Genomic DNA, 260,209 nt, shown 5'->3' with positions numbered 1-260,209 from the left:
GGTGTGTCCAGGGTGTGAGGGGGGGTGGGCAGCCCCTAGGTACCTTGGGTTCCTGGGTTCCACCCACCTCTGGGAGGGGCCCAAAGAACTGCTGTTGTCTGGTGTGTGAGAGGGGTGGGGGTGGCCCAGGGGACATGGAGCTGGTGGGCAGGCTCCTCAGGCTCTTGGGCACACAGCAGCAGGGAGGCCTCCCAGGGGCAGTGAGCCCCACCTCTTGGGCCTAGTCCGTAGACAGGGGCCCGGGTTACAGTACAGCTGGGCCCAGGGCAGGCCACACGCAGGCACTCAGGGTGAGTTGGCACCATCATCAGCGACATCGTGACTGGCACCACCGACTCTCCCCTCAGGGTCCAGGGCCACCCAAAGGGCTTGGTGAGGGCCCCTCCCATGAGTGGGGACGGAGGAGCCCTGCCAGCGTTGCTGTCATCGTCCCCCTGTTCCTCCCAAAAGTCGAACCAGCAGAGCAGCTGGGCCTGAGCGGGAGGGGGGAGGGAGATGAGCCCTTTGCTCCCGAGTGCCCAGCACTGACTCTGGGACCCTCCACACCCCACCTGGGAGTCCAGGCTCCCACAGGAAAGGTTCCAGGCCCCAGCCCCTGCCTGGCCTCGCTGCCCTGAGGCCCATGGAGCATCCGTCCCGGGCAGGCCTGGGGGCTGAGCACCCAGAGCGGGGAGGCTTAGGCCTCTGGCCCCCACCCTTTGAGTGCCCCCTCAGGGACCGGTGGACTTGCCCCTGGCTACCCAGGCTGCCTCTCACTGGGGGCCTGGGCCACCAGTAGCGTGACCCCGGTTTCCTCCAGTGAGAAGGGCTCGCCTGCCGGAAAGGCTGCGTGCGTCCTGGAGGGAGTTAAAGTCTCCAGGCCAAGCTTGGGTCCCACCCCCTCCCTGACTCAGAGAAGTGACCCGCCTGCCAGAAATACCCCCAGCGTCTGCCCCCTCTCTGGGCTGGGGTTATTTTTGGAGGTCCAGGCGGAGATGCCAGAGGCTGTCTGGAGCCCAAGGGTGAGGTCTGGGCAGATGCGTGAACTTAGGAGTCACCCACCCCAAGGGCGCTGAGACCCTCCTTTGGGTCACACACTGGTCAGGAAGCCTGCTGAGGACACAGGATCTTGCCCAGAGGAAAGCAGGCGCCCACGCAGAGCAGTGAAATACCCGAGGAGCCCCTGGCCTGAGCCCTTTCTCCCCGCGCCCCCCGGAGGCTGAGCTTGCCCGGCCTCGGGCCCCGCCCTGGGCCCTCCCTGGACCCTCCGCGGGTGGGGAGCGCCCCCACTCTGCCCGCGACCCGCCCGCCAGCCCGAGCTCTGCGCGCGGCGCCACCGCGTGGCTGTTCTGGGAACTGCACTGCCTGGCCGCCCAGACAAATTCTTCCCTGGAGGTGACAGTAATAAAGTCACCCCCAGGGTCTGTAGCACTGGCGCTGACGGGCTCTGTGCTAAGCATGATCCCTGTAGAATGCTCTTAATTCTCCCACCAACCCTAGGATGTGACTCCTAGTATTTTTTCTCCCTTACAGATGGGGAAACTGAGGCCCAAGCCCCATAACCGGTGACAGATAGGGTAGGATTTGACCCAGGAGGTTCAGCTGCAGGGCCTTGGTCTTTGTTCCATCCATCTTGCCTGGCCGCGGGGGTTGGCACCAGCCCTCAGCACGTTGGGGTCTCCTGGAGGACTTAAAAGGAGATGTTTCCAGGCCCCACCCTACTGACTGATCCAGCTGGCCCAGGTGACGGTCTATGCAGCCAGGTCTGAGAGCCACCTGTCTGCCCACAGAAAGCCTGTTTTTTGTAAGAGGAAGTGGCTCGGGAGGTCAGGGTGGGTGCACTGACCCACAGAGAATAACAGCAGACCTGGGGGGGATCCAGCACCTCACCTCCAGCCCTGGTTTCCAATGCTCGGAGGCCAGCCCAGGCCTGCAGTGACCCTGCTGGCTGAGCTGGTGGGAGGTCACTGGATGCAGAGGGCTAAAGTCTGAGTCCTGAGTCCTCTATGGCCTGGCTATGTGCTGTCGCCTTGACTTTCTCATCTGTGAAATGGGCCATACCCTAGAGGATTTGAAGAAATGGCGATGCAAAGGCTCAGGCTCAGCAATGGACAGATGTTTTTGAGTCAGAGATGGTAAAGGCAAGTTTCCAGGGGGGGCTGACCCCTCCAGACAATGCCAGGTTGTGCCCCTGGAATGCTGAGGCTTGTGGCCTGTGGATGTCTTAGATGGACAGTGCTGTCCTGTGACGGCCAGACCTAGCCATGGCAGGAGGCAGACAGAGGGCATTGGGGGGGGGGCTGGTGTTGGGGACCTGGTGCGGGGTAGCTGGGGGGCTGGTATGTGGAAGGATTATTGTGGGGGGCATAGAATTTGTGGGGTGGAACTGTTAAGGGAACTGTAAGGGACTGCAGAGGACAGGGGGTCACAGCAGGACAAGTTCTGGGAGCAGTGCAGGGCTAAGGGCTCAGGAATGAGGCGAGAGGAGACAGTGGCCATGAGAAGGGGCTGCTTGCAGGCAGGGTGGAGGTGAGCAAGGGCTGGGTTTGGCCATGTAGCTAGAGGCAGAGCCCAGGCACATGTCTCAGAGCCACAGAAGATTCTGGGCCCCCAGGCAGGGAACTGGAAACAGAGGTGGGGACACGCTTGATAAGGGCCAGCTGAGTGCCCAGGTGGCACCCAGAGGCCAGACCCTGTGCCCAGAGGCTTAGGTGAAACCACTTCAGCCTGGGTGGGGTCCCAGCTCCACCCCAGTGCAGCACATCCACCTGCACCAGGCGAGTCACTACCTCACTGAGCTATGTCCTGGTCTGCCACATGGGAAGATCCTCAGGATGGTGGCAAAGACTGAAGAGCCAGTGTGTGGCAAGGCTGGCCAAAGTCCACCCCTCCCTGGTGTGCAGGGGGGGGCACCTTTCTGGGCGCATAGCCCAGGCAGTGGGTGAGGATGTTTGGTTCTCTTTGCACAGCTACAACTCCCAAGTGCTGAAGAAGAGACTTAGAGCCAGCTCTTATCCTTGGATGGGCCAATATTTACTGTCCCTTGGCCACCCTGAGGCCCTGGGGAGGAAGGTATGGCTTCTTCACCCACGACCACCATTGTGAGGGTTACAGTCCCACCACCTGGGGCTGGGCCCCCACTGGCCTCCTTCAACAGGTTGGGAGGGGTAGCATCGTGCCAGCAGGTGAAGAGATGTCATGGGCATGAGGCCAGGCACCAGGTGCTCGGCTCCACCAGCTGCCCCATGAGACGACCGAGGGCTCCAGCCTCTGTGAGTCAGTGCCCTGTGGGGAGTAGACTAGACCACACAGGCCCCACTGCCCCTGACCCTCTCAAATCAAGCTCTCAGAACCCTGCCTATGATCCCAACCCCACACTTCCCCCAGGAGCACGGCCTTGCACACAGCAAGGGAACAGGCATCTGCGAACACGGGGCCTCCCACTAACCTGGGCAGTTTCCTCCCAAGGGGACAGTGCCTGGGCCTCTCTAGGGGCAGCTTCCGGAGCTGTGTCAGCCTCAACATCACCCCATTTTACAGATGAGCAAACTGAGGGCAGAACACCCTAGCCTGGTCTGGCCGATCATTCATGCAGTCAACACATATTTATTGAGCATCGACTCTGTGCCAGGCCCTCGGTGGGCACGGGAGGCCACAGAGACGAATCACACACAGACCCCGCGAAGAGGCTCTTACAGCCTGGCAGGGCGGTCGGTCGTTTCAAAGGACATTCACAATACAGTGGTCAGTGTGGTGTTAGAGGTAGCACAGGTGACCAAGGGAGCACAGAGGAGGGGCCCCTGGCCCGGCTGGGGGGGGCGGGGAGGGCTTCCTGGAGGAGGTGATACCTGACGAGGGCGTTCAGGGGTAAGCAGGAGTTAGGGTGTCTGGCAGAGGGAGTGGCCTGTGCAAAGAGGTGGGGGAGACAATGGCACATCTGGGTGGCCGCTGGGAGTTAGGCGGGGCTGGTCCGGGAAGGGCAGTGGAGTTAGCCGCAGACAGGGGGCTCAGCAGGAGGCGGCTGGCAGAGGGCCCGCTGGGGGCCCGAGCGGAGGGCGCCTCCAGGGACGCGGGCGGAGCAGGGCGGGTGCTGGGGGTTGCAGAGGAGGGGGGTGCGGCCCCTGCCCGAGGAGTCCTGCGCTGCCCAGGGCGCCCTCAGCAGGGCGGGGGCGGGGGCGCGGGCTGCCAGCCCCGGGGCCGCAGGGTGCAGAGCACGGGGTCCAGCGGCTTGAGCGTGGCCTGTTCCTGCAGCCCGTAGCGCTGCCCGGGCACCAGCCGGAACTCCAGCCTCTGCAGCAGCTTGGCCATGACCACCTTCACCTCCATCTGTGCGGGGGGGGGGGGGGGGGGGCAGTGAGCACAGCGCCACGGCCGCCGGCCGCTGGGCCCCAGCAGGGCTCTGGCCTGGGTCCTGGCCCAAGAGAAGGCCCACCCCTCGGTCCCCTCTGCGCCCGCCGCCTACCTGAGCAAACTGCTGCCCAATGCAGGAGCGCGGGCCCAGAGAGAAGGGGAAGTAGGTGAACCTCGGCCTGCGGGGGGAGAGGGTCTGGGGTGGCCACACGCCAAGGCCGGGCTGCGTCTGCACACGGCAGCCCCTCTGCTAGGCCCCGGCTCAGCATGTTCTCGCGCATCTTCCTCCTGAGCCTTGCCGAAGGAGCTGTGACCGTCCCCATTTTACAGGAGGGGGAACTGAGGCTTGGAGAGGCAAAGCAACTTACCCACGGTCCTACGTCACTTACTCACGGGGCCGTTCACACGTCCAGTTCCGGGCAGTCTGGGCCGGGACTCAGGGGTCTGTCCCCGGAGCCCCGCTCCCCACCACTGTGTCAGCGCTTTAACGCATTCACTTCCGCGGCACCCTCCAGAGGGGGCCATCAGCGTTCCCGTTTTTCAGGTGGCAGCATCAAGGCCAAGGGGGGTGAGGTCCCTTGCCCAAGTCACAGGGCTTCCCAGTATAAGGGGCTGGTTAGCAGCATGGCCTTGAAAACCAGTCTGAGCTGGGCTCAAACCCCAGCTCTGCCACTTACTGCTGTACACCCTCGGGCAAGTTACCTAACCTCTCTGAGCTGTGATTTCCTCGCCCATAAAGGGGGCACGGTGGGGATCATGGATCTGGAAGGCCACTCCGGCTCAGCGGGCATACGCAGCTCAGCCAGGGGCCCCTGAGACCGTCTTCCACCCACCAGACCTCCCCTCGTGGACACTCCGAGGGACTTACTTGGGTGCTTTGGGGCTGAAGCGATCCGGGTTGAAGGTCAGTGGGTCCTCAAAGTAGGAGTCCATCCGGCCCATGACATAGGTGCTGAACTGCCAGGCAGAGGACGCATTTGTCTCTGCTTCCAAGAGTCGTTCCCCTCGCACCTCCCCCACCTGCTGTGGCCACCCAGTGGGGTGACTCGGAGCAGAGCAGTCCCCCAAGCCCCCACCCCTGCTCTACTCCACTCACCCATCCCTCTACCCACCTACCCACTGGCCCCTGGAAAGTCTCTAAGAGGAGGAAAGGGGACAGCCAAGGTGCTACCGACCACCAGCTGGCGTGCAGCACTGTCCCACGCTTAGCCTGCCCTGTGGGAGGGCGACTCTGGTCCCTATTTTACAGATGAGGAAACTGAGGCTCAGAGAGGTTCGTGACTTGTCTGAAGTCACCGGATCAGTAAGTGGCCAAACTGAGACTCAAACTCAGGTCTGCTGCGAAGCCCTCTTTCTCTCAATCCCGAGAGCTGGTATTATTTTAAGTTTCTCTTTGACACCAGGCTTGCTTGGGGGTGGGGGCTACAGATCCCACTAGCCTTTCACCCGCCCTGACGGAGGCTCCCATCAACCTGGTGCTCCGTACCCTGACCCAGGGGCCACGCATGTCCCCATAACTGGGGCCCGATGCTCCATGCCCTGACCCAGGGGCCACACATGTCCCCATAACTGGGTCCCGATGCTCCGTGCCCGGCCCCAGGGCCCACACATGCCCCCATAACTGGGTCCCGATGCTCCGTGCCCGGCCCCAGGGCCCACGCATGCCCCCATAACTGGGGCCCGATGCTCCGTGCTCAGCCCCAGGGGCCACGCATGCCCCATAACTGGGGCCCGATGCTCCGTGCCCGGCCCCAGGGCCCACACATGCCCCCATAACTGGGGCCCGATGCTCCATGCCCGGCCCCAGGGGCCACGCATGCCCCATAACTGGGGCCCAGATGCCGGCCTCCGCCTCTTCAGCCTGCACAGTGTCTCCCTGACGGTCTCTTCCCCTGGCTCTGTCTCGAGAGTTCAGGGCAGCCACGGGTGGAGAAGGGCTTGGAACCGGGAGCCAAAGTGAGTGGGAGCGTAAGGTGTGGAGGGGTCTCGGGTCAGCAAAGGGCACCCACTCTGTGCCAGGGGATTTTGTCGGACACCTGATGTACCTCATCCTGGCAACTCTTCTCAGTAAACTGTAACCCAGGGACCACCAACCCCATCTTACAAGGCTGGCATTGAGGCCAGAGATTCAGGGTCTCGCCCGAGCTGACCCAGCCAGCGGGAGCAGGGCTGGGTGGAGCTGTGGTCTGCCCACTCAAGGCCCATGGGGTGGCACAGCTGGACTGAGAGCCAGCCACAGGGCCCCCCCTGACGGATGGGAGGGCATTATGACGAGAGGGTCATTACGGCAAGTGGTACTGGTGCAGGGGTGTTAAAAAAAAAGGGGGGGGGGCAGGCAAACAGCATAAAGGACCCCACGGGGATGAAGCTCTGGTACACTCTAAGAAGGTGCCACTGAGTCCTGGAGAAGGGGTGCTCAGCCGATGGGGTTGGAGTCACGACACTCTCCTTCATAAAATAAATAAAAACAAAAATGGGTCCTGTTATGGCTGAATCGTGTCCCCCTAAAATTCGTATCTTGAAGTCCTAACCTCAGAATGTGACTATTTGGAGACAGGGTCTTAAAGGAGGTAACTAAGTTACTATGAGGTCCTAGGGTGGGCTCTAATCCCATAGGCCTGGCGTCCTTATAGGAAGAGTTGAGGGCACAGACACACACAAGAGGGGTCTGCAAGCCAAGGAGACAGGCTCAGAGGAACCAGCCCTGCCAACCCCTTGCTCTCGGACTTCCAGCCACCTGAGCTGCGAGAGGATACATCTCTGCCGTGTGAGCCCCGCAGGCTGTGGGGCTGCGTCACGGCAGCCTGAGCGGACAAATGCACCCCTACCTCACACCGAATGCACCCCTACCTCACACCGAATGCACCCCTACCTCACACCGAATGCACCCCTACCTCACACCGGACACAAATCAATTCCAACTAGGAAAGAACCTGACTTTCAAAGGAAAATGTAAAGTTGTTAGAAGACAATGCTGGTGAGTCTGCCGACCTCAGGATAGGGGAGGATTTCTTACACAAGACAAAACGAGCGAACCAACCACTAGAAACTTCTCTGTGCCTCAGCATCCTCAGCTGTGAATGGGGCACCTCATCCAGACTTATCCTCTGTAACCTTAACTGGACAGTGTGAGAGGGAGAGAGAGACATCACAGGGCTATGGGGAGGCTCAGAGGGGACACACTGGGCAGCCAGTGCTGAGAATGGGCCCACAGGCGCCCCCGACCTCAGGGGAGAGCCCACGTCAACCACCCGGGGCAGGCAGGCAGGCAGGCAGGGCCCCCACGCACCAGGAGCGGGGTGTTGCCGGGGACTCTGACCCCATCAATCAAGGTCTCCTCCTCCAGCAGGCGAAAGGTGCCCCACGCGGGCGGGTACAGCCTCAGCGACTCCTTGAGGACCTGCAGAGCCACACGGGGAGGTAGCAAGAGAAGCCGGGAGATCCCATGGAACAGGCCCCAGACCCATCGCTGTTCCCACCCATGGTGCTGACTGTGCCCCCGAGTCCAGGACTGGGTCCTGGGCCCCTGAGGAGTCAACTTCACCTTTGTGTTCACCCCCTCATTCCACAGGAGAAACTGAGGCCCAGAAAGAGAAGGGAGGTTGGCAAAGCCACAGCAGCAGAGCCGGGACCAGGAGCCAGGCCTCCCTCTGAACCAGGGGTCCCATCACCCTGAGACCCCCCCCCAGCTCAGGCAAGGCCTCCTGCTGTGCTGTGTCTCCTGCTAGGCCTGTCCCCTGATGGGAAGCTCAGGCCGGCGGAACCCTGGCCGAGTGGGAAGTGCAAACAGAGCTCCACTCACTTGTGGGCCGGTCTCCAACCGTGGCTGCATGTTGGGATTACCTGGGAGCCTTTAAAATGCTGCTGCTCAGGGCCGTCCCCAGTGACTGATGTTACTGGTCCAGGGACAGCCTGGGCTTAGGAATTTTTTAATTTCCCAGGGATTCCCATGAGCAGCAAGGTTAGAGAACCTATTCTAATGGGTTAGGGAGGCTGCAAGCCTGAATCCATAAACCACCCACAGCTGCCCAGAAGTGTCTGCCCCAGCCCCACACCTGGGACAGGTACTGCAGTCTCCCCAGGTCCTCGTAGTCAAGGTGCCTCTTAGAACCGATGACCTCGTCGACCTCGGCCTGCAGCCTGTGGGGTCAGACGAAGACAAGTTCATCTCCAAGGACATATGATCTTTAAGAAGGGGGTATGGAAGGAACTGTGCAGAGAGGGGCCTGGGGTTCCCCACCTGTGAACGCGGCCCACCCCACTGTTGAAGGCCTCTAGGAGCCGCCACGTCCACACCAAGCAGGTGGGGACGGTGTCCCAGGGCCTTTACACCATCCATCCTGGTGCTCGCTGCTGGGAATCGGAGGCGGGAAATTGGCCCCCACAGAACACGGGCTTTGCACACGGGCGCCCATCTCAGCCCGGACCACAGCCGCCCCAGCTGGAAACCGCGGGATGAGCCTGCGGGCGCGGGCGAGGGAACCTCGGGACCCGCCCCGTCGGAATAACATGCGGCACGAAGCGTGGATGTGCACCACCCACGCCCACTGGGGGGCTGCTGTCCGAGGCAGAAGGGGTCACGCGTGGCGGGATGTCGAGGCAGCGGAGCCCTGGGCACCGCTCACGGAACAAAAACGGCGCAGGTGGAAAACGGAACGAGTTCCTCAAAAATCAAACCTGGGATTACCATGGGGTCCAGCAGTGCCACGCCTGGGTGGGCACCCAGAAGAACTAAGAGAAGGGTCTCGAGTAGATCTGTACGCTCGTGTCTGTGGCAGCCTTATTTGCAACAGCCCAAAGGTGGAAGCCACCTAAGGGTCCGCCGATGGATAAGCAAGATGTGGCCTGTCCTGCCCTGGCCTGTGTTATTAGATGATTGGGCGTCAGCCTGTGCACCGAAAGGTCACCGGTTCGATTCCCGGTCAGGGCACGTGGCCAGGTTGTGCGTTTGGTCCCTCGTTGGGGTGTGTGCAGGAGGCAACCAATCGATGTTTCTCTCTCTCTCTCTCTCTCCAATCAATAAAAACATTTTATTTTTTTTTTCTTAAAAAGAGATGTGACCCATCCGTACAATGAAAGGTGACCCAGTCTTGAGACAGAAGAACATTCTGGCACCTGCTACCACATGGATGAGCCTTGAGGACATTCTCCTGAGTGAAACAAGCCGGTCACAAAGGGACAAACAGTGCGTGACCCCACCTCCATGGGGTCCTTGGAGTATTCAGACAGCAGGCAGAGAGAAAGGGGGGCACCAGGGGGTGGGGGAGGGGTGGGAGTCGGTGTGTAACGGGGACAGGGTTTCATTTTGGGGGTGGATGGTGGGGATGACACATGACAACGCGAATGCACTTAATGCCCAAGCTGACCAGTTAGGGTGGTTAAAATGGTAAATCGTGTTAGATTTGTGTGTTTTACCATAATTTTTTTTTAACCTTCACCCAAGAATATTTTTTTCCATTGCTTTTCAGAGAGACAGGGAGAGAGAGGGGGGAGAGGTAAACATCAATGTGAGAGAGACATCGATTGGTTGCCTCCTGCACGCACCCCGACTGGGCCCAGAGCCTGCACCCAAGGTACATGCCATTGGCCAGAATCAAACCTGGGACCCTTCAGTCTGTGGTGGATGCTCTGACCACTGAGCAAACTGGCCAGGGCTTACCATAGTATATTTTTTAAGTGGATTTGGGAAGAGGTATCAGTAATGTGGGTGATGTCATGGTAAAATACATGTTGAAATTCAGTAGTTAACCATGAACTGCCTCTAGTGGGTGGGGCCATCATGGACGGGTTTATTATTATTATTATTATTTTAACTTTTCTGCTCTTTTCCAAATTTTTAACAAAGAGCATATTACTATCACATCTTTTTAGAAGCCTAATAAACGATTTCATGCTCTCAAGAAGCCATTTCGTCTGCCTTTGTATGCGATGATAACTGCTCACCACACCCTCTCCCCCCCTCCACCCCTGCCCAGCGTCTGGCCCCCACGCCTGTGGCATTCTCAGAGTGCCCTCACATCTGGCTCCGTCAGTCCGAGAAACAGTCCTTGAGGGAACCTATTTGTATTCAAGGAAGCCAATGGCCTGCTCAGATGCCATCTCCCCAGCCATGCCCTCTCTGTCCTGCCAGCAGAGGATGGGCACCCCCTCAGCACTTGACTTAGAATTCCGCTCAGGCCTCGGTGGCAGCGCCTGGCCAGGCACTACGCACACGTCGGGAGGGAGAGAGCCTGGCCCCTCGAAGCTTCCAGTCCCATGACTGAAGTAGACTAGAAGCATTTATGAGCTGGAAGGAGGCCAGCGGCTACTTGAGGGGCCTGAGAAGTAAAAGGGGAGGGGGTAGGAGGAGGAAGAGTTGTTGTCTAGGAGAAAAGCAGGGAGAAGAGCTTCCAGAGCAGGGACCAGCATGTGCAAAGGCCCTGGGACAGCGAGAAGCAGGACCCAATGCAGAGGGCTCAGCCATGGGAGGCGGGAGCAGGTGGCCCTCTAGGAATAAAGCATTAGACAATCCCCTTCACCAACACCAAGGGAAGCCTCCCATGCCCGGCCCCCTCTCCATACCTTGCCAAGATCTCGGGCTGGCGGGACAGTTCCATCACCGTGAATGCCAAGTGATTGGCAGAGGTCTCGTGACCTGCAGGAAAGGAGGAGAGTGGCGGCTCTGCATGGGACTATAGAGCGGCTGCAGGCTCGGCTTCGGAGACCCCAACGCCTGGTGGCAGTTCAGGCCCTCACTTCTGCCCCCTAGGATTGAGCTGGGCATACGGATATAAAGGGATGCCTGATGCCAGCCAGTGTGGCCAAATAAATGGCATTTGCCCCCATCCAGCTGGTTTCATACTCTAAAAGCCCCTTCCTCCAACCATCCTCGAGCTTTGCCTGGCCTGGAGGGATGTCTGTCCCCATTCTGCAGAAGAGGAAGTTGAGGCTGAGAGAAATGTCTCTCTGAGGTCACACAGCAGGAGGAACAGAGCTGGGACTCAAGGCAAGCAAGGCTTTGAGCCCAAGGCCGTGTTCTCCCTGGGATGTGGGCACCAGCCCCTGGGGTCTGGAGAGAGCACACCTCCAGCAGCGGAGAACACGGGGAGGCTCCCCCCCACCCCAGGTGGGCAGGGATCATCTCAGTGGGGCCGATCTGAGTCCTGGCAGGATCTGGCCAAGTGGACAAAGCGCCCAGTGGCCTGGGAAGGAATCATCTGCACTGCAGGAATTTCCTCTGAAGGGGCAGGTGCCCACCAGGTGGCAACCGCTGCCAGCCACGGGGCCTCAGAGGCCTGCTGCAATGAGAGAGAAGGGCCTACACCTCACAGAAAGTAGGTGCTGGGAAGCGAGGCCCAGCCGCTCTTGGGGCAGGAGGTGGATGAGTCAGGGCCAGGGGACCCCATGGGGGGGAGGGAGAATAGAAGCAGCCAGAAGTCCCACCCTGGCCCTGGCTGTTTGTTCCCAGCTGTGACTCAGTTTCCTCACAGCCCACCCCTGAGCCCTGTGTCTGGACCACTGCAGGGGCCAGGAGGGCAGGGCAGGTGCACCTCTCTTCCCTCCTCTGAGAACCCATCGCCCAGCAAGGTTCCCAGCCAGTTCAGTGTGTCTGTCAGTCTGTCTACCACCGCCATCAGACGACCAACTGTCCTTCCTCTGTTCACCTCTGCCTTCCCCGAGCCTAGTATCCATTCACTTGTTCATTCATTCCATCCAGTCTTCACGGCTCCCTACTGCACTGGGCCTGGGGAACACCCAGGCGCGGGAACGACTAACCCCTCGCTCGCCGAGCACGCAGCGTGCCGGGGGAGACAGGCCTCATCGAGTCACACCAACAAATATGCAACTTAAACTGTGGGGCAGGGCAGAGGAGCTCTGCCACGGAGAGCTCACGGGCGGCCTGATGCGTCTGGGCAATCACTGAGGGCTTCCCCAAGGAAGAGGCAGCTGAGGGATCCCTGAAGGGTGGGGAGGAGTTTTCTTGGTGAAACTAGATGCTCAAGAAATATTTGACGAGCAAATGAATGAAGTTGCCCCCACAAATTCTGAGTGAGGGGGAAACTAGAATTCTCAAGGCCAAGCTCTCCTGAGCCCCAAAGGGCAGCCTCACATGTCCCCACGATCACCAGCTCTGTTAACAGGTCAGATGCCACAGGGGGGCCTCCTGGGCCTCCCTAAGCAGAGAGAGAAGGCTCTGCCCCCCTCGTCCCAGCCCCCCGATTCCGCAGCATAACTCGGCCCAGGCACCCAGAAAATCTCCTAGAGTCAGGATTCCGGGGATCCACCGTTCCCATAAGTTCTGCAAAGCCCTGAGCCCCTGGTCGCCCACGAAACTACGAACCAGCAATGAAAAAGGTGACAAAGTTGTCCAGCAGGATCTCGTCGTCCTGGGTGTCCTCTTCCGCTGCAAGACAAGGGACGGCTCAGGGCCGGCGCGGCGTCCGCGACACTCACACTTCGGCTCCCTTTCCCAGGACCCAAACCGTGGTCACCCGGCCCCCGCCCTCGCAGGGCCCCGCACCTTTGAGAATCTGCGTGAGGATGTCGGCAGGGACGGCGTCCCCCCGCTTCAGGGCCTCCCGGCGGCGCTGCACCCAGTCCCTGCCCACCTGGCGCAGGAAGCGGACGCTCTCGCGGATCTCGCGCAGCTGCTTCCACTTCCCGGGCATGAACTGCACAGGAGCCGCAGCTGGACGGGCCTCCCAGCACGCACCCCGCGCCCCCCCCAGCCCCGAAATCACTACAGGTCCACGGCAGCCCCGCGAGCTGGGAGGCCGGAGGGATGCGGAAAAGTTCTAGAAAAGACAGAGGAGCCAGGGAGACGAGACAGGGAGAGGGCCGGCTCAGCCCAAGCACGCATCGGCTTCCCTTCCTGCACCGGCTCCTAGAAACGATGGGAACGATGCCCGCGAACATTCAGGAAGCACTGGCTGGAAACAAGAATGGGTCCCTGCAGGATGGGGCGGTTAGGACGGCAGGGAAGGAGACCACGGCCAGGGGGGCAGCGAGGGGGACTCAGCAGCTGCAAAAGTGGGGTGGTGTCAGAGGGCTGCGAACTCAGAGGCCGAAGTCCCAGGAACAGGAGGGGGCCCTGGGCGTCTGTCTGAGAATCAACTCAAGTACCACCTTTCTCCCTTCTTCCTCCTTCAAGCCTGGAACAAGGGGGTGATAGCTGGAGCTGCAGCAGCCATCTCATGACAACGAGGTGACGTGCTGGAGACAGCAGAACAGAGAGAGGGCCCGGGGACACCTGACACGGTGGAGCCATCCTGGGCTCCCTCGATGGCCCGTTTTCAGGGGTCATTTTGCACGAGAGAAAGATGAACTCCTAACTTACTTAACCCACTCTGATTCTGAGCCTCCGCTCTAGGCAGTGCATGCAAATCCTGACTGAGTCAGAAGGCGCTTCAGATACATGTACCAGAGCTCAAAGCTCATCCTGAAAAAAACCACTGCAGGAGGTGCTCCAGCAAAACAGGACAACATAAGCTAGGTGGCCGGCCACCGGGAGGGGTGCTGTGGCCGTACCTTCGCCAGGGTGTTGCGGGATGCAGAGATGCCCTCCAAGATCAGCTTCACCTTCCCGGACAGAGGCTTCTGGGCGCCCAGCAGCATGCCCGTCTCCATCCCAAAAGCTGCCTGGGGAGAGAGAAGGGCGGGGTCACGCCTCGGGGGCGGGAGGACCAGAGACCCAGGCAGAGCCCGGCACCGTCCAGCTGGAGACCCAGGCCCGGGGCTACCGGCTGACGTGCACCTGGTCACCGACTCCCCGCAGGGAGCCGCGATGACCCCAAGCCCGCTGACTGTGGTGGGGCTTAAGTAGCATGTGCTAACTGCCGCACAAACCTCGACTCCTTCCTTGACAGGACGCAGTTCCCCTGAAATGCAGCCTTCCCTGGGTGTCCATGCTACGCCCAGCTGCCCAGGGGGTTGTGGAGTGACAATGACTCTTCACTCCAGCTGCCTGACCTGCCTTTACCTGGGAGTATCTGGGCCACTGCTGGCCCTTGACCGGCCACAGGCCGGTCCGCACACCTCTCGGTGTCCTGTCTAGAGGATGGGTTAGTAGCTCCAATCTCGTGCTGGGTGGCTTTGAATGGTCAAGGAGATAGGAAGCGCTCAGCCCAGAGACGGGGCCCTGCCGCGGGAGGAGCAACTGGGAGGGAGGAAAGCGGGACGGGAAGGGGGGGAGAGGAGCCCTCTGCCCGGCGGCCTGCCCCGCGCCACCCCGCGCCCCGCTGTCCGCCCATCACCTTGGCCAGGATGTCCATGGTGGTGCAGGTCAGCATTTCCTGCATGGACACCGGGGTCTGCCCATCTGCCTTGGCCTCGAGAATCTCTACCAGCTGCTCCGCTTTCTCGTTGAATGTTTCCATCAGGCTGACCAAGGAGCTGGGGAACAGCACGCACATCAGCGGCCACCTGGACCAGCCCAGGGCTTCAGCCATCCTGTGGCCTCCCCTCTGGCAGGAGGCCAGTGTGCAGAATGGAGGTGGGGGCCCCTCCCAGCCTTTCTGGCCTCCCCTTGAGGCCCAGCTCTGGGGCCTGGGTGGCAGTGATCAAACTAAGCCCTGAGGTTTCACCATTCCCTCCACTCAGGATGGCAGCTGTCCCTCTGCCCTTGTCCGGATGGTTCCATGGGTCCCCTGTCTGCCACTGGGCCCCTCAACTCTGAGCTCAAGGGGGTGTGACAGTGTAGAAACTCCAGCGGACAGTGGGAAGGAAGGAAAGAAAGGCCCCTGGGGCCTCCAGAATCCATGAAGTTTCCCCTCAAACCTCTCCGCCGGCACTGCCCACTCTCCCGACCTGCCAGGCCCCGGGCTGCCTCGTTTTCCATTCTACTCCTGTCCGTGAGCAATCGCAGTGCCCAGCCCTATGTGGACAGGAGTCCTCAGGCCCAGAGGACTCAAGCCCACCCACGCCAGGCAGCCCAGCACAGCCTCTGACCGGCCAAGGCCCAGGCTGCCCGCTGCGGCCAGGCTCACCTGCGGCTGAAGGCCAGGTCCATGACCCTCCGCTGCTTGTGCCAGCGCTCGTAGTCGCACTCGGACACCAAGCCTTGGCCAAACAGCCTGTGGGACACAAACAGGGTGAGCGAGCAAGGTGTGGGAATGGGGATGGCCTGACGGGCACGGGGTCACCTTTAGGGGTGATGGAAAGGCCCTGGAACTAGACAGTGCTGACGCCTGCACCATGCTGTGAATGTGCCAAATGCCTCCGGGTTTACCTCCAACGTCGTTAAAATGGTGGGTTTTATGTATGTGACTTTAATCACGATAAAAAATAAATAAACCAAAAAGAAACAGGGTGATCGTGTGCCCCAACCTCGGCAACCCCCGCACTCCCCCTGCCGTGGGAGGGGAAGGGGGAGAGGAAGGTGCTGATGATGATAGCGGTGGCCATAGGGCCTGGGGCACGTGTTGTGTGTCTGGCAGCCAGGAGCTCAGGCCCTAAGCTACCCCAGGGCTCTGGAGCCCCTGGGCCCTCTGCTCGCTGCCAGAGGCCTCCCCCCGGGTCCCCTCCTCCCACCTTACCTCTCGCCAAACACAGTCTGGATGGCATGGTACATCTTGGAGTCCTTGTTGTACTTGGTTGACATCAGGAACTTCTAAACATCCCAAAAAACCAACATCAGCTCATGAACCCAAGGGAGTCAGTGAAGGACTCAGCAGTTTCAATTTTTGTGAAACATACCCCAGGTAAGCGTGAACACTTCACACGCGTGACCTCACCTAGCCCTTTGGAGATCCCGTCTTTAAGCAAGAGCATCCCCTTCAGGGATGAAGAAACCGGGGCGCAAAGGGGTGAAGGGGTTGCCCTGTGGCCACACAGCTGGAGAGCAATGCGGCGGGCGACGCCCTGGCCACTGAGCCAAACCGGCTCGGGCAATTATCAAAGTTCTTACCTTAAAATAGTAGAATAAGGACAAATAAACTCAAAGTTGGTAGAGGAAGGAAATAACAAAGAGCAGAAATCAACAAAATAGAAAACGGACGAACAATGGAGAAAACCAATAAAACCAAAAGCTGGTTCTTTGAAAAGGTGAGTGAGACTGATAAACCTCTTGCTCGCCTGATAAAGATGATGAGCGATAAACCCAAGTTACTATTCCCAGGAATGAAAGAGGGGGCATCACACAGATCTGGTAAACAGTAAAGAGATCAATAAATAAAAATTGTGGACAACTTTATACCACTAGTTTCAACAATTTAAAAGAAGTGGATACTGCACTCAAGAAAAAATAGAAAATCTGGATGGCCATATATCAATTAAAGAAATTGAGTGTGTAATTAAGACAAACAAAGAACACTTCCCTCTAAAAAAATGCCGGGCGCAAATGGCTTTACCAGTGAATTCCATCAAACACGAAGGAAAGAAATAACACCACTCCTACACAAACTCTTTCAAAGAAAAGAGAAGAGGGAACATTTCCTGACTCATCTTATGAGGCCTATTAACCTGATACCAAAACCAGACAAAGGCACTATAAGAAAAGAATAAAGATAGAAACAAAAATTCCTAAAGAAAGTTGAGCAAATTGTATCCATGTATCCATGAGCAAACTGTATCTCGACCAGGAATGCAAGGTCGGTTTAACACTCAACTATCACTGCAATTCATCACTTTAATATATAATATAATATATAATATAATATAATATAATATAATATAATATAATATAATATAATATAATATATAATATATATCTTCCAACTTCTTTTCTCATTGAGCATCGTGAAGGTTTTTGTGTATGATTTTTGGCAGCGTGTTTTTAAACATCTCAAACTATGTCTGTATTTGAAATTAAACTTTTTAAAGATAAAATTATTTTTAACATCCTGTTAGAGACGCCATAATTGTTCAATTTGTCTCCTGATCTGAACCCAAAGTCGTATTTTATCCCTCTTTGTGTCACCACGGGCACCCTCCGTGCAGAGAATCACCCCGTGCACCATGTGAGTAACCCCTGTGTGAACTGCGCCACCATCATTTATTGTGCAATTGCTGTGTGCCAGGCATGGACCCGATGCCTCATACACGTTATTTCAGTCCCATTCTCACAACCCCTGTAGGAAAGGCATCATTCCTATTTTATGGACAAGGAAACTGAGACCCAGAGTGATGAAGTAACTTGTCCAGGTCCCACAGTCCGTTGGTGGCAGAGCCCAGATTTGAGCCTAGTTCTGCTAACCCCCCAAGTAGATGACCCGATGGCCATTCTTAATACCTACACAGCAGACACCATCCCACAAACACTACAGGCCAATTAATGCCACCTGTCTCCATTTCCTCTTCTCTGCCATGGGGACTCATAAGAGTTCCTACCTCGATGAGATCTAATGGGTTAATAATTGCGAACTACATAGAAAAGCACATGACCCCTAGTTAACACTGTTAAGTATCCTTTGACCCTTTACTTGTTAAATAGATCAATATTTAATTTGCATCATAGCCCTGAGAGAGTGGGGGTAGTTATAGTCTCACCTTGCCAGTGAAGACACTGAGCTGAGAGGCGAACTATGAAACGTGTGTGCACCAAATGTGCCCAACAGCAAAGTCCCCACACCCAACAGCCCCGCCTTTAGGAGCCCACCAAGTGGTGGGTGGTTAGAAAGATGCCATTCCCTTTCGGATCCCGGGGAAACCAGCCCAACTCTATGTGACTCTGGAACATTTCTCTCCCAGTCCCCAGGGCCAAGTTTCACGTGCCCAACCAAGGGGAGGCCCATCCCCATGGAAACCACTCTGTTTCCTACCTTGACCGACTCAGGGCTCGTGACGATGACCGAGGTTTTGTGGAAGACATTGACCCGCACGACAGGCCCGTACTTCTTAGCCCTGGAAACCAAAGGGACCCAAAGGAGGCTGTCAACTACTGGAGATGTGAATATCAGCAGCCCAGGCCCGGCAGGAGAAGCCGGGTATCCCATCCCAGGACGGGGCTCACCAAGGGCTTGGGGCCCAGGCTCTGCCCTGGGGCTGACTCACTACTCAGTCTCATCTCCCATGGGCCTCAGTTTCCACATCCATGAAAGGGGGTTGCTACACTCTTCCTTTGCCCCAAAGGTTGTACTGGAATCAAGCAATATCGGGTCTCTGAAAATGCTTTGAAAAGTATGAAGCACCACCCCAAACAATGACTCTTACCCAGTCACCCCCTACACCCAGGTTACAGATGAGGAAACTGAGGCCCAAGAGCTTCTAATGGTTGGTCTAAGGTCATGTGGTTGCTTTTGAACCAGCCTGGTCTGTCTCTCCAACCAAGGGAGGACCTGCTGGGGGTAGGAGCGACCTGGGCAAGGGAGCGGGGAGTGTGTGTGCTGGACTGGGGGGATGGGAGGGGAGCTGGCCTGGGGGACCTGGACCAGAGTAAGGGCAATGAATGACAAGTTAGGACCCACCAATCCAAAAACACATCTTGGAGCACGCGGCCACAAACCTCGTCCTTCTTCCAAAAGTAGGGAAGGTGCCCTAGGAGGAAACTGGAAGAAATGGGAGACATTGAGATCACGGGAAGTCACCATTAAAGAGTGTTCCCTTCCCCACAGGGCCCTATGAGGTTGATGTTGTTAGACCCACTTTGCGGATGGGAGAACTGAGGCGTGGGAGGTGTGGCTCTGACTCAGGGTCACCTGGCAGGATGCAAACCTGGGTCTGACTGGCTCCAGAGGCCTCCTTGGAGAGGTGATGTTGAGAAATAAAACCATCTGCCTGGTGCAGAGGTTGGGGGCTGGCACTCAATCATATTGTGTGGAATTACCTTGAGGCACCCACTGAACACTTTCCATGTGCTGGGTGCCATGCTAAGCCCCACCCCATCTGACCTCCCCACACCACCTGGAGCTGGGCAGCTGAGGCTGGACAGGGGAGGTCACCTGCCCACAGCTGTGGGGCTGGCACCAGGGTCTTATCACCAGCAGATGGGTGGGTCACACTAAGTCTGCAGCGTGATCACCAAATTGTAAACAAGCCTTTTGGTGTCACTTTGAGGCACGTTCCAAGGGACTCATGACTTCCTGTCTCCTCTAGGACTCTATTCTAGTCAAGCTCACTTACTACAGCACCCAGACAAGAAAAAACAAACAAACAAAAAACCATAAAAAACCCCACTGCAATTGGGATTTCCTGGGTCAGTGAGCTCATTCTCCTGGTGGAAGACAGTAGATAAGCAATAAGTAAGTATGAAGTCAGAGGGTGATGGCATGAGGAGAGCTGGGGTGGAGGAGGGGGTGGCCGTCTTATACAGGCAGGTGAGGGAACAGCCCTCCATGAAGGCGTCATGTGAGCTGTAAGAAGTGAGGGACTTGGCCCAGCAGGAATCTGGGGGAAGAGCATTCAAGGCAAAGGAATGGCAGGTGCAAAGGTCCTGAGGCGGGAATGTACTTGGTAAGTTCAAGGAAGGCAGTGTAGCTAGAGCAGGTGGCTTAAGGGGACCGTGATACAGGCTGGGGTCGCCAAGGTGGGCAGATACGCACGGCCCTGTGGGCTGTGGTCCACGCTTTGGCTTTGCCCTCGGCGCAGTAGGGGCTACTGGTGGATTTTGAGCGGAGCGGAGACAGGATCTGACTTGAGTGTTAAATGTATTGTCTTGCAGATGCAGTGCTGAGAGCAAAGGGGCGGGGAGGGCTCAGGGGTGGAAGCAGGGCCCCAGCGAGGGACTGTGAGAGGTGATGAGGCCTCAGACCCATGGAGGTGAGAAGTCCGTTCCGGGTACGCTGAAGGCAGAGCCAATGGGCTCGCCCACCTTTTGGGTGTGCCAAGTGGGACAGGTGTCAGGGATGACCCTGGGCCACAGGGAGGGTACACGGAGCTGCCATTTACTGAGGTGAGCAGGTCTGAGGGGGGATTTTTAGAGCAGCAGACCCCCGTCAGCCGTCCCCTGTCCGTGTCCATCAGGTGGACAGGCTACCAAAGGCTACGCCTGCTGGCTCTGGGGCTCTGCCTGCAAGAGGGGCAGGCTGGAGGCTCCAGCTCCACCCTCCCAAAGCAGCCCTCCATCCGCCAGTGACCCCGCCCCTCCACCTTGGAGGGCAGCTCTGGGGCCCATGCTCCCCTGGGTCCCGGGTTCCCCAAGGGGTGCACTCAGTGTCACCCGGATGCCCAAAGATAGGCAGCAAAGGGACAACCTGCCAAGGAGACTGCGCAGGAGATGTGGGGAGAGCCAGAGAAGGGTTGGCTGCTTTGAAGAGAGGCTTCAAGGGGGAGGGAGGCATCAGTCTGCCCCAGGCTGATGAGGGGCCAGGCAAGATGGGGACCCAGCGCCGACTGTGCGTTAGCTCCGGGGTCACTGGGCCTTGACTGAAGCAGGTTGGGTGGAGAGGTGAGGGCCAGAGCCCGACGGGGTGCTGGGTTCAAGAGAGAACAGGAGGGGGGACCGGCGGCCCATAGACAGGTAGGCTTCCTGGGGGCTGCAGTGGGGGAGCAGAAACAGGGGGCAGCCGTTGGAGGGGAAGGAGATCAGGGAGAAAAGGGCTGGTTTTTAACAGCATATTATATAAAAACGAGGAAGATGCAGAAGAAAGGGAAACTGGTGACGCAGGAGAGGGGGCAGTGGGGGGCAGTGCTGCTGAACGGCGAGGGCAGCTGTCCTTGGCCAGGAGCCCCGGGACCCAGCGGGAAGGGAGGGGAGGGCAAGTGGGCCGGCGCTGGCAAGGGGCAGCTGTGGCAGCAGAGCCCTGAAAGGAAGTTCTCTCGCTGATCCATTTGCTCAGGGAAGTGGGAGGCAAGAAGAAAGGCTGGGAGCGCGGATGGAGGGGGTGGAGGGGGCATGCCGGGACTGCAGAGCCGCAGGAAGGCTGCAGAGTAGGCGCGGAGGCAGGGGAGGAGGGAAGCGTGGCCGCCGGGGTCCACTCCGAGTGAGGACTTGAGCTTGCACCGCTCCACCTGCAGAAATGTGGACCGTGGACACCACTGGCTGTACTTCCAGAATAACCTAGTATCCATGGTCACTCCCCAAAGCTGCTCATTTTCGGGAAAATGTTGTTTTGAGTGAGAACAGAGCCTGTTACCCCCTCACTCTCCCAGGCTAATGTGAGATCCTTCGCCCTCACCGCTGGGGTCCATGCCCCCTGGGGAGGAAGGTGAGTGACACCTTGAGAAGGGCAAGGTCACAGAGTGGCCAGGTCTCCACTGCCAGGCAAAGGGAACTAAAGCCCATTCCCTCCAGCTCCTGCAGGGGGCGCCGGGGAGGCAAAGGCAGGGCCAGGAGGCAGGGTTAGAAATGAGCAGGTAAGGGGTGACAGAAAGTGGGGATGGTAGACCCCTGGGATTGGGAGGGGGCAGACAGAAGCCCACCTGGCATGGCCCTGATGGTGGACGGGAAGTGTCAGGGCAGCCAAGGAGAGAGGGGAGGGCAAAAACCCCCCTCCCGGCCGATCCCCAGCAGGTGCAGTTCCCTATAACACTGCAGCGGGCACAGTGGGGACCCGAAGTTTCCTGTGAGCAGAGGTCATCTGGGGAGCCCACTGTGAGACCACTCAGAGGGGTGAAAGGATGGGCCACCCACTGGGCGTGAGGGTGAGGGGCTGTGGTTGTGCCTCATGCCAAAGGGATGGGGTGGTGAGTGTTCAGCTGGGCACCCAAAGTCCAGCAGTGGGTCTCCACCAGGAACCACCTGGCAACTTGGTGAACAGCCCCCAACCTCAGCAACTTGGCAAGTAGGAGTGAGAGGAGAGAACCAGCACTGCCCAGGAGTCGAACTTGAAGAAATAAACACTGGGGGAGAGAGACCTTTCATTGTCAAGTTCACAATAACCCCACACTACCAGGAGAGTGGAGGCTCATGAGGGCGTTTAGCACCGTGACAGACATAAAGAAGCCACAAGTGTCTGTGTGGGATCTGAATGCTGGGTCGGAGTTTTCAGCTGTCATATGGATCGGTGCAGTAGGATATTGTTTGTAATAAGAACACAGAGGTGGGGCATTCAGGGAGGGCAACCTGGAGGAGAGGGCATCTTGGTGACTCCTGCAGAATGCGGATAAGGGGTTGTCGGTGTGTGGGAGCACAGCAGCTGCCTCTCTGCAGGGCAGAGGGGTCCTTGCCTACAAGCTGGCAAAACCCTGAAGCCTCAAGGGGCAAATGCCACTCCTGGAGACTCAATACATTGATTTCTTGTCAACCATGGAATTGCCAATCGTGGGCTGGGGATCCAGCCTCTGAATGCCACAGCACCTGATGTGTGCTAGAAGAAGTTTCAGAACTTCTTTATATTTGACCATCAACAAATTTTTAATCCAAAATCTTTTTGCCTATGCCCCCCGTTTGGTTCACCTCCTTAGAACAAAGAGCCCGACCCTAATTACATTCAACCTCCTCCACTCCTCTGCCCACCCCCCCACACACACCTGTAGGTCGCATTGTAGATTCTGTAGGATAAGATTTGGGGGAGAATTCAGGCCTAAAAAGGAAGGAAATGCAGACACATGCTGCTCCATAGATGACCCTTGAAACCATGCTAAGTGCAAGAAGCCATACACAAAAGGCCACATATTGTATGGTTCTGTTTATATGAAATGTCCCCAACAGGCAAACCTGTAGAGACAGAAAGTAGATGTGTGGTTGCCTAGGGCTGGGGGGTCGGGGTGCGGTGAGTGACAGCTAATGGGTATGGGGTTTCTTTTAGGGCTGATGAAACACTAGTGCTGACTGTACAGTTTAGAAGGGCAAGTTGAATAGCATGCAGAATTTTATATTTAAAATTCAATGACCAAAAAAAAAAAAGATGCGGGGAGAGGAGCTGAGAGCGGCTTGATTTAAGTCCTGCCTTCTTAAGACACGGAGACTGGCCTAGCCTGTCATGCTTGAAGCACTCGAATTTCAGAGAAGGCCGAGTCCTGATGAGACCTATCAGAGCAGCTGATCAGAACATTTGCAAGGGTGATCGTGTACCTAACAGAACTTGCAGGGGATTTCTATCAGCCACCTTGAATTGGCTGTTTATCGCAAGTGCCTGCAAATACCAGGCACTGCTGTGCTGGATGTGGGGGCACAGCAATCAACGAGACAGACACAGGCCTATGTGAGAGACAGACACTTAACAAGAGGTCGCACAAATAATTAATTACTCAATTGCCATCAGGGTCACTTAGAGCTTATATAACAGATTTAAGCGTGGGAGCAGGGGGAACCTCCCTAGGGAGTTAGTATTTAAGCCAAGTCTGGACTGCTGGGGGAAGAACCAGCAAGATGGGATAAAAGACAGAGCTGCTACAAAAGGGGACAAGGGTCAGGAAGACCCCAGGGTGGGAGAGGATGCCTCGGAGGCCAGACAGCCTGTAGGGAGAAGCAGTTGCCTCCCTATGTCACCAGCTACAGAGATCTTTCCCGAGCCCACCAAACAGGAATTCAGGCTTCTAACACCAGGGCATCTTGTTTGAGCTGGAGGTGGGTGCCTTTCAGAATGTTCAGGTCCTGAGGTTTTAAAAAGTTTGTCTAATACCGTCGTTCATTCGTTCATTCAGCAAATATTTATTGAGCATCTGCAGTGTGCCAGGCGCTGGGGATACACGAGCAACACAGCGTCCCTGCCCTTCCCGGGGCTCACATTCTAAAGGGGAAGACAGTCAACAGGTGAACAGAGAGTCAACAGGTGAACAGAAGGTAACTTCACGGGGAATGGGCCCATAAGGGATTTGGGGCTGGGTGGACTTTACACAGGACGGATGGGGAACCAGCAAGAAGGGAATCAGCTGGGGGAAGGGGGTGCAGACTGACTGGGGCAGCAGCGGGTAAGCAACGGGGAACAGAACTGGACAGGGTACCGGCAGGTTCCCGCAGCTCAGCAGGGGCCTTGCTGGCCGCGGAATGGACTTGATTTAGAATCAGATTTAGTTCTAAAGTGATGGGAAGCCTTTGGAGCACAGAAATGACACATTTGACTTAAGCTTGAGAAAGGTAAGATTCTGCTGGGGGAGGTGGGGGGGATGGGAGCCAAGGGTGGAATGGAAGTACCAAGGAGAAGACCAGCAGGGTACAGCAGAGCAGACACACAGAAGGGAATGGGACCCAAGGGCAGCGCGCTCCGATCCAGGCGGAGCGCCCCGGCCGAGGCGCCAAAGTTAAGAGCGCTCACTCTGGAGCCGGGCTGACCCAGGCGTCCATCTCGGCGCGCCGATGGCGTGACCTTGGGCAGGTGACTTTGCCTCTGGGCGCCTCAGTCTGCTCCTCCGCGCGATGGGGTAACAACAGCGCCTCCCTAACGGGGCTGCCGCTGCCATCGCGCTCGCGGGGCCCAGCAGAGCGCGGTGGGCGCCGAGCAGCTGCGGCGACTGTAATTTGTTACTAAGAATAGTTAGCGCCCCTCTCCCCGCCGCCGTCTCCCAGCCGCCGGCGCAAAGGCGAGGCTGGACCCCGGCCTCGGCTCGGGTCTAGATTCGGCCCCCCCCCGACCCCCTATTCCAGCGCCCCATCCAGGCCCCCACCCCCACCCCCCACCCCCCGCTCACCTGGGCCGCGGCGGCCCGGGGATGTGCTCGTAGCGGCTGCGAGCGCGGTGCACGAAGGTGCAGCAGAGGCCGAAGGCGACCAGGACGGCGCTGCCCAGCAGCAGCAGCAGCCCGGGGCCCATGGCTCGCGGGCAGGCCGGGCCGGGTCGGGGCCGGCGCGGAGGGGGCGGGAGGCCGCGAGCCGCCTCGGCTGTCAGCGCCCAGCGCCGCCTCCGCCCCACGCCCGGCGCGACCCGGCCCCGCCCCCGCCGCTCGGCCCCGCCCCCGCGGCTCCGACCCCTCCCAGGACGCTCGGTCCCCGCCAACCGCTTCTCCGCCTCCGGCTCCGCTCTCGGGGCCCGCCCCCTCCCCGCCCCGCCCCTCCCGGAGCTCCGCCCCAACCTCCGCGAGGCCCCGCCCAGAGCGGGTGGTCTCCGCCAATCACAACTGCGCTTCTGGCTCAGCCCCCCTCAGGCCCCGCCCTTCCCCGCCTCCCCAGGCCCCGCCCCCAGCCCTCCAGCTCTACTCCTGGAGAAGCTCCGCCCAGAACGCGTTGTCCCTGGCAACCCCGATTCCCCGCTCCCGCGACTCCCGCGGCGGTGCTCCCTCCTGCGGGCTGGTTCCGCCCCCTTTGGCGCCTCCAAATAGCGTTTCTCCGCGCGCGGTCCTAGGTCCCTTCATTTTCCCTAAAACCTTCCCGGAAACCCCATCCCAAATTCCTGTACTACGCCGACTGTCCCCAACCCCCTTCCGGAAAACTCCAATCCCCAAAACTGGTTTTCCCTGCCCGGCCGGGGCTCATCGGGCAAGTGGCCAGCACCCCGGGGACCCAGGGCGGCCGGTGTCCGCGAATGCAGAGCTCGCGGCTGCGCCCGAGGCTGCTCTCCCGGCGTCTCCGGCGCTTCCCAGATCGGGGAGCGTTGCCACGGGTCCAAAGGCGCAGGAGTCCGAGGGGCTGGAAATCTGGGTGTGGAAGGTCGCCCTCACGGGACAGTGAGGAATGTGACCAGCGTGGCCAAAGGGCATTCTTGCACCATAATGACCAAGACTTTTATAACCTGCTTCTCCGCGCCCCTGTGTCCGGATACGACAGAAGAGGCCAGCTATGGGCTTTTCAGTTCCCAATTCTACACTCGGGGGCCCCCAGAATGAAAGCAGTGGATGGGAAGGGCCGGGTGTGCCCACTCCTAGTCCAGATAGAGATCCTCCGGGTTGGAGAGCGGGCGCCCAGAGATAGATGCTGCTGGGTTTCTGAGGAGAGGACATGCCCCTGCCCACTCGTGGGCCAGTCTAGGAGAGGTTTGGGGACTGGAAAACAAAGCATCCATGCACCCCCTTCCCAGGTACAGCCAAGGACAGTCCCCATCAGGAACATGACTGTCAGGGGTGTGTGCACTGCGGGGTGACAAAGTGTCAAACTTTAAGATCTGGGCCCAGTTCAGAGGAGACAGGATTTCTGCCCCGGGGACTACAGCCAGGGCGTCCGTCCTGGCACAGGGACCTGGAACAACCTCTAGGTAGGGCTGGTTAGTAGATGGTGACTTGCCCCCGAGCCCCGGTTTGGCGGTGAGAAGCAGCCGCTTCAGGGTCCCACAGGAGACCTCTGGTTGCCTGGGCTGCCGGGTGAGGGGGCGTGTCACAGCCCCTCTGGGCTGTGAAAGCGCCAGGGGTTGAAGGCAATTTGAAGGGAGGACCCCGAACAATTGTTCTTTGAGGGCAAGAAGGGCAGGGCCAGGTCCTGAACTGTTCATGCCACAGTCTGGGCCCCACATGAGGTGGGCATGGGGCAGCCTCCGGATCCAGGTGTGAGTGGGAGCCTGTCTAGCAAGAATGAGAGGAATGGGCGTTCCTTAATATTCTCTGGTCACCACCAGTAACCCCTGGCTCAGTGTGACCATGGCTCAACCTGGCATTTCTGTCAACTGTGCCCCCTCTCCTTAGCTACATCACCCGCTCAGGTCTCCTGTGATCAGTGAGGAACAATGAGCTGGCATGCCAAGGCCCGGCCTGAAGCCTTTTTCAGGGCAGCACGGAGAGCCACCAGCAGAGGGCGCGCTGGGAAACACGTGGCCAACCACCTGGCCCTTCCCAGGGACCCCCTAACCTATGCACTGTAGTAGCCACTGGCCACATGTGACCATCAAGCACTTGAAGCGAAGCTGGTCCAAACCGAGACGTGCTGTGTGCGTAAAATATACACTGGATCACATCAATTTCGTACAAAAAGAATGTAAATCTTATTGATGTTTTTATATTGATTACCTGTTAAAAGCGATAATATCTGAATACACTGGGTTAAATAAAATATATTATTGAAATTCATGTCACCTGTTTCTTTTCACTTTTATAACAGGGCTAGCAGAAAATTTGAAATTACCTGTGTGGCTCATAATACATTTCTGTTGGACAGCATTAGTGCATACAATGGTTCTCAAAGTTGTGGCCCGCAGGCCAGCACATCAGCATCACCTGGTGTCACAATGCAAATTCTCAGCCTCACCGAGACTTACTGAGTCAAAAACTCTAATGGGGCTTGGCAACTTGGGTATTAACCAGCCCTACAAGTGACCCTGCTTAAATTTGAGCATAACTGGTATAACCAATGCCATAGGTAGTAGTTTCCTGGCAGGAACTGTGGAGGGTGATGCAGACAGATGTGGCCCTGAAGTGGCTGTCCTCAGCTGAGTGGCCTGGCAGGGGACAGGTAGCCCAAGGAAGTAGAAGGATCAGACTCTGGGGAAGGGGGCTTGGTTCAAAGCTGCCTCACCCACAAAACGTGGGACCCAGGACCAGTTACATAGTCAACTTGGGGTCCCCCCTTCACCAGGAAAAGAGGGATGGTCATGTCAAGGGTGCCTTTTGGGGTCATTGTGAGGATTAAATGAGCCAGCACACCTGAGGAACCTGGCATATAGTAAGTGTTCAGTAAATGCTAGTTCTTAGCAAGGGGGTGAGAGGGCTGCTGTCTCCTCAAGAAGATGATGGTTCTACATGTTAGCATGAAGAGGCTCATCTTCCTTCCATTTTGAGGATTTGTCCCAGGTCATTCCACTGTGGTCCCTACAAGTGGCATAGCCCTCCCCACTGTGCTGTGCAGTGGGCAGCTGCCAGCGTGGACACCACCAGCCTGGTATTTCTGTCCAGGAAGCAACCTGGAATGAGCTGGACATGTTTGCAAATGTTACCTCATTATTTTTCCAATCATCCTACTGATTATCTCTCTGTTCCAATGAGGCTCAGAGTGGTTAAGTGACCTGCCCAAGGTCACACAGCCAAGGCTGGAACCTGTCTCCAGCTTCGCAGTCAAATATTTGCAAGATATAAAACACAGGGATGCCTTGGGGAACTGGCGGTTGTCCACTAGCTTGCCAGCCTTCGGCTGCTGCCTGCAGCTGTCCTGGCTGCCGCAGAGGGCCTTTCCTACTGTCAGAGGAGAAAGGTGGCTCCCTAGGCTGAGCTCAGTGGTACTTGATGCCTTTCCATAGGCCTAGCATGAGCGGGCCAAGGCCCTCAGTGGTCAAAGAAACTTCTGCTTGTGAGCAGAGGGAGGCTGCAGACCCCAGCCCCCTACCCCCACCCCCGCTCCCAGGCAGGCATGGGTCAGAGAGAAGAGGCCGACGGGTTATAAACAGGCACATATTGGCATGGCCCTGGGGTGGGGCTGGAGGGATGGGAGGGTTCCCTGGGATTTCAATGAGCAAGGCTGGGTTTAGAGATGACACAGGTGGCCCCAGAGGCCCTGACACAGCCTTTAAAGTGGAGAAGCCTGAAGTCCCCCCATTCACCCTGGGCCTGGGTACTGGGAGTGGCTGGTGGCTTCTGTCCTGAGGAGCAGGGCAGTGTCAGACCTTAGGGATGGGTGTCCTAGTACCTGCCCCCACCAGAGCACCCACATAATGACAAGGTCCAAGATGACCAGGAGGCTTTTCCCTGAGGTGATCCAATGTGCGCCCCCCAACACCAGCCCTCGCCAGGCGCTTGCTTCCTCCCAGGCAGCCTGACCCTCACTGGGGCAGCCACGGCCCACGGGTCACCTGGACCTGTCGGTCTAACAGCTTCTCTCTGTCCCCCCAGATGCCTTCCTGTCCTCTTCAGCACCTCTGACTGCTGGGCCACGGTCCATGTTCTCTGGGCCACAGTCCTCAGCTGGTCTAGGGCCTTCCACTCCAGCCATGGCAGGGCAGGCCTGGTCCTCTCCCTTGGTCCACCGGCTGTGCCTCTGTTGACACAGCCGGGGGCCATGTCCGTCCACGAAGGGCAGCTGCAGGGTTCCAAGGCCAGATTGTGTTCCTGCGACTGCTCAGAGGTAAGAAAAGACAGCCTCCTGCCAGGACCGCATACGCACAGGGCCACAGGCCCCAGCACACTCAGGGCCCATGAGCAGGGACACACAGAAAACCCCGCGCACCCCTCAGGAATGTCCACAGCTCCGGTGTGCCACCTCCTACATCACACCCACGGCCACCTCCACCTCCGACTCGTGTGCACGCGCCAGGTGGGCGCAGGGGGAGGGCCCTGCCAAGCGCCTACCGGAGAGAAGACAGCCAGGCGGACCCACTACGCTCGCGGAAGGTCGGGGTCCTCGTGGCTGCACACGACGCCCGCGTCCTCCTGGTGGTCGCAGTTGTGCGTGCCCAGGCCAGCGTGCCTGCACTCCAGCAGGGTTTGCTCATCGCCCGCGCAGCGCACGTTGTCCAGCAGGATGGGCAGGGCGCGGCCCTCGCCGAACTCAGCGCGCGTGGTGGCCCGCACGGCGTGCGCAAAGCCCAGCTGGCGGCACACCACGGCGGCGGCCTTGATGTCCCAGCCGTCGTCGCACACGGTGCCCCAGCGTCCGCCCGCGAAGACCTCCACACGCCCACGGCCCGCGCTCAGGCCCGACGGCCGCACCAGGCGCACGGCGCCGTTCGAGGGCGCAGAGTTCTCCGCGCCAGGCCGCCCCCGCCGCCGTCCGCCGCCCCTCCGGCCCCCGGGCCGCCGGGTGGGCCTTGCCGGGCGCCCGGTGGGCACGGGCGGGGGGGCCGTGGGGCGGCTGCGCCTGGGCACCTTGGTGGGCGCGCGCGCTGTGGGGCGCGGGGTGCTCTCTGCCCTCCGGATGAACTCTGCACAGAGGAAGAGCCTGTAGTCAGAGCGTCCCTGGCCACCCCAGCTGTCCACCCCGGAGCGCAGACGCCAGGGAGAGATGTCCTTCGCCTACCCTCCACTCAGACGCCGAGGCTGGCCTGCCTCTTGGGTCACCCTGGCCCCACAGGCTGTGGGCCTGGAGCTGGTGCCAGGTGCCGCTTCATCAAACACTCATTGCCCGCTGCTTCCCGCGGGTCCACTGCTGGGTCTCCCGGGCCCCCAGCTGCTGGGTCTCCCAGACCCCAGCCCTGCCCTCCTGGGAGTCCCAGCCTTGGGAAGGTGGGGGCGGGGTCAGACCCTCACACTGTAAAGGGAGCTCAGTGGAAGGGAAGGTGCCTCTGGGAGGGCCTCTCTGAGCAAGTGACCCTTTCTGGTTCCAAATTTCTGTTTAAGGGTGGGGACGCTAGGGCCCACTGATGGGGAAAATTGCTGAGGGGCCACGGGGGAATGGGCAGGAGGAGAGCCAGGCCAGGCCCCTCTGGACAGGGTGAGTGCCCCTCACGTCCGGCTCTGCCTCTGCTGCTCCGTCTGCCTGCCCTGCCCCACCCCCAACCCTTCCTCCTCCTTCCAGGCTCAGCCCTCAGCCTCAGCTCCAAGACCACCACCACCCTCCTCCTGTGCTGCCCTGGGTCCCCATGGCACTTGACACACACTCTGTCACTGGGCCTGGGACACTAAATGACATCTCTGTGTGTCCCGGCCAGGACCCGGCCTGGTCTGACTTCTGTGGCCAGCATCCTGCACAGAGCAGGTCACTCACAAAAGTGCCAGAAACTTCTGAATGAGCGGATGGAGAACTGGCCGAGGCCCGAAGCCATCTGAGGCTAGACTTAACTTCTCCTGACACTGAGCTCCTCTCTTCCCCCAACTTCCCCTACCCAGGGTACCCCTTCCTCAGGGCCAGGCGCCCCCACCTGCCAGGTGCCCAGCAAACCTCCTCCTCCTGCAAACCTCACACCAAGTCTGCCAACTGGTGACCAGCTGGGTACACTGGGCCCGCCAAAGTATTTCCTTTGGCCCACAAGGCGGCTTTTAAAAGCCAACATTTTCAAATTGGGAGGTTTGTATGTAACAACTCTAGAAGGCAGACATCGAATGCGTCTCGCTCGGCGTTACAGCCCCAGAGTGAAGCTCATGCAGGTGCTAACCGAGTGAATTAAATGCTTAGTGGACGGACTTCCTGCTTCTCTTAAGAACAGGAAGGTCTGGCAGCACTAGGCCTCTCTTCTCACCTGGCCTGGGCCTGGAGGAACATCCCCTTCCTCAGGACATGCCCCTTCCAGTTGCCCCCCATCCCCATCCCAGAGGCAGTCATTGGTGGCCTTGCCTAGCCCCTCAGATGTGAAGATTGGCAGTCCCCACTCCCTCCCCACCACCCTCATCAAAGTGGAACCATCTTGTGGCAGGTCCAGCCCAGATGCTCCCTCCCCTAGAGGCCCTCAAGCCTGGAATAACTACAATATTCCTTGCTCACACATGGATACCCCCTCTTTCTCTGTCCCTCTCATGAAATCGGAGTGTTTCTTCCCTGGCAACAGCTACTTCTCCCTCTGCCATGCCCCCTTTGAGACCTGCAGCCCCTTGGTGCCACCCACCCGCAGCCTGGGACTGGCACCCACTGCCCTCTTTAACTGAGTGTCTAAGGTGTGCCCAGCACAGGGCCAGGCATAGGGGCCAAGGAAGGGCATCCAGGTCCAGCTGAGGACCCACGCCCCCACCGTTTCCCCATTGGCGGGCACTTACTTTCTTTGGGCACAAAGCGGATCAGGCGGCTCCTCACTTTCACCTGGGCCGGCTGGATCTGACACTTGCCAGGGGGCGCCCGTCTGCCAACACACAGGAGGTTGTGAGCCCCGCCCTGGAGAGCGTGTACCCCTGACATGGCCCTCCCCCGTAGCCAGGCAGGGAGGAGAAGGGCCAGTGTGCTCTCAGGCCTGGGCAGATGTGCACAGTAACAATGGTGGCCATCTATGGAGCCCCTACTGTGTGACCAGCAGTGTCCCCCATGCTCCATGCCCCAGGGACCTTCAGGAGCCCAATCCCAGGCCAGGAATCCCTCCTAACGGCCCGCCCAGTGCCCATTCAGCATTTTCATGAGGGCCCGTGGCTCACCTGAGCCAGTTCTAACTCAGAGCATGACCTGTGCTCAGAACATGATCAAGTTCCCTCCTCCTCGCACAGCCTGCCCGTCCAACCCCGTAAACACAACCCTGCCTTGGAGCCCTGCCCACAGCCTTTAGGATGGCCTCTCTCTGCCCCTCTGGTTCCTGGATGTCTGGAGATACAGAAACAGAGGTTCCTCTACCTGGAGGAGCCAGGGAAAGATTCAGTCCATTGAAAGGAAAAAGCAGGGAGAGAGTGTGTCTCGGGTTGCCAGCAGAGCTGGGGGGGCCAGGGGCCTTAGAAGGGGGTGTTAAGAGCTGGGAGAGAAAAGAGTCAGAGAAGGTTGCCAGGACTATGAATCGGGCTCCTCTGACATTTTCAAGGGGCATCAGGAGGAATGGAATTCCATTCTAATTAGTTTTTGGCTGTCGATCTGTGAGTCTTTGAATGGGACCAGCCGATCCTGGGACTGACCACATGGGTACAAGACTTCAATGGGCTCCACCGGCTCAGGGGGAAAGCCCAAGCGGCAAAGCAGCCACGTGAAAGGAGGGGGGCCTCCAGATGGGCCTGGCAAAAGAGGGAAGCCATGGAGGGACAGGGGCCTGTCTCCCAGAGGCTAAAGAAATAAGCAGACACACACTTGGCAGAGCTGTAGAGGGTGGGTTTTCTGGTTGCCCTGGATCCAGATAAGATGCACACAGATGAAACTATGTCAAAAATTTTTGTTATGCAAAAGGTAGGAGAGCCCCGGCCGGTGCTGCTCAGTGGTTAGAGGGTCGGCCCTCTGACTGAAGGGCCCCGGGTTCGATTCCCAGTCAAGGGCACGCACCTGGGTTGCAGATTCGATTCCCGGCCCTCGATGGGGGCATGCGCAGGAGGCAACCAATTGATGTGTCTCTCTCACATCGATGTTTCTTTCACTCTCTCTCCCCCTCACCCCCTCGCTTCCACTCTCTCTAAAAAAATCAATGGAGAGCCTGGTTGGCGTGGCTCAGCGGCTGAGCATCAGCCTAGGATCCAGGAGACCGCAGGCTCGATCCCCAGGCAGGGGCGTGCAGGAGGCAGCCGATCCATGACTCTCTCATCACTGATGTTTCTCTCTCTCTCTCTCCCTCTCCCTTTGTCTCTCTGAAATCAATGAAGATATATACTTTAAAAATCAATGGAAAAAATATCCTCACTCCTTGGGTGAAGATTAAAAGGAGGAGAAAAATAAAGTAGGAGATACACCAAAAAGTGCCACAGCGGTTAGGTTTGGGCCGTAGTGGGTGACCCACCCGCACGGCTCTGCTCCGTTTCTTCATTTTTTGGAATGGGGCCTCCGTGCAGTGCGGTGCAGGGCAAAGAAACACATTTATTCCGAGAGAGAGAAATGAAAGCGATGAGAAGGGTCAGGGAGGGAGGCAGGCCGGCCTGCTCCGGGCCCCTCCCACGCCGCTGGCCCAGTGGCCCCCCCCCCCCCCCCCCGGGGCGCGCAGGGGTAAGAGGCCAGTATCGCGCTGCACCAACCAAGGCAGCCGGGCCCAGGGCAGCATCTGGCGTGAATTAGGCGCTCCCTAATGTGACATTTCCTTAGAGAAGCACTGTTTTAAAACATTGGAAGTGTCCAAGGCTCGGGCAAGGGTTAGGGCGCAGTGACTCAACAGAAAATTACTCGGCTATTAAAAACAACCCTTACAAGGGTGGTGTGGCAACATGGAAAAGTTTATACAAAACAGGGAAAAAGGAACGAAGGAAAATGCAAAGTTCACACATGCCCTTCCAGGGTGGCACAAATCCCGGCGCCGCCCAGGCCGAGGTGGGAGGGGCCTTGGAAAACGAAAGGGGGCGTGGGGAGAGGAAGTGCTTAGGTTTTTATTGAGAAATAGTTTTGTCAATAACGAATAGATCTGTGCTTTAAGAAAAAGCGTGGTAGCCTGGCCGGTGCGGGTCAGTGGTTGAGCGTCGACCCAGGAACCAAAGAGGTCACCAGCTAGAATTCCAGGTCAGGGCACAGGCCCCGGTTTCGGGCTCGATCCCCAGGAGGGGGCGTGCAGGAGGCAGATGATCTCTCTCATTGATGTTTCTCTCTCTCTCTCCCTCTCCCTTCCTCTCTCTGAAATCGATAAAAATATATTTTAAAAAATTTAAAAAGAAAAGGTTTGGTGAACAGGGGTGTCTGCAAAGCCGTCACAGACCAGGGGAAGCTAAGGAGACTGATGACTGAATGTGACGTGGGATTCTGGGGCAAGAAAAAGGGAAGAAGTAGAGAAAAATTTTGAAAACTGCAGGAGTTACCTCAATTTTAAAAAGAAGTATGGAGTTTAATTAGTAGTAATGTACCAACATTGCTTATTAACTATGACAGAGGTACCGTAATAATGTAAGACATTTCAATAATAGAGGAAAATAAATAAAAGAGGACATGGGTACGGGGTATATGGGAAAAACTTGTCTGTAAACCTAAAACTATTCTCAATTTTTTTAAATTTTTTTTTTAATGTGAAGATGGGCCTTGCATTTATTCAGCCCTATCAGTATCCCTGACTCCCTCTTATCATGGATAGAGGTGGACTTCGAGGCTGGCAGACCAGGTTTTGAATTCTGGATCCGCCCTTCACCAGTAGTATGGGCTTGTCTAGTCATTTCCCTTCTCTGGGCCTCAGTTTTCTCATCTGAAAAATGGGGATATGAATAATCTCCACTTTAGGGAGTGAGAGGGTCAATGAGGTAATGGAAGTGAAGGCTCCTAGTAGACGGCAGCAGCTCAGCTCAGGCAGCACTGTGGGCGGGGACTCACCTGGAGGGGTCGATAATTTTGTAGACGACCCCATGTGCAGCTGTGGCGCTCGGCACGCCCGTTGACATGAAGTACAGCTCCCCTTGGACAAGAAACAAGACAGGAGTGAGAATGCTGCCTGGACACTGTCCCGGCTGGCCCCACGCCCCACCTCAGGCTCTGAGACCAACCCTGACCTCAGGGGCCCTGAGGGTGGTCCAGGTCAGTGCAGCTCTGCAGCGCCCAGAACTGGAAACTGAGACTGAGAAAGGCATCTGGACAGGCCCAAGGGCCTCTGCAGCACAGTCTCCAGGACTGTGGCCACTCTGCCTGGACCCACCCAGCTTCTGACCTCTGCTCCTGCCTCCCTCCTGCTGCCCCAGCCCCCGTGACCTGCCTGGGTTTCCGCACACCTCTGGGCACAATGAGGGTCCATGGCCCAGCTCCCCACTAACTGCTTACGAGGTAACGGGGCACACGTGGCTCTCTGAGCCTCAGCTTCCTCATACCGAAACAAAATGCCTCACAGGACTGCCATGTGGATTAAAAGAACACACAGTAAGTGCTTAATCGGCATTCGCTATTACTGTTGTTCTCACTGTCACCCAGGATCTGGGGCCAGCCAAGTCCTAGAGGCCAGAGTCTGTCTCCACTGACAGACAAGCAGGCAGAACACTAGCTCTGGGCGTCCCTCGCGTGAATGCCAGTCCCCGCACTCAGCCCCATGTGAGCACCAGCAGCTCCGGGACAGCCTCACTCTCAGCCTCGGTTTCCCTACCTCTCGGGACTGTAGTGAAAATGCAGTGAGTGGAATCATGAGCACCCAGCACCATGTGCGCTCTCAGGGGACCTGAGCCCTCCGCTCTCTGCCCTTGCTGCCAGAGGCACCTATGCCCAGGAAATAGGCTTCATTTTTCCCATCCTGTAGATGAGAAAACAGAGGCTCAGAGAAGCCAAGTGACTTGTCCAGAATCACACAGCTGAGGAGTGGTTAAGCCAAGCCCAGATCTCAGGAGTGTTTTTGCCCCCAAGCCCATACTGATGTAGGACACACGGTGGCTGGGAGGCCAAGACACAGGCCACATTTCCCTCTCTGGGTCTCCTCCTGGAGAGAGGCCCATGGGAGCCACTGTCTCCTTCCTGGCTGTGCAGCCCTCCCATCTACACTGCAGCCCCCTGGGGCAACTCAGGGGTCCCTGCACACTCCGCTTCCTCAGCCTGGAATGCCTTCCTCCACTGTCTTCTCCTGGCCGACCAAGCTCAAGCTTAAGGCCCTGCTCGGGGAGGCCTCCAGGCGCCAGGCCGGGCACAATACTCCCCACCCCATGACTGGGGAGGAATCGTCAACCTTGGTTTCCCCACCTGTAAAGTAACAGGGTTGGACCACACTCCACTGCCCCTCAAGCCTTGACCTGCTGGGAGCCATGGCCCCAGCCCCATGCACAGGCAGGGAGCCCCCATCAGCACTGACGAGCCCTGTCCAGAGCCACGCTGCCCTCCTGGTCTCCGTGATGTGGACGGTCCCTGGATGACACCAGGCCAGCAGAGGTCCTTGTTCAGCAATTTACAAGGATCAGAAGAACAACTGGGGGGGGCGGGGAGCCTAAAGCTGGGAAAGGTTTATTTGCATTGCACTCAGAGCTCTGTGCCTTCCAGGGGCCGCCTGCCCAAGCCTGCCAACAGGCTATCCCCAGACTGTCCGTCTCAGAAGGGCCTCCACTGGGCTGTCACATCACTCAGTGTCACGCAGGGGGTGGAGGAAGGGCCCCTGGGAAATGTATCTTCCAGGCCCTGCCTCCTGGTGGGGGGTTTAGGGTGAGGAGGGTGGAGACAGAGCATCTCTACTTCCAAAACATGTTAACCTCCTATTGACCGAAAGAAAGGATTTTCAAGGGCCCAGTGGGCTTGGGGAGGGCAGTGGGGGCTGGGGCTGCCCTTTGGAAAATTTAGATTCTGATGGGTGTCGGTTCAACAAAGGTTTCCCACACTCCGGCCTGGGGGCTCTGGGCACTGAGCTCTGCAGGGGACACCCCTCAAAAGGCCCCCTGGTGGGTGTTGCCCAGCAACCGGGCCAAGCATTCACTAGGCCCCACCGTGGGCCCCTGGTCTTTTGTCCAGGGACAATCCAGGGCCAAGGACAAAGGCAGGAGGCTGGAGCGGGATCCAGCCACCATGGCCCCTCTTCTCCCCTCCCCCACTGCTCCTTGCATTGAAAACACAAGTGCCCAAATGGGAGACCCACTCACAGGCAAGAAGACAGTGTCCGCCCACTTTCTGAAGATGACGCGGCTTCGTTCTAGAGGCCCCAATGCATTTGCCATCAGGATTCCAGGGCAGTGGTCTTGGGAGGCCCTCTTCCCCCACCAGCCTGCATTTCCACTGCTGCTTCCTGCTCCCCTAACTTTCCTGGTCCCCTAACTGCCCTGGACACTGCGCTGCCCCTCACAGCAACCTTACCCAGGGCGGAGGTGGGGGGCGGGCGGAGGAAGCTGAAGCTCAGGCTGGTGAGGACGGTGCCCGAGCAAGGTCTCGAGCCCACTAAACACATCCCCCTTCATCCTGAAGGCGGTTTCAGGCCTGAGACTCCATCCCTTGAACCCCAGGCCAGAAAGACCCACGGGATGTGGGGACCAGTCAGGCATGGGCAGCCCAAATGGGGGGGCCTCAGCGGTGCTCACCGGCCTCGTCCTCTGCAAAGGAGATGATGTGTGGATAGTAGTTGTTGATGAGCCCCGGGAACTCGCAGGTCTGGCCACGGCCCATGCAGAGCTCGTTGTACCGCCACTGGCCTGTCCCCGGGTTCTCTCGGAGGGACATCAGACGCCTGCGAAGGAGGATGAGCTGTGGGGCAGTGCCTGGCATGGTGCGCAGGGGAAGCCCGCCCACCAACCCGCCTGTCGCTCGTCTATTATCCATACACTGTGGTTGGCAGGTAGACCTGAGCAGAGCATACACGATAGGCCAGGTACAGAAGGTCACCAGGGTGAAAAGCCCTGGGTGCCTAGCAAAGGACCATTGTAGGGTGGGACCTCACCCCCAGGGTGGCTTTTCTACCTCTAGCATATCCCTGGTCCTGCAGTTTGGACCCCCTGACCTTTCCTACCTAGAGATAACATCAGTTGTGCTGCAGCTCCAGGCCCAGAAGAGCAACAAAACCAGCCACAGCCGACCTCAGGACCAGCTGCACTGGATAATGACCCCCTGCCCTGGTGCCAACCAATCCATCAGGGGAGACCACAACCCTGAAAGGACACACCTGGAAAGCTGCTGAATATTCTATTGATATTCCCCTGGGACCTCCCCTAAAATCTCCACCCTTAAAACCCTTAGGACAGAGGACCCAGCGCTCTCCCTCCCAGGAGTAGCCTTCACCTTTCCTTTCCCTTCCCTTCCCTTCTCCCCCCCACCCCCGGGCGAGTCACTTTTACCTTCCTCACTTCTAAGCTCCAAGGGCCCTTCCTTTGCCTCTATAACTTGTTTCCTAAGCCCATTTCTTCTACAAATTGCTTCTTCCACCTCTGTAATGTTATAAATAAATGCTCTCTTATTGTCTGAGTCCTGGCTCTGAATTCTTTCCCAGCCAGAACTCAAGTCCCAAGGTTGTTGAATCCCAGGTCGAGTCTGACCCCACTGGTCTGACATCTGGTGCCACCCCCAACACAACTAGGACCATACACAATTGCAGGGTCCAGTGCAAAATGAGCTTGCAGGGCCCTTGTTCTGAAAGTGTTCAGAATTTCAAGAGAGCGACAGCAGAGCATTAAGCCAGGTGTGGGCCCTTCACATCCATGAAACTGGCCCTGCCTGAAGTCTTTACTGAGCACCTGCTATGGAACAGAAAAGCATGTGGGGGAAGGCACACAGAGACCAAAGGACCAGCTTGGTTCCTGCCCCCTCAGCTCAGCCCCACCCACTGACCAGCAGGAGGGAATCAGGAGCTGACGTGGATTTCAGAACCCTGCAAGGCAGGTGCCAGGAGTGTGCACACGCTTCAGAGCACGAGATGGAGCTTGAGCACCTCCAAAATATGCTGCTCTGGCCCCTTACTCCCCTCCCCACCTGTCAGTTACCTACTGATACTTCCAGGCCCTGTTCCCTGTCCCCGCCTCTGGGAAGCCCTCCTGACTGCACTCACACTGGGCTTCTCCAGCACTGTGCACAGACTCTCTGAGGCTGGACTAGAGAGGACTGTTTGTCTCCATGACTTGGGTAGCAGGTACTTATCAACTCTGTTGCTCCAGCCTTGGCACAAAGCCTGACCCAGTAGATGGGCTTGGGAAAGGTTGGCAAAACTAGTTAAATCTCTGGTCAGGTGACTTGGGAGATAGGAGAACTGGGGTTAAAACAGGCTTCATCCAGACCCACTTTCCAGATGGGAGAGCTGAGTCCCAGAGGCAGCCCCCAAGGAAAGGGGCGGAGCTGAGAAAAGGGTCCAGCATCCAGAGGCCCAGGTCAGGGCTCTCCCTCAGCTCCAGCTGCAGGGGTACTGGCCACACACCCACCCAGGTCAGCAGCCTGCAAGAGGTGAGAATTCTGCTGCCAGCTGAGCCTCCCTTAACTCCCCGTTTCTCCTCCCGAGGAACAGCTGCCCTCTCGCGCAGAGTCTAGAGCGGGGATAACCAATAGCTACCAGACAGTGAACGCGCACTAAATTCTCAGTGCTCGGTGTGCACTAACGGACTCAGTCCTCAAACAGCCTGGAGGCAGCTGCTATCGTCTCCGTTTTGCAGGTGAGAAAACTGAAGCACAGAGAAGTCAAGTAACTGGCTCAAGGTCACATGGCCAATAAGGGGGCCAGGATTTGGACCCAGGTCACCTCAGCTATACTTCAACAATCGTGCCAGGTGTATATCTTCCCTGGGCCTCTCTGGTCCTCAGTTTTCTCCTCTGTACAATGGGAGACCGAGGTGGTCATGAGGCCCCATAAGCCCCCATGGGGAAGGAGTCTGACCCACAGCAGGTCTGGGGCGAATGCTCTGCCCCCAGCAGAAGCTAAAGAGGGTGGGAATCGGGCAGCAAGCTTCCAGGGGCCCCCGTGGTCAGGCCTGGGCTAAACCCCAGCTCCCCTCTCCCCAGCAGGGTGTTCTCTCTGGCCTCTCCTGGACCAATGCACCCTGGGGCCCTGGTCAGCTGGTGCAGTGACAGGTCCTGGCCCCCCAGGGTGACCCTGGGCCTGTCTAGGAAGTTGTGAGTGTCCCTCCCACTTTGCTCCCTTGCCCTCGCTGCCTCCTAGAACTGCTGTCAGACCACTTACCCACTCATGAAATCGCCGAAAATGTACAGGCCGTTCAGGTTGGGGTACTCGCAGCCCCGGTACACATAGCCCCCCGTAACCGACTTGCCCAGTTTGTGCGGGTAGGCGAATATGGGGAGCACGTCATCTGCAGGGTGGGGAGAAGCTGGGTGAGTCTGGGGTGAGTGGAAGGGGCCTGCCCCACCTCACAACAAATCTTTGCGGGTGCTCCTGAGTCTTGCTGGGCAAGGGCATGTGAGGTCCCTGGGAGCGCCAGAGATGGGGACTCAGACGGTCATCATGGGAGATGCTTATAGCTTTTAAGGTGGGGAGGAGAGCGTGGGTTGGGGGGGGGGAGAAGAGCAAGAAGCATCCCAGGATCATGAGAGAGGGGGGAAGAGGCAAGGTGAGGTCCCAGGTGGAGGTGTGAGGGGCCCCAGAGGGAGGCACTGGAGAACATCCCCTGGGGTGGAGGGCGGATCTGGGCCCAGGGGTTCCCCAGGGGCGGTCTCCGTGAGCGTCCGCAGACCCCGAGGGAGGCCTGGCGGGGGCGGGGTAGACGGGGAAGGGGGTTGGGGCGCAGGGCTCGAGGCTCACCCAGGGAGGCGTTGGAGGGGGTGGGGTGGGGGTGGGGGTGGGGCGGGGCAGCCGGGGAAGCGAGGCTGGCGCAGGGTGCGCGGCTCACCCAGGGAGGCGTTGGCGGGGTGGGGTGGGGGTGGGGACGGGGTGGGGGTAGGGTGGGCGCGGGGCGCGCGGCTCACCCAGGGAGGCGTTGGCGCACAGCTTGAGGTCGTAGCACTCGAAGCCCTCGCGCGCGCGCCAGCCGTAGTTGCGGCCGCGCTCCACCAGGTCCACCTCCTCGAACTTGTTCTGTCCCACGTCCCCGCAGAAGAGGCGCCCGCGGCCCGCGCCCGACGCCGGGTCGCCGCGGTCGAAGGAGCAGCGCCACATGTTGCGCACGCCCAGCGCGTAGACCTCGGGCCGCGCGGCGGGGTCGCCCACGAACGGGTTGTCGGGCGGGACGCGGTAGGGCGGCCCGCGCTCCCCGCGCTCCACGTCGATGCGCAGCACCTTGCCCAGCAGCGCCGACCTGCGGGCGGGAGGCCGGGACAGGGCGCGGGCTGGGGCGGGCCGCCCCGCACCGGGGCGCTGGGGAGCCGGGGGCAAGGCGCGCCTCCGCTGCGGAGCCAGAGGCCCGGGCGGCTTGGGTCACCTCCTTCATTCATTCAACAGCCACCCGGCACCTTCCTTTGTGCCAAGCCCTGTGTCCCAAGCACTGGACATCCCTTCCATCGACAGCCTCCTAACAAACCCTTCAGGTGGCTGGGTACTACTGTGACCCCATTTTACAGATGGGGGCAGCTGAGCTCAGAAAGGTCACAGAATGCCCAGTTGCCACACGGCTAGCAAATGGTGGGGCTGGGGTCCGGTCCTGGCAGGCTGGCCACAGAAACCCACAGGCTTTACCACAACACTGTCTGACCTCCCAGGCCCCTGTTCACCCTAACTTGAGGGTGGTCCCTCTGAAAGGGTTGTGCTACAGGGTAAAAATAAATGCTCCCAGAAAAAGGACTCCTGCAGTTTTTTCAGCACCCAGCACAGTGCCTGGTACACAGCAGGTGCTCATTAAGTGTTTGCTGAGTGAACGAATGAATGGCTTACAAGCAAAGTCACGTGCACCATACAGAGTACAGGTCGGGGCTGGGAGAGGGGAGAGAACACCGCTGATCTGAGCAGGAGCCAGAGGCTGAATCCTCACTTTCCCTCTCATGCCCGCCCCCCCAGGACTATGGCAGGCAGAACCACCCCACAGAGAGCAAGCTGGCCTCAGTGTGGTTCAGTTCACCCCACCCCCTCCACCCTACACCCTCCACCGAACCTCAAAGATGTGGCAACCCAGGGGGACCACCTGCCAGATCCCCTGGGGCAGCTCTGGACTGGAAGCCAGGCCACTCCACGGAACCGTGCAGTGTCCCCTTCTGGGGCCCTCCAGAGCCACGTAGAACAGGGGTGTAGCCCTAACCTCTCATAGCTCCCGGAGGTGAGTGGCTTGTGGGTTTCATTTGTCACAAGACAAAAGTGACACCTGATGGGGGAAATCTGCCCTGTGCTTGAAGATGGGAAGCACATTGGGGGCCACACTCTCGGCTGTGATTTCTGACGCACCTACGTAGTTACCACATGGTCAGCATTTTGGTGGACGCCCACCAGGCGGCTTTTAAAGGCAGCACTGCCGTGCTTTGCACATTCGATGCAACTGTGCCCCTGTCATTCTCACATAGCATCAGCACCCCAGCATTTCCCTCGCTAGAGACATCTCACAGTGTCCTCTTTCAGGTGACAAAATGCTCCCACCCAATAGCAGCCCCACAGTTAACCCCTGACGGCCCAAGGGTTCCTCCCGTCCACTCCAGCCTGCTCACCACCAAGCTGCAGACCACACCCCAGGCTCCCTATGTAAGTGGGCAAAACTCATAGCAGCAAAATAATGTTTTAAGTTCTGTCCAATTACCCACAAATCCTTAATTTCTATTTTCTGAACTTCATCTCTAAACACATCTAAACATGAGAAAGCTGCGATGCCTCTTACTCTGTCACACGTGAGCACGAGTCGCACGCCGTGAACACGTTAATTACTGTAATCAACGTCGGACTTGCTATTTTTGCTTTCTGGGCAGAGAAAGGTTTTGTCACTTTTGGCTAAGAGAGTGGAGGCGGCGGCCCTGAGATTGCAGGATAGCTTCGTCTAGACTCACAACTCTCCAAGCGTGAGTGTGTGCGTGTGCGCCCAGGAGTGGGATGACGGCAGGCCAGCTGCTCAAGCCAAGACGTGGCTGAGAGCAAAACTATGCTTGTTTCTGAGCCATGATGGGTGACCCCTGGGGCAGAACACCCACGTGCCCATACAGCCCTGCTCCAACCAGCTAGTGCTCCCCATTTGGTCTGAGAAGCACCCCTCTCCTTCCTCTGGTTCCAGCAGGGTTGGGCTGACTTCAGAAAACAATCCCATCTTCCCAGATGCCCTCTGGTGTTGCTTCTCAGGTACCTGTGGGAAGCGGACCCTGTGCCTGGCCCTCCACAGGCATCATCGCTCTGACTGGTAAGGACAAGCCTTGCCATGGAGGTTACTATTATTCATCTCTAACTGATGAGAGGCAGCGAGCGGCCTGGCTGGGTCTCCCGCCGGCCAGTTGCGGGCTGAGCTGGGGCCCAAGGCCCTTTCCGCCGCCCTGCACTGCGTCGCCGAGGAGGCGGTTCCCCTGCAGAGCTGTATGTAGCCCAGGGATATGTAAACCAGCCCACCAGCCAGCCAAAAGCAGGACATACTTGTTTTGGGCATTTCCAAACTTTCCAAAGGGGTCTCCGGCCATCCCGCCATCTCCGGTAAAGATGTAGAGGTACCCATCGTCCCCGAAGAGCAGCTGGCCGCCGTTGTGGTTTGCAGCTGGTTCTTCGATCTCCAGGATTATCCTAAAAGATAAGTGCCCCCAGCACCCCCAAAATAACCTCAACCAAAATACAAAACAAGGTCACAGCCATAAACCCTCCCCTCTCCTGGATACCATTTCACAGTTGGAAAGACTTTTCGAGTCTTCTATAGCAGGTGATTTTTACAAAGATCTGATGGGCTGGGCAGAGATAATTCATTCTTTTGTGCTAATGAGGGTGCTCAGAGGGGTTGGCCAACTTGCCCAAGGTCACACAGCAGGGCTGGGACTAGAACTCGAGCCTGCCAGTTCTAGTCTACTTTTTCTACTGCTCCCCACTGCCAGCACCTGCCGCTGTGATCATGGGGAACTACTGACCCAGGCACAACTGGTTTCTCCATGGGTCATAGCTACTCACGCCAGCCACGTAAGCTGAGCGCTTTCTCCACACTCCCCCATTTGTTACCTGCTGTGACTTGGAAAGGGGTGGGCTGGGTGGCATGGGCTGTGCTCACCTCCACACCCCCCCATCAGCAACCGCCTTTACGGCCAAGGCGGGGGGGGGCTCCCACTATACCTCCGCCAGCCAGCCGGCTTCGGTAGGGTTTGCCAGTGGAAAGCGGAAGGCGGGAGAAGGGAGGCGCCCGTTTCCCAGGCTCCTGGCGCTGCCTCCAGGATCGGTGGCTGCCACAGTGGCAACAGTGGCTGGTAAATGTGGGCTCCGGGTTTCATCCCAGGCATCTTGGTACCAGGAGCGGCAAAGTGAGCCGCGCAGACCTTTCCCCTGTGGTTCTTCCAGCTCGGGAGTAGTAGCAGCCTCCTGTAGTTACTACTCTGTGGGTAACCTGACTGTCCCCCTTTCTTCTCCAGCCCTCCTGGCACCTTTGTAGCCAACCCCCTGTGTCAAGTTCCCTCTGACTGAAGTGCTCAGCTGATTTTATTTTCCAGGACTGGTTACTGACTTACTAATCCTTTATTAATATAGATTAGAGCCCTGGCCAATGTGGCTCAGTGGTTAGAGCAACGGACCAAAGGGTTGCAGGTTCAATTTTGGTCAAGGGCACATACTTGGGTTGCAGGTTCAATCCCCAGCCCTGCTTAGGGAGCATGCGGGAGGCAACCAATTGATGTGTCTCCCTCACATCTATGTTTCTCTCTCTCTCTCCCCTCTCCCTCCTTCCCTCTGTTCCACTTGCTCAAAAAATCAATGGAAAAAAAAATCCTCGAGTGAGGTTTTTATATATATATGTGTAAAACAATATATATGTTATAAAAACAAAGATACAGAGAGGTCAAGAACTTGAACCCCAGGTGTTGGGCCTTCAGAGCCGAGACTGGAAGCCTTTCCAGGTGAGGCCAAGACAAATGACTTGGTAATCACACAGCCCCAAACTCCAGGCCCTCTGCAGACAGGGCAGCTCAAACTGTCAGGCATCCGCTTCCCTTCGGCATCCCAGCCCTGGGATCACAGACAGACCGCTGACGCCAGCGAGGATAACCCCTCACTCCTGGTCGTGCCCTGAGCCGGCCATGCCTAGGCTTGTACGCGTGAGGTCCCCAGAGAACCCTCGTTGAACCCTCAGTCTGAAATATGTTAACTTATATGCTTTGTGTTGCACCTTCAGTCTTTATCAGGAATCCATTTTTAAATGTCACTGTTGAAGATACATCCATTCCATCCGTCTGTCTCCGCTCTGTGAGATCCAGGTGATAAACTTGGCCTCTCTTGGAGAACTGGGGATGCAGCCTCGTATAAGGTCATAAGAATTGCGTTTCCTCTTTTTACTCTGGCTGCCAGGGAGCTCATGCTCAAAATTACTGCTACGTGACCAGATCTCCAGGAGCCCTCGTATCAGCCAGCATATTTGATTCCCTTCCTTCTTACACGTCAGTGTCAACGTGTAACAGTTTTATCAAATACATGATGTACGGTTATTTGCCTCTATGCCCTCAGGTCCAGTCCTGGCGCCCCCCCACCTGCTCTCTGCCTGAGGGTTAGTTCCTAAGACTACATTTCCCACGCCCCCTCGCTAGGCCGTCTTCAGCTGGGCACTGGCAGGAGACTGGAGGAAGCGAGAAACCAGGGTATTTCTCCCATATCTATCTCTCTCTCTCTCTCTCTCTCTCTCTCTCTCTCTCTCTCCAGGAAGCATCTTGGCAACAGCTGTCCCTCCTCCCTGGATCCACCTCCTGCTGCCGGGCCCACCGTGGTTCCAGCTTCCGAGTGGCCCCAGTGTTGGGGCTCCAGGGCCCCCACCTCCTCACGTTATCCTCCAGCCCAAGAGGTGGTGGCACGGATTAGACTCAGAGCTGCCCCACGTCTCCCTCACGGTGTCTGTCATCGTCCCTAACACCGCAGTAACTCCCATGTCGGGTTCCGCCTACTGAACTGTCTGGAACAGGGTTCACTTCCCTACCGGACTCGGACTGATGCCCACGCCTTCCATGCCAGGTCTGGCCAAGCCCATTTCAGATGCAGCCGGACATAAATAGCACACAGAGAACAGGGTCAGTGTCGAGGGGGACAGAGGCCTGGAGGCAAGGAGTGGATAAACCTGCTGGGGGCGGGGAGGGGGGAAGGATCCAGGTGAGGAGAAGTCGGGGCTCAATCACCTGGGGCCACAGCTACCGGGTGGGGGTGAGAGGATCAGTGGGAGGGGCTTGCCTGACAGACAGGCCAGGGTTCCAGCTCTGATGCTTCCTGGCTGTGCGACCTAGCAGGCCACCTCATCTCTGCAGCCTCCACTTCCTCATCTGTGAAATGGGACAGTAATACCGACCTCACTGGGCTTTACAAGAACCCAGGGAAACGAGCCATCGGAAGTGCCTGACCCAGGGCTGTGGACATGATCCTGTGATGTCTGTGTGGCAACTATCCCTCCCCTGACTCTGGAGCATGGGGTTCAGCCCCCTTCCCAGGGTGATACTGAAAACATTTAACCACCCGGGCTGCACACAGCGTGAACTGGCCGGGTGCTGCCCGCCGAGTTCCAGCCCCGCCCCCGCCCAGCCTGGCTCCCCGGGGAGGCCACCTCTCAGAGCTGTGGTCCACGGCGTTCATGTCGTCCTGCGCAACCCTGAACTCGCTGATGCGGATCCACTCGTCAGAGCCGACACCCACCGAGTAGTAGACGTAGAGCCTGCCGTTGTGGCGGAAGCGGGGGTGGAAGGCCAGGCCCAGGAAGCCCCGCTCGTCGCCCTGCCAGGGCGAGGTGAGCACGGCCCTGCTGATGTTCAGGAAGGGCCTCTCCACCCGCGCGCGGTCGGGCAGGTAGGCCCACACCAGCCCCACCTGCTCGGCCACGAAGAAGCGGTGGGTGCCATCCCCGGCGTGGACCATGGCCACGGGGTTGCGCAGCCCGTTGGCCACCTCCTCCAGGCACAGCTGCAGGCAGCCCTGGGCATCGGCCAGCACGCGGCCCAGGTTCGAGTTGAGGTTCTCGTTGACCAGCAGGCGCGGGAAGCAGTAGTCCGTGTCGTCCAGAGACAGGTGGCGGCAGAACTTGGCCTGGTTGCCCTCCAGCGCCCAGAGCTCGGGGTCAGGGGACAGGTGACGAAACAGGCCGCGGCAGGCCCGCCACACGTCCAGGCAGTAGTCCTCGCAGAGCCCGGGCACCGTCCGCAGGGGCGTGGACGGGTCCTCGGCGTCATAGAGGTGGGCCGCGTAGGGCGAGCACTCCTGCCAAGACAGGGACGGCTCAGGGATGCTTGGTGGTGGCACTGACCCACTGTGTCGCCTTGGACGGGTCCCCCACCTCCGAGAACGCCAGGCTGCTAATCGGTAAAGTGGAGACAGCTCCACCTGCCTGTTACCGGGTTTAGTCTCAACTGTGGCAGGCCTGCTGCCTCCTCGCCTTCATTCCTCTGTTAGAACAAACAACCACAACTACTACTAACAACAGCATCAGCAGCCACTCTTGAGGGCCCGCTGTGTGCCAGGAGGGTCTGAGGCTCTTTCATATACATTCTCACTTGATACGAGTGACGCCCCTGCCCTTCATCTGCGTAAGGTATTCCTTTGTTTAGCTCCCGACCGAAGGGCCGCTTCCTCAGGGAGGTCTTCCCTGGGGCTGGGAGGTCTTCCCTGGGACTGTCCTCTCCAGCGGCTGCCAGGGCAGTTACGGGATGAGACAAAAGAGTCAGACCCTCGGGGCCTCCCTGGCCCCTTTTCCAACTCTGCTGGGCTCTAACTTCATGGGGCAAAACCCAACAGCCAAGGGTCAGCCCTCACCTCCCACCAAGGGCTTCCCCATTGTTGAGCCACTGTGGCCCCATTCAGTGCCCACGTGGGCATGATCTGGAATGAGGAGTTCATGCCTCGGGGGCAAACCTTTGCTCCCTGGGAGAAGCTTGCTGATGGCTGTGGGCCTGCCTTCCTCCCGGGCCCGCCAACAGTCCCGATTCCCAGTTTACATGGTTTCTGGGAACCGTGGTTCTGCCAGCTGGAGCATCAGCCACATTTAGCAGCATCCTGGACTGGGCTCTCCCTCTGCCCCCTGTCGCTCTTGCTCCTGGGGTCCACTCACCCTAATAAGAAAAGAGCCCACAAGTTTTACCCCAGGTTCTGTTTTGTGGAACTCAGGCTGAGGCAACAAACCTGATTAGGTATCTCCCGGTGTCAAGCCTGCAGCGAACACGCCCTGAGAGCTAAGAGCCCAGCCCACCTCCCCCACCTGAGGGCCAAGACACTGGTACCAGGCATCCCTGATCCCGGATCCTTTCTGCCCACAGCTTCCCCACAGCTCCGCCATCAGCTCCTGTCCCTGCTGCTCCTGCCTCCTGCCCACCTCCCATTTCCTGACACTTTCGCTTCTGAGCCTCCGCAAGCTCTGTTCCCTTTGCAGGCGTGCTCTTCCCTTGCAGGCAGAATTCTAGGCAGCCTGAAATAACAACCACAGCCTCGGGAGAAACAGTAACAACAGTAAGAACTCCTGGGTATTTGGTCAGACTGTGGGTGAGGGGCCAGGCTGGGTGCTCCGGTGAATCCGAAATTCCTCCCCAAGGCAGCTGCAGGCAAAAGGCCAGTTCCTGTCCCCCTGGCATAGATGGGGAAGTGGAGCCTCAGAGAAGGAAACCACTGACCAAGGTCACGGGCCAGAGGGGAGGGGCCGGGGTGGGCGGACGGTGAAGTGGAGTATACCCCAGCTCCACTGGCTAGCTAGCTGGCCACCCCAAGGCCTAGTTAAGTGCCCCCGCACCTTGGCACCTTCCCTGTGCCCCGCCTGCCCAGAGCAGAGGCCTCAGCTCCCCTGGCTCTATAAGGACCTCCCTTGGTTGGAGCCCCTGACGAGAGCAGATGTAGTTACTTATCTCTGTGTCTGACACATACCCTCCCGACCATGAGCTCATTGAGCCAAGGCCTGCTCTGACTCAGCTGTGCACCAGGGAGGCCTCCGGGGCTGCTCCTCCGGCGGTAGGGGAGGCGCTGACAGCCACACGTCCCCCCTCACCAGCTGGGGCCGGCCAGGTTCCAGCAAGAGGCCTCCGGGGGCAGCAGGTGGCAGGCTGCCCTCTTGGCTGTGTGCTCAGGCTCCGGGCCAGGGGTTGCTCCCTCCCGTTACTCGACTGTGCTTTTGGTCACACCATGGCCTGTCTCCCTGGACCCCCCACTGCTACTGTGGCACTGAAGGTCACTTGGTGATGAGTCTGACACATACAGAGGTCTGGTCAGTCACTGTCCCAGGCCCAGGTAGGAATAGCATGTTTCACATGCGCCACTCTGCAGACAAGAGGACTGGATGGCCAGGCCCGGCTTCTGTGCAGTGTTACCTCCCCACTCCCAGGGTCCCTGGAGCCTCCTGAGTCCAGCCAGTGGCTGTGGGAGGACCAGGGAGGGTCTTGTGCACATACACCTCACTTAATCTTCACGAGTTACAGTCATTGTGACTCCTATTTACAGACGGTCACCCGTCAAGAAGTGGCCAAGCCGGGGCCTCACAACATCCAAACTCCACCAAGTTACAAGCCCTACTCCCACTCAAGGAAAACCACCTCTAACACCATCGCCACCTCCTTCTGTGCCCAGGCCTTCTGCCTCCGACAGAGAGCAGGGATCTCCGGGCTCTGAAGGAAAACTTTGCCCCCTTTCAGCAGGAAGCAGCTACAGAAGAGACCCTCACCCCTTTTCTCTGAAAGAATTCAGAGCCAAGACCCTTGATGGGGGGATGTGATAGGCAGATAGACAGACATGAGCAGAGCAAGGGCAACAGGTGAGGTACAGAAGGTCACCAGGGTGAAAAGCCCTGGATGCCTAGCAAAGGACAATTGTAGGGTGGGGCCTCGACCCCAGGGTGGCCTTTCCTCCCCTAGCATATCATATCATATCACAGGTCCTGCGGTTTGGACCTCTGACCTTTCCTACCTAGAGATAACATCGAGGCCTCAGTCGTGTTTCAGCTCCAGGCCCAGAAGAGCAACAAAACCAGCCACAGCCGACCTCAGGACCAGCTGCACTGGATAATGACCCCCTGCCCTGGTGCCAACCAATCCATCAGGGGAGACCACAACCCTGAAAGGACACACCTGGAAAGCTGCTGAATATTCTATTAAGATCTTCCCCTGGGACCTCCCCTAAAATCTCCTCCCTTAAAACCCTTAGGACAGAGGGCTCAGTGCCTTTCCCTTCCCCTTCCCCTCCCCCTTCCCCCAGGCGAGTCACCTTTGCCTTCCTCACTTTTAAGCTCCAAGAGCCCTTCCTTTGCCTCTATAACTTGTTTCCTAAGTCCATTTCTTCTACAAATTGCTTCTCCCACCTCTGTGATTTTATAAATAAATGTTCTCTTATAATTTGAAAAAGAAAAAAAGGTTCAGCACCCACGCATGGAGACACAGGGTCCCACAGGTTTCACTCGTGGTCTGTTTTCTTCCTTACACACCATGCAAACCTGGTGCCAGACCTGGCCAGTCCAGAAGCAGGGAAGGACAAGGGGGTGCCGCGATCGCTGCTGCCAAGGAGGACGGTCAGCAGCTGGCCTCACCGTGGCCAGCAGGGCAAGGCTGCGGAAAACCCAGGGAAAACTGACCCAGCATCACACTGCCCAGCTGCCTGGGCCGTTCCGCACAGGGGCAAACATCTGCCCACCTCACTGCCCCAAGGTGCTACTGTGCTGTCGCTGACACTCAGACTCGTGGTCCTGAGTCCTGAAGGCCTCTTATGTCTGTCCCCCATTCTTTAGGAAGACTGCGTCTTTGTGACAAAGTTCTGTAGGATGGTCCCTCCTTGCCCACTTTTGCATCTGGAAAGCATGACTGAAGCCCAACGCCAAAGTCTCCACTCCTCCATCCTCCCAGGGCCCTGACTCTCCCCGGCCCTTGTGGATGCTCCCACAGCCCTCGGTCCATGTCGCAGACACAGCATTCACCAAATTGTACTTCTGTGGCTAGTGGGGTGAGCTCTCCACTTCTGCTCTCACATCACTGCTGCTAGAAACAGCTCAGCCCGCCTGCTTAGCTAGGACTTAATCATCTCCAAACATATGTACCCCACAGACTGTGGGACCCTCTAGGGCAGGGACCCCAGGGCTCAGCACACAGTGGGGCTTCAAGAAGGCAGGCAATATGGCAAAGTGACTAAGAGAAGGGCTTTGGAGTCAGAGCACACTGAAGACTGAGTCTACGATCCCCTGTGTACCCTTGGGCAAGTTCCTTAACCTCTCTGTGCTTACGGCCCCCTCTGTAAAAGAGGAAAGGAGTTCCAACCTCACAGAGATGTTGGCAGGAATAAATTGAGGTGATGCACGTGTTTGTTCAGTAAATGCTCAGACAATATAGGCCATCAAGATGCGACTCAAGATGTTCCCTCCTCCAGGAAGCCTTGCCTAACTTTTCCAGGGAAAGTGTGACCTTCCCAAGAAAGGATCTGAAAGGGCCAGGAGGGACACTCGCCTGCTGGCTCAGGAGCCATTCTGGGCCTCTGCAGGAGTTGTAGGTGCCAGATGGAGGCAGGTTCTGGAGGGGACTGTGGGTGTAGGCATGTTTTCACGGCCTCTCTCCTGCCTGGAGCCCATCTCCTCTACTGTCATTGACTAAAACTTGTAAATAGGGCACCTGGGCCACCTGCCCCAGTGGTGGAAATCCGGAGGGGCTGAATCCAGACACAGCCTTGGCTCACAGAGTATACAGTCCTCCAATCAGTCCTCCCTGCCCTCCCACCAGGCCCCCGCAGGGAAACCGTGAGCTCTTTCCCAGCTCACTCCAGATATGAGGTCACTCCCAGAAATGCCTGGGGTGAGGTGCTAGCAACCACTCCACCCTGGTTGCTCAAGGCCAGCCCATGCTGGGAAGATTCCTAAGAAAAGAGGGGAGCCTCCTGCCAGGGGAGATAGCAGGACTGACCCTTTCCTTCCTCCTCTCTGCCGGGCCTGTCACACACTAAGTGCTCAATAAACAAACCTGGAGGGAATGCATGAACCCTGCTGTGATGGGGGTGGGAAGACCACAGGACCTGGTCCTGTGGAGCCCCAGGCAGGAGATGGAGGTGGACACTTGACCAGTCCATCCTGGCCCCCCTGCGATGCACAGCAGGGGCTCAACAGAGTCCAGCAAAGGCAAGCACCCCCTTTGCATTGTGGAGCTCCTCAGGGCCCCCCATCTGCTCTCATCCCCTATTTCCCACCCAGATGGCCCACTCACATTGGCAATGAATGAGGTCCCAGCGCCCACCATGGCCACCACTGGGCTGTGACCCCCAAGCAAGTCCCTGGCTCTCTAGGCCCTCGGTAAATGGGCCTCTGGGCCCAGCTCCTTCCCCACCCAGGGCTGGGCAGCCAGGGGGGCCAAGGAGGCAGGCGCTAGAGAATTCCAACTGCAGCTGCCCACGGCGCCCCTTACATGTGTCGTCTAGTCTGAGTGGCAATCCTGGAGGCGGGTAAGATCGCCTCCATTTAAAGATGATGCGTCATCGGATAGGTAAGGAGCTTTGAGGGCAGTGGTGACATGCCTGGGGTCAGGCACCAGAAGGGCAGAGCCAGGATCCAATCTCAGTGCGTCTGACTCCAAGCCAGCCCTCCAGTCCCACCCCCAGTCCCGCCCCTGCTGGGTGAAGGCTGAGACCTTGCCCTGCCCCTGCAGGACCCCTCCAGCCTCAGGCCTCTCGCTGCCCAGGCGCTGGGCCAAGGCCAGCCTTAAGGCTTAACAGCCCTGACCCCATTACCTTCCCATTCCGTTTGGTCAGGCGCGCAGACCCACGGGGAGGGAAAACGAACCCCCAAGACACAACCTGGTGCGCCCTCAGAGCCGAGATGGGGCAGCGAAGTTTCACCAAAAAGATGTCACTCAGGTGGTCTTGAAGGATGAGCTCCCCTGCCAGGTGGGGGCGCCATCCCAGAGAGAGGCCACAGCACCAACCCAGGTGGGTCTGCAAGAGCCCGAGGCGTCACAGGCCCGGGGCTCGCCGGGGACGGAGGGTCCGGGAGGGGCTCTCAGGCTGCTCCCACGGGAAGGGCCCCTCATTGGAAGCAATGTCCCCCACGTCCCTCAGCAAACACCAGGCCAGCGCGTTGCCCTCCGCAGGCCCTGAGCCCATGGATCCCTACCCTGGTACCACGGACAAGGGCGAGGCTCCGGGCCGGGGTACTGGGGGGCTGGCTCCAGGAGGTCCCAGGACAGAGGAGCCCCCACACTGAGGGAGTGATGACATCATTTGTCTGTCCCTACTGCTTCAGGAGGGGAACCTGAACCCCAGAGAAGGCCCGCGTCACAAAGCCGGTGAGTGGCCAAGCCCTGGACATGCCAGGATGCCCGTCTCCCCGCCCCGGGCCCAGCGACTCCCGCGGGGAGCCTGGGGGTGGGGGCGGAGGGTGGGCAAAGCCCGCTGCCCCCCCCCCCCCCGTGGCCCGCGTCCAGCCCCGCCACCCGCTACGGTCGCGCCCGCTCACCTGGCACAGCAGGTCGAGCGCGTAGCCCGCGCACGCGGCCCACATGCCCGCGTCCACGCGCGCCGCCAGGGCCCCGAAGCGCCGGGCCAGCGCCGCGTCCCGCTCGGGCGCGCAGCAGCCGAAGGCCGAGTACTGCGAGCAGAAGCTCAGCGGCTGCGGCGGCTGGAAGGGCGGCCTGAAGTCCAGGCACTGCGGGTGCGCCGCCGCCCCGAGCACCCGCAGCGCCAGCAGCGCCAGCAGCGCCCCGGCCCCGGGCCCCGCCATGCCGCCGCCGCCCCGCCCCGCCCCCGGGGAGCCGCCGGCCGCGCCCGAGCGCCCGCCTCCCTTCCCGCCCGCATCCCCCGGGGCGCCCGCGACGGCCGGCCCACCCCGCAGGGCCGCCAGTTTAGCGAGGGCCCCTCTGGTCCGGGACACCTCGGCGGGACCGCAGGAAGGGAGGCGCCGGGCAGAAGTTGGACACCGCACAGCCTCTGTTCCCGCTGTTCCCGCAGCCCCTTCCTCCTGGGCGCGGAGCCTTTCCAAAGACGGCGGCAGTAACCTCGCCTCCTGGCGCCCCCGCCCGTGCGCACTGCGCTTCCCGTCCTGCCAGGGGCTCAGCCTCCTCCCTTGGGCGCTATTTAATCCCTGAGGCTCTGGAGCCCTGGCCAGAGGCCCTGGCTCCTGGATTTCCGTCCTGCTGTTAGGACAAGGGTCTCAAGGTCTGGGCAGTTCTAAAGGTTGTTGCTAAATGTTATTCTTGTACATGTTCAAATGTAGCACAGTATTTTGCAGATGCCGGTGTACAAAATGACCTTGACGAGAACTCAAAGGGGTAAGTGTAGCCAACTGCCAAGGAGGCATCGACGTGTCATTCACCAAAAAGCAGTGGCTAAGTCTCCCTTCCTGAGGCACAGCTTTGGGTACCAATCCTGTCTCCTGTACCTGCTGCAAGTAAATAAAGCCACCTTTTGCGACAACCGTGTCTGGTTATTGAACAGAACACCCCAGCGGCCAACCCCTTGGGTTCCACCTGTAACGCTACCTCTGATGGGGCCGGGGCCAGGGTAGGGATGCAATGGAGCCAGTGGTTGGGAATTCTCACGGAGTCACTCAAAAATGGGGAGCAGCTGGGCAAAGCACAGGTGTTGCCCCGGGAATCACAAATAGAAGTGAAACCTAGACTGAGGGTCGGGGGGGAGGACCGGATGGCCTCCAGAGTCCACCCTTGGTCCCCACCCCGGACTTCTTCCCTTTCTCCCCTCTTGAGCCAGCACAGCCCAGGACTGCTGGGCCTGCTCCCTTCCACTACTCCAAACCTCCTGGGTGGGCTTCCAGCTCTCCTTCCTGCAGCCCCTGGCCGGGCTTCTGCCCTATGTCACACCTGTGGGTTATGGTCCCATTATACAGCTGAGGGAACACAGGTGGGGAGTCAGGAGCTTGCCCAGCTCACACAGCAAAGCTGGTGCTTGCGTGTCCAAGTGTCTCCATTTCTGCCCTGACAGTAAGGAGCGTGGAAGTCATCACTCCTGTCCTGCCAGTAAGAAAAGAGCTCAACAAACTAAAAATCAATCACTTTTCTTAAACCAGTTAGAGAACTGAGTTCCAAGGGTCCAGCACCTCCCAAAATCCGGAAGACAAGCAAATCCAGTCTCAGCCACGATCTGTTCACCAGGAGAAGTTGCTGGAGCCATAACCTGATAGAATGGCTTAAACTGGAATGCCGATGCATTGCTGGGGTCGAAGAGTGCACTAGTAAGAAACTGGGAAACTCCAAGGGGGTGGGGGTCACAGTCTAAAGGAAGGGGGCATAGTTTTGTTGTTTTACCTCCAGGAACCCCCCCAAGCCCCTTATGGTTCCTGCGGGGGGGGGGGGGTGTGTCATGGTGAAATATACCCATACTGCAAAGGCCCGCTCTCCAAGGAAAATGATTTTACCAGAACCTGTCCACCCTGGGGGAAGGCAATTCCCCACCTCTAGGCCCCTCTAACCTTCCTGTCTTACCTAAGGGAGGGGAGCTAAGAGGCACTAGTGACTGTCACAGCCCAGGGACATATGATTATAGAACATTTCTCCTTCCAACTCCCTACTGCCACCTCAATAGGCCTCTAGTTTACTGCAGGGATTAAACACTGCAACCCCTAGCCAGATTAACAAATACTCATGCTAACAGCCTGTCTACCTCAGTTCCTGTTACCCAGTCCATCATGTCTGGCTTCCAAGAAAAAGTTGTGCAACATGTTAAATAATAAGAGAAGACACCGTCTAAAGAGGGGAAGCATCAGAACCAGACTGAGGGAAGACGCAGCATTTGAGATTGTCAGGGAGTTGAAAATAGCTATGATTCATATGTTAAGGGCTCTAATGGAAAAAGTTAACCACATGAAAGAACAGATGTGCAGTGTCAGCAGAGAGATGGAAACTTTAAAAAATTTAAAAGAAATGGTAGAAGAAGAAAAAAACTCACAGAAAGGAAGAATGTCTTGCCCTGGCTGGTGTGGCTCAGTTGATTGAGCACTGTCCTGTGCACTGAAAGGTTGCCAGTTCAATTCTGGGTAAGGGCAGATGCCCAGGTCTTGGGCTCAGTCCCCAGTAGGGGGGCATGCAGTAGGCGGCCGATCGATGTTTCCCTCGCACATCCATGTTTCTCCTCTCTCTCCTTCTCCCTTCCTCTTTCTCTCTAAAATTCAGTTTTTAAAAATCTTAAAAAAAAAAAAAAAGGAAGAATGCCTTTGATGAGTCCATTAGTGGACTGCCAAGAGGAAAATCAGTGGGCTTGAGGATATGTCAATAGAAACATTCCAAACTAATATACAAAGAGGAAAAAAGTGTTTTTAAAAATAAAACAAAACAGAACACCCAGGAACTGTAGGACAATTTCAATAAGCTATTACATCTTTGTGACTGGAAAACCAGGAAGGAAAGAGAAAGAGATGCAGAAAAAGAAATGTTTGAAATAATAATGGCCAAGAACTTTCTAAAATTAATGGCAAACACCAGAAACAACAGATCAGGAATCTAAGAATACATAAAGCAGGATAAATACTCCAAAAATCTACAGCTAGGCATATCATATTCAAAGTGCAAAAAACAAAACAAAACAAAACCCCCACAAAAACAAAAACAAACAAAGACAGAGCAAAGATCCTGAAAGAAGCCAGAGGAGGAAAAAACCTGACCTACAGAGGCACAGGAGAAAAGTGGCAGCAGACTTTTCATTAGAAACCAGCAGGCAGGAAGAGAGTGCAACCAAGTATTCAAAGTGGTGAAAGAAAAAAGTCACCAACACAGATTTCTATACCTGGCAAAACTATCCTTCAAGAGTGAAGGAGAACTAAAGACTTTCTGAGAAAAACAAAACAGGGAATTCATCAGCAGCAGACCTGCCCTACAAAAAATGTTAAAAGAAGTTCTTCAAAGCTCAGCCGATGTGGCTCTGTTGGGTGTCATCCCATGTACCAAGAGTTCACTGGTTTGCTCCCCAGTCAGAGTAAATGCCAAGGTTGCAGGCTCAGTCCCTGGTAGGGGCCACGCAGGAGGCAGCTGATCCATGTCTCTCTCTCTGTGATGTTTCTCTCTCTCTCCCTCTCCTTTCCTCTCTCTCTAAAATCAATAAAAAAATTTTTTTGAAGAAGTTCTTCAAGCAGAAGGAAAATTATACAGGTCAGAAATTCGATGTATTGGATGGTTATAGCATATGGATAAGTGCCATGAAGGGGAGTGATTCCGTAAGGAAGGAACTGGGTACTCTGTTATCAGATTACCCACACTACACGGAAAATGGAATAGTATTACTTGAAAATGGCCTTACATTAGTTAAAAATGTATATTTCCTCTGTACTGTTTGCTCAAAATTTTCTGTAAATCTAAAGTTGACCTAAAATAAAGTCTATTAATAAAAAATTACAGCATAAAGAAAATGTATTTTACACACTCTAGAGCAACCACTACGATCATTTTAAAAAGACGTATCATTGATATGCTTAGAAAGGAGGTAAGATGAAATCATTAAATGTTCAATTAAAACCAGAGAAGGCCAGGAAAAGGGAAGGAAAAACAAAGACCACATTTAATTAGTAGAAAACAGTTACACACAATTATATCAATAATTGCCTTAAATGTAAGTGATCAAGAGATAGCAATTATGAGACAGGCTGTCAGAGTGGATAAAAAGCATGACTACTGTAGGTTGCCTACAAGAAACCCACTTTAAATAGAAAGATTCAGCTCTGCAAGTGTGGCTCAGCGGTTAGAGTGTTGGCCCTTGCACCCAAAAGTGCCTGGGTTGCAAGTTTGATCCCTCTTGTGGGAAGCAACCAATTGATGTGTTTCTCTCACATTGATGGTTCTCTTTTTCTCTCTCCCCCTCCCTCCCTTCCACTCAAAAAATCAATGGAAAAAATATCCTCTGGTGAGTATTAACAACATATATACATATTATATATATGTTGGGATAGGTAAAAATAGAGGGATGGAAGAAGACATATCACGTTACCAACAATTAAAAGCAACTACATTAATTTCAGAAAAAAGCAAACTTCAGTAATAGAAGCCAGAACAGGGTCTTCTGGTCCCTCCCAGGGGGCAGGGGCTCCAGCTGTTGAAACCCCAGGGTATGGAACCTGGGACATTTGTATTAACAAACAAGCACCTGAATGGACAAAAGGATGAGTAGTGAGTGAGTGAGTGAGCGAGTGAGCGAGTGAGCGAGCGAAATGCTCTGTTTTTTCTATTTCCATGAGGCCTCAGCTCCTGCCATAGCCGGTAGCCACAGGCTAGATGGCCTGGACAATTTCACCAAGTGCCTTTTGTAGCGAGGGATGTTCATGGGGAGATGTGGGGACGACACCCCTGGGCATCAGGAACAGAGCTTGTCTTTGAGCTCATGTGCCCTCAAGCCCTGTCTGATGGAAATAGCCTCAGAAGCCAGCCCTGTGTCTGAGAAAACCTCAGACTTTTTTCCCCAAACACTGGCTTTGTGATGTCAGCAGATAATTCAGGGACCACAAAAGCTGCCTTCTCGCCCCTTCAGGCTCTGCCTGGCACAAGGGGGACACCCAGCCCTGCTATAGTCTCCCCTCCACGACCCCATGCAGGACCTTCCCCCATCCTCAGCCCCAGTTTCCCTCCCTCTTGAGTGGGGGTGGGGAAGAGGGGAGACCAGGCCACTGCTGGCCATTCTGGGCGCCAGCCCCGTGGTCCTGAGGGTTGCGTGAGGGTTCAGGAGCCCAGTGGGCTGGCGCTGCCAGAACCAGGACACACAAGCCAGCAAACGCCCGAAGTCTCTTCCGGCCAGACCGGGTCAGTGTGGGCAGCCAGGCCTCGGCTCCTGCAGACCAGACACCTGCTAATTACACACTCATTAGTTCCTTCTCCAGAACGACAGGGAAGGAAGGCCGTGAGGCAGCCGTTTGCCCACTGGGCCATTTGCCCTCCCTGTCTTGAGGGGAGCACCCCAGGTCTTGGTTAATCCTCTCTCCCCAGGGCTCAAGCCTCTGGCCACTCAGCCCCAGCAGGACAATGTGCTAAGAGCAGTCCCATGAACACTGGGGAGGGAGTTGGTCATCACTCTGCCACGCTGGCCGCCTACCTGTTCAATGTGGCTTGCGGCCAGGCAAGGGGCCTGGGGCCAGCGGAGAGCTTTTGTAAACATTGCACACCTGCAGAAAAATTATAAAGAAGAAAGAACACCCAAGGACACACAGCCAGACTTTGCCAATGTAACTATTTGACCGCATTTGCTTTAGATGTCTTAAATCATTTTTAAAACATGAGCAGCTGTGAGCCACAGGCGATGTGGGTTAGTAATCAAGAGCACTAGGTTCAAGTTACAACTCCGTAACTTACTGTGTGACCTTGGACAGGACACTTAACCTCTCTGTGCCTCAATTTAGTCATCTGTTAAATGGAGATAATAGGTGAAGCTGTTCGAAGAGTGCCTGGCATGTAGCATGTACTCAATAAATGGAACTATGACAGGTGCAGGCTGATGCCTCATGGCCTTCCCTCTGCCACCTTCTCCTGAACGTGGGCACACAGGTACCACAGAGAACAGAGGAGGTCATCTACTGTGTTCTTAAGCTCTGCAGTGGTCCCTCGCTGCGTGCCTTTCCTTTCATGACTTGCTCTTTCCCTTCAGTCCAGTGTTTGGAATTCAGCCATGCTAATAAGGCAGTCACTCCATTTAACTGCTATCCAGAATGCCACTCTCCGCAGATGTCACAAATCACCAAAAGGCAGCACAGACCATCCCCCGAGACCTGCCTGCTTGCCAACCTGCTGGTCTCTTTTCAAAACATCTATTTTTAAGCTTAAATTTGGAAGAAGAAAAAATAAAAGTGGAAAACGAACAGTGTTTATTGAAGACTGGCTGTTGTGCCTGGGCTCTGCCTGTGTCGCCTCGGGCAGGCCTCAGGCCAGCGTGATTGCACACAGGAGCTGTCTGGCACCAGGCCTCAGGCCTCAGTTTCCAGGGGGCCACCAGGACCAGGAGACCATTCTTCATCCAGCTGCTGTCCCCACAGCACCCATGTGCCTGCAGGACCCCTGAGTCTCCCTGTTATTCTCAGTGTCCCGTGGTCTCCCATGAACTCAGGGGCAAGCTTGCTGATACTCTGCAGCCACGACCTCCCGACCTCCCTGCCTCGCCTGCCTGCACCAGCCTGTGCTTCCATTGCTTTCTTCACCACATGCAGGTAGAGAAACCGAGGCACAGGTTGCTGATGACAAGGAATAGTATTGGGGTCAGGATCTGAGCCCAGGGCTCAGCGGCAGGACACCTCCCGGGGCCCTGAGGGGGGAGGCGGGGTGGAGCCAGCAGCGGACTCCACCACCTTAGCCTGGTCCTCCCTACTTGCCACCAGCTGTGCGGCCTCCTGGCCTCGCCCCGTTATCCTGCTGGTAATCCAGCTAAGCTGCAGCAACTGCTTGCCTGTCCGCCCTGTGGCTTTGACAAAGCCACCAGTTTAACTGAGCACACAGCAGCCCACGGCCCCAGCCACCCTCCAGGGCTCAACTAGAAGGGGTGCTGTCCGGCAGTGCGCCAGGGCCCTGGCTCTCTGGGCAGCTTCTCCAGCCTGGGGCCGGGGGAAGGGGAGGGCGGAAGGCCAGCAGAGGCCAGTGGCAGCGGCAGAAAGCTGGGCTGAGCTCAGAGCCTAGGCGCAGGGTGGCCTGGAAGCTGGTGTCAGAAGGGGAAAGTGGAACCGGTGGCCGTGCAGACAAGATTGGACTCTGCCCCTGGACGAGGGGCTCACTGGGTCAAGGATGTCAATTGATGGTCGTTGGCGCCAAGTCAACGCCAACAGGCATCCCCAACTTGGGGTGCGGTGAAGGAGACGCTATTCAGTGCAAAGCAGCTCAATTGTGATGCTGCGGGGCCGCGAGGCCCCTCCCGCGCTAAACTCTGCTCCAGCTTCATGCGTTTCAGCTGCACCAGGGAAAAGCGAAAGTCTGTTTCCAGGCGGCCAGAGGAGCTCACTTATGGGGATTGAAGTCCCCGCCCCTGGCCCCTGATTGGTCTGACTTCATGCAAATGAGGACTCCGAATCCTCACAGTTTGATAGGTGCAAAAGGCACTGTCCTGATTGGTCAGAAGAGAGCGGCTCTGGTTGGTCAGAGCTACACAGCTCTGATTGGCTGGGAAAGCCTCCGTTCTATTGGTTGAAACAGGATTCCAGGGAGACTTTATAAGGGCTGCTCGGTGGGTGGAGCACAGTGCTGGGGGTGCTTCAGTGCAGGCTCTTTTCTGGGGTGCAGTTTGCGTGAGATGCCCATGTGTACAAATGGCTGCTAGGCTCTGTTTTTATTTTTATTTATTTTTTAAAATATATCCTTATTGATCTCAGAGAGAGGAAAGGAGAAGGAGAGAGAGAGACAGAAACATCAATGATGAGAGTCATTGATCGGCCGCCTCCTGCATGCCCCCGACTGGGGTTGAGCCCGCAACCCGGGCATGTGCCCTGACTGGGAATCGAACCCCGATTGCCTGGATCCTAGGTGGACGCTTAACCGCTGAGCCACGCCCGGCCGGGCTCTGTTTTCTTTTTGTTGTTGATTTTTTTAAAGTTTGAGCGCTGTTAGCCACCAGAAGCCCTCCTTAGTAGGTGTCTTCTTTCTCAGGGTTCACAAGGAATAAATAACCTTTTCCTGGTTCTGAGGGGCCCAGGGACCAGCATGTAGACCTAAGGGTGCCATGCCCAGAAGAAACAGCTGCCTACCCCATGTGCGGTGAGCAAGTTCTGCTCTGGCCAGGGCTTGTATTCAGTGGCCTCAGAATCCCACCCATGGCTGGGGTTCCAGAAGCTAGACTCTGAGCTTGTTGGGAGTTGAAACCATGGCCTTGGCATGCAGGGGTGCTCAGCTAATCCTAGACATCCAAGAGACACCTAAAAGAGCACCAAGAGGGAGGTAAAATCAGGGAGATACGTTCAGCCCATAGAGAGATGGTCTTTCCAGATTGGAGGTGGCTGGGTAAGGGGTGAGCACCCTGCCACTGGAGGCATGCAAGTAGTTGCTGAGCAGCTCCTGTCAACGCTACTGTAACTGGGGGAACATTTGGTCACTTCCAAGTTCCTTTCTGTCACTGAATGTTGATAAATATTTCAGTCTTTCATGTGTTTTTAAGTACAGGCAATACTTCTGTGCCATTCCTAAATCCAAAGGCACAAAACTCAACCCAGGGAAGATGGCACGTTCCACTTCATGGCCCAGCCCCCAGATCTGCTTCCGGGAAGCCCCTGACGATGCCAGGTTCTCCTGCCATCTTCCAGGCACACACACTTTTTATTTTTAAATAAATACAAGGTCACGTGATTTTTTATTTACATTTTGCCGCTTTCCTGATGATACGGGAAGTTTCCCTCCAGGTGTACACATCTATAACATGGGGTAACATCCACCTCACAGGGATGTTGGGGCATGTTTTCCTGGTGGCATCCAGAGAAGCTCCTGGCTTGCCTTCTGGGTCCCTGAGAAAGGTCCTAGGTCAGCGGACATCCCAGATCAGGCCTGCCCCTGTAGCCACAGCAACTCCTCAGGCCACCAGGGGGCCCCGTGGAGCTGCTGAGCCCTGCTGGTGGCCACACAGGTCTGCAAGTGACCCGGACAACACAGAAGGCTCCTCGGAAGGAGGGAGGGAAGTCTGGGCTGGGATGCTGCATCTTGGGTTTCCAGAGCGCTGTCCCTTTCTCCAGACTCCTGCCATCCACCCTGTCCAGGAATATGGGACAAAAGCTGGGGCCACCTGTGGCTGCACTCACCTCTCCTGAAAAGGACAGAAGTTTTTAAGCAATCTCTGTTTTCATTCAGAGACGAAGAGATTTTCCTACAGCCATGGCCCACCTGTCCTGCCCACCCCATCCGTCTGCACCTGGGCCCCTTAGCAATACTTGCTGGGGACCTTGGTCCCCGGGGGACCTCATGGCCTCTGCTCTGTCCATTTGTCTGTCTCCAAGGGCGCCTTGCAGGTCCTCCTCTCCTGCATTTGTTTGTTCTGGTGCCTCTGTCTGGGCCGCCCCTGCCCTTCTCAACCCGGGGCTTGCAAAGCCATCCCTTTGGGGCAGCCTGTAGGCTGGGCACCCACCCTCCTGGGAGCCTGCGGGGCTAGCTGTGGGCTGACACAGGCACTGATTCCCCCATCCTGAGGCTGCAGACTTGGCCTCTGAGCCCAGAGTTGAGACAGCTGGCCAGCCATGTGTCAGGAGCCGGGAGTGGTCTCAGGCAGTGTCCACCTTTCCCTTGATCCCGGCTGACAGGACAGATGAGAACAGGATTGAGTTGGGATCCTGCCGGGCTCAGGGAAGCCAGGAACCTGTTTGGCAGGCTCCTCCAAGGCCTCTCAGCTCCGTGGGAACCAGGAGGCCCAAGGATCACAAACGCAGGGACCTGCCCCCCCCCCCACCCCGCCCGGGCCAGCAAGCCGACTGGCTTCACCATCCCAGAGCCAAAGCCCACTGGGGCCACAGAATGTCCCAGTCGTGTCAGCCATTCAGTAACCCAGGAGGCCAGCCAGCCATTCAGAGTCAAAGTCACCCCCACAGCCGGTCTCATGAGCCCCTTCCCCTCCCACATCAGGACAGTCAGCACCCTCTTCAGCTGCACCCACCTGAAGGATATGACACAGACGCGTGTGGCGTCCTAGTCACCCCATCGGTGAGGACCTTGAGCTCTGCACCGCTGTGCAGACAGAGGAGAGCGGGAGGTGAAGTCGCTCGTCCAGTCGCGCAGGGAGCATTGAAGTCCAGACAGGCTGGCCCAGTGCAGCTCTCAACCAGCAGGGTGCACTGCCTCTTGGGGCAGGGGCCTTAGCTGTGCTTTATAAAAACAACGAGTGGCCTTGGCCGGTGTGGCTCAGTTGGTTGCGCGGAGTCCTATGCACCAAGAGGTCACCAGGTGGATTCCCAGTCAGGGCACGTGCCTGGGTTTCGGGCTCGATCCTCAGTAGGGGGCATGCAGGAGGCAGCTGATAGATGTTTCTCATCAATGTTTCTCTCTCTCCCTCTGCCTTCTTCTCTCTCTAAAATCAAGTTTTTAAAAACCACATTAAAAACAATGAGTGGCTCTGGTTGAACTGTCAGTATTCCCATTCACAAATCTCCACTGGGTGCATCACCAAATGCATCCAGGAGCAATTGGTTGGAGCTTCTGCCCAAGGCCAGGGTCTGAAGGAGGGTGGGAGAGGCCCCACCCCGTTGACCCAGGCTCACAGATCGAGGCCACACAATAGGGCCTCACATCTTCAGGGTAGTCCTTGGGGCCCTGGGACAGGACCTGCCCAATTCTGGGCACCAGCCAGGCACCTGACCTCAGTGATGCAGTCACCCCAGACCTGCCTGCGTGGAGCACCGCCCTCAGTAATAATAATAATTATCATTGTTATTAGTATCTTATTGTGACCACAGGAGGCAGTTTGGCGTCATGGTCAGGAGACCAGACTCTGTGTAAGGCCGACCTCCCTATGCCTCAGTTTCCTCCTCTGCAAAGTGGGGTGAGGTTGCTGAGAGGTGTCAGTTCCTGTGGGCTGCCTGGTGGCAGTGATGGCATCCTGTTCTTCCCTCCGAGGAGACGGAGTCTGAGCTGCAGCCACAGGAAGGGGGACCTACGACACTGCTGTGTGCTTTTAGGGTGAACCCACAGCATGCCACCAAACTTGCAGTCTCAAGTTCCCACAGCAGGGCCCAGGCCAGGGAGCTCAGTTGGTTAGAGCGTCATCCCGGTACGCCAAGGTTGAGGGTTTGATCCCTGGTCAGGGCACACACTAAGTGGACCAACAAATTGATGTCTCTGCCTGGCTGGTGTGGCTCAATTGGTTGGGCATCGTTCCATGCACCAAAATGACACTGGTCGGGGTGCATGCCCGGGTTTCGGGCTTGATCCCCAGTAAGGGGCCTGCAGGAGGCAGCAGATCGAAGTTTCTCACATCGATGTTTCTCTCCCTCTCCCTTCCTCTCTCTCTAGAATAAAAATTAAAAATAAAAACATGTTAAAGAAAAGATGCAACCAATGAATGCATATAAGTGGAACGTCAAATCGATGTTTCTCTCTCTTTCTCCCTTCCTCTCTCTCTCCCTCTCTCTTAAAAAACAAAAAATCAAAACCAACAAAGTTCCCGGCTGCACCGCCTGCTGGTCCTCAGCTGGCAAGGGTTTCAGGACCCCCAGTGGTGCAGGGCATCCATCCACTGACCACAGAGACCTTCCGTGGGCAGGCCCAGGGAACAGGCCTCCCCATCTCAGCCTCAGGAGATGCCCCCTTTTAAGACAATTTAGAAGGAAAAAACCCACCATATCACTTACTGGTCAGTTGATGCGATTGAACTTTTGCGCCTGAGTGCAGGTCCCTGACTATCCCTGTTCAGTTCCTTCTGTTGGCTGCAGTTTCTTCTTCACCTGCAGAGGTTCCTGGACGTGCCAGGCTCTCACCGGGCGCTGCCATTGGCACTTCTGATAAGCAGCCTCCTGTGGCTCCTTCCAGAAGCTGATTAAAGTGGGCGGGGCTGACGGCAGAGACCTCGGACCCGCCCCTAGGGACCTCCTCCCTCCAGTTTGCGCTGATCTTCAAGGTATCGTCTCTGGGTCACTCTGTCCCAGGAGTTTCGACCTCCCCTCCTTGCTCTGCAGCCCACATTTCTCACTCTGCGCAAAGGACGACATAAAGAGCTTTTCCCTAGACACTCTAGGGTCTGTCACACCCCTGTGCCTTTGCCCATAGTGTTCCCTTTCTCTTGGACGCCCTGTCCCTCGGGCTCACTGGCTGCCCCCCACGCCAGGACGCAGGTGTGTGCGGCCCTTTCCATGCCCCTCCTCCCGGCCTGCCAGGCTCCCACAGGGCCCAGGCTCCCTGATCCTGGCACCCTTGCCCTGTGCTGGCCCCGTCCACCCCCCACCCCCTTCACTTTACAGCCCGGAATCCCGGGGTCCTCAGAGCCCAACCAGAGCTGGGTCCCTGGAGAGGACGCAGCACCGTGCTGTTGACAGAGCCCGAGCTTGGGGCCGGACAGACTTGGGCAAATGGCTGAACCTGTCGGAGCCTCAGTTTCCTCGTTGGTCAAATGCAGATCCTCGCCATGGCAAGGGTGGGACTGAGGGTCACAGACCACGGTCACAGAGTGCTCTGGGCCTTCACTGGCTGGCTGAATGAGCCGGCGCCCCGTGCTCAAGGTCACAGTCTGGTGGGAGTGGAAATGGGCAGCTGGAAGCGCACAGGGGAGACCAGTGTGCACCTGGAACCCGCGGGAGGGAGCTCTGATGGGGCCGGGAAGGCTTCAGCATCGGGGCGACGGGGGCACTGAGCTCAGAAGGGGCCCCGGGTTCCAGCCGGCAGACACCCGGCTTCCACTGTCCCACGGTGGGCTGTTTCCCAGCCCCCCAGCCCCCGCTCTCATCACTTGAAGGACGTGCACAGGGCGCGACTCCATGGGGCGCAGAGCGGCCCCCTCTGCATTTCTCTGCCTGCCCCTTCCCTTTGAGGCCGGCTCTGGGAGCCACGCCGCCTCCAGGGACAAGTCGAGGGGAGGGAACCCCTTCTCTGTTAGCTCAGCCCAGGAGAATTCGGGTGGTTTTGGGGAGCGTGCGTCCGAGGCGGCGATAGCCATGCCTGGGCCTGGCGGGGGAGGAGGGCAGAGGACCCACATGCCGCAGGCAGCACCCGCTCCCGTTCCCAGGGCTGGGCCGGGGACCTGAGGAACAGGGAGAAATCCAACCCCCACCCCCCTTCTTAAGACAAGGGCTTCTATTAAAATGTAAATGTTTTGTATGGGAAAGGGAGCACTTTGCTTCATTACTGGGGGAAAGGAAGATGGAAACTTACTTTTATTGAGTGCCTACTGTGTGCTTTTAAAATATATATATATTTCATAGTTTCAATAAATATCATGAATAAGTTTTCAAATATATTTTTTAATGACTTTAGAGAGAGAGGAAGAGAGGAGAGAGAGATGGAAGCATTGATCGGCTGCCTCCTGCACACCTCACACAGGGTATCGAGCCCACAACCTGGAATCGAACCTGTGACCTCTTGGTGCATAGGTCCATGCTCAGCCCCTGAGCCACACCGGCTGGGCACCGACTGTGTGCTTTATTACTGGGGGAAGGGGGATGGAAACTTACTTTCATTGAGTGCCTACTGCGTGTACCCCTCAAATTCACTTGGAATCGGCAGGGCTGCCTGGCCCGGGGGCTGAGTTACCCAGCCCTGCAGGTGAGAGAATGGAAATTCAGAAGGGCAGGGGCTTGCCAAGTGCTTGCGGAGCCCAAAGTCAAGCCCAGAGCTGACTCCAACTCACTCCTCTCGCCCAGGGCGCCTCCTCCTCGGCTGGCAGCTCCCTGCCAGGGGCCCAGGTCCGCACAGGGGCCTCCTGACCCTCAGCCTCCGGCCTCCTTCTCTGGGAACAGCCGGCCATTCCTGTCGGGCAGATCCAAGGGGCTGGGGTCCCTGGGTCTCCGGGTCTCCTCGGCATCTTCCCCAAAGCTGCTGACAGCCCCGCCTTCCTGAGGAGCGAGCGCTGCTTCTCTCACTCCCTGTGACCTCTGCAGGGCACATCCACCCCCAGCTGGCCCAGCCACTGGGTGGGGCCCCAGAGAGAGGGCACTGAGTCACCTGGGCCTGTTTGCTGGGACAGCCGGGAGCCTCAGGCAGTAATGGGCCCTCACAGGAAAGGGCCAGAGCTGTCATTTCCCTCCGGAAGTGCCAGGCGGGATTGCGGGCCACCCCTCCTTGAAGCCAGAGGCAAGCTGATCCTTGGCCTGGGCCAGGCGAGGTTAGGTTTGGGGGATGGGTAGTGGGTATATGTCCACCCTTCCCACCTCTGGGAACTTCTGCCAAGGAAGTGATCCAGCAGGAAAACCAACCTGGGCACAAGCACGCCCCACAGGAGCTCGCTCTTTTTCTTTCTTTCTCTTTATTTCTTTAATATGTCTTTACTGATTTCAGAGAGAGGAAGGGAGAGAGAGAGGGAGAGAGAGAAACATCGACGATGAGAGTCATTGATCGGCTGCCTCCTACACGCCCCTGACTGGGGATCAAGCCCACAACCCGGGCATGTGCCCCGACCAGGAATCGAACCCCGATTGCCTGGATCCTAGGTCGATGCTCAACTGCTGAGCCACGCCGGCCGGGCCAGGAGCTCTTTCTAACAGGACAGCCCCGGAGACAACCTCGGGTCCAGCAGCAGGGGAGCCGCCAGGCACCAGCTGCTTAAATATCGCAGGGTTGTGAAACAGGGCGGGTCAGGAGGTGCAGGGCCTGTGGTTCCTGAAGCCCAAACAAACAAAAAGAGTCTCCTGCCTCCAGTCTCTATCCCTGATCCCTGCTTCCCAGAGGCAACTACTTTCCATTCTCCAGCCTTATCTTCGAATCTCCAAACACACAGCTCTTTATCGACTCTCCCGTTCAGGCCTTATCACTGCCTAGAGTCCTGGAGGGTTTAGTCCACTTAGGTCCCCTCCCCTAACGGTCCCCTCCCCCTTCCTCCCAGCATGGCTATATCACAATTTTTGGTTAATTAAACATTGCAGCCAACTGAGCCACCATGTGTCCTGTGACTACGTCCTTCCTTGTAGGACTTCTGGGTTTCCTGGGATTAATAATTGCCTCCTTGTTCGACTTGGTTTTCTTTGGGTTTATCACTAACTCACCACCAAACCTGTGACAGAGCTCAACACAGCCACGCCCCCGGGAGCCCTTCTCTTCTCCACCAGCTCTTCCCAGAGCCCTCCCTCCCCCACCCAACCTGCACTGATTGCTTCTGGCCCCCAAGCCCCTCCACCCCCCAGGGCATCCCTTACACCATCCCTCCGGGTTCCCTGTCCCCTGTATTTCGTGTTTTCTTACTTCTTGGTTTTATTTCTAACTTTAGAGAAAGGATGTCTGGGAGATAATTTTTTTTAAATGTCTTACTACCCCTCCACTTGATGGACTAGGCACTGAAGTGACTCCCGTCAGAAGGTTGAAGGCTTTGCTCCGTGTCTTGCCAGCTCCTGGAGGGCCGCTGAGGAGGCCAGTGCTCCTCCGATTCCTGCTCCTTCGTATGTGGCCTCCTCTCTCTCTTTATGTTTTTGGGATGTCCTCCATCCTGGTGTTCTGAGGTGCCTAGTGTGGTCTCTTTTTTTATTTTTAATATATCTTTATTAATTTCAGAGAGAGGAAGGGAGAAAGAGAGAGAGAGAAACCTCAATGATGAGAGAGTCATCGATCGGCTGCCTCCTGCACGCCCCCGACTGGGGATCGAGCCCGAAACCTGGGCCTGTGCCCTGACCGGGAATTGAACCATGATCTCCTGGATCGTGGGTCGATGCTCAACTGCTGAGCCACACCCGGTCGGGCATGTAAAATTTTTATTAGGAGTTTATTTGAGCCAAACTGCCGGCATATGCTGGGGCGCAAGATCTCAAATGCTCAGTTTAATAACAGTTATGCAGCTTCTTTTATGCCTTTGAAATTAAGGAGGGACCGCCTGCACATCGAGCCAGGAGAAAGCAAGGCAGGGGTTGGACGACAGGGTAGTTAACAACATTATGTGCTCTCTTCAGCATTAATACCCCCTCTGAGGGGTATTCCTTCTGGCGTCTCAAAGGTGTGTTAACCTCGATGCACAAGAACAATGGACAGAGCTTCAAACCTTTCACTAAAGAAGCTATGCCCTGCCCTGGCTGGTGTGGCTCCGTGGTAGGGTGTGGACCTGAGCACCGAAGGGTCCACGGTTCGATTCCCGTGCCTGGGTTTCAGGTTCCACCCCCGGCCCTGGCCGGGGCACTTGTGGGAGGCAACCAATCGCTGCGTCTCTCTCACATGGATGTCTCTTTGTGTGTGTGTCTCTCTCCCCCTCCCTCCCTTCCACTCTCTCTAAAAATCAATGGAAAAAATATCCTCGTGTGAGGATTAACAAAAAACAAAATAAAGAAGTTATGCCCTGGCTGGGTAGCTCACTTGGTCAGAGCATTGCTCCTAAATGCCAAGGTTTCGGGTTCGAACCAGGGCACATACAAGAAGCAACTAATGAATGCACAAATAAGTGGAACAACAAATCTATATTTCTCTCTCTCTCCCTTCCTCTCTCTCTCTCTCAAATCAATTAAAAGAAAAAAAAGTTGTATGCCTGGGGCATGACTACCCACCATGACCTGCCCAGTTAGGAATTTATGATCAGATCACCCTGTGAGGCTATTTTCCATAGAACTGCCTTTTTTGTCCAGTGTCCATCAGTCCCAGGTAATTTTTTGCTATTACATCTTTAATACTTTCCCTCCCTTCATTTTATCCCATTAGATACAGGGCAAAAATTAGGGTTGTTAAGTGAACACCACAGTGAACTCCAGAATCCCCGGCCCCCTTCCTTATCCGGTGAAGGATTATTTGGGGAATTTGGACCACCTTAGAGAAGGACCTCTAAACCCAGACACTTGGGGAGGGGGTGCCCCTGAGAAATGGGGGTGGCTTCTTCCAGCTCAGGCTGACACCTCATCCAGCCCTGCCTGCGAGACTTACCTTCTGCAGACATTCCGAGTACATTGGTCTGGGTGAGGGGCCCCAAGCACCCACATTTTATCAGCTTTTAGTTAATTCTGACCAGTGCTCAGGGCTTGGAACCACTGGGCTGACCTTGTGTGGAGAGCCTGACCGTCTGTCTCCTTAGGGCCCACCCTGACCTGCTCGCAGGGACTCAGAGCGCTCAGGATGCTGAAGATGGTGACTGTTCATTGCACAGGCAGGTGCCCTGGTGTTGGGTTGTAGCCAGGCTGAACCTGTTCTTGAGAGAGGGCTCAGCTCTGCAGTTAGGCTTTTGGAATCTCAGGAGACTCATTCCGTTTGGGCTCTGGGGTATCTGTCCCAGGCCTCGCAGCCCAGGCCCCAGCAGAGCGGAGCGGAGCAGAGGCTCAGAGGTCCAGGTGCTCAGAGCCAGGGGACTTGTCCAGGGCCACCCAGCTGGCAAGTATCGGACCAGACACACAGACTCTTAAGTCCAGGGCTTTTCTACTTATCCCAGCTGCCTCCTTTACCATTCATTCATTCATTCATTCATTCATTCATTCAACAAACACTTGCTGAGTTCCCAGGCCTCCAGTTCTGGAGGGTGTGGTGAACAGCAGTGAACAAACCCAATAGTCTGACTATTTAAGTTACTTATATTACAACTTCTCTCTGCCCAGCTGTGGGCTTCTGGGGGGTGGGGAGACAGCTTCACTCAGCCCAGCCTCACCAGAGCCGGTCACAGGAGGAATGAATGATGTTGTGGCTGTTGCTTGGAGCAGGAGGGAGCAAGCTGGAGGGGGGCTGGGGGGCTGGGCCGCAGCCGGCAGAAGCACATTAACAATTAAGGTCTTTGCAGACTTTCCTTCCACCCTCAGCGCATGAAATATTTAGGCCCCAGAGGAGATCGGTCTCGGATCTCTGCCTTGCTGGTTGGAGACCTCGGGCCTAGGGCGGCACCCAAGGCCTGGCGTGCGGGGCATGGGGGGCATCGGGGACTGCGCAGGTGTGGCCCAGAGGTGTCCGATGCAGGTGGAGCAGCTGCAGGCCCCATAGAACACCAGGGAGGAGGGAGGCTTTGTCCTCTAGGAACACAGCTTGGGGGAGGCAGAGGCAAAGCGCCCATCGCAGGTGGGGCCGCCCGCCCCGGCTTCCCCCCGCCGGGCACAGTGGTGCCAACAGTCACGGAGATACGCAGCCGCAGCCGGGCTCCAAGACCACATGTCTGGGGCCTGGAACTTGTCACCTGCAGTAAACCCTGTAATTATCCTGCGAGTAGCACAGGCCATGTTGCCTTGTGTCTGTGCGTGCGTGAAAGCATCAATTTGATAAACATAAACATTCAAGTGAGTCCCAGCGGGCAAACCCGCTACACTGTTTCTTCCTTTCTACTGGGCACCTTGAGTATGAAATTTGGCCTGGGCTTCTCTTGTGCTCCGAGAGTCCCGAGGGAGACAAAGTGGGTCGTGGAAAGCGCAGGAAGGTTCACCCACCAGAGTGACAACCCCCGCCGTCGGCAGGATGGGCAGGGCACTCTCTGCGAGGTGGCACCACCTCTTTGGAAAGCAGTCGGGCACCATCCGGCCATCCAGAAAGCCACGTGCACTGCGTGGCCCAGGCATTCTGTGTCTGCCATGTGCCCGAACCAGATTCACGTTCACGTGCTCAGGACACGGGCACAAGGATGTATCCAGCAGCATCACAGGTTATGGCAAAAACCAGAAACACATCCCCCCCGCCAGGAGAAGTAAAGGTAATACGCTCCCACAGTGGGTACTGGAGAGCAGGTTCTCCACTGGCGCCATCTGACCCGGGGCCATTGGGCAAGGCCTGGAGATACTTTTGGCTTCCACAGCCAGGGCCGGGGGTGCCACCTCCATCCAATGGCGAGAGAGCAGGGCCCTGGTGACCACCCACGGGGCACAGGACGGCCCCCTGCAGCCCCGCAGCACGCACTTACTCCGTCCCGAAGGTGAGCCGTGCTGAGGGTGAGGAACCTTGCTGTACAGCCTCAAAAACGGCAGAGCTCCGGCTCCAGCGATCACAGCGACAGGTGTAAGGGCCTAACTGCAGGACACATGGGGCAGGACAGCAGTTAATGAAGTGCAAATTCAATGGAAAAAGTATCCTCCGGTGAGGATTAACCAACAAACAGTAGAGGGATGAAGCCTTATGGAATGTCTTTGTGTTCAGTACACCGAGGAATGAAAGTGACCTTGGGCAATGAATGTGACCTTCTGGGGCTGTTTCCTCCCCTTCAAAACGAGGAGCTCAGACTTAATGGGTCGTGCACTGGAGGGACGCATGTTCACTCAGCAAACGCCAGAGGGTGCCTGCGCCGGGCCTGTGCTCAGGGCCCCAGCCGGACGGGAGGCCGAGAGCCCCTTCTCCTCCCAGTGGGGAGACAGTCACTTAACCACCAGTGAGCTCTCATCACTTCCCCCGGTTCGCAGACCCTGTGCTTTGGAATATTTTATCTACTCTGCACCAGCTCTCGCCCCAGCTGGCTCTCAAAAACATTTGTGCGGCTTTAAATGGACACACAGTCTGGGAGAGACTGGGAAACGAACTGAGGAGTGGGGGCGCACCTTTATGTTTAAAAAGATCCACAACTGGCCCTGGCCAGCGAGCTCAGTCGGTTGGAGAATCGTCCCCATATGCCAAGGTTGCAGGTTCAATCCCTGGTCAGGGTAATAATACAAGAATCAACCAATGGCCCTGGCCGGTTTGGCTCAGTGGTTAGAGCGTCAGCCTGGGGACTGAAGGGTCCCGGGTTTGATTCTGGACAAGGGCACCTCGGTTGCAGGCTTGATCCCCAGCCCTGGTCCAGTGTATGCAGGAGGCAACCAATTGATGTGTCTCTCTCACATCGATGTTTCTCTCACTCACTCTCTCTCTCTTTTACTCTCTCTGAGAAGCAATGGAAAAAACATCCTCAGGTGAAGATTAAAAAAAGTAATAATAACCAATGAAAGCATAAATATGTGGAAATACAAATCGATGTTTCTCTCTCTCTCAAATCAATAAATAAAAATTAAAAAAAAAAAAAGACCCACAGCCACCTTTACTGGGCACCTAGAGAATGACTGTGTTAGAGGCCCATGATCTGGGGTTACAGTTTTCACGACAGGGCCGGGCTTCTCATGACCAAGGGCTAGACAAGCACAGACACTTGACATTCCTGAGACCCTGGCTCAGGGGACAGGGTCTGTTGGACCATGAGTATTCTAGGGGGCTTGGCGCCTCTTGCTGGATCCTGGGGGATGTGGGTTCTTTGAGGGGTGGGGGTGGCTCTGGCTTTGCTTCAGGAGCCTCTCCGTTCTGGGCCCTCTGGCCCTCCTGCGGCCCTATCCTGTTCCAACCAGGCCTATCCAGCCAGGGTGCTGGGAGCACTTTCTCTCAAGCCACCTGGTAGCCTCATCTCTAGCACTGTCTTTGCTTGCACCAAGGCGATGATAGGAATGCTCCCCTGGGTCTTGGCTGGGGGACCCTTGGCTCCACAGACTGCACATGATGAAGTCAAGCCCCTTCTAGAGGGAGATTTTATTTTTCTCTCAGAAAGTTCAGCTAAAGCTGCTGGTCAGAGAGGATCAGGGGGCTGGGGTGCAGGCCACCAGGACCACCAGGAGCCACGGGCGATTGGGGAGGAGGCTCCCACAGGTGCAGTGTCAACCTTCTCCTCAACTTCCCTGGGGAGTCCTGTGTCCTGTGCTCACTCCTCTCTCCCAGGAGCAGCTCTGGGCACACGCTTCCTTCTGAGTGTGTGTGTGTGTGTGTGGGGGGGGCGGCTTTAAGGAGCTGTTTACTCTGGCTTCCTGGGGTGAGAAAGACCCACAGCCTCCCCAGGTATGAGCTGAAACCCTTTCTCTCTCCAAACTGGGCTGGGCTTGCAGAGCACAGTGCCCCAGCTGGGACGATGCTATCTCCCTCCACCCAGGATTCAGGAGTTAGCTCACCCGGGCCATGTCTGGCAGACCCTCAGCTTCCCTGGGGCTTAACCCTCCAAGCTGTGCCCCTCAGGCTGACCCTCTCCCCCCCACCCCACTCCTTCCTAACCAGCTACCTGCATGTGTACCTGCAGAGAGGGGCTGATGGGTGGGGAGGGAGGTCCTGAATCTAGACCTCTCTGTACATGCCCCCCCCATCCCTTTTCCACACATGGTCTGGAGCGAGCCTCTTAAAAGGCAAACCGGGTCATGTTGCTTCCAGCTAACCCCCCACTGCTTCCCCAGCTGCCTCAGGATGGTGCAGGAGCTGGCCCCTCTGGCCTCGTTTCTCAGCCTTCTTCTCTGGCCCATTCCCAGCCCCGCTGGCCCTCCTTGAACAGGCCACTAACAAGCCCTGGGGCCTCGGCAGCAGCTTTCCCCTCCACCCGAGTGCCCTTTCCTCTCATCTCTGTCCATTTTGTTCAGGTCTCAGATGAGAGGTCCTCCCTGACCACCGGATCTAAAGGAACTGATTGCCACGCTCGGTGACAGCAGCTTGTAAAATCCCCTGCGCAGCGCTCATTACAGCCTCGTAGTTATCTCATTTATTTTCTCTCCTTACTTCTCCCCAGAGCGCAGAGCGCAGTGGCTTCTGCCGTCGTCCCCTGCAGGCCCCCCCCCCCCGGGGGTCTGGAGCGGGTCTGGCCGGAGTCGGTGCCGGGCGCACGGCCGGCTGGTGGATGGCTGAGCGGCTGCAAACGGGCGTCAGCCGCCGCGCGGGCGCGCGCTCCGGGCCTTGGCCGCTCACGGCCGAGCGCGCGGGTTTTATTTATCTCCCTGCGGGTCCCGGAGGACCCACGCCCCCCTCCGCTCTGCTCCCAGCAGGCGCCTCATAAATGCGCTTCGGGGACAGGAAGATAAAGAGGCAGATTCACAGGCTGTGGGAAGGGGCGAGGCTGCCGGTGGGGAGGGGGCTCTGCAGCCGGCTCCGCGCCCTGCGACCCCGGTGTCCAGGCTGCAGGGGTCTCCACCTCGGAATCGAAGATTCTCCCCGGAGTCCCTGGGACGCGCGGCCGGGTGGGCGTGGAGCGGCGCTCCGACAGCCGCTCGGGGCGGGGGCAGGTTCCCCGCGCCCTCGCCCCCTCGGGGCAGGCAAGAGGGTGCGGACGTTGCTCGGACGCCGGAGCCACAGCCCCCAGGTGGGGTGGAGACGCAGCCCCTCCGCGCGCTCCGGCAGGGGGCCGCGGTGGAGACGGGGCGGTGCAGCCGGGGGCGGGGTAGGGGGACAAAGAGCCGCCCCGCCGCCCGCAGGGCGACCCCTGTGTCAGAGTCCTATTGTTCGTCGTAGCTCAGACTACGCGGGACTCTGGTGCCCCGGGAGGCAGAAGGAGACCTGTCCGCCGGGTCGAGGATGTTTGTTTATTTGGGGCGAGGAAGGGCGGGCGGGGTACGCGCGCCGGAGAAGGGGCTCCGCGCTCACGCCCGCGCGTCTCCTTTAAGGGAAGCCCGGCCCTACCTTTCCCGTCGTCGCCCTCCCCTCTCCGTACCTGCATTTTAAAAGCGCCCTGTAGCCCTGGGATTGGCCCAGGCCGCGTCCTCCGGGCGCAGAAACTTGAACCGCCAGGGGGAGGAGGGAGCGTTGGAAGCCCAATGGGTGGACGATACCATCTCCGCGGCGTTCCCCGCGTGCGCCCCGCCCCTCCCGCACACCCCCGGGGAGGCCCAATCGGACGGGCGGGGGGGCGGGACCGCGGCTCGAACGCGCCTCTGGCAGGGCGCCTGGCGGGCGAGCGCACGGCGGTGGGGGACGCCCGGGCTTGGCCGCGCCCCCGCCGCCCCTCGCTGCCCCCGGAGGCGGTGCCGCGCCGCGGCGCCCCGCCTCCTGCCCGCCCGGAGTGGGCGGGGCGGCTGGGCTCCGGAGCGGGGCCGGGGGCGGGCCTGCGCCGCTTCGCCCGAGTCCGGAGAGCACCCGGCGCGGCGGCCGCCGACGCAGCAGCGATCCTCGCTCGCCGACCCCGGAGACGCGCGGGTCCCCGGCGACCCGGGCGGGCGCTGCGCGAGGACACTCCAGGCGGCGCGGGGCGGGCCGCACTCGCCCCCGCCGGCCCCCCACCCGCGCGCCGACCGGCCCAGCGCAGCCCCGGCGCGGGGAGCGCCGGCCGGGCGAGGGCGCGGGCGATGCCGCGGTGACGGCCCCGCCATGGCGAAGCCCCCGGTGGCGGCGGCGGCGGCGGCGGCGTCGGAGGAGCTGAGCCAGGTGCCGGACGAGGAGCTGCTGCGCTGGAGCAAGGAGGAGCTGGCGCGGCGGCTGCGGCGCGCGGAGGGCGAGAAGGTGGGCCTCATGCTGGAGCACGGCGGCCTGATGCGCGACGTGAACCGGCGGCTGCAGCAGCACCTGCTGGAGATCCGCGGCCTCAAGGACGTGAACCAGCGGCTGCAGGACGACAACCAGGAGCTGCGCGAGCTCTGCTGCTTCCTCGACGACGACCGGCAGAAGGGGCGCAAGCTGGCTCGCGAGTGGCAGCGCTTCGGGCGCCACGCGGCCGGCGCCGTGTGGCACGAGGTGGCCCGCTCGCAGCAGAAGCTGCGCGAGCTCGAGGCGCGCCAGGAGGCCCTGCTGCGCGAGAACCTGGAGCTTAAGGAGCTGGTGCTGCTGCTGGACGAGGAGCGCGCGGCGCTGGCGGGGGGCGCGGGCGGCGCGGGCGGCGGCGGCGGGGGCGCGGGCTCCCGCAGCTCCATCGACAGCCAGGCCAGCCTGAGCGGGCCGCTGGCGGGCGGCGCGGCGGGCACCGGGGCCCGCGACGTGGGCGACGGGAGCAGCACGTCGAGCGCGGGCAGCGGCGGCAGCCCCGACCACCACCACCACGTCCCTCCTCCGCTGCTGCCCGCGGGGCCGCACAAGGTCCCCGACGGCAAAACCGTCGCCACGCGCAGGTCCCTGGACGACCTGTCGGCGCCACCGCACCACCGAAGCATCCCCAATGGCCTGCACGGTAAGGACGCACCGGCGGGGCGGCGCGGGTCCCGGCGCGCGGCCGCCGCTCCGGAGCTCTGCCCGGCTGGCATCCAGACCCCAGGCCGGGCGATCGCGCGTCCCCGGCGGTAGGGCTTTCGGTGGTGCTTTTCTGGTCAAATGATGGAGGCGTGTCCCTGCCCAGCTTCTAATCACCAGCCAGGCGGGACCACCAGACCCCAGAAAAGTTTTTCTCCTGCGGGGTTATCGGTGTTCGCGTCCGGCACTGCCCGGCTGGCCGGGAGCGCCTGCTCGCAGCCTGGGGAAATCCTTGCCCACGAGCCGGAAGCGCGCGGGGGGGAAAAAAAAAGGAAAGGCCCTTTTAGCGCAAGTGAATTTTCCCACTTATTGGGAGCAACAGGCTGCCCCAAACCTGAGCTGCATCCACGTGTGTGCGGGGCTGGAATTAAGCCTGGGCCTCCTGGTGCCGCCCTGGGCTGGGAAGGAGCACCGGCAGCCAGGTTGAGACCTGGAGGCAGCTGGGCCAGAGGACCCCCGCTTACAGCCTTCCTGGTTCGTTATTAGTCCTGCACTTCTCAGGGTGGATAGACCTTTCTCAGCGGAGGCTCTAAGACTTTGCAGAGGGATGCATGTGTTTCTGGCTTTGTGCCTCAGTTTCCTTGCCTGTGGAATGGAGACCGTGATCCCTGCCTTGGCGATGTGAGGTGGAGAGAAAGCTTCTGGAGGGATTTGTGAACCATACAGGAAGTGCCAGGGTGGTGGGTGGCCAGGGTGTGGGTGGGAGGACCTTTGGCCTCAGGAAAGCTCAGCTACTGTCTTCCACACCTTGTGACTGTTGTCCCCTGAGCGTGAGCGTGTGGAGCAGTGCAGTGGCTCCCATTCCCAGCCCTCTGGTTAGTGGCCCTGCTCCCTGCTATCTCTCCTCCTGCCTCCCTGTTTTTCCACATTTTTGGTGGCTTGGCTCCCAGTTCTGGTAGCAACTTCTGCTACCTGAACTATATGCCTGAAGGCAGAGATTAAACAGCCCTTTCTGGTTCTTTTAAAGCCTTTCCTAGTTCCGAGAAAATGTATTAAGCCTTAAATGACTATTTTTCCCCAGAGCGACAGCCTGAGCAGGGGAGGGACACTGTCTTTGGTTTGGTGGCTAAGGGGCCTCTGCAGGCGCCTTAGGGTGGAGGCTGGGGTGGGAACTGGACCCAGGAGGCAGTCTTAGTGTAGCACAGTTTTTCCTTTATTTACCTTCCCAGCCTGAGTTCAGGGCAGGACTGGGTTGAGAGGGATATTTTGTTACTGATTAGCAATCTACGACTACAACTAGGGTTACTTTTTGGTAACTCTGTATCCACCCCCACCTCCCAACACAGGCTCCCTAAGGCCAATGGCAGTAGCTCAGAGTTAGGTGGTTTAATTTGTTGGGGTTTCAGGGTTTGGGGAGGGAGGAGCTGCAGCCCCAGTCTTTCTGGACTAGCCTTCGGGGGAGCCTTGGGAGGGTCAGATATCTGAGCCTCAGTTTCCCCAAGTGCAGTACAAAGGAGGGGACTGCTGCAGGCCTGTGGCTGGGAAATGAAATGTTGCTAGTTTTCAGCTGTGTCATTAACGACACTTGGCGGGAGTGGTTCTCTGCAGGGCACTGGAGTGCTGGAGTGTTGTGGCGTATTTGCAGGTGGCTTTGGCCGCGGACCCTGTCTGGCTCACTGTGTCAGCTGTAGCTGCCAGCGATGCAGGAGGGGAGGACTGGGCTAGACCTGAGGATTTCCACCCCACTGGGGGTGGTGGGGGTTGCGGTGTAGGGTTTCCTGCAGAGCCCATGCCCTCCCTGCTCTCCAAGTCCCCTGAATACTTGGAACAGGACAGCCACAGACTGTGATGGCAGCCCGGCGACAGTCCTCTTTAGCATCATTATCACAGATTTCAGTTATAGACAGGAACGCTACTGTTTAGTTTTGTCTCTGAAAGCCCTGCATGGCCTTGACATGTTCTCCCAGCATGAGTAGGGTGCCTGGGAACAAGGGAAGGCCCGTTTCTTAGAAATGTCCTTTCTGTCCACAGACCTGTCGTTTTCAGTTGAGTAAAGAGCAGGCCTGGGTAGTGGGGAAAGTGGAGTCAGACACTGGGCCTGTGCCCTGTGGACCTGGTCTCCGCTCATCCTTAAGGGGCCCTGAGAGGTAGTATCCCCATTTTACAGACAAGCACATGGAGGCACAGAGGGTTGAACGTTGCCTGGGAAGGCAGCTGAGATTGAAAGGCCTCAGTTCCTGTCGCCGGGGCGGGGCCACCGGGGTCCTCTCCTGCTCAGGGTGGGCTGGCTTGCATCTCTGGCCTGCTGTCATGTTGGCTGATGCTGTTATCAGCAGACACTGGTGATTCCCTATTCTTGATTCCTGACCCAGGCCTGCCCTTCTCCCATCCTGGGAAGTGTCACTTCCTTATCGGTGACCACTGGGCAGATGGTTGATAACCCTGTCACCCCGAGGGGTCAGGCCATCCTGGGTTCGAATCCAGTCTCCGCTCCTCTTCTTCTCTCTGCGAGTTACCGGACTTGACTGAGCCTCTGCTCTTCCGTGGGGTGCAAACCCAGAGTGCGCCCTTTATCCACAGGGGTCTGGGAGGTCAGGGTCTGCACGCAGCAGGTCTTAGCAGTTGTCAGAATCCTCGTCATGAATATTTTTTCCAAGGCTCCTCGTGAGAAATCGGCAGGGACCCTTCTGGGGGCTCGCTAAAGTCTTCAGTGTTCTTTACAGCCGTGTGCTGTTTGGGTAGACAGCTCATCTGAATGTTTGTGTCTGAGCCCATGTCTGGCTGCACCTGCTGATGAGTCTGGGGAACGGGGACCCTGTTGCCCTCTCTTGGGAGCTGCTGGGTACCTGCAACTGGCTGGGTGCCCCGGAGGGCCCAAGGAGGCTATGGTGGGAGGTGGCCCATCTGTGTTCTAGGCAGTCCTTGGCTGGCGGCCGTCAGGCCTCTGAATATGTGTGCAAGTAGCCCTCCCACCCCCATCGATTTTGACCGAGGGCCAACTAAAATCTGGGATTCAGGGCTCTTGACTGTGACTCAGTGGGGCAAACCGAGGCAGGTGGCCCCAAACACAGAAAGTCAGGTTTGCCCCCTCGAACTGAGCAGTTTTCAAACAAATGCATTTCCAACAATTCTCCCTTGCCCTTCCCCCTCCTTCATGCCCCTCCTACCCCCCCCCCCCAGCTTGTCCCTGTGCAAGTCAGTCCCCATTCATTCCCTCTCCTCACTGCCAGGGCCGCTCCCCTTTAGCTAACTTAGGGAAACAGGACCTCCAGCAAGCCTTTGTATGGCCCTGTTTACTTTTTAAAGTTTGGATTAAAAATTTGAGCTACTTAAAATAAGGGGTTTGTTCTCTGGCTTCTGTTTTGGTTGGTTTAGAGGAAGGGTTGAGCGGGGGTGGTCTGGGCCTTCAAAAAAAGAGATCCTTCTGGCCACTCAGCTCAGGGCCCCCGGGCAGGATTGGTTAGTAAGGAGGCTTTTCCTAAACCCAGCCCAGCCCTGAGCAAAGGTCAGTGAAGACAATGGGCGGGTCAGATAAGCCTCTCCACTGCCTCCTTCCCTGATCCCGACCCTCCGTCAGCAGCCTTGGGTGCTGCTGGCCTCAGCACAGAAGGAACTCATAGGCAGGTCACCCAGGGCAGGGCCAGGGTGTGCCCAGCACTTTACAGTTTACCACAGAGAGCTTCCCGGCTCCAACTCCATTCTGTTCAGAGTGCCCAAATGGTCCCATATCATAGATGGGCAAACTGAGGCTTGGAGAGGTGCAGTTACTTGCTCTGGGTTCCACTGGGCTGCTGGTAGTGAGGTCTGGGATCTCCTGTGTCAGAGTTAGCCACCTGCCCAGTGCCTGCTGCCCCTCTGGGCCGGAACCATCTGCCTGGGTGGGACTGGGGGGACCCCCACGGGAGGCCTTCCAGAAATGGAAGACTTCCCTGGCTCTTGGTCTTGGCCGGGCCCCGGGACCTGAAGGTGGACACGGGGTCAGTAGGGAGGGAGCTTTAGGGGTGGGACATGTGTGGCAAAGGTGTGGCACCTCCTCCACAGACGGGGAACCCTGAGCCTCAGTCTGGCACCCCATTTTCCCACTTGAATCTGCACAGGTGAGCAGAGCAGGCCGGCACGGCCCAGGCCTGTGGGCGCGGGAGCCGCCTCACCACCCGCACTTTCATTCACCCCTTCACTCCCGGACAGGCTGGCTTCCCACCAGACCCACCACCCGAGGCCTGGCTGCTGAGCTCTTAGGACACAAACGCCATTTACTATCAGTCCCCGACAGAACAATTGGCAAGGACACCCTCTGTTGTTCACAGTCTGTGTCCCCCACCGGGGACTTTCCACACCATGCTTGTCCTGTCATCACAAAGCCCTGGGAGCCTGGGACCTTAGGCGAGTCCCCAAACCCCTGTGGGCCTCCGCTTTCTCATCTGCAGAGTGGGGAGCTGTTTCTGGCATTGGGGGTGAGGGGGGAGGGAGCACAGTGATGTTTGTGAGCCTCCACTTGCGTAGCTGTGTCCGGACAGGCCGATCCCCCTGCTGATCCCCCTCCTCCGGGCTGGAGCTCACAGTGCTGGGTGTGGTCAGGGGCAGTGCCACCTGCTGGTTAGGGCTCTGGCTCCAGGTCCAGAGACCCGGGGGAGTCCTGGCCTTGCCACGTGCTGCGTGAGCTCCCTGAACTTGTAACCCTCAGTCTCCTCATCTGTGTCCTGAAGATAATAATACCCTGTCCTAGAGCTAGGCCTTAAAGGGTAGGTTTAGTGACCTCCACTGCCACCTGCAGACTTGCCTTCTGTATGAGCATGGGGAACCTGGCGGGGATCCCTTGTGCCCACCCTGTGTCAGAGCCCAGTGCGTCCTTGTTTGGTGAGGGGCAGGGAGAGGGCGTCCCAGCAGGCATGGGCAGAATGAGGTCTGCCATGGGGCTGAACCACGTGGGCCCAGAGCGCAGGCCTGAGCTGCTCTCGCAGCTGTGTGGGGAGCTGGGGAGGCCCCAGGACTGGGAGCCTTGTCATGTGAACAGAAAGAATTGGAATGCTGAGCCTGGAGAACAGCTTCGGGGAGAGAGCTGCTGCCAGGCGGTGGGGTGGGGGTGGGGGTGGGGTGGGTGCTGTCAGCCCCAGGACATTAGCTCTGTGTGCTGCCCCGAGGTCATGGCCCCAGAGTCCCGGTAGTTCTGGCATCAGTACCCACAGACCAGTGTGGTCCACGCGGACTCTGTTGCCTCTGCAGGTGGGGAGCTGCCTGTTAGGGGAGGTGTGTAAGCACCGTCCTGGACACCCGGGAAAGGGCTTTGCCGAACCCAGTGCGATTGGACACCAGGCAGCTCTGGGCGCATCTGGTTGAGTAGAGACCAGTGGGTAGAGGCGGGAGGCGGAAGGGCAGGCGGGGTTGTTGGGAGAATTTGCCCTTCAAGCAGGAAGGGAAACAATAGCAGAAGTTTATTGAGCAGTTACTTACTCTGCGAGTCCCGAGTGCCCTGAGTGTCACAGTGAGTCAGGAAGCCGGGCTGGGGGGGACGATATGGGGGCACTAATCCCGTGTGCAGCCTGGTGTCAGCTGGGCAGGGGGAAGCGGGGGGGGGGGGGGAAGCTTGGGGACTCTTTGGTGGCCATAGCAGTGACAGTGACCACGAGAGAGCCTTCTGTGCAGGCTGTCAGACCAGGCAGGTCTGCTCCGAAGCCCTGCCCCAGCCCAGCTGCCTCCACATGACTTCTTTTTCAATCCTCACCCGAGGGTGTTTTTTCCGTTGATTTTCAGAGAGAGTGGGGGAGGGAGAGAGAGAGAAAGACACTTGATGTGAGACACACTGATTCGCTGCCTCCCGCACGCCCCTGACCCAGGCTGGGGATCCAGCCTGCAACTGAGGTAGTGCCCTTGGCTGGAATCGAACCCCGGACCCTTCAGTCTAACCACTGAGCCAGACCGGCCAGGGCTCCTCATAACTTCTGTCCCCTGAGGTCAGGCAGTCCTGAGCTCAGGTAGGACAGCACCTGAGGGTGACATCCCCTCTGCAGCCTCACTCTGTCTGGTCACCGAATAGTCAGTCGCGGCTGGTTTGCCCACACCTGCAGCCTGGGTTCCCGGGATCGGAGCCCTGGGTCCCTGCAGGGACCGCCCTGAGATGGCGGGGCTGGGACGTGCGTCATTCTCATCTCCCTGGACCACCAGAAGGCTTGGTGACTGGAACAAGCTTGTCTGCGAAGGGAACACGATGCTCCCTTGATCATGAAAAGCGGGAATGGTCCCCCTCCTAGCCAGCACCCAAAGCTGGTCACTGTCACACATTGCCACTGTCCCCTGCCTCCACAGGTCTCTGGGGCAGGCGGGCAGAGGGTTTGAGGCAGTTCTGGTGCTGGGTCCCAGGGGGATGGACGCCTGCTCATCAACAAGTCCCTGCCCATCCCCAGCTCCCTGGGGGGCAGGGCAGAGAGGTGAGGGGGTGAGGGGTTCACTGCTTTTCCTGTCAGCGTCCCCTGCTTACCCTGCAGAGGTTTAAACGGAGGTGTGGCGTCGGAGGTGGGGGGGGGCCGGGCCCTGGGGAGTCGGAGGTGCTCCCTTCCCCCTCCCCCCTCCCCCTCCCCGCTTCGCCCAGAGGCCAGATGCCTTCGCCAGTTTGTCATTTGTTGTTTCCTGAATTCAAAGACGGGCTTTTCCCTTCTCCGCTGTGTCTTCCAGTCCGTGTGTGTGTTTACTGAAGGGTCCCCTCACTCGCTTGCCGACGGTACCCCAGAGTGGAGGAAATGCTTGAGAGCCCGACAGGCCCTCAGAGGGGACTTGGGAGGGAAGGGTGCGCCCCAGGCCTGGCCGCATGGTGCTGGAGCCCCCCTGGGCCCTCAGTCCATCCTGTCTGTCTGTCTCTCTGTCTCAGAGCTTGTGCATCCTGGGCCCAGTCCTTGACTTCCAGCCTTGGCAGAGGGGCAGGTTCCAAAAGTGTCCTATGTGTGGGACCACACGTGCCTGGCCTGATGTTTTATGTCACTGGCTTCCTGCAACAGGGAAGAGCCCTTTGGGCCCCACTGACCCCACCTGGGCCGAGGAGAAGGCTCAGGGAGTGAGGCAGGTCCCACCAGGTCAGTGGGGCTGGGGCGGGGCCAGGCCCTGGAGCCTGTGTTGCCCAGGAGACCTTTCCTCCCAGGGTGACAACTTGTCATCCCCCTTTCACTTTCAGAAGCGCCCTGGTTTGTCTCGCAACCCCTTCAGGGTGCTGGGAGATTAGTGGAGGGGTGGCTGGAATTGAGACCTGACATGGGCCTTGAAGGTGGAGCAGGTTGGTACAAGCCGCGGAGAGCAGGGGAGAGGCTGGGTGTGGCAGGAGGAACAGTTGGGGCCCAGGCACGTGGTGGGCATTTGACTGGCACAGCTGGCTCAGTGGTGCGACTGGTGATTAGGAACCTGGGGTCAGGTTTTGGGCAGGGCCAGGGCAGGTGGGGTCTGTGTCGCTCTGCCCACTGCACCTGTGTCTCCCCTTAAAGTCCCTGGGTTAGGCCTTTCCAGCTATGGTCTTTTTTCCCCCCTTAGTTTAAAACAATTAAAAAAAATTTTATTTTAAAATTTATTTTTCAATTATAGGTGGTATATTAGTTTCAGGTGTATAACATAGTGACTAGACATTCATACACCTTACAAAGTGTTCTCCCCAGTAGGCCTAGTACCCATCTGACACGGTACATAGTTATTACGATATTATTGACCGTATTTCCTGTGCTGTGCTCTACATCCCATGACTGTTTCTCTAACTGGCAATTTGTACTTATTAATCCCTTCACCTTTTTGCCCATCAGCTGTGATCTTTTCTGATGACTTTCCCCAGGGGATCCAGAGTTACCTGTTAGGGCTCCACCAGAAACTGGGTCTTTTACACAGCCTATCTCCTCCCTTTCTTCTGCTCCCCACTTAATAAATCTGGATTATCTGCTGGGCCTGAGTGTGGCCCCAACAGCAGACACGTTCCCCATGCCTGGAGTTTTGTGGGTGCACTTGGGTCACCCAGCACTGCTGTGTGGATCGGCCAACACAGACAGAACCAGCAGCTTCCGCTGACTCGTGACCTGACCTTATGCAAGGTCCCTTTCTCTCTCTGTGCTTTCACTTCCCCACCTGTAAAGTGGGAGGCTTCCCTGGGCTGTGCCGAGGGTCCCAGAGATCCTAGTATTCTGTCCTCTTGACTCAGCGTTCCTATGACCGACCGATAGAGCCACAGCGAAAGGGCTGCCTGCCCCACCCATCCTGCCTCTTACCTTGTCACATCGTGGTTAGGTCTCTTGCCTGGCGTTGGTCCTCAGCATGGGGCAGGTCTCGGGGTTGAGCCGTGGGGGTAGTGGGGGGTGGAGTGGCCACCTGTGGCACACAGGCAGCCCTCTGGCCAGCGCTGGTGGAGACCGCGACCCCTGCCTGGCCAGCCTGTGCTTGCGCAGAGCTGCACAGGGAGCCTTGGTGGAATTACCTGCCTCTGCCATGTGTCGCTGTGTGCAAGCCCTTGTGACAGGCTTGGCGAGAGAGGAGAGCGTTGAGCCCTGGTTCCCTGGTGGGGTGTTTGCCCAGGACATCGTCACCTGTTCTGGACCCGAATTTCCTGTTTGCCATCCTGTCTCTCCCCCAGCCCAGAACCTTCTTCAGGGCAGGGTCAGTCTTCCTGGCATGTAGCAGGTGCTCAGTAAATGTTGGGGTGCAGGATGGGTGGGAAGGGGGCAGTGGGTGGGGTACTCTCCCTGCTGGGGCTGCCTTTCTTTTTTCATGGGCTCCCTTTGGCATCACATGGCCTTCAGCTACTAACATAAAAACCAAACCTACCCCCGAGGGTCATGACTTTCATATTCCCTTCCCTGTTTCCCCTTCGTTATTAAGAACACACACACTTGCCCAGCCGGTGTGGCTCTGTGGTTAGAGCGTTGCCCCGCCCACCTAAGGGTTACAGGTTTGATTCCCGGTCAAGGACACATACCTGGGTTGCAGGATTGATCCCGGGCCCCATTTGGGGCATGTGTGGGAGGCAACCAATCAGTGTATTTCTCTCACATTGATGTTTCTTTCCCCCTTCCTCTCTCTAAAAATCAATGGAAAAGTCCAGCCGCGTGGCTCAGCGGTTGAGCGTCGACCTAGGATCCAGGAGATGGAGTTTTGATTCCTAGTCAGGGCACAGGCCCGGGTTGTGGGCTTGATCCCCAGTAGGGGGCGTGCAGGAGGCAGCCGATCAGTGACTCTCATCACTGATGTTTCTCTCTCCCTCTCCCTTCCTCTCTCTGAAATCAAGAAAGACATGTTAAAAAGACATATTAAAAATAAATAAAAATCAATGGGAAAAAAATCCTCAGGTGAGAATTAACAAAAAAACACCCTCCCCCCCCAAACACACACACACTTGCTTTTATTGGTGGCTCCTAACCTCAGCTGCACATTAGGTGCCGTTCAGGAACTGTAAACAATGCCAGTGCCTGGATGGGCCCCCAGAGATGGGCCCAGTGCGTCCCAGAGGCTTCAGTGGTTATAGGAGCTCCCTAGGGGTTCACTGAGCGGCTGTGGGAATGAAAGGGAGCTCCAGGAGAAAAGCCTGGGGTCAGCAGGGGCGAAGTCACTGCCCCCGCTAGGCCAGGGCAGAGCTGGCCGGCCCCAGCGGGAGGCTGGGGTCAGCAGACATTAGCTGGGAGGGAGAAACCGACTGTGCATGTCGTCCCCTCGCCGACTGTGGGAGTGGACGCTCAGGGAGCTGGCTCATTGCGCCCGGGGCCCTGCCCGCCAGCAGTGGGAAGTGGGGATTGAACCTGGCCCTGAATTTCCTGAGCACCTACCCTGCCCTGAACACAGCCAGCTGCCCCAGCCCCCACCCTCACCCCCCACCCCGCACCTGGGAGCTGTCAGGGACCCAGACATCTCTGTGCAGACGCCTTTCCCAGCCCATTGTGGGGTGCTGGGCCGCCCAGGTGGGTGGGGGCCTTTTTAGGCTGCATTCAAGGGGACCAGTGGCACCGAGACAGCAGCCAGAGAGAAGAGTCGACCCATTTCCAAAAATAGCCCATCCACTGTCAGGGGAAGCATCTCTTTGTCTCCCCCAGTCTGTCTCCGGCTGTAAGGCAAGGAGGCGTGCTCTTGTCTTGGAATCAGAGGCTCCGGAGCACCCGCCCTGCCTCCCACAAGGGCCCGATTGTGCGCCGGCCCTGAATGAGCCCGTGTCACCGGCGCGCTGCACGTCCCCTGTCCCTAATGAGCCCGCTCTGGGAGTGGCCCTTTGTTGCGGGTTCCGGCCACTCTGCCGGGCGCGGGGCTCTCAGAAGGCTCCATTTTCTGGTTGCTTCCCATCTCCCGAAGCTGGTGGGACAATGGGAAGCTCCGGCCCTGCCCTTTCTCTCCTTTTTCTGTGTTTCCCGTATTTTCTGGAATGTGCACACACCACTTTCATACAGGACAGAAATTAAACGGTGCCTGTCTCCTTCTTTTGGTCCGGTGCCTTCTGTCCTGGCTGTCGAGGGCTCCCCCCTCCCCTCCCCTCCTCTCCCCTCCCCCCTTCCCTAGCCCTCCTGGGGGACCTCCCCCACCATTGTCTCCTAACTGTTCCTTCTTCCCCTGCAAACAGGCTCATGTTTCCTAGTCCAGAGCAGTAAACCCTGCCCCTCCAGTGCCTTCCCTTCACCACCCAGTTTTCCAGGGAGCCCTGGAGGGTGGGCTGCCTCCCTCCCACCCATTGCTTCTTGGCCCCGTGCAGCCCTGGACCCCGGGAGCGGCAGCTCTGGCTTGCGGCCTCCTCTTCTCCCTACCTCTCGGCGTTTGATGCCCGCTCCGGACTAGCCTCCTCCAACAGGACCTCCCTGACTGTGGGGGCTCGCCGCCCCACGCTCAGCGTCCCAGTCTGCCTCTACTTCTGGCTCCTGACCTTGAGGCCCAGGCTCCCTCTGTCTGCCGGTCACCATCCCGCTGACTCTGTGCCCTCCGGGTTCGGGCCCCTTCCTCTCCCCTGCGCTCCTAGCAGCCACCTCATGGTGACCACGCTCTTCAGGGTTTCCTGGCTCCGGCCCTGAGGTGTCTACTGGCTACAAGTGGCTGCTTCGGTTCAGTTTAATTACCTTTAAGTAACATGAAAAGTTTCAGTTTCTGAGACGCCCTCCTGAGAGCTTCCCACCTTGTTGACAATGAAGAATGGGGACATTTCTATTGTTCCAGAGAGCTCTGTTGGGCAGCACTGACCTAGACAACTCCTCGCTGGGCTGTGGGAGGCTGGGCAAGGCCCTGGGAGGCCCCATGACTCTCACCCACAGTCCACAGAAGGGACTCCTCCCCTCCCCTCCCCCCAGGATCTGCTTGCCCCAGGCCCTTCAGGCTTCTGCTGGCAGGATGATCCTTTCCTTCTCTCCCCCACCTACTGGGGTCCTACCCTTCCTTTGAGGCTTAAGTCAGCCCTTGGAGAGGGACAGGCACAGGATGTGTGACCATCACCCTCCTCTACACAGCATGGAGCCAGGGTGTTCATGTTTGCCCCGCAGCCACGGATACCACGGATGCCACCTCTGCTGGTGGCCTTGTGTGGGTTCATAGGGATGCGCTGGACCCAGCTGGGAGAGGCCACACAGCTCTAGGGGGTTCCTGAGGTCTCCTCCCACTGCGCCCAGCCCCTGCTCCCAGCCACCAGCTCCTTATTCTCAAGATGAGGTCAAGAGGCCTGCAGGATAGCAAACAAAATGGGTTTTAAAATGGGGGGGTGGGGCAGGGTAGTAGGGGGAATGGACACAGGCCAGCCGGCACCCCTTCCCACCACTCCCCTCCATGTGGGAAGCATCCTGGAGAGGCCTCAGACTCGGTGTTAGCAGCTTAGGGCTCGGCTCTCCCTGCCCTCTGAGGCAGTGGCTGTGGCGGGTGGTGGCCGGCGGGTGGCCGGCGGTCTCGCCATCTCTCATCTCGGGGTTAAATGAGCCACCTGGGTCCAGCTGCAGGCCATTACTCCAGCCCACCCCTGGCGGATGAGGCCATTATGTGCCACACCTGGGGCTCTGGCCCTGGGCCCAGTCCTGCTCCCATCCTGTGAGTGGTGATGAGGGGTCAGGGTGACGTTGGTGAGATCACAGCAGGGTGGTGGCTGTCCCTGGGGGAGGCACTGGCTGAGAGGGTCAGGAAAGCCCCTTCTAAACCCCCTACTCCTGAATGCAAGCACAGTGCTGACGACGGTGGGAGTCATGTGGGTGGGGGACCTGATGTCCACACCCTCCCAGCGCCCCCTGCAATGCCAGGGCCCCATGCTCCTGCCGCCCCTGGGGGCATCTCCTGGCCCGTGCTGTGGGCTGTTTTTCTGGGAGCCTGCCTCTGCTGCCCCCCAGCCCTGCAGCCTTGGCCCTCCATCAGATTCCTCCTGCTGAGGGACAGGCAGACAGCAGCTCCCGAGTGTGTGGGGAGGCCCTGGGGGTGCTTCCTGCCCTCCTGCCTGGGTCCCCACCCCATCTTGCTCTCCCCCAGCATCCTTAATCCCTTCCGCCAAGTTAAGACCTTGTTCCCGTGAGTGTGGCCTGGTCATGGGCAACGTGAGCTGCTCCCAGCATGTGGGGCTGCAACCCTGTGGGATGAAAAGCCCCCTTGTTTTTGGTGCAACCCAAACTGTCTGAGCAGGAGGGGCAGGGGGGAGCTTTGGCACAGGCCGGCACTGGGACCTCCAGGCCTGGGACTTTACGATGGGGGTTGTGGCAGGAGGGAGAGGCCTGGGCTAGCTCTCGGTCAGCTGAACCCTCTCCGCACTGGCCTACGGACTCCTTAACCCGGGTCACGTGGGCCTCAGGGAGCCCCTGGGCCCTAACGTGACTGTGCCCCCATGTGTTTCTCCTGGACCACAACCCATCGCTTTAATCAGGCTGAGAGTGGTCTGGGCCCAGGGAAGACCAAAAACCACAAGAGAAGGAAGGGTGAGTGAGGCTCCTCCCTGAAGCCTTTAAGAAATAACAATGAATGAACTAAATGTGTGTTCTCGGTGAGGAGCTCCACGCAGGACGCTGCGGTGCAGGGTGAACTTAAGGGCCTCCTCTGTCTGCGGCCGGGCGTCCTGGACACCTGGACACCCAATAGTCACAGTTTGTGCCTGTCCTCGGCAGGTTTGGATGGCAGCTCTGGCTCACTCTACCTGCTTCCCACCCTCAGTGGGCCCACCCCTTGTGCCTCTTTCCTGAGGTGGTATTTATGAAGCTTTGAGTTGGGTAGATATTTTCATGCAGATCTTGCTTCCTGGGCTTCTCCTTCATTTCCTTTCTACCTCGGCCGCTCCCCACTTTCCCTGGGCCTCGGTTTACCCATTTGTGGGATGAGGCAGTTGGATCAGGTCCACCGCTGCTCCCACCCTGGCTCCTCCCATCAGCGGGACCAGGGCCTTTTAGGCTTTTGGACGTTTCTGCTGCTCCGCGGCCTTCAGGACCCACAGTGGCCCAGTTTTCAACCACAGGCGCTCACCTCCCAGGTGCGAGCCCAGGTACGTGCCCAGGTGCTTGCCCAGGTATGTGCCCAGGTAGGGAGTGATCTGACCCAGCCAGAATCAGGAAACAGCAGCCAGAGGGATCATTTGCCGCCCCGCCCTGCCCCGCCACACCCACCCCCTGAGGCTTCACTTTTGCAGCCTGCCCACCACAGGCCTCACAGGCCAACTCTCTGCCGGCCAGCACAGCTCAGCTCCATAGCCAGCAGGAGCAGAATAAAAACAGCCGAGTCCCCGAATGTTTTCCTTTGAATTGCACCCTTGATTCTTTCTTCCTACGGCTCGGACCAGACTTCATGGTGTTTGAATGGCTCCATGGCCTCCCTTCTCTCTGGCTCGATATACAGGCCTCAGTGCCTTAATGAAGCTGGCGGGCCGCCTGGGCATGGACTGAAGGGCAGCGCCAGGCCAGCGGCTTGCTGGCTGGTGTCTGGCATCCTAGACGCCGGTGCGGGGAGGGGGAGCCCCGTGCCAGCTGAGGAGCTCCGTCGTTCCCCCTCGCCCCTTGCCCGTCGGTGGTTTGCTGATTGGCAGCTGGAAGAAGTGGGAAGGAGGTCCCACTCGGAACGGCGGTCTTGGAGGCCTGGGTGGGCTGGGGTGTGCAGATGGGGGCTTTGGGTGAGGGTGGTCAGGCTGAGGACAAATGGAGGGGACACTGGACTGGGCTCTGGTGTCCTCCCCACGGACTGGGGAGCAGAGGCTCACAGGAAGGATCGTGGCTTTGTTTATACATGTGGCGGACGTTTGTGTGACCACTAGTGGGGTGGGGCTCTAGGCTAGGGTGACCGCCTGCTGCCTGTCCTGCTTCTGCATCTGGAAGGGAGGGTGACCGATGGCAGTGAGGGGAGGGCGTGAGGGCCGAGGCAGCCCTGCTCTGCACCACTGGGCGCCGGAGATGTGGGCCTCCTGAAGTGGGTGGCTGCGGTGGGTCCACTCCTCGGTGCTCTTTCTGTCCTTAGATTTTACCCTTTTAATTCCTAGGCTGGCTTAGGGCCTCCAGTGGGCCCAGGAGGGGAGTTGGTGGGAAAGGGCAGGGCCCTGGTGGGAGGAGGGCGGGGTGGGCTTCTAGGGGCTGGTGGTCTGGTCGGGATCTTGGCCACTGTTCTGTGTATTCCTGTCCTGCTGGAGCCATGCCTCCCAGCCCCACCCTGGGTCAGGAAGGCAGGGGACCCTTTGTGACTCTGGAGGCTTGGCTGTGGCTGCTGGGCTTGGCTGTGGCGTGCCAGCCTCGAGGCCGCCTGGTATCATTTGGGGCCTGGGGGACCTGGACCAGCAGCGGCAGGTGCAGTGGAGAGGGCAGTGGGTGGGGGCTGGGCCAGGCTGGGGTGCCTCGCCAGCAGTCGCTGTCCCTCTCCGTGTCCTGAGCATCTCAGACAGGAAATGCTCGTGAGAGAGTGATGAGCTGGCATCTGGAAATGATGCCTCATTAAAGAGATTGCTTCCTAAAAATGCACGCGTTTGTCATTCAGGAGCTTCGGAAGGAGTCCTCGGTGCTGCTGGGGCCCTGGTGAAAGTGGGTGGGTGAGATTGGCATCAGCCCCATGGCACAGAGGCAGAAACGAAGCCACCCACGCCCATGGAATGTCACGAGTGCCCCCATCCCTGTGCCTCAGTTTCCCGCCTGTATACTGAGTGGAGAGGGGAGGTTTAGGCAGCCCAGCACCTTGGGCCTTCTCAGCTCTGTGCTGTCTGTAGTGGGGTGCCACCAGGTGTGCGGGGTGTCCGTGGCAGATGGGACCTGTGCCTCTGGTGTCTGCTGACCACTGTGTTCCTGCCCCCTCCCCCAAGGCTGCACCCTGCTTGTCCCTGTCGGGAGACAGATGGGGTTTGGTGTCTCTCAGAGTTGGCTTCTGTGCGTCTGGGAGGGGTCGGCATTCTGTAGGACACCTGAAGGAGCTCAGGGTTCTTTTTCTGGCCCCAGCCTGTCCTGGAGCCCCTCTTTGGGCCTCATCTGTAAGGGACCCCTGAGGTCCTCGGCTTCCCCATGTCTAGGCCTTAGCGTCATGCAGGGTGGTCATTACTGCGTGGTCTGGGCATTACCCGTGGTAGGCAGGGGTGGCCTGGAGAAGAAGTCCTGCCCAGGGGGAGGGAGGAGGCTGCAGTCGGCAGGCCTGGCCCCGTTCCCTGAGTGGGGCCATCTCCCAGCCGCGCCTGAGGCCCAGGGAAGAAGGGGCCGGAGCCTGGCTTGCCTCGCCCACCCCCTTCTGTTCTTGGCAAAGGCCCACTTGCTGGCAGGTCCCAGGTGAGGCGGTGATTCAGTTACCTGAGGCTGGCTACCTGAGAGGGTCTAGAGGGGGAGGGTCCTTGCACCTTAGCTATGGTCGTTGGTCTACGGTGTGATCCCAAACGGCTCACCCGTTGCCTCACCTGCCTCTGTTAGATGGGGTGACCCCGTCAGGTCCACCTTACGGGCTGTTGAGGACAGAACAAGACACATGCATAGTAACAGTAGCGTAACAGTAACAGCTAACAGGTACTTGGAGCTTTCTACACATCCACTCATTTAACTCTCACAAAAGGTAAGCATTTATTATGTTTTCCCAGTTGATGAGGGGAGGGAATGGAGACACAGAGAGCTGAGCAGCCCAGGGCCTGTGTAGAAAGGGGCCGAGCTGGGGTTGCATCTGCGGCCCGCTGCTTCTGGGCTCGCACCCCAACCACCGCCCTGCCTCTGCACCAGCGGCATCTCCCCATCAAAAGCATTTCTTCCCGAACTGTTACCTGCTTATTATAGAAAACGTAGAAAAGTAACCACCTTGGCCCTCAGCACCCAGATGGCCAGGGTGGTATTAGCAGTAACTGGTGTGTTTGCTCCCTCCCACGGGAGGACTGGCTGTTGAAATGTGTGCGTTAAGGAGTCAGGAACATTCCAGCTTCGAGTGTGTGAATTTCCCCCTCTCCGTGGGCAGTGGGGCAGTTATGTGGACTGGAAAGTTGAGCTCTGGCAGAATGCACATTCTGGAATTTCTTGGCTCCAGAGGCACCGCGGGGTTTCCCTTCCGCAGCGTGCCCCACGGTACAGCTTTCTCCTCGCGTGTCCCACGCCCCAGATGTCGTCTCCGCCTGTGGTTTGATCCGAGATGCACAGCCCGCCTTGCAAGCCTGAGTCAGCCCCTCTAATTGATCCTGGGATCCCCCGACGGGCTGGGAGGTGGGAATACCTGCTGATGGGTGGACCCCACTGGGGGTGGGGCGCAGTTGGCCCCTCCGTTGCCTGGGCTCTGTGGGAGGGGTACATGGGAGGGGGGTTCAGGATGCTCACATGCTTCAGGCATCATTCCCAACAAACATCCTACCCGTCCGGGGTGGGGGCCGTCCCCCCAGCTGCCGTTTCACCTGGTGCTTCCAGGCCGCGTCCCAGCCCCACCTCCTGTGACTTATCACTGGTGGAGACAGTATCGTTCGCCCCTAATACGCGGCTCGTTGTGGACGGCTTGGCAGACACTGGTGGTTCAGAATCGAAGTTTCAAATCATCTGTAATCTGACCCTCTGGGGAGGACACATGCTAACATTCTGTTCTGTCCTGTTCTGTTCCTAGAAGAGGAGTCGAGAGGGAGGTCCGGACGCGTTTTCTGTTTCGTTTTTAGTTTGAAATAATTGTAGTCTCGCAAGAAATTGTAGAAGTAACACAAAGGGCTCCCGTGTGGCCACCCCCGACCCCCCCGTGGTGACATCTCACGGAAGGAACCCGCGTCATCATGATCAAAGCCGGGACCGTGACAGTGGCAAGCGCGGTGGCTGGACTGCGGACCCTAACTCAGGGCCAGGTCCTCCTGGCATTCACTTCTGTGTGTGTAGGGGTGCCTGTGATCTTAGGACATGAATAGAGTTGTTACACACCCTTGTAAAGTCAACTTCGCTTTTTAGAGCCGTTTTTGGATTTACAGAATCATTTAGGAGATGTGCAGAGTTGCACACACCCTGTCCCCGGTTCCCCTGTCACTAGCCTCCTGGGGTGGTGTCCCACATTTGTTACAATGAGTGAGCCGACACTGGTACAGTATATTCACGAGGGTCCACGGTTTATTCAGGTTTCCTTAGCTGTTACCCAGTGTCACTCTTCAGTTCAGGATCCTACCCAAGACCCACTTTAAAAAACAGATGCCACCACATAGTATCCCTCTGGTTAGTAGTCCCCCTTTTGTTCCTGTGAGGTGTTGAGAATCTTATCACATCATTGGCTGTTCTTCGAACATGTCAGTTTGAGTGGCCCTTTGCTGTCACATGGGCACCCCACCTGGGACCTCCAGAAGGGATGCTGTGTTCCCTCTGGGCTCTCCAAGGGGCAGGCCTGGCACCTTTGTGAGGGGACACCTTTGGAGGCCCACAGCGTCCCCCGGTGTCCCCCCCAAGCAGCCGGGGGTCCTGCACTCGCCCTCCCGGGGACATCAGCTGGGACAGTGAACTCGAGGGCATGTGTGTTTGAGGATGGATGAGGTCACGCAGGGGGCAGAGTGTGGCGGCAGGTTGGCATGGGGTGGAGGAAGAGGTTAGCATCCCACTCCGCCCACGCTGGCATCTTGCGTGAGTCCCACCACCTCTGTGAGCCTCAGTTTCCCCCAGGGGAAACTAGACACCCTCAGCTGTCCCTCACACCTGCTTGGAGAAGCAGGTGAGGATTTACAGGGTACAGCGACTTGCTGTGACTGAGTCGGTCGTGATTAAGACCCCGATTGTAGTTTTGGAGACTGAACAACGTCTCTGACCAGCTCCCGTGTGCGACCACGCAGCCCAGTCAGCCTAGAACAGCTTCTCCAATCCGGGCCATTTCCAAAGGGTCATTGTCGCCGCCCCTTGATGGCCTCGAAAGGCCAGGCCGGGAGCAGTGGCCCGCTGACGGGGTGTTTGTCCGCCAGCCCATTGAGAAATCCCGCGGAAATCCTCCTTTGGCCGGGGCTCAGGCAGGCGAGAGAATTGCAGACAATGGGGCCCATGAAACAAAAGGCGCGATTGTTGGGGCCACCCGGGCAGGGTCAGCGGGCACCCCCAGGTCAGGGAGGCAGGTTGCTGGGTTTCTGCTCCCCAGAGGGGTGGCTGTGAGCGTGCTGTGAGGAGGGGCATTGGGGCCTGACCCCAGAGCCCAGGACGGAGACCTGGGCTGTGACTTCAGGGACAGCCTCCTGTGCGGGTGGGGTCCAGGCCAGCTTGGCATGGCCTGCTCACGGGGCTGGGTGCACTCTGCCTCGCCCAGGTCTTTCCCTGGCGAGCACGGTGGGCTATGGTGGACCCGTGCCAGGTGATCGTGGGCTCACCTGCCCCCTCCGCCTGCCCCGGTGCTGGTGGCGGGAGTTCACCCCCCCACACCCACCCTCCGCTCCAGTGTTCCCAGAGCTGGCCTCCTCCAGGCCTCCCTGTCTCCAGGGTTCTTCTGGAATGTTCTTAATACATAGCCCCCCGACCACTCCCCTGCGCCCAACCCTGCGGGGGCCCCGAGCCTCAGCGTCAGGTTCATTCTCCTGGGAACAGAGTTGGAAGTGCTCTGTGATCCGACTCCTTCTCCGCACCTCTCTCCGTCTGTTCCGGAAGCTTCTGGGACCCCAGGCCAGTCGCCGTTCCTGAACACCACGCAGGCGTTTCCACGCCCCCGCTTCGCCCTGGCTGTCTCTGGACCTGCAGTTCCCTTCCCCTTCCTTGTCCTCCCTCCTTTGGAAAATCCTGCCTGTTTGCAGGCTGTGGCCGAGATGCCACCTCCTCTCTTCACAGTCCTCGCCGCTCCCTCCCCACTGTCCGGAGTCCCTCTTGCCTTCCCCTCGGCGCTTCCAGCGCATCTCTCCGGGACGGGTTTCCTTCCGTCTGGTGTGATTGTCTCAACAGCAGCCCCTGCGTGAATTCCTAGGACGGGGCCATATCTGAACTGTTGTTGGTCTCGCACCCACTGCCCGCTTGGGAGTGCCCTGTGGGTGACCAGGGTGGTGGTGCTGGGGACGCCCTCAGCAGGGCAGGCGAAGCCCTTGGACTCTGGCTTCACCCCAGGGCCATACTCCAGCTCCCTGGCCCGCCTTCTCTGGGGCCTGGGGGTCAGGCCTGCTGCTTCCTGGCCCAGTGGCTCAGTTCGCCTGGATGACCGAGTTCCTGGAAGGTGTCTGCTCTCCAGCAGTGGCCCCAGGAATGTGAAGCCCAGATGACGGGCTGGCCCCACCCCAGTGACTCACTCAGGGTGTAAGTGTTGAACTACAGGGGACGCTGCTGGGGTTACTCTGTGCCCTGCCCCCCAGGCTGAGACACGAGCAGTGGGACTGAGCCAGATTGGGGGGGGGTGTCTGGCGTCAGGCCGCCTGGGGCAGATAGCCTGACAGCCCTCTGTGCCTCAGTGTTCGGTAGTAAGTTGAAGATGGCGATGGTCAGGAGATGGGCAGGAGTTGGTGTGTGCCCCTACCCTGGCCGCCCTGCACTCACAGCCCCTCGGTGGGTGGGGGTAGGCAGGGGCCCTGAGAGTCTACGTGAGATTGCGTGTGTCCATGTGAGAGTGTGTCTATGTCAGAGTGTATGTATCTGTGTGAGAGAGTGTGTGTGTCTGTGTCTATATGAGTGTGTCTGCATGTGTGTCTATGTGAGTGTGTGTGTCTCCATGAGTGCCTACGTGAGATTATGTGTGTGAGTGTGGGAGTCCCCACAGCCCATCCACACACCCTCGCTCCCCTTGGTTGCATTCAGTGGCGTGAAAGCACCCTCCCCACAGCTTCTATTTTTGCTTTTGACCTTTAGTTAAATGCTCACTCTGCTGGGCATTGGTGCGTTGGCGAGTTTATCACGTGTAGTTGGGAGAGGGGACAATTTTATTTCTTTTCATAGCAATGCTGCTCCCCCGGCCCCTACTAAGAATAGCGCTGACTTCTCCAGGCTCTTTGCCAGGGTGAGTGTTTAACGATGTAGGTGACAAGTGGATGCAATCTGCACCATGCTGGTGTCCACGCGCCCACAGAGCCCTCCCTCCGTCCACAACCCCTGCCAACGGCACGGAGGCAGTGGCTGACCCGCGCCGAGAACACAGCCCTTTCTCTCCATTGCTTATGAAGTCCTCACTGCAGGTGACAACTCAGGCGTGGAGCTGGAGGAGCTGCCCGGGTCACGACGTGGAGGTCGGACAGACCCAGGCAGCCCTGAGTCCTGAGCTGCCCCCTGGCCGTGTGCCTTTCCCCATGAGATGATGCCGGGGAGACGCTGGACGCAGGAGATGGAGAAGCGGAGGGTCTGGGTGTCCACTGGGGTAGGCAGCGTCCTTGCCACAGTGTCCCCATGGCATCCTTGTGGCACACCCCTGAAACCTGCTTAGCCCATGGAGGAGGAGGGGGAGGAGCCCTGGGGATGTGCCAGGAGGCCCAGTGTGACTTCTGCACCTTGCCACTTACTTGCTGGGCAAATTGTCTCACCCCTCCAGGCCTCAGTCTCTTGGACTGTTAAGTGGACTCAGGGACACTCATTGGTGCCATGCAGGTCAGGGATGTACACCTGGCATGCAGCAGGTCCTCGATGGTAGTGACATTGTTGCTTGTTCAGTGTGTTTATTAGGCGCCCTGAGGGGAGTGTGAGCAAGATGCAGATGGGAACCAGTGAGAAGACAGGCCAGGAGTATTGTTTCTGGGGGGGTTGGAACCGCCCAGCTTGGTGTAGGTGTAGCTGCTTCCCCCGTTGATGTCGATTATGACACATGAGGCCTCCGGGCAGCTACAGAGCTGATTGGGGCCTGGGGGAGCAGGTCCCCGGGGCGTATGCTCATGGGTTAGCCTCCTGTGCTCCCAGGCAGCTGGGGTTGGGGGGAGAGCTCATCAGGGGTGTGGGGAGATGCTCTGATGAAGGCATCCAGGGTGGCAGGGTGAGGAGGGTGGCGTGGAAAGAGTTGCCAACTTGCTCTGTTACGTGGCTTACCCTCTCTGAGCCCTGATTTCCTGCAGAGTGACTGATAGTCCCTTTTCCCTGAGTCTCCTGGGCATTGTGGGGTAGGAAGATGGTAAACCCAAAAAAGGCCATGCCAGTGTTTGCTGCTGCCCAGGTAGCCCTCAGCAGGAGCCCAGGTCTGGTGGGACAGGGCGGGTGGATGTGACTCCGGGGAGCTGCAGGTGAGCTCTGTAACCGTGTCTGCCTCCGGCACCCCCATGTGGTGTGGGACTCCACTGTTTGCTGAATACTCCCTGGATCTCACAGGTTCTTGGAGACAAGGCTACCAGGCCAGAGAGGCAGGCCCCCACGGGCCAAGATCACAGGCAGAGGTGGGGATGCTGTGTGCCGTCTGGCCAGCTCACCCCATTTGCAGTGACCACACTGGCTGTTTCGAGCCTGTCGTCCTGGGTCTGAGACGTGGTCAGTGGGGAGAGTTAGCACACACCCCCTGAGTTTTAGTAAGGCATCTGGAAACCCTCATGAGTGTCACAGTTTGACTTTGTGACCTGTCAGCCCCTTGGACATGCCCCTCCTTTCCCCCGTGGTGGTTTCTCTTTGGGGATGGAGGAGATGTGACCATTAGTCTGGCCATCCCCAGGAGAGGTGCATGGATAGGAAGTTGGTGGGTGGGTGGTAGATAAAGCTGGTTTTCCCCAGGATTTTCCACTGTGACATGAATTCTGGACGGGAACAGAGGGCGTCATTTCTGTTCACAGGCGTCTGACTTGGCCTGGGAGGCGACTAAGATTCCTGATGTCCATCCACCCTGGCCCCGGCCTGCAGAGTGAATCAGAGACCACCCATGAGGGTCAGCCTATGAGGTGGCATGTCGATGGGTCCTAGGACCTTGGGATAGTCTTCTTATTCCAGGAGCTTCCTTCCCATTGGTTTTGTTTTGTTTCTGATGGCCTGCGAATGTCCCAGCCACTCAGGGCAGAGCCAGGGAAGGGCCAGTCTTTTGGCCACATGTCCCCGGCAGGCTGCTGCACGGCTTGGAGCTTGTGTTCAGTGTGCCCGGAGCATAGCTCAGAGGGCACTAAGCAGGTGGCGGGGTGTGGGTTTGCCACTTTGTCCTGTCCAGTTAGGGGGGAAAGCCTGCTATACAAACGTTTGTGACTGGTCTGCTCTCATGTGGGCAGTGTGCATTTTTATAGGGCTTTGAGCTCCGCTGAGTGAATACTGGGCGCTGGGGCACAGGACTGGCTGGGGGGCCCTGCAGGGTGAATGGCGTCCTGGCGGCAGAGGGGCCCGGGACCTGTGCTTCTGAGTCACGGGGACTCTGCGTCTCCAAGGTTTTCACCACGCCCCTTGCACAGTCGCGTCTAAGACTAATCCCAAGGAGCATCCTAATCCGCTAGTGCGAGCCGAGCCCCCGGATCAGGAAGCGGGCCCCCCCCAAGGCTCCGCGGCAGGGGACTCGGGCAGAACAGCCCGATCTGGGGGTGATGCCAGGTCACCCGTCCTCTCGAAGGCCGGGACCAAGCCCCATTCTGGATGAGTTCTGAAAGGTCGCCTCTGGCTGCGGTCCTGACCCTCCAGGAGCCCGGTCCCCCTGCTGCCAGTTGCAGCGATTTGCTCGGTGACCATGGCACGCGCTCACGTCTCGGGGGCTACGGGCGTAAACATGGCTCGACCCACAGGGCGCCTGCTTCCCTGGGCAGCTTCCCCTGCCCGGCCCTGGGTGAGGACTGACCTAGGACCCCATTTAGCTCCAGGATCCCCAGCGGCAGGTCCAGCTTTGCAGATGTGGACACAGTTTTAGGAAACTGCCCAGGTGACAGAGCTGTGAGCTGTGGGGTCAGCGGGTCCAGCCTAGCCCACCCAGCCAGTGCATCCTCAGGGCAGGCAGATCATTTCCCCATTGATGAGCCCCTAGCTCAAGCTGAGAGCCCAGTGGGTGTGACCTTGGCACCAGTGCCCCCTTCTCTCCCCACATTCCCTCTGTATCTCCCTGGGAGGGACAGGGGAGTGTGCCAGGCATGTGTCAGGCCCTGGTGGGGCACAGCCAACATCTCTGCCTCCCCGGACCCCGAAAGAGATCTAATTGCTTCTACATGGAACACACAGAAAATCCCCAGGGATTTTCTGCTTCCAAAGTCGTAGACCGCACCTCACTGTGTCCCCACAGGGCAGAAGGGGACAGGGAGCTCTCTGGAGCCTCCTTCATAAGGGGCTCTACCCTCAGGACCCACTCACCTCCCAAAGGACCCACCTCCTAACACCATCATCTTTGAGGCTAGGATTTCAGTATATGAATTTTGGGGGAACACAACCATTCAGACCATAGCCACCCCCAAACCAGGCAGAGCCATCTCCCCAGGGCATCCATCCCCTGCAGGGAGCATGGGGAGGGGATGGGGGGGGATATCTGCATCACTGTGTTCACTCTGGGTGGTCTGTGAGCTGTGGGCACTGTACTTGTCCCCTTTGGCCCCCTGCCCTGCCCTTGGCCTTTGCACATGGTGTCTCTGTGATGCCCCAGCTCTGAGGTCACTGTCGTCCCATCTTATGCACGGGAAGTGGGGGCTCGGAGGTCCAGTAGCCTGGTCAGGGCAGTCCCGATGTGATGAGAGAAGGGGAGTTGGAACTGGGCCTCCTGCCCATAACCGTCCACAGCGCCTGGCTGTGTGCTCCATGCTCAGCTGTTGATGGAGCACCTGCCTCATGATTGTTGATTGTCCGTGTCCACGCTCCTGGGACACTTCTGGGAGCAAGACAGACAGAGGTCTTGTTAGGGAGACAAACTAGCAAACAAATCACTGGACGGGATGGTTTCATACCCTGGTGAATGCTGGGAAGGACTCACAACAGATGGTGGCAAGGGTGGTGGTGTCTGGAGGAAGGGCCACCGGGGAGGGGCTGGGTCTGTCAGAAGCTGTCCCTGGAGGCTTTCCAGCTGGGAGAGGAGAGGAGGCCAGTAGGGATGAGCCTGGGGCTTTCCAGGAGCAGGATGAGGCCACTATGGCCGGTCTGGTGACTGCGTGGGTGGAGTCGGTGGAGCTGTTTTGAGTTAGGATTTTATCTAAAGCCAGGCAGAGGTGACGCCATCTCCTTCGCACTTCTTGAGGCTCCTGGGCTCCGGGTGGAGTACGGGCTCTGGGTGGGGTGTGGGGTGCCTGGATTGGAGGCTCCTGCAGTGTCCCAGTGACAAAGGCCACATGCGTAGCTTCTGGCTTCCTTGTGAAACATTGAGGGGAGGAGACAGCAACGACTTAAACATGTTATTTCTTGGACAAAAACAATTCATTTATGAAGGAGGCGCAGCCGTCCCCAGGGAACGAGGTAATTCCCAGGGAGGACCACTGTGTGGCCATCGGCAAACTGCTGGGGCCCGGCAGACTGACTGGGGGGGGCCAGGGCCACAGAAGCCCACCCTCCTGGACCCTGTGAACAGGAACCGGGCTTGCGAGAATGTGTGGGGAGCCGGGCCCTAGCAGCTGACTTCCAGAGACATCCAGTAGGATAGCACGTGGGGAGGCTCTGGACCTCGCCAGGTGCTTTTATAAGTCGGTATATTGTTGCTGTGGCCACAGTAGCTTTGGCAGGCAGACCGTGGGAGGGGTTGGGTTCCACATGGTAGTTCTGGAACGGCTGGTCTCTGGTGCCCTCCCAGCCCCTGCCCCACGGCTGCATCTCTGGCTGAGGAAGCCTGGTGGTCCCTGCTGCTGGGCTTCCTTTGTCTTCATCTCTCCTTCCTGTGTATTGGGGTGAGGTCTCCATGGGCTAGTTTGCTGGAGGTGGTGTGCCCTTGGCAGCGGGGCTGCCCGGGCAAAAGCGGAGAAGGCAGGGCTGGGTGGACAGTGGGTGGGGAGCTGGTGGGAGCCTGCAGGCTGGCCTTGCTGCTTGAAGTCCAGGAGGTGGGGGGCAGGGGAGGCCCCTCTCCATCTCCTGGGACCACACAGTCTGCTTGCCAGCCCAGGCCAGAGCATGTGCCTACCCTGCTGGGCCTCTGCCACCCCACCCTTTGCTGCTCTTGCCCCTCTATTTATTGAGGGCCTGGGTCTTTCTGCTCCTTCCCCAAAGCTTCCTGTGTCTATCCAGTCTGTGTTTTCTGTGGTCAGAGGCCCAGAAGATTCACATCTAGATACGGTGCCTCTGGCTCTGGGAGGACCCCTCATTCCTAGGGGCCTGCAGGGCAGCTCTCAAAGTCCTGGAATGTGTTTCCGTTCCTGTTTCTCCTGCTGGCCTGGTGGTTAGAGCCCCACACCCTCCCCGATCCTCCCCTGCTTGCCTCTGGTGATGTCTTGCTGGCCCATCACCACCTTAGAAGGCTCAGCCAGGTACAACTGTCCCAAACTCAACCATTCCCCTCCCCCGAAAAGGGGTCATAAAAGACCCAGCCCCCAGTCCTGCTGCTCTGGGCTCTGCCTGGGCAACTGCTAGTCCCTGCTGGGACGCCTCATCTATCAAGTTGGGTTAGTAAGGGACCCACATCACAGGGCCTGTGTACAATAAAGGGCCAGTCACACAAGCTAGACCACCCCGAGCCTGGCTTGAGGAAGCTCTGTCCTGGGCCCTTGCTTGGGCTCTCAGCTGGCCCAGTGCTAGCTGCTGTGTGGCCTTGGGTTGGCTGGTTAACCTCTCTGTGCCTTTCCTGTGGGTTAAGTGGGGAAATGCTACAACCTTCCTTCTTGCAGGGTTGAGGTGAGGCTGGATGGGATGAAGTGGGTGAGGTGCTCAGGTGTGTAAGGAGCGAGGCCACCCATGGCTGTCACCCTCTGTGGTGCATTGTGGTCTCTGGAAGGCACATTTTCAGCCCCAGGTCAAATATTCCTTCTTTGGAGCTGTCCCTAGCCCCATATTCTACTTACATTGTGAGCGGTCAGTTAAGGTGGACCCTTACCTCAGGATCCTTCTAACCAGCTCCAGCATTAGCACATGTCCTTGACAAGTCCATGTCTCACTTCCGAGCCCTGCCCTGGGACAGCCACCATGATAGTGCTGGTTGTCACACCTCCGTGCCCAGGCGCTGTGCTGGGCACCCTTGGTGCGGCACCTCGGAGGTGTGGAGAGCTGACTGATGCTTCAGGCTGTAATGAGGCCGCCTGGGGTGGTGATTTGAGGGTGGGGGCTCCTGGGTTTAGGTGTTGGCTTTGGAGTGTCCTGGTTCTGTGACCTTGGGCGTCTGGGTCTCTGTCTTCTCCTTGGAGCCTCTCTGGATGTGGCATTGATTTCCTGGCTAAGGATTGTCCTAGCACCAGGGGCCAGCCTGTGCCTACTCAGATCCCCTGTGGGGTGTGCAGCCTTGGGACGCACGGAATACCTACCGTCTGGAGCAGCTGAGCAAACACCCTGCTGGCCCAGCGATATCAGGGCTTCAGAGACCAGAGCCACGGGTCAGGTGATCCCTGGGTTCCCGGTCCCGGTTTTAGGCTCCTTGCAATTGGGCCATCTCGGGAGGTAGAGGACCTTGGATCTTCCTTCATGGACAAGTCACATGGGTCCCCTGGGTCTTTTGTTAGAGAAGTACTTTGTGTGGCTGGGTTTGGGAACAGGCACTGGGATCTGACCTTCCCTCTCAGCCCTGCCTGCTGGCAGTGGCCTCTGTCTGCGGTCACTCCCTCCTGGGATCCCCAGGACCTGCAGTCGGCCCACCCACATTTCTGAAGCCTGTGTTCTTGCGCCAGGCACCAGCCTCCCCAGGACCTGCCTCCCACTCTCCAGGTGGAGTGAGGTGGTGATGCCCCAGGAGTCCGAGGGGAGCTCCTTCCCCGGCCCCCCTTCGGGTTCCCATCTGTGAGATGGTAATCCTCCCCTTGTTGACAGCCTGACTGGAGTCACGTTTTATCTGCCCTTCTCCGGGAGCCCGTGCCTGGCTATTGGCCAAACCACCAATAATAATGCAGCTTGCAGTTTGTGGGATGTGTGGCCTGGCCTGGCCTGTCCCCCTGTCCCAGGAGGGCCCAGCCTGGTGCTCCCTGAGGTCCCCGGCCCCTTGCACTCATCAGCTGGTCTGTGACCCCCTTGGTGTTGGCACTTGGCCCAGAAACCACGACTCCTTTGAGCAGTGTCCTCACGTCCTTGTTTGGCCTGCCTTCCCTGCCTGTCATGAAGGTGCTGTCTTCTGAGTGTCCAGGGGTTGTGGCAGAGGCTGGGCAGCTCGGGGACTCAGGCAGCCCTCGGCATGGTTGTGCGAGGGCACAGGGGTTCAGGATCTCCAGGCCTCACCCTGCCTGTGTGTCCTCGGTGTGGTGGACGGCACAGCACCCTCACCTCGCAGCCTGTGGGGCTGGCAGATCGCGTTGTAGTTCCAGCTTATCTTCTGGCTCTGTCACCTCAGGGTCGGGGGTCGGGGCCATCTGGGCCCCCTCTTTTCAGTGGCATGTGAGGGACAGTCAAGTCGCCGAAAAGCCCTTGAGAGCTCACTGCCACCTGCAGGAAGCAGGCACGCTAGTCGGTGGTGTTCCAGGTTGGACTCCTGTCCAGGTGTCAGGGTAGCCACTGGGTGTGGGTCTAGGTTTGCCCAGTAGCCTTTTTGGGTAGTAGACACCTGGCAGGAGGCGGGCTCCTGCCCAGACGCTGATTCCCCTGCTGTGAATGGGTGAGGAGTTCGCAGGGCCAGGCAGGGCCTTGGCACCTTGCTCACTCCCCAGGAGGGTGTGGCCAGGACATCCCACCTCCCTAGATGGAGGGAGGGAAGGCAGGAGGCCATGGGTTAGTGATGAATTGGCTCTGAGTGGATCAGCCCTGGATTCAAAGTCTGAGACCCACCAGGTACCATCCAGGGTGATGTGGTGATCTCAGTTTTCCCTCCTTTAAAATGGGACAATATGTTTACCTCGTGTGTCTGAGATAATTCATGTGACGTGCTTGGCAGAGCTCCTGGTACCTAGTAAGTGCCAAGTCGACTTTGGAAGTGGTGGTGACTAGGATGGTAAGTGAGCCTTCCCTGCACCCCGCTCGGCAAAGGCCAGTTTCCTCTACACAAGTGGCATTGGGTACAAATGTGCAGCGGGAGAGTGCGGGACCCCTCATAGCTTCCTTCCCTAACCTCCTGGGACTTTCCATGAAGTGACCTGGGAGTTTCTCCATCAGTCTGTGACAGCTGGCTTCCCTTGCCTTGGGGTGGGGGTGGGGGCCCACCAGTGTGCCCCTCCTGTGTCATGATGCCTCTTCTTTGCCCCCCGCCCCCTCCCCGGCCTGCTGGATGTCTGTGTATGTTTGTGGCTGTTCCGTTGTCTTTTCTGCTTGGGTTGGGCCGTCTGCAGAGCAGCCAGACAGTGGTTATGAAGCAGCAGGGCTGACTGGCTGGGGGGGCTGGTGTCCTGCTGGGCTCCCGTGTCCATGGGGGAGGGTGTGGGGAGGGAGGGAGGGGGGATGGGGATGGGGTCATTGCATGCCAGGGAGGGCCCGGCCAGGTGTCCCCGGGGAGACCCGGAGTCAGGTCTCCTCCCTGTGCATTCCTGCTTCCTGACCTGGGAGGTGGTCTCAGAGCCTGAGTCCTGGGGGAGACGGCCACCTCGAGGAAGGGGACAGCGTGTCGGAGCCCACTGGACAGGTGTAGAGGCCGCTGTAATGCTGGCCGGCTGGTTGCTGCTTACGCCTCTTCCCGGGGCTGCTGGAGGCCCCTGGTGCCTGGCACGGCTCTCCCGGCCCACATTTCAAAACCATCCACCACCGTTCACCAGAGGCCTGGGGAATGCAGGGGGAGCCCGGCCCGCCCTGCAGTGGGACTCAGCCTCCTCCCTTCCTCAGTTTCCTCCTTCCCGCTGGGCCCCTCTGCCCCCATGTGTCTGACGCCAGCCCAGCAGCCCGCCTCTGGGGCTGAGGTTTCCTTGTGACAGCCCCTGGTTTTTATCTCGGCCTCCAGTGGGGCTAGGGAGTGTGCCCACGCCATGCTCTGCTGGGCAGGCTTGTCCTGTTCACGTGCCCCACCCCCCTTTGCAGTCACGTTGGCCCCTGTGTGTGGCAGGGAGGCGTCTGCACCAGGCCCTGCAATGCTCTTGTGGGGCCTGGGGCTCTGGGCCTGCAGGCAGACGACCTGCGCACAAATCCTGGTGGCCTCATTTGCTGAGTAAACTTGGTCAGCCACGGATTCTCTCTGAACTGAAGTTTCTTTAGTTAGAAAATGGGAGAACGTAATATAAGCTGGGAGAGCTGCAAATTAAAACCACAATGAGCTACCGCCTCACGCCTGTCAGGATGGCTGTGATCAATAAATCAGCAAGCAAGTAAGTGTTGGTGAGGGTGTGGAGAAAAAGGGAACCCTCGTGCACTGTTGGTGGGAATGTAAATGGTGCAGCCACCATGGAAAACAGTATGGAGGGTCCTCAAAAAATTAAAAATAGAACTACCATATGACCCGGTGATCCCACTTCTGGGTATTTATCCGAAGAAATCCAAAGCACTAATTTGAAAAGATATATGCACCCCTGTGTTCATTGCAGCGTTATTTACAGTAGCCAAGGCACAGAAGCAACCCAAGAGCTCGATAGACAAGTGGGTAGAGAAGCTGTGGGACGTAAATACAGTGGAACATTACTTGGCCACAAAAAAGAATGACACCTTACCATGGCCACAACATGGGTGGACCTAGAGGGTATTATGCCCAGTGAAATAAGTCAGAGAAAGACAAATACCATATGGTTTCAGTTATATGTGGACTCTAAAGGTCAGACAAAATAGAAACAGACTCATAGATACAGAGAACAAATTGATGGTTGTCAGACGGAAAGGGGCTGGGGACTGGGTGAAAAAGGTGAGGGGATTAAGATGTACAGATTGCCAGTTATAAAAACAGTCACGGGATGCAAAGTACAGCATAGGAAATATAGTCAATAGTATTGCAATAACTATGTATCGTGCCAGGTGGGTACTAGGCTTGTCGGGGGGGTCACCTCATAAGGTATATAAATGCCCAATCACTATGTTGTACATCTGAAACTAATATAATAGATTAAAGTTCGACTATAATGGAAAAAATAAAAATAAAAATATATAAAAGAGACAAGCTTTAAACTTAGGGGGAAAAAATATCAGCTGGTCAGTCGGGTTGTTGAGGTTGCTATGCCCTGCTGGGGTGAGTGAGCCTCGTGTCTGTAAATCTGAGGGCCAAAGGGCCATTCATTGTATCTGGGCACATGCCCTGCTCCCCTTCCCTGAGTCAGCTGCTGAGGACAGGAGCATGGATGCTACACCCCTCAGTGAGGCCCTTGGAAGGTGGGTGGTGCACCCTTGTCTCAGGGCCCGGTCCCCCTCTGCAGCCCCCTTCTCACGGAGCATCTAGGCTGGCTCTGCACCTCAGCTGGAGTTGAGGGCTGCAGGATGCGGGGAGGCTCCCATCAGCCAAGTGGCATGGGTCAGCTGTCCCTCAGTGACATTGCACTGGAACATTCTAAGTCTTGGGGACCTAGTTTGGTCCTGCGATGCCACCATGGAGCAGTGTGACCCTGGGAGCCAGTTTCTCCCCTTGCAACCTACAGTCAGAGGCAGTTTCTCAGCCGGGGTCGCTGTGACAGGACTGGGGTGGGCCAGGCCAGGGGGAGCGGGAGTTAATGCAGCATTTGGGGACCAGGGACCCGGGAACAGTCTCCGAGTGGCTGCACTTTAATTTGACCCGGCTGTTGTTGGCAAAACCAGCGGGGACAGTGAGACCAGTGGCCTGTGACTAACCCCGGGTGCAGCCGCTTGGCTGCGTGCTCAGAGGCCTGAGGCAGACCTGGGGAGCATCCGTTTCCCTTTCTTTGGGGCCGGTCCCTGGTGGTTGTCGCTGCTGCCCGGATTCCTGGCAGTTCCAGAACATTCCATGGACAAGGGCACGCTCCTCAGCGATTGTTTTCTCCTGCATCTGCCCCTCCCCACCTCTGTGCAGTCACCCCCTAAGCTGGCTAAGTCTGTCCAGAAGGCTTCAGGTTGGCTGGATGCCCGTCTTTCTCTAAGGACAACTTAATTCAACGGTCACTGAGGGGACATGACAGGCTCTACATTGTTCCCGGTGTTGTGAGATGGGCCTGGACAAATCAGCAACCAGATGCTGCCTCAGATTCCTAGTGGCCTTAACCAGACACTCCCACCATCGTCCCAAGCTGGGCACTACGCAGGGGACACATGCACACAGCAGATGAGTCCCTGCCCTCAGGGAGCTCTGAATCTGGTCATGGAGGCTGATTGGGAAGAGGTGATATGACCTGGTAAGAATCAAAAAGAGCTCCAGGTGCTAAGGCAGAGGGGCGGGTAGCCGGAGAGCACGCAGCCTCTGTGGGGGGCAGTCCTGGAAGGCTGCTTGGAGGAGGGGGCCTCAGAAAAATGCTGACTTGTTCCTGCTGAACCTGGTCCTGGATGCACCTGTCTAGCCACAGGGTGGGCCCAGGCTGGTGGGGTGTGTCCTGGGGGTGGTAGTGGGGGACACAGGATAAGAGGAGGCAGCGTGCAGAGCTAAAAGGCCTCTAACTGGTGAACTTCACTTCGGAGAACAAAGAACAAAACAGAAAACTTTTCTCATACCTGCCAATGGGAGACAGACGTTCTCATGCAGGCTGAGGGAACGTGAATGGGTCCAGCCCCTGGGGAGGGTGATTTGGCCCAGCAATACCACCACTGGGGACTTATCCTACAGGTGGACTGGCACTCGTGCCCGTGGCGCACACACAGGCCCCTCCCGGCAGTGGTGCTTGTGATGGCCACATTTGGAGACAGCCCCGGGGTCCACTGCCAAGGACTGCTGCGTGCCACCCCCAAGCGTTTGGGGGCCGTCTTCAGAGGGAGGGTGCGGCTCTAACAGCTGGTCTGGCTTGTGCCCAGGGGCGGCACAGCCCACCTGCTCCTGTGTGTGCCGTCCACAGGACCCCTTGCCCATAGGGGAGCATGCTGGGGGTGGTACATGGGAGGGGGGTGATTTATGCCTGCCTGCTAGCCAGCACGACACATGGGGGCCAGGGAGGCCCATGGAGGGGGTGATTTATGCCTGCCAGCATCGGGGGAGCGTGGTGCCTGGCGCCTCCCTGCCCCGTCTCTCACCCTCATTTCATCCCAGTGCCTTGCAGGTGCAGGGTGACCACTGAATCACCTGGTGGTTCTGCCTGCTCCCCCGGGGGAGATGCACCTGCCCCAGGTACACTGGTGGCCCAGCCATGCCCTGAGCTGACAGTGTCCAAGGGCTGGCGGGCAGGGAGCAATCAGGACAGGGGTGAGGGGCAGTTTGGGCCACTTCCCTGGTGTCCTGCCCACAGCCCGCCGGGCCGACAGGATGAGTGATTGGCTTGAAGGGGCTGCTGGCCGTGCCGCGCCATCTGGCGGGGCTATTGTGGGCCACACAAAGGATGGAGCACGTGGGCAGGGGCTGTCCAGGAGCGACGGAGGCGCGCGGAGGGCGCGGGCCTCCCAGCACACACCGGCCGCCGTGACTCTGCCGCAGCCTGGGCTCCGGAGCCGGCTCTGGCTCACCACTTCCCGGGAGGAACACGGGCGACTCCCTTCCCCCGAATCTTTGGCTAGGATGCTTTAAACAGCTCTGGCTCTGAGCTGATTTACTGCTCTGCTAAGATGGAAAGGCAGTTTTATGTACTAGGTAATTAAGTGGCATTATAGACGGCTGAGAGTAAGTGGCTGCTGCTTTAATAATGAAAATAAATGACCCCTTGACTGCTTCCCAGCTCGATACTGTTTTCCCTCAGTGTCAAGACCTCGGAGAGAGACAGAACGTGAGTGCTTGAGTGTGTGCATCCTGCGTGGGTGTGCGTGGGTGGGTGCGAGTGTGCATATCTGTGTGTGTGCGTGTGCACACGTGTGCATGCACACGGGTCTGAATGAGTGAATGCGTGTGTGTGCATGTGGGTCTGAGTGTGGGGTGTGCCGGGGGAGGAAGTGGTGGCTCCTTCCTGATCCCTGGTGTCCAGGACAGTTCTCCGGCCCACACATCCCCCAGGGCAGGCCGAGCCTCGTCCTGGGTAAACTGCTTTCCCGCCCTCGAGGCCAGGCCGACCCAGCTCTGGTGCCGTAGCCGTGGCCGGGCTCCCCCTCGTCACAGGCTCGGTCTCAGCCCCTGTGTGATGAGGTGACTGTGCCCATCTCTCACATTGTGTGCCGGGCACCTACGGGCATGTCAGCTCTCCTTCGACTCTGCATGGGCACTGTGAAGGCTTGTGGAGGTAGAGAGCAGCTGCCTGCCACTGCCTGCCCTCCCTTCTCACCCCATCCATGCGTCCTCCTGCTCTCCCCACCCGTGTGTCCTCCGCCTCAGCGTGGGCCTGGAGCTCGTGGTTCCCCAGGCCGGGCTGAGCCCACACCACCTCCCAGCCCCTGCCCGGCTCTGATTCCCATTGTAGAACTTGCAGCCTGGTGGTGCCAGTCCCCAAGTGCTCCTGTGTGACCAACTGCGCACCTCCCTCATCCTGGGCCTTGGTAGTTCTTTCTGAGACATGGTCGTGTCCATGGCAGCTTCTCGACTGCAGTGCCCAGCGGCGGCCGAGCTGTGATATGTGGGGGAGTGGCAGAGAGAGGGAGTCCCTGGGACTGGGACTGTGATGGGGCCAAGCTGGGCTCCCAGGCAGAGGCAAATCTTTCCTGAAAGCAGGGCCAGCCCGCCCAGGCACAGCCCAGCTCTGGGAGGGTGTGTGCTGCCCCATCTGTGGGTGCCACCCCACTCCTTTCCATGGGCACCCCCACCAGTCCCCTCCCCTCTGCTGTTGTGAGCTCGGGGGCAGGCCCTTGCCCTCATAATCCTTGGCTCCAGGGCCCAGCATGGAGGGGGCACCCAGTGAGCTTCTGTGCCTGTGTCTGCCCGTCGTGGGACAGCTGTGTGTCCCTGGCTCTGTGGTTTGAAGCCCCTCCTCCCTTGGGCCCTGCTGCTCTAGGCCTGGCTGGTCCCTCGCCTCTTCCCCAACCGAGCGTCTTTTCAAGCCCAGTAAATGGAGTCCTGCCAGTGTGCTTTGGTTGCCAGAGTAACTCGCCCAAGCTCGCGCTGTCCCGAGCTCAGATCCAGACATGCCAAGGCGTAATTTTGCCTGTCACAGCAGTGGCACCGTGGGAAGTTTATCCTTGGGTGCTTTTGCTTCCTGAGGGACTCGAGGATCCAGGGCACCTTGGGCACAGCCTCCTGTTGCTGCCCGTGATCTGCAGGCCTGCGTCCTGCCTCCTGTCAAGGGAAGGGAGGTCAGGGTGGGGCTGATGGGTCAGGGCCTGCTGACCCCGTGGCTCCCTGTGGACTCGATGCCACCTGTCCCCCACCTGTGTGGTCCCTGAGTTTCAGAGGCTGGGTAGAGGTGGGCACTGGAGTGTGGGGTGCAACGGATGGTCCTAACTGTCTAGGAGAGTGCCCAGAGCCTGGAGGAGTGAAGTAAGCCTTCCTCCCTTCGTTCCCTCTCCTCTCATGGTTGGGTGGCCTCAGGCCCAGGGCAGAGGTCATCTGGTCCAACTCACTGTACAGGCCGGGACCACACAGCCAGGGGTGGCCTGCCCATGATGGTGTGTGCCCCTGAGTGAGCTGTCCTGGCGAGATGGAGGGCTCGGCCTGTAGCTGCAGCAGGACGTGGCCAAGCAGAGGTGGCTCCGTGGAGCAAGGCTGTCTCCCTGTTAAGCTCTTTGGCCTGGGACTTGGAGAGCAGTTGACCTTCCCAGTATAGCTGGAATTCATTCCCCCGGAACTGCAGCGGTCAGTGGGCCGACCCTGGGCTGGGCATCCTGGGGCCTGGCTTCTCATACCAGCTCTGCTATTACCCAGGGGGTTCAGGGGGTTCCACCCCTCTCCGGACCTTGGTTCCTTCCTGCAGATGGGTCTCAGGCTCCGTGGGCTCCAGCGTCAGAGCAGAGCTGGGCTGCGGCTGTTGATTAACCAAACTGCGCCCCTGGTGGAGGGTGTGTGTGACCAGCCTGGTGACTGCTTTCCTGCCTGTGACCTTTCTCCAGGCTGTGGAGCAGGGTGGCCTGCGGGGGGTGGGCATGCTTTGAATAGCTGAGCCCCTTCCAGGGCCCTCTGCGAGCGTGCCTCTCCTTCAGACCCTCATTCAATGACATTTGAGTGTCCCTGTGGAAAGGACCTAGCCGAGACCTACTGCAGGTCTCTGAGCCTCCTTTCCTCCACCCCAAAGTACACCTGGTGCCCGCTGCCTCAGGAGGGTGCTCCACGAGTCAGAATAGGCATGCTGGGCGCGTGCCTGGCAGCTGGCATGGTGGGGGCTCTGGAACTACCACATGAGGCGTTCGTCATCCCCCCTCCTGCCCTGAGGTTTTATTCAGGTGATTTTGCCTGCAGCAGTCCCTTCATGTAATCTCTCCGTGGGTGTGACCACCATTTCACAGATGGGAAAGCCGAGACTCATGTTTCTAAGAGGGTACATATTCATTAGGGAAACAAGAAGCTTTGGAAAAATAGAAAGAAAACCAAAACACACATTTGGCCCGGTCCCCCAGACCCTGCTCCGAAGCCTTTTTGGCTCAGATTGAACGGTTTATTTTCGCCCTGCACGTGAATGCTTTGGCTACTGGTTATCTCCATGTGTGTTCACTGTGGAATCTGGCTTTTTTCCAGTCGCCATTGCATCAGATGCCTTTTTTCCCCTTGGTCATCATAAACCGCGTCTGTGGCTCCCCAGCATCCCGTGAAGTGGGTTAAGCTGAATTTATGCAGTGGTCGCTGGACAGATCGTGTGGGTGGAACAGGCAACTCCCTTGACTCGCAGCCGTGGTTGTGGTCGGCAGTGACACCTGGCCGGTGGATTGGGGGCTCCATTAGCTCCGTGGAAGTCACTCTGGGAAACACAGCAAGATGGTGCTCAGGATGTCGTTGGTGATACAGTCTGACTAAAATTGGCCCAGCATCTTCCCATTTTGACCCTTAAAAATCTATGAGAAGCTGCATTTGTTTCTTGGGGATCCTGTAACCAGGGACTGTAAACTTGGGAGCTTAAAACAACAGAAACTTATTCTCTCAGCGTTCTGGGGCCTAAAATCAGGGTGCTGGCAGGGTGGGTTCCTTCTGGAGGCTCTGAGGGAGGGAGAGGGCACAGGAGAGATGCTCAGAGAAGTGGAGTGATGGTCTGGCTGCTGGTTAAGGTCGGAGCCGAGTCCGAGGCCGTCTCCCCACTGTCTGCAGAGTGGCCTGCCGTCTGCCAGCGCGGGAGGCCTCGTGGGTCAGGGTGACCCTGAAAACCACGGAGGTTGCCCAGGTTGCTCTGACGTTGACTTGCACAGATGTTCTCAAGTGTGTCAGAGATTGATCCCCCTCCCCCGCAAGATTGAACTGAAAATGCATTTTCCTCTGCGATGTTTCACCTTCTTGACGTGTTATGTTTGGAAGCTGTTATTATTAAATGTCTGTGAGGAGAGAAGACGGGATGCGCCCGCTTGCTTGTCAGCGCAGAGAATGCCTTAGCCCGCCTTCGCCCCAGGCACCCTGACTTGGAAGCGCATTAGGTTCATTGGATGGGCCCATTGGAGGCATATCCCGGGCATGCCATTGGGGTGGGCAGGAGGGAGCCCTGGTGGCCCTGGCAGCCCTTCTCCGGACCAGTGTCTCCTCCTGCCTAGGGCACCACTCAGCAAAGAGCCCCTTGCATTTGGCCGCCTTCAAGTCCTCCAGGCTGATGTTTAAAGAAGGACCCTAGATGGGGGTCCTTGCAGGTGGGGGAGCTCAGCACAGGTGGGAGAGGCACTAACGAGGGGTCACAGAGCGAGCCAGGCAGTGGCTGAAGGCCCAGCGTCTTTCAGGGAGCCCGAGTGGCCCACAGGCTGGGTTGCAGTGGGGCGGGCACCCCCGGGGTCGTGTGCCCTGCTGGGCAAGAGCATGCATGGGCTTTGGGCTCCCACCCCCGCTGTACCACATCCTGCGAGTCACCTGGTCTGTCCGGGCCTCAGTTTCCCTACTTGTAAGTGGAAATAATGGCATCTCTCTCAAGGGTTACTGTGAGGATCAGGTAACAGGTACGTTCCCCCCACCAAGTGTCTGGAAATGATGGAGAAAGTGGTTTTCTTTTTGTTTTTTAAATCCTCACCTGAGTGTATTTTTCCCATTGCTTTTCAGAGAGAGTGGAAGGGAGGGTGGAAGGGACAGAGAGAGAGAGAGAGGAACATCGATGTGAGAGAGGAACATCGATTGGTTGCCTCCTGCACTCGCCCCGACTGGGGAGGAGCCTGCAACCGAGGTCCGAGTCCTTGGCCGGATCGAACCCAGGACCCTTTAGTCCGAGGGCCGATGTTCTAACCACTGAGCCAAACCGGCTGGGGCTGTCTGTGTGTTTTTTGAAGGGAATTTAAAGCTGCAGAAACGTGGCCAGGCAGCACAAGGACTCCTGCAGCGCCCTCCCAGGTCCGCCAGCAGTTGTCGCCTGGTTGCCTCCTCACTGGGTGCGGACGGTGGTCTCTCCTGAACCGTCCGAGGGAAGTGGGAGCTCCCACGCGCCTTCACCCTAAGTACCTTGTTCTTAAGAACAAGGATGGTCGCTTCCATGGTGACAGGATGGTTGTCAACCTCAGGAACTTGGACGCCGAACCGAGCTTGTCCTGTCACAGAGATTTAGAGACGTGACTTTCTGGCCCAGGACCCCGCCTGGGGGTCCTCGTGCTGTGCCCTCTCCGAAGCCTTCTCTCTCTCGGAGCTGGTGGCCCATCTTCCCTTGTTTTCTCGACACTTTCGGAGAGAGCGGACCAGCCACACCCTGGCCCTGTCCGACGTGGCCCCACGGTCGCAGGAACAGCCCAGAAGGAGGCTCGTCCTGTAGCGGGTCTTGGAGCAAACTCGGATCAGCCGGTTTCGGAGCTTCCCTGGGCGTCCCGCTGAGAGGCTGTGTGGTAGCCCAGCCTGGGAATTAATAAGTGACTGTGGGGGGCACTTGCGACTCTGCAGGTGTGCTGTCCTCACCGGGCACTCCTGCCGGGCGGCACCCACTGCTCCCCACCTGCCGTGGGAATGGGGACTTTCTGACCTCCTCTGACCTGACACGTAGCGCTTTGGCATCCTGTGAGGGGCCCTCCCCTCTCCCCTCTCCCCCTTCGGCCTGCATGTGGACGTGTTTGTTTTTTTACCTGTGTGGACATAAGGCTGCTTATTTTATCCATCGGGGTTGTAACCCTGGCTCTCTCTGTCGTTGACATTGTCACTTTGCCCGGGACACACAGCTGGCTGTACGCCAGGGAGGAAAAGGCATTTGGGGTTTGACGAGAATCCTTACAGGGTCACACGGGCCCTGGGACCAGGGCTCCTGCTCTCGTCCTGGCCAAGCCTACGACCTTGGACAAGTTGGTAAACACCACGGGGCCCCCGGCTCACCCCGGTGTTGGAAGTAAAGGTTGGGACAGGCCAACCTTTAAGGCCCTTTCCCCCTCCACCCTCAGAGCCCCCTGGGGTCCCTCCCAGGCTTTGTGCTCTCCTCCCACGGAGGCCAGGGGTTGGCTGTGGGCAGTTCCTGGTGGCCCGTCATCACCTGTCACCTGTGGGAGTGATGACACAGGGTGGCTCCTTTTTACCCACCCTGCCCACCTCGCTTCCCTGTGGCATGTCTCCAGCAGGCCCTTCTTCCGCAGAACCCAGGGCTGTTTACTCTCGTTAGTAACCAAACACTGACCTCATCCTGGCACCGCTCTCCTGACCTTCGGGCCTGTTCCTGTTCATATCTTTTTTAAAGGGACGCAGCTGCGTGGGCAGGCGCGGTGGTGTGCTTTGGTGACGGGCCCGTACCCACCTGTGCCCACCATGCCCACTGTGCCCACCTGTGCCTCAACTTCCTCATTGTACAGAGGACTGTGTTGGGTCCCAGGGAGGGCAGAGGAACTGCCCAGGGTCACACAGCAGGTGGTGGCAGGGCTGGGACTTTGAGCCCAGGCCCCTGGTATGCGGATGACACACCTTCACCACAGGTGCCCGTGTGCCCTTTGCAATGACCAGCTCCACCGGTCACCTCTCAGAGCTCGAGGTAGTGTTTACGTCTGGGGGGAGGGCTCATGGTTCCTGCTCTGTCCAAGGGCAGGGCGCGAGGATCCAGGGTGGCGTGCAGGGATGTGAGGGTTGCCAGCCTTCTCCAGGCAGCAGCGCTGCAAGGACTTGCAAAGGGGAGTGCAGACGCCAGCATAGAAGTGCTCGCGGCTCTGGGCCCAGCGCACTCAGGTGGAGGCTCCCTGCTGGGACGGGCAGGGGCTTCAGGGTGGGCAGGGGCTGGTGCCTCCCGGGCAGCCGAGGCTTGGCCAGAGGCACCATGGAGAGGCTCTGTGTGTGGGGACAACCACAGTCACCTTCAGATGAGAGCTGGGGGCACCACGGGGAGAGAGGAGCAAGACTGGGGAGGGCTCCACTGGGACTTTAGGCAGGAGTGCAGTGGGGACAGCGAGTGGAGCAGGACCACTCCAGCAAGGTGGCGGGCGAGGCAGGCTCTGCCCACATGGTGTGCCACCTGGAGCAACGAGCGCCCTGGGGAAGCCCCTTGCTCAGGCTCTTGTGTTGGTGAAGGCTCTGGGAGGACCTGTAAGAGGGTTGCCAACTGCCCCCCAAATTCCTGAGTTGCAGCGGCCTGGCCTGGGGGTTCCCGAACCCTCCCAGCAGCTCGTGAGCAGGATCTGACAGACAGGGACGCAGAGGCTCAGAGACATTTAGCCACTAGTGCGAGGTCACACAGTCCTGACTGCAGAGGCCCAGATGACCCCAGCCTCTCCTGACCTGCTCTGGCTCTCGGTCCTTCCCCCATGGAAATCATAACCCCTGACCCATCCTCAGTGTCCTGGGGTGACCAGGTGCCTGGCCAGTGGGACAGCGGGCTCCTGGCCTGTCAGTCCAATTTTGGGCCATCCACTTATGTTACGATGGGAAGTGAAGGGTTTTCCAAGCCCTACCCAAGTGAGTAGGTGATCTTTGAGCCCTGGAAATCACGTCCCCCCTCCTGCATGTGGAGATCCGTGGGTCCAAAGGGCAGTTTCAGCTGGGTTTACCGGGTGAAAGTTAACCCTGGCCTGAGGGGCACTCAGAGAGCTGAGCCCATGAGTGATGGCAGGACAGGAATGCACCTGGGGGGAGCTGGCAGCCCCCCTGCATCCCAAACACCCAGGCCCCCATCAGCACCAATGCCTGTAACTCTGTAGCCCTCTTCTTCAAGGGCTCGACCCACCCTCACTGTCCTGAGGGGACACCGAGGCTCTGATGGGGACACTCCTGGCCAGCACCTGCAGCCAGCCTGCTGGCTCCACACCCAGGTGCTCTCCCAGCAGGGTGGGGATAGACTCTGCCCTCCTCCTCTCTGCCAGCTGTACTGAGGGCCTGACTCACCCAAGCCAGCCTCTCAGTCCCCACAATGACCTCAGGTGGACGCGCAGGCTTCAGCTTTCTCAGGGTGGCTGGGTCAGGGGCAAGACCGCAGCACACGCAGGTGGCAGCCCAGGTCCTTCCACCCACCCTTCATTCTCCCCGTGTGGTGGGGGTGGGGGTGGGGGTGGCAGTGGTGACATCAGGGTGCAGGCTCACCTGGCCTGGGAGGAGCTGTCCTTCCCTGAGCCTCCCACCTGCACCTCCAGCCCTGGGTTTTGCTACCCCTTGCAGGATTCAGCTCAGACCCTCAGGTGACTTCCACGTGGGCCTGGGGCGTGGGTCCTTGCAGGCTTGAGCCCTTTCTCCTCTTGCCGGCCCTTTGTCCTTCCTGGACCCATCTGACCGCTTGGATTTGGCTCAGGCTGTCTCTTGAGCCCTGTGTCCTGGGGGCTTTCAACAGGGGGCCAGTTTGGTGGGAGGTGAGAAGCTGAGGCAGGACTTGGTCTCAGCTCACTGTTCCTTCTCGTCAGGGCCACGTCACCTGCTCCCTCCCTCCGTCTCCACAGGCTGCCCGCGCTGTGCCAAGGAGCACGGGTTAGGTAGCCGTCAGCCACTGGGGTCCTTCCAGCTCTGGTGTTGCATGCGTGCCGTGGCCCTCACTGCCCCCGGGGACTCCGCACGGCTGGGAGGGCTACTCCTCTGCCATGCAGGGACCAGCCTCAGTTAGTTCCCTCATCACACCGGCCCAGTGGTTACCGTGCCACCAAAACCTCAACCTAAAACAGAGAAGGGGCATTTGCTTTACAGACAAACCATACCACGTCTGCTTCTCATGTGTGACATTCCTAAATTGGATTCAGACCCCACTTTTTAAAATTTGTGGTGGAGCCCCAGCCTTGGCTAGATCGGAAAAGCAGGCAGGTGCCGGGGGCTCAGGTGCGCCAGGCCCAGGTGGCAGCCATGCAGTGGAGGTGAGTGTGGCTGTCTCCACGGTGAGCTGATGCGGGTGGCTCAGCCCCAAGGTGGGTGTGTCCCGGGTTGTCAGTCTGGAAGCCTCAGTTCACTCTTTCCTTCCCATCAAGGCCACGTCAGAGTGTGGGCACGAGAGGACGGGTGGTTTTTATTGAGCACCTACAAAGTGCCAGGCTTTCACAGCTGCTGCCTTTCTTAGTCCTCACAGCAGCTTTGCAGCTTTGGTTTTTTATCTCATTTTTATTTGTTTTTTATTTTTAAAGATTTGTTATTGATTTTTAGAGACGGGAAGGGAGAGGGAGAGAGAGAAACATCAATGTGAGAGTGAAACATCAATCAGCTGCCTCTTGCACACCCCCTACTGGGGATTGAGCCCGAAATCTGGGCACGTGCCCTGACTGGTAATCGAACAGGTGTCTTCTTGGTTCATGGATGACTCTCAACCAACTGAGCCACACTGGCCAGGGCTTATCTCATTTTTAAATGAAACAGGCTCAGAGTGGCTAGACAAGCAACTTGAAGTCACGCAGCCGTAACACTTAGTTTCTATGTTGGTTTCCTTTGGCCACGGTCACTGATGACCACAACCGTGGTAGCTAAAACAACACATTTATTATCGTACAGTCCTGGAGGTCAGAAGCGCTAAACTCAGGGTGTCAGCAGGGCTGAGCCCTTCCTGGGGCCCGAGGGGAGAGTCGGTCCTCCTGCCTTTTCCAGCTACTAGAGGCACCTGCTCCCTGGCGAGTGGCTCCTTCCCCATCTTCCAGGCCAGCGCAGGCGTTTCTCTGACCTCCCCCCGTCACGTCCCCCACTGACCACAGCTGAGAGAGGCTCTTCGTTCTTAAACAGTCTGAGCCTAGATCGGACCCACCTGGCCGGTGCAGGCCCGTCTCTCATCCCGCTTTCTGTGGCCTTGACCATAGCGGGGGGGTTAAGGTGTGGGCATCTTTGGGGGACAGTGGCCTGCTGAGGACAGTTCATAAGTGAAGGCTGAGAACCCCCTTGTGATGTCATATGGGGAAACTAAGGCTCAAGGTTGCATGGAGGGTGCTGCCGGGGCTGGGACCCTTGACCCGGGTTTCCCCCCAGCCACTCGGCCTCTTCCTGACAAGCCTGGGCGGCTGGGCATTGGGCTCCTGTGGCTCTTGTTGCCAACGCTGGTTTTCTTCTCTTGCAACATGCCCCGGGCGTGAAGGGAGCCGGTCCCCCGCCACTGGAAAAGGGCGTCCTTCCCAGGACCCGGGGGCAGGGTGGCACCATGAAGCCGGCTTCGTTGATGATCCTTTGGTCAAGGCACCCCGCTGCGGGTTTTATGTGAAATGGGAAGCGCGGAGTCTGTGTCATTTCTAATCGGGCGGGTCCTCACTGCCTTAATTGCAGGGACGCTGTGTGCCAGGGGCCCTGAGTCAATCCCTGTCCTGCTCCACCTGCCCCACCCCTGTGTCCACGCAGGGCTGGAATGTCCCCTGGTGTCCTGCCTCCTCCTGAGCCTCCCCACTGTTCCCGCCCCCTCTGCGGACAGTCGGCCCCATCCTGGCCCCACCAGCTCCTCGTGGAGGGCCTGTCAGCGCTCGGTACAGACCGGGTTCACCTCTGATGATGAAAGCCAGCCCCCCTTCTCCTGAAACCAGCAAAGGGCTCCCCTTTTTTCCTACTGAGGGGCCTGGCACATCCATTCTGGGGCTCAGTAAATGTTTATCCCCCACCCCCAGACAGCAGTCCTGCCCGTTGTAGGCTTGTGATTATCTCTGTAGTTCACTTGTGTTTGCGGGAGGTCACCCCGCCAAGGGATAGTCGGGGCCAGGCGTGTGTGGGGTCCCTTGGGGATGGAGCCCAGAAGTGGATGATTTTTTTTTTAAAAGTATGTTTTTATTGATTTTTAGAGAGAGAGGAAGGGAGAGGGAGAGAGAGACGAAACATCGATGAGAGAGAAACATCAACATTGGTTGGTTGCCTCCTGTGTGCCCCCTGCTGGGGACTGAGCCTGAAACCCAGGCATGTGCCTGACCGGGAATGGAACCGTGACCTCCTGGGGCCTAGGCCGACACCCAACCACTGAGCCACACCGGCCGGGCAGAAGCCGATGATTTGAACAGCCACTGCTCAGCATGGGTCAGGGGTTTGCAGCCCTGAATCCCTGGGAGGGTGTCTAAAATGTGTGTGGACCCTCCCCTAGAGTACAGTTTAGTTGGTCTCGGGAAAAGAGAGCCGATGTTAAAAGGCCCCGGGGGAGCCCGGTGCTGCAGTGCCGAGAGCCACAGGCTGGGTGGGGTGACTTGGCCACCGTGTGCCTGGGTGTCCCGGCCTCTATCAGTAATTCCCATTCGGAGTGAAATCGGGGCTGGTGGGGGAGGGGACGCCACCAGTGCCGTCACCTGCACGCGCAGGTTAATTTCCGGGTGTGAAATTGGAGGCCCAGGAAAGGAGTTTTTTCCCCTCTTCTCCCGGGTTTGAAACGATGACACACTTTCAGCTTGGCTTGTCAGGCTTCCCAGGGGTAGACAGAAATGAGCTGGAGTTTTCGGTTTGAGAGCACCGGAGGCTACGAGACAGATCCAACCCCGGGCTCTTTCTAAATGAGCCAAGTGGGACCCGGCTTCCCGTTCAGCTGCTCCCTCGAGATTTCAGTGTGGACTGGGGGGAGCCTGGTGGCTTTTCCTGGAATTAAACACCAGGCGCCCCCACAGCCCAGGATGGGCAGGGCCCTGCTTCATTGGGGTCCCTGGAGTGGTACAGCACACAGGGGGCAGATGGCAGCCAGGGGACAGTCTTGTGCCTGATTAGGGGAGGCTGAGTGGCCAGCATGGAGAGATACCGGTTTTCATTAATGCAATTATTTGTTTTCCTCTGTGCCCATTCATTTTCCTTCCTCTGTGGGCTAGGGATGGAGAGGGCGGGGCTCCAGTCTCTAGAGGCTGTTCCGTTTCATTATTCAGTGATGTTTGAGGTTTCCATGATCTTGAGTCTCTGGACCTGGAGGTGGGATTGTGGACGCTGCCGGATGCCTGCCCGCTGGACATCAGTGACCAGGGCAGTGTTTTCAGTGTGTGACTTTGGCTTTGCTACTTAACCTCTCTGAGACTAAGGTTCCTTTTCAATAAGCAGGACAGTAACAGTGGGGCTCACCTCCTCAGCTCCGTTGAGGTTTGCATACGGTGATGGGAGGGTCAGGTCTGTGCCCGGGCCTGCTGGCATAGGTAGGTGCCCAGTGAAGTTTGTGGGGGTGAATGGGAAAGAAGGTTCCCTTCTCAGTGTGCTGTGTGGATGTGAGAACTCTTTCCCACGACCAGGGCCCTGAAGTCAGCGCCGAGTTTGCAGCGGCTGCCTTGGCCAGTACCACCCTGCAGACCACCGTGGGCAGCCCGGGAGGGCAGGCCAGGCCCAGGGAGGGAGCGGCAGGGGCCTGCGTTTCTGGACCTCCCAGCCTGACTGGCTCAGGGCGGCCGCCGCTGAGAGGTGTCCTCACAGGAACCTGATGCTTCCCTGATATGCCTCCCTCAGCCCTCTCGCCTTCATCCATAAATAATACCTGTCTCACATTCAGCCCACGCCTCCTAGAGCTGCAGTGTGTGCCAGGAGGCAGATGCTAATGTCTCAGGTGTTCCTGACCCTGCCTGTCACCGTCCCACCTCTGCCCTTGGACTTGCCGTTCATCCCCACCTTGCCTGTCTGCCTATCAGAGCCCTGCTTGCCCTTCAGTGCTCACCTCAGATGCCGCTTCCTTCAGGAAGGAGTCCCTGATTTCTCCCCATCGGTACCTCCTTGCTCTGTGCATCCCCTCCCCGCCCTTAGGCTGTACCTCTTTATTCCACTCTGCCCTTCAGCAAACATGGCTATTCCCACAGCTCTTTCATTAGGTTGAGGGACCTTCGAAGAAGGGAACCATGTCCTTGGATGAGCATGAATAACGCTGGTCCTGCTGGCGCCTGGCTCTGTGGCCTTGGGCAGACCTGTTCAGTCTCTGAGCATCTTTTTCTCTGCTTACCTGGCAGGGTCCCTGGGAGGACTAGAGTGAATGCACCTACATTTAGGTAGGTGAGCAGCCTCACGTGTCCTTCTCACAGCTACGTCTGGAACCTTCCGTGTTCCTGGGGCTTCCATTCCAGTAGAGGATGCCCAAGTGGAAGCCTTTCAGCTTCTGCTTGCTTTCCCCTAGTGATGGGGAGCTCACACCCCACTGGTAGCCTGGACTGTCATGAAATTGATAACTCTCCTTTCTAGACCTGGCTTCTGCTCTGTAGGAATTCAGTCAGTGGTGACCTTCAGGACCACCCGGTGTGCTCCGAGTCGGTAGGCCTTGGGTTGGAACATCCTCCAAGACCTTTAAGGAGACAGGATTATTGGTAGGCTCTGTGAATCGGTGTCCCGGGCCTTGCCAGGGACACCTGGATGTGCCTGTATGTCACAGGTGAGGACAGCAGGAATGTCCAGCTCCAAGACCTGCTAACCTGGCCTCTGGGCAGGGGCCACTTGGGGACTGAGCACCGGCCAGGGTCCAGCTGCTTCCCAGCAGGACTGGGCTCTGCAGGAAGTGTGGCCTATCCTGCCGTCTCTGGTCCAGGGCTGCACTGAGCCAGGGGGAGGGCACGGCTGCCTGGGTGGGGGGGGCGCTGCACCACTGCCTGGTCCACAGCATCACGTGTCCTCCCTGAGCCGCTGTTTCTTCATCTGTAAACGGGGCCGGTCACCCGCTCTCAGGGAGATGACAACTGTGTGGAAGGCACACCGCTGGCGCTCGCTAAGTGTGCGTGTTATCCGTGGTCCCACTCACTTAGTTTGTTCTGGCTGCTTATAAACAGCAGATGTTTCCTTACGAAGTTCTGGAGACTGAAAGTCTGAGATCAGCAGGCTGGCAGGTTTGGTGTCTGGTGAAGGTCCGATTCCTGGTTCAGAGCTGGCTTCTCCCCTCTGCGTCCCCACTTGGTGGAAGGGATGAGAGCTCTCTGGGGTCTTTTATAAAAGCACTAATCTCACTCCTGAGGGCTTCACCCTCATGCCTGAAATATCTCCCAAGGCCCCACCTCCTAATACCATCACAGTGGGCATTAGGTTTCAACACATGGATTTGGGGGGGCACAGACATTCTGACCATAACAGTGTCCCTGGTGCCCAGGGCTGGTCACAGCGCCCTGTGGTTGGTCCTCCAGGCTGGTCCCGGCCTGTGGGACTCGGTCATCGCTGCTCCTCATTTCTATGCCCGTGGCGGGATGGCGGTGCCTCCCCGTAGGGGCTGAAGGGTCTGAGGTCACCTGCGGGAAGAGCAGCTTGCTGTGTCCGGGGTGACAGCTCCCCCACCGGGAGGCAGGCAGAGCGGGGGTGCCTCTGCCCTGCTCGATTTCGAGTTCCTGACCCTCAGGCATGTGGGGGCACTTGCCTGCCCCTCAGGGTGAGTCCTGGAAGGGGGAGAAAGGAGAGAAGCCGAGGAAGCAGGAGCTCTCGGAGCTGTTTCCACCCTGTGGGGCAGGGAGGGCAGGGACCCTGCGTGAAGAGGGTGGCCAGCCCCATGGAGCCATCGCTGGGTCGCTGCCGCCGACCCCTGCTAATGAAGTGGAAGGAGAAGGGAATTAGCCAGCCAAGCGTCCTCGTGGACGTGGCAGCCATCTCGGCAGAGCCCAAGGCGTGGTGTGGCCTGGTCTGCTGCTAACGACCTGCCACCAAGCCTGTGACCTTGTGAGGACCTTGTGAGGACCTTGTGGGGACTGTGCTCGGTGGGAAGGGGCTGGAAGGGAGGCAGGGCTGGTGGGGCCCCTGGAGGGGCAGCAGCTGGAGAGTCAGGACCTGTGTGTCACTGTGTGTCAGCATGTGTCACTATGACAGCCCCCCCCCCAGCCTCCACTTCGCCTGTGCAGAGGGAAAACCACTGTCTCCCGCGCTGTGGCACCCTGCCCATGTCTCAGAGGCACTTCCTGCTTCCGTGCCCACCACTCATTTCACCTGCCGGCACCTGCAGCTCTGGGGGCTTTTCCTGTCTGTTCTCCAGGTTGGGGGGGGCTGTGGCATCACCACCCCTTTCCATTGGGAGCAGCCCCCACCAGCGAGGCCTTGGACAGGCGAGTAACCCTGAGACCCCCGAGCTCCCAGCGGATTGACACCCCCTGTCATCTCTCCACCCCCACCTGGGCTCCCCGGGTTCCCTCCTGCTTGCGCTTGAGTCCGGTCTCACCCAAGCTAAGATGTGAGCTCCTGGCGAGGTCATTGAGACAGCAGTGTGCAGAGCTGGTGAGGGAGGTCACTGTCACTGTCACTGTCCCAGGCTGCTGCTCCTTCCTCTCATTGTAGCTGCTGCTGGGAGTGAGTAGGATTTAGAGCCAGCTCTTCGGGAAACTGGCCCGACCCACTCAGCAGGATGAATTCCTGCTAGGTCCTCGGTCTTTTTCTGAGGACCTGCTTACCTGCCGAGAGGTGAGCTAGGTGAAGAGGCTACAAGGGTGACCAGATGCGGCCTCTGGCCCCCAAATTCTTAGTTTGGACTGAAGGTGAGGCTGGAGAGGGACTGCCTAGCTAGGGAGGAAATCAGGCCAGGAGGGGAGATGGGGCCTAGCCCCTGCCTCACCGCCCTCGAGGAGGCAGGGTGTGTCCCTGATGGTCAGCACCAGGACTCAGCACAGGGCTCCTGGGCTGGACCTGAACAGTGCCAGTGGGGAGGGGGCCCAGACCCTGCAGACTGGGGACTCCTGCCTGCCTTGGCTGCACAGAGGGTCTGCGAGGAGGGGTGAGGCAAGGACTGCTGATGGCTCCTGGAAGCGAGCATGTTGCATATTCCCCCCCAGTTGGAAGCTGCATTGTGAACCCCCCAGAATTGGTCCAGTGAGCCCAGGGCGGGTGAGGGGAAGGAAGGTCTGAGCAGATGCCTTGGCCAGCCCAGCCCAGCCTGGAGCCCCTTTTGTAGTCACCCCCCTCCTCTTCCCTGCAAGCAGCGAAGCCGGGAAATGACGCTTCCCTTCCTCGAGGCTCCTCATTACTGCAAACCCTGGGATTAATTTAATTACACGCTCGACTCCAAGAGGCTGGGGCTCAGAGGCGCCCGGTGGGATCACGAGTTGCCCGAGGCTGCTGGGAAGGCTCGGCCTTCCTGGGTGCAGGCCCTTCCTCCGGCTCCTTCCCACCCCGTCCTCCCCACCCCCATCCCTACAGGTCCACTGTGCTCCATTCTTCCCCTTTTCAGGGCACCTGCTCTCTGGCCCCCGGCAGCGTGCATTTAGCTGAGTGTGGGGACAGGGTCCAGTGTGGCAGGGGAGGCTCATCTGGGACTTGCAGGGGGCAGCCTGGATCCCTCTGAAGCTGCGGGAACAGGCAGGCTTGGGGCTGGGCCTCAGGAGAGGCGTCCAGACCGGATCTGGGAGAAGCAGGCAGAGGGTGGCTGGTTGAGCCTGCTGTCCAGCCACCCTGCCAGCTACCCTTCTGCCTCCCTTGGATTAAAAATTTAAGTGATGTCAACGGCTGGCTGTGCAATGTGAAGGTGCAATAATTTAATCCCTCCTTTTTATAAAAGAAAGATTTCTCCCTCTCCTTGAAGTCGACTATTTGAAGGTGAACAAGAAATGGCGTGAATTAAAAAATGAAACCTCTCATTCCCCCATGGAAACCACAGCACGGCCAGTATTTCCACGTGCTTCCTCCTGAGTTTATTTATATGCATAGATTTGTTAAATGTTGCAGCATTTACTCAGGTAATTTTGTGTCCAGTTCTTTCCGTTGGCGTTTAAGTGTTTTTCACATTGTCATTCGAACGATGACAGGGTGTGAGGCTGCTCCTGCTGGACACGGTTATTTCCAGTTTTGGCTACGGTGACACTGTGACACTGTCTGCAGTCTTCATAATTGAAATTAATTCTTTAGGGTAGATGCCACTGGAATTACCGGATGATTTAAAATGTTTTCAGACTCTCATATTGTTCTTTTGAAATTCAAATGAAAACCCACACACCCGGTGGCCTGAAGTGTGCTTTGATCTCTGCGGCTACTCCGGGGTTTGAGGCAAATGGGTGGAGTGGGGTCTCCGTCTTGGTCTGGGGCCATGGACGTGGCCTTGGGTCTGTGCCCACGTGTGGTCAGTCAGGGAGGACAGCTGGCCTGCGTGCGGACTGTGGACCCAAGGCCTGGTGCTGGCAGTGGGCTGGTGGGGTGTTGTCACCTGTGGGAGGTGTGATGGCCTGTGTCCCTCTCCTGGGGCTCGCTCTGTCACCACTCTTTTTTCCTCACTGCTGTCCTGGGAGCTGGGAGTTGGACCTGCCTCTGGGCTGTGGCTGAGGGGATGGCTGGCTCAGACAGGAGCAATGGCCTGTCCCTCCCACCCGATGCCCAGCGAGTACACTGAGGCTCGTTGGTAGGTCGGCTGACTCCGTGCCAGTCTCTGACTCCACCTGTCAGATGTAGAAGGAAATGCGGGCAGCTCCTGACCGCCACCCCATGGGAATGGCAGAGAGGCAGCTCCGTCCCCAGTAGCCTGGAGACTGTGGGTGGACAGTGCGCCTGCCACCCGAAGGCTCTGTGGCTGTGCGGGGCCGTGTGAGTTAGGGACCTCCCAGGCTCAGCTGGCAGTCCCTTTCCTCAGCACAGGGCTCCGCCTGGACACACGGTCCCGTGGTGGGGGCTTCGGGGAGCAGGGCGGCTGGTGTGCGGCTGCAGCCAAAGCCTGGGCAGTCGTGGAGCGTCCCAGAGTGAGGCTTGACCAAGAACCGCGTCTTCTTTCTGGAAGCTTCTGCCAGCTTTTGTCAACGGTGTGGTGCTCGGAGCGACCAGGCGTGGGGCCCTGAGCCCTAGCCTTCGGGGTGGTGGTGGACCTGGGTGCTGAGGAGAGGGGCTAGAACGCTGGGCCCTGGGCCCCTCTGCTCGACCACCAGCCAGTGGCCTCGTCTGGAAAACGGGACAATGCCTGCTGGACCCTTGCCAGGCGCAGGAGCTGCCATGTATCACATGGGTGGGGGGTGGGTCCTCCCTCCCCACCTAGAGGGAGACCACGCTGGGCCTCCCGGTCTTAACTTGTACAGATGAGAGAGCTGGGAGGGCTTTGGAGTCTGTCTTGTCCCTTGGTTCCCAGTTGGCGTTCTGGGGAACCCTCCTGCTAATAGCGTGTAGAGGACACACAGGGTTGGGGAGCCCTGGCTGTACCCCCGTTTCCTCCCTGTGTCCAGCACACCCTGAACACAGGCCTTTCCCATCGGCCTGTTTGCCTGGGTGGAATGTGGGAAGGGACTTGGGAACTGCTTATCAATTTGGGGTCACTGATGAGTAATTGAGGCTGCGGGCAGGCAGGGGCGCGGTCTGTAGTGACCACGGGCCAAAGAAGGGGAGAGCAAGGCCTTTTTCCAGCCGCAGCCAGAGACTGATGCCCCGGCGGGGGGTCTTCCCAGTGCCGGGTGTGCGCAGGGGTCCCAGTGGGGCGGCCTCTGGAGTCCCTGCCTGGCGTCCGATCTCACCTCCATGCCGCGTGCACTGTGCTGTGGACAAGCCACTTTACCTCTCTGATCCCTGACTCCTTGGCGCTCCGAGGGAGCCACCCGCAGCGGGGGTGAGGCAACGCCAGTGTGGGGAGCAGCCGGCCCTCACAGGGCTGGCTCCCCAGCAGAGCTGGCCCATGGTCACCGGTGTCATCCCTGGAGCTTGTGTGGGCTGGCCTGGCTGGGAGCCACTCCTCTCAGGCTCCGAATTCCTGAGAGGTGACTGGTGTGGATGGAGTGGGAGGAGTTGGCTCTGCTGTTCCCCCGAAGTGACTGGGTAGGGCTGGCCACCTCCATTCCTGCCCAGGGTTGGGCCCAGTACTTAAAAAAATGCAGATGCTCCCTGGCCTGGCCAGGGCTGGCTGGCTGGGGCTCCTGAGGGTCCTTCCTTGTGCTCAGGAAACAAAGAGGCAGGTTGAGGGGCACACGGCACCTCTGCAGGAAGCTGCCTCATAACTGGGGCAGCCTCCGGGTGCGGCCCTGCTGATAGGCAGGAGCTCTTGGGGCCTGGGCCATGCTCTGCTGCAGGAAGGTCACGACATTCTGGGGAGAGGGCTGCCCCAGTCCTGCAGGGCACCAATGGGGGACAGTCATGTCATTTGTGAGGTTGCCAAGGGGCCAGGCTCACCAAGTAGTGCCATGGGGTTGGGCAGATGCTTCATTATTCCCACGGGGCATGCGTGACAATCTAGCTTGCCCTCCGGCAGCACCCAAGCCACTTTTGCCCACCCAGGAATGTGAAAAGGCCAGTGGGGTCTGTTCCCTGGGTCCCTGCATCCCCTGAGGCTGTGGTTGTGAGGGATTTTGGAGCTGGTGTTAGTTGAAGGCCTGGTGCCTTCTGAGATAAAGGGTCAGTGGTGTGACCTGGGAAGACCCTGTGTCCTGCTGGGGAGCAGTGACTGGCCTCGGGGTGCATGGGGTCCAGGCTGGCATCTGGGCCGTGTGAGCTCTGGAGAGATGCTCATGTGGACAAGAGGCGCACAGATGGTCCCTTACTAGGTGGCTACTGACCACCCTGGGGGAGGTGGCCTGTGATGTCTGACTCCCTCCTTGCCCCCCTGCGCTAACCTTCCCTGCCCTGAGTTCCACCTCCCTCCCCTGGCCCCTCTGCCTTGGGTTGCCCCTTGGCCCCCACCCAGGTAGGCTCCTTCCTCGCTGGTTGGCCTGCAGCGACTGTCATCACCTTCCTCCTCTGACTGTGGGGCTGTTGCAGGGCCAGGCTCTGGGTGGCAGGGTGGGGAGTTTCCCGATATGATTGTAAAAGGGGGCCAGTGTGGTGAGGGAGGGTGCATCTCACCCCCTGCTGCATTCAGAAACTGGGGACGTGGTTGGGGTGTGTCACTGGCCTGGTTGCCGACAGCTCTCATTGGTGAGAGTCCTGCAGGGAAGCTTGGGTGCTGCCGGAGGGCTGCATCTGTGCCCGCTGCACACATTATTTGTAGAATTCTGCGCATCGGGCATGGTGCAGCACTGGGTCCCAGGTGCTGAGCGGGCAGGATTAGGAGCCTCAGTTTCCCCACCTGGACCCCAGGCCCTGGGGTGGGCTGCCCCTGGGGTGGGCTGCCCATGGGTGTGAGGGACTTAGCAGGGGTGTTTATGAGGACGTTTTTGGACCTGGAGCATTGCTGAGGCTGAAGGAATCAGCCCAGGACAAGCTGGGGAAGGAGCCCTTCATCTTTCTGCCCAGGGAGGGTGGGGAGGGAGCTTTCCCACTGGAGACCGAGGCTGATGGTTCCTGTGCCTCTTGTGTTGTTACAGATCCCTCGTCCACCTACATCCGACAGCTGGAGACCAAGGTGAAGCTGCTGGAGGGTGACAAGCTCCTCACGCAGGTAGGCTGGCTGTGGGCGGAACGCAGGGGTGTACGTACTGCGTCCCGGGGGGCCAGTGTGAGCCTTCCACCCACCCACCGCCCCCGTGCCCGCCCCTCCCAGCCCACCTGGGCTCCTGCCCCCTTCACATCTGTATCCTCCCACCAGCCTGCCACTCCCACCCCAGATCACATCCTGGAACTCCAGCACCTAATGCTCCATAGCCTGGGGTCCCTCCGTCACATCCTTTCACTGTCTGTCCCCCAGCGCACTTCGAGCTCCTTGGGGGCCACATTGGGCCTGTCCCAGAGATGGTGTGGACACACAGTTGCTGAGGAGATGGCTGCTTTGCCCCCTGGCAGACAAGTGAAGGCCCCAGAGGTGGGCTGGCACGCTTCACTCAGACCCACGTGGATACCTCCCTGCCCCTGCCACACCCAGTCCTCCCGAGGCTGGGGCCATCTTTCTCCATCCTGGGCTTTGCCGGTGCCACAGACAGATGAAGTCACGTCTCATCTCCAGCACAGGGTCCCCAGCACAGGGTCCCTAGCACAGGGACGACCGGTTAGAGACTCAGTGAGGGCAGAGCAGGGTGAGAGGCAGAGCAGGGGGGGCCTGCCTGCCAATAGGAGGGGCCTTTTCTGCTGGGCCAGGGGCTGTGATCAGTCCTGACTGGGGTCCTGGGGGCTGGCTGGTTTGGCTGACCCCTCTAGCCTCTCTGTCCCTTGTACCCATCCTTGGCTTAGTCTCACCCTCCCCTCCCTGTGGACACTCCTGGTCCATAAGTGGCCAACTGGCTGGGATGCCCAGAGCGTTTCTCTGGGAACCAGCCCCGGGGGAGGGGTGTGTGCTCAGCTGCCTGGCTCTGTTGCTAGGTGAGCAGCGGGCTTGGTGCCACTGCCCCACTCAGGAAGCCCCTCGGCACCTCTGCCTGCTGGGCGGCTTGGGGGCTCATGGCCCAAGCATGGAGCACAGCCCCCAAGCCTTACCCCTGCGTGGGCCTCTTGGACAGTCCCTGCAGCCCAGCAGGACCTGGCACAGTACATGGTTCAGGCTTGGGTTCCCCCTCACCCCTCCACCCCCACGGCCTCCACCCCCACACTCAGGTGTCCGGCCAGGCATTGAATTGCAAGGCTGGTTTTGTAACTTTATGTGGTGGTTTTAGGTTCTGCATTGTGTTGGCTCTGGGCTGCTGAGGGCAGGGAGGGGCTGGGGTCTTACCTGGCTGTGGGCTGGGGCTCCTTAGACCCATACTCCATGTGGACCTGACCTGGGTCGGCTGTGGGGTGTAGGGTGGGCCGTGGGAGCCATGGTGGAAGTGATGCGGGGGACTCCGGGGTGACAGGGCAGCCCTAGGGCTCAGGGCCAGTGCCTGGGAGCAGGTGCCTGGCCAGCACGGAGGGGAGGGAGCGGCCCCAGCCACTGTGCAGCGGAATGGAGGCCAGGACCAAGACTGGTGGGGAAGCCTAGGGCGGTGGGTTCGTGGACGTGCCAGGCATGCTGGGCACAGACATCGTAAGATGGGGGCTGCAGACCCCCGCCCAAACCCAGGCTTGCTTGCTGGCTGCAGGCAGGTAGATTGGGGTTCAGGGACATGAACCTGCTTTTGCTTGCTCATCACTGGAAGGGGAGAGGTGCTGGGGACTCAGGGACCACCCAGAGCGGAAGGTTCCAAGTGTCACTTTTCTCTCTTCCTGAAAGAAGCCTGTGAAGCTGAGCTGCTCTGGCGGCAGCTGTGTGGGCTTGTGCGTGTCATGGGGGCGGCCATTCAGGTCCTATCCTCGGCTCTTCCTCAGCAGGGACTCTGCTGGTGGGCCCGGGTCTGGCTCAGGGTCCCTCAGTGAGCGGGTGTCAGGAAGGGGGCAGCTGCGTGGTGCTGGGGCCTTGGCCCTGCTGGTGCATCGTGAGCCCACCTGCCCTCGTCTGGCCCCCGACCTGTAATCAGCACAAGCAGCCTGGAGCCGGCGGTGTCATCAGAGCATCTCCGGGGTCAGGGATGGGGCTCCTGCTGCCCCTGCCACCTGCTCTGCCCTCACTTGGCCTTGAGGGTGGGCGGTGTCGCTGGCCATGGAGGAGGGCGCTGGTGTTCTAGGCCACACAGGAGAAATAAGAGATGGAGAGACAGTGAGAGGAGGATTTCCCGGTGGCATGTCACACCTGGCCTGCCTTTGGATTCCTGGGGGCTCAGATGGCACATAAAGGTCCTCAGACCACTTCCTGCCTCCCAGGCTCTGTTTGCTCACCTGCACAATGGACCCTCAGTGTGAAAGTGATCACCTGCTGTGTGCGTGGCCCCGGGGGTGCGGGGGGGACCTGGCAGAGGCTTGCCCTCAGGGAGCTCGCTGTCCAGCCTCACTTTCATCCCTGCCTGACCACCCCCTTGTCCCACCCAGCAGGACTCAAGTGCACAAGGGGGCTGCTGGAGGACAGCAGAGGTGGGGAGAGCCCATGGCCAGGACCTGGCCCACGGTGGCCCAGGGAAGATGGGATTTACTTAGCCTTCATCCTCTTGGCCTCCTGCGAGTCGTGGCTCGGCCCAGGCGTGGCCTCCTGCCAGTAGACTTTCCTCCCCCCCCCCAAGTGGCGTGGCCCTTGTTATGAGCTTTCAGCCCCATGGGCTGCCCACATTTGCGGATAGTTTTTGGGCCCCTCCTTTGGGAAGCCTGGCTCCCGCCCCTGCTGGACTGTCAGCTACTCGAGGACTAGGCTGCAGTGTCTGAGTGGTCAGAGCCGCTTCTTTAAGGCTCAGCGTAGGTGGACTGAGCGGATGCACCTTGGGGAACCCCTGGCTGCGCCCCCACCCAGACTCCTAGGCCAAGAGGGGAGGTCGGTTCTTGCCCAGACTAGGGAAGGTCTGCTTAACCAAGGGAGAGCTGCTTGTAAGGTAGTGAGTGTATCATCTCTGGAGGCAATTAAGTGAAGGATGTCTGACTATGTTTGGGAACCTTGAAGAAACTGCTGCTGTTGGGGGGGATTCTGGCCTTGACCTCATGAGCCCTGGCCTCTGAGATTTTATGATTCTGGCCCTTCCGTCCTGTCACTGAAATCAAATTGCACAGAAATCCCCAGCTCTGCAAAGTGAGGAATCCGCCTGTTGGCAGAGCGCCGGGGAGAGCAATATTATTCTTTGAACTATCTTAAGGGGATGTGGCTTTGGGGTTTGAGTGGGAGGGCAGAGGGCCTCTGTGGGTCCCCACTTCCCACTGCCCCACCCCTCCCCCCATGGCCTCCATTTAACTCCGAAATAGCTTTAATTAAAAATGTGCGGAGTGCTCACAGACTAAATGACTGGATTGCAGCGCGTATTTTCTCTCTCTTGTCAGCTTTAAAATTTCATCAACACAGCTGCTTCCTCTGCGATGATTCCGCACGAGCCCCGCTCACGCTGTGTTCCCTGTGGCTTCTCTGTGCCCAGCCGTGCTGGGCTGGGGGGGCTGTAATTGACGCTGGGCCTGTGCGCCCCCCTTCCCTCCGTTAAGTCCCCTGCTGGGCTGATAAATGAAGCCTCTGTGCGTCCAGAAGCCAGCTTCACAAAAGTGCAAGAAGCTCGTGGTGCCATCTCACGGTGGGCGAGCAGGCGGCCATCTGGGGGAGTGCAGGCAGTGGGCCAGGCCTGGACTCAACGGCCCCCAGCCTGCCTGCCCCCTTCCTTACCCCCGCGTCCCCATCGCACCGTGCCGCTCAGGGTGGCTGAGCACTCAGGTTGGAAGTGACCCCAGAATTTATACCAAGCACAGATGGGGAATCAGAGGCCTGGGTGGAGCAGGTTTCCAGGCATGGGTGATTGTATTAGTCTGCTGGGGCTGCTGTAACAAAAGAACCACGCACCAGGCTATTTAAATAAGTGAAACACGTTGTCTCATGGTTCTGGGGGCCAGAAGTTCAAGATCAAGGCAGGGATGGTGCCTTCTGAGGGCCCTGAGGGAGGGTCTGTCCCAGGCCTCTCTCTTTGGCTTGCAGATGTCCGTCTTCTGCCTGTGTCTCTACGAGGTCTTCCCTCTGTGTGTGTCTGTGTCCCAGTTTCTCCTTTTTATGAGATCACCAGTGATATTGGATCAGGGCCCACCCACCCTGATGACGTCACTTTAACGTGATCGCCTCTATAAAGCCCCATCTCCAAATAGGTCACATTCTGAGGTCCTAGGAATTAGGACATCAATGTAGGAATTAGGGGGACTCAGTTCAGCCTGCAGCTGTGCTGCTGTTGGCCTGATGCCTTGGGCCCTGGGAGAATCCCTGAGCAGCTCTCACCCGCCATGTGTCTTAGGCAAAATCCTGACTCTTCCAGTGCCTCAGTTTCCTCACCTGTAAGATGGGGATAAGGGTGAGGCCACTACATTGCTTGCCACACTGACCGGAACCCTGCACCTGGGGGACACCTTGGGCAGTGGCTCACCTTCTCACCTTCTCCTGGTCCTAAGACCTGGGATAGTTCAAGGTCAGACAGACCGTGCCACCTGGCCTGTGGCTGGGACCTTCCTGTCCCCGAATGAACTGCTCCTCTGTCCTCTGAGTTTTGAACCATGCAGGCTGGGGGAGCGGGGGCTGCTCTGCCACCATCTGGGCCCGTCCCTGACACCTCTGTTCTGTTCCCCGAGTCCCTGAGGACTGGCTGTTCTGGCTGGTGGGGCCCCTCGCCCAGGCCCTCTGGAGATGCTGGCCCCCTTGGCGGTTCTGCAGTGGCAGCTCTGCTCACCCGGGTCTTCTGTGAGATTTTGCCTTGTCAGTAGGCTCTGGGCCATTCCCGCTCCGCCCGCTTGGTGTTTGGGGTCGGCCGTCCCACCCTCACCCCCTTTGCCGAGGGCGGGGGTCTCTTTAAATGCATTAGAACATCAGCTGGTCCCGCCCCCCCTCAGCCAGGGAGGAATCCCCTCCTGCATCTGAGCAGATGGTCAGTCTAGCAACAGGGGCAGGAAGAGTAGGAATTTCACCTTTCTCTTTGCTGGAGGCTTAACTGGCGTCCACCGTGAGCCACGCCACGGTGGGTGAGAGTCAGCATAGCAAGAGGCCGTGCGCAGAATTATAAAAGCCAGAGTCAGGTTCAAATCCCCAAAGTGCCCCTTACCAGCTGGGTGGCCTGGGGCCAGCGGCTTAACTTCTCTGTGCCTCCGTTTTCCCATCTCCAAAATGGGGACACTTGAGGTGCCTTCCCCAGGAGTAAAGGGCAAATCATGGAAAACACTAGGGCTGTGGGTCAGCCACTGTGATCTCACCTGTGGGCCATCTGGCAGCTGTGTGTCCTTCTTGACCCCAGTTTATGTGCAAGCAAACAGAGGCCCTGAAAGTTGGAGGTCCTGCAGCCTGCCGAGGGGTGACAGTCACTGTGGTGGATGAGACCTTGCCTGCATGCTACCCATCAGTCACAGGCCTCGGGCAGTACACACACCAACAGACCTGGGACGTGGGGCCGGAGCGGAGAGCAGGGAGCAGGGAGCTGGGCCAGCGTGGGCAGTGATGTGGGCCTCTCACTAACCGCACGTGGGCTCCCTGCTGGCCTGAGCGCTTATTAGAACACTCTGGACCCCCAGCCAGGTTCTGAATGGCCTGCAAATGTGCTCTCTTAAAATTAAAGAAAAAATTAAAGTGAATCTGGTTGGTTGTCTGCTCCTGCGAGGGGCCCAAGGAAGAGAGAGACCAGGAGGGGCTGTGTCCCGACCTGGCCTCTCCAAGCTGGCTGGGGGCTGGGGGTGTCTGCAGGCCTGTGCACCCCACCTGGCCTCTCAGAAGGGCTGCTTTTCTCCCGAAGGGCAGCTGTCCTCTGGTGGGATCCCGCCTTGAGGAGAGCTGTATAGGGGTGTGTCTGGTGCCAGGGTATGGCAGACACTGGCAGTCCTTGTTACATATGTGGGGCTCCTGTGAGGTGCCTTCGGGACCCCCCATCCCCACCGTGGCCTGGGAAAACCACTCCAGCCAAGCTGAGGTCCTGGGGGCTTTGGGCTAATGGGTGCCCAGGGTCGGGGACAGAGGTGAGGGGCCTGGCTGGTGTGTGCTGGGTGACACTGCATCTCTTCCCTTCCAGCTGCCCCACCCCCACGTCCACCTGAGGAGCCAGCTGCAGGTAGAGCTGCCAGGCGGGTGGACTTGTGTGCCGTGCTGTGTGGGATGGGGCGGGCACTGCTTTGCGTGCTGTGTGGTGCCCTGTCTGCTCTGGGTCCCCTCACTTTGGTCCCCTCCTGGCCCTTCTCACCACTTTCACTGGACCCACCCTGCATGTGAGGCCACAGGGCCAGTCAGTGTCACACCCACTCTGCAGTGAGAGCCCCTTGGGAGGGGGTCGCCAAGGCCGCATGAGTTAGTGGTGGCTCCCAGCTGGCCCAGGTCCCTGGGCAAGGTCCTGGGGAGGTGGCGGGTATCCTGCCCATGGCCTGTTCTGACAGTGCTCCCAGGTGTATGGGGCGGGGCACCCCCAAGGGGGTTCCTGCAGCTTTGCCAGCAGGAGCCCTGGCAGGTGGGGGCTAGGGGCACAGCTGTAGCCCCACGGAGGCTCAGGGAGCCTGGGGTGGCCCAAGTTCACACAGGGGGCAGCGTTGCAGTGACAGCCCTGGACAGAGCCCCGGTGTCCTTTGGACTTGGAGGCCCTGCAGCCTCCTGGTTCTCCCTCCTGGTCCAGAGGCTCCTGCTGCCCTTGGGGGGCACTGGATGGGGCGGGGCTGTGTTTGCAGCCCTGGGTGCCTTTCTCCCCTTTTAAGGATTCAGGAAATCCCGTTCCGCTCCTGCTGTGGGTCAGGGCCCCCTCCACGCTAGGCGAACTGCAGGCCGGCCCGAGTCCTCCCCTGGGAGCATCATGCCCCTGTCCCCGAGGTGCAGGCCCAGCCGCCCGAAGGCCATTTCAGCTCCCTTCCCCTTAGTGATGAAAACCTGGGGATTTCTTTCTTCCAGGGCACCGTCAGGCAAATACCAGGATTTTAATTTGGATTTAAGTGCAATTACGGTTCTTCATTTCGATGCGTCATTAGTCACGTTGCCCCTAATGAGAGATTGTGCGTTTTCCCACCAGCTCTGAGGCTTGCTAATAAAGTTCTCTGGATGGCAAATATTTACAGAAGATCATTGAAGGCAGGGGTGGAAACTGCGTGCTGCTAATTAAAAAACTCCCCCACCCGGTGCACACACCTCCTCCCAAGGAAACTATTTGGGAGGAGGGAGGAGACACACCAGTGTTTTGAGTAACAACATGCGGGCTGCCTCGGAACGCATTTGGTCCGGGGCCAGAGGAGCTGGGAGGAGGCTCAGCTCAGCTCAGAGCAGGATCTGGACCCGGACGGACGGGGCAGGCTCCAGTGCCTCTTAATGTGATCAGGGGCATGGCTGTCCCATTTTCAGATCCAGGGCGGTGGCCAAGCTCTCCCTGGTGAAACCCGGCCACATTTTGGGGGCCACCACGAGAGGGTGATGGTCAGGAGGAGGGGCTCCCAGGGGTGGCTGCCGCACCCTGTCCTGCGCCCTGGCCTGGTCCCTGCCCTGGCTGGCCTCCCCTCCAGGGTTTGTTTGGGTAACTCAATAGCCCCATGATTTATGGGACATTCCCCTGCATATTATCTGCCCAACTGAGTTCCCTCAGTCCTTTGAAGTAGGAAAGGGTGCTTGGGCCAGAAATGCCCTGAGGCTTCTGCTCAGCTGGACCAGAGGCCCTTTGTGGGATTGAGCATGACCCTTGGGTTCTCTCCCTCTACTGGTCCCAGCCCCCGGCCCTGTGGGGAGGGGTGGGGGGTTGCTTTGCCCTGAAAGACTACATAAGGCCAGATATGTGTGTTCATTCATTTGTTCACTCATTACACACTCAATCACCCCTCTCCCTCCTAAGCACACACTGGCATCAGTGATGAGCCCAGCTTGCACCGGTTGCCGTGGATACAGAGGGGTGAGACCCAGGGCCCACGTTTGGGAGCTTCTGTGCAGTGGTGGAGGCCAGCGGGTGCCCTGAGCAGAGCATTGAGGAGGGGTCACCCTGCAGCGAGCCCAGCACCTGTGGGAGGCAGGACTTCCTGTGGATTCTGGCCTGAAGAGGGGGTGCCAAGGGTGTGGGGAACCCAGGGATGGGATGCTGGAGCAGAGGAGCGAAGGCCGAGGGGTGGGAGAGCCGTGGCCCATTCACTCACCCACTTACCTGTTTATTCAGCTGCTCAACAAACGTGTGTGAAGCACACAGTGGGGAGAAAGTGGAGCCCCTGCAAGGATGGGGTGTAAAGGGCCACAGCGGGCGGGGGGAGGGGAGGTGTGGGCTGGGCCCCCAGGCAGGTGCCCAGAGCAGACCAGAGCCATGGGGAGGGGGCACATCCTCAGACCCCTCCACCCCGCTCCTCACGTCTAACCTCTCCCCCCCTCTCCCCTGCAGCAGGCAGGCTCCTCACGTCTAACCTCTGCCCCCCTCCCCTGCAGCAGGCAGGCTCCTCATGTCTAACCTCTGCCCCCCTCTCCCCTGCAGCAGGCAGGCTCCTCACGTCTAACCTCTGCCCCCCTCCCCTGCAGCAGGCAGGCTCCTCATGTCTAACCTCTGCCCCCCTCTCCCCTGCAGCAGGCAGGCTCCTCACGTCTAACCTCTGCCCCCCTCTCCCCTGCAGCAGGCAGGCTCCTCACGTCTAACCTCTGCCCCCCTCCCCTGCAGCAGGCAGGCTCCTCATGTCTAACCTCTGCCCCCCTCTCCCCTGCAGCAGGCAGGCTCCTCACGTCTAACCTCTCCCCCCCTCTCCCCTGCAGCAGGCAGGCTCCTCACGTCTAACCTCTGCCCCCCTCCCCTGCAGCAGGCAGGCTCCTCATGTCTAACCTCTGCCCCCCTCTCCCCTGCAGCGGGCAGGCTCCTCACGTCTAACCTCTGCCCCCCTCTCTCCTGCAGCAGGCAGGCTCCTCATGTCTAACCTCTCCCCCCCTCTCTCCTGCAGCAGGCAGGCTCCTCACGTCTAACCTCTGCCCCCCTCTCTCCTGCAGCAGGCAGGCTCCTCATGTCTAACCTCTGCCCCCCTCCCCTGCAGCAGGCAGGCTCCTCATGTCTAACCTCTCCCCCCCTCCCCTGCAGCAGGCAGGCTCCTCATGTCTAACCTCTGCCCCCCTCTCTCCTGCAGCAGGCAGGCTCCTCACGTCTAACCTCTCCCCCCCTCCCCTGCAGCAGGCAGGCTCCTCATGTCTAACCTCTCCCCCCCTCTCTCCTGCAGCAGGCAGGCTCCTCATGTCTAACCTCTGCCCCCTCTCCCCTGCAGCGGGCAGGCTCCTCACGTCTAACCTCTGCCCCCCTCTCCCCTGCAGCAGGCAGGCTCGGGAGAGTTCCGGACGCTGCGGAAAGGCTTCTCCCCATACCACTCGGAGTCCCAGCTCTCCAGCCTGCCCCCCTCCTACCAGGACGCCCTGCAGAATGTAAGTGCTGCTCCTCCAAGAGCCCCACTGCCCCCCTTTTGGACCTGACCAAAATCTGGAATCCTCGGTTCACATTCCATTGGAGGGGGGCGGCTCAGACTGGCTAGGGACCTGCGGGGCCCATGGACAGACTGGCCGAGCAGGGTCGGGAGGGCAGCGGTCAAGGCTTGGACTTCTTTCTAGCAAGGGGCCTGGGCTCCCGGGCCCTCGGGGCTCGGTCAGGGCCCAGTGTGGTGGTTGGAGGTGAAGGCCCAGCTCGGGGTGACGTGTCTGGAGGCCACGAGAGCGGCTGCCCAGGCCCAGCCACCATCCCGCATGCAACTCAGTGGCCTGGGTCACAGTGGGGAGACATGGGGCTGGTGCTTGGGGTGGGGCTGGGAGGGTCACTGCCCCCGGCTCTAGCTGAGAGCGGGTGTGTGGATTGTGTACCTCAGTTACCCACAGGGCTCCTGGGCTCCGACCAGCCCAGGGTCCACTCACTTCATGAGAAAAGCCAGTGACGCCGCATGGGTGGCTCCTCCACTCCTCATCTCCCCGCCCTGCTGTCTGTTCTGAGGGCTAACGGGGATGGACTGCTCTGTCCCCAACCCCTTTTTGACCTGGGGACTGGAACGTGCCTGACCATACGTGTGTTGCTGTCGCCCCCTCCTGGCTGGTGGGGGGAGTGCAGCCTTCTGCCTCAGGTCATCACCTGTGTGTGGCCTGCCTTCCACGTGCCCCGCCATCCCAGAGTTTCCAGATCTTTTTGTTCCCCCACATGACAGACCTGGCCTGGGCACCAGAGGCCAGGCAGCTTGGGCTGGCATTAGCGAAACAGTTTTTGGGCTGTGTCCAGGGCTCTACACACACCCTGGGACACAGGGACCCTTTTTGTTCAGATGAGGAAACTGAGGCACAGAGTGGGTCGGGCCCTGCCTCAAGGCACAGCCAGCAGAGCCTCACCCAGGCCCAGTCATGGGTCCCAGACCCCAAGGCCATGGGTCCCTGCCTCCTTGGAGCCAGCAGTAGGGCGAGCTTGAGAGGCCCCGGCAGCAGGTCCAGGCTGGGCGGGCAGGTGGGGAGAGTGCAGGGGGTTGGCTGCCGGGCAGAAAATTCAGGACCCTGAGGGTTTCTGCACAGCGTGGCCTGGGTGGGCACGATCCCAGGGCGGTGGCACTCAGCCAAGCCCACCGAGTCTGCCCGGGCCCTGGAGGAGTCATCGGGGCCCATGGACAGGAAGGAAACCAAGACTCAGAGAAGGGCAGGGCCTCGGGGAACCCCAGCTTAGAGGTCTCCTCCCTGCTCCCGTGCTCACATGCTCGCTGGGGTACTCTTGGTGGTCTGTCTGGTTCTCCCTCAGGCCTACTCCCAGCGTCTTCTGAACACCTGGTTCCTATTGGCCCTGGGGGCTTTATCCTTGAGGCCACCTTGTCTGTGAGCTTCTTCCATGGGGCCCTGAGTGCAGGGTCCTTCTTGCAGCCTGAGGCAGAAGCCCTGCACCCTGCTCTCTGGCCACTGGGCCAGTGACCCTTGTGGGGAGAAGCTGGGGGGCCCTGGGCAGACACTCGGCCTCTGCCACAGGTGGGCAGCGTGCTGGGAGACTGGATCCCCTCCTGGCCTGGCTCATCCCCTGCCTGCTCCCCCAGGGGTCTGGGAGTTGGGTGCCTAACTGCCAGTTAGAATGTTTGCCGAGTCAGGTGGCCAGGTGGCCAGACAGGCCGGAGGCAGGGCTCAGGGCTGGAAGAGACTCGGAACACCAGCGTGGGGGAGTAGGGTCAGGGTGAATCGCCCACCGGGCAGCTGGGGGAGCTGGAGGGGGCTTTGGAGCCAGAACGCCTGGGGTCCGCAGGCGATCTTCGCGTGCCTCTGCCCTCTCCGAGCGGCACTCCCTTTCTTTGCACAGTGGATGACAGACCTTCCCCATGCCGGTGTGGAGCCTGTGGGGTGTGGTGGGGCTCCGGTGCTGCCCTTCCACCCTGGCCTGGTCCTCACACCTGCCCCCTCTCCCCATCACCCACCCCCACTTCCTCCTGCCGGGTCCCTGGCCCCACCGAATCACGGACCTCACTCGGTGCCGGTCACGCCTGCAGCTGCCACCTGGGTCTATTCAGGGTGAGCTAAGCCCGGTGATTCCCTCCCACAGGGCCCCGCCCGCCTGGTACCCGAGCTGTCCTCGCCCCCCTCCACCGGCTACAGCCCCGCAGGACAGAAGCCCGAGGCTGTCGTGCACGCAATGAAGGTGAGGGCCAGGCCCGCTCCCTCAGGAGCCCGATCCCTGGTGCGATGCTGGGATGTGGGGCCTTGAACCCCACGTGTTTCCTCTCCGGGGGTGTCTGAGAAGCAGGGTGGGGCTGTCATCTCTGTGTGGGACTGGGTGGCTGTGACTGCCTGGGACACTCTGGGGGAGGGGCTCAGAGATGCCTGGTACTCACCATCCCTGTAACTGGGGAAACTAAGGCGTGGGGGAGGGGAAGAGCTGGCCCTCCCTCAAGATTAGAGCCACAGGCAGGACTGGGGCTGGGTGGAACCAAAGCCTGGGCCTCCCGGGCCCAGCCGCTCCTCCAGGTGCAGCTGCCCCCTGCTCAGGGCCTCCAGGTGCAGGTCCTGAAGAAGCTCGTGTGTACGCCACGGCTGCCACGTGCACGTGCCCACGTGCCCACGTGCACCAGTGGGTGCCGTCCACGGCCCTCCTGCTCATTAATCACAAGCTGGACCCGGGGTAGGAGCGAGTCCACCTGTCCTAGGGTGGCCCCTGCTCCCAGGTGACCCGTCCTCAGCTCTGCTCCCAGTGGTAACGTGGGAGTACTGCTTCCTATGTGGGGCGAGAGCAGAGGACACAGAGTGGGGAGGGATGATCTACCCCTCAGGCCTCTCCACGCCCTTGACCCTGGCCCTGCTCCCTGCAGGTCCTGGAGGTGCATGAGAACCTGGACCGGCAGCTCCAGGACAGCTGCGAGGAGGACTTGAGCGAGAAGGAGAAGGCCATCGTCCGGGAGATGTGCAACGTGAGGCGCCTCCCGGGCCGGAGGCCCCTGGGGGGCTGGGAGGGGGCCGCTGGAGCCTGTCCCCCTTTCTCCCCACTGAGAATGGGATCTGTGTGTCTCTCCATTTGGGAATGTGCCTCTGCCCCCAGGACTGGTCTTGTTTACCCCTCATGTCCCGACCCTCAGCCCTAGTCCCAGGTGTCTGGCTCCTGGCCTCCCAGCTGGGTGGTGGCCTGGTGACTGCTGGCCACACAGGTGGTGCTTAGACAGAGGTGCAGGTCGCACCCCCTGCTCCCTGTGGGCCTGCGGGGCTGGGGCCGCCTCTGGGTCTGCCCAGGAAGGAGAGCCTCACCCCGACCCACCTCACCAACACACGTCCTCTCGGAGCCCTTGTAGGAGCCAGAGGGAAGGGTGGCTCACAGGGACTGAACCAGGGCCTCCCATGGGGTGGGGTGTTCCGAAACCCCTTCCTATGCTGCCTTCTGAGTCCGTGGGCCCGAGCCCACAGCCCAGTGGTGACCTGCTCAGGATGGCAGGTGTGGCCATGAGGATGGACGTGCAAAGACCTGGTCTGAGCGTCTCTGCGCTTCATGCGGCCTGTTTCCCCTCCTGGCCCCGTGGCTCTGGGGGTGTGTGCACAGGCCAGCGGGCGGGCTCGGGGTGGGTCCTGCGCTCACAGCTTGTGTCTCTCACAGGTGGTCTGGAGAAAGCTGGGAGACGCCGCCAGCTCCAAGCCCTCCATCCGGCAGCACCTGTCTGGGAACCAGTTCAAGGGGCCTTTGTAGGCCTTTCCTCCGTGGACATGGACTGACCCTGCCCGGGGCCCCCGAGGGGGAGCAGCAGGCCCTGTGGCCGAGCTGCTATCTTCTTCTGTGATGAATTGTACATAGGATGCTGCCTGCTGTGGCTCAGCGGCCATGGTGCGCCCCCTGCTGGCCAGGCCTCCATCTCCCACATCTCACACCAGCAAACTGGGAAGGCGAGAAGCCCCCCGCTGCCCCCTGCAGCACAGGGGCCCCGACAGCCTCACCCTCACCCTGGGCCCAGGCTTCAGGCTCCCTGGGTGAGAGCGGAAGGCTGCTTTGAGACGCCCGGCCCAGGGACCGTGCCAGGCTGTGCCCAGCACCTCATCAAGCCCTCCATCACCTGGCTGCCCGGGCACTGGACAAAGGCCCCTGGCAGCTGACTCGGCGCAGGGGCTCCACTTTCCATCCACCTGCTATGGCCTGAACGCTGGCTCCCCAAGCACCGAGTCCCGTGAGCCATGGACAGGGAAGCTCCTGAGGCCCTTCCTTCGGCCCGTGCCCAGTCCCTGCTGCCAGCTGCCGTTTGATTTTAGAGTTCACCCTTTCCCCCTTCATTGTCACCTTGCCCTGTGCTAGGTGTGCCCTATCTTTTTGGGACCAGTGCCTGAGGCATCTCTGTTTCCATGGTTCACGTGATGGGCCAGGAACACAGGAAGGCCGAGTGCAGAGTACCCGGGCTGAGCTGTACGTATCCCTCTCCGGATGGGTAGCACTGGGTCACAGCTGGGCCCCTGGTCCACTGTAGTGTCCACCTGAGCCTGGCTCCATCCTCGGTCACTGCAGACAGAGCTGTGTGGCCGCAGTGACAGGAGTTCTGCCCTCCTTGAAAGGAGCCTGACTTGGCTCTGGCTTTAATTTGCTGCGTGACCTTCAGCAAGTCACTCAGTCTCTCTGGGCCCCTGGTGCAAAGTGAGGTCGCAGAGCTTCTCTTGGCTGTGCTCGTGGCTGGAGGCTGTCGGCTGTAGTCAGTCTGTTCTCACGGCTCGCCAGCCAGTGGGGTCACCTGCTGGAGAAGCTGCTGAGGCCCGAGCTGAGTTCTGCCTCATCCGGTGGACAGTCCCTCCCCTCTCTGAGCCTCAGTGTTCTCCGAGGTAGAATGGGAGCATGAGGGCCTCCTTGCAAGGGCTCTGGGGACCCAATGAGACCGTCAGTGTAGATGATCATGTATAAACTGTAAAGTGCAGTCTGTAAATTTTCCAATTGTGTGTGAGGAGAATGAGGCCCAGATGTGGTAGGCGGTTGGTGGTCGGTTATAGGTGAGACCCCAGAACCTGGAAGGTGGCCAGGGACAGGCCACTGTCACTGCTGTTGGCCCTGGCGTCCACTCCCTCCCTCCAGTTCCTGTCCGTCCTTGGCTTCCCTGCCCAGCAGCACTGAGGCGGCAGCGGCCTCACGCAGCCAGTACTTGAGCCGGAGGTCGTCTTTGCGTCAGGCAGGCCTTGTCCAGGCCCATGACGGATGGGGACCAGGACGGGGCAGTTCCCACTGTCCACTTGCCATTGGTGCCCTTGGGTGGTACACTCTCAGGGGAAAGCCCTCCTCTGCCCAGGGAGTGCCGAGTAGGTGCTGCCCTGGGCATTACAGGGAGCCGTGGGCTTTTCCTGGGAAGAACTTGCCATCAGATCCGGTGGGGGCTCCCTGTCACAGGGGTGCACACTTAGACTGGGAACACCCAGGTCACCGTGCTGGGTAAGTCCTGCCCAAGTGGGCAGTGAGCTGGGGTCAGAGGCCCCCTCTGGTCTTGGAGTCCAAAGAACCATAAGTAGCTGATGGGGGAGGGCCTGTTTTGGTGGGAGCCATGTCTGGGAGCCCATTTGCCATGTTTGGATCAGGTTGGCTTTGCCACGACTGGAAATAAGCAATAAGGAAGCCGCCTGGTACCTGCAGATCCTGCAAACTGACCCCGGGGACAGCCTCACAGGGACCTTCCCCTCTGGAGGGAGTGACATTATTTCTAGGCTGCAGAGGTGTCCAGGGATCAGGTGGAGGGGTCTTGCCAGAGCCCGTCTGCCTGCCATGGAGGCAGAACGAGCTGGGTGCAGAGACCCTCCTGCTCCTGTATTCCTGTGTCCCTGAGCCAGCACGGCTTGGGATGGCTTTCCAGGACAGAACTGTACCTGTGACAGTCATCTCCCTAACATAAGCTGTTAAAAAAAGCCAGCAGCAGCTCTGCTTGACCCCACACTGGGTCCAGTTCACAGTTGCAGGGGGAGCTCACAGGCTGCGGGTGCAGAGGGGCCAGCTCAGGGGAGTCCCAGCCCTGCCGCTAACAGGGAGTGTATGTAGGGCGATAGCGGGTGAGCCTCCGCCCCTTTCAATCCTCAGCTCTGAAAGCTCACGGACGGGGGTGGGCGGGGGGGTGCGCGCTGATCTTGGTGTCCTTTCGTAAAGGCCCCTTCCTTCCCAAATCCTGCTTCCAGATCCTGAAGCCACGGGGACACCTGCACTGTGGCTTCCGTTCCCACTGTGACCGAGACCACCCTCAGTCTCACCCGGGGGGGCCAGGCCCATCCTGGGATCGCAGTCTGCTGAGCACATTTTTTAGGGTGGTGCATTTTTATCCAGCAGTGATTAGCTACACATCAGTGTTTAAAAAGTGACCTTTCATTTTTTTTTCTTGAAAACTTGAGAGGAAACAATACTACTGATTTTTTTTTTAAACAATGCATGACTGCGGCCGGTAGAGGTGTATATTTTCGTAACGCGGGGATCGGGCTGTGCTCTGGGCTGGGCCGGAACGTCTGGTTCCTGCCCCCGGGCCGCAGCCACGCTCTCTATGCTGTAGGATGTGACCTCCGGAGAATGGGCCACCCCTCTGGCTCGGCCCACTTCTACCTTCTGTTCAACCACTTTGATTTGGGGAGAGAAAAAAAAATAGAACTTTTTGATAGTGTGTTAAAAACATTGAACTATTTTAGTAAAAGGTAACAGAGAAGATTGTGACAGTGTATACTTTGCACTAGATAAATAAAGGCTCTTTGCAAGCCTCTGTGGTAGGCGCTTGGTGCCTGTTTTGTCTCGGGTGGTGGGGTCGCTGGGCAGAGGGCCATGGCCCCTGGGAGCACTTCAGGTGGGGCTGCAGCTGGGTGTGCAGCTGTCCCGGGACCCTCAGCATGGGTGGTGCAGACCACTAACTTGCTCCAGGAGCCTCTGCCTGTCATAGGCCAGAAATGGAAAGGACTTCAAATTCAAACCTCATCTGACTTTGGGGCCTGTGTCTATGCAGGTATATTCAACAGTTCAAGCTGGTTTAGAACTGCCGCTTCCTCCAGAGAAAGCCAGTGCAGGCACGGGCCGAAAGAGGCTGGCCCACGAGGGCGCTGCCTGGGAGACGTGGATGAGGCCTGGCAGGCAGTGGGGGTCCTCAGGGGTCCAGAAGGAGATCAACTCAGGGGCTGCTGCAGGCCCTGAGCCCCACCGCCAGTAACAGACAAAGGTTTCAGAACTGCTTTTATTTGGATGACCGACTGAAGGAGTCCCGTTTGTAACCAGGATGGAATTCACAGTATGTTGTTAACATTCACACTTAAAAAATATATCTCTATGTACAGGAATTTGCAGATTGATGTAAACATACGTTACTTTCCAAGTGCATTCCTCCCCTTCTTCCCGGAAGAAGAAAAAGCCATCCAACCAGGCAACCCCTTCAAAATAACTTTAATACAAAGATGTAAATATCTCTAAATCAAAAAAGGGGTTTTTTTGAGCAACTGATGTCATGGGAGAGAACACAGAATGAAAGTGATGATGATAGCTTGACTTCAGATGGAACTGGACTGTTTAAAACTGTGTATCCAGGAAAAATAGGCACTGATTTCTAGAAGGAAATTCACTCCTTACGGAAGCTATGTATTGAGCCAATATGGCTGGTTAGCATGTTCACTAGTAGAGTCACCCAGTGCAGGACTCCTGCCCTCAGCCGACACCAGCACAGCCTGGTGGCCCTGGGCGCTGCCGAGGCTGTCTCTGCTCTCCAGGTGTAGAGGGCCACCTGGTTTCACTTCTCGGGCTGGTCCACATCTTCCCATACTGCAACTGTCTAGCATTATGCAAGGTACCCTGCTACTTAATCCAACTACTCTTCAAGTTAATTAAAAAAACTTGTTAAAAAAAACAAAGGGGGGGGCGGAGGCGTCAGGCTATCTCATCCAGGCTGCGCGCCCCAGGGCCCCGACTGGAGGCATGCCAGGTGGGGGGATAGGTGGGGGCACGGGTGGCTGTCCCCCAGGTGGGACAGATGGAGGTGGGTAGCTAGCTGGGGGCAGGCCCAGGCCTGGAGGAGGGTGAGGTGGGACGGCGTGGGTAGGAGGCAGGCGTGGGGGTGGGGGCGGGAAGTTGGGGTTGTAGGCAGGTGGAGGTGGAGGGTACCCGGGAGTGGGGGGTGGGATGGCGGGTGGGGGAAAGGAGGCTGGGGGAGGGGGCACTGGCGGTGGGGGCGGGTTAGGGGGGTAGACGTGTGGGTGGTAGGGCAGGTGAGCTGGCGGGCCGTAGGCTGGGGGCAGGGCACCATAAGAGGGGCCCTCGGTCTTCATCATGGACTGCAGGCTCTGGTAGCCCTCTCCAGACATGTAGGAGCTGGTGGTGGACATCCCGGTTATGTAGCTGGAGGGTGGCGGTGGCGGTGGCCGGTGTGGCAGCGGTGGTGGCTGGTGCACAGGGGCCGGGTGGGCCGGAGGAGGAATCTGGACTTTGGGGAGGTCACTGGCATCCACAGGGCCTGGCGGCTCAGCCTCACCTAAGGCAGCCGAGAGGGGAGGCTTCCGGTCTGCAGCAGAGAGACCAGTCAGTGCCCAGCAGCTCCACACAGATCACCCCCACACACCCCGGAGTCTAACTAAGATCCACAGCAATCCTGCCCAGATAGGGATAAATGTTCACACACTGGTAGGGCTGTTTTCCTAAAACTGATCTAAACTCACTTTTCCAGAGTAGTTCTGTATTTCTGGATGTGACCATTCAAATATACTTAGAATTTACCACCTCAAAATACCTAGTTTGTGAAAAAGTATTTTAAAGATCCTTGGTCACTACTGTCCTAACAGTTTGGCTATAAAGTCTCTCCTCTGTAAACTTTGCCCAGGACCTCCCAAGCCTGCCCTTCAAAAAGGCAGGGAGAAAAGCTGGCATCCCAAGGCTCTCAGCAGACACTGACCTGGTGGTGGGTGGGCCGGAGGCAATGGAGGGTGAGTGGTCTCGATTTTGGGGATTTTAGGTGGTGGTGGTTCTACAAAGAAAAAGTAGATTAAAAAGCACTCATACCTCTTCATGTGAATAAACATTCATAGCAAAAGGGGAAAAAGAACAGATCAGAACAAAGCTTTAAGGTAACCTGAGGAAGGCCTCAGTTAAATCCTGCCCTGGCCAGTGTGGCTCAGTGGGTTGGGCACTGTCTGGTGCACAGAAAGGTTGCCAGTTTGATTCCCGGTCGGGCACAAGCCCAACTGGGGGCTTGATCCCTGGTAGGGGGTGTGCCGGAGGCAGCTGATTGATGTTTCGCTCTCCCTCTCCCTTCCTCTCTCTCTAAAAATTGATAAAAAAATCTTTAAAAAACCACATTATGTACTAATCCTTTTAAAAGAACAAAACAAACACAACCCTTTGCTCTCCTACGCCCCTCTAAGAAGAAAACTAACCATCGATCCCCTTTTCCACAAGACAAGCCCTTCCAACGACCTGAGGGCAGCAGAGAAACACCTCAGTAACCCTGTGTGACCTACCGGGAGTCGCCACTAATACACAGAACACAAAGAAAGGCCCTGAGTGCTCACAAGAAACAACCACCTTTTAATTCAGGTGCATTTCCAGTTTATTTATTTTCTCTCTCACAAATATTTGCTCCCTGTTGGCAGCCCTTCAGAAGCAGCACATTATCTGGCACCAGCAGAGAACTGGAGGTGAGCGACCTTAAAGCCAAGAAGTTGGGGCCACTTGGGGCAGAGGACACAGGCCAACCCTTCAGAGTCAAGCACCTGCATGTGACCAGCACCCACAGTAATGACTCGAGCCACCCAGAAGGCTACATCAAATCCAAAGCTTCTGTTTACAAGGGTAGAGAGTGTGCACACATGCCCAAAAAAGAATGCAATGTTTTTGTTTGCATGTTTTGGCCCATTCATCCTGAAGCTCACTCTGTCCCGCCTGTATAGCACTGATCTGATTCGGCTCTGGCGTTGCTGACCCCTTTCTTGGTTTCCTCTTAAACACAGAGCAGATTCAAGGTCCGGGACGTCTCTCTCTATCATCTTTCTCGGAGGCCAAATGCCCTCTCTCTAGGTGGATGGATCAACGCCTCTAGCTTCTATCCTCCAAAACCGGGAACCTGACTCTTGAGCCCCATCCCTAGACTCAGCAGCCAGCACCTTGCAAGCAACCTTCTCTGTCTCCTAACTGGTATCCCTCTCACCTCAGGCACTCCCTCCAAACTCCCTCCCACAGCCAGTCAGGCTAAAGTCCAACAGAAATATAGGGTGTCCCAAAAAATGTATACACACACAATTGAATAATTATAAAGGCAGTGTTTATTAAAATACATCTCATTTTCAAAATCGAGTTATCAGCTGTTACAGTATGTTTCCTTTTTTTTGGGACACCCTGTATAAAAAGAGCCACACATGTAACTTAGTTTTCTAGTAGCCATGTTCAGAAGAGGTAAAATTAATTTTAATATTTATCCTGACATAATCAACATAAAAATTGACTAATGAGGTTTTTTTACATTCTTTTTTCTTTTTTATTGATTTTTTTTTTTTTTTTTTTTTTAGAGAGAAAGGGGAGAGAGGGAGGAAGAGGGGGAGAGAAACATCAATGTGAGAGAGAAACACTGATCGACTGCCTCCCATAGGCACCCCAACTGAGAATCAAACCCACAACCTAGGAACGTGCCCTGACTGGGAATCAAACCTGTAAACTTTTGGTGTATGGGACGATGCTCCAGCCACCTGGTCAGGGCTACATTCCTTACTAACTCTCAGAAATCTGGTGTATATTTTGCACTGAGGTCACATGGCCATCTGAGTCCGCCACATTGTCAGTACTCGACTGCCCCCGTAGCCAGTGGCACGTACCGCACCCCTCAGTCGAGATCTCATCTCCAGGCTGTGTCTGACCCTCCCTTCCAGGCCCCAAGGCCAACACTCTGACTCTGCCCTCATCAGGTCTCACTCAGATGCTGGCAAACTCCTCCCCATTCCCAACCAGCTGTGCTATTACTGCTCCCAGGAGGAAACTCTTTCTAAAATAAATCAGACTTTGCCACGTTCCTGTTAAACAACTTCCCATGGCGCCCACTGCCTATGCAAAATTCCTGTTTCTCCAGGTAGGCAGGGATATCATCGCTTCCAATCACATCTCAGTCCTATCAAAAGGGACGCCCTTCAGCTCTTCCTGCCCCAGTAAGACTCTCCTCTCTCCCTTTACTCCCAATTCCTTTGCTAACTTGCCTCCTTCTATCTAAAGGCTCCACCCCCTCAACTCTAGTCCTCTTACAAGGTCACCACTGGCTGTTTCCACCTGTCCAACAGATGCCGCACATCAGCGCAGGACGACTGTACACCTACGTGGAAAGGAGTGCACTCACTCTTGTGTGTCTCACACTGTTTTTGCTCATTTGAAGCTAAAAAAATTGACCTGTACTGAACTTGTCATTCCCCCAAAGATCCTGAGAAACATGTAGCTTTATTGTAACTTGAACAGTTCAATAAATAATTCACTGAGGTCCTCCCGTGGAACTAAGCAACAGAGAAACAGAGACGAGCAGACACGCTCTGTGCCTTCAGTAAGCTCAGTACAACAGGGCTGATGACACAACTCTTCTCATTTTTTCCTGTCATCTTTCAGATTTTGCTCACTCTTTCTGTTTGCTTCCAACACAAACAAATCAATCAACTCTGGGCTCTACTACATATGTATATATAAAAGGAGTCGGAAAGAGGCCTGGCTCTCATAAGCAGCAGGGCTGGCTGTGTAGTGGTATCTGGGTGACACCCCCTGTCCACCACGTAGTCCCTTCTCCACACCATCCTGCCACTCAGTGTTCAGGACGGGGACAATCAGGGCCCTTCACACTCTTCCCGTCTTTACTGTGGCACACTTCGCTAATCTCTAACAATAAATATCGCTGCAGCAGGTCTCCTGCTTTCATTCCATTTTATAAATGTGACCAGTACATTGTTATTGAAACTTTTTCAGAATATGATCTAAAGATAGAGAGATGGAATACACAGAAGACAATGCACTTTTCCTGGCAGACAGGCTCAAGTTTGTGACGGGCTCTCAGGTTAAATTTTAAGGCCAATCTAATCTGAAAAGAAATGATATTGACTAAGAATTTAAAGTTTTTATAAGCAGACATATAAAACTAAAAAACAGAACCAGAAATTACCTGCTGCTTTGTTCTCTTCTTTGGGAGAAACAACCTGTTACAAAAGAAAACACAATCATTAACCCAGGCCCTGAGAAGAGTGAGAAACACAGGTGATCTGGGCACGAGGTCACAGCGACAGAGCGTGGCCTCAGACAAAACCACGATGGCTTAACTTGCAGGGCAAACCTGCCACCGGCAGAGCACCGTGTCTGCTTCCTTCCTCTTTCCCTTTTCCAAATCAGTCAGAAACACCAACTTGTCTCAGTTCTGAAAAACACTAAGTCTCAGGCCCTCCAGTGCACTGCCCTAAACTTGATGAGCGGAGTTTGCTTATGCACATATATCCTGCATGGCTTCCTCTGGGGGCTGTGTAACATCAAATGCCTTCCCCTAGGTTGGGCTGCTACCTCGGGGAGAAGCTTCTACAAATACGGTCACTTAAAAATCCGAACACTACAGAGCCAGAGGGAAATGGATGCCCGTTCCAGCAGGGTGCAGATGCGGAAACGACACCCTGGCAGGCGTCAGGGCCCTGTCGGAGGTGACACAGACAGCAGCAGCTGGAGGATAGAGCCTCTCCTCTGACCACAGAAGTTTCCAGGATCCTCATGGACATGAAGCCTGGTAGCAAGTTTGGAAGCATTACCCCCTGCTTTTGGTGCTCCATACAATCCCTCAGAAACAGGAACGTGATCAGGTGGGGCACTGCCACCGGGAAATCCGGCCATGCCCAATGCCTATCTGGCCACTCACCGTGGCTCGTTTCACTTGGCGGGGAGGGCTAGGCTGCGGGGATGGTTTCTTGGGCTGCTGGGCTTGCTGTGGCGGTGGTGGTGGCTGGGCTGATGGCTGTGGGTCCTTTTGCTGGGGCTGTGGTGGTTCAGAGCCTTGAGCAGACTGTGACGGTGGAACTGGTGGCACTTGTGGTGTAGGATTGAGCGATGGGGGCTGATGCAGCTGATGAGGTGTGTGATGAGGCATCTGCTGTTTTCCTTGTGAGTAAAGATCCAGGATTTGGTGGCAGATGTCTAAATGATAGGCAACAATTACATTTACCACAAATTGATTTCTTAAATAAAATTTTACCTAGAAAAAAAAAAAATCAGCCCATTTCCCTTTGAATCACAATTCTCCTTCAAGGACCAAATGCGGGAATCGTATTTGAAATTCACCGTCTCTGCTGTTTGCAGCACTGGTGGGTATTTTCAGGTCACCAAAATGATGTCCTTGGACAGAGTGGACATTATATTTGAGAATTTAGTCACAGGCGCTTCTGAAAAAGAGTTTCTGTAGGCCTACTTGGGAAGCCTATTCTTGGGACTCGTGTTCTCAGGGCAGCACCATCTAAACATGGAACACCCTCCCGCATGCCTGGCATGTCCAGTACCTTCCAGAACATCCACAGGGACATCTTGCACAAACTGCTCCCACCATCTCCGATACATGGGTTTAGAGGTCCATTCTTGTATTTCAAATTTGCACAAACGTCCCGCAAGATACATCACTGCCACGGCTATGATCTCTGGCTCCCACTGCAGTGACAGGGTCGTGCAGAGACTAGTTCAACAGGAAAAAGAGATGACTTGACTTGGAGGGACAAACATTTGTGAATAACTCAGAGCATGAAACATAGCTGCGGCGTCTAGATGTCGACTTGCTTGTTCTCTGAGCATAGTCAAGTGAAGTATTACACGCCTGTAAGAAGCAAGCTTCTAGTCCCCTAAAAGTGTAAGTTACTTTAACTACAATTCCCCTCACATGCACTTTGTTCCCCATTAGATCCCTGGGCTCTAGAACATGAAGGCTCTAAAACCATTACATCACATGGGTTTTTTGGCAGAACCAAATGGATTCTAATTATTTAGTTGTCAGAACTCTCTGGTGCATTGTTTAAGGCTTGTTTCAAACTGGTGGTGAGATTTCAGCATCCTGCATCACCCAGAGCTGGCAGGACGCTCTCTCTGCTGGGAGCAGGTGACCTGCACTTCAGCCCCAGCTCTGCCACTGACGGGCTCTTCTTCAGGCTGAGTCAAGTCGGTTTCCTTGACACAAAGTAAGGGGTTTGGAAAAAGTGACATATAAAGTCCCTGAGTATTTAAAAACACTATAATTAAAGACTACACTTTCAGAGATCATTTCTGTAGTTTGTTAAAAATGCTTTAATTAAACCAACATTTGAACACACGTACCTGTCATTTACAAATGTCCATGCCATTTGAACCAACTTTTGAATTTTGTTTTTATCACCTAGAAATGGGGGGGGGAGAGGTAAATTAGTAGGGAAAGAAAGAAAGAAGCAGCAGCATAAGAAACGACAAGTATGACAAGTACTTATACAAAGCCCGGTGCACCCTCAGCACCATCCCAACACGCAGCAGAGAGCTTCTATCTGGGAGGAAAGGACAAACAAGTGGGTCCAGGCCCCACCACTGTCCTTGCCACACAAACTCCCTGAGAGCCACTGTTTATAAGAAAGCTGGCTCCAAGGCCGACTTTATTAGGCTATTTAAAAAATTCTGACTCATTTTCCTGTCTCATACCGCTTGGCAGCTGGATGGCAGGATCTGTTTATACACAAAAGGAAGCAGTGTTAATAGCCACAGTATTAACTGTCTGGGCAAGCTATGGCCAGGGTACTCTACACACCGAATTTTCTGCTTTCCTCTTTTGAAAAGCACAATCTCAGTGTCATCAAACGATCCTAAAGACTTAGTTTCAGAATGAAAAAGCTCTTTTAGTAACTGTCTTACCTTTGAGTTGTTTTGCATATTTGAGCAGGAACTGGTATGGATGTTCTACCTGTAAATCAAACTTTATAGTCTGTAGTAAGATTCTCTCCAGGACCATTACTTCTTCCTAAAAGTAAAATAACAAATGTTGGGGAGGTAGTTTTAATCATAGGTCTAAAATAGTGTTTTAAAAAATGAGCTTTTCCTGTTTATTTTCTTTTCAAGTTATATTTTAACAACAATTTTTTGTTCCTTTTCTCCTCTCTCCCTCTCAAGGCACAATGATAAAATCTGAAAAGAACTAAAAGTAAGATGATGAAACAATCAGAGCTAAAAAAAAAAAAAGTACTAGAAATAAAATAATGATTCTTAGAAATGTTATTGGGCCTCTGAAAGTGGTCTTTTTAGAACATATCAATCTCGGTGTCTGAAAATGGCTGCAAATACTGATACCTTCCACCATTCTTGGGAAGCGAAAGACACACAGCACATGTAGATACATGTACTTGCACACACAGCATCGGTACTTTCCACCTACCCAGAAGCTGCCATCACCTCAGAAACAAAGAAGCCACACTGCTTCTGGGTCTAGGAGCACCGACAGCGAGAGGATTTTGCTTATATCCATTAAATGTGCTATCGCTCGAAAAGTGCTCAAACATGACTTGGCATGGTAGCAAGTGCTATCTAAGTGTGGCTACGCCATCTTCCCCCGTCTTACAGAGAGGCAAGGAGAAGCACCTCTGCACAGGCCCTCTTAGGAACTTGGGACCAGTACATACAGGAGAGACAGCCATTGCCAACACAAGGACCTCTATCTTATGCTACACAAGGATTCAAGACTTAACGGCAGGAGTTCTGATTCTTACCTTTGGATCATCTCCAAACTGGCCAAACTGTACATCATTTAATAAACTACGAGCTGTTTTGATGATATCTTTACACTTTTTGGGTGTTTCTTCTACTTTCCCAGCCAGAAAGAGACAACAAGCTCCTGTTACCTAAAAGGAAGACAGACGTTCCTGAGATACTGCCATCAAAGCTCAGATAGAAGCACAAGTGAGGATTTCTGACCTTCACCACAAAGTGGTCCCCTCACTCTACCACCTCCCCCTTTCTCATTCACAAGGACTGAGATACCCTAAAAGCTCAAAGAAAACTTCACCCCCCTCCAATTTGGCTCCATAAAGTATTGCCAGACACAAATTTTCTTTTTACACTGTAATCTTAAAGATAACGACTCCCTGAACTTTACTACAGAAAAAGAATACAACTAAATGTGTGTTCTGTGGGTTCTACCTCTGTGCTGGTGCCCAGCTACCTTTCCTTTTGCTCAAGCTGCCTGGACCCTAGTCTAGTTCCCACATCACCAAGGTGGTCTCACTGCTCCATCTCCATCTTCTCTGCCTACTCCCATCTCACCTGCATGCCTGACGCTCCAGAGAGTCCTGACTATGCCAGGGGCACAACGCGAACCCTAACACGGTCTCCTTCCTCTAGAACTTGTGTAAAAACTAAGAAAAATCTTAGCAAAAGAAAGAACCCCCAACAGATTGACTTCTTGTTAAGTCTGTCATCTTTATGAAATTCTCCAACCACTTCAGTTTACCTACTGAAGTCCAACGCCCTAGCCTGGAGTTCAACACTCACTACAGTCTGACCCAGTCTACTTTCCACCCAGGGCCCTCGTTCCATTCCTGCCAAATGAACCTCCTGGCTAGGCTGACACTTACTACTTGCTTCTTCCATGTCTTTGTCATGCTAGTTTCTGCTGGGTTACTGCTATGTCTCATCTTGGCACATCTAAGCCCCACTTATAGTCAGGGCTTAACTTACTGGTGGCATCTCCTCCCTAGCATATTCCTCTGTCCCTCCACAATGTGTTAATCTCTCCCTTGAATGCTGCAGTCTTCCTTCTGCACCTCTCCTATGGCCTCCTCTCTACCACATATTTTGTATGTCATAACATCTATCTGGGGCTAAAAGCTAATGAGGCAGGTTCCCTGTCTGAGTCTCCCGCAGAGCAGAAGACCTAGTGTACATTTAAAGAGTAAATGAACAATGAGCGATATGGCCTAAAAAATTTCTATTCCTTCTTGGCCTTTGTTGGGTCTTGATTATAAGCCCAAATTTATATTGGCAAAGGTAATAGGGACATAAACTTTCACACAAAGTAAAATATGACTGTGGTCTATTATCGGCCTAAACAAAGACCTGAATGAGGTTAATTAAAAAAAACAAAAACAAAACAAAGTTCAAACTTGATTTTGTTTATACATAGTATATACTATGTAAAAATAAATACTTTCTGGAAATATAAAAACATAATTAGTCCACTAAATTGTGTGGAAATAATTCCATGTGATAGAGAATTACAATGAAATTCAAATACTTACATATCTTGGGAACTGCTTGAAGGAATGAAACATATAAAAGCGATGAAAATAAATTATTCCAGTTGCCAGGGTATCATAGTGTCTGTTGTTCTGGTTAAAGACTTTAGTCTAAAATGTTTATGTTACTGTTCTTAGTTAAACGTGGAAAAACTAAAGACAAACAACAGTAAGAAAATCAGTGGTAAAGTAAACACTGTCAGTGGCAAAGCAGGTAAATGAGAGTCTCGGTATCGGAGTCCGTGTCCCAGACTCAGCAAGGTGCAGTTTACCCTGTTAACAGCCGGGCTTCAGCCTTTAGGAACATTTCCTCTGGGATCACTGGGTGCTATTTTCCTCCTGGTGGCCACCTGCTCAGTGGCTAAGTCTACGCATTTATTTATATTTTACTTTTTAAATATATGTTTTTATTGATTTCAGAGAGAGGAAGGGAGAGAGAGATAGAAACATCAATGATGAGAGAGTCATTGATCAGCTGCCTCCTGCACGCCCCTGACTGGGAATCAGGTTGGCGACCCAGGCATGTGCCCTGACGGGAACTGAACTGCGACCTCCCAGATCCTACGTGGATGCTCACCGGCTGAGCCATGCCTAGTCCAGCCAGCATAAGTCTACGCATTTAAATGAAAATCAGGAAATAGAAAACCCCTGAAGAGCCACGCAAATCAGGAATAACATTAGATAACAGAGATATTCAAGAGCCATTTAGTACAGAGGGGGTGGGGAGCCTATCTATAGCAGATGCCCAAGAAATAAGGATACAGTCCCAACCGTGTGCCCACATCGAAGATGAACCGAGCCCCCTCTCGGCGGTACCGGGCCTCAGTGGCTGGATCGAGTCCTTCTAGTTGAGAGGGTGTATGAGCCAAGTCTTTCTTATCCCAGTACCAACATGGTTTTGTGTGGTCCAGGTTTGCCGAGGTGACTGAAGGGCTTGAATTTTCTTTATTCTCCTTCATTTATTGAAGTAGACTTGTTCTTTTCAAAAGATTCTCTGAAAATGTCAGAATCCTAAGAGAAAGAGAAGCCAAGTTGGACAGGGATACCCCACGTGAAGCAATTCCAATCATTCCAATCTACAGTTACAGATTGAACCTGATTTTGAATCGAAATTTCCCACAGAAACAACAGTACTGATTGGCAGCTAGAAGCCCAGGTTTATCTCCAAAGCCAATTTAACACATTCTCACGCTTTGTTCTATGCCATATAATAAAGGACTTAAGCATCAATGGATTTTGGTATCTAGGAAAGTCCTAGAACCAATCCCATATGGATACCGAGGAACGCCTGTACTATAAGTGACCCCCAGTACAATAACCCCCAAATTTCATGACAGTTTAAAAGGAAGAGTTACCGTCTCACCTTCCTTTCTGCCTTTCTTCACTAGACCAGTTCCCTCATGCTAGTCTAGAGTCTGGTATTCAGTAAAATCCAGACCTGTCCTAATCGCTAAAGATTCATGCTCCAAAATTATCCATCTTTCCCAACCAACACCTGGTCAAATTTCCCCCTTTTTAGTTTACGATTTCCCTTAGGTGCTTTCACTTAAAAATTCACCAGATTGGGTGAATTCACATCTGCACAAGTCACTGAACCGAGCAATACATTATCAAGTGTGGGTGTAGTGATTTGGGAGAGCAGGTGGAGGGAGTCTACAAGGGAAGGAAGTAGCTGCTTTAAAATTTTCTTGCTTTCTCACCCACTTCTCTTTTATTCAGAATAAAGATTCTCTAAAAGCTCCATGTTGAAAAGAAACAAAAAAACAAGGAAACTCATCTGAGGTCACTGTAACACGTAAATTGGTTGTAAGCTGTATCAAAGAACAGGAATTTTCAAATAGGGCAGGCAGCAAAAAGGTTAGTCTAGCAGAGGTGCTAGACCCACGTTAGTCTGGTTTGCATGAAAAGAGCAGTTTAGTGGGCAGGCTCGGGCCAGGGCCTTTGATTCATCTGGAGCCTAACTTTGGGGAAGGTGACATGGCAGGCTGGGTGCTCTCCTCCCTCCTCCCCACACTTGGGAGCTCTAAAGAGAACCTAATATTTCCTTCAACAGGGAGAATTAAGTATGTGAAGAAAAGTAATCTTGTGAACTAATTTACGCTTTTGTGTGTGACTGAATAAGGCAATGGTTTGGGGTGGAAGAGACTGGTTAACTAAAGCCTCAGTAAATGTGAGCAGCTCATAAACGTCTTAAGATATCATCTCTCATCTATCAGATCAGCAAAAAAATTTCACAATATCAACCAAAAGTTTTACATATATCCTGCTGGTAAGGCCAAGGAAATGCAGGCCATCTCATAGGTTGCTAGGGGGAGTACAACATGGAACAACTGTCACAGAGGGAAATCTGGCAATACCTAACAAAATCACACACTTATCAACTCTGCTTTAGCAAGCCCACTTCCAGGAATCTACTCTGAAAACACCATCACAAATATGGAACGACATATGCAAAAGATTATTCACCAAAGTGTTATTCATAATAGCAAAAGCTGTAAACAACCCAAATGTCCATCAATAGGGCACTGGCTGAATAAAGTGTGGCACATTAACACAACGGTGTACTGTGCAGCTATTAAAAAGAAAGAGCTTTAAGTACTGGTATGGAGACATTTCCAGGACCAGCCAGAGGCAGGATAATGTGACAGTATGTTAGTATATATCTAGGTAAGAAAGGAGGGGAAATAAGAATAGACACCTCTATTTTTTTTAAACTAATAAAATAATGGCTACCAACAGGGTTTGGGGAAGAACAAGGTGAGAACACTGGGAACAAGACTTCCCTGAGTATATGTTTTATAGCGTAGACTTAAAAAACACACACCCTTATTTAAAAATAATTGTAGACTTACAGATAAGTTGTAAAGATAGTATGGAGAATTTTTGTACCCTCTTCACCCAGCTTCCCTGAATGGCAGCATCTTATAAAAACCATGGTAAGTTGATCAAAAACTAAGAAAATAATTTTGGTACGTTATTAAATAAACTATAGCTTTGACTTGAATTTCAGTTTTTCCAAACATCCTTTTTCTGTTTCAGGATACATTAAGGTGTTAACATTTCCTTAGCACCTTCTAATATGTAAGTTTCTCTGTCTTGTTTTTCACGACCTTGCGTTTGAAAAGTACTAGGCAGGTTAAAATGCCTTTGACTTAGGTTTGTCTGATGGTTTCCCATGAACAGACTTGGAGTTTGGAGGAAGAATGCCAGAGGTGGAGTGCCCTTCTCATCACACCACATCGGGGTGTAGGTGATAAGAGAATGACTCCGTCCTGTGGGTGCTAACCTCGAGCATTTGGTTAAGATGGGTTCTGCCAGGTTCTCAGTGTAAGTTACTCTTTCCCCTTTTCCTTATTCTGTTCCTAAGAAGTGAGACATGAGGTCCAGCCCACACTCAAGGGTAAGAGAATGAAGCTCCACCTCTTGGAAGGAGAGGTAGCAAACAATGTATAGACAAATGTTAAAATCGCCACAGTGACGAGTAATCACTTGGTGAAAATATTTTGCAATGCAAAATACTACCCAAAGTACTTCTTTAGCCCATGAATTCTAGCATTCCCCTCTGGAGCTCACTGCAGCCATTACTACTATGGTGTTCCAATGGTGATTTTCTATTTCCTTTCTCCCTTCAACATTATTTGGAGTTATTTTGTAAGAAAGATTTGTAAGAAAAGGTCCTCCACTTATTCAGTCATTCATTTGTATTAGTATGAACTCATCGGTATTTATTTTATTCTTTGAGCTATAATCCAACAGTACCATTATTTTGTTGCTCAAACTGTTTCAGCTATAGCCATTGCTCATTCAGGTTGGCCGGAGTCCCTTTGTAACTTTGACTTTTGAATGATGTAAATATTTAACATATTCATGAACTTCACTAAAAAGAAAAAAGAAAAAAATCCTAAAACTCAAACCCAGTGTATGCGAAACAGGCAACACAACCACACAAAATCTTTATGAATAATTTCTGACCTTGTTCCATCCTGAGTGAAATATAGTCTAAAAACAAAAAAAACTGCAAAGAAACCTTAAACTGTTTCAGTAGTGCAGCTACTAGTGGCATTAATACTTGTAACTGTCAAACCATTTTTTTCTGTATAATGTTGGATAAGGCAAATATATAGATATTATTATAGGAATCAAGATTTTCAGTGCAAAGGAAACAAATATACCTATGCATAAAATAAAAATTAAGAAACTGTACTTTAAAATTTTAATTGGAAAATATAAATGATGGCTATATATATCTGTGTGTGTGTGTGTGTGTGTATGTATATGTATGTATACACATTTACACACACATCTCCCAGCTCTGTCCATTTCAGGTACCTAGAAGCAACAATACTCCTACAATCAGGAACACATCCAGTACCCAAATCCTAGTTTTCAACACCATTATCCCCTCAAAGAATAAGGTCTTCTTTCCAGGCTGGGGAAGGGGCCTGCCTGGGACATGCTCAGACTCATGTAAGCTTATCAAAGACATAGCAGCCAGCACGGTGGTCTCCCGCTGGACAAATTCAAGGAACTTGAATATTAAAAAGAAATATGACTATGATTGATTATGAAAGAGTGAAGAAACAATATAAGCGTTCATACTAATATATTTAAAAAAAACATATAAAATAATTCCACTTTGCTAGCACTAGTAATAATTGTGAAAAAAGTTCCGTTACTTTAACTGAGTCAAAATTATTTATTTTTAAAAATATATCTTTATTGATTTCAGAGAGAGGAAAGGAGAGGGAGAGTGACAGAAACATCAATGATGAGAGTCAGTGATCGGCTGCCTCCTGCAGGCCGCCAACTGGGGATCCAGCCCGCAACCCGGGCACGTGCCCTGACCGGGAATCGAACCCCGATCACCTGGATCCTAGGTCGACGCTCAACCGCTGAGCCACGCCCGGCCGGGCAGTCAAAATTACTTAGCAGGCAAACATCCTAGGAACACAAACAGTCTTAAACCAAAAAGTCTAACACCGCCGCTCCAGCCAGGCACCCATTCTTCATTCAGCAATACAGAGAGCTCACTCTGTGTCGCGCGGAGGTCTCGGTGTTGGGGACACAAAACTGGTGGAGCTTTCGTTCCACACCATCCACACAAACCTTTAACGAGCGCCCACAGCTAACTGCGAGCCACTGCGCTAGATCTCTCTACAGACCCACTTATTTATTTATTTATTTACTTACTTACTTACATACTTAAATGCCTTCGTTTATCTTAGAGAGAGACATCTACGGCAGAGAAGCACCGCTCGGCTGCCTCCTGCACGCCCCCTCCTGGGGATCCAGCCCGCAACCTGGACATGGGCCCCGAACCGGAAACCCAACCGGGGCACCTACCCTCCAGGCGCACAGGCCGCCGCTCAGCCGCCGAGCAACACCGGCCGGGCCCTGCAGAGCCGCTTAGAGCCAGACGCACAGACATCACCAAGGCTTACCTTCAAAACCACAAAAGGGCCCCCTCAAGTAACTGCTCTTGGAAGTCACCCCTAACGTCGGACGATCTAGCGAAAACTCCATTTAACCCGCAACCCGAACTTAGGAAGCGTCACCGACCAGGTTTTGCGCGAGTTAATAACAGTCTAAGCGCTCCTAGAGAACCTCTACATAACGCCCCGACTTTCTAGAGCGCAAGTCCTTTAGCAACCACCCAACCCGACCCAGCCGAAGCCCGGAGACGGTCGGCAAGCACGACGTCCCCCGCCGAGGACGAGCCCGACCGAGGAAGCGCCTTTTCCTCTGTCCTCGTTGGACTCCAGAGTGGGGAGGCCCCGCGTGCGAAACGACGCCGAAGCCTCAGGCCTAAGCAAAGTTGGGACCGAGACACCGAAGCCGCTGGAGAGACGTGGGCGGTCTCGGGCGGCGCGCCTTAGGACCCCTGCCCCTTCTCCCCAGCTGCCACAAAGTCCCCAAACCCGCGCCGCCCCTCTCGGCGAGGGCCGCTACCTGCTCTAGGGTCCGCGCGGGCCTCTCTCCTCCGCTCTTGCGCCTCAAAACCCTCTCCCGAAGCCCGTTCCGCAGCCCCGCCATCGCCCGCTAACTTCGAGCTGCACCGGGGGTAGCGGAGGGAGGCGGAATCCGGGAAGAGGGACTCCACCAGGGGACGGAGGCAGCTGGCCATACCCTACTCCGATCTTTAGGTACGCGGGAGGTGGGTGGCGCTGCCCGCGATCAGTAGGTCACTCACCCCTCGCCTCAGGCAAACCCCTCAGCGACGTCTCTCCTTGCCGACTGCGGCCATCTTGGACGTGGGATGTCGGGGAACTACGTCATCGCGCTGCGTCGGCGACGGAAATACGGAGGCACATGTGAACCAATCAGAAGAAAGCAGAGCTCTCAACGGAGCCAAGAACAGCCAGTCTTTTTCCGGTCCCGCCTCACAGGAGGAGGAGCCGGTCAGAGGGCCGCTCCCGTTGGTCCCGCTCCTTGGGCAAAGGAAATTCAGAAGCAACCGAACCTGCTAACGGAATTTGGACGCGAGAGGCGGGGCCCGGAAGCCCGTCTTCCAATCAGCGCCCGGGCGGGGCACAGTTCCGCCAATTGTGGCCCTGGAGCTGAGGGGGGGGCCGAGCCGGCAGTTCAGGCTCCTGGAGCCAGCAGGCCCAATGGCTGGGGAGGAGCCGGAGCGAAACGGTAGGGGGGCGGTGGGGCGGGACCGCGCCCATGCGTTCAGCCGCGGGCCAATGGGCGGTGGCCGCGGCGGCCGGGGGCGGGGCTTGCGGATCCGGGTTGGGCCGCGGCGGCGGGGCCGTCTCAGGCCGCCGTCCCGCCCCTCCCGTCCGGCAGCCGCTGCCGCCGCCGCCTGGGGCTTGGTTGAGGCGGACGGTGGGTCTGGGCCGGAGTGTTACGCCGGTGCCGCTGCGCGAGGGGGCAGGCGGGCAGGTGAGTCCCGGCGGCGGCCCCTCCGCGCGCACGACCCGCGGGGCAGACACGCCGTCGCCCCCGAGTGTTGCGAGGCCGCCTCCTACCCAGCCGGCGTCCCTCGGCCGAGGTCCGGCCCGCGCTCCGCCGGCCGCTGTGGACCCGGGGTGCGGGGGATTGGGGTGCGCCCGGAGGCCTGGAGGGGTGGGCTGGTTGCGGGGCGCCCGGCGGGGTCGGAGGGCGCCGCTTGGCCTTTGCCCTCTGGCCCTGTCCGGGCCTGAGCGTGCTCGCCGCTGCTGCGCGTCCCTTCCTGGCGCCCGGCGCTCCGGTCCCCGCTTTGCCCGCCCCCGAGGCGGCGGCAGGTGCTGGGAGCGCCGGGTCTCTCTCGCCCACCGGGTGGGGCCGGGGCCGGGGCCGCGCTCCCTCGCGCCGGGCGGCTCGGCTCGGCTCGGCTCTGCGTGCGTCCGGCTCGCGCTCTCGCTTCCTTCCTTCCCGTCGTCACCCCGTTGCTCGGGCGAAGGCTGGGTGGCTTTTATGTTCCTCTCTCTCCAGACCTCAGGTACCCGCCGGGTGCCCGGGGACTACCCCCCGCTTCTCTCCCTCATTTCTCAGTTATAAAAACAGTCGTTGAAAATAGGTCATCTTTCTTCCCACGCGTCCTGGCCATCTTCCGCACGTTTCGTGCCCTACTAGGGAGAAGAATTCAGTGCTTTGGAGTTTGTCATTCCGGCATTAAATCCGACCTCCTCGTGGCTCCAGCCGGGCGACGCGGCTCTGCCCCTCCCGTTTCCACTCGGGAAGAAGGAGGCGATCCGTGTCGTGTCGGGCGCCACTTGCCGCGGAGGCCTCCCCCCCGCCGTGTGCTGACACGTTTAGGATCACTTGATGGGTATTTTTGTGCTTTTCCAAGTGCAGGCGGTGATGTTTCAAAAGCAAAAATACTTTTGAAGTATGTTGACAGGTTAATTTTGCTTGTAAGAACCTCCGAAGAGTTAACTTTTTAGCAGTGGATCTGCCTGTAGCTTATCGTGATGGTAGTGATATGCGTTTGTTAAAACTCAGAACTGCACGCTGAAACCTGTGAATTTTATTATATGTAAATGATACTTCTCCCTCCCCCGTTTTTCTTCTCAAGAATGACCCCACTGGTATTTCAAAAGTGAACTAATCAGTAATAATCTGGATAGGTTTTTCTTCCTATTTTAAGTGAATGTGTTTAACTCGAGAATATAGCAAAATAAAAGCCGCTGTAAGACTTGCCCTGGCCGTGATATACTGTGTCTGTCCGTGCTGGCTGCCATGCATGCAGGCCTGCCTGACCGAATTAGTCCCGGGGGCTGCTGTGATTGACATTTTGGTACAGTTCCAGCAATTTAAGGAGCCTCTCTCTTTCCCAAGAAAGTAGTTTGCAAAGCTGAGTTCTCAAACAGCTATAGAACAGCCTCTTCGTTGGGACCCCAAACATCCTCGTTTTTTAGCCTTCTGCCGTGCCCTGCTTTTTCTGTGTATCCAAAATCGTAAGTTACTATTGAACTCCAGCCCGAAGGAGTAAAATGGTTACTGCTTCCCATCTCTTCTGTATGCTAACCTCTCTCAGGTTTTTCCTTGGAGTAGGAATGATGCTGGGCTTGACGACTGCAACATGTATGCCTCTGGGTGCTATAGAAATGAAAGTTTCTGTCCAGTCCGCCTATTCTGTTCAGGAGTACAATAAGATTGTCACTCAGAAAGGAGCACTTATGGAGCCTCTCTTCCTGTGGTGAACATTTAGGCCACCTTTTAAGTGATAATTAAACCTGCACTTTGGAGGCTACTGGTAAATGAGAAAACTGTGAAGGTTGTACGCAAATATTTTTCCATTCTAAAGTTCAACTTTAAAGTTTTAGTTTTGAGAACGGCCTTCTTAATATCCAGAAGAGAATGACAAGAGATGACAGCTCGGAAAGTATCAACATTAGTACAATAGAGGCTTGCTCATAGATAATTATTGAATTCAGTGAAAACCTGGTACATAGCTTATGCTGTGTGGAATTTTAGTAAAACTATGAGTAAAAATCTTATCTCCTAGTTTAGGGTTACTTTTTTTTTTTTTTTACTAGATATCAATTTAGTTTGAGGTGCTTTGAATCCCTTAAAATGTTTGAATTACAAAGTCATCTTTTTATCACTAATCTGAAGTAGCATTTAGAAATGTAATAATAGTGTCTTTTTTTGTGTAGTTTGATGAATATCTTTCACTGGGAGGGTTTTTATCTTCAGAAACTGGTTTGTCTGTCCTTGGCTGCTGTGCTTGGTGCTTCTGTTGGGGCTGTGGAGGGAGAGTTTTAAGTGTGTTTCCTCTCCTTGTACCTAACTCCTGGGAATGGAGCCTAGATTTTGTTCCCCCCAGAGGAATGGTTGTCATTTATTACAGTGGCATTAAATAAACATTTTTAACAGAGCAGTGAATATATCTTTATTATGTTATTTTAGAAGTTGCTTGTGGCCAGTTATGTTTTCTCAATTAGCTTGCATTCTGTTTGGGCCAATATTTTGATTTGCTGTGCATCTTTTTTCTCTTGCTACTGTCATGGAAGTGTTTATCTTGGATATCCGTTCAACCTGAGTCATATTTAGCTAGTTGAGAGCATCAGACTAAGGATTCCTTGCTGTTAAATTTTTCTAGTTTTCACTTTTGTTGCATTTACAGGTGTATCTTATTCAGCAAAATTGACTTCTGTACATTGGATTACCTTTTGTCATCTCATTTTCCTATTTCTAAAATTGGAGATGTTTAATATTTTGATCTGCAAATATAATTAATTCACATGTTTATTCTCAAAGTAAAAATAACTTTCTAACAAAATATTAATACACAATATGTTTTCCTATTACAGAGGAGTTGAGATTTAAGAAAAAGTTAGTTGGTAGGCTTAAGAAAAAAGCTTAATTAGCACAATTGGCAAGACTAGAAATCCTGCTTTTTGTTGTTAAATTCACCTAGTAACTCAAGCTGAGATTAGTTGGGTGGACAGATTTCCAGGTGGGGAGTTTCCTCCAGGTTTTGGAAATAAACAGATCTTAAAACAAGAGGTACAAACACAGGTATTAACAACTGAAATAAATTTGAATAGAAGAAAAATGATTCTAAATGATTATAAAATTCAAACACTGAAGACTGAAACTTTCTCAAGAAAGAAAGTTAATTAATAATCAAGATAAGTCTAAACATTCTTGGCTGAAAATGGAAGACAAGTGCAACTCTGAAGTTAAAATTTTGAAAGGGCTCGGAGGGCTACTGTTTGCTAAGCTAAAGTACAATTTTACATGCCCAGGCTCAGCAGTGGGGGTGCAGAGGGAGGGAGGGCTGAGGGACTGAGCAAGAGGAAATGCGTTCACTTTTTTTGAAGAACTAAAGAATTGTCTAGAAAATGTAGATAATCAGATGTCTACATAGAGCTCTTAATAAATATGCAGTATTTTAGGTTTATTACCTATCTGTGATCCTGCGTTTCACTTGTCACTAGCATAATAGGGTCTAAAAAATTCTATGACTGTTGTAGGCGGCCAGAACGGCACTGGATGTTAGTCTGGTGTGCTAAGACCGGGACCTGCGTTCAGCAACCTTGGTACTTGGGTTCTGGCTAGGAAAGAATTCAGAGCCAAGACCTGAACTACAAGAGAACATTTATTTGATTAATCACAGGTAGAAGTAATTTCTAGAAGAAATGGGCTTAGGAAACAAGTTATAGAGGCAAAGGAAGGGCCCTAGGAGCTTGGGAGCGAGGAAGCTAATGCACTGAAGACAAAAGCGAAGACACAGGCATATTCCCAGGACGGAGAGTGGGCTCGGTTTTAAAACCCTTAAAATAAGGTTTTTAAGGGAGGAGATTTTAGGGGAGGTCCCAGGGGAAGATCTTAATAGAATATTCAGCAGCTTTCCAGGTGTGTCCTTTCAGGGTTGTGGTCTCCCCTGATGGATTGGTTGGCACCAGGGCAGGGGGTCATTATCCAGTGCAGCTGGTCCTGAGGTCGGCTGTGGCTGGTTTTGTTGCTCTTCTGGGCCTGGAGCTGAAACACGACTGAGGCCTCGATGTTATCTCTAGGTAAGAAAGGTCAGGGGGTCCAAACTGCAGGACCAGTGATATGATATGCTAGGGGAGGAAAGGCCACCCTGGGGTCGAGGCCCCACCCTACAATTGTCCTTTGCTAGGCATCCAGGGCTTTTCACCCTGGTGACCTTCTGTACCTCACCTGTTGCCCTTGCTCTGCTCATGTCTGTCTATCTGCCTATCACATCCCCCCATCAAGGGTCTTGGCTCTGAATTCTTTCAGTGAAAAGGGGTGAGGGTCTCTTCTGTAGCTGCTTCCTGCTGAAAGGGGGCCATGTTTTCCTTCAGAGCCCGGAGATCCTTGCTCTCTGTCAGAGGCACAAGGCCTGGGCACGGAAAGAGGTGGCAGTGGTGTTAGAGGTGGTTTTCCTTGAGTGGGAGTAGGGTTTGCAACCTGGTGGAGACAAACTGTTATACATTTTACTATTATTGGAGCAAAGGTTAGAACAGCAAGAATTATGAAATGGTATGGTGGAAGGAAAAAACGTTTTTGTTCTCACTAATCTCGAGTCAAAGGATGGGAGAAAAATGAAGCAATAGTTTGGAGGGTAGTAGCCACATATTTAAGAAAACTAGGTAAATTCAGGATCCAGTTCAATTCTTAGGTGAAAAGTAAAACTTTAAGACAATTAATGAATTAGGCTAATATTCACAACTGTATAATAGAGTCTGTTGAAACACATTTTCCCGCCTAATATCACCCTTGTTTTTATTAAAGAGCCAAATTAAGACCAATTTATTTACTGTATTAAGTCCAGTTTCAATTTGGCCTGGTTATTTGCATAAATACAATAACAGCAGTTGATTGTATGGGCTCTTTTAAATCTGCTTTTCTGGAATCTCTTGATTGAATTTTAATTTGCCCCTCAGGGCAAACAAGTGGAGCCACCTAGTTGCCATCAGGTTTGCCTGCAGTACCCATAGACTTGGGTGAATTCCTCAAGTTCTTGAGGTTCCTCCCTTGCCATCTGTCAGGAAAGCAGCCTTCGTTCCTTACCTAGAAAGACTGCCATGAACCAAAATCTAACTCTGTATTAGCTTGCTTTTGATCTTAAAATGTATTTAGTTAATTAAATTTATAATTTAGGACAAGGCATGCTGGACCTTCATTTTAAGGAGTTTTAAAGACTGGGGGTATAGGGGAGGATCTCAGTAGAATTCATCAGCTTTATGCCGATTACCAAAATGAGGCTTAATTCTCTTAACTTTATTTGTCCTTGGGCGTGGTTAACAAATGGCACTAATTGGATTTCTGTTATCTGTCTCCCTGATTTGGGAGACTTAAGCTATTTACTCTGTGGTTGGGGAGAAGTACAAACCATTTACTCTGAAATGTCCTTAGTTTAGGGAATACAGGTTTTACTAGATGGCTGCAAACTGTTTGGCATCTAAATTTTCTAGATGGTTGCAAACTGCTGTTTAATGCTCTGCCTCAGTTTCCTTATTCTGCTTGTCCTGGCTTACTGGCCTGTCTCACTTATACAGTTTTCTTTTAGCATTTCTCTTCACAAACCTTCTGTAACTTTCACAAACCTTTTTACAATTTTCACAAACCTTTTTACCCATTCCAAAATAACCAGATTTAGAACTCACTTTCTTTTTCCTTTAAAATATATTTCCATATCTTGTACCTTCTATTACCAAAACCATATAATTTTTCCTTATTAAAATTCTTAACTCTTAAAAACTTTTGATTTTTAGTGACCACTGTAAAGTGAGCAATTAGCCTTCTTTAGATTGACTTTTATGAACACATTTTAAACACACTCTCAGTTTCAAGAAACACACCTTCAACAAAGTACTGGATATTACATCAATATTCTCAAATCCACTTTACAGACTTTCCTCCATAAAAAGCCAAAAGCAGGTGAACCCAAGACTTGTAGTAATCAATGTTTCAGTATTTCATGTTATTTCAAAATATCTACATATTCAGTAACTTTAATGAAAAAATTCACAAATTTAAAAAGGAATAGTTGAAATAAGTTAAATTGATTTAGGTAGCTAAGGTGGTTTTTTCTTTAATAGGGTTACCTCCCAGAGACTTGCATTTTAAAGTATGACATAGGTGAGAGTTTTGACCAGGTATTTGCATTTCAAAGGTCCTAGGACTTTGCTTTCATAAAGCCAATTATCTAGGAGTATTTTGAGCTGAACTGGGGAGTTTTGGGGAAGGTAAAAGGATTTAGTGGGCTTTGATTTTTTCTGGAGCCGCACCTCTGGCCCTGTAAAGACTTTATTTGTAAAACAAGGACAGTCATTTTTAATGCCTTAAGGACTGGGGAATGTTGGCTAAGGTCTAAGAAATTCACTCATCTGTTCTTTGGAATGTTTTTTCCTTCTGGGCATATTTTTCTTTCAGACTCTGTAGCATTTATAGAGAGATCTTGTTTACAGGTAGCATATAGCTGAGGGTGATTTCTGAGAGCTTGCGTATGTGGGAAAGACACACTGATCCAAGGATGCCTCATCCTCCATCCACTTCCCTGGGAGTGGCAAAACAGGTCTAACCGCAGGATAGTATTAAACTTAATGGTGCCATTAACTGGCCAACATAGTGGGGCCAAGCTATGTTGCAAAAGAAGCTTGAGGGACTTTGGTCAAATTTCACCCAAAGGGGTATCTTGAGGCCTTGTGGACTGGTTCTCCATCTACGGAGAGAAAAATTCCCAGCCAAGAGTTAGAGGTGTTCCTGCTAGTCTGGGCTGTTTTGGGCGGTCCTGCAGGCACCTGGTCCTGCAGACACCTTGGCAGTGCCACCAACCTGAAGACATCTGGTGCCCCAACAAATATGGCCATTCAAGTGAGGTGTCCCTCTTTTGATGATCTCCCGCCTTAGTCATCCTTACCGGGGATCCCCTGTATTGGTTCTGTCTGTACAAGGGGTGCCATGAAATACTGTTGAATATCAGTAAAGTTTGCCATGAAGGGGTGCTGGTGAGGCTCTGCCACCCACTGAGTCTGTCATCTTGCCTAAAATTAAGTAATCTCTCTAAACTTCAGCTTTCTTGTCTGTAAAATGGGCATAATGTCAATCTTTATCTATTGTGTAAAATGCTTACTTCAGCTCCTGATATAGTGAATGCCCAAATGTCACAGTTATGATGAAGACAGTCATGCTGGGGACCTGCCATAGGACACTGTGTGGCAGGGATGACATGGTTCCAATAGCCTAGAAACAAACAGTGTGGTTGTTAGTGTGAATACTTGTGTTTAGGCTCAAAATCTCAGTTGTTTAATACAGGACGTCTATCTTGCTGAAGATCACATATGTGATAAAAGGTGTCAGTTGACTACCGTCTTATCCTAAAGGCTTATCCTAAAGGCTCTGGGACCACGTGTCACTTATCTTTGCATTTCAGATTAGATGCTCAAGAAATGTGCACTGAATGAGTGAATGACTGCACTTGTTCACCTGGCTTGTAGAAAAGCTCAGGCGCAGTAATATACCTTCTGCTGTAGGTATATTAGTAAAATCTCGAATTGAGTTCCAGGATGGCAGTCGTCCCACAGAACTGTGCCCCTCTCAGAGCACATCTGAAAGGTTTTGTTGGCTTAGATGTATTCTTTTTCAGTGAACGGTGTTTTCTAAGTGGCTTTGCCCACTTCTGAGAAGTATGTCTTGAGGGCATGTTATGTCTGAAGACTGGAAGGCTTTGGAGGGCACAGAAAGCTGTCTTCAAAAATTTAAAGGGTGGTTTCCCTTTTAAAGGCAGAATTGGGAGATGCTGAAGAGGACAGCGAACTTTCCAACAGTGTAGGACTGCTGGGCTCACAGCTGGAGACTGCCTTGGGGGTGAAGGAACACCTCTACCACTTGAACCTCGGGGGGTGGGGGGGGTAGGGGGGGTGCACTCATTAGGGGTGAGTTGTTAGGGTTGGCAGGCTTCACTCTGCCTCAGGGCTTTCAGACTGGAATTTGACAGTGGTTCGCAAAACACTTTGCCGGCCATAACTGCTAAGTCACATTAGATGTCATTGCCTTAATGTTTGTGGGTTGTGGGTTAGCACAGGTAACTCCAGAGGTCTCTTCCAAACCTGAAATTCCACAATTCTAGAATCCTTATGGGAGGAATGTGAGTGGTTTCAAGGTAATTTTTTGACAGATTACAGCTGTTCCTTTACACTTCAGTTTTCTTTTTTCTGTTAGAAAGATATAATAGGAAGCTGATTATTCATGATACCAAATGATTCTTTACTTTATGAAAGATTTTTTTGCAGCTTCCATTAAATAGGAGCCTCATTTTAATTTAAGAGTATTTACAGCTTAATACAACAGCAGTTTAGAACTAAATCAATGTATTGAAAAGTCAATCAGAAACGGTTTAAGCATCTCTAAAATTGTGTAAATTAGTGGAAAAATAGAAAATTATAGAAAGCAAGAGACATCTGTATTTTTCTAAAACCTCAAGTTTGGGTATGTGTATATCTATATCTGTCTGTATGATAACGCACATGGTTTGAAGATTTAAATTATACTTATGTGCAATTTATAGGTCTACCTTCATCTTTGTACCTAAGTAGCTCCTGAGTTGGAGTTAATTCCACCTTCTTGTCTGCCTGCTTGCCTTGACTTCTTGCTACTTCTGAGTTGTGGCCCTACAGGACCTCCTTTGATAGAGATTGGAATGGTGGGTGCTAGTTAGGCACTAAAACTGGTGTAAGGTAGTGTGGCTTGACCTGCTGCTAATGCCTGCCACCGTGCAAAGTGGGGACGCATTTTCAGTACACACTAGGTTCATTTAACGTAGTACCATGCATCGTAGAGATGGTATGTGCCCTATCAGTTCCTGTAGGAGAGAAGAAAACTTTGCAGTTAAATACTTTGCAATCTGTCAGTGATTTCAGTTTCCTAAGCCATCATCCTATAATTTGTGCTTTTAATTCAGAATGCAGTAATCCGATCCTAATGGCCTGCAAAGTATTTTAAGTGAGATTCTTTTCTTCTACACAAAGATTAGGCAGGCTCTCACCCTCCCTTCCAGCTGGTGCCTGAGGTAGGAGGCAGTCATAGCCATTCTCTCCTTCAGTCAATCCAGCTGTAAAGTGGCTGCATTGAAAACCAGATGCTGGGCTTGAGCTAAGGTTTCCCGGATAAATTGCCAAATAAGTGCAATCAAAATGTTTATTCTAGTTGCACTTAGTTGAAAGCAACGGAGGAAAAATACAAATATATAGCCTTTCCATTTAGAATTTTTGAATTAAAAAAACACCTCACACAGCTGAATTCCATCTCAGTCTGCTCAATATATGTGAACTAGACTTTGTAAAAATGGGTTAAGCATCAAGTACTCTCCCTCACTGCCATCCCAATATCAGCCAAGGTCCCTAAATGCACTTTATCTTATTTCTTTACCCGTTTCTTCTACTACACGAATTATATGTAAAAGAATCACTTGATTAGTCAGAAGTGGTTGTGGATTACAGATGCCACTTCATATTAGCGATTTGAATAATAATTGAGTATGCATTTATTTTACTGTCTTCTAAAGTCTGTTTTATCTATTAGGTGGAAAGATCGTTGTGGACTTGCTAAATATTTTATTTTGTTTTTTTTTAAATATATCTTTATTGATTTCAGAGAGAGGAAAGGAAGGGGAGAGAGAGAGAAACATCAACGATGAAAGTGTCATTGATCAAGCCCGCAACCCGGGCTTGTGCCCTGACCAGGAGTCGAACCCTGATCGCCTGGATCCTAGGTCCACGCTTAACCTCTGAGCCACGCCCGGCCGGGCTAAATAGTTTTTTTTTTTAAAAGAGCCACATTTTGCGAATTCTGTAGGTTTTAAACTATCGATGGTAGAGAAAAGTAGATATATATGAAACTCTTGGCACACTGTTCTTTCTTAGCTGCCCCTTCCTCTCAACAGTGGTAACTATGATTGTTTGTAGGAGCCACTTGTCTGTCAATTCTGTGTGGCTTTTCTACATATTTTCTTTTGTGTTAAGTAGTATTTAAATCCATTTTTTTTACCTTATACTTTGTTTCTCTCCAGATAATACAGTAAGAATTTGTAAATTATACCTGATTTCAGACTAAATTTTGGGAAAATGTTCATTCAGCATTGTACCTCTAGCTAATATTGGGGATTTTAACTTGAGTGAATGTGTGGGTGGTTGTTTATACACACATTTAACTTGGCACATCTTTATATTTTTCTATAAATATAATTGTGACTGTTTGAACTAAATAGTGGAGATAAATATGTGGTCTTTGTAGAAAGTTAGGAATTTCTAATAGGTAGTTTCTCCATTGAGAGCATTAAGGATGCTCAGGATACCTACGCTACTGTTTCATTTGTTGATACTGGGAATCTAGCTCCAGATTCAGTTGAAATCACAATAAAAATTATTCATTGTGTGTAACAAGTGTTTGAATTCTAAATGAAAAGGGTAGGTAGTTACTTCAGACCCATGGTTTTGGGGACGTCAGTATTAGCTAATCTGGGGTTGGATTAGGAAACCTTCCACACTGGATGCTAACACCTTCTCAAACTCACTCCGAAACTGTAGATTTCTTTAGTTGTAGTTTCTCCCTTGCGCTCCTCTGTTTAGTTCCTTACCTCACGGGTTTGAGGAATTCTCCATGCTGTGAGTCTTGCTTCCCCTCCTCCCCATCCCTGAGGGCACAGGCCTGGCTCCCTAGTTGAGCTGTCCTCCCAGCACATAGACCAGGACAGCTTGTTCCAGCCAGGACACCTGGTCTAGAGCCGCCTGTGTGCTGGACAAATACAGGATTTCAGGTTGGAAGCCGTGGGTCTGCCGCAGGGTTCTTGGCCAGCAGTAGTCGAGTCTAAGCCCCTTGACACAGCTGTCCTTACCACTGGCCGCTGTGGGTGTGGCAGGGACACGGAGGTCGTGGGTGGGATGTGTCTGACCAGGACAGAGCACCATGCGGATGCTTGTCGCCCTGGTCCTAAGTGCCTGTTGGAAATGGACTTATTCCTGCTTTGTTACTGACAGACTGAAACTCGTCTGCTTGTGGAATAGCCTGGCTGTTTCTTGTATGTTAGATCACACAGGACCTCATTCAAGTCTATTGTCTGAAACCCTGGGCAAGGCACTTTCAATTTTCTGTGGAACAAAATGAAAAGATTAGATTAGCCTCTCTGAAGCTTCTTTGAGCTCTAAAATGTCCCAAGAAATGATTATTTTTAAAGCAAAGTGGGGTGCCCTGGCCAGTTTGGCTCAGTGGTTAGTGCATCAGCCTGCAGACTGAAGGGTCCCAGGTTCGATTCCAGCCAAGGGCGCCTACTGCAGTTGCAGGCTAAATCCCAGGCCCCTGTCAGGGTGCGTGTGGGAGGCAGCCAATCGGTGGGTCTCTCTCACATCGATGTTTCTCTCTTTCTCAGCTCCCCCCCCTCGCCCCCCAAAAACAATAGGAAACATATCCTTGGGTGTAGATTAAAAATAAATAAAGCAAAGTGGGGAGAGGCGACAGGCATGAAGGTTTTTGTGCCCAGATGGTGGTTTGCTGCACACTCATGTGTACATAACTTTTACCTCTGTAGTATCACGGAATAAACATTTTAGTACAAATGATAACATCTGTTATTTGAAAAGAATACTAGAGTAAAATTTTCTTCTATAGTTTTTGTAGGTAAAAAAGAATAAACTTTTCTCCCAGAGACTCCAAAGCAGTTGTTTTTTTTGTCGTTGTTGTTTTTTTTCATTTGAAAGCCTTCAAACATTTATTACACATCTTTTCCTTTTTTTTTTTTTTTTTCCTGGAAGGAAACTTCAGGTTAAACCACTGCTGTGTTACATATTATTTCTTGATTTTGTTCTTCGGAAATGTAATCTTTTTCTCTTTTCTTTCTCTTCTCTGCAGTCAGAAAATGGGTAAGAAGAGTCGAGTAAAAACACAGAAATCAGGCACTGGTGCTACAGCAAGTGTGTCGCCAAAGGAAACCTTGAACCTGACAAGTGAGCTGCTGCAGAGTAAGTTGTGCACTTGGCCTTCCCGCCTTTCTGTGGGGCGTGTGGTTTGTACTCCTATATCCACAGTGCTGTGTGGGAGTGTCACTCCCATGAAGCGTGAAGTTAGCCATGTGGCCTGGGCATGTTACAGATCCTCTTACCCTGCAGCCTCCCCACCTGTAAAATGGAACTGCTGCTACCTGTGGGGACCATGTGACTATAATGAGGCCTGTATAAAACACTGAATACAAAGCTTCTGTACACAGGCTCCCAGAACGTGGGCTTCCCTGGGCACTGGTGGACAGGGACAGTCTCTACTGCTTCTTAACAGTGTGGCCTTGGACCAATTACTTAACCCCTCCAAGTCTCGGTGTTCATGTGAGGAAATAAAAGGTGGGTTATGGGCTGTCAAGCCCAAGGCAATCACAGCGTGCCTCTCAAGCAGCCCTTTTGAATGGCTTCCTTACTGGGACACTCACCTTTTTGTTCAGTGATTCAGTAATAGTTCTCCAATGTTCACATGCTGAAGTCAAGTTCTCGGTTCAGGGAAATGAAAAATCTTGCTTTGGAAGTTACTATAAACTGGTTCCTGTTTTTAAATTGTGAATTTAAACTGGTGCTATGTATGTTTCAAATTTAGCTGTGGTCACTCTATTAACTAACTAGATTTGTCTCATTTTCTTTGCCCCTTATGTTTATATTAATGACAGGCTAAAACCCAAATAAAATTATAGCTTTTTCTCCTTGAAAAACAGGCAGCAGCCAAGTCTGGATCTGGTCCCTTCCTGAGTGCTCCCATAGTCCCCTATATCCCCTCCTGCCCAAGAGCAATGTGGGCTCTCCACAGAGCACTGATGTCCTTACCACCTGTCTCCCCCGCTAGACTGGGGGCAGCTTGAGGATGGGCCCTGTCTTGTGTCCAGGGCCTCCGCCAGTATTTGTTGAGGGAAGAATGAAGAAGACTGGTCAACCTTACTACTTATGTGTCAGCATATAGATAGTTATTGTTAGTTATTTACCACCTAAACTCTTTTCCTTGGAGAACAAAGGGGGCCAAGAAATTTGGCAGGATCATGGGAAGGGCTCTCTTTTAAACTGATACAGCTGTTTATAAAGGAAGGAGATGCTGGCAGGCCTGGTGGGTACCCAGTGTGCAGCCTTCCAGAACACTGCTGGGACTTGGATGTTGGTCTTTAGGTTCTGGTCCTATAGTAGAATCTCAGCTTCTCTTTCAGCAATGACTGTGCAGTGTCTTTGTGTGACTCCCCCAGAGTGCTTAATATAGTGTCTTACACATGGATGTGAAATGTTTGTTGACTAGTTGTCCTTATGTCCAACTTAATGGTTCCCTTAGGGAGCCATTATTATGGGGTTTAACTAGAAATGTTGACTATCAATGTTACCTTCTTTTACCATCTGGAAGAGTTTTCAGGGTAGTGTTTTGCATTTTAGCTTAGCTTTTTAGATTTTTCTGTTCACAAGTATATTCTGAGGAAAATGTATCAGCAGTAAGAATGAGGCGGATGTACCAGATGCTAACTTAGGTACTAGGGTCACAGTTGAATAGGTGGTATTTGAATGGTGTCAGAGGCTTTACATGCTTTGAAAAGTTTACCTGATTTATGCTCCTCACATTCATCATCAAAGCTGTAGTTTCTTTGTCCTTTAAAAATAAATCAACAGCAACAACCCAAACCCTCTTCCTTATGAAGATCACAGCCTAAGTGGGAAGAAATGCTTGAGACATGGTTTTTGTGTTGCAGAATGCAGTAGTCCTGCGCCCGGCCCAGGGAAGGAGTGGGAGGAGTATGTGCAGATCCGGTCTCTCGTGGAGAAAATACGGAAAAAGCAAAAAGGTACCTTTTCTGGAATGATAATCATATTTTAAGAACATCCTGTAGAGTCTTGGCATAGGTCAGAAAGGTGTTCAGAGTAGTCAAGGTCTCGGTCATTCATCCTCTCTGCAATCCTTGTATAGAGGGAGGGGCTGCTAGGCTGGGAGAGACTGGACTCTCTGGAGCCTTTCATTTCTGAGATGCCCTAGCCTGCCTTGGGAGGGGAAAACCGTTGAGCTTTGGGGGAAAAGTGTTTGTTTTGGGGGCTAAAATGACACAACTTTTATTTACCTTTACTTTATCAGATATATACTTAACTCTCTATACTGTGCTTCCTTCAGGGTGTGAGGTCAGTCTATATGCTGTGTATGTATATACAACATGCAAGTATATACTGATTGGTTAATGTTTATCAAGATTTATGATGAATTCAGTCATGTTTTGATTAAAAAAGAGATGTAGGTCTGTTTCCCAAGCTGCGTTTGTACAGGGTATATTCAGAAAACGACAGAATGACTGTCAGCCAGGCTGGCGATGGGGCCAAGTGTCAGTTGAAAAAGCCTATTCAATATTTCTATTGTTTTTGTTCTGTAAAGCACAAAAAGTAAAGATTGGTATTCAGGGCCACATGGGAGGTGGAAGGAGAAGGCATAATAAGCAGCCTGCCTTGGGCTCCCTGTTTGTTTGTTGTCATGAAAGTGAGTCAGAAGAGGGTTTGTTTACTTGCCTCTGAAGCCCGAGCTTGATTGCTCCCCAGGCACACCTGCAAACTTGCAGCTTTTGGGTTAGATGGTCTCAAACTCCACACAGTGACAGGCCCCTTTATAAGGCGTTTCTCTGCACCAGTCGTAGACTGTGCTCACCCTGGCTCACTGGGAATGGGACTGCTTGTCTTCTGAGTAGAGACCGTATACTATAACTGACACCAAAGCCAGAGCACTCACTTGTTCTCTAAGTCTTAGATTTTTCCTAACAAATTCTTTGTCTTCATTTAGCGAGCATCTGTATACATAGCCTGGCACCAGAGCCTGGCAAATCTGTTCCACACGCCTAGTGGACCTTTAAGTACATGGTGGTGACACGGTGACAGGCGCCCAGGCTGGCTTCCACACCCAGCTCCTCATGTTAATAAAGTTCCCCTTCCTCTCCCTTGATTCACCAAAAACAACAACAATGGTTTTTCCTAAGCATGGTGTTTCATCCTTCTGAATACTTTAAACAAAATATCAAGCTGGAAAGTATTTCAAGCTGAAAAATCCAGGAAATAATATAACCATGCCTAAGAATCTACTACCCAAATTGAATACATGTTTAAGCCTTACCTGTTCAAGTTCTCCTTTCCTTCTTTCCCACCTACTGTCCTGATCCCTTTCCTCCCTTCGTTATTTTACTTGTATTTGTTTTTAAGAAATGAATGTTATACATACAGCTAGCTGAAGCCCCCGATTCCATCCCTCCCCCCAGGGTGTGTGTGTTAACTTTCCTGTGAATGTTTTTCTACTTCATCTATAACCCCACAAAAATATATGATAGTAGTTGGTATTTTAAAAATTGGCATGAGTGGTATCATTTTACTTGATTTTTTAAAAAATACAGTGTTCAGTTTTGTGTTGTATTGACACATATAGATGCAGTGCACTTAAATTGCCCCATAGAATTCTGTTGCAGAGCTCTCTAGTTTTGTGCTCTTAGGACCAGGGCTCATCCTTACACACATTTATTTATTATTATTTATTTTAATCCTCACCCAAAGATATGTTCACTGATTTTAGAGAGAGAAGAAGGGGGGAGAGAAAAAGGGAGGGAGGAGAGAAACATTGATGTGAGAAAGAAACATCAATCCATTGCCTCCGATACTCACCCTGACTGGGGATGGAACCCAAAACCTTTTGGTGTATGGGATGAAGGTCCAACTAACTGAGCCACCTTGCCAGGGCACACGTCTTCTTGCGCGCATGCGAGAGCTACTGAGTTTTGTTTTCATGGAAATTTTGTTACAGCAAATGTGCATATAAGAGATGGCACGTTGACTTATGGGGGGAGCTGCTCTATGAATCTGCAGTAGTTACGAAGGCTTTCCCCCTTTCCCATCATATTACCTGGCAGTATTCATATTACCTGGCGTGCGTCAGTATTTCTCGTAACCCTATGTACTGTGACTATCTGGTGATTAGCTTTAATTTTTCTCAAGATTGGAGTGTTATTAATATTTCATGTGTTAGTTATGATCTGTTTGTTTTTTTATTTTCTGAGAGTAGCATGAATGATATATGTCCTAAAAGTAGCTCTTGTTTTGTAAAACATGGATTGATACAGGTCTGTCTGTTACTTTTGATGGAAAAAGAGAAGATTACTTTCCTAATCTAATGAAATGGGCCTCTGAAAATGGAGCTTCGGTTGAGGGTTTTGAAATGGTTAATTTCAAAGAAGAGGGCTTTGGTTTGAGAGCAACAAGAGATATCAAGGTGAGTTTATACACCGTTGGTCTGGGAGGGGTGTCTAATTGTGTTTGGACTGTGTCGTGTAGAGGACACAAGATGTGGAGACAGATGCCTTGGGCTTTCTCTGAGCCTTGCGGGCGGGGGCAGGGTGCAGCCAACACTGCCACTCCTGCTGCAGCGGTCCCCTAACTGACCCTGTGTTGCAGGCAGCCCCTTGCCGCTTGTCCTCCATGGGAGCTGTGCTAATAACCAGCGATGGGGCAAGTGAGCTCACATTTCTGGGCCTCTGCTAGGAGACCATGGGACATGCCTTGCAGGATTCTGAGGTTTAAATACAGAGAAGGATGTGGGCTCAGGTGGTTTGTGGGCAGAGCACATGGGCCCTGTGGTTGGTTGGACGTGGGTGGTAGTGGGGAACAGCAGAGTAGAGGATGCTTACCGGCTTTCTGGAATGGATAGTTGAGTGGTTGGAGGTACCATTTACTGAATCGGCAAGCCAGAGGTGATGGGAAGAGAAGAGAAATAGACATCTGCTGAGGGCCAAATGCTTTTCCTTCACTCTTGGTCCTTCCTTCCAGATGGGGGAGCAGCAGCCTCTCTGCCTCTCACTCCTGCCTCTTCTAGAAATACTCTGTTTGATGATTTTGGGAGAAGGAACTAGAGTTGGCCTTTCTCTCTGTGAGAGCTGCTGCTCACATGCATTCACTGTGCTGTGCTCTTTCTGCCCTCTAAGTTTTCCAGGGCCTGGCACACCTGGGGAGGCTTCTGGAACTCTAGTTCTGCCTGTAACTTGGTGGGAGGTCCATCTAATTCCGGGATTCAGTCAGTGATATTTTGGGTGACCGTCTGTTGGAGTCTTGTGTGTCTCTCAGTTGGTTCACAACTTGGGTAGAGGAAATGGGTATTATTAGGCCCCTCAGACTTCCAGTAACATTTTTGACCAGGTTGTAGTTAACCTTTTTGATGACACATTGATAAACCATACACTGGCTTATTAGATATTTATTAAATAATCTAGTATGTCAGTGTACTTTGTTACTATACCAGACTTCCAAAAAAAACCCAGGTTTCTTCCTTCATGATGCTTAATAGCCTATAGTAAGGTTATTGGCACACATCGCCATGATTCAGGCAGTAGATAGACGACGATAAATGAGATGCCACACATGCTTCTCATGCATCAGACGAATAGCACCGTTTGTGTGGGTGCTGCCCACAATATCTTTTTTTTTTTTTTTTTTTAAACTCAGATATTTTTTCCATCGCTTTTCAGAGACAGTGGAAGGAAGAGAGAGAAAGAGAAATATCAGTGTGAGAGAGGCACATCGCTTGGTTGCTTCCACATGCACCTGATGCTTTAACCAGTGAGCCCAACCGGCTAGGACTGCCCACAATATCTTAGCTGTGGTTTGTCATCACTAAGTGCGGATTTTGTTTTTTTTTAAAGATTTATTGAGGTATAACATATGTAAAAAATTAGACATGTTTAATATATACAGTTGGATGAGTTTAAACATCTGCATACACCCGTGATACCATCACCATGCATGGTCAAGGTGCTGTTTAAATACACATACAGAATGTACTGAAAAAGGCATCTCATTTCCAAACGTGTCTTAGGGGCTTTTGCCGGTAACTGTCACGTTGAAAGGCAGGCACGTAGAGGAGGGACTATTACTCCAGCTTCAAACACTATAAGATATTCTAGTTCATGTGGATAGAGTCAGGGTTTTGCTGGAGGTAGAAATTTTGTTTTGTTTTTAGCCCTTAAAAATGTAAGTACAGCAAGAATAAAGTAAACATCTTTGTGCTTTACCCCAAGTTGTTATGTTTGCTTCAAGTTAAAGTCGAAAGTCTCTCTTGATTATTTGTCTTCTTGGTATATATACTTAGTTTTTCTACTGGAGATAGGATTTTAAAGCAGCTTCCAGTCATTTAATGACACCATAAATGCTTACATTTAAGATACATTCGGTAATTAGTGATGCGGTGCTGATATGCACCCTTAAGTTGTCCCCCAGGTGTGGTGGGGTTTCTGCCCGTAGACACAGCTGGAGTGAAAACTGGAATGGCTGTTCTCATGATTCTGTTTTCTTATTTTCCCTCCTAGGCAGAAGAATTATTTTTATGGGTTCCACGGAAATTACTAATGACTGTTGAATCTGCTAAAAATTCAATTTTGGGTGAGAATAATTTCTGACTGTTCAAAGCAAAGTGAAAATGATAGAAATATGTACAATTTTATTTGTGGAGCTAAGTACCATATTTGGTTGTTTTCTCAACTGGTGAACTTCCGCCCCAAATTCACATCGAGTTTTCTGCGCTTATAATCTGACATAGTAGACGAATGTCAGAAGAGAGATGCACGTTACTTTAACCATTACAGGACTGTTTAGTGATTTCCATAACTTTAATAATATAAACAAATGCTTTTTAAAGAAGTTGTGGAGCTTACTCTGTTAACTTCTGGGTTTCTTCAGGGCCCTTGTACTCTCAAGACCGAATTCTTCAGGCCATGGGGAACATCACACTGGCCTTTCACCTGCTGTGCGAGCGAGCCGACCCCAACTCTTTCTGGCAGCCCTACATTCAGACGCTGCCCAGCGAGTACGACACTCCCCTCTACTTTGAGGAAGATGAAGTCCGGTCCCTGCAGTGCACACAGGCTGTGCACGATGTCTTCAGCCAGTATAAGAACACAGCTCGGCAGTACGCCTACTTCTACAAGGTCATCCAGGTGAGCGGGCCCCTCCCTGTCCCTGTCCGAGGGTGGCGGGAGGGGAAGCCGCACGCCTCCGCGAGGATCCTCAGCAGTTTGCCTTGTCACGCGATGAGGTGTTCTGGTGCATTGCTTCCACTTTCCCAGAATTGTCACGGAAAGATGACTTGACTGTCTGACTTTATGGTGTCCAGTATTTATATAAACAGCAGTTGTTCCCAAGTTATGAGAGTCACCGAGTTCTGAAAACAACAGAGTACAGTGAAAATTTAAATGCTATAAATGTAATACATTTATAGCTCTGCATATAAATTTTCCAAGAAAATATAAGTCCTTTTGTGGGTTCTTCATATATATTGGTAGTAGAATATCGATAGTTAATTTACTAAATTATGCTGATTTCTTTATTTTTTTCAAAGTGTGCTGTGTATTATATTAGTTTTAATTAGCTCTAAGTAAGAGTCAGATAACAATCTCTGTACGGTTGTGAACGAGGCCTCAGGGCCCATGGCTGATAGGAGTACAGGTTCTTGTGAGACCCTCGAAAGATGTCGTGATCAAAGCCGTCTCCACAGGCCAGTGGCAGTCATTGAGAGGGTGGGCTCCGGGATGGCCTGCCAGGATTCGGGTCCCTGCAGCACCTCTTGGAGCAGTTTCATTCTGGGCAAGTCTCTCTGCTCCCATTCCCTTATCTGTAAAATGGGATAAATACAGCACCTGATTCCAGGGTTGCTGAGCAGACAAATGAGTTTATCTCTGTGAGGCCCTAATTGCGGTTGGATGCTTTACAGAAACACTTGGTTTATGTTACCATTTTGTGTGTTGATCTTCAGGACATGTTGTGTTTTTTATTTACTTATTTTTTTATTGTTTTAAATTGCTTCTCCCTCTGTCCCCACAGTACCTTATGTTAGTATTTCTTAATCTTTTCTACTAAGAAACCCATTCATAAGTGACCCATCACAAGCTCAGAATGGCTTTGAAGTCTCATGTTTTGTTGCTATTGTTGCTGGGTTTTGGTCTCATGTTTTTAAATCTTAAAAATTAATGCAAATGTTGGTTTGCTATAGTTTTAAAATCATGTTGAATGACATATTATCAAGTTAGGTTGGCATTGTGGGAAATTGGCCCCGTCTCTCCTGTGACCCCACATGCCACTGGGTGCCCTGGGACCCATCTTCCAGTGGGAGAAGCACAGCATTCCATGTAGCAAACACCATCACCCTGACAGTCTGTTAGTCCACGTGTGGTTCTTTCTCAGAAGGAGAAAATGTCACCGTCACTTAACATTAGTACAGTTAGGCAGCAGAAGGGAATCGTTACAAAATGAAAATACGTCATAATGAGCTTTGTAGAAAATTTCTTACTCAGTGATTTAGTTTCAGATTGAGATGCACTGTGTGCCAACCAGGAAGGTGTAGGCCGTGGAGTAGAAGAATTTTGCATAAGGATTCATGACAAAGAAAAACAGACTTAAGCAAAAGTTTTAAAACATCTTATTTTGAGTCTAGTTGTCTTTCTAGTTTTAGGATATTCTCATTGCTCCTACAAGCAGTTGGTAGCAGTCCTGAGTGAACGCAAATGTTAGCGTTGCACTGTTATTTTGTTAGAGCCACGTTTTCTCACATCAGCACCCAACCTGTATCTCTCATGCTTTCTAGGATCAGCGGTGGGGCCTTGGCTCCTTCTTAGTAGGTCACTTCATTGGCACATTATCACTCAGGGAGGAAGTGAGCGGTGTTACATCAGTTCATAGTTACCGTTTCGTTACAGTGACCTGCCTCATTGTGGTGGCCTTTTTTTCTTTCTTTCTTTTTTTTTTTTTTTTGGCATTGTGACTCTTAACCTTTTCCAGGGTCGGGAACCCTCTTCCCAGAGGAATGCACGTGTCATGCATCACAAACACCCGCATGCCATTGGGGGTCCAAATTCTAGAACTCGATCTGCTGTTTTAGTTACGACTTCCCATTTAAAGTCATCTTCCTGGAGCCTGCACTGAGCAGTGTGTCTGAACCGAGATCTGTTGATTTTCTTCTGAGCTGGTGCTGTCTCGTGGGGCGCCAGTCATGTTACAGTGAACACGACTTGGTTCCATGTGTCTGTGCTGGTTCCAAAGTCCCCAGGAGGGGGGCACCGAAAGCTCATAGTCCAGCCTTCAGGATTTTTATTCCGAAAGAGGCAGCACTGGCTCTGATGTCCACCAGTTCTGCTAACCATTTCCTCAGGTAGCATTCTGTGAAGGGCATTTTTTATCTCAGTGTTTCTCTAGAAAAATAATATCCTGTGTTCTTTCCTCCCGGCATATTTCCTTGGTCAGGGGCCCTTTAGTGGCCACTTGCTAGTTCAGGTTACTGTCTGTCTGTAGCTTGCTTTACTGCATTCTCTTGCACAGCCTTCCCGGCAAGTCTCCTAGGCCTGTTCTTCAAAATCACTGAAACTATTGTTTGCCATTTTCTGTTCTGTTTGAATATTAGGGTTACTTTGTCACATATCACAGAAAACTTATTGAAATTTTTGTTTACTGCACCAAATTATCCCATTTTGGGGTATTTGCTATCTTTTAATAAATTTGTGTAATTTTTTTTCATGAGAAAACACAAAAACAAAAACCAGTCTTTCCAGGCCTCTGCTGGTCCTTCCAGCGGTAGCAGAGCCTGGGCTGTATCGTCTCTTACGGGTTTTACATTGTGTTTATACTGTATCCTCTGGAGGTGTTCAGTATGCAGTGTGTCCTTCAGGTGTTCAGCAGAGGGTAGGATGTGCGTAACCAGAAGCCTCAAGTGGGTTCTGAAATAACCATTTTGTTCAGTGTGGATAATGTTGAGATGCCACAGGAAGTCCACTCTTGTTCATATCCATTAGCCTATGGTAAGATTGGTGTCCTTGCGTGTCATTTCGCTTAAAGTCGCAGAACCCTTTCACAGCGTTGAGGACCAGCTGTACCGTGTGTTAAGATGAAGCACCTGCTGGTGGAGCTTCACACTGCGGTGTAATGGTAGAGGAATGCCTACAGCCAGATCTAGAAGCTCAGTTTAGAAACGTGATCCAGCCAGGTGCTGGGAAAGGCGAGTGTGCATTGACAGACCTAAGTGGTGACATTTCTGTCTGTGGAAAGGGAGCCACGGAGAAGAGAGGATTAATGGCAGAAGACAATTTAATGGCATTTATAACTGTTTGAGAGTTTTAAACCCATGAAAATAACTCCTAGCAGATTAGAATATTCCAGAATTAAGCTCCATGTTGGGTGTTTTGCCTGGAAACGTGTGGCCAGTTTTGTGATAGAAATTAATGGAAAAGTAGGATGTGCTTATACCCAACTTTGAAGTAATGCAATTGTGTGAAAGTGAAGCATGTTACATGAGATTTGACTTTACTTACCGCAGACGAATGCTGTCCAGCTGTTTTTCACTTGCATCAGTGGAAAAGAAATGAGATCGTGGGGATGAACTGTTTGTTTCATTGATAATCCATCTGATGGACCAGGCCCAGCCATGTGGGATAGCAGCTTGTCGTGAGGTTAAAAGCTCTCTCAAGGACGTGCACGTTTTCCTGTGTTGTTGTGGTTGAATATGGCGCTCTCTAAGTAAATGCCAGTGTACAGGGTTTAGCAGAGTAGAGGCATGTCTGTAAAATCACTGTTTCCCCATTGAAGTGATTGATTTGTCCCACTTGGGTTTCCTCTTTGGCTTTGATCAAACAGTTTGAGAGGTGCAAGGGAAGGCATGTGGTGGATGGGTAAACTCATTTGTGCATTGACTGCTGTGAATGTCATTTCAAGGCACACATCCCTGCAGCCACGTGTCCTCACTTATGCTTCAGGACGAGTAGGCAGTCGTGGTGGCTGTTCTCCTGCCATCCAGGGCTGTCGTGGTGGGACTGGAGCAGGCATACTTACAACTTGCTACACACAGGGCCACTAAGAGGCAAAGGAAGACTTCACTTTGGTTCCTGGCTTCTGTAGTGCCTGTGGCTGAATACAGGCAGTTGCTTCCCCCATTTCCTTGTGACAGAGCCACACAGAGCAGCACAAGATGTGAATTGCCGGAGATAGATTTAGCCCACGTTTTCCTAATGCATCTACATGTGGAGAAGTCTGATCACACACAAGGCCTCATGAGCATCCAGTTGGAGTAGACCTTTGGGCATTCGCTTACTTTAAAAGTCCCAACACCCTGTGTGTCAGGCTCTGTATGTCAGCATCTGAAGCTGTTGTAGGTGTGTGTAGATCGTGAACTTGAGCAGCATTGGAAGGGATGGTGTGCAGTGCATTTGTGTGACTTCATTTCTGCTGGTGGTGGTTTTTGTAAGGTCGTTTTCCATATTGTCCCTCCCAGGCAGCAAGGGACTCTGTAGTCAGCAGAGACTCCACCTGGAAACCCTTGTAAGAATCTCCTTCCCAGATAAACCAGCCCACCACCTGCACCTCACCTTGGGTTTACTATCTTCTTTTTGTTTTTAACCCATCGTATCCTCTTGATTGTTTATTAATTTAGCTAGTATTTACTGTCTCTCAAGTGCAAGTTACCACATCTGGGGACAGACTCTAGTATCTCTGGAGATGCACAATTTTTTTTTAAACTTTTTATTTTGAAATAATTTTTTAGACTTCCAGAAATGTTGCAAACATAATACAAAGTTGAAAGCATGGCTGTGGATACTGATTCCTAGATACCATTCTCCTGACCTCCTTCCCGCTTAAATTTTTCCCTGGAGGCAAATGTGTTCCATCTGTGACATTTTGTTCTCAGCCAGGTTCATGGCAGTGTCACATCTTCTCCTGACTGAGGGGTGAGGGTACAAATAGATGCAGAAGTGAAGAGGGGAGGAACAGGGGCAGAGGCGAGGGTGAGGGTGAGAGAAGGCCCATGGAATTGGCTAGAACGGTTGAGAGTCCTGAGCGATGAATCAAGAGTTATTCCTCAGGTTGTGACAACAGGACCTGGGGTAGAGATTCCAGGGTGGAGGAGGGAAAGAGTAATTTCTGTTTTCAGGTTATTTATCTGAGTTGCTCAGGGGTCTTTTTCTGTGGTACCGTAGTGTTCTGTGCTAAGGGTCAGGGTGGGTGGAAATGGCTCCTGAGCACATCCTAGGGAATCCAGAGCCACCACCTGGTCAGAGTGACCCTCCCTGGTGCTGCTTTAATCATTATAGTCGCTCGGTGAGGGAGGTGTTAGTCCTTTTGCAAATAGGAATTTGAGCTGTGGAGCAGGCTGCCCGAGGCTCAGGGCGCCCACGCCTTGGCTGGCGTCATGGCAGGTCAGCTAGACCCAGGCTGTCCTAGCCGCAGGCTGGCTGAGCCTCAGTCTGTCTCTAAGGCTGTTTTGGCTAATTTTGGGACACAGAAGTAGTCTGGTTTTAGGGACAGAGCAGTCTTGTTAAATCTCTCTGGCTGTTACTTTACAGAAAACTGGCCCATCCATGGCTTGCTGCCTGCAAGGCCTGTGCTCGTGGGCCATCCGTCCACTTGCACCGGCTTACCAGCTCCCTGAAGGACAGCCCCTGTCCACCCCTAGTCACAGCTGTCCAGAGGTGGGAGATGCTAACTCCTAGAGGAAGCCTGTGGTTCCCCCGAGAGAAAACCTGTGGTCCTCTCTCTTTTATTCTCCTTATCGATTTGACTTAATGATATAAAGAATGTGGAAACACCAGATCCTAGGAACACCAGTCCAGGCTTGCATAGCCTCTGGAGAGTTTCCAGTTGCTTTATCTTTGTTGGAGGCTCTAGCTGTCTTGCTGAAATGCCCTGCCCTGTGTCCTTGATTGTTCCTGATAGCTGACCTTGACCATTACAAATAAATGTAGTATAAGATTGTTCTTATTATGTCCTGTCTTAAGGTTTCTGATTTTGTAAATTACTCATCCTAAACATGTATCTAATTTTCATCATTTTCAAGACGTGGACCATGTCTTGTACCGTTGTAGAAATTCTTTTTAGCAATAAGTCTCTGCCGGGCAGATTATCCAAAAGTTGCCCCATGTGATATAATGGTTTTTTGTTAAGAGCAGTTCTTCCGACTCTGCCCGGTAGCCCACGCTGCACCCAGCTGGACAGCTTTGACTTTTCCATTGACGGTTCGTAGGATGCAGTGTTCTGGAGAAGAAAGCAGCTCCTCAGTCAGCCTGTGGCCTGCTAGATAAACCTGGCTAGGTTAAGTTGGAGTCTGAGTCGCTTATCTGTAGAAAGCAAGTGGGTGCCTGCCGGCCAAGGTGGCAATAAAGAAGTGATACCTGTGTGGGGCCTAGTGCACAAGTGCCCAGCCCTGCCCCAGCCTCATCGGTGTTGGCCCAGCCAGCTCCCCAGGACCATCATCTCATCTTCACCAGACAGTGGCCCTGCTCTGGCCTTGATCAGTTCCTGGACTTGCCCAGCTTTGCCTATGCTCAGGGCTTTGCCATCTACTCCCTTTCTGCTTGGGGCTCCCCCCAGTTCTGTAACTTCCTGCCTCCTCTTGTCTTCTGGTTTTAGCTCAGACGTCACTTCCTGAGTGAGGCTTTTCCTCACCATAAAGTAGATCTCCCTTGTCAACTCTGTTACTGTGTTAGAGAAACAACTCACAGGGTGTGTGTATGTATAAATAGATTTATTTTAGGGAGTTGGCTCAGGTGATTACGGAGGCTGGCAAGTCCAAAATTTTCAGGACAGACCAGCAAAGTAGCCCCAGGGAGGAGCTGATGCTGTAGTTCAAGTTTGAAGGCCATCTGCTGCAGAATCCCTCTTGCTTGGGGGAGGTCAGCCTTTGTTCTACTCAGGCCTTTGTCTGATGGATGAGGCCCACCCATGTTAGGGAGGGCAGTCTGCTTTATCAGTAGTCCACCAGTTTAAATGTTACTCTCATCCAGAATAATGTTTGAACAAATCCAGGCACCATGACCCAGCTGGGTTTAACACCTAAACTTACCATCACAACTGGCATGCTGCTACTTTCCTTGACATCTCTGTCAGCCTAATTGGTTTTGTACTTATTTGTTATCTTCTCTTCCTCTGGGGTGTGGTATTCATAGGCAGGGACCTTTCTCTCCTGGGCGTCAGTGTGACACTACTGCCAGCACAGTGCCTGTCACACAAGAGGCTCAGGCAGAGCTCACTGAGTGAAGGAATCAATCGCCTTCCAGGTCTCCATGTGTAAGGCACATGGGTGAGGGCCTCTGTGGGAGGTGAGTGGCCAAAGTCCAGCCTGTCCTCTACTCCCCAAGCTGTGTCCCTGCAGAGCTGCATCCTCACAGACAGGCAGCTTTTTTGAGTTTGTACAAAGACACTTTGTCCCTGCTGGGACAAAGGCTAAACCTGATGGTACCACCCAAGTGTGACACAACATATCATCACTTTGCGTAAGGCTCTGTGGCCCTGACATCCGTGTCTTCTTCCTCTGTCTTCCACGAGATGAAATTGGCAGCAAGGGAAGAATTTCAGATCTCCTGCCTTTAGGAAAGTTCAGCTAGCAGCTCTCCAGACAGTTGGTTTATATTCTTTGGACTGTTGCATTTTTCTCTGTTAAAAAAATCCCTTCAGTGTTCTGCAGAAGATTAGGTGCTGTGCATTGTGTGTCCCCAACACTGTCAGCTTCTGTCCTCACTTCTTCCTCACCTGATGGTCACTGCCAAGAGTTCATGTGTAGACATCTGAGTGTGTTCCTCACCCTCTCCCCGACTGTCCCCCTGGGAATGATTGGGCATCTCCACCTCACACATGACTGTAGCACAATGTCCTACTGTGACAGCGTTCAGACCTGAATTCTATTTCTGGACAGCCATTCCTTTTAGGCCCACCTGTGTTCTTGAGGCCTTGAGCTTTGTCATATGTTGTGATTCAGACAATGTTGCCCTTTCACAATCAACTTTGTTCTCTCAGCTCTAAAGAGAAAGTGAGTTTTAAATAGTAGTAGTCGAAAGCACAGCATGGATGCTGTGTTTATTTTTATTTACATTCCATCTCGTCAGGAAAAAAACAGTAACAGTATTCCTGGTTTTATTTGATGCTAATAATGGAGTGTGACTGACTGCCTGCTTCTCTTCCCACTCAGTGGTAGGTCTTGTAAGGATATAGAAATGTAATATGAGGGCCTTGCCTTTTGGAAGTTTGTGGGGGAGATGGGAGGGAAATAATTGGCTGGAAATGTTGAAGAGGGAAACTGGTAAACTGAGGTGGTGTCTGCTGTCTGAGCTCCGTGCCGCCTGGGCCATCAGGTGGTACCCGAGCTAGGGCTTGAAAGGTGGGCTTGTCTGGTTGAGGGGATCTGTCAGCGAAGGTCTGGAGGTGGGCGAGTGGGGCGGCGAGGAGAGGGGAAGACAGCTCAAGCCCAGCAGAGGCAGCACCCTGGAACTGGGGCATCCTTGTGGATTTGCAAGGACCAGCTGCCCGAGTCTGATACGGGCATCTCCTGGGATGCCTGTGGTTTGTGTGGCTCAGGCCGGTATGTGATGAAGTTGGGCCTTAGGATCTGTTTATGTGACACCTGCCCAAGTGGCTCAAACTCTGAGCTTCGGTTTTCAGTTACAGTCTATCCTGTCTCAGTCTCAGACTTGGAGTGGAGCAGAGATATCAATGGGTGTAAATGTGTTTTTAAAATGTGAAGCATTCTATTAAGATAATTAACCAGAGGTGGGCCTGTGCACGTTGTTAGGGAGAGTTCCTACTGGGTGTATGAGGGAAAGATGAAGCAAAGTCCTGTACCCAGGAATGGGATGGGGGTTGGGAGGGAGGGGGGAGGAAAGGAGGGGACCAAAGGTGTGGCAGGAGCCAGGCCTTCGGGCCTTCGGCAGGCCCTGGAATTTCTGTCCTGCATGACCGGAAGCCGTGGGGAGCCTCACCATCAGATTGGCCTGGGTTTGCCTGCTTGTGTAAAGATAACCTGGCACCAGGGAGGCTGGGAGACCTGATAGCCTGAGGAACAGGAGAAGTGTTTTAAGGTAGAATCACAGGATCTGGCGATAAGCTTAATGTGAAGTTTGTGAGATGGTTAAGGATGATCTGGAGGTTTCTGGAATAAATCGGTTTTATCTTTTCCCCTTGCTCCTAAACTCACTTCACCAACCTTTATTTCTAAGCTCTGTGGTTTAGAGAGGAAATTTCTGATCCTAAATTTCTAGCTTATTGTAACCCAGGACACACCAAAAGTAATATTGTATCTGTGTTTTCAGTTCAGACAGGTTTATTTTGTGCTTTGGAATATATTTTTCAAGCAGAAATCTTTTGTATGCAAAAGTCAGGCACGGAGCAGATTTTTATTGTGAAATTATAAGCTTGTGAAAGTGAAGTTTTAATGGAAGTGCTCACCCAACCTTAACCGTGGTGACACAACAGCGTGTCTGAACAGGGAGCTGTCAGACAAGCAGCTTTCAATTTAAATATATCAGTGATTTCAAGACTGACTCTAATGAGTTTTAAAATTTTTGTGTCAGTCTCATTTTCCCTTAAATGCTGTGAAGTCATTTAAAATTAATAAGCCAGTTTTTATTTGGCAGCATTTACATCAGAAATGCTACCATCGGCATTGAAGTCCTCGCTCTCGGGTGGTCTTTTCATCAGTCTAAAGTGAATTAATGGCTGTGGTTCTAGAACCAGAAGGACGTTGGCTTCCCGTTAACTGGCAAGTCGGGCTAACCTGAGGGACAACCTAGGTACAGCTTCTGTGACAGGCCTTATGTCCGTGAATGCTAAGACCGATGTGAGATGGAGTCCCCTTGAGTCAATGAGGTGTGGGACCAGGGTCTATTGAGGACCTAGGAATGGCATTTCAGAACTGAGAACTGTCCCTGGGGAGAGTCATTCTCCGTCACATACACGCACCCCCGCCCCCACACACACACCCACATCCCACAGTTCCACAGAAGTCTCTTGCATCTGGACCATTCTCTTGGCCATTACCTTGTGTTATCAAGCACCACTGATACGTGAGGAGCACTAGCTCTGGGACAGGAGCAAGCTGATGAGGAGGTGTCTGTTTCAGGAGCTTTCGGTCTGGTGGAAAAGCAGATCCAGTGCAGTGAGTCAGAGGCAGCTGGGGGACTCACCCAGAGGTGGGGAAACAGCAGTGGGGAGACGGGAGAGGCTTCCCGAGGTGGGGATGGCAACTGACCCTGAAGGAGGCCCAGAAGGTTGCCAGGTGGAGGGCAAAGGGCACAGCACAGCTACTAATTTCGCTAGAGCATGGTATGCCGTGACAAGAGGGAGTGAGGGTGGAGAGGGACAGGATGGAAGGGAGGGAGGGAACAGAACAGGTGCGCGGTAGCACTTTCCGTGCCAGGATCTGCAGTAAAGCACAATTCCACTGAATCCTCACGACAGCCCTGCTCAGTCTGATTGTTATTCCCATTTGATAGGTGAGGAAATTGAGACCTGTTCCAGGACTTAAATTCATACCTAATGATTGATACACCAGAGATTAAATTCATATCTGACTCCAAAGTGTCTTCTCTAAGGTATCCTGCCGATTTCATCTTGTAACCATGGCAGCTGGTCCCACATTCCATAAACGTTTATTGAGAGCCTGCTGCTCAGTCGCTCTGACTTGTATTTCAGACAAGCCAGTGAAATGCTGTGAGTGGTGGGCGATACACTCATAGTTCCTGCTGAGATAGGTGCACCACAGAGGCAGAGGGTGGCCTGTCCAGGTCCCTAGACAGGGTAAGGACTTAGTAATCAGTGACTGGAGGAGACAAGTCCTGGGTGGGGCCAGCGTCAACAATTTTCGACACAATTCTGGGTTTTCGTTTGAGGTATGGCCCATGCTACCTTCCTGGAGAGGCTGCTCCAGGAATGAAACACCGTAAGAACATGACATGGACCACATTAAGTTTGCACGAAGAAAAAGGCATTCCAGGCCGACCTCATTGGCCTGTTTTTCTTTTTAATTTAAAGGGGGTGTTTAATCAGCAAGATCCTCATCCTGGTGCTGTGAGAGAGCGCCGTCTGAATGGGATTCGGGTGGATGGGTGGTGCCAGGCTGTAGCGAGGCCTCTGTGGCCTGTCTCAGGCCTTCTTCCTGGCCCTGTCCTGCTGACACTGTTGTCAGGACAGAGACGAAGACCTACGGGCCTTCCAATCAGATGCTAGGTGATGGAAGACCAAGGAGGAGTTTTGTAATGGAGACTAAGCCTGTCTTGACTCAGAAAGCTCTTCAACTCTGGAAGGGTGCAGTGTAACAGGAATTGTCTGGAAGGCAGTAGGCATAGTGGGAAAACCAATGACTAGACATCAGTGCCTTGGAGTCCTAGTTTCCATAAGTAGCTTGTTTTGTGACCATGGACAAGTCACTCACATTCTCTGAGCCTCAATATAAAAAAAGGGGGGATCTATCCTGTTTCCCCTGCAAGGGTGTGATGCTAGGTGAGAAATGGAAGGAAAGGTGTTTCTAGGTACAGAGTATTTCACAAAAGATTCAGTTCATAAAGTAAATGGACTCTAAAGTGTGTTGTTTTTATCAGACTGTTACCTGGTTCTTTGCGTATAAATGTGGTGATTAGACATTTGTCAGACAGGAGGGAATTTGCTTTTTCCATTGTAATTCAGTTGTATTTCCAGCTGTCAGGTCTTCCATAAAACTGACCACTTAAGTGTACAGCCCCTGACGTGTTTTAGGATGGTTTGGAGGAGGAGGGAATACTTTCAGAAGTGGTGTCCTTGAACCATAAAGATGGCAAGGATAGAAAGTTCTGAGGACTTTTCCCTGTGTTTACCGGTCATATCAAGTAGATTAATAGTATTCTTACATTAAAATCTAATTTTATAGAAGAATTTGTGGCTGATGAGTTGTCAGATGGGGAAAAATCACCTCATCTGGTACAGGTCTTAGAATGGTACTAGCTCTGCTATTGAAACTGACCCTGGCAAGAGGATCAATTTATCGAGGGCTAGATGCTTAGTTCTTGCTTTAAAATCCTTAAAAAACATGATGCTATTTTAGGATACGACTAGCCCCCCTTTTTCTGCATTTGTGTTATGCACTAGAAAGAGTGCTCAATTTGGAATCAGGACACCTGGGTTTGAGTTACAGCTCTGCCTCTAAATAACCTAAAAAGATGGCAAGTCACTTAGCCTGAGTTTCCTTCTCTGGTAGTGGAGGTGCCAGTCACTGCCATGTGTTGGTGCTGGACAGGTGAAATGAGAAGTGTCAGGGCACTTTGTGAAGCATGAGTCTTTGCTTAACTGTAAGGTACCTGCTTTGTGGGCACACCCAATTAAAACATTTTACTATGATCGGTGTTATGTTTATACAGAGACAGCACTTGGAGTGGTTAGGCCAGTGGTTTCGGGAACTCCTCCACTTCTAGCTGGGTGACCTGTGTCAGTTTCTTCCAGGCTATTGTTTTTATCTGGAAAATGTGGGTGGTTGTGGCACCCATCTTAAAGGGTTACTGTGAGGTTGGAATTTGTTAATATCTACCTAGGACATTTTATGTCCCTGGCACATAGTAGGCACCAGTAAATGTTTATTATTTTTATTGTTACCATTAGAGTTGATTTGGGTAATGGTGAAATTCAGGTACTGCCTCATTGAAGCAGATCCTCTTCTGCACAAACTGACCAGTGCTCTGAAACAGGTGTGATTAGTTCCTGACGCAGGAAGTTGGGTCATCAGCACTGTGATGTTAAGTCAGGCTGATGGGTCAGGGAGGATCATCTGTGGGAAAGAAAGATGCTCAGCACCTACTGCATCTTCCCTCTTGCCAGATTCGGGAGTGTAACTATTCATTAACGAGTCACAAGCTTATTTCACTCATTTCTTTAATGGGACCATTTTGAGCTTCTGCAGGGCTGAGAGCAGACTTCCTCCACTTGTGTTTCCACAGCCTAGTCTGATGTTTTTGGTATGTAATAAGTGTCTGCTGAGTAAATTGTCATTATTTGCAGTTAAGGTCCCAACCAAAACTGGATGAGAGAGAGATCCTGAGAAAAAAGGAACGTGGCTGGAGTCCTGTCCCTGCTGTCAGAGACCCTTTTGACTTTTTTTAAAGAGAGATTATTTTTTAAGTTACAATCCATTCAATACAAAACACTAGAAAACATAGTTTAAGGAGGAAAGTGAAAGTTTTATTTATTCTATTTGGCAGCGTTTCGGTGACTTTGGAACCTCAGTGGGCAGCTCTGGACAAAAGTGGGGCCAGAAACTCTAGTGTGAAATTTAGCTTCTCCCAGACTGCATTTTACTATCGTTTTATGTGTGTGTGTGTCTGTGCACGTGAGGAACAGGAAGGAGTTTAATCAGACAGCTAAGTTCTTCACTATCCTCCTGCTTCATGGCAGCTAGCAATACACCCAGCTCCTGGACTAAACTCGATGGGGCATAAGTCACCTGGGAACCGTATTAAAAACAGCATTTCCTGGGCTCCACTCTTGGGGGCTGTAGGTCTGGACTGTAGGACATTGGGAGGGCAACATGTATGGTACCAGAACCTGCCTGGAACAGCTTACAATTTCCTTTATGCTTCACAATTTTCATCTGTTTCCAAGAGCAGAAAAAGGTGTATGGAATTGAAGGGACCAGAATAAATCCAGAAGCATGTAAGGGAGGCTATGTGGAGGCCTTCAGATTGCCTGCTTTTCATAAGTAACTGGAAATTGAAGTGACTCAGTGGGTTTCTATGTTGGGTTTGATGCTGCTTATGACGACCAGTGTAGAAGCAACTGCTCCCACGGTTAACTAGCCAGTGTCTTCGTTCAGGAACGCAGCATGTTTCACAGAGCTCCGGTGTCTAAATAAAAGCTGGGACATTTCGGTTTGGGACTGAAAATAGAATATTAGTTCTCAGGTAACTGAGTGAACACCAAGGAGGGCCAGAGGGACAAGAAATTATCTCACCTCATTAATGACACTTGTAAAACAAACCCAGTGCCCCTCATTCTAAGCACAGTCTCCTGCCCCTGATTTGAAGAGAGTCGAGGTGTTTTGTCCACTTGAGTTTCCTTGGCTTCCCTTCCATCCTTCCGGTTCCCCTTACCTCCACCCATCCCCTTCCACTTCACTTTCCTCTCCTTGTCCAGACCAGCCCTTTTCCTTGGACCCTTGGTAGGGCAATACCCCACGTGCCTTGGCTCTTTCACCCACCCCCCTCCCGTGCATCTTTTTTCCTGCCAATATGTTCCTCTCCTTTTTTCTGAGAGGCAGAAAGGTGCTGACTTTGCTGGGTGCCTTGGTCTTGGAGTGACGGTGCCCTGGAGCCGGGGTACAGCCAGTTCCCCCACAAACCTCAGCAGCCCTCGTTCTCCACTCCCTCCGTCTGTTTTGATTCTTCCTGTGGCTGAGTGCTTTCCCTGAAGAAGAACCTCTTCCTCAGCTCCACTCACTGACCAGTGTTTACTGCGCTGAAACTCTTTTCCCTGGAAGGACACTAACTTATCGATGGCCTCTCAAGGCAGCAAACCTGTCTTCATTTTACAAGTGAAGAAGCGGTCCAGGCGGGCAGAGGCTGCTCCAGAGCCCTGCCCTGTGCAAGGCACCCTCCTCTGCAGGCTGCCCCCCACCTCCCAGCCTGACCCCCCAGCTTCAAGCCTCTCCACCCACGGCCTCCCCCTTCACTGCTCTGAGTCCCTGAACCAGCCCTGCCTTCCTGCACTGCCATTTCTGGTGCTTTCTGTGGGGGACACTTTCTACCTTCCCTTCTGGAAAAACCTGTCCGTAGTTAGAGACCTCACTCTCATGCCCCCTCCTCCATGAATCTCTGCCATCTCTGTCTCTCTCCAACAGTGTCTGTCACCGCTTCTCTGTAATTCCAACTCCTGTCACTTACTCTGGTGGGACAGGTCGTGCTTTGCCCATTGGACTCTCGACAGTGACCTTGTTAGCTTCTCGTGAGTAGGCAGCCACCTGACTCATTGCTGCCCACCGTGCCCTGCACTGAGCAGACACTCGGCAGCGTCTGGTGACTGGGGGATGAGCCTCTGGAAGGCAATGTGGAAACGTGCCCTGCACGTCCAGGATGGGCTGTGCGCCTGTGTCAGTTTCTAGGAAATAATTACTCTACTTGGGTAATTTTTCCAAGATCGATCAAAACCTTTCTTAAGGTTTGTTAATACTTCCTTTTCCTATTTTTTGCAGTACTATTTTATATTGTAGTTTGCAGAGTATCGCAGTGAATACTATATCTACTGCATTATGTTCTCTTCTCTATGGATGTGTATTTTAAGCATAGTCAGGAGGCTGGAAGATGTGATTATTTTGGCCATTTCCTAACGGGCGCCTCACTCCTACTAAAGTCAGTGGGCATTTTCCAGTCTAATTTCTGTGAGTGTCAAAGATACGTTTTCCTTGTCAGCGTGTGTGCCCATTATGTGACTGAATAATTCGAAGTACTTGGCTTCTTTGTCAAACCAAAAGGTTAATTTGCAAAATGACCACACTGTGGAAGTTAGCATCATAATAGGGGTGTGGCTGGGAACGTGCCCAGGTCACTTCTGCTGGCCCACGCTCAGGGATTGCCCGGCTGTGCCTCTGAACTAGCCGCTCCACCAAGCTCCAAGCGGGGCTGTCACCAACCGCTTCTGGCAGTGGGCCCACCTCCTGGGCGGTAGATGTGAGTGTGGCTTGCAGGGGCATTTTTGTGTGTGACCCGGCGAGGGGCACAGATGGCTTCTGCTCACCTTGGACAGCAGGGCTAATGTAGGTGGGCACAAGGAGGCTGGACTGGGCCTGAACCTGAGGTCATGGCTGGGAGTTGCCTTCCTGATCTCGGAGCCACCGCTCTTGTATGAATTCAAAAGTACTTCCACCTTGGAGATGCCCCTCCTTATTTTATGTATGTATGTATTTTTTAAAAGGGCTAATTAAAAAATCTCCACCTTGGTTAGTGATCGCTACAAGATGGGCAGTCTCTTACTTTTCCTCCAAACTAAGTTTGTGATCTATGGGGAAAACAGGAAGCAGGAACAGTCCTGTGTGTGACAGGTTCAGTGGGAGAGCCCCAGGCTCCCTTTGCCTGGACCTCCTCCCTCTCCTGACCCCTCGGGCACCTCTCATCCTAGCAGTGCCTGTGTATCTGGTACCCACCCTCCACTAGATAGGAAGCTACTCGAGGGCAGAGCCAGTGCCATATTGCTGACTTGTTTCCCATTCCCTGGCACAGCATGTCACTCAGGAGTAGGCACTCTGTGTCTGCTGAGTGAGTGAGTGAACACCGCAGAGCCACTTGTGAGTAATTGAACATGGTGTAAATTCAAATACTCGGTGGTATTTTGCAGACTGCATGTGGTAGAAATTCACAGGCCACTGGGGGGCTTGTGAAGGTTTGGAGGGAGAGGGCCCTTACACTGTCTTAGGGTTTGGTGAAGTGAATCAGTGGGAGGTGGGGGGTAAATTATTCTAATTTGAAAAGTGATACCAAATGTTCATTGTGAAAGTTGGGGGAAACTATTTTCCACATCAGGATTTTTCAGGGATAAATAAGATTATTTATTTAGATTTTACAACTTTTTTTTAGAAATTAAAGGATGAATAGAAAAAAACAATGGTCATTTTGCCGAGCGTAGAGTCTTAATTGACAGAGTTAATGATCCAGACAAGCCTATGTTGGAAATGTCACTATCGTATGTGTCTGGAAGTGCAGGTGGGGAAACAGATTGTTTTCTTTTTGCAGTGACTTCATTAAGTGTTTAGGAAAGTTCTCTCCTGCACCACCTTCCCAGCCTCAGTAGTTGGAGACTAAATCTAAACTCCACTTGTCTTGTGTCTCCTATGAAAGAGCTCATAGTTGTCCTTTGCTGACAGACCCACATCCCCCTCACAGTCCCCTTCCTCAGCTTCTGTTCCCTGGCAGTGTCAGGCGATGGTTAACTCCAAGATGAGTCAGCCTTGGCCTGGCCAGAGCGGTGTGTTGAGGTGCCTTCCTGCCCCGTCTCGTTCCCCTGGCAATTATTCCCCTGGCAGTTGTTTCGGTCTCTCCAGCTCCCGGTCACTCCCAGGCCCCCCGTTTCTTCCTTGAGAACACTAGGACCACGTGACAAGAACTTCTGCTCCTTGTTATCTCCATCACAGACTTTCTTTGTGTCTTTACCTCCTGTTAGTCTCTCTGGGAAAGAATCCTCCCCAGGAGCTGAGGTGAGTCCCGGCCGTGTCAGGGGCCTGTGGCATTGCTCTGTGCACTGTCTCTTCATTTCCCTTCACACTCAGACTTTCCTTCTGTCCTGGTTTTATCTCCCTGGTTTACAGAACGTCCTGTGCCTTTGAGACAATGTCCTGTCTCCACCTTCTGTCTTTAACCACAGCTTTTGTCACGAGTATTTCACACTCAGCTGGGGCCCTCCCCACTGCCCTGCTGGTGGCAAGCCCTGTGGTGGGTCTGGGGGCCACCATTCACGGATTCCAGACCTGCCTTTCTGCCCAGTCTCCTTGTCCTCCCCAATGCCCAACTTTACCCCTCCAGCTCGTTCTCAGTTCTCCAGTTTCAGGACTTCGGGTTAGGAGTTAGACCTAGTTTTCAAAACCCAGCTCTGAAGTCTTTTCTCATCTGTGACTATAATCGAAAGTCATCTTATATCAGAAGTGACTTAAGTCAATGTATTGGATTTCTTGTTTTCTGTTCCCAGTGAACAATTTGGTAAGGATCCATTTTATAGGTGGTGCTGAAAAGATACACACCGGTTAAACTATTCTTTCATTGACAGTTTCTTTCCACGTATTGACTGCTCCAACAAAATGCTGTTATTCTTGGAATATGAGACTGTTTCCTCTGATAAAACGAGAGTGTAGTCTATTTCATAACTGTTGATTGGCGAAGCATTTAATTAAGAAGATATAAGGTGAAATATAATTGTTATGGAAAGGAAGGAGTGAGGTTTGCATTTTCTGACATGTGCTGCTTGGCTGCCACTCACTGTCCCCACGAGCTAGAAGCTGGGTGAAGCTGGAGCCAGCCCTGCACAGTCTGGCTTCCCGGTCCTTCTCTTGGTTTTATACTCTTCAGTTTCAAGGTAGACTAACAAATGACACTTTACAGAAGGCTTTATGACTTGTTTTTTATGTTTTCCTAAGAAATTTTAATACTAATGGGAAAATAGACAATAAGTACCAATGACATCTTTGTGCTTGCTTTTATTTATTTCTGCTTTTATTTATTATTTTTTTTACTTTTACGTTTTGGGGGATATAGTAGTGATTGAAAGAGTTCTGATACCTATTTTAGATTCCTAGTTAAATGAGAGAGGAAATTTTTTATCACCTGAAGATGAATATAAAATAATTTTGTTTAATGAAAAAGAAAGCTCTCAGCTACTCTACCCAAAGGCACAGACATTTTATAATTACATTCGCTTAGTCAAGTGGCCATCTCGACTTACTGTAATAACATTCTATCATTGTAGTTTTAATGAGGTTGGTTTTACCAATAAGGCTAAAATATTTGTATTATTTATCAAACCTCAGGATAATACGTTTGAAAGTTCCCTTTTCAGGAGATACAAGAAGGCTATCTAGATTTTTCCAAGCAGTAGCTCTTTATCGGTGACTTGATATTACAACCCGTTTTATAGGTGGTGCTCAGCGGCCTCAATGCCTCTCTTTTCCCTCCGTTGGAACATTTGTGATTCCGCTCCACCCACAGTGACCAGAGAAATAGTGTTGGGGATTTCTCTTTGATTGGTACCTTTTGAGCACAGAATGAGCATGGGCAGTGGAAAGAAGGAAGGACCGCAAACTGTCCTGAGATGGAGAAGGGACCAGCGCACTCGCCGCTGGCTGTCTCCAGATTCTGCCCACAGACATGCCTGTAGGGGCCTGGAGACGTACTGAACTCGGAGCTGTGTCCTCAGACACACGTCCTCCCCCACCTCCCTGTGACCCGCAGCCAGAAGTGGTTCAGCAGGGACCTTTCCTCTAGTTTTTGTTATCATTGGGGTTTACTTGGGGCAGCTGGCGACAAGAGTAGCACATTGTGATGTATGGATATTCCTACGATGTGCCTGAGACTGGACACTTGGAGGTTCACACAGCTGTGGGAGTCCTGAATCGTAGGGTTGACTCACTACATCAGCACTTGGTCCGTCTTTATCTGAACCCCGAGTCGGACACTTACGGGTTCTCGGGTTCCGTGTGCACCCCAGCCACTCACACACTTACTCGGCTTCCCAGGCTTCTCTCTCTCTCTCTCTCTCTCTCTTTTTCTTGGAGATCCAGAGAGCCTTCCCATGTACCAAGCCCTGGCAATTCCTCTTGTGGGACAAGGGTTTATATTTGTGCTCTGGGTGTCAATCACCATCAAGGAAAATGGCTTCATAATGGTGGTCACCATTCTCTCCTCTCAATTACCGGCGACTCTGATCATGCTAGCTTGAATAATTTAACTGGAGTCCAAAGTCTTTATCCTGAGTCACTGAAATCTAAAGTAGCTGAAGTGAAAAAGAAATCCTATGAAGCCGATAGTCAATAAATCTTGCCTGTTTTTTTTTGATATAGATATGTTCTCCTTAAACAGTAACTGCCTTCACCATTCTGTTTATTTCTAGTTTCTTTGATAAGTCCAAGAGGTTGCAAGAATGGGTACACTGTGAATAAACATTGGTCACATGGTGGGACTGTCCACTGTCGTTCTGCTGACCAGAGAAAAGGTTTGATGTGACTTAGATTTGCAAGTTTCTCAGCAGATGGAGATATTTTGGGCAAGGAGCGTGTCAAAAGGCAAAGAAACAAAGGATTTAAGAGCCTAAAGGAGATGAAGGTTGCTTGTCTGGCCCTCTTTTCAGATGAGGAAACAGAGGCACTGGGTTGGGCGATCTGCAATGACATGGGAAGTGGTGGGCCAGCCTTTTCGCAGGTGTGCCCTCTGCAGGTGAGCTGGAGTACGGTGAGGAAACAGTAGCTGTTTGGTGCAGAGGACTGGTGGGCTTAGTCCATTTTGCTCCTCGTTGGATTCTTAAAACAGTAGCGCTTTCTCAAATAAGTGTGTTGAAAGATAGATTTGGGGAGAAAAAGAGAAGATTCTCTGACCCCTAGATGGTGGGACAATACTCTGTTCCTAAGAGATGAAAGAAAGCAGAAGGGCACCGAAAGCCTTTTCCAGGGAGCCTGTGGGAAGTGCCTCTGCCAGGGGTACCCGCGGTGGCAGCGTTCTCGATGGGTATGTGGGAGCCAGATTACCCTGGGTTGTGATCTGATGCACCTGGATTACCTGTTACCCTGGTGCTACCTCTCATTGCCTTTGGAGTCATAGTGGTGTAGAAAGTTGTCACTTCTTTATTCTCTCCTGTCATTGAGGTCACTGTGGTCATTGAGGATCCAGAGAGAGGAAGTCTAAGTCCACCAAGTGGCAGCTCTCCACTGTCCAGGGAACAGGGCAGGAGAAGTGTTTTACTTCTTACCTTACCTGGATGGAGGAAGAGCATTTCTCTGAAGGAGGCATTAGGAATTCCCTGGTGGTCAAAAAAGATGTGGTGCCTGCCTCATTGACTGAGGTCAGCCTGGGAAGGAAGGGCCAAGGGCTGGGAGGTTACCAAGTGGAGTAACCTGGGGGTTGGGGTAGGTGGCCCTGAAGAGGGCAGCTGAACTGTAACCTCTCGCATCATCTGTTTTTAAGTCACTTACCTGACTGCGGCTATGCAGAACCCCCAGAGGATGTTCACCTGTCTCTGTCCACCTGTCACACACACCTGGCAGAGTGCCTTCCACTTCAGAGACAGTAAATAGTTGTTGGCTGAATGAATTTCTTGTCCTAAGCTATCTTCAACAATTTTCTGAGACAGTAAATATTTGTTGAATGAATAATTGACAGTCAAAATATTGATTGGTTATGACTCAGTTTGGCTTATAGCTGATGGTCTATCTCTAAGGTGTACAAACGATAACCAGTCAGGTTCTGAAACTGCATCTCTTTCACAGTGTTTCAGCAAATTTCAGTTTTAATTTAGACTGGATGTAGATTATAGATTTCACTGTCTTCCCGTGAAAAACAGTTCTTCCATCTTAAAGCAGTTTTATAAATTTATTGAACCATGGTGATATTTTTCCACTAATCTCATTTTTTTTAATTAAAAACTTTTTTATTATAAGGTAATACACACTTGTTATAGAAAAATTAAATATATATATAAGGGAAAAGCGGACAATTTAAATTTGATGTGTATTGATGTGTTTATTTGATTGTATTGAGTGAATTCAAAGAACTTTATGATGGAAAATTCCCTAAAGAGCTGGATGTAATCTGTGTTTAAAAATAAAAGTCTTAAAATTGATTCCCCCCCCCCAAGAGCCAAATTCATGAACCATGCTTTGATTCTGATTTATGGTCATCAAAACTAAATTTTAGATTCAGTAGGTATTTCCAATTTGTCATGATGTGAAACTGTGTTATATCCATATGGAAAGTGAAATACGAGTAGAAGGGTTGGTTGACTTAGAAACGTGTAGCCTGCCTAACACTAGCTGCTTCTGTTGCCTGCCTTTGTAGGGGGCTCGGTGTTTCAGTGCACAGCCCCCCGTTATTTCTGGCTTTGCTCTTTCCCCCCCCTCTACCTTCCTTCTCCTGTCAGCTCTCAGCTTTCTTCCTTTCATTTCCCATCTCTCACTTCTCCTCAGACAGCTTCTTTCAGGGGAATCCCTTCCCGCTCATCCCTGAGCCCCCTTTCCTCTGTGGATGGTGAGATCCAGGCCTGCAGGGTGGGACTGTGGAGCTGCCTGGGGCCTCTCTCCCTTCTCCCCAGTTAGCAAAGAACCTAACATTTGCTGAGACACCGAATCCACACTGGACTTGGGGAGCGTGCCACCAGGTGTCCAGTGGGGGGGTTTCTCAGGTAGCATTGAAAGCACCAAAGATGTCTTGGTTATGTGAGATGGGGTCACATTTCTAAAACTTATAACTGCAACCACCCAACAAGGTCAAGTCTGAGGTCTGTAACTGCATCCTGGCAGAAATAAGTGGAGCCATCAGTAGAGTTAGGTGTGCCTGTCCACAGCTGGTTAACCTGACTTCCTTTTAATATATACTTAAGAAGTAAAGCCAGCCCGGCCGGGTGTGGTTCAGCAGTTAAGTGTCGACCTAGGATCCAGGCGATCGGGGTTTGATTCCTGGTCAGGGCACGTGCCCGGGTTGCGGGCTCAATCCCCAGTCTGGGGCATGCAGGAGGCAGCCGATCAGTGACTCTCATCATTGATGTTTCTCTTTCTCTCTCTGAAATGAATAAAGATATATTTTTAAAAAAAGAAAAAGAAGTAAAGCCAGATACAGTCTTAGACATGCTTTAGTTAGAACTTTTTAATCGCATTCTGTTAAGCTTTTTATCAGAACGAACTAGGTACAGTTACACTTTGTTATTCTTGATACCACAGAGCCATTACTGAGTCAATGAACTACTGTATATCGTGTTGAAATTAACAATTGATTATATATTATAGCATGGTATAAATTCTTTAAAATGCAGTGTTTAGGATTCATTTTTATGAACTGAGCCATTTACCTTTAGTATATTTAAATGCCTCGTTGCAGGTGATTATTAAATGTATTCAACTGGGTCTCTGTGACTCAGTCTCGGTAGATGTGAGTGTGAAGAATAAGGATCTGGTGGTGAGGGGTGTGTGTCTCGTTTATGTGTGTTAACCCTTTTCCCCCTTAGAGAATTCTGAATCTTTCTTCAGGTTAAATGTGTTTCTTTTGAGAATTGTTTTGGGCAGTACTTCTTCATATATATGGATGGGCTTATCTTTATTATTTAAAAATGCTTTTTGTTAGATGTTAAAAAACAACTTTAACTCAAATGTATTTTGTTCCTGTACAGACTGTTAGTGTCTCAAGCTCTTTCACCTACTAGATGTTTCTGAATCAGGAATTCACATAATGAATCCTGCTTATTTTGGTTTTCCACAAAGGTTTGTTGTTTGAGCTTAAAATAAGACTGCAGCTGATTCGTGTAACACATATTAACTGTTTATTTAGTTTAAGTACATGTCTGTATCTTTCATTTCTGATCAACCTGGAAAATTTGCATGCTGCAGAGCAGCCATCTTCTGTACTTTATTAAATATCTGTCAATTATAAATATCAAGGTTTTACATTAATGTCAAGATAGTGCATCAAAAATTCATGGAATATGTGACTTTTTCCAAGGGTATTTAATACTTAATGCATTTGTGTCATTTTTCTTTCCAGAGATATTGACAGGTTTTATTAAGTGTTTGTTAGGGAGATTTCATTTTTATCAGGGGACTATAAAGAGAAGCTGCATGCTAAATCAATTTTTTAAAGCCAGAATATTGTTCATTTTTTCATCTTCAAATTCTTGTAATCCATAGGTTTTATGTAAATTTCTTCTTGGTTTATTTTTGTTTTATGTGAGTGATAGTTCAGGATGGAACTTTAATAAGGATCAAATGTGCTGACTGTAGTGGTTTTTAATTTCCTTAAGCATAGCTACCAGCCCTGCAATATGGTAAATTCTTCAAAATGTCATACTTACATATTTAGCAATATTACTTCTTTTTATTGAAGCCAAACAAATGATTTTAGATATTAATCTTCCCCAAACATAGTGATTATTTTGTACTAGGTGCAATATTACTGTGCCTCGTCTGGATCCCTCCTAGAGAAGGGCGTGGGGAGGGCTTCACCGGGCGCCTGGCTGGGCGCAGAAAGCAGGGACCCTCTTTAGGGCTGTAGGGCTGATGATGGCAGCTGTTCATTTCTCCAAGTGCAAATATTTATAATGCTAAGGAAGTGAAATACCAATCACTTAAAAAATCTGCAGAGAATCTGAGGCTTGTTTCTCACCCTGTATGTGAGGGGTGGAGGGGGGCCTGTGGCAAACCCCATGACCTCTCTCTCACTGGAGCTTCTGTGGGCCAGACAGACCCCTCCCCTGGACCCCTCCCTTGTGTGTCACACTGTCCAGCTAACTGGCCACGAAGAGTGTGTTTCTGTTTTAATTTACGTTTTTATTTTTGAAGTATAGGTTGGTAATGTCTTCTGTGGAGGAGGCATGTCATGATAAACAAAACCCTTGCAGGCTTTTGCTCTAGAAAGTGAGGAATATTCTGTTACCCTCTCTTTAACGGATGAGCTTAAAGACTTTCATCTATGAACATTTTAGGAACTTCTCGGTAACTTCAGGTTAAGATTACAGTTTTTACTAGACATTTATATACCTTAACTTGGTCTTCCACCAGGAAACAAAAAAAATCCTCTGTCCAGAGCTTCAACAAGGAGTGTTTAGAATAGACAGTTTCCTTTCTCATTCATTTTTCCAGGATATGCGAAAACATTTCAAAGCGAAATGTTTTTTATATGCAAATCATTTCTATACTTTGAATGCTTCAAGATCCTTGTAACACTATTATATAATAATTTTAAGAGGCAGGGCAGATAGTTTTGGAAACAGATTTGCTGGAGGAAAGCTGGAGCGTAGCCATGCTAGATAAACCCAGTTTTGGTTTAAGAGAAGTTGTTGTGAAGGCCTCGCCCTGGTGTGACTGTCACCTGTCTGCCCTGACACCAGTAGGTGGCGATCGTGCCACAGCAGTGAGAGCCTAGAGCTGGCGGAGTGGAAGTGATTTGCCTTTCTCTTGTCTTTCTCCATCCTGTCACATTTTGCTTCAGTGTAACTGTTAGGTGCCTGCATCTGTGGCAGGATAGCTTTTTAGACCCGAATTACGTGAAGTAGGCACACCCTATTTTTTTAAGCAGATAAGAACAACTATTTGTAACAGATTCTGCAGACATTACATAACCCTACTGCCAAAATAATATTAACCTGAAGAAAGCATTTGTGCATTTTTTCTCGAGTTTTCTTTACAACTTCATCAGAACTGTGAGCATGAACTTATATTTTCCGGTAAGAAATGTATACAAATAGTAGGAAGGGAAATATTTTGGAGAGTGACTGTTTTGCCTTTTTAGTCCTCAAAGAGGTCACTGTCACTTGAACTGTTTCTGTATCATCCGAAGCTATTTAAGATCTTTGAGTGTCAGAAGATTCTTTTTCAAGTCGTTTTCACATCCGAGCATTCCAATTTTGAGAATTCTCATCTTTTCTCCTATTCAGTAAGACAGATTTTTTTTTGGTGGTGGTGGTGGTGGGGGGAGTGAATCAAATTTTGAATACTTATGGGATTTAGCTTTGGAATTTACCAACTTTCAAAATACCATAGTGCATTCCACAGTTTAAATGAATTAAAATATTTTAAAGTAACAAAGGCAACGATGCTGTCCCACCTCCTGGAATTTGGAAGAGGCGGGATGTGCCAGGGATGCGAAGCTTTATTTCATTGTAAGCATAAGAAAATTATAGTGTCAGAATTTCTGAGGGTTTTCTAAAGTATTTTTAATCATCAAATTAGTTTTGGGTAGAGGGACAGTTCTCAGCTGCTGAATTTGTACTTGTATGAGGAAAAACCTGAGCACTTTTGTGGTTAGTTTTATAATTCAGTGGAAAGCATCTGCTGGGCTCTCAAGACATAGCTGAGCATTCTGTTTGTTTGCAAAAAGAGAGGCAGTAAGAAGCTCCAGTCTCCTGGATTCTCTCACCTTAGCTCTGGTTGACCATGGCATTGATCTTTTTTAGTCCCAAAGATAGGCTTTCCTGACATTCTTGTAGCAGCTAGAAGATGCCCAGGGCAGCGTGTTATTTTATGTATTGTCTTAAAAATACCTCCTTTAATTTCATTCTTATTATCCAACACTTAAAAACTACATGAATTTATTTTTATATGTTGACTTTCCTTCCAAAGGGTTAAAACTGGGCTAAGGATTAGAGGGGAGCAGCGGGCACCTGGGAGCTAACACCCAATTGGCAGCCTTTTGTAATATATAATTTGCCTAAAATTGCGCACTGAGCACAAGCTTTTGTTTTCTAATTGATTTACGGTTTGAGCCACTTTTACCTCATCCCCTACTGTCCTGCACACGGTGCCAGCGAGTACATTACAGTGAGCGATGATAAATGACTGTGCACTCGTGATGCTAATGCGTCAGGAGTAAAAACCGCGTGCTACACGGAGCTTCATGCATTAACAGTGGTGCAGACACAGAGCCGCAGAATTTCATTTGTATCTCAGAAATCACCATTTGTTCATTTGATCACTTACTGCAATCTGTCTATCAGACTGTAATTGAAACTGAAGATTAAAATGGTACTGTTACAGCTTTTAATTCCTTAATTGAGACAAAGTTTTTAAGTGCTTGAGAGGTCCAAGGTTGGGGGGGTGTCGTGAAGAGAGAATATGAAATGTTTAAAATTTTCTCATAAGTGTGAAGTTTTAGATATTTTTACCAAATGTTCTTTTGTCCAGAAAAATAAGTAGGAACATTTAAATATGTTGATCTCTCTTTTTAAAAAATCTGTTTGTAAAATTTATTTTATAATTTCACAAAACTGTCTTCCTGGTTTTCTATCCTAGAGCCACATTTACCATGTAGATGATTCATTTGCACATAACACGTTGATTCCCATCCAAATGATTTAAGTCAGAGATAAATGAAAGAACTTTTCATTTATTAGAGTGCTTTAATTGTTTCTTTTATTGATGTAAGGAGAGATTTGAAATCTAGGCATAAGGGCCGCGCAGCCCATCCTGGCAGAAGACACAAAGGAGGTCCGCACGGGTGGACCCCTGCCTCTCGGGCTCCGGGTTGTTGCCGGGGAGGCGGGCCTACCTTTTGTGAAGTCAGTCCACCTTAAATTTTATTTCCGTGCCGTGTCCATGGGTTCTAGTATCGAAAGAGGAAGAAGCAGATTTATGGCGGCTGCTGGGCACAACAAATTAAGTTGACAGTGATGTATGAGAGCATAATAGCATGATGATCCCTCAGCAGCGCGGCTGGACGCCTCCTGCTTCATTTGGCTCTTGTTAGGATCTGTTAGGCAGCTAAATAATGAAATTCTGCTGACTGATTTCTGTTTTCCCTTTTTCTCTTCTCACCTCTGCTTTCTAAAACTTCTAATTCCCAGACCCATCCTCATGCCAACAAACTGCCCTTGAAGGATTCTTTCACTTATGAGGACTACAGGTTGGTGTGCTGGGGTGGGGTGTGTGTGTGTGTGTTGGGGGTGGTTCGTAAATGCATTTGGGATCTTGGAAGTGAGAAATGCTTCAGTAAGGGACCTGTGTGGCCATTTAAAACCTCAGGACAGGGACAGTCTTTCAGAAGTTATAATGGACAGCTGGGATAGGTGTCCGAATTTCAGTGGCCATGTAGAAATTGCCATTCACCTGTAATGGTAGGGGATTAGTTGAGGCAGTCAAGTGATACTGGAGATTAACGTTAGTGTGGGGTAGTCATGAGGATTATTTTTTTTTTAAAAAGACTTTTAGTGTAAAGTGGGACTTCATTTTGAACAAAAGATTTAATTCACTGCACAATATAATAAAGAATAGCCCTCCACATTTTGTGGAGTTCTTAAAGGATTTCTGATCAGAAAGGAGTTAATTGTTTACTTTTCACTAAGGCTTAAAATAGGTGCAGAGTCAGCATGCGGTAAAAGAGGGTGAGATGGCTGGGGGGAGGGGCTTTGGTAGCAGTGAAGAGCAGGAAGGCAGAGAGAGCTCTGTTCCGGGGCCCTCCGTCCAGGTCCCCTCCTTCCAGGCCTCTGACTCCTCCAGAACATTCTCCCTGGGTCGCTCACTCCTGGATTCCCCCTGGCTCCTTTTCCTCCCACCTCCCCCTTCCTCCTCTCAACCCTAGATTTAATTTTAAGTGGTGATGAGGAAGCCCACCAGCCACTTGGGTACTTAGGAAAGGATTTGAAGATAGTGAGCAGTCAGGCAAATCTCAGCTCTGGTCACTTTATGACTGCAGTGGGCTGGGAAGCGCTCTAACCTAACGCCCCTCCTTTCTGGTTGTTACAGGTGGGCAGTCTCTTCGGTGATGACACGGCAAAACCAGATTCCCACGGAGGACGGCTCCCGGGTGACCCTGGCGCTGATTCCTCTGTGGGACATGTGCAATCACACCAGCGGCCTGGTAATGACCTCCTCTGCCTTGTCTTAATTGGGAAGCGGTTGTGGTTAAACTTGAAAGTGGACATTCCACCTACAGACCATTTCTCCCTACTGCCGCCTCCAAAGGGAGCAAACAGCGCTCCCACCGCCCACAGACAGAGGCTGGCATTTTCTCTCCTCGCGGTTACTTAATCCTGAAAACTGGGAACTTGAGTCTTACATCACTTTTGAAAACCACAGTTTGCGAAGCTGTAATTCCAGCTTAAACATTCATTTTCTTACCTTATTGAACCACAGACTAAACCAGGTTTCTTTCTTCTTACTCTTTAAAATACCGATCTGTTGAAAAACCCTTTCTTTCTTGTTTTTCTCTTATGCTCCTTGTTTCCCCCTTTGCTGACTGTACCCCAGTTACTTACGGCTCTGTGGTTCCTTCCCGCCCCTCCCCTCCCCTCCCACGCTGACATGTCCTTGGCCCCGTTTATTACCCTGCTTTTGTTTGGGAGCCTGTCCTGGGTTCCTGGTGCTGGGGTTGGAGGGTGCACGTGCACTGGGCGTTGCCTGGACTGCAGGACTCCGTTGGCATCACAGGCTGGGAAACACTGGGTAGGAGACGTGAAGGAAAAGGGGAGATTTTCTGATGATTGTTAATTATGGTGCACAAAAGGAGGAAGCTGCTCTCCGCTCCTCGGCATTCTTTGGATTCCAAGTAACAGCGAGGTTGACGGCTCTCTGTACTGAGACGGTTGTCTCAGAAAGATTTCCCGATACTAGTTAATACATCGAAATATGATCAATTTCAGAATATTTTGAATTTTTAAGCATTGTGCTCGTATACTGGTTTGGTTAGGTTTTTGTTCATCTTTTTTCAGTGTCATCTTTCTTTGTTGTTATTAGCAGTGTTTTAAGTAGACCTGATAAACGCTGTGAATGAGTATTTCACACCCAGTTCCACGAAATGGTCAACACACGTGTCATGTGTGCCCAGCACTGAAGATCTCGAACCCTCCTGCTGACCTGGGAGGTTCCAGCCACAGGCATGCGCCAGAACTGTAGAGAAGGCGCGAGCAGTAATACTTCTATTACTGTCTTAATTTAGATACGCTTAATCTAATTAGCCATTTTAAGGAATAGTAGCCTATTTTATCATTTATTTTCATTTGTGAATAAAATTTTACATTCCTTTTTTTTTTTTTCCCCCTTCAGAGCCGTTTTAACCTGATCATAAGAGTGAAGTTCTAAAATTTTTCAAACAGCTTTTAATATTTTATTATAGTATTTTTCTTTTTTCCTTTTTTTTGGGGAGGGGGATTAGATCATTGGTTCCCAAACTTGATTGGTCATTACCGTTTATTTTTTTATATCTAAAATTTTTAAAGTATATACTTTATTGTAAACACACAATACCAGTTAAACCGTCCACAAGCTTGTGTGGTGAGTGTGGTGTTCCTGCCCAGCAGCCCCGCCCAGCTGCAGGGCCTCTGCCCCACCCTCCTAGGTCACTGGGGAGGGCTTCCCAAGCATCTCTCCCAACCTCTCTGTGCCTGTGAACCCTCACACCTCCCATACACACCGGGTTTGTGTTGCTGTCATGTAAATGGGATTAAACTATTCACTTTTTCTCCAGAAGTAAAGAAAAAAGTTAGTTTATCTGGAAACAAAAATCGTGAATTGATGACAGCTACTCATGCCGTATTTTTTTAAATACTTTTCATACCTTCCTTAACTTCCCATAGTCCTGGCAGCAACACTGCTCGCCTTCAGAAGCTTGCCCACGATGTTAGTACTTTCCTACAATGATAATTTCCCTGCAGTTAACCTGACACCTTTGTGGAGCTGTTCCCATTGTAATGGTAGGACCTCGAGGGAAATTTCATCTGGTAGAATTTAAGAATCGATTTTAACACTGCAGAATTGTGTCTGATACGTATTAGCAGTTAATCTTTCTTTAAAAGCAAGGTGCTGGGAGTTCAGGCTGGTTTTTCAGACAGGACAGTAGGCTTTCTTCCTTGTATGTGGATCCTGGCAATTGGTGTCTGTCTGTTCTGTCACTGAGGGAGTAGACAGAAATTTGTAACCCAGCAACACTGTGTGCCTCCAACAACGTCCCCAAGCCTGCTCATGGGAGCAGTGCAAAGACCAAGGCTGTGCCAGGAAGGAGCACGGGAAGCAGAGGAGATGGAGGCTGGATGATGCCTCAGCCAGAGGCCCTGGCGAGCGTGAGCTGATTCTGGCCACTCGCAGAAACAAAAAAGTTCGTGAGACTGGGTATCAAGCTGTAAGAAATAATGTCTTTAAGTTCTGCACGACTTGTTGAGAATTCACATAAGCAGCAGGTTTCCTGTCTGGAGTTGTTGAATTTACAGAGAAGTACACTCCTGCACGGTGTGTAGGCCACTGTGTTAGCTCCTGTAGGTACAGCATTGGGATGCTCAGCGCTGGTGTTTGTGTGACTGTAGGCAGGATGCAGGAATCTTGGAAATTCATTCAGAATCGAGGGAGGCTTTTTTCTCGAGTCTTTCTGTTTGAGTATTGAAAGTCTAAAACATTTAGATCCACATGAGTCTTCCAGGCTCACAGTAAAAGCCCAGGTTTTTCCAGTAGCAGATAAGACAGCCCCGTTCATCCTGTCCCTGCTACACCCCAAAACACCCGGGCCAGTCCCTTGTGGTTCCTTAGACACCAGCACATGCCCACCTTGGGCCCTTTGCACCTGCTGTTCCTTTGACTGAACCACTGTCCCCAGGGTATCTGCAGAATTCCTCATAGCCCTCCCCAGGTGAGGCCATCCTGAGCACTCTGCACAAAATCACCTCCCCTCCCCTTCCATAGGTCTCCCTTCCTGTCCTGATGTCTACTTCCTGTATTTCTTCTGCCTGTTCATTTTTATGTGGTATTGGCCTTGCCCACTTCCTTGGCCCCTTCCCCTGTCCCTCCTGCTTCCTGTCTGTTCACTCCCTGTGACATCCCTGAGTTCCAGATATTCAGGGCTGGAGTTGGTGGGCAGTTCCTATTCCAAACCTTATTACCAAGGTCATGTTTAGGGTCAGGAACGTGATTCTGATGTTGGGCAGGAGCTTCATGGAGCTCTTTTGCCAGCATGCCTGGCCTCATTTATTTCTCATGGCCTTCCCATTTCTGATTGGCCTTGTGGAGTATGAAGGGTTTCTAGATATGTGGTTCAATAACCATTGCTTCTGGGATGTTGGGTTTAAAAATTAGTGCCACATAGCCTTTGATCCCAGAATTCTGTTCCCAGACTCAAAGTATTTATATTTTGGACCCAAAGTGTTGGTACCTTTATTAGCAAGTAGCACTTGTTGGTCTTGAATTTTAATTCTCTAGGGCAAAGTAAGGAGGTCAAAAGTAATTAGCCTTTACAGACAGTCCAAGAGATTGGGGTGGGGGATGGGCAGACTCCTAAGAAGGCCCTGTTCTCTCTCCTAGGGTTTGTGCATCAAGGGAGTATTCTAAAGGCAATGTCAGGTATTAGGTACAGCGTGCTGAGGTCCCAGACACAGGTGAGGGGAGCTCCACTCTGCCTGGTGGGGTAGGCACACAGGTAAATCACCTGTTGTGGGTGGCAGAGACGTGAGCATGGGCTCTGGGCATGCAGGCTTGAATGGGTCTCCGGAGGAACAGGAGCAGAGGGTAGTTCCTGGCATGAGGGAGATATAGAACGGTGGCCAGTGTGGCAGGCCAGTGGCATGTAGGAGGCTGAAGGGAGGCCTGGGCCTCCTCGAAAACTGGCCTGGGAGTTCGGATGTTTTCTGCAGGCAGAGTGGGTGGGGCAGTGAAAGGCTTTAGAGTGGAGGGCGACACCATGATGTCGCTCAGGCTGCAGGACAGGCCTGGAATTGGAGGCCACTTGGAAGGTTTTGCAAATGATAAAGCGAGAAAGACCCAGGCCCTTGTCTTGCAGGGACTGACCTGGGAGGAAACACTCCAAGGATAATTTAGAAAACAAAACACCCACTGAGGTGAAAGGAGTTCTTTGTGACTTGAGTGCCCAGACCTCAATGTTGCCTGGCTCCCATCAGGGCAGGAGAGATTAGGGGAGATGCGGGTTTTCTTTTCTTTGTTTTTTAAATATATCTTTATTGATTTCAGAGAGAGGAAGGGAGAGGAGAAAAGAGAAACATCAATGATGAGAGAGTCATTGATCGGCTGCCTCCTGCACGCCCCCAACTGGGGTTCAAGCCCGCAACCCAGGCATGTGCCCTGACTGGGAATCAAACCACAATCTCCTGGATCCTAGGTTGATGCTCAACTGTTGAGCCACGCCTGGCCAGGCGAGATGCGGGTTTTCTGTGTTTATTTGTAATAGGCTCAGAAACTCTCACAATGTAGCTCTGAGAGAGAGAAAGTGAACAGAATACAAGTAAGTTATTTCTCCTGTGCTCATATGAAAGTTTTAATTTCTCTAATTTCAAAGTAAAATGCACCTAACTTAGAAATAGAGCTTTTCTTTTCCCCTGATTCTTTCCCTATGGAAAACTCGCTTCTGTTTGTTTCCTAAAGGGCAAACATGAGATGGAGAAAGCATTTGCAAGTCAATAGAGTCTTCTTGAGGTTCTCAATCCACAGCATATTCCCCCCACACAGGGCTCTCAAAGGCACTCACTTTGTAATAAACAGTTTATGTTTGGTTGAGACCAGCAAGTGGAAATCTATACAATATATTTTCCTCAGAGTACATCCTTCAGGTACAGAATCTTCCATGAGAATTTCTGGTGTAAATAGTGTTAATTAAACAAGCAGTTCTTTGCTCAGTTTTATAAAGCCCACACGTCTGTGGGTAGCTTTTATCTTCTAATTGCCCCAAAAAGACCCTCCTGAGCGAGAGACCCTTGTTGTTCCCCCCAGATCACCACTGGGTACAACCTGGAGGACGACCGCTGTGAGTGCGTGGCGCTGCAGGACTTCCGGGCTGGAGAGCAGGTAGGTCCACGGGAGCTGACAGGTGTGGACGGCCAGTGGGTGTGGACTGCATGCGGGGCCAGGCAGGAAAGCTGGGGACTTGTGTTTTGGATCGTATGGGGAACAATCTTGACGTAAAGCTTGTAAACACACTGTGCTTTGCGTCGGACCTTTGCATCCACAAAGAAAAAAAGATTTCAATGCCATTATTTGCCAAGTTGACCTAATATTAGTGAAGTTTTCAACTGAAAATCAGCTTTGTGTTACGGCAGTAGGACAGATTCTTCAGTTTTATAAACTGTAGGGTTGTTACTTCTTTTTCTGTTGACTAGAACCTCTGAAAGGAGGCTCCTTAAGTGGCAAAAACATCAAGGAGTCAGAAACCACAAGATCTACCTTCCTGTACTTTCACTTTAGTCTTAGAATTTTTATCTAATAATGTGGGTAGGGGCAGGATTGAGCCTTTCAGTAAGTTTGAAAATATGCTCCTGTAAATACCTTCATTCTATCAGTCTTACGACCAAGCGGATAGTATAAAAAAAACCTGGAACTGATATAGACCATTGACGTTCCAGTTGAACAGAATGAAGACTGTTAGACTATCAGAGTACTGGCCCGCTCTCTGCAGAAAACTGCGTAGACCCCCCTGCTAGGCCAGAGTTGCCATAGGATCTGGAAATGAGTTTCTGACAGACGTCACTTTAAACTCGCTCCAGAAGAAAGAGACTTGTATTGAAAGGGAGGAGGAACGTGGTGTGTTGTGGTGCGTAGTGGAGGGCGGCAGAAGGTAGTCGTCTTCCCTCCCCCAGAGGGACAGGACTGTGAGCGAGGCCTGTGGGTGGCGGAGGTGACGCTCCTCCTCTCCCCTCTGACAGTTCAGGAACTTGGGGAGACTGCATGTCTTGCTGAAACCACCCTAGTGCATGTGGTGTACAGGACAGGAGCAGAATCGCTGTAGGGCACCTTGTTGCCTTAGTGTAAAGTGTTAAGTTACTAGAACTGACCCTTTCCTCTGCTCTGTGTTAAGAATGGATGTTAAGTTTCTTTTATGTCCCTTTATTTTTTCTTTACTGCATCTCAGATTTACATATTTTATGGCACTCGGTCAAATGCAGAGTTTGTGATCCACAGTGGTTTTTTCTTTGACAATAATTCACACGACAGAGTGAAAATAAAGCTTGGAGTGAGTAAAAGCGACAGGCTCTACGCGATGAAGGCCGAGGTCTTGGCTCGTGCTGGCATCCCCACGTATGTAGCAACCTGGTCAGCTCCTTCCTGTGCTGCTTGAAATGTTTCCCGTTGCGTAATGTTTAATTGGTGTGTTAGCAGAACTTCTCTACAGTAGTTTGTCTTAATCCCCTTATCCCTGTTACACAGCAAGTTTAACCATGGAGAAGCCTGGTGGTTCACCAGCATCTCAGATAAACGTAATTGTGTCACTGGAAGCGCTCACAGCAGTTCCAGAGGAGGTGGCCCGAAATCCTCATTACATTAAATAACTACTTTGGTATCATTAATGTCTCTCACCTTGAAAAGGTTAATGACCTGTATCAGCTTGTTTCATTTAATTCTTTGCCACCATTAGTTTCTATAATGAAGTTGTGATCCTCAGTGATTTCAAGAATTTCTGGTTAAATTCTTTAAGATTTTAGTGCATTTGAAGTGCAAAATGATAGAGAAGACAAGAATTATGATTTATTAGTTCTCCGGGGAATGGAGGAACCATTCTTAATGAAAACGGATTATCCAGGCCTTTTTTTATTGAACTTGTCAATATTTGATTAATGATTAAAATGTGAACTCAACATAAATTATGGCTAACATTTTTTAAGAACCCACGGGTATGCTTAATTCTTTTGGTGTGTTGTATGCAGCCTGAGGTTAGGCTGTTAGACTGTGAGAGCTGCCAGCAGAGATGGTCGTGGCCGTGCTCGTCAGTCAGCCGGGCCTCCTGCCCGTGCCGGGTGCTTTCATAGTTGAGATGAGGGGCTGGACTCCTGCTGCCGCTCTGTACTCCTTGGGGACAGCCACACAGAGTGCACTTTAAGGGGTTCCCTAGGAGCACATTGGTGACTGCAGCAGGGTGATTGATCTTCCTGTCTTGCCAGTTCCAGCGTGTTCGCCTTGCACTTTACGGAGCCACCCATCTCTGCCCAGCTGCTGGCCTTCCTCCGAGTATTCTGCATGACCGAAGGTAAATCAGTGCAGGGAGAAAACGTTCATTTAAAAAAAATTCATGAAAATATAAAGCATTGGGGTTCAGATTATAGGTAAAATTGCTGAAAACTAAAGTACCTTTTATCAGGAGGGTAAGATAGCAATAATAGAGAAAGAAGTTCTGTTTTACTCTGGAAATGTTTTATTAAGTGCTGTCAATATTCATTTGTCGTAAACAATTTCTACTGCTTGGGAGAAAACACCTTGATTGTCTGACTGTATCGAGCTTCACATTTAAAGATGGGAGTTGTCGATGTGCTTCTTACCCAAGACTGACAGAGCCCAGTTTCCCTCTGTACCGATCTCCGATGCACGCAGAGCAGTTAATGATTAGTCAACGCTGAAGTCATGTGTTCAGCAGTGGCCTACCTGGGCGACTGGGCTTCGTTTGCTAACCAGCTCTGTATGTGAGTCTGAAATCCCCAGCAGGTCTTTCAATGCTGGGCGTCCAGTTAGAGTAAATAACTGCAAACCATCTGCTTCAGTTACAAAATGTTCCTGCCTCTGCCTGTCTTTCTAGGCATAGAAAGAGTTAAATATATGTATTGAGTATCTATTTTATGCTTGCTTAGACAACTCATTTGGGGTTTCTTACTGAGATTAGACCCATTGTGTTTTTTTCATTTTTCATCTGAAACTGCTGCACATACCTGGGTGCTGAGGCTTTGTTTTTAGTTGCGTGTGTATGCTGATGTTGTCAACTCCCTAAACCCCATCTGTGTGGAACAGAGTGGGTAGGAGGGAGCGAGCAAGAGGGAGGGAGGAAGGGAGGGAGAGAGTGTGAGCAAGCGAGCAAGCGGCCGCCTAATTGAACAGACAAGTGAGTGTTTTGCACACAGCTGCCTGGGCATGAGGGAAGGGCATTGGGCTGTGGCAATAAACCATGGGCCATGGAGGGGACTTTGCTAGGCTTGGCCATCCCCAGCTCCCTGACTTCATATCTGGATCCAGGAGAAGTGCTGCCTAGGTCTGGGGCCTTCACAAGGATGGAGGTAGAGGACACTTAGTCCCACAACACAGACCACTTAGACACCAACTGCAGAACCCGCCGAGGCACCAGGTGGCACTTGTCCCTCACGAGCTGTGGGACAGCCACGGTGCTGTGACCTCACCATCACTCAACTGAGAGCTTTGGTAACTTCATACTTTGGTAGGAGTTCATCAGTTCAGTTTAATGAATGGAGTTAAGAGTTGATTGGGCTTCTCTTGCATGAAGTATAGGGGTATAGAGTTGAGTGTCCCAATTTACATGCTGAAGGAATTTATAATGAAGAGGTGACGGTCATGATAACCATGTTGTATGAGTGCCCACTGTGTGCCCTGCACAATGCTAAGTGTGCCACACACTTTATATTAATCGCCATCACCTGGAGAGAGAAGGCTTCCCACGGGACTGATGTAGAAATGCCAGTCCCTCACCAAGAATGAGGGACTTGGCCACTCTTGCCAGCAGATGATGGCTCTGACTTGGAACGCAGCTCTGCTAATCCCAGAGCCCGCCCCCAGGCATCCCATGTGGCTGCTGCTGGTTTGCAAATGACATCATTCACAGAAGTGATCATAGTTCCCCAGGGTCCGGAGGAACCAGACTGAGGAGCGAGGGTGCCAGCCACCTCAGGTGACCATATGCTCAATCCCACAGTTTCCGGGTGAAGCTGAGGAGCCCCCGTGAGGACAGCGTGGCTCCAGGGCCTGTTACCAGAGGAAAGGCGGGGAAGGCAACCACCACAGGAGCCTTGGGTTACTTCCTAAGTGTTCCCAACTGGGCTCCTGGTGACATTGTCTCTGCAGTGATGTGGAATGAGTCCAGCTTCACTGCTAGAAAGGGTCAGGGAGAGCTGTGCTCCTGCCCGCAGCTTGCCAGTGCGGAGGCATAAAACGGGCAGGTCAAGGAAGAAAACGAAAACAGTAACCTCAGTATCGGGGCTGCAGAAACAGTTTCCACCCCTAAGGGAGCATCTTAAACTTTTCATCACTTTATACAAAGAACGTAAACTGAAAAATCCTGAGTCTTATGATCTGTACTAACAAAGGCAACTTAATGAATTTTATTTTTGAACATTAGATTAACTTCTATTTTGTTTAAAAAGAAGAACTATTTGAATCGTTTCAGATTCGCTGTTGATTTTTTTCATTTCTCTTTAGTCATAGACAGTTTGTCATGTCAAGACAATTGATGTGTCCTTGGAGTTACGCTAATTCTGATAAAAGTTTGGTTTGCTGGCAGCAGAAGTTCTTGTATTTGAATTGTAAACAGTGACAGCTGTGGGGCATTTTGCTCTGAAAGAGACACTGTCATAATTGCATGAGAAGCGGTGGATTTCTGCTGCATGAATAGGACAGCATGTCTTGGTCTTTTGGAGGTAATGTGCCAAGAGATTACGCTGCTCTGAGCAGTTGCTAAACCCTTTCCTCCTCTTAAGTACAGTCGAAGGTAATTGAGGTGTTCACTTGTGCTTATTTGAAACTGCTATTTAAATTACCAACAAGTGAGGGACAGTGCACGTTTCTCATTAACTAGGTTTTTCTAGTCCATTTTCTTGTTTTCCTCAGTCTGTGGCGTGCTTGTAAGATGGGATAAATAGCCTGGTCAGGTCAGCTACTGGAGTGGCCCCGATCAGACTTAAAGTAGAAGGTACGCTGCAGTGATCTGCTGTTTGTGTTCATTCATTACATTGCTCACCTAAATGTCTTTTTGACCCGGTTGGTGTGATGGAGCTCATGGCCTGTAGGAAGGGTGTTGTCAAAATGCCACTATAGGTTGTCTTTAAAAAGTATCCCGTGAAACTGTCTGAAGGCTCTCAGTGTCCCTCAGAAACACCATGGAAATGGAGGCTTCCTCTGGATTCCAGCTCAGGAAGCCCTCACCTGTTTTCCTGCCCCAAGCGACACACAGCTCCCACTCACTCTGGAGTCTGGAAATGGCCTGGCTCATGAGCTGCAGGGAGTGGCATTGGCATTGTTGGAGAGCGGTTTTGTAAGGTGGATTGCTTAAGATGAGGAGTGCTGTTTCCCTAACAGATGGCTGTTTGTGCTTCTTGTAGAAGAACTAAAGGAGCACTTGCTAGGCGACAATGCCATCGACAGAATCTTCACCCTGGGCAACTCCGAGTATCCTGTGAGCTGGGACAACGAGGTCAAACTCTGGACGTTCCTTGAAGATCGAGCCTCCCTTCTTCTAAAAACATATAAGACAACCAGTGAGGTAACTTGACTGAATGAGGATTTGAGCTTTGTTGTGTCTTAAAAGATGCTTAATAAGAGAGTCCTTCCTACGTGTAAATTACTATAGCTCCTTTTCCTATTAAACACATTTATGCTTACCAAAGGGTCATGTGGCAGAATTGCCTACTAAGTGTTAGCATGATTGGATACTTCTCTGTAACTTGTAATGCGCACAGTATGACAGATAGAAGCTCTCATCGGTGCTTTCAAAGCCGGCCATCGAGCCACTAACTCCAAGTGCTTCTCATTCATTCATTCTTCTGTTCATCCAGTCAAGGGCCGAGCCCTGGGCCCATTAGTGCATAGGATCGGACAGAGCAGTTTAAACGAAAGTGAGGTTCTCTGTTGGATGTGTTAAGGCACCACTCGAGTGAAGCTCCTCTTTTCTGTTTTATGATTGTTTTGTCGAGGCACGGTTTACACACAGTACAGTTCACCCTGCTGAAGTGCACATTATGGTGTGAGTATATAGTCGTGCAGCTACCTCCATAGTCAAGTTCTAGCACCCCGTGTCACCCCCAAGATGCCCCTCCTGCCCCCCACCCCCAGTAGCAGCTGATCTGCCTTCTGTCTCTGTAGTTTTGCCAAGTTAAACTTCTTGTGATTAATTTTGATCTTTTTCATTTCCTAGGAAGACAAGTCCTTCTTGAAAAACCGAGACCTTTCTGTTCGTGCGAGAATGGCCATCAAGCTGCGCTTGGGTGAGAAAGAGATTTTGGAAAAAGCAGTGAAGAGTGCAGCTGCAAACCGGGAGTATTACCGCAAGCAAATGGAGGAGGGAGCTCCGCTGCCCAAGTATGAGGAGAGTAACCCCGGGCTGCTGGAGGGCGGCGGGGCAGACTCGAGGCTGCCCCTGGTCCTGCGGAGCCTGGAGGAGGAGGCGGGCGCACAGGAGGCGCTCACGCTCTCGGAGGTCGTCAGCCGTGCCAAGGCTGCGGAGAACGGGCTCATCAATGGCCAGAACTCTATCCCCAACGGGACCAGGTTAGAAAAGGAGAGTTTAGATCAAGAGGAAAGGAAAAGAGCGACTGAAGACGCCAAAGAACCTTCTTCAGAGAGCACCAAGGGAGTTACAGAGCCGCTCTGAGGGCTGTCTGCCCGGGAATCCAGTTCAGCAAGTTTGTGAACAGTCCACTTACATTGCCATCGCCGTGGCTCCTTGTTTCAATTTTTGTTGTTTTGTGGTTTTTTTCTGCAGAGAGGAAAGTGTTTTGCTGCTTTATATAAAAATAATTTTTTTAAGTTATTTAAAAAATCTGCTTCCCTTTTTCATTAAGATTGCCATCTTGCTTTTAGGCAGAACAAACAAGTTATCAAACCATGACAGCAGAGGGGAGAGAGGTGCCCGGAAGATGCTACAGACCCGTTGTGGGCAGAGTGCGTTCTTCCTGGGCAAGAATGTGCTCCTCTCAGCTGTGCTTTTGTGGGCCTGTCATCGTGACAACAGAGTGAGGCCTGCTCTGCCTCCTGCCAGCAAGGATGTGCGGTGGGCTGGAGTTCTGGGCGGGAGGGGGGTGCGCAGTCATAGCCGAGAACAGGCTTGAGGTTTGGAAACTTGTCTGCACAAAATCTCCTCCCCCCCCCCCCAAATGTAACACTCCAGTACTATAAGAAAAGGTAAGGTGGCAGCCTTATTTTTAATAGTTTTAAATGTTGATGATAATCCTAATTATATAAATACACACGCACACACCTAGTGATTTCTAAAAATTTTTTCCTTTTTGTGTTTTGTTTTACTGTATTAAGAACATGTCCTTTCTCCTTGAATCAAAGTAGGACACGCATCTTCCTAGTTCTGAATGTTGGCTGAGTTGACAGGGCTGCGTTTGGTCCCGGTGTTGGTAGCGGGAGTTTGCCGGCACAGTGGCCGCAGCTTCCCGCGGCCCGGTTCAGAGTGAGGCGGCTCCCTGGCTCTTCTGGTTTTCACAACAGGCTAGAAATTTTCAAAGCTACACTTTTGAGTAAAAAGCCTTATTAAAAGGAAACCGTGATTAATACATTTGTCTATTCCTTTTCTTTGGAGTGGGACAGGCTCTTTGAATCAAGCTCTTATGCAAACCACTTCCAACCCACCAGGCAGGATTTTAGCCTGAGCTGTGCTGCGAGCCTGTGCCGTGCTGGCCCTGGGGATTCTGAGATGACAGAGGCTCGCTCAGCCCCTCACCGGCTGCTAGACGTGGCCCTGGAGGGGCAGGGCCTGGTGGCAGCAGGAACACAAGAAGAGAAGCGCTGAAGTTTTAGGGGAAGTAGAGGCTTTGGATGGTGTCCTGGTGGGGGATGAGGGCATCCATCCCCAGAAAGCCACCAGGATTGCTGGCCTTAACTATAAATTTTCACATCGACTCTGATGTTCTGTTCAGCACAGTGCTTCACTTGAAAATGCTGTCGGTTACTTATGCAGCCCTCTTGGTGAACATCGCCGCTTACAGGTGGTCTCAGGATGGGTTCAGCATTTCTCCATATACATTGTTTCATACTCCACTGTGGACCGGCCTTATAGAGCTCTGCAGGTCGAGTCACCTGCTGCATCAGACATGAGTGGCAGGTTTCATCCCTGTGAGGTTGCAGCTCTGTCCGTGTGATGCCTGTCGCTTTCCTACCTTGTTGGTGTGCAGGCAGTTTGAACTTACCCGTGAGAGGACACCTATGGCTGCCAACTCCCCTCTCAGCCTTTGTCCAAGGTCCTGTACCAAAAATGGGAAATAGTCTTGATTTACATACTAACTTCCAGAAGGCAACTGTGGGCCTTAGGGAGTCTTCTGCTCTGGCAGAAAAGCCCAGCGACCAGAACTTCCATGATTAGTCAGTCTGTAGATATATTTGCTCATTGGAGTAAAAGTTTCAAGTCTAATGTTAAATATTTCCTTTGAAAAAATATACACAGTTCAGATATAAAACAGCATCTCAGGATGGGGTAGTTTTGAAAATATTCTCTGGAGAAGATTGGAGTTTGGATGGAACTGAAAGAACCCTGGGTGGAGTTGGGTGAAGCTCCAGTCCTCACAGCACTGCCAGTCCAGGTGTTGGTCCAATTGTTGCCACGCCCATCTTGGGCCTCTGTTTCTGCATTTACTTATAAAGTTGAAAGAATGTGCTAAAGTATCAAAGCCCCTGCTTAAAAATTTGGAGACTTTTGTTCATGAATTCCTCGTCAACAGGGTCTATTAAGGTTATTGGATCAAAGAGTGATTCTGTGTTAGGCTCCCAGCGGGGGAGAGTCCCTGTGTTTGTGACATGAAACAGTGTTCGTGAGAACAGAACTCCTTGATGTCGGGAGACGGTATCTGCTGAGTGACACTGTTTCCTGAGTGGGCAGAAGAGCCCTACAGTGATTGCTTAGGGCTGGCAATACCACAGCACCCCCGTCGCCCCTTCTGCCCTGTGTGGCTCTGCAGGTGGAGGCTGCTGCCCAGACACGTGGAGCCACCGCCAAGCATTTGAAAGTGGAGGAGAAGTGATTGAATTGGCTTTGAAGAGCCCTCATTGCCATCTGTCAGGAAAAGAGACCATTCTCTCAAACCGTTTTAAAGTTTACTTTCTCTCCTTAATGCTTTTGGATGCGAGGCTGTTCAGACTGGTCATTGGAAAAGCGCCAGCTCTGCTCTGTTTCGTTAGCTCTGTGTGTTATTTGTGTAAACAGTTCTCAATTAGATTTCACCAGCCTCGAGACACCACTCCGCTTTTCCACGCAGGCTGGCAGATGATGGGCGATTCCCCCATAGTTTCCAGGACAGCTCACTAGAAGATGTATCTGTCTTATTTATTTTTGAGAGATGGGGTGAGACACTGAAAATATTCTCAGGTTCCCAGTACACGTGGTTATGCTAAATTAAACCTTCAGTTAACAGTAAGGGAACTAATATTCTCTAAATCATCACTATATTTTTTGGTGGTTCATATGTACATATTAGAGTGAAAGATTAAAAAAAGAAAGAAAAACCAATCCAGAGAAAGTACCTGTGACTTGAGGTCAGGACCAGAACAGCACTGACTATAAAAAAGAAAGTCGGGGCACGTGGTGGTGGTTTGGGGGGTGAGTTTCAGAGAGCCCAGAACTTAATGCTAACTGTAACCATGGTTACGTGAGACACTTTGTGTGGTGTTTTGTGCTGTGTTCATATTATTATTGATCTAGCAAAATGGATATGTTTAATGGGGTATAGCCGATAACCTGACCCAAGGATTTGGCTCACTTTTATTTAAATGTCAGTTTCAGGCAGGTATAGAATGGAATCCAATAACCCCATTAAGGGTCACCCTACTATTTTAATCAGCAGCACCTCATCTAATATATTCCTAAAATTCCGTGTGTAAATTGAATTTGCGGAACTAGAATTGTATTTAAATGCGCTGGTGAATTTGTTATGTAAATGATACTGCAGTGCTGGTCCTGGGTGTGCCTGGGCCAGAGGGAGGAAGCCTCAGCAGGGGCCAGAGTCCTGTCGCCCTGTATTTGAAGAACTGTCGGAGAAGGAGGGATGGGACCTCTTCAGGGTATCGGAGGGCAGATCCCAGCTGAGGGAGGGGTTGAGGGGTTGCTTTCTAACTGTGCGAGCCGATTGTGGGGGTTGTACTTGCTGCTCAGACATAGGCATGGACAGGCCACTGGCCATCAGTGGGGGGGCGTGGCTGACGGGCGGGTATTCTAGTGTCCATCACACTCTGTTACAGAGGTGGAAGCAGTCCACTGGCCGAGTGCACATTCAGACTGTCCGCTCTCCTGGCCATGGGCCCCCGGGACAATCTGTGAGGATTTGTGCTTCCTTTCTCCAGGGACCGGAGGCCAGATGAGATAATGCATGTGAGAGCTTCCGGCCCTGTGCCTGCCGCGCTGAGCATTCAGTAAACGTTAGCCCCGACTGTCTCAGTTCTAGCTGCTCCCTGGGGGCAGGGAATCTTGGTGGGCCTGGGGTAGCAAAACCAGCCCTGCTCCGCAGGCCCGCAGCTCACGCACCTGCCTATCGATGCAGGAACTGCAGGCCCAGACCTAGCAACTGGTGTGTTCTCGGGGCCGTGCCAGGTTCCGTGGGCAATTCAAAGATTCCTAAGAAGCTCTTGTTAACCTCGAGGTGGTGAGGCAGCCATTTGGACACATGACTGTAACCCGAGCAGAGCACGTCACGTTTATGACGGGGGCATCAGGCGCTGCGGCACTTGTGAGGGGGAAGTGGGACGGAGGAGGTGGCTGTTCAGGGAGTTCTTTGTGAGCCGTGGAGTGGGGGAGGGGATGGCCTGGTGTGCATGGGAGGGTCAGGAAGGGCAGGCCTCTGGAAGAAACCCTGCAGGAGACCGGATCTGAAGACCACCGCTCTGGCAGGTGCCTGGAGGACAGCGCCCGTGGAAGTTCACCCAGTAAATAGCTTCTTCAGCTGGAAAAATGTAGCCAGCACCAGCTCCTTGAACCACAAATGTCACCACTGCTGTTTCCCTTAGGAACAAGGTACAGAGGCAGAGAAGGCTGTGTTCATGGAGCTCGTAGCAGGATCTGTGGAGGTGGGGACGTTAACTCCGCTTGCCATGCTCACATCAGCTCACGCTTCTAGGTTTTATTAACAGCCTCCGGTGCCCTCTTACCCACGTGGTCACTTTCCTTGGCCTGGACCCTGGCACACTGTGAGATATGTATACACGTATATGTACACATGGGCACTGCGTGTGTGTGTATCATCTATTTGGTACATATAAACGTATACATAGGTATGTACACAGGGACAGAGCATGTGCATATATGTGTGCAATGCTCTCAAAACTCCCGTTCTTGAGTTTGAGTTACGAGGGAGGTTATTCCTTGTGGTTTAGGCCAAGCTCCCAGCACAGGTGCCATGCGGACGCTGCTGCAGGTGAGACGCTGGTGCCTCCACTGGCTCGTTGATACCTGGCACCTGGTGAGTGCTCTGGAAAGGTTTCCCCACTGATGGGACAGTCACAGTGGTGCCCCCCCCCCCCCCGGAGCTGTGAGCTGCGCCCCTCCAGGTTGGTTAAAACCTCTCTCCTTCCCTCTGCCTGTTTCTGCTTTCCCATTCCCCCTTGTGTCCTAACTCCTCAGGAACGTTCTAGCAGCAAAGGTCAGATTGTGGCTGAGCCTCAGAGCCCCCTTTTCCACATAGCAGTGCCTGGTTCTGGAGGAGCTGCTTTTAGGATCACAAAATCTGCTTAAGTCCCCAAAAGCAGCTCCGTCCACCCCAGGCTGGCTGCCACTGGGGTGGCTTGTCTGATGCCCGCTTTCTTCCCACAGAGTCTTGTTCCCCCTAGCCCCGTGCTCGTCTCCACCTGGCACTCAACGCAGACTTGCTTTTCCAACAGATGAGCTGATGAACGAATTCTCACTCCCATGTGAGTGGCTTCAGGAGAATTAGCATTTGAACCTGCAGTCAAGGTTTTAGCCCAGAGAAGAAACTGCTTGTCCCAAAACCTGAGCTTTGAAAACAGGCAGAGCTGACGTCGGATCCTGACCTCCACTGCGCCCCACCAAGCTCTCTGTGACCTCCAGCACGTTTCTTGTTTTGTCTGTGAGATGCAGTTACCACCGCGGTTGCTGGGAGTAGTAGCTGCAACAATGAGAGTCCAGGACCAGGAACATAGTAGGTATTCAGGAAGTGGTTCCCAGTGCTGCTACCAAGGAAACTAGTGGAGAACGGAAGGCTCTTTATCCCGAGGGGTGGGTCTTCCCGTCAGTCCTGGGCCCTGTGTGTGGACCTGGTTCAATCTGCCACTGTCCTACTCATCACAACTCGTCCGGACTGGGCAACCTCCTCAGACCGAAAACCCTTACATACCGTCCAGTAGGCACCTCTGAATTCCTTGGCTTTGAGTTTCTAAGTAAATCTTCAGGCAACTCAGTAGCCCCTCCCCTAACTGTAGAGGCAAATGGCAGCCACTGGATCAGCGAGAGACAGTTTAATTGGTGTCACCTCTGCGGACCTGGTTTGGGAGAAGCTACTCCAGCTGGCACCAGGATGTCAGGAGAATCCAGGGACCCATCTGGAAAAACTGCTTCATAGAGAAGCTACAAGAAAAGTTGTGTTTTACTTTGACTGCAGTTGGGAGATTGTGTCTGAGCTCCTACCAAAACAGGTGTTTTTGAAAGTATCAGGAACAAAGGAAAGGGGAATTTTATCCCCTACTGGGCTCTGCTGGGCCCAGGCCCAGGCCCAGGCCCAGGCCCAGGTGAGATCAAGTGAGGGACACGTTAAGGACCCTCCTCCTCAGGCCCGGGACCTCCGTCCGGAAGCAGGTGCTATAAGAGAAACAGCCAGGCCTCTATCAGCCGCTCTAACCAAGGGGGTGTTTTACAGAAAAGCCTTTGCAGTGTTATTTTTGCGAGACTGGGCGCTGAGCGGGTTCTGGGGGGCAGTAGCCTGGTCGCGTGCATCTGTCTGCGTGTTAGACGCAGGGGAGCCGGCAGCTTGGGCGCCCAGGACGTTAACAAGCTGCAGCGTTTCCCTGTGGGCCTGGCTATTTTGCTAAGTTAACTAGGTTGAGAACTCAGTGCCGGAGCCCAACAAGTGTCTTTCAGCTCTTTCTTCACCGTGAGGAAAGGCCTCTCCTCCGGGCCAGCCCCTCCACAGTGGGCTGTGGAGGCCGGGGTGAGGCGGGCAGCCACAGAGCACTGCCAGCCAGTCTCGGGGGCTCGGCACTGCCGGGACCCAAGATGCTCAAGTCCGGCGCTTTCCCACGGGGACCTGACCACGCCTGCTCTGCCGCCGTCTCCTGCCCAGATGGCGGCAGATGGCAAGCCCTGTTTCACCGGTGACAAAGCGTAGGTCCAGTGGCCATGTTGAGCCGATGGAAGAGAGACACGGCCGCAGGGTCCCACCCCAGGTCTCCTTCCCGAGCGTGCTTTCACTCCGCCATCTGCTGTGTACCCCACAGTTATCTGAGCTTCCGATACGTGCTGGGGGCTGTGCTGGGCTCGGGGGGAACCAGCCAACAAGGACCTCATGGAGGACAAGGACTGCCACGTCCCGGGGGGGTATCCCCAAACTACGCTTTCACGTACCTTTTTCTATTCTCAGAAAATGGGCTGCCCGCGAACAGCCATCCCCAACTGGGCACTGAAAAACCACCTGTTAATGCCATTTAGGGCTGACAGTGCACCAGCCAGGGAACCACCGCCTGCCGCGCCCTATCCTGAAGGGACAGTCACGACGGCAATGGGAGGGCCCAGGCTCCGTGACGACCGTGCCTGGGCATAGACGTGTCACCTTGTCCGTCATTCCTGTGATGAGCTGTGTTTACCGGCCGAAGCAGCTGGGCTCTCGTCCGTGAACATTTCAGTGCCCCGAAGTCCAAGTGCACAAATACGCCTCCCTGAGCAAACATAAGGCGACTCCCGGGGTGTCAGGTGATCTCCTGCCCGTCTCGAAGGAAGCCAGCGTTTCCAGTGGCAATTAAACTGCATGATTGGATACAGGGAGAGTTTTATAATTGCTCCCGGGTAGCAACTTATTAGGACGGATGTTCCTTATGACATGTGTCAAAAAGGTCAAAGTTTATACTTCCTTGAACAGTAACCTAATCTTTGAAACTCTAAAACTTACACTTCTTGGTCATTAATTTTTTTTTTTACAAGCAGAGATTTTGACAATTAACCCAGTTAATAAAGGTCAAATTTCAATTTTTTCCAATTTCTGGAGCACTTAACTTACTCCTTTTTGAAAACAGGGAGCTGGAGGAAGATAAATAGTTATTAAGTGAGAGCAGGGAGGCAGCCCCGCTGTCAGGGTGGCGGTTACGAAACGGCTGACACCCGAGAAGAGAACCGCTGTGCATCTGATGGGGAGGGAAGCAGGTTACAAGCTGAGGAAACAGAAAAATTAAGCCCAAATAATGCGTGCAGCTTGTATGATGATATGAGAATGCTCGTTAAATCATCTCGATTCTAGTCATTTGACTGTGTAGGCTTCAGGCTTCCACAGTGGAATCTGCACGTTTCAAAATAGGTAATTTTTGCAAACTTGCAACAAAGTCCAGCGGGAGTCAGGAACCAAGTGTCCTTCGCCAGGCTGCCTCCCTGTGATGAACCCACAGACAGACCCCCAAACCGAGCAACAAAGTGGGGTCAAAGCACATGACCACTGTGACAGCCCCCAGGTGGGACCAGGGCAGGTGTGGGCGGGGAGGGGGTTTTATCACTTGTTAATGGCTAGGAAACAGCAGAGAGACTCCACAAAGCCCTCTGTCCCCCAAACATGACAGCCAAACCTCCCTTTCCACCCCAATCCGAACCAACCCCCTCAAGCCCTGGGTCTCCACTCCCCGCAAGCTTGTCGGAGCCCCTACCTGGGGTCCCCAGGCCCCCCCAGTGCCGGCTGGGATGAAACAGCAGCCAGGGCGCTGCCCAGGGAAGCCAAGCAGAGTTCTTGCACCCGCTCACCCCGAGGGCGGGTGCCTCCCCGCCCGAGCCAAGAGCCTGGTCTGAGAGGTGGCGTTTGTTGTCGCTATTGGGTTATCTACATATAAAGGCTTCTCGGTACAGATGTGCGGACGTTAAGGAAGCTAACGTATAAAACCACACTTACATTGGGTCTGCTTACCCAGCAATCACCAGCGACATCGGGGAGCCAGCACCCTGCCTCTTCTGCCCACGGCGCTCTGAGCGAGCTGAGCTGGGATTTGAAGTGCAGCCTCCAGGGTGACGGGCAGAGTCCCGGCCACCGTGGACGTAGGCGGGGGACAGGCGTCTAATCCACCTGGCAGATCCCCAGCTGTGGTTTGCGTTGGTTTGAAGGAAAAGGTTCCCGGGGAGCTCAGCGGTGTCCCCTGGGTCGGAGGCAGGGGAACACTTTCGAGGTGCTGATAAAGAGGCGCGGTCTCCAGGCAGGAGTCTTCTGAGCCCCGGAACTGCTGGAGGGGGCGCTGGATGGTCAGACAAGAGCCGGGCTGCAACTGCTGCTTGGAAGGGTGCCGGAGGTTAGGGTGGCCTGGGTGTGGGCCTGAGAGGAGGGACTGAGAAGCCACAGGAAGTGAGGAGGTCACGGCAATGAAAAGCCGAGGGTGAGAACTCGGCCTGAGGCGGCTCAGGGCCCCGAGGGTGGACAGCTGCGTTCCAAGCAGAGGTTGCTCTGTGCTCGGCAAGGACGTCATCGGCGGCTTGGCCAGCTGAGGTCAATGCCTGGGGTCCCTCGGAGCAAAGCCCCTCCCCCCTCCCAGGAAACCCCCAAGCCGCTGAGGTCAATGCCTGGGGTCCCTTGGAGCAAAGCCCCGCCCCCTCCCAGGAAACCGCGGCAACTGAGCGGCGCCCGGCTTTATTGAAGACGCTCAGAAACCTCCGGTAATGACCGACCAGCCCGGAGCAGGCCCCCTGAAAGGTCATTTCTCCAAGAGAAGAAAATGATCCCTTTCCCGCCGGCTGTCATCTTTCGCTTTAATTAATATCAACCACGTACAGACTTGGCAGTGGCTTCAGATGTTCAAGTGGACTTCCTTTGACATTTTTAATAAAAAATGTAAATCCTTCTGGGCTCACCGAGGTGTCCCTCAGAGCCGTCTTAGTGACAGGGAGCCTTCGGGGCAGACGGATGCCCGCCCCTGCCCGCAGCCGTGCGAGGACGGACTTGCTCTGAGGACAGGACCACAACAGTGTGGACATTCCCGGCTCGTGGGCTGGTTCGTCCGTCCACCCGCCGGGCCAGCAACACGGAAGAACAGGGTGGCTGGTGTCCACATCCCAGCCGCCCGGCGAGTGCTTACCTCCCCTGCCTCAGCTGCTTCACCTGTACAATGGGGCAGCCACAGCGCCCGTTTCACCAGGTGGTTTTATGGGTTAACTTACCTTCCGTGGGCTGCGCAGAGACGCAGCCAAGGGCGGCTGGAGAGCTTTGTCACTGATGCCCATCCCCACTGGGTCACGTTGCTTGTGTGTCCCCTGCCCCCACCAGGCTGGAGGCGGGACAGTGTCTGGCTCAGGGGCAGACCTGCAAAACAGGAGCCAGGCTGAACCAGGTCCCTGAGGAGTAGGGAGGTGTGGCCCAGGCCGCAGGCGGAGGTGCCAGACTGCGCGACAGAGACCGGGACCAGCTTCTCTCCACGGAGCTGGGACAGATGGGCCCGTCCGGTTCCTTTAGTGCTGTTTCCGTTTTTCCGACAAGGACGCTGACGCCCAGTTATAGGATTGTTTGCCCCAGATCACTGACTCTTTATTCCTCCAGGAACTGAGAGGCGAACACAGTCCTCGGAGCCTCTGATAAGCAGGCTGGCCTTTTGTGATTCCCAAACTCCCCTTTCAAAGACCATCCATAAAGTGCCTACTGTGTGCCAGTGCCACATTGCAATCGAGAGACCAGCCGTCCCCTCTGGAGCTCAAAGCACGGTGGCTGCCCTTCCCTCAGCGGCACCCGCCAATGCTCAGCTGGAACAGAGAACCCCCTTTTCCTGAGGTCTTTACTCGAAGGCCCCGACACAAAGTTCCATTGACATCCCCCTGCCAAAATAAAAACCCCAGTGTGCATTTCCTACAAAAAGGACATTCTCTTACTTAGTCACATGACAAGCATCAAAATCAGGAAATTAGTGCCACTGTGTTACTACCGTCTACTCCTCAGGCCCCATCTAAGTGTCCCAATGATGTCGACCTTCACTGCGAGAGGATCCCTGGTGGCACCCTGAATCTAGTGGCCGGACCTCGTCTTCACTCTAGACCAGTTCTGCTGTCACTCCTGGACTCCGCGATGCTGACACCCTGGAGGATGACCGGCCTGCTGTTGGTAGAATGCCCCTCAGCTGGGGTTTCTCTCTCGTTTCCTGTTGTTAGATTCTGGTTCTGCGTCTTTCTCAGGAAGCGACACCGTGTCTGCTCTCCGCATCCCGTCAGGTGGCACAAGATTTCAGTGCGTCCCACAGCCAGTGAGGTTGGCCTTGTTGGTCTGATCACGGTAGGTTCTGCCAGATTTGCAGGTTGGAGAGCTACTCTTTCCCTTTGAAATAAATTCCCTGTGTGTGTGTTGGGGGACATGTTACATTGCGTGTGTGTAATTAGGAAATATCCCATTCCTCATCTATTACTAGGATGATGATTATTTCGTACAATTATTTATTTTGATACTCAGCTTGTCCCTGATTTGGCCAGCGGGTTAGCCTTTCAAGCTGGCCTCGGTGTCCTGCTCATTTTTTGAGCAATTCCTGACCTCCCTCTGCCCCGGCCCTGGATCCGTGGTTCGGTGGCTCAGCCGTCTCTCTCTCCCACGAGCCCTGTTTCTGGTTAGTGGAGCAGAGTGGTAGCAGCCAAGATCGGGGCAGTAGGTGTGCTCGTGACCACTGGGGTGTCAGTCTCCCAGGCTCTCTCAGCAAACAGAGCTAAACACACACGTGTCCACACGCTGATTTACATCAATGCATCTACATCTCTCTTACTCCCACCTCCAATTCCATTCAAACCACCGAGTTCACCCTAGTTCCCCCCTTTCATATCTGTAAGTCCCTCTTGCACAGCGAGCGCTCAGGCTCCCATTATCCTTGAAATATTTACTTATGGGATCATTGCCCTCAGAGGTGACCAGCCTCCTGTTGCCTGGATGCCCCCTCACTCTGCTTGGGCGACAACATCCCACCATCAATTAATTGCCCGTGTGTGTGGGGACCCTCCTCTCTTCCTCTCCCTGCTAGAGCTCCGATACTTTGTGCTTCGCTGCCCGGGCTCCTCTCACCCAGCTCGGGTCTCTGACACCCACGTCATAGGCCTTCAGCATGGAAAACCTCACCTGGCTGGAACCCATTCAGCCTCCCACACCCATGCTGGGCTGCCACCCTTCCTCCCTCTGGGGTGAGCACCTACCCTGCTCAGTCTTATCTAATGGCTTTTGGACCGAATATTCAGGAAGAAAAGAAGGCAGGCAGGCTGCATATTAAATTTGAGCAGAGACTGCCAAATTGGTCTCCAGAGCGACTTTCCCCATTTGTAAGCTCACCAGCCGTGTGCGAGGGAGCCTACATCCCTGCCCACTCCCCAGCACTTGATGTTGGCACACTTAGGTTTTTGCCAATCTGATGGGAACAAATGTGTCAAATTGATTTGCATTTCCCGTCTTTACAGACAAGTTGAGCATCTTTTAGTACACGGATTAACCCTTTATCATTTCTGTTCTGCATCTAGTCTACTCCTACCTTTTTCCCGTTTTCACATCAAAGGAATGCTCTGTATGTATTGGGCACATATATTTGTTAAATACGTTGTAAATGTTTTTTCATCTGCCACTTCTGTGTTATCTTTCTTCATACAAACATTTACGTTTCGTAGTAAAATTTGAGAATTTTGCTTTTTATTTAAACCTTGCTTAAGATTCTTCAAGGTCATAAATATATTTTCTAGTGTTTTCTCCTATTACTCTTGCAGATTTTTTAAAAAAGATCTATGGTTTTTTCCCATTAATTTTTGTTAATGGTATGAAGAGGAAACTTAATTTTAATTTTTTCCAGGTAGCAAATTGTTCTAATATTTATTGACTATTCCATTCCGCACCCCCCACCCGGCCCACTGATTTGAAATTCCACCTTGTTGCTGTGCTAAATATATATGTGTCTGGTTTTTTTGATCTTCTATTTTTGTTCCAAGGATCTATTTATCTGTTCATGTGCTAATATCACATTATATTTATTAAAATTACTTTATAATATGCTTTGACATCTTGTTGGGCAAAATTCCCCTCTTTTTTTTTTTTCCTTTTCAAGCTGTCTTGGCTATTAGGGAGCATTTTCTCTTCCTTCTGAATATTAGAATCAGCTTGTCAAACCCCATCAAAATCTCGATCAGAGTTGGATTGTTGGATTGGGATTGTGTTGAATTTATGGAGAGGATTAAAATGGAGCAAAAATATTAATTCTTAGTGTTCTAATACGGCCCCGAGATCATATGAACTGGCTCTCCGTGGAAGGAGGGCAGCCAGCCACCCTGGGGTGCCAGCCCCCTGAGCCCACATGCCCCTCTGCTGCTTCCCCCTCGCCAGTCACCTCCACAGCAAAGCCACCTTCTCACAAACCACATTCTTTATAAAAAATTTGCTTAGTTTACTAGTGAGACTAACAAAAGAGTATTTGTGAAAATGCCTAAGACATACAGAGGAACAATATAGGAACCCTGGTGTCCCACCACCTCGCTTGAGAAACGGGACCTACATCAACTTTGAGGCCCTCCGGGCACCTCCCAGGCCCCAGCCCAGCCCACCTTCCCTCACAGGCATCTGTGCTCCTGAATCTGTGCTCAGTGATCATTCTCCTGCAGTCCTTTCTTGCTTTACTGCGTGCTTGTGGCCCTACACAGGGCATTGTTTAGTTTTGCATGTTTTTTTAAAAAAAATATGTTTTTATTGATTTCAGAGAGAGGAAGAGTGAGGGAGAGATAGAAACATCAGTCGGCTGCCTCCTGCACCCCCCGCTGGGGGGATCAAGCCTGCAACCCAGGCAGGTGGCCTGACCGGAAATGGAACTGGTGACCTCTTGGTTCCTGGGTCGATGCTCAACCACTGAGCCACACAGACTGGGCTAGTGTTGCATGTTTCTGAACCGCATGCCACTGAGTAACTGCGTGTGTGCCCTTCCGTCCTTTGCTTTTTTCTTTCTCCATGCGACGTTCCCTGGATTACCTACATTGCGCGCATTCACCGCTGTGTAGCACTCTGTTTACAGATTCTTTCTTCTGCTGATGAAACCTGGGTGGCTTCCAGGTTTCGTTTTCTGCTTTCCCGACAGTGCTGCTTGTAGGAGGCCAGCCTTCTGTGCTCATGGGTTGGAACCCTCTGAGCTGTGCACCCCGGGGCGCAGTTTCTGGGTCACGAGGGGTTCATTCCTTCAGCGTTATTCCGTAGCGTAAGCAGAGGCTTTGGTCATTTTGACTCCTGCCAGGATGAAGTTCCCACTGCTCCGCATTGTTGGCAATAATTGATATTCTCATTGCCTGGAATTTTAAAATTTTAAATTTTTTGGCACTCATACATGAATGACATCATGGCAAGTGCAGGAGTGTGAGGTCATTGCCTTTTCCTCTCCCTTCAGTAGAATCTCAAACATTTTCAGATCGAAGGCACAGGTGGGATTAGCCTGGTGGAATTCCCCAGTTCGAGAGAAAACTCCTTTAAAGCTTTCAAAATCCCAGGCAGAGGGGAAAAGTCAATGCATCAGGAGGATCTAGACTGAAACCCGGCTCCTCATTTGCTGTGCTGGACGCCAGAGGTCGTTATAATAACCTGGTAAGTCAGTGCAATCATCACCCCCACTTACAGATGAGGAAATGGAGACTTGGGTAAGTTCTCCAAGGTCACAGATCTAGTAACTTATGATCCAGACTTCACTGTCTGACTCCAGAATACATACTTAAAAAAAAATATATATATATATAAACATATATATATATATATATATATGTTTTTATTGATTTCAGAGAGAGGGAGGGAGGGAGGAGAGAGAGAAACATTGATCGGCTGCCTCCTGCACACCCCCTACTGGGGACCGAGCCCACACCTCCAGCATGTGCTCTGACCAGAAATCAAACCAGCAACCTCCTGGTGCACAGGATGATGCCCAGCCAACTGAGCCATACCAGTCAGGCCAGAATCCACACTTTTTAACTACTATGCTTCCCTAAGTAAGATGGGATATAAGAAAATGACTTAACATTCTAGAGGCCTTCTACCCAAACTGAATGGCAAACAGAAATTCTAAGGCCAGTGTCATTAGAGCCAGGACCAAGAGCTGGCGCCTGTTCTCACCACTCTAGTCAACACTGTTCTAGCTGATGTAACTGGAAAGGAAAACTAACAAAGACAATTTAAATACATGAAAAGAAATGATAAAATTGTCTCTTTTTTTTGCAGGTTATATAATTATGTATCTAGAAAATCCAATTAATTCAACAGTGACTGAAAAAAGGCAAAAAAAAAAAAAAAAAAGCTGAGGTGGCTGGATGCTGGATAAATAAGCAACAACAAAATAGCTATTCTTTGTATTGGCAATAAACAGAAATGGAAATGCAAAAACCATCACATTCACACTGGGAACAAAAATATATATTTTTTTAAATATTTGAAAAAGTATTTGAAGTAGCATCAAAAAGAATAAAATATTTAGGAATAAATTTAACAAACACACACACAAAACTTATACTCTGAAAACTATAAAATATTGTTGAAAGAAATAAAAAATATAAATAAGTGGAAAGAATCCTATGTTCATAGATTAAAATTTAGTACTGTTAAGATGGTACACTCCTCCAAGCTATCTGTAGATTCAATGCAGTCCTTATCAGAATCCCAGCTGACTTCTTTGTAGAAATTGCCAAGGTGATTAAAATATTTATGAAATATCACAGGATCCAGAATGACCAAAATAACTTGAAAACAAGAAGTAAAGTTGGAGGATTCCCATTCCTGATTTCAAAACTTACTACAAAGCAACATTAGTAAAGATTGTGTGTTGCTGTCTAGACATATAGATGAATGGAATAGAATTGAGAGTCCAGATATAAATCCATGTGTCTATAAGCAGCTCATTTTTGACAAAGTTGCCAAAACTATTGAAGGGGAAAGAATGGTCTTTTCGACAAATGGTGCTGGGATAACTGTACAGTCACATGCAAAAAGATAAAGGCGAATCCTTACCTCACACCATATACAAAAATTAGCGCAAAATGAATCAAAGAGCCAAACTACACTACACCAAAGTCATAAAACTCTTAGAAGAAAACACAAGGGTAAATATTTATGACCTCATTTTTGGCAATTAATTCGTAGATATAAATCCAAAAGCATGAACAAGAAAAGAAAGACTAGATAAACTGGACTTCATCAAAATTAAAAACTTTTGTGCTTCAAACCACACTCTCAATAAAATGAAAAAAAAACAGCCCATGGAATGGAAGATAATACTTGCAAATCGTTTATCTGATAAGGGGCTTGTATCTAGAGAATATAAAGAACTCCTATAACTCAGCACTAGAAAGACAATCCAGTTTGAAAATGGACAAAGGATTTGAATGGCTATTTCTCCAAAGAAGGCATACAAATGGCCTATAATAAGCAGCTGAAAAGATGCTCAACATCATTAGTCATCAAGGAAATTGAAATCAAACTACAGTGAGATGCCACTTCACACTCACTAGGATGGCTACATAAAACGTCCCATAATAGCAAGTGATATACAGAGAAATCGGAACCATCAAACAGTGTGGCAGTTCCTCAAATGCTTAGCCACAGAGTTACTGCAGGACCCAGCAATTCCACTTGGAGGTATATGCCCAAGAAGAACAAAAACGTTTGCCCACACAAACACTCCTATGCAGATGTTTATTTACACGATGCTTACTGCATCGTTATTCATAATTCCAGCCAAAAGGTGGATACAACCCAAATGTCCATCAATCGATGAATGGAGCTGGGCCGGCAGACACCTGAATCTCGGACTCTCAGTGAGATCAGATTATTGTGAGACAATAACTTTCTATTGTTTAAGCCACTCAGTTTGTGGTACTTATCACGGCAGAGTAACAATAGAAATAGAAATTAATTTACATTAATTTTACTTCATTCACATTGGTTATCTTATGGGATTGGACTGGAGTGAAAGAGGCTGTTAGGATTTTAAATATGCTTTTATCATTTGCATTGTTTTAATGAGCATGTACTTTCCTTGCATTTAAAAAACAAAATATTTTTTTAAAAAGAAAACTGGGCTGCAGGGTTTGGGGCTCTCTTCATTTTTTTTTACCTTCTGTGTGGTTAGACGTTTTTACTGTCTTTAGCGAAGGTCCTCCTTTCGAGCCCCAAATCTGTTGGCCAAACCTATTCTCTGAAGCAGCTCAGAAAGTCTATGGAACACTGGGTATGGGGAAAGCAGGGTGGGGCGGGGCTCTTGCTCTGTGGCCTGGGGAGTGAGGACCTTCGTGTGAGGACAAGGAGGTGACCATGAGGATGGTGGTGGTGCTGCTGCTGGTGGAGGAGGGTTAATGATGTTGAAATCTCCAGTTGGCACTTTCTCCTGCCCAATCCGGCCGTATCTTCCATTTACAGATTTGGAAACTGAGGCTCAGGGAGGTCAAAGGACTTGGGTGGGGGCCCACAGCTAGGGAGTTGTGGAGCCAGGATCTGAGCCTGCATTAGCTGAGCTCCAACCCATGTTCCAACTCACAAATGCTTCAACCACAGAGGTTGGGAGGGGTACAGTGCCCTCCACCCACCTCCACCCCATCCCCACCCCCACCCCACATATCAGGCCCCCTCCCTAGCCTAGCGGGAGCCTCCTCTAGTTCGAGACAGTCAAGGGATGGGCAAAAAATCGGGACCGCGCCACTGCTTGTCTCGGCAGCTTTGCGTAGCCCCCACTGGCGTGCTGCGATGTGGGAGACCTGCATTATTCAGGCCCATGGAATATTCAGGCTGTCGGGCAGAGGAATGAGCCTGTCAGGGCTGGCTGAGCTGTTCCCGCACAAGAGGCCCCTGTGGGCTGCAGAAGCTGCCTGCGCCTTGCACTGGGACAGATGTGTCGTCCTGGCCTGACCCAGGTGGGGGCGCGGGCTGGCGCTGCCACCTGATGGATTGTCCTCATTTGGGGGGGATGCATTATTGAGCACATGGGCGCTTTCCAACCAGACTGTTGGACGAGATGGCTCAGCTGTGTGCCCACTGGTGGGAGTCCCAGAGAATCCACTCCCAAGGGGAGCTGGCATGGTGTGCCGAGCCTGTGCAGACCTTTCGGGATGGCGGGCATTCTTGCCTCAGTTCCTGCAGAGCCAACCTTCAGCAGAAAGACCTGGAATTCAGGACACCTGGTTTCAGGGCTGTGTCAGCCACCCAACTGCACACCTGCTTGAAGAACAAGGTGAAGAGTCTGGTTCTCTGTGGTTCGGCTCCCATGAAGTCAGTGTGAACAGGGTCCCCAAGCAGGAGGTGGGACACTAGAGCCCATGTTTCCAGAATCAGGGAACTCACCCGTCCTGAACCGGTGCCCTCTGAGCCCTTGGGCATGGTTCTAGAGCCCCAGAATGTTGTGGTGGGCAGGTCTGGAATCCCAGAGTGATTGGCTCTAGCATCCTGGTGGCAGCTCTGGAACCTGTGGTAGAACTTCCTGAACTGCACAGTTGGTGGTTCTGGAACCCTGGGGTGGCACTGGAACCCTGGGGTGGTTCTGGAACCTGGCACTCCCCAGGCTGGACATTTGAGCTCCAGCACACTGTGCAGAGCTCACTGGCCCCTCCTGAGCCCCATGTTGATTCCTGAGTCGGGCCTCACAGCTGACCCACCAACCCTGCCTGCCGCTTGACACCCCTCTTCCCAACCTAAAGATGCCCATTAGTGTCCCAAGAGAATAATCCAGTCATCTCCATTTACAGAGAAAGACACAGAGGTACAGAGAGTTTAAAAAGAGGCTGAAAGCCCGGCCAGCATGGCTCAGAGCTTGAGCATCGATCTATGATTCAGGAGATTGTGGTTCAATTCCCGGTCAGGGCACATGCCTGGGTTGCAGGCTCCGACCCCAGCAGGGGGCATGCAGTGCAGGAGGGAGTCGACCAATGACTCTCATCATTGATGTTTCTGTCTCTCTCTCTCTGAAATCAATAAAAATATATTAAAAAATAAAAAGAGGCATAAATTCTTCATGGTCACACACCAAGTCAGCCTATTTAGGATAGAACTGATGTCTCTTTTAACTCTACCACAGCATCTCCCTCATTCCTGCCTAGATCCTGAGCACTCAACAAATATTTATTGAACACACAAATCACAGGCCCTATTCTAGATGCTGAGGAGACAGCAGTCGCAGAACAGACAGGGACCCTTGCCCTCATAGAGCTGACATGGGGGGGGGGGTATGTGGGCCCTGTCCGAAGATAAACAAATACCCAGCTTGGCATCAAGATGAGAGGACCCCAGGCTGCTCCAATGCACCCTCCTCGGCTGGGCTATGCCCCTGAGCTCTAACAGCCACCGCCAGTAACCAGGCCAGCTCACCCCTTTCACCCTGCCACCCCAAGAAACTGGAGCCCCCAGAAATGTTAGCCCTGGCCTCTCCTCCAGCCCCCGATGCTCGGTGTCCCAGAGAACAGGGCTGGGGAGCCAGGCCAGGGCGGCAGCCCCCTCCGGGCGCTTTTCCATTCTCTCACATCCGACCACCTTGGAGCAAGCGGGCGCCCAGCCTGGCTGCGCCACCCAGACCCCCATAAATTATGCACATCGCTCCCATCTCTGGATGGCGGCGCTGGGGCAGTTACGGCTCCCATGAAGTCACTCCGCGCGGCAGCCCAGCTGTTCCCCGGCGCCGGCCTCCCTGGGCTGGGAGGGCCGCGCCGGGCTCTCCGGGCCTCGGGGCGCCCGCCCGCGCTCTGCGGGTGAGTCCTTGGCGGAGGGGACACTTCCGTCCCCAGCAGGACTGGGGCTGGTGGCCCGCTAGTGCACGGTTATGGCGAGGCCAACGTGTCGCAGGGGCTGCCTGCCCGCTGCGCTCAGAAGGCTCTGGGGCTTCGGGCCGCCTCCCAGGGGTCACCTTTCCCGCCCGCCGCTGGTCCTCGAGGTCCCGGGCACGCACGGGGGCTGACCTCTCTCGCGCGTGGCAGGGACTGGCCAGGAACAGTCGCTACGCGCGTGTAAGGCGATCTGAACAGCCGGCCAGCGGGGGTCGTCGGTTCCACGCCACCAAGGGGCAGGGGCTCACCCAAGGTGACCCGGGGACAGGCGCAGCGGCAGCTCCAGGTGCGTCCTTCCAGCCGCCTGGCCTCTGCGCGGGTTCCACCTGCCCCGGACCCAGACGGGGCGTGGTTACCCGCCTGTGTAGCTGATTGGACCAGGGCTTGGGAGCGGAGCCAATGACAACCACAGGTGGCGCGGTGGTGAGAGCTCTGTCCAATAGGAACGCCCCATCCTGGAGTGCGTCCGCCGGAGCCAATCAGAGCCTCTCACTGGCGTTGGGGGCGGGGCGGGGAGCGGCTATAAAAGCTCAGCGCCGCCCCGGCTGGGCCCGCGGCGCCTCTCCTGCAGGCAGGTGCCCCGGGACTGAGCCTCCAGCTGCTGCTGAAGCCCCCAGGTGAGAGCTCGGGCGGTTCCGGGGCCGGGCCTCTGGAGGTGACTAGGGACCTGTGCCGGGGCAGTTTTCCAGGTACAGGGCTTCGGCGGTGTCACCGCTAGTGAATTACAGCGTCTGCAGAGAGAATGTTTTAAGTTATGTATGGCAGAGCCCAGCAATATTGATGAGCGTCAGTATCCATAAAAGAGGCAGCTGTTTCCGTATTGGGGGTGCCTGTCTGCTGGCCCTGAAAGATATTAATTCATAGGCCCAGGGATATTGGAGCTGGGGGCCTGGAAACCCAAACTCCCCGCTCGGGGGCAGGAAAGCCGCCCAGGCAGGAGCGGAGCCCAGTCCCTGCCCCGTCTTGTGCTCACGGGTTTCTTTGCACCTGAGTGACCTCCAGGGCCTCTCTCCTTACACCTGATCTATCCTCTGAGTGCTGGCCGCACGCTTATGGTGTTGGGTACTTTAGATAAACTCTCCCTAAAGCCCTTGATGGTAAGCTTCCTCACTCTCGTTATAAAGTTAGAGAAACTGAGGCCCACAGTGTTACATAATTTACCCAAGATCATATCTCTAGAAAATGGTGGAAGCGAAAACCACAATTCAACTTCTGATTCCAAAGCTGTGCCCTTGGCTGCCTGTGTGGCCCTTGAGGTGGGTCTTGAGGAGTAAGGGTGGAAACCATTCATTCACTCGTGCGTGTGCTCGTTCGCTCATTCGCTCACTCAGCCGGCCCGTCCCACAGGCCTAATGCTTTCCTTCTCGGGCTCATGATCTGTCGTTTCCTTGTTTCACTTGCTTTCCTGTCTAGAGCGCGACCTCCACGGAGGCAGGAACTGTGTGTGCTTTAGTCACCCCGGTATCCCCAGGGCCTAGCCTGGAGCCGGTCCTCAACAAATGCTGGTTGAATGTTAAGTGAATGATAGGACATCAAGAAGCCAAGATTGCCCTGGCCGGTGTGGCTCCATGGTTAGAGCGTCGGCCCGAGCACCCAAGGGTCACGGGTTCGATTTCAGGTCAAGGGGTCAAGGGCACGCACCTGGGTTGTGGGTTCGCTTCCCGCCCCCAGTTGGGGCATGAGGAGAGGCAACCAGTCTATGTGTCTCTCTCACATCAATGTTTCTCTCTCTCTCCCCCTCCCTCCCTCTCTTCCACTGTCTCTGAAAAAGCAATGGAAAAAATATCCTCAGGTGAGGATTAACCAAAAAAAATAAAGCAGCAGCCAAGATTTATTTAGTTGTTGGGTTGTGTTGTGTTCAGGCACTGGGCGTGGGTGCTCCGCAGGGGGACCCAGCCCGCCCCGACCCGGAGATTGTGCGCAGTGGGCGGCGCCCAGAGCAGAGCAGGTGTCCCGCAGAGGCAGCCGGTCAGACCCTCCTGCTCGTCACAGCGAAGCAGGCCTCTTCTTTCCCGGATGCCGGGGACACTGTGTAGGGACAATGGAGACATTTTTCTCCAGCTCTTTCTCAGTTGGCTCTGCCGCAGGAAAGCAGAGAAACCCAGACATGAAGTCACCGCTTGTTTTCGGTGAGAGAGCAAGAAAAAAGCCTCCGCAGTATTGTGTTTGCCTTATTAAGGCTCATTTTCTCATTACAATTTTCCCTCCTAATTGCTAATTTTTCCAGCTTCTCCAAGAGCTATTCTACTTCCGCCTTGTTCCTTCCGCCTCCAAGAGCTGGCACTTCGAGAAACTGCCACAGATGGGCGAAGGAGAAACACACATGCTTGTTTTTAATTTACTCGAAATCCTCTTCTCCGGGTGCTACTGGGACGGGCAGCTGCCAGGCTCTCCTGGCCTTGTGACTGGGGGCTGAGCCCTGGGGACGCCTGGCGGAGGAGGGGGCCCTGTGCGGGTCCAGGGTTCCGGGCCCTTCTGGAGGGCCTGCCTTTGGCAGCAGGGCCCCCCTCCCCTGGCCAGGACTCTGAGCCTCAAGAGCACATGTGCACAATGGGCCTAGAGGACGGTGTCATGAGTCCTTGGACAGAGCACCCAGTGTGCCCCCAGAGCCCGGCCTGGAGTGCTGTGTCCCCGAGCCAGCTCTGCACTCACAGTCCCCTCAGTGGTAGGGAGCCAGGACACCCTGTTTTCAGATGAAAAGACAGACTCAAAGAACTGGGGAGGACTCAGCTAAGGCTGCTTTTATAGGCACAGCATGGCAGGAATTTCCCCCAGGCCTATCTGCCTGCCTCCCTGCCGGCCTGCCTGCTTGCTCCAGGGGCTCCTTCCACACCACAGGCCTGCCCAGATCAGCAAGGAGCCGGTCACAGTGACAGAAACCTCTCTCTCCTCTTCCCTGAGTTGTCTCAGGTATTACACTACTCCCTGGACATGGAGCCCAAGTTTTTGCCCCTCTTCAGGGTCTTGGTCTCCACCTTTGAGGGGATGGGATCAGATGTTGCCTGTAGGTCTGATATGGGGGACTCCAGGCGTGATACCCTCTTAGGTCCCCTGATCCCTGTGTGGCGGGGAGGACAGGGACTTGTGACCTGACATTACAGGTACAACAGACTGGGAGTCATGCGGTAGGTTTGGAGTAGTGTGCTGTCTGCCACTGGTGGGCACTGTGCTTTTGGGCCACTCCTCTTTCTGAGCCCGGCTTCCTCACCTATAAAGGAGGGAAACAGTCCTGTCTCGCTGGTGGGAATTAAAATGTAAAGCTATTAGCCTAGGATCTGGCAACAAGGTCTCATTTTGCAGACTGGAAAACAGAGGCTCAGAATTTGAAGCTGGGTTTCCCAGCATGACAGCCACATGTGACTATTTAAATTAAAATCTAATGCAGTCGGAAATGCTCCATTCCTCAGTTGTTTTAGCCACATTTGCAGTGCTTAGTAAATAAATAAGATGTGTGGCTAGTGACCACACTGGACTGTGAAGTACGGAGTATTTTTGACATTTGCCAGAAAGTTCTATCAGACGGTTTTCTGATTGCTTGTGCAGGCTCTTGGGGGTGCGAGAGTGGAATTTGGAGTGGTGTGGGGTGTGTGGGGGCGCGCTTAGGACCTCCCAGGGCTGGGATTTCCCATTGTGTACTTTGGATCTGGAGGGCTACCTTGCTGGGGGCGGGCAGGCAGGGGTGAGAGTCAGGAACAGTCTTTTGTCTCTCCAGCAAGAGCAATTTCTGTTTTCTGCTTTGTATAAAACTAGTAAGAACTGCTCGGTGAACTGTAATGCGTACATGGTGGCGTGGCGTCAATTTTCTAATGAGACGGTGTATGCGCCTCCATCGACAGGACATTTAGAGCCTGTCCCTTGGACTCCACTCTTTCCCTGGAGTCACCCAAGCCTGGAGCCCAGGCTCCCAGAAAGGGGCTCCAGCTCCTCCTCTGCCCCATTGGACAGAGGTGGGCTCTGAGCATTCCTGGGGTGCTCCGAGGAGTGGCACCACTCCTCCAGTGGTGTGGCTGCCTGGGCTGGAGGCTCACCTGCGCCTGTCAGCAGCGGCCAGGAGGTGGCCTGTCGGAGAATATAGCCACGAGGAAGGGCTACAGATGCCCTGGGGCAGGGGATGGGGCTGCCTGCTCCAGACCCAGCAATGCCCGTTTTTTTCCTGAGTATGCACATGGCTGAGCCCAGAGCTCTCCAGAGCAGAGTGTGGGAAGGCAGGCGGGAGCGACTGAGTGGGTGGGTGAGGCCAGCCACAGGGTGGGTTTTGAGAGCCTGCTGGGAGCCAGGCAGGGCTGGAGGCATCTTTCCATCTACTCTTGATTTAATCTTTACAATAATCCTCCCATTCGAGTGAAGATGCTGTTTGCTCAGGCTCAGGCAGCTAATAAGCCAAGAGTCACGGAGCACCTTGTCCCTCCATTACTCCTGGGACAACGACTTGCCCAAGGACACATGGTAGCTGGCGGCCAAATGTGGCTGCAAACCTGGCAGCGATTGACTCCCTGGCCCATGGCCCTTAAGACAGAGGAGCCAAGATTTTTTTGAACCCTGCAGCTCTGTGGCCTTTCAAAGCTTCAAGGGTTCAGGGCTGTGGGGAGGTGGGCTGGGACTTTCTCCAAAAGCAGGGGTCGCCTTGGAGTTCTCTCCTTGCAATTCTTGTTTCTGCTGCCCTGGAGTTTTCTCTGTCTCCGTATGTTAAAAAGAAAGAAAACAATTTAACGACAACAACACAGAAAAAACTTAGTTCATTTAGGAAAAAATACAAAAATGTCTGACTTATGTGAAATTTAATTTAATTTATTTTTATACCAGCAGCTGTCAGTTCAAAGCACAACAACAAAGTAGCCATCTGTGCTTAATTTCATCAATCCACTGCCGATGGGCACGTGAGCAGAGCAGGGCTTCTGGACTGGAGGCAGAGCACGTGGCCAGATCTCAGCCCCCTGCCCCCCGCGGGCCCCCCTTCCAGGTGGGGGTCTGGTGGCTCCGTGCGAGGAGCCGTGGGGCACAGCACCTGGGCACTGGGCTGAACTCACTGCCAATTAGGAAGACGCCGCCGTCTCTTCTCAACACACAGTAGCTCCCCGCTTCCCGTCTTTGCTTAGCCCCTTGTTTTTTCATCTATTCCGCATGCAGTGGTGAGTGGGCATTTCAGCCCTGAACAGGTAGGGAAACTGAGACTCAGAGGGGTCTCTCCCACAGAGTCACATGGCCGGTAAACAGATTCAAACCCTGGCTTGTTACAGCCCTGAACCCAATCTTCTCACTACGCCCAGTGGCCTCCTGAGCTTGAAGCTACTGCAAGGCTTCTGCGGGGCCCAGGGCAGGGACTGCTCTCCTGGTCACAGCCCTGAGCCCCTCCTGCAGGACAGGAAGGGCGTGATAATGGTGACGTCTCCCGGGTGTGTCCTTCTTCCGGCCCCTCGGATGGCCGTGTCCATTCCTTGGGGGTCAGTGAGGAAGGTGGGCGCCTTCATCCATCTCGGGTCCACCGTGGGGGACTTGCCTGAGGTCATATGAGGGGTGAGTGCTGGAGGCAGGGTCAGATCTTAAACCTTGGAACATGGTGCCTGTCTAAGCCCCTAGAGAATCCAGAAGAACCCCAGACTGCAGGGTCAAATCTCAGGGTCGAATCTCAGGGGGGCCCAGGGACCAGCCAGGTGTTTTCCTTCTACAGCCCGAGACCCAGGCCTGAGAGGGAGAGGGACCAGCCGGGGGTTGTGCAGGGTCAACTGCAGAGCCCTCCTGGGACCATGTGGCCTTAGGCTTTATCCCCTCTGCAAGGCCACCTGTCACCTGCCACAGTGGCTGTGCCCTTGGAAATGGGGGGCTTTCCAGGGCCCCATTTCTTTGTGATTCAGGGAGTAAACCCTGGACTTGAGCTGATTCCTTCCAGAGGCAAGAAGGGTGAAACCTGGCAAAAACCTCCCCCCCCAAAAAAAAGACCCAATGCCCCCAAAGCAAAATCCAAAGAAACCCAGCAGGAGTTCCTGGGCAAATCACAGCTTTATTTACTGCTGAGTGAAGAGAATTAAGAGTGAGCAAGTCAGAATCATTAAAATATAGATCAAGAAAGTCACATTTTTCGATTTGCCATATTAAAGAGAAGGGGGGAACACGCCAATTGGCTTGTCATTTTCTCATTAAATAACAGATGGCCGCTGAGTCACGGCTCCCGGCGGTCCGGACGCTGCTGTCTGCCGGCTTCCTCGCTGGGGCCCACCCGCTCAGGACCCGGGGAGTCTGCAGGGGGCAGGAGAGGGGGAGGCCCCTCTCCTTCTGTCTCCTCCTCCGCCATCCAGGCCTATCCTCACCCCCCAGCCTCCACAGATCTGGAGGAATGAAAGCCCTTCCATTCCTCTCTCGTTCCCTCAGCCATGGTCCTGAGCACCCCATGTGCCTGGCCCTGGGCCCCTGCGCCCACGGAGGCCCCTGCCTGGGAAGGGAGTCAGAAGATAGGCGAGAACGTGGCACCCTGGAGTTGGGGTTATGGAGGGGACACCCAGGGATGTGGGGACCCAGGAGAGGTGCCTGACCTAGCCTAGGGAGTGGGACTAGGCCCCACATAGAACTTGGGTGGGGGGTTCTAAGGACTCCCCAGGCAGCTATCCAGAGACCCCTGCGGCCCCAGAGGCCAGGGTCTCCCGACCTGGAATCCTACAAAAGGCCTTACTTTTGGGGGCCCTCGCTCCTCCCTCCCCTCCACATTTCTCCAGCCCCCACCACATAAGCACCTGCCGGGCCCAGGGGTGGGCACAGAGGAGCAGAGTCCCTTTCATCCGGGGCCACTTCTGGCCTGTAGACGACCATTCATAGGTCCCTCTCCCTGACCTGCTGGCTCTTGTCATGGCTGCTTTTGGACACTCGAGTGCAGACTACACTGCTTCCGTGTCTCAGCCCGTGGGCAGTGTGTTTCAGACGCTGTCCCCACAGAGCTCTTGGTGGGCCAAGTAGAACAATAGCCCAGTAGAGGTTGGGGGTGGGGGGCTATGATGGGCTGATGAATTTTTTTTTAAAAAAAATGTCTTTATTGATTTCAGAGAGGAAGGGAGAGGGAGAGAGAGAGAGAACCATCAATGATGAGAGAGAAACATCGATCGGCTGCCTCCTGCTCGCCCCCTGCTGGGGATCGAGCCCGCGACCCGGGCATGTGCCCCGACCAGGAATCGAACTGCGATCTCCTGGATCCGAGGTTGATGCTCGACCACTGAGCAACACCAGCCGGGCTGGGCTGATGACTTTTAATGAGATCCCTTTCAACGAGCAGTTTGACCCATGGGATTTTGATAAGAATTGTAGCTATAAGTGGCTTTGCATACTATGGATTTTTTTTAAACAATATTCTTCCCATCGTGAACGCGAGATGTCTTCCTATTTGTTCGTGTCTTTTTTGGTTTCTTACATCAGAGTCTTACGGTTTTTCATTGTACAGGCATCTCACCACCTTGGTCAAGTTTATTCCCATTTTATTGTTCACGCTGTTACGAGAGGGATCATTTTCTTAATCTTTTTCAGGTGCTTCATTGCATAGACACTCAATTTACTTTTGTATGTGGATTTAATATCCTGGTACTTTACTGAACTGGTTGATTAGTTCCAACAGTTTTTCGGTTGAGTCTTTAGGATTTTTCTATATATAAGGTCATGTCACCTGCAGGTAACGACAGTTCTGCTTCCTTCTTTCTGACTGAGATTCCTTTTATCCCTGTCTTGTGTGGCTGCTCCCAGCTAGGATTTCCAGTGCTGGGTTCACTGACAGTGGAGAGAGTGGGCATCTTGTCTCGTTCCTGATCTTAGAGGAAAAGCTTTCCACCTCTTGCTGTTGAAGGCGACATTAGCTGTGGGTTGAGGTGTGTTTCTTCTATACCCAGACTGTTGAGGGTTTTTATTATGAATGGATGTGGTAGTTTGTCAGGTGCTTTTTTGGGCATCTATTGGGATAATCACATATGTGTTCTTTGATTCTGTTAATGTGATGTGTCGCATTGATTGATCTGTGTCTGTTGAACCATCCTTGCATCCCAGGGATAGATCCCACTTGGTCCTGGTGAATAATCTGTTTGTGTTTTTTTTTAAACAAAATTCACATTTTATTTACATTGAAATAAACTACACAAAATTGACTTTCTTCACCAAAAATAACAGCAATTATTTTCTGTATTATTCCTAGATAATGACTCCAGACATATTTTTGTAGGTTTTCCAGATTTGGCTTATAAATCAAGATGAGCCAGTAGATGTAGTCATGGAAAAAAAATAAAACAGAGAAATTAGTTGTCAGTATCCATGGCCTCTGACCCTGCCTTGGCCCTGAAACAGAAGTGTTTGACACATACCTGCTAAAAAGCTTAGGAGATACAGGCTCAACAAAGCAATGTGAACAGCAACACCCGGATGTGCAACGACAATGACAGGTTCTCCCATTCAGCCTTTAACTGCAACTTGCCTGTTTAAGATCACTGAGTAAAGACAAAATCTACACTGGAACCCTTGTTTGGCAGGCTCCCGTTTCCAACTGTCCAGTACAGATTTTTAATAGTATATTTAAAACTCCTGCACTTCAAACGTCAGTCTTGAGCTTCATTATAAGATTTTATAAAATGTATGGGGAATGATATTTTTAATGCATCGTTGAGAATTTGGGCCAATGGGGGTTCCCAGCTTGCACTCTTTGGACTCCCCTTTTGCATGACAGGCTCAACTTGGATCCAGGCCCCACAAGCTGGGAGGCCTTGATTTTACAGGACAAGAGATTAGACTCAGTTGCTCTCCATTCCTAACTCCAAGGCTGGTATAAAATGGGTTCTGCTGGATCCCAGCAGTGGGCGCTGGGCAGCTCCCTCCCTCCCTCCCTCCCTCCCTCCCTCCCTCCCTCCCTCCCTCCCTCCCTCCCTCCCTCCCAGTCCCCTGCCCCCCATGGGTGCTCCATCCAGGTTGGGGTCTGGTGGCTTCCCCAGGAGCAGTCCACATGGCCTGAGTGGTGGTGAGGACTAACCACACTGGATGGGCTTGCCCAGAGGTGGGCCTTGCCCCTGGTGGGGGGAGGGGGGGCAACAATACCAACATGGGGCTTTCAGGTCACAGTGCACCAGGGGAGGGGTCTGGTGCAGGGGGCTCCCTCCGGAAGCCCAGCTTTGGGACTTGGTTCCAGCTGTAGCTGCTTTTCCACGGTGCAGCTTTCCCTTGGTGCAGGTGTTCTCGGAGGCCTGGGTCTGACACAACCTGGCATCAATTGGTAAAGGGCAGCCCTGTTCACCACCCCCACCCCCACCCCCACCCCGCCTGAGATTTCCTGTCCCACCTGCCACTCCAGGCTGCTGGCCCCGACCTTACAGGCTCCTCTTGTCTGTGGGATAAATTATGAAATTCTTTGCATTTTTGTGCTGCGACATCTGGTCTCGCTGATCCACACCCCTGATGAATGGCTGTTGAGGTCCTGTTCCTGTCTCCTTTTCCTGGCTGGTATTTTCCACCTGTTCGAAATCAGTGTTGTCTGGTGTCTGTCGCGACGTGCCCTCTACACTGCACCATGGTCCCATCTCCCTCCCGGCAGCTTGCAGTGCAGGTGGGCTGGCAGGTGACAGCCCTGCATGGGTGGGCATTCTCTCCTCACCGGACTTCCCCCAAAATTGACGATCCAGCACCTCTTGAAACCTCAGCCCCTCTCCCCGAATTTGCTCCTCTTGGTATTTTTTTCCCTGTGAAGGTCCCCACCACCCGCCCAGACACCCAACCAAGAAACCTGCATGCCTACAGCCAGCTCCGTGCGAGACCTTGTGGGATCTCACCCCCAACTTGTGGAATGGCTGGTGCCCACCCACCAGCCTTCCCAAAACTGCACCTGGGGTTCTGGGAACCCCCCGACTGTCACCCAGACCATTGCATAGAACCTGTCACACTCCGAGTGACAATTTCAGATGTTAAGGAGCCCTGGCAAAATTCCACAGTGCTCCATGAAGTCTTTTTTTTTTTTCTTCTCTATACCCCTAGAGGCTAGTCCTCAGGGGTTAAAGAAATCCACTGCTTATATAGGTGATGGAGTCAAAATGGACAGATGGCCTAGGATTCCCTTCTTTCCATCTACCTAACATGGTTTACAACTCAAGCATCCAGGATGGACACATAAATGAGCTAAAGCCCAGATAAGCAAGACAGATGCCTCCTCTGGGAACGTTTATTCATCAACGGGGCACTTAGAGTCAAATAAAGCACAAATGTAGTAACTCGGGGCTGCCCTAAGTACGACCACACAGGCGCACACTCCGTGCCTCCCTGGCCACACTGCGGGTTGGAGAGGGACAGTGGCCGTGTCGCGCGTCACCAGGTTCAGCGCAGGCGCTGGCGTCTGCATGGAGGACGCCAGCCCCGGCCCCACCCACCTCCTTGGGCCTTTGAGGCTCAGGTGAGCCAGTACCCGGCTCGCAGAGGAGACAGCACAGAGCGCGAGCAGCTTTGCGCCCGCGCGGGGGCCAGCCTGCCCCGAGAACGGTGAGAAATGGAGGCCGGGGAGAAGGGCTCACCCCGGACCGCGAGGCCGGTGTCTGCGCCTCTCCATTCTCTAGCCGGTGAACTAAACAGGGAATTTAAAAATGCCCACCTATGCGCGGTGCTGTGCCTGACAGCTGGCGAGGCGATAGGCCATAGTCCTGTGAGGGAGCAGGGCTGGGGTTTCCCAGGGCGCTTTGCTGATGAGGAAACAGGCACAGAGCGGAGAATGGTGGCCTGCAGGCTGGAGTTCAGGTCCAGGGCCACCGGCTCCTGGATGCTCCCTCCACCCCCTCTCCCTCCCTGCCGTTCCTCTCCACCGCCCCCCCACTCCACCTTTCCTTCCCCCACCAGGCCTCTGTCCCCTGCTGACCTCCCTGCAGAGCTGTGGTGACACTCTGAGGTTAGTCCAGAGGCCTCGAGTCACAAGTGAGGACACCGAGTCTCAGGGACCCTATGTGACCCGCCCAAGATTCCTCAGGTGTCCAGGACCAGGTCCTTGGGTGCCTGTGCTGTGTCCTTTCCATCCATCCACGTGTCCAGCTCCATCTTTGGTTCCTCAGGACAGACGTGGAGGACTTTGGGACGCTTGGTTTGGCACATTTTCAGGACAGACTTAGTTGCCCTGTAGTCACACGTGGTCCCACTTCTTCCCTCATGCTCTCTGCTCGGCCATGTCCGCATCTCTCAGATTTCCCTATTTGCCGAATTCCGAGCTGGACTCCAGGGGTCAGGGCAGGTCTCATGCGTGACGGTCATCCGGGAACCCCTAATGGGCCCCACTTCCTGGGGGACCGGCTTTGGGAAGAATCAGCTCCTGCCGCCTCCCCGGCCCAGTGGCAGCCAGGCCCCCTCTCGGCTTATTCCACCCTGGCCACCTCGGCCCGGCCCCTCCCTCGGGCCCTGTTCCTCACCTGCAGGGAAGTCTCTGTGTGTGCACATGTGTGTGCATGCACGTGACCTGTGAGTGCCCTCCCAGGCGCCACACTTAATGGTACTGGCTCTTTTTATCTAGAAGCAAAGCGTCATGCCAGTGATAGGCACACACGCCGGTCGGTTGCATCCGCCCATCCCACCCCCCTGCGTTCACGCCCGAGGACTCGCCGGCAGTAAAGGAGCTCAGGTCCCGCTGAGATTCAGACCAGGCCCCCGATCCACACGCGGCTGAAAACCATCTCTTTCAGCAGCTAGGGCTGCTTTTAATAGTCTAGTTCACCAGACCCAGAGCCCCTCGCCCCTGGGGGGCCTAGAGTGAGATGCGGGGCTCCCCTTCCTCAAGTCCCCTCTAGCTGTGAACTCAGCACAGGCTTCGGTCCCTGTGTCCCCACTGAAATCTCACTCAGACGCTCTCCTTTGAGCCCAGAGGCCTTTAAAGCAGCCACTAGGGGGGCGTGGTCCCCAACAGATTGGCTGGGACTCCCCGTTACGGCCTTTTAGATGCTTCTTACTGCGCCAGGGTGGCCGAATCAGATGATGTCCGGCAACAACCACCCACAACACCAAAAAGCTCCAAGGTCGCCTGGCAAGATCTCCGGATCCTCAATGCTGTCCGCTCAGGAGTCCCGGGGGTCTTCCGCCAGCTGACCTGAGCTGGGGCCCTCTCAGTACCTTGATATTCAGCTCTTATCTTGCGGGACTTCCAGGAACTCATCTTCAAGTCTTAGACGCACACCCTCCTTTCAGCCGTCCTTCCTCCGTCCTGCTGTTGGAGCCCGGGTGTGACGGCTGGAACTCGGCAGCCGTCTCAGACGGTGAAGGCCACGCCTTGGTCGCGGTGGGGCAGTAAGCTGGAGCGGGCCCAGGTTCCCGATGGCCCTGTGGCCCTCCTACCAGCCCCCCATTTCCTACTTCTGGATTTCTCTAATGCGAAAGAGAAACAGGCTTCTCTTGTGTCTGAGTCACCGTTATTTTGGGTTTTCGGACACGTGTGGTTGAGCAGCCTTCTCGCTGACACACCAGGCAAGCTTGATTTCTGAACAACGAGGAACTCGGGGGGTATTTGTGGACCTCACATGTTCCCTGCCCTGCTTCGGCTATAGCGCCTGTCTCCTGTAAGGGGACACACAGATCCTCGTGTACCTTGCTTGAGAACAAGAGACAGTGGTTACAATCTGTTAATCCCATCTGTTTCCCCCGAGAGGGGAAGATGGTTACGTGGTGACGAGAGAAACTCTCAGGCCCGTGGGGAGTCTCCCGTAACAGGGACAGTGGGGATGGAGGGACGCAAAGAGGAGACATTCATGGACCAGTCACAAGGGATTTCTAATCAAGCACTGATGGATTTTGTCATTTCCGAAGCCCATTGTAACCATGTTCCCTCCCGCTCCTCCCTCCTACCCAGTGCCCCCCACGACAACATATGACCCTCACTTGACACGTGTGAACTTGAGGCTCCCAGGGCAGCGTGGCTGGCCCAGGTGGTAGATCGCAAAGCAGATAGTGGAGGAAGAACCATCTGGCAACACGTTTCCTAGATTTTCCAGAAAAATTCCAAGTTCATTGACGTTTTTGTTTTGTTTTGTTTTTCTCCCAAAGAACCTTTGTTTCAGACAGATCACTCACACTGAGCTTTGGTTTGTAAAATATATTGGTCGTTGGGAAACACCTTTAAAAATCATCTTCCAAAGTAGCAAGTGTTTCGGAGAAGGGTAGAGACAGTGCTGGGGGTTAAGAGGAAGTCAGAGAAGACTTCCTGGAGGAGGTGGCCCTTGATTAATGCGTAGAAATAACGCGGAACTGGGCGGAGGAATCTGCTCTGGGGATAATTAGGGCTACAGAGAGGAGGTGATGAGGAGATGGTAAGAACATTCTGGAAGAGGGGAAGAGCACAGGAAGTGTCAAGACCTAAGGGCTCGGGTGAAGGATCAGGGAGCCGTGAGGCGTGTGATGTCCCTGCAGCGAGAGTGAGGGGAGCACAGTGGAGGAGACACGGCGGCGGTCCCGTGAGAGGTGGGGTGACCTCATCTGGGACAGGGGCAGCGGGAGAGGAGAGGAAGGGACTCAAGGACAGGATGTCACCACTGATCACAAGAGGGCGGACGTTGGGGAGGAGGCGACGAGAGATCCCAGGTTCTGAGTTCAGCGGCAGGTGCCGCTCCACGAAATACCAGGTTCCTTTTTTCTCTGAGGCGGGAGGTCATCCCACACAGGTTAGCAGTCAAGGCTATTCTTTAAATATTTGCTTAAAGTTAGTTTCACGAGCTCAGGGAGAAAGCGATTTCCTAGTAATGAAACGTGTGCTCAGAAACCGAGTCACCTACCACATCTCCCAAGTAGCCGAGAGCGTAACCCGGCGTTTCCTGTACTTTCTTGTCTGTACTTGTTCGCAGTTAGCTCGGTGTAAATGGTTGTGCCTCTCATAGGAGCATAGAAGATTAAAAAGGTGAGCCCCGGAGTGTTAAATCTTACCTGTGTGCAGTGTGATTATAAGCAATTAGTTATTTTCTTTGTGTTTCCCACGTTTTCATCACTGAGCAAGGAGATATTAAAAAACAGGTGACTTGCCCGGCTAGCATGGCTCAGTGGTCGAGCATCGGCCTAGGATCCAGGAGATCGCAGTTTGATTCCCGGTCGGGGCACATGCCCGGGTTGCGGGCTCGATGCCCAGTCGGGGGCATGCGGGAGGCAGCCGATCAGTGACTCTCTCTCATCATTGATGTTTTTCTCTCTCTCCCTCTCCCTCCCTCTCTCTGAAATCAATAAAAAGATATTTTAAATAAAAACAAAACAAAACAGAAGAAACAACCAGGCTCTCTCCATAGTCCGCCTCTGACGACCACACATTAAGAGAAAATAAAAGCTGTCTTCAGAGTTTTGAGGGGCAAAGTCTGTGGGCCAAGAGTTATGTACCAGCCAAGAGCTGTTCAGGAGTGAAGGCTACAGGGAGGCATCCTTGGATACACAAGACAGGGAGAAATACGGCTCACGTTACCTTCCTGGAAAAAAATTATCCAAGGATGTGCAGCCAACTGCGAGATGCAGGAAAATGAAGACCTCAGGGCTGGAGAGGAGCAGCGTGGGGGGCTGGCGAGGGGCGTGGGGGCCAACTCGGCCGACAGGAGGAGGTGTGGAGGTAGAGGTGCTGCTGTAAATGGAAACCGAACAGAATGGGGAAAAAAGCCAAAAATCTCATAAGAAAAAGTTTTATAAAATAAAAAAATTGGAAAAGGCTGGATTTGTAATCCCAAATTGAAACGACAAAGACTTGGGGGGCAGGGAGGAAGGAAAGCAGGATAAATGACTAAAAATACAGGGCAACCGGTCAGGCCTTATGAGATCATTCTTGATTCTGGCAAGTGTAGAAATGTAAGCTGAGTGCGCATTTGATGATCATTTTTAAAAAATGTGTTTTTATTGATTTCCAAGACAGGAAGGGAGAGGGGGAGAGAGAGAGAAACATCAATGATGAGAGAGACTCACTGATTGGCTGCCCCCTGCACACCGCCCTCTCCTGGCTCATAGGTCGATGCGCAACCTCTGAGCCACACCAGCCGGGCTAGAAACAGCTTTCTTGAGGCATAAGAGACATACAGTAAACTGCACATATTTCAGCTACAGTGTCATCTGTTGGACACAGGTGGGCACCTGTGCAGCCATCAGTACACTCAAGATCGTGAACAAGTCCATTACCCCCAACGTGTCTTCCTCTCTCCACCTGAACAGGTCCAAGTGAACACTTTATATAGACAGCAAGAAAAGGGAACTAAGAAACAGAAAACATATGACAACAGAAGTGAGGTTTTAAATGGGTTAAGTAATCTAATAAAAGACAAAGACTCTCAGAATAATAATAATATCAATGAAACGTCTACCGTTGTACACACAAATGAAGAATTTGCTTCATTTTCAAGCACCGATGGACATCAACTGGAGCCGAGGGCATGCTAGGTCATAAACATCCTATTGTGTTCTGAAACCATGAATTTTACAGATCATATTTTCTGATAAATTAAACCAGAATTAACTGCAATTAAAAAAACCTTCTTAATAACTGTTGGAACATAGATGAATAAAATACATTCACAGAACATTTGGAAAGTAATGAAAATAAAAACACTATACCTGATAAGAATAAAGCTACTCTTGAAGGCAGATTCATAGTATTAAATGCATTGTTTATAGAAAAAGAGCTAAAGCACGTATGATTTAAGCATTCAATTCAATAAATTAGAAAGGAAGAAAAAGCAACCCCAATAAAATAAAATAGATGAAGCCAAACTTAATGCAGTGAAAAAATAGAGCTGACAAATAAATGTGACTTAATTTGAAAAACAAACTTCAGTAATCTGGTGACTCTAATTAAACAAAAACATACAGAATACAAGCAATATGATAAAGGACATAATTGAAAAGCAGTGGTTTGCAAGAAGAATAACATATATAATTATGCTGATGCTCTTAAAATCTCAATGATCTGGAATTATCTGGGAAACTATAAATGATCAAAAACTTTAATAATTATAGAATACATTGAAATTTTTGTAAAAATACTTTCAAAAGAAGGTTGCAGGCCCAGCAGTTTTACATGTAGGTTATTTAGAATATTTAAGGAACAGGTGTATAAATCTTCCAAAGCAGAGAAAAGACCAAAAGGTACCCAAGTAATCTCAGGAAGTTAAAAGTAATCTTGGCACCAAAAATCAAGCTAACCTCACAGTGAAACGATCGACCCGTCTCACTTAGGAGCACAGATGCGGAAATTCTAACTGCGTAAAATACCAGTCAAATAGCATGTTAATGATTCATCCAAGTCCAGTAGACTTTGTCCCAGGAATGTAAGAATGGTTTAATGCTAAGGAAAATCTATAAGTATAAGAAATTACATCAGTAGGTTACATAAGAAAAGCCATACATGATTATTTCCATACATGCCTAAAAAAATGAACGTTTATTCTTAAGTGCTATATCTAACAGAATAGTTTGTGCTACGTGCCGGCCACCTCACTAGGTACCTGGCATGGTTTATGTTTGACATCCATAGCAACTCCTGGAGATGGGTCCCCTCTCCTACCTGTGGCTGACCCCTCCACCTATGCACATGTCCCCGCCTCTCCTCAGGGACCTTACGCCATCAATTCATTACCCTTTTCCTATATTTCCACCTCCTCACCTCCACCACTCCTGGCTCCTTCCCATCAATACTGAAACAAGCTCAAGATCTTTTTTTTTTTTTTTTTAAATATGTCTTTACTGATTTCAGAGAGAGGAAGGGAGAGGGAGAGAGAGAGGGAAACATCAACGATGAGAGTCATTGATCGGCTGCCTCCTGCACGGCCCCGACTGGGGATCGAGCCCACAACCTGGGCATGTGCCCTGACCGGGAATCGAACCTCGATCTCCTAGATCATATGTTGACGCTCAACTGCTGAGCTATGCCGGCCAGGCTCAAGATTAAAAAAACACACAAAACTCCCTTGACCCCTTGTGACCCTCCCATGGAGACTTCTGGAAGGAACTGTCTATGTTCACTCTGTTTTCTCACCTCCACCAGGACCCCTCCCGCTGGTCTCTGCTCCTTTGACTCCCTGCAGACAGCCTTCGGGGACCATGCATGGTGCCCCGCCCACGTGTCACTTTCCAATCGCATTATTCGTGAAATGATGCTCTCTGGTGAAGCACTGTCCTGGGTGGTGAATAGCAAAAGGAGCATGTACGAAATTGGGTGACATTCCTGTGCTAACAAGGTGCTCCCCCCATCCAGGGGCCTCATGACGAGAGGGGGGGCCCCGCTTCCTGCGTCGCCCCCGTGAGCAGCCTCCTCTGCTCCTGGTGAAGACTCGGACTCGGGCTCCTCCTCTGTCCTGCCTGGTGGTCACCAAAGCAACCTTTCCTCTCCCACAGATGGTCTTTCCCACTTTTTCACAAAGCAAAGGACCCCTGCAAGACATGGGTGATTATCCGGTTTGTAGGTAGTGAGACTGAAAGCAGCTCAGCCGCCCGCAGCAAGCAGAAGGCATTTCACAGTGACGGAGAGGTGGAGGCAGGGCGGAACGCAGGTCCCACGCTCTCCCCTAAGCCGCACTGCTTCTGCCCGGAGGTCACCTTTTACAGGGCACAGCCCCGCCTGCCTCCATCCGAAGGCCGGGGGGAGCCTGCCAGCAGGTGTTTCCTTAGACGGGAGGCTCAGAAAATCCCCTCGGTTTCTGGAACTCTCCCCCCCTCTGGAGTTTCCCCCGTGGGCCCGGCAGCCCCTCCCGTATGCATTTGTGGTCCTCCCAAGAGCCTCTCGAATGCGCCCCAAGGAAAGGCCAGACCTGTTCCCGGGGCCCCACAGCCAGCCAGGCGCCACCCTCTCCTGCGCTGCTTAGAAATAAACCACGGAGGTGACAAGCAGCTTGGAGGAGTGGAAATGTCAGTGCGACACCCTGAAATCTCCAAGCCTGTAACTTGGCGATGGAAAAGGTTGCCCAGAAAGCAAACTGTGAGCGAGGAGCCGTGGGAAGTTCCTCCCCGGGGCTCTTGGAGAGGCAGCTCCAGAAGAACCGGCCCCGCTGCCAGCAGCCCGCCCTGCGCTCGGGCGGAGCAACCTGCTGCCCGGTGCTCTAGCTGGGCCAGACCGCCCGTAGCGCCCGTCGCCTCCCGGTCCCCTTCCTGCAGTGCCTCCTGCCCCTGCCCTCCCTCTGCTCGGCCAGGGTGCTGCCTCCGGCCACACCGTCCCCCCAGGCCTCGATCTCAAGGGCAGAGATTGTGTCTTTCATTCCACAGCCCGGGGCCCTGCTGGGGCTTGGCACAGAGGGGCCTCGGTCCATATTGCCTGGTGAGCAGGTGACACTTCCCGGAGCTCAGCACTCAGAGTGGACGAGAGGCCGAGCCCCGAGGTCCTTCCCACCACCTGCTGGCAGCAGAAGGAAAGGCCACCCCGTGTCCAGGCACCAGAGGCAAGGGAGGGCCACCCTGTGGGCAGGCCTCCCACTGGCTCTCAGCGCTGGGCCTCAGTTTCCTCATTTGCAGAATGATGGGAGTGGGTGACCTCTAGGGTGCCCCTGGGACCAGCCCTGCCCGCGGCACAGCAGCCTCCTCGCCCATGTTGTTGCAAAACAGCCCTGCCTGGCCCGACTCCCAGCCTTGACCTTGGGGCTGCCCCATCCCCACCCTCCCCCTGCTCCTGCCAGACCTTAGCCGGCCTGAGAGTGAGGATCCCCGAAGCTTGAGCTCCGTCCACTTCACAGAAAATTCACCTGGAGGAGATGCTTGTGTGCTTGTATCTGCGTGCTGGCGTGTGCCGGTGTGCACTGGCGTGTGCTGGTGTGTGCTGGCGTGTGCCGGTGTGTGCTGGCGTGTGCCGGTGTGCGCTGGCGTGTGTCGGTGTGCGCTGGCGTGTGCCCTTGTGCACTGGTGTGTGCCCGTGTGCGCTGGCGTGTGCTGGTGTGTGCTGGCGTGTGTGTGTGTGCATCTTAGGTAACAAAGAGGGCACGGGGTGGGTGTCGGTTTGTGTTTTTGGGTGTCATCCCATAGACTCAATTAGTGGCAGATCAGAATCAAGAGGGGACTGGAGCCCGGCTGGTGTGGCTCAGTGGCTGAGTGTCGTCCTGTGCACCACAAGGTTCCCAGTTCAGTTCCCGGCAGGGCACATGCCCTGGTTGCAGGCTCGGTCCCCAGTAGGGGGCCTGCAGGAGGCAGCGGATTGATGTCGATGCCCTGATGTTTCTCTCTCTCTCTTTCCCTTCCTTTCTCTCTAAAATCAATAAAAGCATATATTTTCTTTAAAAAAGAGGGGAGGAGCTGGGGGAATGGACTTGGGTCAGGTGGGTGTCACCTCGAGGAGGGAGGGGCGTGCCTGTGGGTAGGTGAAGGCACGTCTGCGTTTGCTGTCTGCGGGTGTGTGGATGCTTGTGTGAGTGTGTGCATGTGTATGTGCGCATGC

The 260,209-nt window shown here is 53.7% G+C and overlaps 5 protein-coding genes across 6 annotated transcripts; 2 read left to right on the top strand and 3 right to left on the bottom strand.

Moving 5' to 3' along the window:
- Positions 1 to 3,569: 3,569 nt before the first annotated feature.
- CYP46A1 (cytochrome P450 family 46 subfamily A member 1) lies at positions 3,570 to 24,977 on the bottom strand. The gene is made up of 15 exons (XM_081155257.1): positions 24,754 to 24,977; positions 18,711 to 18,791; positions 18,066 to 18,147; positions 15,843 to 15,916; positions 15,294 to 15,380; positions 14,562 to 14,700; positions 13,837 to 13,947; positions 12,830 to 12,980; positions 12,650 to 12,712; positions 10,891 to 10,963; positions 8,385 to 8,469; positions 7,619 to 7,729; positions 5,198 to 5,286; positions 4,442 to 4,508; positions 3,570 to 4,305 (listed from the first exon to the last, which is right to left on the bottom strand). Exons 1-15 carry the CDS (start codon positions 24,873 to 24,875, stop codon positions 4,135 to 4,137), a joined length of 1,506 nt encoding a protein of 501 aa, XP_081011383.1. The 5' UTR covers positions 24,876 to 24,977; the 3' UTR covers positions 3,570 to 4,134.
- A 1,360-nt stretch (positions 24,978 to 26,337) lies between these two features.
- Positions 26,338 to 53,520, bottom strand: HHIPL1 (HHIP like 1; the record flags this gene model as incomplete). The annotated part of the gene is made up of 9 exons (XM_081155182.1): positions 26,338 to 29,834; positions 31,600 to 31,682; positions 34,742 to 34,823; positions 37,399 to 37,544; positions 39,975 to 40,101; positions 40,715 to 41,043; positions 43,281 to 43,424; positions 46,414 to 47,060; positions 53,257 to 53,520. 9 exons carry the CDS (start codon positions 53,518 to 53,520, stop codon positions 29,290 to 29,292), a joined length of 2,367 nt encoding a protein of 788 aa, XP_081011308.1. The 3' UTR covers positions 26,338 to 29,289.
- Positions 53,521 to 76,280: 22,760 nt separating this feature from the next.
- On the top strand, positions 76,281 to 145,912 carry CCDC85C (coiled-coil domain containing 85C). Its single transcript, XM_081123326.1, has 6 exons — positions 76,281 to 77,114; positions 129,754 to 129,827; positions 139,047 to 139,154; positions 141,277 to 141,372; positions 142,040 to 142,138; positions 142,813 to 145,912. Exons 1-6 carry the CDS (start codon positions 76,322 to 76,324, stop codon positions 142,900 to 142,902), a joined length of 1,260 nt encoding a protein of 419 aa, XP_080979452.1. The 5' UTR covers positions 76,281 to 76,321; the 3' UTR covers positions 142,903 to 145,912.
- A 448-nt stretch (positions 145,913 to 146,360) lies between these two features.
- CCNK (cyclin K) lies at positions 146,361 to 162,681 on the bottom strand. The gene is made up of 11 exons (XM_081123312.1): positions 162,598 to 162,681; positions 157,170 to 157,418; positions 156,411 to 156,492; positions 154,884 to 155,015; positions 154,036 to 154,141; positions 153,475 to 153,532; positions 152,673 to 152,842; positions 152,039 to 152,313; positions 151,304 to 151,337; positions 148,076 to 148,147; positions 146,361 to 147,688 (listed from the first exon to the last, which is right to left on the bottom strand). The coding sequence occupies exons 2-11, from the start codon at positions 157,364 to 157,366 to the stop codon at positions 147,063 to 147,065; spliced, it is 1,752 nt and encodes a 583-aa protein (XP_080979438.1). The 5' UTR covers positions 157,367 to 157,418; positions 162,598 to 162,681; the 3' UTR covers positions 146,361 to 147,062.
- Positions 162,682 to 163,111: 430 nt separating this feature from the next.
- SETD3 (SET domain containing 3, actin N3(tau)-histidine methyltransferase) lies at positions 163,112 to 222,485 on the top strand. 2 transcript variants are annotated; one of them, XM_081142259.1, is made up of 13 exons: positions 163,112 to 163,292; positions 175,194 to 175,303; positions 177,046 to 177,138; positions 179,434 to 179,582; positions 181,669 to 181,741; positions 182,039 to 182,295; positions 209,135 to 209,193; positions 210,033 to 210,147; positions 214,992 to 215,066; positions 216,127 to 216,293; positions 217,154 to 217,239; positions 220,307 to 220,467; positions 221,119 to 222,485. In XM_081142259.1, exons 2-13 carry the CDS (start codon positions 175,201 to 175,203, stop codon positions 221,572 to 221,574), a joined length of 1,794 nt encoding a protein of 597 aa, XP_080998385.1. In that variant the 5' UTR covers positions 163,112 to 163,292; positions 175,194 to 175,200; the 3' UTR covers positions 221,575 to 222,485. The 2 variants fall into 2 exon arrangements, with proteins under 2 accessions (XP_080998385.1, XP_080998386.1); XM_081142260.1 differs by lacking the exon at positions 179,434 to 179,582.
- The last annotated feature ends 37,724 nt before the right edge of the window (positions 222,486 to 260,209 follow it).

This window comes from Miniopterus schreibersii (assembly GCF_964146895.1).
Source record: "Miniopterus schreibersii genome assembly, chromosome: 1".
Lineage (NCBI taxonomy): Eukaryota > Metazoa > Chordata > Mammalia > Chiroptera > Miniopteridae > Miniopterus > Miniopterus schreibersii.
The sequence above is the reverse complement of the archived record's forward strand: the minus strand, read 5'-3'. Positions and strand labels throughout refer to the sequence as shown.

Coding starts and splice junctions, on each gene's coding strand:
- SETD3 (XM_081142259.1), top strand. CDS start 175,201: ATGGGTAAGAAGAGTCGAGTAAAAACACAGAAATCAGGCACTGGTGCT. Junction 179,583..181,668: donor GAGCAACAAGAGATATCAAG/GTGAGTTTATAC, acceptor TTTCCCTCCTAG/GCAGAAGAATTATTTTTATG. Junction 210,148..214,991: donor GCAATCACACCAGCGGCCTG/GTAATGACCTCC, acceptor TGTTCCCCCCAG/ATCACCACTGGGTACAACCT.
- CCDC85C (XM_081123326.1), top strand. CDS start 76,322: ATGGCGAAGCCCCCGGTGGCGGCGGCGGCGGCGGCGGCGTCGGAGGAG. Junction 77,115..129,753: donor CATCCCCAATGGCCTGCACG/GTAAGGACGCAC, acceptor GTGTTGTTACAG/ATCCCTCGTCCACCTACATC. Junction 141,373..142,039: donor CTGTCGTGCACGCAATGAAG/GTGAGGGCCAGG, acceptor TGCTCCCTGCAG/GTCCTGGAGGTGCATGAGAA.
- CYP46A1 (XM_081155257.1), bottom strand. CDS start 24,875: ATGGGCCCCGGGCTGCTGCTGCTGCTGGGCAGCGCCGTCCTGGTCGCC. Junction 18,792..24,753: donor CCCGGGCCGCCGCGGCCCAG/GTGAGCGGGGGG, acceptor CATTTCTTCCAG/TTTCCTCCTAGGGCACCTTC. Junction 12,981..13,836: donor CCCGCAACACCCTGGCGAAG/GTACGGCCACAG, acceptor GCTCCTGTGCAG/TTCATGCCCGGGAAGTGGAA.
- CCNK (XM_081123312.1), bottom strand. CDS start 157,366: ATGAAGGAGAATAAAGAAAATTCAAGCCCTTCAGTCACCTCGGCAAAC. Junction 155,016..156,410: donor TCAAGCAGTTCCCAAGATAT/GTAAGTATTTGA, acceptor TCTTCCTTTTAG/GTAACAGGAGCTTGTTGTCT. Junction 152,314..152,672: donor CCCTGTGGATGTTCTGGAAG/GTACTGGACATG, acceptor CCTATCATTTAG/ACATCTGCCACCAAATCCTG.